The sequence below is a fragment of the Saccopteryx leptura genome, chromosome 3, assembly GCF_036850995.1.
Source record: "Saccopteryx leptura isolate mSacLep1 chromosome 3, mSacLep1_pri_phased_curated, whole genome shotgun sequence".
In the NCBI taxonomy this organism is placed as follows: Eukaryota; Metazoa; Chordata; class Mammalia; order Chiroptera; family Emballonuridae; genus Saccopteryx; species Saccopteryx leptura.
In genome coordinates this window covers 220,012,244-220,273,217 of record NC_089505.1, presented here as the reverse complement: position 1 = coordinate 220,273,217, position 260,974 = coordinate 220,012,244, and the positions used below count along the sequence as shown (strand labels likewise).

The 260,974-nt window shown below is 39.8% G+C and overlaps 5 protein-coding genes, 1 long non-coding RNA gene, 1 other non-coding gene and 1 pseudogene across 16 annotated transcripts; 4 read left to right on the top strand and 4 right to left on the bottom strand.

The window, feature by feature from the left end:
* The first annotated feature begins 4,575 nt into the window (after positions 1 to 4,575).
* LOC136398416 (CWF19-like protein 2) lies at positions 4,576 to 18,223 on the top strand (annotated as a pseudogene).
* A 61,586-nt stretch (positions 18,224 to 79,809) lies between these two features.
* On the bottom strand, positions 79,810 to 184,568 carry TSGA10 (testis specific 10). The gene is made up of 17 exons (XM_066377596.1): positions 184,458 to 184,568; positions 149,299 to 149,364; positions 146,834 to 147,001; positions 146,286 to 146,441; positions 141,707 to 141,877; positions 141,541 to 141,618; positions 140,521 to 140,672; positions 131,096 to 131,211; positions 127,992 to 128,146; positions 123,547 to 123,602; positions 122,272 to 122,440; positions 119,167 to 119,277; positions 115,479 to 115,664; positions 93,598 to 93,807; positions 81,923 to 82,125; positions 80,657 to 80,761; positions 79,810 to 79,963 (listed from the first exon to the last, which is right to left on the bottom strand). Exons 1-17 carry the CDS (start codon positions 184,533 to 184,535, stop codon positions 79,810 to 79,812), a joined length of 2,334 nt encoding a protein of 777 aa, XP_066233693.1. The 5' UTR covers positions 184,536 to 184,568.
* On the bottom strand, positions 170,689 to 170,824 carry LOC136401506 (small nucleolar RNA SNORA70). Its single transcript, XR_010750539.1, has one exon. It is a non-coding gene; the product is annotated as a small nucleolar RNA SNORA70 (small nucleolar RNA).
* Positions 184,569 to 184,620: 52 nt separating the features above from the next.
* LOC136400602 (uncharacterized) lies at positions 184,621 to 185,382 on the top strand. Its single transcript, XR_010750341.1, has 2 exons — positions 184,621 to 185,041; positions 185,190 to 185,382. It is a non-coding gene; the product is annotated as an uncharacterized lncRNA (long non-coding RNA).
* Positions 185,383 to 190,174: 4,792 nt separating this feature from the next.
* On the top strand, positions 190,175 to 193,832 carry LIPT1 (lipoyltransferase 1). Its single transcript, XM_066377597.1, has 2 exons — positions 190,175 to 190,286; positions 192,593 to 193,832. The coding sequence occupies exon 2, from the start codon at positions 192,594 to 192,596 to the stop codon at positions 193,713 to 193,715; it is 1,122 nt and encodes a 373-aa protein (XP_066233694.1). The 5' UTR covers positions 190,175 to 190,286; position 192,593; the 3' UTR covers positions 193,716 to 193,832.
* MRPL30 (mitochondrial ribosomal protein L30) lies at positions 190,203 to 230,602 on the top strand. 9 transcript variants are annotated; one of them, XM_066377603.1, is made up of 7 exons: positions 211,655 to 211,777; positions 216,128 to 216,216; positions 216,990 to 217,066; positions 218,742 to 218,822; positions 229,816 to 229,962; positions 230,184 to 230,257; positions 230,332 to 230,602. In XM_066377603.1, exons 3-7 carry the CDS (start codon positions 217,016 to 217,018, stop codon positions 230,462 to 230,464), a joined length of 486 nt encoding a protein of 161 aa, XP_066233700.1. In that variant the 5' UTR covers positions 211,655 to 211,777; positions 216,128 to 216,216; positions 216,990 to 217,015; the 3' UTR covers positions 230,465 to 230,602. The 9 variants fall into 9 exon arrangements, with proteins under 9 accessions (XP_066233707.1, XP_066233700.1, XP_066233705.1 ...); XM_066377606.1 differs by lacking the exon at positions 211,655 to 211,777 and adding an exon at positions 211,816 to 211,856; XM_066377605.1 differs by lacking the exon at positions 211,655 to 211,777 and adding an exon at positions 211,867 to 212,090.
* On the bottom strand, positions 197,760 to 211,654 carry MITD1 (microtubule interacting and trafficking domain containing 1). Of its 2 annotated transcripts, XM_066377598.1 has the most exons (7): positions 211,404 to 211,654; positions 203,610 to 203,711; positions 201,787 to 201,923; positions 200,523 to 200,609; positions 199,703 to 199,818; positions 198,070 to 198,130; positions 197,760 to 197,966 (listed from the first exon to the last, which is right to left on the bottom strand). In XM_066377598.1, the coding sequence occupies exons 1-7, from the start codon at positions 211,552 to 211,554 to the stop codon at positions 197,871 to 197,873; spliced, it is 750 nt and encodes a 249-aa protein (XP_066233695.1). In that variant the 5' UTR covers positions 211,555 to 211,654; the 3' UTR covers positions 197,760 to 197,870. The 2 variants fall into 2 exon arrangements, with proteins under 2 accessions (XP_066233695.1, XP_066233696.1); XM_066377599.1 differs by lacking the exon at positions 200,523 to 200,609.
* A 6,120-nt stretch (positions 230,603 to 236,722) lies between the features above and the next one.
* PDCL3 (phosducin like 3) lies at positions 236,723 to 246,185 on the bottom strand. The gene is made up of 6 exons (XM_066377600.1): positions 246,047 to 246,185; positions 243,802 to 243,931; positions 241,755 to 241,845; positions 241,327 to 241,470; positions 239,779 to 239,987; positions 236,723 to 237,097 (listed from the first exon to the last, which is right to left on the bottom strand). The coding sequence occupies exons 1-6, from the start codon at positions 246,050 to 246,052 to the stop codon at positions 236,955 to 236,957; spliced, it is 723 nt and encodes a 240-aa protein (XP_066233697.1). The 5' UTR covers positions 246,053 to 246,185; the 3' UTR covers positions 236,723 to 236,954.
* Between the last annotated feature and the right edge of the window lie 14,789 nt (positions 246,186 to 260,974).

Below are 260,974 nucleotides of genomic sequence, written 5' to 3'. Positions count from 1 at the left end.
CAAAATGAAAGAGGAGAAATCACCACAGACATCATAGATATACAAAGAATTATTGTAGAATACTACGAAAAACTATATGCCACCAAATTCAACAATCTACAAGAAATGGATAAATTCCTAGAACAATACAACCTTCCTAGACTGAGTTATGAAGAAGCAGAAAGCCTAAACAGACCGATTAGCAGGGAGGAAATAGAAAAAACTATTAAAAACTTCCCAAAAAATAGCCCTGGCCGGTTGGCTCAGCAGTAGAGCGTCGGCCTGGCGTGCGGGGGACCGGGGTTCGATTCCCGGCCAGGGCACACCCCCTCCTTCCTCTCTGTCTCTCTCTTCCCCTCCCGCAGCCAAGGCTCCATTGGAGCAAAGATGGCCCGGGCGCTGGGGATGGCTCCTTGGCCTCTGCCCCAGGTGCTAGAGTGGCTCTGGTCACTGCAGAGCGACGCCCCGGAGGGGCAGAGCATCGCCCCCTGGTGGGCAGAGCGTCGCCCCTGGTGGGCGTGCCGGGTGGATCCCGGTCGGGCGCATGCGGGAGTCTGTCTGACTGTCTCTCCCTGTTTCCAGCTTCAGAAAAATACAAAAAAAAAAACTTCCCAAAAAATAAAAGTCCAGGCCCAGACGATTATACTAGCAAATTCTATCAAACATTCAAAGAAGACTTGGTTCCTATTCTACTCACAGTCTTCCAAAAAACTGAAGAAGAAGCAATACTTCCAAATACATTTTATGAGGCCAACATAACCCTCAGACCGAAACCTGGCAAGGACGGCACAAAAAAAGAAAACTACAGACCAATATCTCTAATGAATACAGATGCTAAAATACTAAACAAAATACTAGCAAATCGAATACAACAACATATTAAAAAAATAATACATCATGATCAAATGGGATTCATCCCAGAATGTCAAGGATGGTTCAACATACGTAAAACGGTTACCGTAATACACCATATCAACAAAACAAAGAACAAAAACCACATGATCTTATCAATAGATGCAGAAAAGGCATTCGATAAAATACAACACAACTTTATGTTTAAGACACTCAACAAAATGGGTATAGAAGGAAAATATCTCAACATGATAAAGGCCATATATGATAAACCATCAGCCAACATCATATTAAATGGCATAAAACTGAGGACTTTCCACCTTAAATCAGGAACGAGACAGGGTTGTACACTCTCTCCACTCTTATTTAACATGGTGCTAGAAGTTCTGGCCAGAGCAATCAGACAAGAGAAAGAAATAAAAGGCATCCATATCGGAAAAGAAGAAGTAAAGGTATCACTTTTTGCAGATGATATGATCCTATACGTCGAAAACCCCAAAGACTCCACAAAAAGATTACTAGAAACAATAAACCAATACAGTAAGGTCGCAGGATACAAAATTAACATACAAAAGTCCATAGCCTTTCTTCTTCTTTTTTTTTTTTTTTTGTATTTTTCTGAAGCTGGAAACAGGGAGAGACAGTCAGACAGACTCCCGTATGCGCCCGGCCGGGATCCACCCGGCACGCCCACCAGGGGGCGACGCTCTGCCCACCAGGGGGAGATGCTCTGCCCCTCTAGGGCGTCGCTCTGTTGCGACCAGAGCCACTCTAGCGCCTGGGGCAGAGGCCAAGGAGCCATCTCCAGCACCCGGGCCATCTTTGCTCCAATGGAGCCTCGGCTGTGGGAGGGGAAGAGAGAGACAGAGAGGAAGGAGAGGAGGAGGGGTGGAGAAGCAAATGGGCACTTCTCCTGTGTGCCCTGGCCGGGAATCAAACCCGGGACTTCCGCACGCCAGGCCGACGCTCTACCACTGAGCCAACCGGCCAGGGCCCCATAGCCTTTCTATCAATATATGCCAACAATGAAATATTAGAAAACGAACTCAAAAAAATAATCCCCTTCACGATTGCAACAAAAAAATAAAATACCTAGGAATAAACACAACAAAGAATGTAAAGGACCTATATAACGAAAACTATGAAGCATTGTTAAGGGAAATCGAAAAAGATACAATGAGATGGAAAAATATTCCTTGTTCGTGGATGGGAAGAATAAATACAATCAAAATGGCCATATTACCCAAAGCAATCTATAAATTTAATGCAATTCCCATCAAAATTCCTATGACATTCTTTAAAGAAATGGAACAAAAAATCATCAGATTTATATGAAACTATAAAAACCCCCGATTAGCCAAAGCAATCCTAAGGAAAAAGAATGAAGTTGAGGGCATTACAATACCTGACTTCAAACTATATTATAGGGCCACGACAATCAAAACAGCATGGTATCGGCAGAAAAACAGACACTCAGACCAATGGAACAGAATAGAAAACCCAGAAATAAAACCACATATAAAGGGTCAAGTAATTTTTGATAAAGGGGCCAACAACACACAATGGAGAAAAGAAAGCCTCTTCAACAAATGGTGCTGGGAAAACTGGAAAGCCACATGCAAAAGAATGAAACTCGACTACAGCTTGTCCCCTTGTACTAAAATTAATTCAAAATGGATCAAAGACCTAAATATAAGACCTGAAACAATAAAGTACATAGAAGAGAACATAGGTACTAAACTCATGGACCTGGGTTTTAAAGAGCATTTTATGAATTTGACTCCAAAGGCAAGAGAAGTGAAGGCAAAGATAAATGAATGGGACTACATCAGACGTTTTTGCTCAGCAAGAGAAACTGACAACAAAATAAACGGACAGCCAACTAAATGGGAAATGATATTTTCAAACAACAGCTCAGATAAGGGCCTAATATCCAAAATTTACAAAGAACTCATAAAACTCAACAACAAACAAACAATCCAATAAAAAAATGAGAAGAAGACATGAACAGACACTTCTCCCAGGAAGAAATACAAATGGCCAACAGATATATGAAAAGATGCTCATCTTCATTAGTTATTAGAGAAATGCAAATCAAAACTACAATGAGATACCACCTCACACCTGTTAGATTAGCTATTATCAACAAGACAGGTAATAGCAAATGCTGGAGAGGCTGTGGAGAAAAAGGAACCCTCATTCACTGTTGGTGGGACTGTAAAGTAGTACAACCATTATGGAGGAAAGTATGGTGGTTCCTCAAAAAACTAAAAAGAGAACTACCTTATGACCCAGCAATCCCTCTACTGGGTATATACCCTCAAAACTCAGAAACATTGATACGTAAAGACACATGTAGCCCCATGTTCATTGCAGCATTGTTCACAGTGGCCAAGACATGGAAACCACCAAAAAACCCTTCAATAGAAGACTGAATAAAGAAGATGTGGCACATATACACTGTGGAATACTACTCAGCCATAAGAAATGATGACATCGGATTATTTACAACAAAATGGTGGGATCTTGATAACGTTATACGGAGTGAAATAAGTAAATCAGAGAAAACCAAGAACTACATGATTCCATACATTGGTGGGACATAAAAGCGAGACTAAGAGACATGGACAAGAGTGTGGTGGTTACCAGGGGTGGGGGGGAGGGGGGGCGCGGGAGGAAAGGAGGGAGAGGGAAAGGGGGAGGGGCACAAAGAAAACTAGATAGAGGGTGACGGAGGACAATCTGACTTTGGGTGATGGGTAAGCAACATAATTGATTGACAAGATAACCTGGACATGTTTTCTTTGAATATATGTACCCTGATTTATTGATGTCACCCCATTAACATTAATAAAAATTTATTTATAAAAAAAAAGGTAAAATATCTAAAAGGATGGGTGGTGTTCAACAGGTAGTGAATAGAGTGATCAGCTCTGACATCATCAACTCTCTGGGCTGGAAAGAGACTCCCAACTGCACACAGACTCACATTTTATTAATTATTTTCAAGCACAAGATTGGGGGGGATGCAATAGGCAGTCTGGGTTATCCAGTTCGTATATGCCATGTGCAGACAAAATTCAGACTCTCATTTTACATGCTTAGAAGAACTGAAAGAAAAACAGCTATTGCTGTTAAAATAATTATTACAGCTTACTTCATAATGTATAATCAATGTACACCCTCCAAAAGTAAGAAAAGAGAAACAGCTGCGACATAAAAATCAAGTTCTATTTTTAATTCACAGAAAGAAACAAGGTGATGTAGAAACTGAAGGTGAAGCATTCAGGATCCCAAATCACTGCTACAGTTGACCCTTGAACCACATGGGGGTTGGAGACACCAATCTCCTTCACATCACACAGTCTGCACATAACTTTGGACTCTCCAAACACTTAGCTACTAATTGCTCACTGTTAAGTGGAATGACAACATAAAGAGTTGATAAATGCATATTTTGTATGTTGTACGTATTATAGACTGCATTCTTACAATAAAATAAGCTAAAGAAAAGAAAATGGTACTAAGAAAATCACAGGAAGAGAAAATACATTTACAGCGTTTATTTTAAAAACTTAAGAATAGGACAAAAAATATGGCAGCTGCCAGTAGTCAACATGGAAGTGCAAAGAGCATCAGAGAGTGTTCAGAGCACCCCAGGGCCGCAGCGCAGAACCAGGCTCAAGCCCATTCTGAAAAGGAAGGAAGGCGTAAAGAACTTAAACGACTTCGGAGTGAGGACACATGGATGCTACCTGGAGGAAGCCAACATATTCAGATAACGTACAAAGTAGCCAAGAAAGTAGAAAATTAGACCTGATAAAATATAATAAAATTGTAAAAAACATAGTTCAAAAGATGTTACAAACAACAAAGATGAGTTTAGTGGTGATAAAAAGATAATAGATCTGGGTCTTTAGACACATGTGGAAGATTCCAATTCAAGGTAAAATCAAGAGTTTTTTTCTCTTGGAAATTTGAGACCTAAATTTTTTAAGACCCTCTGATGATGATGAACTGTCATTTCATCAAAAGGGTAGAAATTCTGAATCATTTAGTTCATCTTCAGCACTCGCCACTCAAAGTTCTGTGCATTGTGGTTTTTGAAAATGCACATAGAACAGTGAAAAAAGTTTATCATCATGGAGTCAGTCTGATGAGAGGAGGAGGAGAGAGGAAACAATTCAAATCAAGTGCTGTAAGAAACCAGTTGCAGTGTTGCCTATCAACACATTTCAGAAGACACAAGAGGAAAATCCCAGGGTGAAAGCTTGAGGGATGACTCTTGGAAAAAGAATGTCTATAGGACACAGTATTCATTGGCTGGAAGTGGTCCCGAGGATGAATCCATGCACATCTTGAGTTTTGATGAGAGGAACAAGTTGGGAGCCAAGATTGTCAAGGCAGAGATGATGGGAAATATGGAATTAGATGAACAACTTAAAGCCCAACTTGAAAAGGCAAATAAATTTAAAGAAACTATAACACAGATATCATCCAAAAAATGTAGGGTAGAGAGTGAAGACTAGTAAGAAGTGATTCTTATCAGGACAGATAGGTCTGGAAGGCTTTGGCCTGTGAACATTCCAGGGAAACCCCTGGAATCTAAAAGATGAAAAAGGAAGAGACAGATGGCATCAACCCTTGAGAAAAAAGTAAGGATCAGATACTTTCCTGATGATGACAATCTATGCCTCAATGATTTGGTCAATAATGAAAAGTTGGGAACAGCAAAATAGCAAAACAAACTTTTTATGAAAATGGCATCTAAGTTTACGGGGAAAACAGATAGAGACTATTATGTTCTGGCTGACATGTTTGTCTCCAAAGCAGCGGAGAGAACATTTTGGTGAAGAGGAAGAGAACCAAAGAGAAAAGCTATGCTGAACACTGGAGTCTTATTGCGGTGGAAACATGTCTATATTGGAAATATGTCTGTATTGTTTTGACAGCTCTCACTTTCCCAAGCACCCTATTGTTGCAACGAGTATTAAGTTTATTTATATTTACCCAACTTTTGATCTCTTTCTGAGGGTCACTGCCTGATAGTCCCTTTGTAGCACAATAGAGTAGCTACTATATTTGGATGAAGACATCTGAGAGAAAATTCATATGTTTAGAAAATCATTGGTAAAGATGTTTGAAGATAAAGGATTGGACTGCATATTTTTAGAAACTAATGTAAGCATGATGGAACAGTGTTGTATGGTTTATGAATTCATTCCTCTCTCAAAAGAACTGGGTGATATGGCTCCTGTCTATTTTAAGAAAGCCATAATGGAATCTCATGAAGAATGGTCTATGACCACAAAATTGATTGATCTCTCTTCAAAAGATAAGAGAAAGCCTATGCCCAAAGGCTTGACTTACTTCTCTGATTCTGGTCTCCAAGGAGGGTTTGCCCATGTCACTGAAGGTCAACACAAATTCCCTCATTACTTTGGAAAGGAAATCATCGGTGGGCTTCTGGATACAGAACCAAGACATTAGAGGAAAGAGGTCTGAGAAAGCTTTGAGGACGAGAGGAAGAAAGCACTGGAGTGGTAGAAACCATCTGACTTCACCAAAAGTAAAAAATGTTGAGTCATACCTTTCATTTTTATTTCCTCTTCAGATTCCTTTGTTTTATTTCCCTTGCACCAACTAAACTACTGTCTCTTGGGCCATAGGGAAAGTCCTGCACTTGGGACAACTGTGAATCGTTGGATTGTGTCATTTCCTTCCCTGCCTACTTCTGTGGACTTCATTGTAGAAATCCAGGAATCAGACCAGAAAGACTGGGTGACCTGCTTGTGTTCCAGCTCTGAACCTGTGTCTCTGTGTTCTGCACTACTCAGTGAATGTACAGAAAGGCTTTTCCAAAGGATTAGTTGGGAAGTATAGTACATCACTGGTTCATAAGGAAATGAGTCAGCTTCAAAGTTGAGTCTACTGATTGACTTCTTTTGCATTTTTAAAATTAAGAGTTGGCATATTTAGCAATTGAAATTTCTTTTCATAGCTTTTTACAGAAGAAGCCTTAATTTTCTACCAGTAGCATATATATCATTGCTAGTTCTTTTATTAAAGGAAAAAGAATGTTTCAAAGATAATAAAGAATTAAATGAAGTATTTAAAAAAAAACCCTGAGCATAAGTGGACCAATGCAATTCAAACCATATTGTTCAAGGGTCAACTTTTCTTTCCCTTTCTCAAAAGATATGGGGCTCTTTGGTGGGCTTGCCAAAAGTAGGATCTGCTGAACCCTTTGACGACTAGTCCCAAGGGCTGTCCTACCTTGAGTTAGAGAAGGCTGGGTTCCTCTTTTCTTCCTCACCCCCTCCACTGCCCTTTGCAGCTTCAAATGGGGAGGATCAGGTTGTTTCAAATAAGCCATCTCTGTACTGGTAACATTTACTGTGAGAGGCAGAAGACCTTTAAGAGTCGGAAGAGTGTGTACCATTAGGATAGCAGCTGCCCCCCACAGTCACCCAACACCCTGAGCCCCCATTGCTATGGGATCTGGTTGCTAAAGTCACCATCTTTCCTGGACTCCTTCCTTAGCTGTGTGTTCCTTAACAAATTGAAAATGCAGCAATCCACTCAGAGGGGTGCTTGCAATGATAGAAACACCTAAATTCACAGTAATTGTGCACAAAAGCCTGTTTGAAAAGGCAAGGGGAAATACTGTTCACAAAAAGACTGCTGAACAATTGTAACTCTTGGAAAAACTGGCCATTAACTTAGCAGTATGTAAACTCTTGCTGCCTACCCAGGCCCGGTACCAGGGAGCTAGTCAATGTCCATACAACACTGCCAAGAAAGGGCAAAGGGCAAGGGCCAATGTGGAGAGAAAACAGCCAGACGGTCATGGCCATACCTTCCCTGTTAAGGCAGGCCTCAGCATACACAGGCTGTGTACAAGACAAGTCTGTAGAAAGTACTTGCCTGGGGCTTCACCACGTGCTTCAGTTTATGTGGGGCTCAGGCTGGTGAGGCTTCCAATCTGGTTCCTAAGAGAAAGGACTGGAGCTCTGTCACAGAGCTCTGGACCAACGACTGACTCAGTAAGACAGGGATCAGGCCTACTGTACCTGTAGCTAAGTTCTGTGATCTCACCTCCACTTACATCAAATGTGACATAGAATGTATAAAATTTAAAGAGAGAAGGGTTGAGATTCTCCTTACCCTACCTGGTTTGTTCACTGCCTGCTGGAGTCTGAGACACCAAGGACCCCACTTCCTGGCTTCCCTACCACTGGGCTCCCCCACACAGGGGACTTTCCTGTGCACCTCTGTAACAGGCCCCACCACGGAGGCTCAAATTCTCCGGTGAGTGGTGGTGGGGGTTCTCAGAGCCGCATCCACAGCTCCATGCGCGGACACTGACCAGCAGGTAGGACCCTCCACACCCCCAGAGCAGCTGCTGGCCAGCTCAGGTGGTCATTGCTGCCCATCTGGCCAAGGGCTGAGCTTCTAACAATTCTACCAGCCCTGAATCACATGCATTAAATCCTCTTCTGCCTAAATGAACTCGAGTGGCTCCTGAATAGTACACGTGCTGAGGATGCTGTCGACCAAGATGCAGAAATCTCAGGTGAAAAAAACTTAAACATTACTTCAGGAAGGACATTTCCAAGGAAAGGCTTGTATATACATAGGAAATCTACTGAGCAGACAGAACTTTGAAGGAACCAGCCAGACAAATGTGCAAAAGAGCACGGATAAGGATGTTCATCATTGTGCTGTTACTCAGTGGTGAAGGGTTGAAAATGACCCACCTAAACGTCCATCCACAGAGAGCTTGGGCAAGTAAGCTGAGAGCCACCCATATGATGTAGCTCCTCACAGCCATAAGAATTGTGCTCCAGAAGGTGTCTAATAATGTAGAAATAAGACTCAACAAATACTACTAATTTTGAAAGGCAGCCCACAAAACCATCTAGACATGACCTCTTTTTAACTAAATAAATACTTTTGTGCATATATGACTATTCGGTATAGCACAAACATTTGGAATGATATGCCCCCAAATGTTACCAAGACACCTGCTCATGTTCTGCCCCTGCATGTGCTAGATGTAGAGCCTGTGGTACAATGGCCTGGCCTTGAGCCACACAAGGGACCAGCCAAAGAGCAGGCTGGCTGGACTGAGCCAAATCACAAGTTTGGTCCAAGCCCCAGACAGTAGGCAGGCCTGCTCTGTGCCAAGTTCACTATCGTCCTGGCCTCCCTTGAGTGCTGGCCTGGCCAAGTCCTGTCCACAGTAGTTCCTCCACCACCTAGAGATTCCCCTGGGCTGCCTCAGGGTCCAGGCAATGCACCTAGTAATTTCAGTTCTAAATGTGGTAACAGGTAAGTCCTGCTTACTCAAATCTAAGACCCATATTTGCTCGTGTAAGCCATGGAGAAAAGATGACACTGGCTAAGCCTTGGAAAATGAATGACTCACCTTCAGAGTGCTTGTGTGTGTGTGTCAAGAGCCCATTTTCACATAGAGAGTATACTGGAAGAGCGAACCTATGGTGATTTTAATATCTCACTTCCGATGGAGCATGCAGCTGACACCCAACAACCATCCAAAAAGACGTAATCAATTCTATTTCTGTGGAAATGATCCCAGTTCACAGAGAATGAATCACCAGGTGGGGTGGTATGGCCTGTGGTTCAGATGTCGAGTGGGTGGGTCTTACCCACCTACTGAGCCCATCCCCGTCCTCCTCCTTCCCCTCCCCCTCCCCCCTCTTTCTCCTCTTCCTCCTCCTCCCCCTTCCTCTCCCCTTCCCCCTTTTTCTCCTCCTTCTCCTCCTCCTCCCCCTTCCTCTCCCCCTCCCCCCTTTCTCCTCCTTCTCCTCCTTCTCCTGCTCCTCCCCCTTCCTCTCCCCCTCCCCCTCTTTCTCCTCCTTCTCCTCCTCCTCCCCCTTCCTCTCCCCCTCCCCCCCTCTTTCTCCTCCTCCTCCTCCTCCTCCTCTCTACCATGAGCAGGGTCAGCACTGCCACTTCTAAGTCCCAAAGCCTCCTTGCAAAAAGGACCCACAAAAGGTTCTTGGTACCACTCTTTGGGAAGAGGGGGTGAGAGAACTCATGAATCATTAAGGCATTAAAGCAAGATGGCCCATGGGACTAGGAGCTGGTATTACAACCAGGTTAGAGTAGTAGGTGCAGAGGGGAGATGGTCAGAACAGCTCACAGCATATCCCAGAGGAGTGACCTCAAGAGACCCAGGTCTGTGTAGATTATTATGCTAAGTGAAATAAGCCAGTCAGAGAAAGACAAGTACCATATGATCTCACTTATATGTGGAATCTAATGAACACAATAACTGAACAAACAAAATGGAAACTGAAACATAAATATATAAAACAGACAACTGTCAGAGGGAAGGAGGCTAGGTGAAAAAAAAGGTGAAGGGATTAAGCAAAATGTGTATGTGTGCATGCAGGTGTGCATGTGTATAGGTGTGTGTGTATGAAACACGCAGACATAGACAACATCATGGTGACAGCGAAGGAAAGATGGGGGGACTAGGAGGAGGGGCAAAGTGGGGATGAATGGGAAGGGAGAGACTTTATTTAGGCAATGGGTGCACAATGTGGTGCGCAGATGATATTTTGTTGAGCTGCACACTTCAAACCTGCATGGTTTTGAACCAATGTTACCTCAATAAACTAAAAAAAAATGAGAAAGAGAGGGAGACCCAGGCCTGAGCCTCTGCCCTACGACAAAGGGCAGCCTCTACACTGACTGCAACTGTCCCTGCACCTGTCAGGTGCAGACAGTGCACCTGGCCATGAGCTGCAACCAGACCAAAAAGAGCTGAGAGTTGAGACTGCCTTGCACAAGCTCAAAGCAGTATATAGATCATGACCAAGGGCCATTCTCCCACGGTCAGTTCTTTCCTGAGGAGCTGAGAGCAGAAACCAGCCCTGAACATGCACAGTGCCCATCTGTGAACCTAGAGTGCTACATGAGCCCATGAAGACCTATCGTGGTCCCACGGGTCCCCAAGCTCTGCAAGCTCACCCATCTCAGTGGGACGGTGGCTTTGCAAAAATTATCCAATCTGGAAACTGATTTTACAAGACTAATTTAGTGTTCTTCTATAATGTACCTTTGTTGTATTGTTTGAAAATATTCCATTATGAAGAAAAGACAGCAAAGGGAATGATGACCCTTCTAAGATACACTAAGTATAGATAAATACACCGGAAGGAGAGCACGTGTGTATTAGACATAGACAGAAAGCTCTGGAAAAACCAAGAGACTCCTATTGTCCACAAGGCTATGCAGACCCAGGCAGCTGCGCAGTAAACGTTCATGACATGCTAAGTGGTGTCTGAAATGGCACTGAATATCCACGATACAGTCATGCACATCAGACCAAGTATACAAGGGGAACCTAACTTAGGTCATTTTTCTGCTACCCCCTGGAGACAACCGTTCTGTTCTTTTAATCCACAGCTTTTCACAAGCCTGCAAGCCACAGATGTGGCAGGGTCAGAGTCGGATTAAGGTCGGTTGAGGACCTGGTAGCAGAAGAAAATATCGGGCCCCTTAAAAAAAAAGATGGGGAAAATAAAAATATACATTAACCACATTTTTAAATAAATAAAAAAATATTATGTACTATTAATGTTAAAATTGCACATATGAAACCAAACTTGATGTCATTAGAAAAAAAGTGTAAAGTTGGGGTTTTGTGGGGCCCTTCAGAAGTCGGGGCCCAGGGCGCGCGTCTGGTGTGCCCACCGTTAAATCTGCCTCTGGACAGGGCAGAACTGCTCCTAAGCTTGCACAACACGTGTGTGTCACTGGCCTAGAACCTCCCATCCATGGCCCCACTGCTAGTTTTGTAACTCTGGTCCCTGTGAGCATATATATAGCAGGGAAACAGGCACTGCAGAGCAGGACGGAACACACATACGCTGTGGACTTCAGGGCTGAGGGCACTCTGCCAAGTGCACCCTCTCCTACCTCTGTTACTTTCTTCATCTGCTTCCCCTTGCTTCTCACTGTGTGTTTTAAACTGCACCAAGGTCAGCCCTGACCAGTTATTTCAGTCGGTTACAGCATCGTCCCAAAACACCAAGGTTGCAGGTTCTATCCCCGGTCAGGGCTTACACAGGAAGCAACCAATGGATGCACGACTAAGTGGAACAACAAATGAATGCTTCTCTCTTTCTCTTTCTGTCTCTTTCTCTCCCTGCTTCTTCCCCTCTCTCTAAAAACAATTTTAAAATTTAAAAGGAAATTAAAAATAAATAAAGAAATTGCACCAAGGTCATTGCCCTTCTGCCGTCTCCCAATAGCTCTGCTAGGGAGCACTCTGTATAGCAGATTTGCTCATTTTCTTTAAATGCCACCGGATCCCCTGTGCAGAAGGACTCTTGACTGCTTTAGGTACTTTAGAGGATCCTCATCGGGAATTATAATAAATGCTCTTCCACCTTCTAAGAAAACAATGGAAGAAAAACAGCTACAAATAATTTATGAAGCATTTTCTCTGCTGATATAGTATCTCAAGTGGTGAGAGAGAAAGAAAGAGAGAGACAGAGAATGAATCACCAGCCACTCTACGGGGTGTCCATAACTGACACTGGAGCCCTGACCATCTGCCTGTCCCTCTCGGGTGGACCACTTGCTTTAAGAAAGCAAAACACCGCTGACACGTTCATACCCCACACTGGCAGCAGCCATTCTGAGAGTGGTTTCTTAGGAAGCGTGTGCACCACAGCTAATGCCTCCCACAGACATGGGAACTCAGGGGCAGAAACCAAGGAGAGCTTGGTCTATAGACCTCAGAGGGAAAGCAAGCCTTCTGGAAGTTCTCAAGCTTCAGACATTTGAAAACCAGACCCACACACCAAGGCCAGGAGGTTTGAGCAAACAAATAACTTTCCATTCCTCCCTTTCAAAGGGATCTTTTGTGATTTCTTTTCACCAATACCTTAATCATAAGAAAAATATTTGAGAGCCCTTCCTACCAGGAACAGTGCAAGTGTCTGCACAGAGTTAGTGGCTGACTCTGGTGAGGGGTGTCCCTGGCTGCCTGACCAAACCTGTTCTGTCAATTTGCTAAGCACTCACGTGGCAACTTCTGGTTCATGACCCACAGAGCTCGGGATTAAGGGGTAAAGCCCATTAAAGCAATACAAAGAATTCTAAGGTAAGAAGGACCAATTGCCTAACCTAAAAGTTCGAAATGATTTTCCAGATACAGATACCTTAAGAATAACAGAAGTAAAAGAAAATGTAGCTAATTTCCATTCAGTGTGGAGAAAACACAGGAATTTAAAGTTGTCCTACCTACAAGTGATACTAACTATACCAGGGTTTACAGGTACCTAGACAATGAGAAGGATCAGAAAGGCACCAGGAAGAGTCAAGCCACAGCTGGGTCCCAAAAGGCCATCCTGCCAGGTCCTTTTGTCTCCAGGGAATCAAGAGCTCCATCTCATGGGAAGTTCTCTTTCATCTCATGTCCATGTGACCAAGACTTACGGTTACTTAAAGTCCCACCTCCTCCAAGAAGCCTTCCCTAACCATTTCATCTTCTACCCACTGAATGTGAACAAAACCCAGGGCTTGAGTATTCAGCTTTGGGCCTCAAAACAGGCTAATCTTATTCTCCAAGTAATTCTTAAGCATCCTGAAGAAGCAATTATGTCTGGGACTTTTCTACATTCACTCAATTGCTTTTAGCAAATGCCAAGCACATAGTAGGCCATTCTGACTATGCAGAAGCAGCAGCATAAATAGGAATGATGGTTTGAAAGACATTAATCCACATGAAATTCCACTTACCAGGCTGGGCTTGGTACTGTGAGAGCAGAAAGCATTTCTTTTCTCCCCCTCCACCAACCCTTCAAACTGTATTTTTCCTGCTTCCTCCCATTCCCTGGCTGGTTTCTCCAGCAGTTCTTTCTCCCCACCCTAGCTTTTCCAGTCTTTTCCAGGGAGTAAGAACCAGTGCACATAAACCAGGTTGAAGCCCAGAAAACTAGAGAAGGGGAGAGGAAGGGAGCTTCCTGTCTCTCTCCCCAGATCACTCCTCCCTGCATCAGGGTGTATCTGGTTTGTCTAGGAATGAGGAGTTAAAAGAAAAATGATATTTAAATTCCCTTTACCTATCACAAGCAAAGTTTTGAAGTTTCAACCCAGAGCTTTACTGTAAGCCACAATATACAGAGGACAGAAGATACAACATAAGAATGATTCCTGCTCCCCAGGTAGAAAGAAGCTCCTGCAGTACAGGTTAGGGGGGATCTGGAAGGACCAAGCCCCTCCCCCCCTGCACCTGGCCAGGAGGGGAGAGGTGGTAAAGGAAGAGCCACCTCTGCAAAGCAGAGGGGACATGGAAAGCATGGTGAATTTTTGTCCTGCTTCCTGCTGGGACCACTGGAGACCACGCAGAAACGGCATCCCAGCATGGCTCTGGCTACTTGGGCAGGTACTCAGGTGCCCAGCAGGGACCTGGAAGAGACCCACAGTGTGGGAACTTCAGGGCCAGGGTGCAGTAGGCAGGTTCCCAGCTGAGGCTCACCCCAGTGACACCCAGCTAGACAATGTTCAGTGGAAACAGGAGGAGGCTCAATGGTGGTGAGAAACTCAGCAAAGGATCAAATGACCAACAAGAGGACACTCTCCCCACAGCCCCTGATGTGACCACAACCTGCTCCTAGTACCCAGAGACCTCCTGTGGAAGAAGGGGCTGCAAGGTGACCTGGAGAGGCTGAGAGGCTGACTCTCAAGGTACCAAGCTGCTTTAAACTAGACAGTGACTGAGATAATATTGACTGAATTCGGTTCAGGAAAATCACAATCACAAGCTAGGACCAAATGTAAGAAATGGAACCAAATCATTGATTCGGGGTAGCAAAAGTAAGTTCTCTTATAACAAAAGCTGCACACTTGTAGCTGGTAAGCTCTGCCCTTTCCATGATAAACTGGGCAGGAAACATCCCTACTCTGATTCAAATGCTTCCATGCGTCCCCATGCAGAATTTATGAGTGTCTGTGCATGACAAGGCACAAGGCTAACGTCCAGAGAAAAAGCAGGTGGTTGCAAGCTTGCCAAGGCAAATCCAGGCCCACCACGGCAACACAGAAAACTTACCTGCCCAGGTGGTCAGATGCTTTCACAAGCAGCCTCTCATCTATCCCTGGCTGTGTGAGCTGGCTATCATTACTCCCATTCTGCCGAACAGCCAGCTGAGACTCAGCAAGATTCCATGACAAGTTCAAGATGATCAAGCTCAACGGCATTACCACTAGGAGAGCCATCCTTTAGTATGCCCTTGTGGCTGGTCCTGTGCAGTAGCCAGATGCTCTGCAGTAGCTGTGCAACATCAGTGGAGAGCCCACTGTTTTTATTTGAAATGAGGAAACGTGCTTAGAGAGGTTAAGAAAACTGACTCGCAGGCAAGTCTAAAACTAAGGTGAGGTAAGTGAGGCACTCACCTCAGGCACAAAGTTTAAGGAGCACCAAAAACCTTCTTGAAATCCATGTTTTAATGTAGTGTTTTTCAAACACCTAAACTAATACAAAATCCACGTTGTAGAAAAATATCACAATTTTAAATAAAGACAGAATCAACATTCCTTACTGATCTCAAGCTCCAACATGGCTTAACACAGCACTGAGGCAGAGCCAGGAAGCCAGCCCAGCTCAAGCCTTCTCCACCAGCCCCGAAGGCAGGGACCCCAGATGTCCCTGAACTGCACTATCTCTAGATACATGTTTCTCCTTACAATTTAATGACCTTGAAGGGCCCTTAAGAGTGACCACAGTGCCCCATCATCCCAGGTGTGAACACTGTGGCTGAGCTCCAAGGAGAATATGGGGTCTAAACAGTCTGTTCCATGGTCATGTGTGAATTATGTAAATGAAGGAAGCCTGTGGGCTTGGGTAAGGGAAGATATTTTAAGACATCAGCTTGAGAAGGTGTGGGGGTGGGCTCTAAAAGGATCACACTGCTGCTTGTCTTCCACTTAAAGGATTTCCTGGCTCAAAATGAAGTGTTTATCAGTGACACGATGCCAGCTGTGGGCCTGTACCTACACAAGTCCCAAATCCAACTCTGCTGGCATCTCCTTCTCCTTGCATTTCAAAAGCCCAACGTTAGCTCATCTGAGCAACTACCTACCTAGCTACACTTGTTAGCCTCTTATTAAAGCCTTGCCTGATAGAAAACGTCTGTTCAACAAATATCTGTTGATTAAAAATTTAAACATTTCTTAAATCAAACCCAGAATCCCTTACTACTGGCTTGTAGTCAAAGCGTCAAACTTGTTTAATAAATATACCATTAGCTGAACAAAAAAAGAAAGACAGTGAATGAATTTGTCCCCATTTTCTCCTGCAATGGCCCTTAGGGACAGGAGCACAAATCTTTCCCATACCAATAATCTCCACCTGGCAAGCCCCGCTCCCTTCACCTTTTATTTTATTCACGCATTACCTGCCAGGCTTTTGCCTCCCAAATCCAAGTTAAGTCCAGCAAAGTGAGCAAAGGGAAACTTTGGGAGCACAGCCAGCTCCTCTCGCCCCAGCCCTGCGCTTCCCCGGCCCGCGCCCGCACCGCCGAGGCAGGGCCACCGGGCGGCGTGGCGCAGCCCTCCGCGCCCCCGCACCCAGCCCGACGTTGGGACACGACTGCCGCCCGCGCCGCCCCCACCCGAAGCCCCGCGCCGCCGGTCTGGCCCCCGCGCGCCGCGGCCACCCCACGTCCCGGCGCCCAGTACCTGCACCGGCGGCAGGGCTGTTCCAGCCGGGGCGCTCCTGGCGGCCCCGCGGGATCCTGCGGCAGGGTTGCGAAGCAGCAGGTAGCCGCTGGCCTCACGAAGCCCGGCGTTCGGGACCCGCGCGGGCACGATCCTCTCGCGACAGCGCTCGCGCTCCTGGACGCGCTCCCAGCCAGCGTCGCTTCCCGGTCACGCTCGGCTCCGCGGGGGCGGACGCCGTGCCGCTCGCTTGGCCGCCGCGCGCCGCCCTCGCCTGCTGCTCCCGAGAGCGTCTGGAATCGGCCCAGGGCTCGCGGGGGGCGCGGCGGAACCGAGGCGGCAGGGCACCTTCCTACCCGCCCGCGCGGCGGCGCTGTCGGGGCTTCGGGCCCGGCCGCCCTGACCTCAGCGGGCCGTGGTCCACCCGAGACTCGGACGGGTCTGGAGAGCGAGGCCAAGCGGCGGCCCCGCGCACCGGCACTCCAGCATCCCCCTTACAGATCACCTTCGCTTTCGCGGGTCACCCGGGCCTGTGTTCCGGACCCGCCTGGCGAAGCCGGCGGGCAACGAGGCGGGCCAGAGGGAGTGGGCGCCGAGGTGGGACGTGCGCATTTGAATAAAAGTAAAAGTTGGTTTTTTATAACCTTGTGGGTCCCGAGCGCCTCCAGGCTAATTAGGAAGCAGCTGCCCTATCTTGAGGTGACTCACTGTTGTGACACCACAAGTGTGGGAAGGCTGGCTGCTAAGGACTTGGCAGCTGCGCTCGCTCCCCTTTTTTCTTTTACAGGCAGCTGGCCCATGTGGGGAGACCCTGTTTGGAAACGTACTGGGGGGTCGGATGCTCAGCCAGTCAGGACACTCGCGCTGAGATCTGGATCGCCCCCACCCCAATCACGGTCCCCAAAAGCAGGGAGGGAAGACGAATGCCAGCTGTGTTCCCGCAGGAACCAAGGCCACAGCAGTTTACACGTGGAAACCTGTATGTCAGCTGGGAGAGAGGGTGCTGAGGTCAGACTGTTACCTGAAGTCTGAACTGCCAGCGCTGTTCTTTGGGAGACAATCACCTGGCCCCTGCGCCACTACCTGGGTGGTGGGTCTGATGAGTTTTACGTGCGTTTGCACAACTCTCGGCAACAGAGAAAAGGGACAACACTGGGAGGGGCTCTTTCCACCTCTGGCGGCAGACAGGAACAAAATAAAAATGGGGACCAAAATCCCAAATAGAAGAATCAGTGGCACATCAAAGAGACAGATCTCATTTAATAAGCGTATATAGAAAAATTTCCCTTTGCATTTTTTTATATACAGTGGGTCCTCACTTAGGACATCTCGACATAGGACGTTTTGAGTCTAGGACAATCACTCCCATAAAAATTTTTAAAAATTGAGACAAGTCTTTCGGCATAACCCTTAGCGTTGTACTTACCGATTATGTGGTTGAACTAGTTGGGTTACTTGTGGTGGAAGAATATTCAGTATTCTTTTTCTGTGGCTTTGTTGTTTTTATGTTCTAGATTATAATTTTACAACTGTGTTAGAATTAGGTAAGTGACTTAGAATAGGGTGTGTTTCAACTTACACCAAAATATGGATTACATCACTGTTGTAGGAATGGAACTGTGTCATAACCTGAAGACCCCCCTGGAAACCCTTTGGCACAAGCTATTCATTTAAGAACACCTTTGGACAGGTAAGTGCTTTAAATTCTCAGTGTAGATTAAGAAACAAAAGTATATTGTGAATGGGTCCATGGCCCCCAAGTTAATGACCTGCACCCACAATGGCCAGGTTACTCAGGACAGAATCAGTGACTTTGTCAGTGTGTTTGCTTTGCACAAGAAGAACCCTCAAAACCCAACAACATCAGCAAATCTACAAACCCTTCTCTCTTTTCCCTTCAGCCTCTGCTCCTTGCTTTTCAAAATCACATTGTGTTTTAACTATTAAATATTTATTGACTCTATAAATCACCTTTCTACCTAAGGATTCATTTGTTTCCTGACTATCTTAAGCCTCTGGCTTTATTTATGTGAGCTGTGGGTGGCTTTTGAAGTTCCTAAAGGCTTTGAAGCTGAGAAAGAACACAGTGTCAACATCCAAAATAGCAAGTGGTAGGGAACTTTGTGAATAGGTTAGGGGAATGGAAAATTTCTGGGGTCTAGGAGAGCAAAAACTTTCATGCTTTAAAAGGTTGAAAGAAAGAATATCGCTCCCCCATCCTCCTCTCTTCCACCTTCCTGCTGAGGACTGGGTCCTCAGGGCCCTGACATGTGGCTTTCAAGGGAGCCCTTTCCCTTCTCAAATGCTCTTGGACCATGCCTTCAAAGTCAGGCTGAGAAGTTAACGTGATCAAGTAGGACTTGCCGAAGTTTCAAGGAAACAAACCTTCAGACCCCAGCAGGTCCCTGAGCTAAGACCTGCCATTACTCCACTTTACAAATGAGAGACTGCTATTATTATCTCCATGTTGTGGGCGAGGGGACTCAGGCATGGAAAAGGCAAATAATGTACCCAAAGTCATGCCAGAAGTAAGTAGCAGAGCCAGGATTTGAACCCACAAACTGCACTCCCAGCACTGAACATGCTGCCTTTCTAAAAAATGGAACCTAATTCTGCAAACTGAAAACTGCCTTTAGTTTAGGAAATAAATGAGAATCAGCCCTTCCCACACTCAAAATGGGATATCCTCTGGGATATCAGAAAGCAAGCATATTGAAATTTAGTCTCCACTTACTTGACTCTTCATTTCGAAAAATCAGAGGACTGCCATTAATGGGCAAAGAGAATTTTGCCAAAGGCACCAGGCTATAACCAGGCTGGGACCTAGGAGACTGTGTTCTTTATTCAAGACAGTGCTTCACCGCAGGATTCTGCTCTGGAGTTTTCCCTTATAAAACACTCACTCCGTCTTACCTTGGGCTCAGAAAATATAGACCCCATAGGTGCAGATTGGAGGACTGGAGCTAAGGACCAGCAAGGAAACAACTAAAAATAAAAGAATGTCATCCTTCTCATGACAACAGGCCCATTGCCCAGATGAGCCTTGGTGATAGAAGTGGACTTGAGCTGCCTCATTGTCACAGACCACACAAGCCCTACTTTTGAGGCTGGCTGTCCCACAGGCTGGTTGTTCTGCAGAATCCAGATCCAAGCCAGTGTCCTTTGCATCCTAGTGCACTAATATGAATGACCATGTCACGTCCCTCTTTCTTTTTATTTTCCTTTTTTTTTAATTGAAAGGAGCAGAGATAGTGAGACAGATTCCCACTTTCACCCAGACCAGGATCCACCCAGCAACCCCATCTTGAGCCAATGTTTGAGTGCCAATCTATTTTTAGCCCCTGAGGCTGATGCACCTCAGTGTCGGGGGCCACATTCAAACCAAGCCACTGGCTGCGGGAGGGGAAGAGGGAGAGAAGGGGTAGTGGCAGGGGGGAGAAGCAGATGGTTGCTTCTCCTGTGTGCCCTGATTGGGAATTGAACCCAGGGTGTCCATACTCTGAGCTGATGCTCTATCCACTGAGTGACCAGCTAGAGCCACGTCCCTCTTTCAAAACCCTCAGTTTCAAAACAACAAAACAGGGTTGTTCAGGCCCTTGGGATTAAACCCAAGCCATTTAAGAGGGCCTACTCTGTCTGCGGCCGCCTCTTGGGCCTCTTCTCAATGACACCATCTGCTCACGCCACTCCAGCCAAACTGGCCTTGTTCCAAACCCCACTTCTTCCCTACCTGAGGCCTCTCCCAACAGCTACTCCCTGGAGGGCTTTACTCATTGCCCTTTGCCTTCCCCACTCTTCACCAGGTTGACTCCTGTTCATCCTTTAGGGTTTAGCTCAAATGTCACTTGCTTTGATCTTTTTTATTCTGGACTGTATTTCCCACTTGCCCTTGTTCTTTTCTTTAGAGTACATCTCACCCTGTCTAATGGTTTATTTTTGGTTTCTGAATTCCCCAAGCAGAGGACAGCTCCATGAGGGCAGAATGTGAATCAATTTTGAGCATTAGTGTTGTATAGCCAGCCCCTAGCACCTAGCACAGAGCTGCTACACAGTAGCTGCTTGAAAAATATCTGTTAATTAGTGCATTCCCACCATGACCTGTCTGACTCTAAATTGCTCCACCTCCCTCAGAAGTATGATTTTGTAGTACTCTCTCTTCTCTGCTCTTTTCCACCCTGGTCTTACTCCCTCTTTCCCAAAGTTCTGCTCTTTCCCCTTCCAAGGGTTTTTGGCTTTTTGACTGCTCTAGTGTCTCAAATCATCCCTTCCCAGCCTCCCTTTGCAGCCCTGATTTTCATGGTCCCAGTCATCGCCCCAACTACTGTCTTATGGGCAACTCCTGTCCCATTTCCTGGTCTTCTGGTTGAAGTCCCAAGCCTACACCAGGCTTTTCTGTGCCTACAGTGAGGCCTTTCTGTCCTACTAAGGAAAATCACAGACCCATACAGACTAAAACCACAAAAATTTATGGTTTCTGAACCCAGTTGGACTCTAATTCCTTTAGGCATTCTCTGAAAAACAAATAGAACAATACATAAAATAAGAAAGAAGGAAAGATTACCAGTAATTCCAATCTGAAATGAATCACTGGTGCATTTTATTGTTTTCTCTTCTACTTTTTATTTTCTAAGGAAGGCATGGAGTTAGCCTACAAACTCAACTGTATTCCACATAGTTGAGATGAAGCCAAATACACAATTTTCTGTCCCAGTTTTTTCTTCAACTACACTATAAGTATCTTCCCATGTGATAACTAAGTCTACATAAATGTAAATTTTGGGAGTTGCCTAATAGTCCATCATGTGGATAGAGCATGATTTATTTTACCATTTCTCTCCTGCACTGTTTCCAATTTGAAGGCATTATACAAATTTCTTTAACAAATGTCTGTGTGCATAATTTGTTTGCATTTATAATTATATCCTTGGGAGAAATCTGGAAGAGGAATTCCTGAGTCTTTGGCTGTGAATAGGTCTAAGGCTCTAGATGAGTCAGAGGCTATGAGAGCTCCTAGAATTCTCTGGCCCGAATGGCACACTGGGCGTACTTCCACTTGTCCCCGGGGCAGCTTCTCCTCCTGTTCCCTCCAGCAACTAGCCCTTATGCACTGTATGTTCTGGTCCCCATCATATTCTTTTGAACAGATGGTTTTGTTTGTCAGAGAAAATTTACATTATTAGGCATAGAATTAAGTTTTCTAAGCAGCTGACCTTAAAAATAGGAAGGTTTTCTGGATTATCCTAGTGGGCCCAATGTAATCACAAGGGTGCTTTAAATGGGAAGAAGGAGGCAGATAAGGCCAGAGAAAGTGGGCAGCCTCTAGTCTAGAAACTCCAAAAGGTAAGAAAATGGATTCTCCCCTTGGGTCTCCAGAAGGAACACAATCCTGCCAACACCTTGATTTTAGCTCAGTGAGGCACATATCAAATTTCTGACATCCAGAACTGAGAGAACTGAAAGTTTGTGGTTATTTTAATACAGAAACTAAGTTTAGCCTGACTAGGTGGTGGCGCACCAGATAGAGCATCAACCTGGGTCACGGAGGACCCAGGTTCAAATCCTTAAGGTTGTAGACTTGAGTGCAGACTCATCCAGCTTGAGCACAAGATTGCCAGCTTGAGCATGAAAGCATAGACATGACCCTATGGTTGCTGGCTTGAGCCCAAAGGTCACTCACTGGCTTGAACAAGGGGTCACTGGCTCAGCTTGAGCCCCCCCCCCTCAGTCAAGGAACATTTGAGAAGCAATCATTGAACAACTAAAATGATGCAACCACAAGTTGATGCTTCTCATCTCTCTCCTTTCTTCTTTGTCTCTGTCTCTCTCTTTTGCTAAAAAGGAAGGAAGCCAGGAAGGAAGGAAGGCAAGAAGGGAGGGAGGGAGGGAGGGAGGGAGGAGAGGAGGAAGGAAGGAAGGAAGGAAGGAAGGAAGGAAGGAAGGAAGGAAGGAAGGAAGGAAGAGGAACGAACGAAGGAAGGGAAAGAAAGAAAGAAAAAAAAAGAAAGAAAGAAAGAGAGAAAGAAAGAGAGGGAAGTTAAATTTAATGGGGTGACATTGATCAATCAGAATACATAGGTTTCAGGTAAACATCTTTATAGCATCTTGAACTGTTGATTATATTGTGTACCCATCACCCAAAGTTCACATCATTTTCTGTCACTATATATTTGTTCTTCTTTACTCCCCTCCCCTTGGTAACCACTTCACTTTTGTCTATGTCCATGAGTCTCAGTTTTATATCCCACTTATGTGTGAAATCATATAGTTCTCAGCTTTTTCTGATTTACTTATTTTACTTAGTATAATGTTATCAAGTTCCATCTATGTTGTCATAAATGTCACTATGTCATCATTTCTTATGGTTAAGTAGTATTCCATATATATATATATACACACACACATGTACCACATCTTCTTATCCAATCCCCTATTGAGGGACACTCTGGTTGTTTCCATGTTTTGGCCTCCGTGAATAATTCTGCGATGAACATGGGGGTGCATGTGTCTTTGTGTACCAGTGTTTTCAAGTTTTTCAGGTAGATACCCAGCAGAGGGATTGCTGGGTCATATGGTAATTCTAGTCCTTAGTTTTTGAGGAACCACCATATTGTCTTTTAATTTGTGTTGTTTTAAGCCACTGAGTTTGTGGTAATTTGTTACTGCAACAATAGGAAACTAATGCAGAGTTTATTTTACAATTCTAGTCTTATTGCTGGGAACTCCATTTCTCCATCCCACTCACTGGCTATGTATTGCAGAGGCTTATTAGACATGCCTCGTCTCAATCCAAGCTCAATAAGCTTAACATTATACATAGAGGTTATTACCCAATAGGATTCAGACTCTTAGCTAAGACACTTTTGGGCACCATTTTTCTTTTTCTCATTTTGACAAATGCTAAACATTGACAGTCTGAAATTTTGGAAACTTGGGCAGCCATGTAAATATCTGTCAGAAACGAATAGATCGTTTTCAGGAATGTCCAGAGCATTACCTTGTGACAACTCAAAAAATGCTCTCAGTTTTAAGCTGCCCACATTTTATAATATTCTTAAATTATTCCCTTTTAAGTGTGTTGTCTTGTTACACCATCTAAAAATCATAGATTTGTTGGTTTTTAGCAAATAATGTTATTTTCTACGAAACTGCACTTTCGTGTCCAATGCTCACTCTAACCTCATAAGTACTTGCTGTCCAGAGATATCAGCTTCCTGGACTGGAAGAGAATCTGCAAGATTATTTTGGAATAGTGCCCACAGCAATGCCCATTTGTGTTTATATAGAGTAATATTTTAAATAAGAGATTGAGAGTTTTATTCTGCTTGTAAAGGAGAAGTCTAAACCACTACTTCTCTTTGGAACAGAGAGGTAAAACAAGCATGTGTCTGATTCCTATGCTGGCCCACAGAGCTTCTTTGGCAAATATGGCTTTAAGTCAGCTAATCCTTGAAAAGTCTTTATACTGACTAATTTAGAAGCAGGGAGAACAAATGTGGGAGTATAAATGTACTGTACGGCATTGAGTGAGAGCAATCATGTCTGCCAATGAGCACTCGGTTGTGTTTCTGAGCACCCAATGATGCACTGACTCTCTTTTAGAGCAAGCTTCCTGGAGCTTGTCTTGCCACTCCAGCACAATGTGCTACGTGGCTGGAATTCAAATTTGGAAGGTCGGAGTCTTGCAGGATCTTAGAGATCATGCTCTTCAGCCTCATTTTATGGGGGACCAGAAAGTGACTAGCCCAACGTTACACAGTGAGGGCTCAGCTACGCCTCACCTGACACAGAAGAAGGGTAGGTAACAGCACCAGCCCACCTCACCCCAATTCTGGGCTTCCTGAGACTCTGGTGATCACCAGCAGAAATATGAGGAGCGACTTACCTTTTTAGGTGAACAGATGAACAACATTCTTATTCTTTTGATAGGAGTTCAGCATCGTAGTCATTTGCTATTATAAATAAATGAAAAAGATAAATATGAAAAGGAAACAAGGGTTTTAATCACAGAAAGATATATCATTGTCATTTGGGGGGCAGTTCCTTACTTTTGACTGAATTATGAACAAAACTTTGGTACGCAAGACACATAACTCTCTTTTTGAAAACTGCTGGAGCTGCTCTTCCTCGTCTGTCAGGAAAATAACATGACATTGAGGGGAAAGAACTAAGCGAACATTTCTATAGCAAATGCTAACACTAAAAATAGTGTTTGGAGTGAAAGTAGGAGAAGAAGAAATAATTCCCTTCATTGCTTTCAATGAAGTGGGAATGATAAATCCACTGACCATGCCTGTAAGGCAGATTTGGAGATTTCCTTAAAAGACATGGGATGGGCCTGACCTGTGGTGGCACAGTGGATAAAGCATCGACTTGGAAATGCTGAGGTTGCCGGTTCGAAACCCTGGGCTTGCCTAGTCAAGGCACATATGGGAGTTGATGCTTCTAGCTCCTTCCCCCTTCTCTCTCTCTGTCTCTCCTCTCTCTCTCTCTCTCTCTCTCTCTCTCTCTGTCTCTCCCTCTCCTCTCTAAAATGAATAAATTAAAAAAAAAAATTAAAAAAAAAAAAAGACATGGGATGGTGTCTGCTGACTTGGTAACTCCCTAAACAACTGTTAGTCATTTTACTACCATTCCTATGTTTCTTACCATTCTAAATATTTGTTGAGTCTGATTGAATTCATCTCTCCATATGACCATTTTTTTATAATAATTTTATTTTTTTAATGGGGGTTGACATCAATAAATCAGGATATCATATATTCAAAGATAACAAGTCCAGGTTATCTTGTCGTTCAATTATGTTGCATACCCATCACCCAAATTCAGATTGTCCTCTGTCACCTTCTATCTTGTTTTCTTTGTGCCCCCCCCCCCCCCCCCTTCCCCCCCCCCTTCCCCCCCCCCCCCCCCCCCCCCCCCCGGTAACCACCACACTCTTATCAATGTCTCTTAGTTTCACTTTTATGTCCCACCTACGTATGGAATAATGCAGTTCCTGTTTTTTTCTGATTTACTTATTTCGCTTCGTATCATGTTACCAAGATCCCAACATTTTGCTCTAAATGATCCGATGTCATCATTTCTTATGGCTGAGTAGTATTCCATAGTGTATATGTGCCACATCTTCTTTATCCAGTCATCTATTGATGGGCTTTTTGGCTGTTCTATGTCGTGGCCACTGTGAACAATGCTGCAATAAACATGGGGCTGCATGTGTCTTTACGTATCAGTGTTTCTGAGTTTTTGGGATACGTACCCAGTAGAGGGATTGCTGGGTCATAAGGTAGTTCTATTTTCAGTTTTTGAGGAACCACCATACTTTCTTCCATAATGGTTGTACTACTTTACATTCCCACCAACAGTGTATGAGGGTTCCTTTTTCTCCAAGCCTCTCCAACATTTGCTATTACCTGTCTTGCTAATAATAGCGAATCGAACAGGTGTGAGGTGGTATCTCATTGCCGTTTTGATTTGCATTTCTCTAATAGCTAAAGAAGATGAGCATCTTTTCATATATCTGTTGGCCATTTGTATTTCTTCCTGGGAGAAGTGTCTGTTCATATCCTCTTCCCATTTTTTTATTGGATTGTTTGTTTGTTTGTTGTTGAGTTTTATGAGTTCTTTGTATATTTTGGATATTAGGCCCTTATCTGAGCTGTTGTTTGAAAATATCATTTCCCATTTAGTTGGCTTTCTGTTTATTTTGTTATCAGTTTCTCTTGCTGAGCAAAAACTTCTTAGTCTGATGTAGTCCCATTCATTAATTTTTGCTTTCACTTCTCTTGCCTGTGGAGTCAAATTCATAAAATGCTCTTTAAAACCCAGGTCCATGAGTTGAGTACCTACCTATGTCTTCTTCTATGTACTGAACTTGTTTCAGGTCTTATGTTTAGATCTTTGATCCATTTTGAGTTAATTTTTGTACAGGGGGACAAACTGTAGTCCAGTTTCATTCTTTTGCATGTGGCTTTCCAGTTTTCCCAGCACCATTTATTGAAGAGGCTTTCTTTTTCTCCATTGTGTGTTGTTGGCCCCCTTTATCAAAAATTATTTGACTATATATATGTGGTTTTTATTTCTGGACTTTCTATTCTGTTCCATTGGTCTGAGTGTCTATTTTTCTGCCAATACCATGCTGTTTTGATTGTCGTGGCCCTATAATAGAGTTTGAAGTCAGGTATTGAAATGCCCCAGAGCTTCATTCTTTTTCTTTTAGGATTGCTTTGGCTATTCGGGGTTTTTTATAGTTCCATATAAATCTGATGATTTTTTTTTGCTCTATTTCTTTAAAAAATGTCATTGGAAGTTTGATGGGAATTGCATTAAATTTGTATATTGCTTTGGGTAATATAGCCATCTTGATTATATTTATTCTTCCTAGCCAAGAACAAGGTAATATTCTTCCATCTCATTATATCTTTTTCGATTTCCCTTAACAATGATTTATAGTTTTCATTATATAAGTCCTTTACATTCTTTGTTATGTTTATTCCTAAGTATTTTATTTTTTTTGTTGCAAATCGTGAAGGGGATTATTCTTTTTGAGTTTCGTTCTCAATTGTTCATTGTTGGCATATAGAAAGGCTATTGACTTCTGTATGTTAATTTTGTATCCTTGTGACCTTACTTTATTGGCTTATTGTTTCTAGTAGTCTTTTTGTGGATTCTTTGGGGTTTTCAGATGTTAGTTAGGATCATATCATCTGCAAAAAGTGATACCTTTACTTCTTCTTTTCCGATAATGGAGCCTTTTATTTCTTTGTCTTGTCTGATTGCTCTGGCTAGAACCTCTAGTACCACATATCAATAAGAGTGGAGAGAGTGGACAACCGCCTGTCCTTGTTCCTGATTTAAGGGCGTGAAAAGCCTCTCACGTTTAGGTGCCATTTAATATGATGTTAGCTGATGGTTTAATCATATACAGCCTTTATCAATGTTTGAGATATTTTCTTTCTATACCCATTTTGTTGATGAGTCTTAAACATATAAAGATGTTGTTGTTTTAATCGAAGCCGTTTTCCTGCGTCTAATTCGATAAGATCAAGTGGTTTTAGTTCTTTGATTCAGTTGATATGGTGTATCTACGTTAACCGCTTTTTACGTATGGTGAAACCATCCTTGAGATTCTGGGATGAATCTCCACTTGATCATGAATGCTATTATAGATTTCTTAATATGATGTTGTCATATCGATATTTGCTAGTATTTTGTTTAGTATTTTAGCATCTGTATTCATTAGAGATATTGGTCTGTAGTTTTTTTTCTTTGTGTCATCCTTGCCTGGTTTTGGTATGAGGGTTATGTTGGCCTCATAAAATGTGTTTGGAAGTATTGCTTCTTCTTCAATTTTTTGGAAGACTTTGAGTAGAATAGGAACCAAGTCTTTGAATGTTTGATAGAATTCACTAGTATAACCGTCAGGGCCTGGACTTTTATTTTTGGGGAGGTTTTTAATAGTTTTTTCTATTTCCTCCCTGCTGATTGGTCTGTTTAGGCTTTCTGCTTCTTCATGACTCAGTTTAGGAAGTTTGTATTGTTCTAGGAATTTATCCATTTCTTCTAGATTGTTGTATTTGGTGGCATATAGTTTTTCATAGTATTCTACAATAATTCTTTGTATATCTATGATGTCTATGGTGATTTCTCCTCTTTCATTTTGGATTTTATTTATTTGAGTCCTGTGTCTTTTTTCCTTGGTGACGCTTGCCAAGGGTTTGTCGATTTTGTTGATCTTTTCAAAGAACCAGCTACCTTGTTTTATTGATTTTCTTCTATAGTTTTTCTGTTCTCTATTTCATTCTATTTCTGTTCTGATTTTTATTATCTCCTTTCTTCGGCAGGTTTTGGGTTTCTGTCTTTGTTCTTCTTTTTTCTAGTTCCTTAAGGTGGGAAGTTAAGTGGTTCACTTGGGCTCTCTCTTGTTTGTTCATAAGGCTGAAGTGATATGAACTTTCCTCTTATTACTGCTTTTGCTGCATCCAGAGATTACTGATATGTCGTATTTCTCATTTTCATTTGTCTGTATATATCTTTTGTCTCTGTGTTATCTCTCTTTGACCCTTCATTTTTTAGAAGTATGTTGTTTAGTTTCCACAATTTTGTGGGTTTTTCCCCTCTTTTTACAGTTGATTCTAGTTTCGCAGGCTTTATGATCAGAAATCTTAGCTGGTACAATTTTCAATTTTTCTAAATTTGCTGATATTGTCTTTGTGGCCCAACATATGGTCAATTCTTGAGATTGTTCCATGTACACTAGATAGAAATGGTATACTCTGTCGCATTGGATGAAGTGTCCTGTAGATGTCTATCATATCCAGGTGTTCTAGTATTTCGTTTAAGGCCACTATATCTTTATTGATTCTTTGTTTGGATGACCGATCTAGAGCCGTCAGCGGTGTATTGAGGTCTCCAAAGTAATGATTGTATTTTTGTCAGTTTTTGTTTAAGATCAATAAGTAGCTGTCTTATATATTTTGGTGGCTCCTTGGTTTGGGTGCATATATATTAAGAAGTTATGTCTTCTTGATTCAGTGTCCCTTAATCATTATGAAATGACTCATTTTTGTCCTCATGAGTACTTTTTTTGTCTTGTAGTCAGCAATATCAGTATGAGTATTGCTACACCTGCTTTTTTTATTGGGTGTTGTTTTGCTTGGAGTATTGTTTTCCAGCCTTTCACTTGATTTGTTTTTATCTCTTGTTGCTTAGATGTGTTTCTTGTAGGCAGCATACAGTTGGATTTTCTTTTTTAATCCATTCTGCTACTCTGTGTCTTTTTATTGGTAAGTTTAATCCATTTATATTTAGTGTAATTATTGACACTTGTGGGTTTCCTATTGCCATTTTATAAATTGCTTTCTGTTAGTTTTGTATCTAGTTTGATTCTTCTCTTTTGTTTTTCTATTGTTTGTTTTTTGATTTTTTGTATTCCATACTTCTTTCTTCTGTTGCTACCTTTTTTAAGTCAAGTGTTTTTGTGGTGGTTTTTTCAAGGGTGGTTACCATTAAGTAATGAAAAGGGTACCTACCATATTCATTGTAGTACCCTTTCTTATGAGTATTTCTGCGCTTCATCATCCTTTGCTACTGTTAAACTTCATCTTTTCTCCCCTTTTTTTTTCTTTTGTTGTCACAGTTTAAGTTTGGTTTTATTGTTTTCTTGGTGGAGCTGTTACTTGTGGTTTTGTTTTCTTTAGCTCTTTGAATCTGGTTGGAAAACCCCCTTTAGTATTTCCTGGAGTGGGGGTTGGGGTTTCTGATGATAAATTCTCTCATCTTTTCTGTATTTGTGAATGTTTTTATATCTCCTTCTTACTTGAAGGATAGCTTTGATGGGTATAGTATTCTTGGCTGAAAGTTTCTCTCTTTCAGGGCTTTGAATATTGGGGTCCACTCTCTTCTAGCTGGTAGAGTTTCTGCTGAGAAATCTGATGATAATCTAATAGGTCTTCCTTTATATGTTGTATTCTTCTTTTCCCTGGCTGCCTTGAGAATTTTTTCTTTGTCATTGGTTTGTGTCATCTTCATTATGATGTGCCTTGGAGTGCGATTGTTGGGGTTAAGAAAACTCGGTGTTCTGTTTGCTTCTTGAATTTGAGGCTTTAGTTCTTTCCACAGGCTTGGGAAGTTCTCATCTATTATTTGTTTGAGTATATTCTCCATTCCATTTTCTTTCTCTTCTCCCTCTGATATACCTATTATTCTTATGTTATTCTTTCTGATGGAGTCAGACAATTCCTGTAGGGCTTTCTCATTTTTTATTATTTTTGAGTCTCTTTCTTCTTCTCTCTGTTGTGCCTCAAGTTGCTTGTCTTCTATTTAACTAATCCTATCTTCTATCTGGGCTGTTCTATTAGCTAAGCTTGTTCTTGTTTTTCAGTTAGTGAATTGAGTTTTTCATTTCTGTTTGATTTGTTTTTATAGTTTCAATTTCCTTGGTAATATATTCTTTGTGATCGTGGAGTTGTTTTCTGATTTCCCTAAATTGCCTTTCTGTGTTTTCTTGTATATCTCTGAGTATTTTTAAGATTTCTATTTTAAATTCTCTGTCATTTGGCTCCAAGGCTTCCAATATGTTAAATCTTTTCTCCATAGATTTTTCCACATCTATTTGTGTTACCTCTCTATCTTTTGTATCCATAATATTCGATTTCCTTTTTCTTATTGGCATCTGAAGGTGGTTTGTTGATAGTGTTAATTAGAATTAATAAAGAATAAAAAGGAGAAAAAAATAATAATAATAAAAGAGAAAAAAAAAGAAAAAAAAAAAAGGAAAACACTCCACACACAAAAAAAGTAATAATTTTTATATTTCCCCCTTTTTTCCTTCCTTCTCCTCCCCTCCTCTCACCTCTTTAGGTAAATATCGTGATGACCTGTGAATTATATTATGCTAAATAGGAACAAAAACTGCCCTATCACGAAGGGCCTGATTTGGGTGAAAGAGTTCAAGGGGCAAAAAAGGGAGTAGGGACCTACTAAATGCAAAAAAAAAAAAAAAAAAAGAGGATATCTTAGACAAGCTATCAAAATGATTTATCTTGTAAGTGAGATGGTTGACTAAGAGAATATAATGAGAGGGATAAGAGGGAAACAGAAGAAAGGAGAGAAAATTAATAATATTTAAAGAAGAAAAAAACTAAAAATAATAAGTAAAAATCTGTTGTTTTAAGTGGATCGCGAAGACTAAATACACTGGGAGACTTTGGGTTGCGGAGGAATGCTAGTGAGTTAAAAAGCAATGTAAAAAGTACCCAAAATGCCACAAAAACAAACAAATAAAGGAAAACCAAGAACAAAAGCAGAAAAGAAAAAAAAAGAAAAAAAAAACAAACAACAAAAAAAACACAAAAAAACTTGAGTCCCAAATTAAATAATTTGTTTGTGATTGAGGATTAAATGAGAGGAAAAGTAAAAGAAAAGAAGAAATGAATAAAGGAAAAAATAAGAAAAAAGAGAGAAACGAAGGAAGAAAAAAAGGAAAGGGAAAAAAACAGAAAGAAAACAAAAGGGGAGAGAGTGAGAGTTAAGGGTTTTGGAGTGTAACCCTAAGGGAGAGTAAGGATGAAGAAAAGAAATAAAATGTAACACTCATGGGTAGTGTAGTTCAAGAAAAGGGTAGCATAAGATGGGCAGAGAATAAAAGGACCGAGGTGGAGGAAATACAAATAATAATAAAGGCAATAAGAAAGAAGAAAGAAACAACAACAACAAAGAATTAGTGGAACAAGTTATAAAGTCTGTGTATTTTTCTTGATTTTGAGAGGTTAACTTCTTCCTTTTTCTTTTCTCTCCCTCTTCCTGGTTGGTGACTCTGTACCCCAGGTTCTGCCCCTGTGTCATGCTTAGGTAGGGATTTGCAGTTGATGGGATTCTATGGCAATGTCATAAAATTGGCTTTAGTCTCGCTGGTAGTCAAGGCTTGTTGGCATTTGCAGAGTCCAACAATGAGAGAGTTTGCTTTCCTGGAGTCTCTCCCCTAGTCTCCCCTTCCTGAATTAGCAGCCTGGTGATCCAGCTATGAGGCTGCCACTGCTTCTGTCTGGGGAGTAAGAGGCTCAAAGAGCTGGGAAATCCCCACTCTATCCTCACTCAGCGCAAGGCTCTGGGTAAGGCTCTGGCAGTCAGAGCCTCCAGCGTAATCAGGTGGGGCTGGGAGTCAATTGTTGTCAAGGTGACTGTTCAGCGCCTACCATTTAGTTGGACCACTCAACCCAGGCTTTCCACACTTTGTAGCCTGTTTTGGCTGGAAAGAAGATGCACTATTCGCTGCTTGCTGTATAGATATTAATATCTGCCAAGTCCCTCTTGTTAGGTATATCCCTGAATATGGAGGCTCTGTCAATCAGAAGTTGCCCCCGCCCCTTTAGCGAAAGGCACTGAAAAATATTATGCCTCTTGTCTTGGATTGCTGAACTGGGAGAGATCTTATCAATTAGAGCCCCGTGGGTGCGCAGATTTTGTGGGTTAAGCTAATTTCAGTGATTGGATCCGCAGCTGTGCTCCAGAGAGTATTTCAGGCTGCCTGTGCGCCCCTCCCCCAACGCTTGATTGTTAGCTTGAATGGCTGGGTGAGGTGCCCCACCCACGGAGAGAATCTCCTGACTAGGAAAGACAGGTTTGGCGCCCCTCCCGGCACACGCGGCTTCTCAGTGCATGCCGGTGGTGGCCGGGACTCCCCGGACTGCAGCACGGGGCGTGCACGCGGCTTCTCAGTGCACACGGTGGTGGCTGGGACTCCCGGGACCGTGGCACGGAGCACGCGCGCGGCTTCTCAGTGCACGCCGGTGGTGGCCGGGACTCCCCGGACCGCGGCACGGGCAGCTGCACGTGTGAGTTGACTCACCCCAGGCGTATTCCCTCCTCGGCTACAGTCCATTCGCTTTCAGTGTGTGTGTGGAACTCCGGGATGCTCCGAGGATAAATTTTTCTGTTTCTAGTTGATAAATTTGTTGAGATTTTGGGGAGATCTGTCGGACGCAATGCTCATGGCGCCGTTTCCCTGACGTCACCCTAGTTCTTCTTTGATCCATTCATTTTTTTAAAGTATGTTGTTTAGTTTCCACATTTTTGTGGGATTTTTTTCTTCTTTTTTGCAGTTGAATTCTAGTTTCAAGGCTTTATAATCAGAAAATATGCTTGGTACAACTTCGATTTTTCTGAATTTGCTGATGTTGTTTTTGTGGCCCAACATATGGTCAATTCCTGAGAATGATCCATGTACACTGGAGAAAAATGTATACTCAGTCACTTTGGGATGAAATGTCCTGTAGATGTCTATCATATCCAGGTGCTCTAGTGTTTTATTTAAGGCCACTATGTCTTTGTCGATTCTCTGTTTGGATGACCGATCTAGAGCCGTCAGCGGTGTATTGAGGTCTCCAAGTATGATTGTATTTTTGTCAGTTTTTGTTTTAAGATCAATAAGTAGCTGTCTTATATATTTTGGTGCTCCTTGGTTTGGTGCATATATATTAAGAATTGTTATGTCTTCTTGATTCAGTGTCCCCTTAGCCATTATGAAATGGCCATTTTTGTCTCTGAGTACTTTTCCTGTCTTGTAGTCAGCATTATCTGACATGAGTATTGCTACACCTGCTTTTTTTTGGATGTTATTTGCTTGGAGTATTGTTTTCCAGCCTTTCACTTTGAATTTGTTTTTATCCTTGTTACTTAGATGAGTTTCCTGTAGGCAGCATACAGTTGGATTTTCTTTTTTAATCCATTCTGCTACTCATGTGCCTTTTTATTGGTGAGTTTAATTCCGTTTACATTTAGTGTAATTATTGACACTTGTGAGTTCCCTACTTGCCCATTTTATATCTTGACTATTCTGTTAGTTTTGTGTCTTGTTTGATCCTTCTTCTTTCGTCTCTTTCTATCTTCTTGTTCTTTATTTGGTTGTATTCCATACATCTTTCCACTGTTGCTAATCTTTTTTATCTCATGTGCTTCTATGGTGGTTTTTTCAATGGTGGTTACCTTTGAGTAATGAAAAGGGTCCCTACCCTGTTCATTGATCGAGGAACTATTTTGCTGAGTACTTTTGCCACTCCATCGTCCCTTTGCTACTGTGTTAATCTCCATCTTACTCCCCCCCCCTTTCTTTTTGTTGTTGTCACAGTTTAAATTTGTTTTTATTGTGTTCTTCTTGGAGCTTTTTACTTGTGGATTGTTTTTTTTTTTTTGTTCTTTGTATCTGATTGCTCGAGAACCCCTTTAGTAATTCCTGGAGTGGGGGTTTTCTGAAGATAAATTCCCTCATCTATTCTGCGTAACTGTGAAATGTTTTAATCTTCCTCCTCATATTTTGAGGATAGCTTTGTATGGCTATAGTATTCGTGGCTGAAATGTTCCTCTCCTTTCAGGACTATAAATATTGGGGTCCAGATTCACTTCTAGCCTTGTAGAGTTTCATGCTGAGAAATCGATGATAATCTATTGGGCTTAATCCTTCTTTGATTGTATTCTGTCTTTTCCCGGCTGCCATTGAAGATTTTTTTTCTTTGCCCGTTGAGGTTTGTGTCGTATTTACACAATATGATATTCCTTGGAGTAGGTTGTTGTTGGGTGCTCTAAGACAAAACTTGAGGATGTCTCTGTTTTGCTTCTTGAACTTGAGGCTTAGTTCTTTCCACAGGCTTGGGAAGTTCTCATCTATTATTGTTTGAGTATGTTCTCCATTCCATTTTCTCTCGTCTTCTACCCTCTGACTAATACCTATTCCTATTCTTATAGTTATTCTTTTGATGGAGTCAGATAAATTCTTGTAGGGCCTATCTCAATTTCTTTTTAATTTTTGAGTCTCTTTCTTCTTCTCTCTGTTGTGCCTCAAGTTGCTTGTCTTCTATTTCACTAATCCTCTCTTCTATCTGACCTGTTCTATTAGCTAAGCTTGTTACTTCGTTTTTCAGCTCGTGAATTGAGTTTTTCATCTCTATTTGATTTGTTTTTATAGTTTCAATTTCCTTGGACATATATTCTTTGTGTTCATTGAGTTGTTTTCTGAGCTCCTTAAATTCCTTTCTGTGTTTTCTTGTATATCTTGCAGGATTTTTAGGATTTCTATCTTGAATTCTCTGTCATTTAGCTCCAAGGTTTCCAATATATTAAATTTTTTCTCCATAGAATTTTCCTCATCTAGCTGTGTTACCTCTCTTTCTTTTGTATCCATGATATTCGATTTTCTCTTCCTTAATGGCATCTGAGAGTGGTTTTGTTGATAGTATTAATGAGATTTAATAAAGAATAAAAAGTTAAAAAATAAAAAATAAAAAAGTTGTTTTTTTTAAAAAAAATTAATAATGAAATAAAGAAAAATAAAATAAAATAAAAATTTTAAAAAGAGGAAATTATTCCCCCCCCTACTTTTTTCCTCTCCTCTCCTCTCCCCTCTTTCTTGAGAAAATCTTGTGGTGAACTGTGAATTATAACAAACAATGCCTGTAATGGAGGGCCTGAATTGGGGAAAAGTAATAAAGGGGCAAAAAAAAAAAAAAAAAAGAAAAAGAAAAAGAAAAAAGAAGGGAGTATGGACCCACAAAAAGCAAATAAGGAAAAAATTTGGGTCAAGAATAAAATGATTTGCTTTTAGGTGTTGGTTGACTAAGAGTTATGATGAGAGGAATAAGAGGAAAACAGAAAAATGGGGGGACAAATTTAAAAATTACTATTGTATTTAGTGGAAAAAGAACTAGATAAAATGGAGAGCCAGGGATGGGGGCACTGCTAGCGAGTTAAAAAGGTGAAGTAAAACCCCCCCCAAAATGCCACAAACATAAGTTTGAGTCCCAGATAAGATAATTTGTTATTGAGGTTTGAATGAGAGGAGATGTAAAGGAGAAAGAAAGAAACTAATATAGAGGGAGAAAAGAAAGAGATAGAGAGGAAAAAGAGGGAACCACTAGAAGAAGAAAAAAGAAAAAAGAGGAGAGAGAGAGAGAGAGAGTTAAGGGTTTTGGAGTGCAACCCTCAGAGAGAGAAAGGAAGAGGAGAGAAAAGATAATGGGAGATGTAACACTTATGGGTAGTGTAGTTCAAGGAGAGGAGAGAGTAAGACCGGCAGAGAGTTAATCGGCCAAATTGGAGGAGGAAAAAAAAATATCAAGAAGAAGATAAGAGAAACAAACGAACAAATATAATAAAATGGGATAGGTTATAAAGTCTGCAGATTATTCTTGATTTTGAGAGGTTATCTTCTTGCTTTTTCTTTTCTCTCCCTCTTCCTGGTCAGTGACTCTGTACCCCAGCTTCTGCCCCTTTGGCACGCTCAGATAGAGGTTTGCAGTTGATAAGTCTCTATGGCGATGTCATGTATTGTGCTTTAGTCTCGTTGGCAGTCGAGGCTCATTAGCATTTATAGGCTCCGACAGTGAGAGAGTCCGTGTTCCTGGAGCCTTTCTCCTAGTCTTTCCTTCCTCAATTAGTAGCCTGATAATCCAGCTATGGGGTTGCTGCTGCCTCTGCCTGGATAGTAAGAGGCTCAAAGAGCTGGCAACTCCCCACTCTATTTCCAGTCAGCACAGGGCTCTGGGTAAGCCTCAGTCAGTCAGAGCTGCTAGCATAATCAGGCGGGGTTTCCGCCCACTCAAAGACCTCTGGCTCTACCACCCTGTCCGGTAACACAGGCAGGCGCCCACTTCCGGGGCGCTTGGAGGAAACTCTCGCTCACTATCTGCGCGCGCAGACCAGGATATCCGGCCAGCAGTCTCACGCTCTGAGTGAAACACCCAACCGCATGGAAAAGTTGCAGCATTGGAATTGGCTCTCGCTCCATCCCCGTGCGTGGCTTTTGCAAGGCGCTGGGGCGGCCCGAGATTCCGCTTTGGCCCACACAAATGCCCCAACACTGCCCCTCTGTGCGATAACATGGGCGCGCACTGCCGAGGCACTCGGAGGAATCTCTCGCTCACTATCTGTGCGCGCAGACCAGGATATGAGGCCGGCCGCATTTCCCTCTGAGTGAATCCCCTACCAGCATGAAAAAGTTCCACTGTTGGAATTAGTTCTCGCTCCCTCCCGTGCGCAGCTTTCCCAGGGCGCTGGGGCTGCCCAGAGATTCTCGCTTCGCCCACAGAAAGGCACTCTGACTCTGCCTCTCTGTGGGTAACACGGGCACCCACTCCGGGGGCTTAGGAAGAAATCTCTCGCCCACTATATCGCGCGCGAGACCAGGAGATCGGGTAAAAATGGCTGCCCAGCTTGTCTTTCTTTGTTTGGGTTTGGCTGTCGAGTGTTTAGCTTGTACTGCCCGGAGTTGCCACAAGGATCAGTTTTTTCCTCGGCTTGGATCTCTGTGCCACAGCCTGGTTCGGCATTTGTGCCGCGGCCTGGATCTATTCACCCCCTTTGCCCGCCTCAGTTTCTATATTCACGGATCCCAGAGAAAGCCGCCCTGTTTAGGTTAGTGAGGAAGGCGGAGCATTTCTTACTCCCTATTTCCTTCGGGGTTTGGTTATATATTTAGCCAATTTTTCGCTCGACCATACCTTCAGGTGTATTGCGAAACATCTGGAGGCTCCAAGGATAGGTTTTTCTGTTTCTGGTTGAAGATCTTGTTGAGTTTTGGGGGAGATTTATCGGTATCGCTTCCTACCCCGCCATTACTCTGACGTCATCTCCTCCATGACCATTTTTATTGACTGTACTCGATTCTATGCAAAATTGCATAGGGGTTACTGTCCCCGTGTGAGGTTGGAACGTAGGTGAAGCTTGCTTTTGGTGACTCAGTGTCCTCGTGCCACTGAAACCTGTTTTGCAGATGCCCTAGACTTGCCTTGTCTGCGCATGGCCCCCTTTTATGCTCCCACCACCACCCTTACTCAAATGTACCTATTATAGAAACCTCAGCTAATAAAGGAACATGGTAGGAAACCAATCTCTTAAAAGATGTAAATGACAAGCATTGACTTGCTATTTTCCTGCTTCTATCCTCATTTAATAGGGATATGCTTAATTATTTTAAACCATGAAGCAAAAGTCTTAGAAAATGCATGCCCGTGGGTAAAAAGCACCGACCAGGGCTATGGGAGCTGAAGCTGGAGTGCAGGTTTCTGGTAGCCTCCCATGTCAGCACCAAACCCACTCTACTTGTCCATGAGCCAGTTGCATGTCAAGTTTTGGTTGTAGACATATGTTTCTACTTACTACTTACAATACACTTACGAGAAAAATATCTCCATTTTAGGAATTGGAAAACTCAGAAGCACTTGCCAGAATTCACATAGCTAGTGAGTGGAGAAGCCAGAACTCAGACCCAACTTGGTCTGGCCCCCCCTAAAGCGCACAGTATGGGGGTTAACACATATGCACACAAATAGAAGTTGACTCTCTTCCTCTATATTGTAAAGAATTTGAAGAAATTTTGATCATTGGGTTGAGATAATCTGGTGCTTCTGAACTCAGATGTTTAGTAGAAATGTAAATGTATTTCTTTTTAGCCTATGGGGCATAATACTAACACCAGGCAACTGAGTGAGCTCCACACGACCAAGCTGACTCGCAAGCTCCTCTGGGATTGCCTGCAGGAGACAGGTGCAGCCCTCGTCTCCCATCTGTGGCCTAAGAACAGATCTGGCTAAACACACTCCTGCTCAAGTGTACGTATGGCTGGGCGAAGACCTGCGATGAATGTCACAGTGAGCACAGAGGCTAAGCCCTATTCAGTGCTGCAAAGGCATTTAAAAGTTGTGAACTTTACAACAACACAAATGATTTTGTAGCTCACTTTTAAAAAGTTCATTCTGAACTTCCACCCCTTAGTCCCTTAGTACAGTGGTATAATAAGGCCCAGACCTAACAACTAGAAAACTGGAACAAAGATATGAAACAATTACGTTCAGATGTTCAACCACAGGCAGCACAAGACTCTGATCCTTGATCACCTTGACTTCCTGCCTGACATGATTTCTAGACTGTGTGGGCAGCAGAAACAATCCAGACAGGTGCAGCCTTGCTGAGCTAAAGACATGGCAGTCAGAATGCAGGGAAGCTGAAAGAGCTGGAATTTGCAGGGCAGAATTCTCAATAGGAGACAGCCATGGGGACAAGAGCTCAAGCATCCAGCCTCTTCTGAGACCAGGCTGCGCATGCACAGAGTGAAACTCCGCAAGGCTGGCTAAATGGCAATTTAAGTGTAGAAAGCTGATCAATTCCCATCCTGACCAGATAGCTTGGTTGGTTAGAGTATTGTCCCCATATGCGAAGGTTGTGGGTTCGATCCCCAGAAGGGGCATATACAGAAACTCTCTCCCCCTTCCTCTCTCTCTAAAATCCATAAATAATTTTTTTTAAAAAGCTGAGCAATTTCCTCATATAGATTGACGGAACATGCAGGCTCTGACCAGCCAGAGGGGAGAATCCCTTGTGGATCACACAGCTCAGTCAGTGGACACTCCAGACAGGTCACGCCTTAGTAATGAAACTACACTTTACTTGGATTAATTTTCCTCTAAACCTACCCTAACAAAGAGTTATAACAAAGAGTTATAAGTTATGAAGCCCTATTGTCCCCATCCCCCATATCTCAGAATGTGAACTTTTTTTTTTTTTTTGTATTTTTCTGAAGTTGGAAACGAGGAAGCAGACAGACTCCCACATGCGCCCAAGTGGGATCCACCCAGCATACCCTCCAGGGGGCGATGCTCTGCCCATCTGGGGCATCGCTCTGTTGCAACCAGAGCCATTCTAGCGCCTGAGGCAGAGGCCACAGAGCCATCCTCAGTGCCAGGGCTAACTTTGCTCCAATGGAGCCTTGGCTGTGGGAGGGGAAGAGAGAGACAGAGAGGAAGGAGAGGGGGAGGGGTGGAGAAGCAGATGGGCACTTCTCCTGTGTGCCCTGGCCAGGAATCGAACCCGGGACTCCTGCGTGCCTGGCCGATGCTCTACCACTGAGCCAATCAGAATGTGAACTTACTTGTAAAAGAGTCTTGCAGATCTAGTTAAGATGAGGTCATACTGGAGTAGGGTGGGTCCCAGATCCAATATAACTGATATCCTTATAAAAAGAGGACATTTGGACATAAGCTTGCACACACAGGGAGAACACCACGTGAACATAAAGGCAGAGATCAGGGTGATGCCTCTGCAAACTCAGGGGTGTCAAAGATTGCCAGCCAACCCCTAGTAGCCAAGCAAGAAACGTAGAACAATTTCTCCCTCACAGGCCCTGATGGAACCAACTCTGCTGACACCTTAATCTTAGACTTCTGGCCTCCAAAACCATGAGGCAATAGGTTTCTGTTGTTTAAGCCCTCAGTTTGCATAGTTTGTTCCAGCAGTCCTAGTAAACTAGTAATATACCAAACCTGAAAGCAGGTGGAGTCAGGGCATAGTCAGTGAGGATGCCACAGCCTGCAAGCCACTCTGGGCCTTGCCTCAGCTAACTCATTTTTTAACTGCATTGCTTCAACCTGATTCTAAATATCAAAAAGCCAAATGCCCACTTGACAAGTCTGAGGGAAACAGAAACTTTAAAAGGTCAAGTATCTCTAGATGAGACCTCTAGGAAGGAAGGACTGGCAGAAGAGATGTTAGACATTTTTTAATGTTTATTTTTATTGATTTTAGAAAGGAAGAGAGAGAGAGAGGAAGAGAGAGAGAGAGGAAGAGAGAGAGAGAGAGAGAGGTACATCAATCTGTTTCTGTATGTGCCCTAACCAGGGATCAAAACAGCAACTTCTGTGCTTTGGGACAATGCTCTAACCAACCGAGCTATCCAGCCAGGACAAGACATTAAACTTTTTAAAAGAGTTCTTTAGGCCGTGGTCAGTTGGCTTAGTGGTAGAGTGGTGTCCTGGCATGGATGTCTTGGGTTAGATTCCTGGTCAGGGCACACAGGAGAGGTAAGCCTCTGCTTCTCCACCTCTCCCTCTCCCCCTTCTTTCTCTCTCTCCCTCCCATGGCCATGGCTCTATTGGTTTGATTGGTTAGAGTGCATCAGCCCTGGGAGCTTAGGATGACTTTGTGGAGCCTCTGCCTCAGGAGCTAAAAACAGCTTGGTTGCGAGCATGGCCTCAGATGGGCAGAGTATTGGCCCCAGTCTGGGAATGCAAGGTGGATCCCAGTCAGGGTACTTTTAAAAAAAGATAATAAATAAACAAACAAACAAATAACAAAAAATAAAAGAGTTCTTTAAAGCCCTTGCAGGCTAACTCTATATGTTTGAAGAACGTGTCCTATTCTAGGGTGGTTGTGAATCAGATATTCATTTAGAAACCTCTGTGATTAACAGGCAGACCCCAAACAAGCAAATCTGGTTGTCTTCTCCATCCAGTGGGCTGGAATGTTATTACTTGCATGGAAAAAAACAATGTTCTCCCACAATAGGGTGTCTCTCCATGAACTGCTGGCCAGAGAGCAGTTTAATGAATTAAAAACCAAATTAGCCTTTTTCTTCATGGCCTATTCAAGAAAAGAGTTTGATGACCAGCCCATTTTTAAATACTTTAAAAACTACATATCCAAACTTTGTTCTGCATTTGAATTGGTATCTTGTCTTTTGCATTCTCACTGCTGCCTTGTAACAGCTGCGTGAAGAGAACCTAGCCTTTCCCATCCTATCCCTGAGCTTTAATTTTTAATATGAGTTGTTTCAGGATGTTTTAATTTCCTTCCTCACATTCTCTTATTTATTACACTACAAATATACACTTTAAGATAACAAACTTACAAAATAGAAAAATAAGAAGGAAAACATGTTGGGAGCAGAATGAATTGCTTTTATTCCTTATACTCTGAAGGGCTCACTGCAAAACCTTACATGCAGAAGAGCCACCCAACCTTGCCATTTCTTCTCAAAATAAGACTCTTTAAATAGTAAACCACCAACCATCCCAGGCCCTGGGAGAGAATAAAACTTCTCTGTGGCCTTCAGCATTGAAGTGACAAAGGAGAATGGGACTTCCCAAACAGACGACCATTCTTTGTGATTATCAATGTTTAGCCAACGGCAGGAAAAGACAGGAAGACATGCTTTGATTTCTTTTCCTATAATTTTTTAAAACTTAAGGTTGAGATAGAATCAGCAGTGGAAACACTGGGGTTCTGAGAAACAGGTATTCAAAAACTTCCCAAGATTTTCCCCTAAAGAAAAGAAGAGGGAAATGCTATCTTCATACTACAAGTTGCTGTATAGTAAGCAAGGGGAAGGGCATGAGCAGGTCCTACCTAACCTATGAAGGGCAAAATAAATGGAAGTAGTGTTAAGACTAGTGAAAAGAGCCATTGTCCTAGATTTGGCTGAGCCCTGAAGTAGTTGCCTATGGGAAATTTTAAAAAACTTCCTGAACTTTAATTTTTTAACCAGTAAAATGAGAAAATTAAATCATTTAGAATCTATTTGATTTAAACTTGAGACATTCAATAGTTCTGACAGAAGATTAATAGGCTAGTTTTCATTCCTTCCTGGTAGATAAGAACTGACTTAACATCTTGCTATTTGTTTTCTGTTCATTTCATCTATCACTTCATTGTGGGTGTGGGTATAGAACTTCTAGAAGTGAAAAATACAATATCTGAAATAAAAAATTCAGTAGATGGACTTAACAGCAGATTTAATATTGTAGAATAAAAAAATGAGTAAATTTTAATACATACCTTTAGACTTTATCTTTATCCAAAATAAAACTTAGGGAAATTAGACTGAAAATAAAATTAAACAGTGCCTCAGAGATCTGCAGGACCAAATCAAACATTCTAACATACATGTTATTAAAGTCCCAGATAGAAAGTAGAGAGAAGAAATAAAAAAATATTTTTTGAAGAAATTATGGCTATAAAGCTTCCAAATTTGATGAAAACTCTAAACCAAAGTTGATTCTTTGAAAAGATCAACATAATTGACAAATCTTTAGATACACTGACCAGGAAAAGAGTAAAGAAGACTCAAATAATTAAAATCAGGAAGGAAAAGGAGGTTTCACAATCAAACTTACAGATAAGTGAACAAACTAAATATCTAATGAAATGAGAAATTCCTGGAGAGATACTTCCCAGCTCTATCTGTGAGGTTAATAATATCTTGATACCAATAATAGAAAGATAGCAAAAGAAAGAAACACTAAAGACCAATATCCTTTATGAATAAAAATACAAAAATTCTTAAGAAAACACTAGAAAAATCATCTAGCAACATATAAAAAGTATTATACACCATGAGTAAGAGGGATTTCTCCAGAAATGTAAGGTTGATTTAACATATAAAAATCAATCAAGGAAATACTCCATATTAATAAAATAAAGAACAAATACACAAACATCTAAAAAAATGGGGTAAAAAGCATTTGAAAAAATCCAACACTCTTCATGATAAAAACACTCAACAAACTAAGAATGGAAGGAAACTTCCTCAATCTGATAAAATGCATCTACCACAAACCTACAGCTAACATTATACTAAATGATGAAAGATAAAATGCTTTCCCCTTAAGATCAGGAACAGAACAAAAATATCTACTTCTACCACTTTATTTAACATTATACTGGAAGTACTAGCCAGAGTAATTGGCAAGTAAAAGAAAAAAAAGACATCAGATCTGAAAGGAAGAGTAGAGCAATCTCTATTTGCAGATGACATGATCAGGTAGATAAACAATCCTCAAGAATTCACTTAAAAACTGTTAGAACTAATAAACAAGTTTAGGAAAGATTGAGCTATGAAAAATCTATATACAAAATTCAACTGTATTTTTTTTTCATACCATAACAATAAACAATCTGAAGTAGTAATAAGAACAGCATCAAAAATAATAAAACACATGAAATAAATTTAATAAAAGCATAAGATTTTATGCTGAAAACCACAAAATATTGTTGAAAGAAATTAAAGGAAACCTAAATAAATGGAAAGATACCTCATGATCATGGATCAGAAGACTTAATATTGTCAATACGTCAATACTTCTCAAATTGATTTATAGATTTAATGCAATGTTGATTAGAAACCCAGATCACTTTGTTTTGCAGCAATTAACAAGCTAAACTTAAAATCCATACAGAAATATAAGAAATCCACAGTAGCCAAAACAATCTTGAAAAATCAGTACAAAGATGAAAAAACTCACACTTCTCAGTTTCAGTTTCAGAAGTTAGTGTAAAGCTACAGAAATCAAGACAGTGCAGTACTGGCACAAGACAGACATATTAAAGGAATAGAATTAATGTTACAAAAATAAGTGCTTATATATACAATTAGTTAATTTTTTGAGAGAGACACTAAGATGATTCAGTGGGGAAAGAATAGAATTTTTAACAAATGTTGCTAAAACAACTGGATGTCCACATGCCAAAGAATAAATTTAGATTTTTATTCATATCAGAAACAAAAATTAACAAACAAGGGATCACAGACATAAATGTATAAATGTCTTAGAAGAAAATCTTTGTGGCCCTGGCCAGTTGGCTCAGTGGTAGAGTGTCAGATCAGCATGTGGAAGTCCCGGGTTCAATTACTAGCCAGGGCACACAGGAGAAGCGCCATCTACTTCTCCATCCTTCCTCCTCTCCTTCCTCTCTATCTCTCTCTTCCCCTCCTGCAGCCAAGGCTCCATTGGAGCAAAGTTGGCCCTGGCACTCAGGAAGGGTCCATGGCCTCCGTCTCAGGAGCTAGAATGGCTCCAGCAGCAACAGAGCAATGCCCCCGATGGGCAGAGCATCGCCCCCTGGTGGGTATGCTGGGTGGATCCTGGTCAGGCACATGTGGGAGTGTGATTGTCTTCCCGCTTCTAACTTCAGAAAAATACAAAAATAAATAAATAAATAAATCTTTGTGGCCTTGAGTTAGGCATTGATTTCTTATATATGACAACTGAAGGCACAAGTGATAAAAAAAGAAGATAAGTTGGAATTCATCAAAATCATAAACTGTCGTGTTTTAAAGTACACCATCAAGAAAGTAAAGGGTGATAAATGTTACAACTTTGGCTTCTTTTAAAATATATTTTATTCTTTGTGCCATATTTTACTGAAAGCAATGTAGCAGATATCTTTTAATAGATGTATATGGATGCATATAAAGTATGACATAATTAGCAATGCAAGAATATATGTCTAAAAATTTAAGCTTAAATTAGAAGCACAAATTCCTAAAAATTATATTCAAATCCTAAAATTGACTTAAGAAATACTATTCTACAAAAAGATAGTTTCTAATTCACTTTTTGAGGCTGGCTTAATCTTAAAACCAAAATATGAAAAGGCCACTATGAGAATGAAAATTCACACAACAATTTCATTCATGAGCAAAAATATCAAATAAAATATTAGCAAATTAAATATAGAAGAATATTAAAAAGCTAACATGTTAAAACCAAATTGTTTTTATTTCAGGAATATAAGTTTAATTAACATTTGAAAATCAATCAATGTAAATTAACTATAGCAACATAATAACAGAGAAAACAATATGATTATCAAAATAGATGCAGAAAAACAGTTGATAAGTTTCCACATCCATTCAGGATTAAATCTTTTAAATGAAGAATTGAAGTTAATTTGTTAATCTGATAAATACTAATTAAAAAAAAACACTAACTTATAGTAAGTATCATACTTAATGGTGCAACATTGAAAACTTTCCCGCTGTAATAATAATGACAAGAATATCATTATCTTCATGTGGATAGTCCAAATCAGTGCACTAAATCAAGAAACAATGCAAAGTATAAGAACTGTGGCAGAATAAAAATGTTATTTTCCACAGGTGATATAATTGAATATGCAAAAAGTCCAAATTTACCACTAAATTATTAGAATGAATAAATTACTTTTAGCAATGTTGCCAAATATAGTACAAGGTCAAAACACAAAACTCAAATGAATTTTATATGTCAGCAAGAATCCAAAAATAAAAAATTTTAAATGATACATAATCTTTTATAAAAATCATCAAAAAAGCAATACTTAGTATAAACTATTTTAAGATTTGTGGATCAATATTTTCACACAGAAAACTATGAAACATTATTAAGAAAAATCAAATAAATAAAAGAATATATAAGATTCAGTATATTAAAGATGTCCAGTTCTCCCAAAATGTATCCATAAATTTAATGTAGTATATTAAAATTATAACAAGTTTTATATGGAATTTCACTAAATTATTTAAGTTATATGAGAATGCAAAAGCAAAAATAGCTATAATACTTTTGAGGAACAATAATAACATGAAAGAAACTGCTCTAGTGAATAATAGCAGGACTACATTGTAAAACTACAGTAATTAAAACAATTAGCCCTGGCTGGATAGCTCAGTTGGTTAAGCATCATCCAAATAGCCCAAAGGATGCCAGTTCAATCCCTGGTCAAGGCACATACAGAAACAGATAGAAGTTCCTCTCTTTCTCTTTCCCTTCCTCTCTCTCCAAAATCAATAAATACAAAACTTTTTTAAATAACATAAATTTTTAAAATGAAGTATTTCTCAGATATAAAAGTAGTACAATGGACTAGCCCAAAATAAAGCCACACATATTTGGACACTTGATAGGACAAAGTAGTAATGCCTACTAATGGGAAAACACGGTCTTTTTAATAAATGTGCTGAGTTAATTGGAAATCTATATGGAATTTTTAAATATCTCATTGCCTACTTCAACTACATACAAAAAAAAAGTCAAATCCCAGTGGACTCTAGTTCTAAAGTTAACAAGAAAACCAAAAAAGTTTATAGGAGATAATAGGAGACATTATTGTGACTTTAAGGTAAGAAAAAATCTTTCTTAGTCAGGACAGAAAAAAATACATATTTTTGTGTTGGGGACTGAAATATAAACAGGGTGTTTTTATATCCACGGGACAGGTGCTGGGCCTAACCACCCATCTCACCTGCCCAGTTAACAAAGAGCTATATCTGACTATTGCTTATCCCACCCATGTTCTCCGGAAGAGGCTGGAAGCTAGTTTCTTATTGGTGTAAAGTTAGATCTAAATGATATGGTGAGGGTTGTCTTTGAGTTGTCTTGGAAACAATTGAATTGCTAATGGACCACGTTTTGTTTCCCCCTGAATAAAGACGGATGAGCTTCTGGGGGCCGCCATTGCATCAGCTTAGGAGCAGTAGAGACTGTTTGCCGTGCCGTCCTCCTGAACCCATCTTTATGTATATATCTTTAATTCTCTGTCTATCATTTATTTAATTCCATGCCTTTTTCCATTCGAGGACCCTGTAACAGACTTGTCGTGGCTGAACCGCGACATTTTTGTATTTATTGATAAATTAGACATTATTAAAATTAGGAACTCATTTACTAAAGGACATCATTAAATGAGTGAAAAAACAAGCCTCAGTGCAAGGATATCAGGCTTGTATCCAACATAAAAAACTATAAACTTACAACAGGAAAACCAACAGAAAATTAAGTAAAATACTTGACTGGAAATTTCACAACTATATAAACCAGTTGAAAAATAAGCATCTGAAAAGGTGTGCAACCACATTAAGTCATTAGGGAAATGCAAATGACAGCCACAGTGAGATTCCTTTGTACCCCCAAGGCAAAAAGTAAGAGGGGCAGTATCGAGTCTGTGGAACATCATGAACTCCTCTACACTGCTGGTGGGTGTGCAAGTCAGTGCAATTACTTTGGAAAACAGTTTGATATTATTTACTAAGGTAAACACATGCATACTCTTTAATGCAGTAATTCCACTTTTAGATAGGCTGTCATGGGCACCAAGAGACATGCACATAAATGTTCATAGGAGCATCATCTTAAGAGCCCAACTCAGGAAACAGCCCTAATGTCCACTACCAGAATAAATAAATAAATTGTGTCATATTTTTACAATAAAATAATACACAACAATGAAAAATGAACTAAATGAAATTATAGGTACATTTAGCAACATAGATACATTTCAAAAACAAAAGATTGAGTGGGAAAAAAAGGAAATAAGAATACATCTACTATGATTCCTTTTATAAAAGTCTCCAAATAATGCTAAACCACGTTGTATCTAAGGAATCAGGACACTGGGTATTTGGATGGCAGTGGCGGGGGGTGTGGGGTGGGAATAGTGACTGAGATGGGGCATCAAGGAAACTGCTGAGATACTTCATGTGCTCTGTACCTTGATTCAGGTAGTGGGTTTATAGGTATTTATGATAATTAACTGAGTTCACTAAACATTTCTATTGTGTTCTTTTTTGTATGGTTATAATTCTTTACAACAAAAAATTCATTCTATGAAGTATTGCTAAGATTTTATTATTTATTATTAAATTTTTTCTAGAAATAAAATACATAACATTGCAATCAAATACTTCTTCCTTTATTCCTAAAGGGGATTTTTTTTCTAGCCTTCCTAATGTATGTGGCATATCAGATATCAGGTCTACCATCCTATGAGCTCATGGGCCCAAAGACATTGTTTGCCAGAAAAAAGAAAAGCTCCTACTTCCCATTGTAGAATCCAGAGATGTCTGCTTTATTTTACTCTAGGGAGCCCCAAAACAATGAACAACAGCACCCAAATAGAATAGCACCAAGAGGCATACAGAGGGACATAGTCTGCCTTGTCTGGCTTTGCTGATCTGTGGAAACTCCTCAAATATTGATAGATTATTCCTATTCACTCACCCCATCAAGAATTTACCTGTATAAATCTGCCATTCATTACTATAAAGGTAGATACTATTCTATTGCTTCATGTGTGAATTACCAGATAGGGGCTTGGGGAAAACCTGAAATCATTTACCTTTTGATCTACTTACCAAACAATTCAAACCTGACAAATAACAGAGGTTTGTAGATAAGCAGAGGGATTTGAAAGATGTTCCAATGGGAGCTGCAGTAGTCAAATGTCCATTAGGTATAGCTGTAGCCATAATTAAATAAAGGTACATAATAGAAAAAAAAAGTTTTTTCTTTTTTTCTGGTGCAAATGTAAAGTTGTGGTCACAAATACAGTTCAGAGTATTTTTAACACATGGGCATTTATTTTGCAATAGTAAATTGAAAATGTAGGCTTATGTGAATATAGAAAATATACATTTATGTGAGTTTATATATAAAGCCAGAACTATTAATTACCTATTAAAAAAGTTTTCACCAGTCTATGTAGCTGTTGTTAAGAGGTGTTTTTTATTAATAGGCATTTAATAAGGGTTTCCTCTAATAAAAGCAATCAGCCCTTGTCTTAATGCCTACAAAACCCAGGATTAACTGTCCTTGTCCAGATAGAAGCTCTAAAAATGGTCGAAGGGACTTGGATAAACTTGATTATTAAATTTTACAACTCTGGGTTGCTAAGTTAGAGTTCTTGAGTTCTTTCCTGTCTGTGACCATCTTCTTCAGATCTGCCTCTACTCTTTCAAAGATCCTCTATCTTGCTTTTCTTCTGAAGAAATAATTATATAAATTATTACATAGAGTTAGTGAAGTTAAGTTTTATTAAAAATTTTTAGAAGCTAGAGAGAAGTGGGCATATTTTGAAAATGTAAATATAACTAAAGAGAATCCCTCAGTGGAGCAGTCCTATGGCCAATAGGTGGGCACGTGTTTTACCAGCCAATTTGTAAATCGGAAACCATGTTAAGACTGGCTGCCCTGGGATGCAAGTTCGGCGAGCTCGGCAAGTTCTCGCAGTTGCAGAAAAGTACTGAGGCAGAACTTTCGCCCTGATGAATGTAAAAAAAATAGGTTTCATACCTGTTTATTCAACAAATACCTACTGAACATCTATTATGTTAGTCACCTGTACTTGAGACTGAATTGACAAAAATGTTGCAACAGTCCACAGAAAGGAGAATAGGAAGAATATTATGGAAATAATACCAACTTAAGCCCTACTTAAATACAGGTAAACTTTTTCTGCAATATATACAAGTATCAAATCATTACATTGTACATCTGAAACTGATATAATGTTATGTCAATTATACCAGTAAAAAAATTTTTTTAGAAAATAAAGTAAAATCAAGACAACATGAGACATGTTCCTTATTCTCTACATTACTCTCATCAGAAGGAAACCAAACCATAGGCCTGTTTGTCTAGAGACCGTTGTCCTGAAGCATACACATGCATAGATGGAATTAATTAGCTACCCCTGAGCTAGGCTTACTTCCAAATACTTTGACTTTGGTGGGAAATATCATAAAAGAAACTGGCTCTTCATAGCAATCTGGGATATCACAGCTTGTTAGGAAAATTGAGGATGCCTGACTTATGGTGGCACAGTGAATAAAGCATCGACTTGGAACGCTGAGGTCACGGGTTCAAAACCCTGGGCTTGCCTGGTCAAGGTACATATGGGAATTGATGCTTTCTGCTCCTTCCCTCCCTTTCTCTCTCTCTCTCTCTCCCCCCGCCCCTCTAAAGTGAATAAATAAATTTAAAATTTTTTTAAAAGATGGTGGCTTTCCATGGTGGAAAAAAGAAAATAAAAGAAAAACAAAATTGAGGAAACAAAAGAGATTTCTGTCTTATCCAGGAGTCTGAAGTCTTCCGTTTCAGGATATTACAAAATGACATCTCTATTATATCAGATACTATAGCCTTAAGAGATGATGACAATGCATTGATAATTACTATAATGCCTATTTTCTACTGAGATAAAACTGGCATAACCTCAGGTCAACAAAAAACAAAGAAGTTGATAGCAAGCCAAAGATGGATTTTTCCCGTAAGTCCGTAACACAGGACACTGTATTTATCTCACCTAAATAGATATCAGCTCAATGTTACCAACATAACTAACATTACTTTCAAAATCGAAATAAACATAAAATGATTTCTCATTTCCTGAAGGACAAAAGTGGGAATTCATATATATTTTACCTTGTTTGTTAAAGCTGTATGAGATTTGGTTTTCATTTTCTTCTTTTTTTTTTTTTTTTTTTTTTTTTTTTCTGAAGCTGGAAACGGGGAGAGACAGTCAGACAGACTCCTGCATGCGCCCGACTGGGATCCACCCGGCACGCCCACCAGGGGGCGATGCTCTGCCCCTCCAGGGCATCGCTCTGCCGCGACCAGAGCCACTCTAGCACCTGGGGCAGAGGCCAAGGAGCCATCCCCAGTGCCCAGGCCATCTTTGCTCCAATGGAGCCTTGGCTGTGGGAGGGGAAGAGAGAGACAGAGAGGAAGGAAGGGTGGGGGTGGAGAAGCAAATGGGCGCTTCTCCTATGTGCCCTGGCCGGGAATCGAACCCGGGTCCCCCGCACGCCAGGCCGACGCTCTACCGCTGAGCCAACTGGCCAGGGCCTGGTTTTCATTTTCTAAATATGCAAATTTTACTGTAAGTACAGCAACAAGATGTTTAAAGCACAAAATGTTTCTGTACAACAAAGGAAGTTATTTAACAAAATGTAAAGGCAATCTACCCAACTGAGGAAAAGATTTGCAAATTATATATCTGATGAGGGGTTAGTATCCAAATATATAAAGAACTCATACAACTAAATAGCAAAAAAAAAAAATCTTTTTTAATTTAAAAAATGGTCAGTGGATGTTATTTGTTTATTTATTTATTTATTTTTAATTTATTTATTGAAGTGACACTGGTTAACAAAATTATACATGTTTCAGGTGCACATTTCTACAACACATTGTCTATATGAGCAAAGGATCTGAATAGACATTTTTTCAAAGAAGACATACAGATGGCCAACAGGTACTTGAAAAGGTACTTAATATCAGGGAAATGCAATGATGATGAAAACCAAAACCACAATGAGATATCACCTCACACCTGTTGAAAAAGTTATTATCAAAAAGATGAAGTAATAAGTGTTGGAAAGGATGTGAAGAAAAGGTAGTGCTTGTGTACTGTTGGCAACGGGAGGGGAGTAAATGGTGCAGGCATTATAAAAAACAGTATAGAGATTTCTCAAAAAAATCAAAAATAGAACTATTATATAATCCAGCAACTGCTTTTCTGGGTATTCATCTAAAGACAATAAAAACACTAACTCAAAGAGATACACGCATCCATATTCATTACAGCATTATTTACAATAGTCAAGAAAAGGGAACAAACTAAGGATCCATCAGTGGATAAATAAAGAAAATGTGATACACAGGCACACATGCACAAACACACACACAATGGGACATTACTCCGCCATAAAAAAAGAATAAAATATTTCCATTGGCAACAACATGGATGAAACTTGAGGGCATTATGTTAAGTGAAATAAGTCAAAGAAAGACAAACACCGTATGATCTCCCTTATATGTGGAATCTAAAAAACAAAGCCAAAACCACGCATATAACTACAAAAAACACATTGGTGGTTGTCAGAGGTGGGGTTTGGGGATGAGAAAAACAGTAAAGGAAGTTAAAGAGTACAAACTTCCAGTTAGAAAATAAATACATCGTGATGTATCATTCATTACAACATGGTGACTACAGTTAACAATACTGTATTGTATATTTGAAAGTTGCTCGGAGTACATCTTGAAAGTTTTCATCATAAGAAAAAGAATTTATAACTATGTATGGTGGCAGATGTTAACTGGACTTATTGTGATTATTTGGCAATGTATACAAATATTGAATCAGTATCTTATACATCTGAAACTAATATAATGTGTATGTCAATTATACCTCAATATAAAAAATAGGGTCCCCCTCATATTAGATCATGGAGTCATAGAAAAATAGGAAGCTCAGAAAAGACACCAGGATCATATTTCCCAGCTGAAAAGCTAGCCTTCCTCATAAGGAGAGCTTTCTTTTGCATGAGGAACCTCTATAATTGCTGTACCCAACCTCACTGGCTACTTGTTGGATTCACCATGCCACGTCTCTCCTCCTACCTCAACAAAGTAATAAAGATGAGCTTTTCAACCACAGTCCAAAGAAATTAACTCCTTTTATCCATGAATTTGGGTTCTTTTGTTTTGTGACCATCAGGTGCATATACTTTTCTAATCTCTGATTCTCTTCATTTTTAACCAACAACCTACACTCTCTGTCTTCTCATTCCTCTATTGACATCAGTAGATATAACAAAAAATCCTTTTATTGAAAGTGGAAAAAAAAACAACCAGAAAAATCACCTGACCAGGCAATGGTGCAGTAGATAGAGCATCCGACTGGGTCACGGAGGACCCAGGTTCAAACCTGCAAGGTCGATGGCTTGAGAGTGGGCTCATCTGGTTTGAGCAAGGCTCAGCAGCTTGAGCCCAAGGTCACTGACTTGAGGAAGGGGTCACTCGGTCTGCTGTAGCCCACTGGTCAAGGCATATATGAGAAAGTAATCAATGAACAACTAAGGAGCCACAACAAAGAATTGATGCTTCTCATCTCTCTCCCTTCCTGTCTGTCCCTATCTGTCCCTCTTTCTGTCTCTCTCTGTCTCTGTCACAAAGAAATAAAAATTTAAAAAGTGAAAAATCTACTTTGAAATAATCTGAACATTTATAGAAATTAAGTCCTAAAAAGTAGTAACTTTTAAGACCCAATTAAAAATAACTAGGGCAAGACTTACAGAATGGAGATGTGAAAGGTTGACCCAAATGTAAGGGGGAAAAAAGCAAACAATAGAACTCTTTTTAAGGGTTCCCAAGTGTTGAACTTAGCAAAGACATCAAAGCAGTTACTATGCATACATTCAAAGAACTAAAGAAAACCATGTTTAAAGAATTTTTTAAAAGGTATGATGACAAAGTCTCATTAAATAAAGACTACCATAGCCCCAGACATTATTTAAAAATAACTGAAAATTTTAGTGTTGAAAGTATAATAGCCAAATGAAAAATCACTACCAGAGTTCAACAATAGACTTGAGCTGGTAGAAGAAAGGATATGCAAACATAAAGACAGATAAAGAGTATGCAATCTGAAGAACAGAGAGAAAAAAGATAAAGAAAAATGAGTAGAGCCTCAGAGAAATATAGAACACTGTTTAACTTAGCAGGAGACATATACTGGGAGTACCAGAGAACAGGAGAGAAAGAAGCAGAAAATATATTTTGAAGAAATAATGGCTGAAAAGTCACTTCGATGTAAAACACTAACCTATAATCCAATAAGAATAACAAACTACAAGTAAGATAAATACAAAGATATCAGTACCCAGACACATCATATTTAAGGTGTTGAAGTCAAAGACAGAGGAAATTTTTGCAAGCAGCAAGAGAACAACCACTTTCTATATACTCCAATAAGATTAACAGATAATTTCTTATCCAAAACAATGGATACCAGAAGATAGGGGGATGGCATATTAAAAGTGCTGGGAAAAATGACTTGTCAACCAAGATTTCCATATGTAGCAAAACTATCTCTATAAAATTAAAGTGAAATAAATATATTCTAGTTAATTAAAAATTAAGAGAATTTGTTAATGGTATACCAGCTTTATAAGAAATACAAAAGAAAATTTTTTAGACTGAAAAGAAGTAATACCAGTTAGTAATTCAAATTAAAATAAAAAACAAGGAGTCACAGTAAGAAGTATCTTGTTTGTGTTATAAAAGACAATATCATTGTATAATCCTTATTCTTCTTTTAACTGATTAAAAAGCAATTATAGATGCATCAATAAATACAATAGAAGTGAAAGGCTACCTATGAAATGGGGGGAAATATTTGCAAATTATATATCTGACAAAGAGTTAATATCCAGAATATATAAAGATATCCTACAACTCAGCAACAAAAAGTTGAAAAAACTGATTAAAAAATGGCCATGGGACTTGAATAGCTATTCCCCAAAGAAGCTATATAAATGGACAATAAGTAAATGAAAAGAGGTTCAAACTCACTAATCATAGGGAAACGCAAATCAAAACCAAAATGAATTACCACCTCCCACCCACTAGGATGGCTACTATGAAAAAACAAGCAAATCTCAGAAAATAAGAAGTGTTGGTAAGGATGTAGAGAAATTGGAACTCTTTGCACTATTGGTGGAAATGTAAAATAGTTCAACTGCTAGAATAAAAAACAAAATGGTAGTTCATCAACAAATTAAAAATATAATATTATATGATCTAGCAATACCACTTTTATAAATATACCCAAAAAACTGACAGGGTCTCGGAGAGATGTTTGTACATTTATGTTCATAGCAGCATTATTCCCAAAAGCCAAAAGTTAGAAGCAGTGGAAACATCCATCAACAAATAAATGCATAAACAAAAAATTGCATTGTATATGTGTATATATACATGTATGCATGTGTACACATATATATGTACATATATATACACACACAATGAAAAATTATTTAGTTTTAATAAGGAAGAAAATTCTGACACATGCTACAACATGAATAAAATGAGGACACTATGCTAAGTGAAATAAATTAGGCACAAAAACACAAATACAGTATGATTCTACTTATATGAGGTGCTTAAAGTAATCGAATTCATAGAGATGGAAAGTTGGATGCTGGTTGTCAGGGGCTGAGGAAGAGGGGTGGAGTTTTTGTTTAATGGGTTCATAGTTTCAGTTTTGCAAGATGAAAAGAGTTCTGGCCTGACCAGGCAGTGGCGCAGTGGATAGAGCGTCGGACTGGGATGTGGAAGACCCAGGTTCGAGACCCCAGGGTTGCCAGCTTGAGCAGGGCTCATCTGGCTTGAGCAAAAAGCTCACTAGCATGGACCCAAGGTCACTGGCTCGAGCAGGGGGTTACTCAGTCTGCTGAAGGCCCGCGGTCATGGCACAAATGAGAAAGCAATCAATGAAAAACTACGGTGTCACAATGAAAAACTGATGATTGATGCTTCTCATCTCTCTCCGTTCCTGTCTGTCTATCCCTATCTATCCCTCTATCTAACCCTCTCTCTGTCCCTGTAAAAAAAAAATAATAATAATAAAAAAAAAGAAAAGAGTTCTGAAAATGGAAATTGGTAATAGTTGCACAATAATATAAATATATTTAATATCACTGATCTGTACACTTAAAATATTTAAGATGGTAAATTTTATGTAATAAAATTGTATTTTATTATGATTAAAAATAAAAATGTAAAAGCAATTATATAAAACAATATAGAGGAAAATTACAGCTGTGAGCACTTACATTAAAAAAGATTTTATATCAATAACATAGCATTCCACTTTAAGAAACTAAAAGAGAAAGAAAAAAACAAACTCAAAGCAAGAGAAGAACTGCTCACAAACATTAGAGGATATTTCAAAATGAATATCAAGTGATAAAAGAAGCATTTAATTTTTTTATTAAATAAGAAATCAGAAAAACAAATGACAAGTCAAAGGAAGTGTTTGATTATGCAAATGAGATGCAAAACCAACTTTTATTTCATTGGTGAAAATGCACTTTACAAAAGGCTGAAAGTACTGGAGTATCTCTGCATGTTTCCTGATCTTGAAAGTGCATTTTGAAATATCCTATAATTTTTGCGAGCAGTATAATAAAGATTATAATAGTAATGAATGAAACAGAGAGTATAACAACAGAGAAAATCAACAAAAGCAGAAGTTGGTTTCTATAAATTATGAGCATAATTGTCATAACTTTAGCTAGACTTACAAATATAAAAAGAGAGATAAGAGTCAAATTTCTAAAATAAAGAATATAAGAATGGGCATTTACCAAAAAATAAAACAAAATAAAAGGATTGCCTAACCTGTGGTAGCACAGTGGGTAAAACCTCAACCTGGAACTCTGAGGTCACCGGTTTGAAACCCTGGGTTTGCCTGGTCAAGGCACATATGGGAGTTGATGCTTCCTGCTCCTCCTACCTTCTCTCTCTGTCTCTTCTTGCTAAAATAAATAAAAAGTTTAAAAAAAAAAGGATATTAATGGCCCATTCCATATGATGGTATAATATGAAAAGAAAATTATTCTGTAGACAAGTTAAATTATAAAAAATAAAAATGAAAAAATAAAAGGATTACAGGGGATTCTTATGAACAATTTTATGTCAACAAATTAGGTAATTTAGATATAATGAAAAAATTTCTAGATAAAAACAAACTTCCAAAACTAACTCAAGAAGAAATAGAAAATGTAATGATACTTATAACAAGTGAAGAAATTGGATGAGTTTAAAAATTGAATTTAAAAGCTTCCCACAAAGAAAACCCAGGCTAAGATGACCTCATTGATTAATTCTTTCATTTAAAGAATTAACATCAATCTTTAACAAACTCATTCAGAAAATAAAGAAGTAAAAAGCACTGACCAACTAATTTTGTGAGATTGACATTACCTTGATACCAAACCAGAAAAATTTATCACAGTAAAATAAAATAATAGACTAATTTTTTATGTAAATGCAAAAATCTTCAACAAAAAATTAGCAAACCAAATTGAGCAGCATATGAAAAAGACTATATAAAAATGATGATACACCATGAGCAAGTGGCCATGCATTTATTCAGGAAATAGAAGGTTGATCTAACATCTAAAAATAAATTCTTGTAATATACCATCTTAATAAAATAAAGGATGAAAAACACATAAGTATCTTTGTTTCTAGATTCTGATAGTTTTTAATTTTTTATAATTTTTTTAATTTTTCAAATACTATTGATATATATTATATTAGAAGTAGAAAAACATTGGACAAAATCCAACACCCTTTTGTTTTTTAATTCATTAAAAAATAAAAGTCAGCAAAAAAGGAATAAAAAGGAACTTCCTAAATTTGACAAAGTGCATTTATGACAAATCCACTGCTAACCTTATACTTAATAGTGAAATACTGCATGCTTTTCCCTTTAGTTCAGGAACAAGACAAGGATATCAGCTCTCACCACTTCTAGTCAACATTTTCTTTTAAGTGACAGGAAGGGAGATAGACTCCTTCATGTACCCTGACCTGGATCCACCCCGCAACTTCCTTCTGGGGCCAATGCTCTAATCAACCTAGCTATCCCCAATGCCCAGGGCCAACGCTCAAACCAGTCAAGCCACTGGCTGCAAGAGGGGAAGAGAGAGAGAAGGGGGAGATGTTCGCTTCTCCTGTGTGCCCTGCCTGGGAATCAAACTGGGAAGTCTGCATGCTAGGCTGACGCTCTATTTACTAAGCCACCCGGTCAAAGTTCTATTTAACATTTTGCTGGAAATTCTAACCATGGAAATAGGAAAGAAAAAGAAATATGTTATCCAAAGACAGAAGTAAAACTATATTTGCAGATGACATGATTTAGTGTCCATAAAATCCTAAGTCCACCGAAAATCTAGTAGGACAAAATTTCAGTGATATTGCAGAATTTAAGATTATTATTAAAATATCAATTGCATTTCCTTATAATAGCAATAAATTATCTGAAAATAAAGTTAAGAACTAATTGTACAATAGCATCAAAAAGAATAATTGTAATAAATTTATCAAGAGGTACACTAAAGATTATAAAATATTGTCAAAAGAAATAAAAGAAGACCTAAATAAATAGAAAGGTATTCCGTAACACATACTAATGGGTCAGAAGACAATATAGTCAAGATGGCCATAGTCCCCAAACTGATCTATAGATTCAATGCACTTTCTATCAAAACAGCTGCCCTTTTTGTGTGTGAATGTTGACAAACTGATCCTAAAATTCATATAGTAATGCAGAGTAGCTAAAACAATCCTGAAAAAGAACGATGTTAGAAAATTCAAATTTCTTGGTTTCAAAATTTACTACAAAGTTATAGTAATCAAGAGGTTAACAGAACAGAATTGAGAGTGAAAAGTAAACCCTCACATTTACAGTCAATTAATGTTCAACAAGGATGCCAAGGCAATTTGATGTGCGGGAAATGGTCTTTACAACAAATGGTGCTCAGATAACAGGACATCACAGGCAAAGGAATAAATCCAAATTCCCTCACACTATACATAAAAATAATTCATACTAGATCATAGACCTAAACTTAAGAACAAAAGCTATAAAATACTTAGAAGAAAACACAGAAATCAGCTCTGGCTGGTTTGCTCTGAGGACAGAGCATTGGCTCTGTGTGTGGCTGTCCCAGGTTCAATCCCTGGTCAGGGCACACGTGAGAAGCAACCATCTATTTCTCTCCCCCTCCTTTTTCCCTTTCTCTCTTTCTTCCCCTCTGGCAGCCAGAGGCTCGATTGGTTTGGCATCGGCCTCAAGTGCTGAGGATAGCTTGCTTAATTGGAGCATCTGCCTCAGATAGGGTCTTGCCAGGTGGATCCCAGACGGCGTGCATGAGGGAATCTATCTGCCCTCCTCTCACAGGAAGGAAGGAAGGAAGGAAGGAAGGAAGGAAGGAAGGAAGGAAGGAAGGAAGGAAGGAAGGAAGGAAGGGAGGGAGGGAGGGAGGGAGGGAGGGAGGGAGGGAGGGAAAGAAAAAGAAAGAAAGAAAGAAAGAAAGAGAGAGAGAGAGAGAGAGAGAGAGAAAGGAAGGAAGGAAGGAAGGAAGGAAGGAAGGAAGGAAGGAAGGAAGGAAGGAAGGAAGAAAGAAAGAAAGAAAGAAAGAAAGAAAGAAAGAAAGAAAGAAAGAAAGAAAGAAAGAGAAAACACAGGAATCAATATTTATGATCCTGAGTTAGGCAATGATTTCTTAGATACAACACCAAAAGTACAAGTAACAAAAGGAAACAGTACAGAAACTGGGTTTTATCAATGAAAAACTATGTAGTGTAAGTGATACCATCAAGAAAGTGAAGAGACAACATACAGAAGGGGATAAAATTTTGCAAAGCATATATCTTATATGGGTCTAGTATCCAGAATGTAGACAGAAAACTTACAACTCAACAATTAAAAAGTAATCCAATTAATAAAAAATGGGTAGTGATCTGAATCGACTTTTCTTCAAAGAGGAAATACAAATGGCAAATAAGCACATGAAAAGATATTCAATATCAATAGCCATTAGAAAAAATGCAAATCAAACCAATACCACTTCACACTCACCAGATAGGTATAACAAAAAGATAATGTGTTGGCAAATATCTGGATAAATGGGAACCCCCATACATTGCTGATATAAAATAGTACAGCTGCTGGAAAACTGATTATAGGTTCTTAAAATTTTTACAATATCCCCAGGAAGCTCATTCCTAGGTAAATACCAATGAGGATAGAAAACATGTCCACACAAAGACTAGTACATGAACTTTCGGCATATTATTCATAATAGTCAAAAGGTAGAAACAAACCAAATACTTATTAACTCATGGATAGGTAAACAAGACACAATTATGTCCACACAATGACATCGTGGCAATAAAAGTGAAGTACCGATATTTGATACAGTTTAGAAAGCCCTCAAAACATTACGCTACTTGAAAGAAGCCACTCACAAAAGACCACATGCTGTATGGCTTCTTTAATGGGAAATGTTCAGAATAGGCAAATCACAGAAACAGAAAGTAGATTAGCGGTTGCCAAGGCAGGGAGGGTGTTAAGCAAGTGGAGAATAGGAGTGAATGATTGTTACTGGGTATGGTGTTTCTTTGTGGGTGATAAAACATTCTAAAATTAGGTTGTGGTGATGGTTGCATAACTCTATGAGTATACTAAAATCCGTTGAATTACATACTTTATATAGGATAATTAGATGGTATGTGAATTACATCTTAATAAAGCCATTAAAAGGAAAGGAGGGAGGGAGGGAGGGAGGGAGAAACTATAATTTTGACTCAAAGGAAATATTTTTCCCTTTTTTTAATTTTTATTTTTAATTTCTTGTGTTTACATGGTTTCAAGTGTCCCCAATGTTTTGAGGGACAGGAACACAGTGTGTATATTCTCAGCACCAGAGGACGACAACACAGAGACCCTGATGTGTACAAATAAGAACATGTATTGAGTCAGTGATGATAATTAAATAGGGTGCTGTGAAGGCATAAGAGGTGTGATTGTGTCCTGCTTTATAGCTCTAGAACATTAAAATGCTGTGGGTTGTTTTGGAAAATTAGTTTGGCATATGGATAAATCTGGTTATCTTTTTCAAAATTTAGAGACCCAATACTGCACTTCTGAATCATCCTAGCATTTACTAAGCACCTACTTACATTTTCAGCATGGAAAGAGATGGAAAAACTTAAAAACTGGATCTCTGTATTATATCTGGTGAAACAAAGCAAAAACACATCAAATGGGGATCTAGCTAAATATACTCTCACCATTAAAATATCTTCTTTGGAGAATGTCTTTCCAAGCCCTTTGCCCATTTAAATTGAGTTGTTTTTTATGGTTGGGTTGTAAAAATTCCTTATGTATTCTGGATACTACACCATTACCAGATATGTGATTTGCAAATATTTTCTTCTGTTATTTAGATTGTCCTTCATTTTCTTTTTTTGTGAGTGCTAAAGGTTTTATTTGATATACATTCAATAATTGGGGGAAAAGGTTTAAGAATAATCAATAGGAGGTGCTGTCTCCTTAACATTGTACCATATCAGAAGGTACATTGGTTACATCAGTTCTAATGGTGCTGAGATTAATCAGTGGGTTAAGGGACTGACCAGCTTTATTCCCTTCATTGTAAAGTTTTCCATCAACATTTCACCTAATAGTTCTAGTATGTATTTTTCCCTTTTTATTGAATTGATTAGGGTGTCACTGTTTAACAAAATTATACTAGTTACAAGTACACAATTCTACAACACATCATCTGCATACTATATTGTGTGTTTACCATCCCAGTCAAGTCTCCACCCACTACCATTTACACCCCCTCTACCCTTCTCCACCTCCCCCATCTCCTATCCACCCCAGCATTCACGACATTGTTGTCATGTCCATGAGTAGTTTTTTCTTTTCTTTCTTTCTTTTTTTTTTTACAGAGACAGAGAGAGAGTCAGAGAGAGGGATAGACAGGGACAGACAGGCAGGAATGGAGAGATGAGAAGCATCAATCATTAGTTTTTCATTGAGCATTGCAACACCTTAGTTAGTTGTTCATTGATTGCCTTCTCATATGTGCCTTGACCGTGGGCCTTCAGCAGACCGAGTAACCCCTTGCTCGAGCCAGCGACCTTGGATCCAAGCTGGTGAGCTTTTGCTCAAACCAGATGAGCCCACGCTCAAGCTGGCGACCTCGGGGTCTCAAACCTGGGTCCTCTGCATCCCAGTCCGATGGTCTATCCACTGCACCACCGCCTGGTCAGGCAGTTTGTTTTTTTCTTTTTTTTTTTTTTTTTTTTTTTTTTTTGATCAATCTCTCCACTGCCTCCATTCCCAACAGCTGTCAATCTGCTCTCTATGAGTCTGTCTCTGTTTTGCTTGTTAGTTCATTTTGCTCATTAGATTCCATATATGAATGAAATCATATGGTACTTGTCTTTCTCTGGCTGGCTCCTTGATAGTGTCCTTTGATACACAAGTTTTTAATTCTGATGAAGGCCAATTTATCTATTTTTGTTGTTTGTCATTTAAATCATGTTTAAGAAACAATTGTGAAATCCAAGGTCATGAAGATTTGCCTCTATGTTTTCTTTGAAAAGTTTTATAGTTTAGCACTTACCGGTAAATTCAGATTATACACTCTGTCTTGAGTTGATTTTTGTATGTGGTGTGTGGTAAGGGTCCAACTTTATTCTTTTGCATGTGATTCTCCAGTTGTCCCAGAACCACTTGGTAAAGAGACTGTTCTTCTTCCCATTGAATGGTCTGGGCACCCTTGTTGAAATCAATTGGCAATAGAAATATGGGTTTATTGACTCTCAATTCTATTCCATTGATCCCTGTCTATCCTTATGCCAACAATGCACTATTTTGGTTACTGAAGCTTAGTAGTAAGTTTTTGAAATTGGGAAATGTGGATCCTCCCACTTTGTTCTTCTATTTCAAGATTGTTTGAGATAGTCTGTGTCCCTAGCAATTCCATATGAGTGTTAGGATTGGCTTTCCTATTTCTGGAGGAAAAAAAAAGACTCCATTGGGATTTCACTAAGGATTGTGTATAATCTGAAGATGGTTCGGGGGAATATTGCCACCTTAACAATATTAGCCTTCCAATCCATGAACACAGGATGTCTTTCTACTTATTTAGGTCTTCCTTAATTTCTTCAATATGTAAGAAGTGATATTTAGGTTGATTACATTGTATAATGAGAAGGGTAAGGAATGTGAGGGCATCAGGGTTAAGGGTAGTGGCTGGTGAGAATGTGATGGGAAACAAGGGCAGAGAATGCAAGGAGGAGATATTGTTTAATTTGGTTTGGATGTATTGAGACTTAGTGCCTATGAGATATTTAACTCAGAGGATTAACAATTCTCTTTCAAAACATCCTTACTTTAGCAAGACTAGATGTTTTATATTAAACATGACATTTCAAAATTGAGAGCTCTTTTTCAGATTTCTTTGTCATTAAAGAAAGAATATGTTTTGGGGTTTTTTTTTAATTTTTTAAAATTTATTTATTCATTTTAGGGAGGAGAGAGAGAGAGAGAGAGAGAAAGGGGGGAGGAGCAGGAAGCATCAACTTCCATATGTGCCTTGACCAGACAAGTGCAGGTTTTGAACCATCGACCTCAGCATTCCAGGTCGACGCTTTATCCACTGCGCCACCACAGGTCAGGCAAAGAAAGAATATGTTTGGTGTAGTTTTTGTATTGTACATTTTATTGCATTAGATTATGTCTACCACATCAATAGACTAATATATATTTACATTAAGTAATTAGAGTCTGACTTTTTTTCTTTTTTTTATGTGAGAGGAGGGGAGATAGGCAGACTCCCACATGAGCCCCAATCAGGATCCACCTGGCAATCCCATCTGGGGCCAATGCTCAAGTACTGAGCAATTTTTAGTGCCTAAGGCTGATACTCTCGGACCAACTGAACCATCCTCATGCACCCAGGGCCATGCTCAAACCAATCAAGCCACAGGCTTTGAGAATGGAAGAGAAAGAGAAGGGGGAGGGGGGCAGAGAAGCAGATGATCGCTTCTCCTGTGTGCCCTGACCAGGAATCGAACCAGGGATGTCCATATGCCAGGCCAACACTGAGCCACCAGCCAGGGCCTAGAGTCTGATTTAAAACAATGAATGTTATTAAATATTATCATAAGAAAAAATCTTTTCTTTGAGTTTTAAGATAGACTATAGCTGAAGTTTCCCTATCTTTGGATAATGTTGGCCCCTTTATAATTACCAAATAATTTTCCTTTTAAATATTTTGTAATTAATGGCACTAGTCAATTACAGTATACTTTTAATCAAGTATGGAAATATTTCATTCCTATTTCTCTCATGCTCCTCTTTCAACATACTGCCTTCCACATACAACATATATTAAGTGCATATGACAAGTGACGCTCAGCTCCTTAGCTCATCTAGGTGGTCGATAGATTAAAATTAATGTTGTGATGACCTACTGCTTAGGTCATTGCATCACCTAGCAAAGTAAATTTTGCATATTTATGAATGTATTATTTAATATTAGCATGAATAACTTTTTTGTATATTATTCTCCAAAATGTTTATAAAAGGACACCATATTTTTTTTAATTTTATTTATTCATTTTTTATTATTAGAGAGAGAGGAGAGAGAGAGAGAGAGGAAAGAGATAAAGAGAACAGAGGAGGAGCAGGAAGCATTAACTCCCATATGTGCCTTGACCAGGTAAGCCCAGGGTTTCGAACCGGCAACCTCAGGGTTCCAGGTCGACGCTTTACCCACTGCGCCACCACAGGTCAGGCAAAAGGACACCATATTTTAAAGTATTCAAATTTTAAACCAATCTGTAATGAGTGTCTTGAAATAGATGAATAAACCTCAAGGTTTTAAAAAACAAACTAGAATGTATATGTAGCATGAACTTACGATAAAATATCAGCGTGCTAATGACTACACAAGACCTCAATCAGGGCACTAGCCTACATTACTGTCATCATCTGACAGTGACTGCATAAAACGAGAGATTGTCTACATCACAGAAATATTATTAATGACACAACTTGTTTTTTTTAATTAAAATGGTAAGACTATGAATAGATAATATCAATAAAATACAGAAGTGTTCAGGGTATTAATTCAAAGCCAATAGACAGAAAAGGTAAGAGATTTAGGAGATTTTAGGGGAATAAAGGAAATGTCACTGGACTTGTTACTCTACATAACAAACAGCTGCCACAGGCAAAAAATAAATAAAATGGCAATTAGTTTGATTGCAGTATTTTAATATTTTAAAGAAAACGTACTTAAAAATACAGATTTTTTAAAATCTTACATTCTTGACAGATATAGCATCACCTACTTTCTAAAAATAGTAGGGGTAAACACAGTTTAGAAAATGTATGCTAATTAGTGTTACAATACTATGAATTTAAAAATCTTGACACACTCCTGTTATCCACTGCTTTTAAGTCAGATTGTGGCTGGATTTTATGTTAGGTTGGCTCCACAATGGAATATGACGTCCCAGGCCAGTGTCAGTAAACTGTGCCTATTTTGGCACTTTTCCAGCCAAGAAAGCATAAATCACAAAGAAAAAATTTAACCAACCAATTATTTGATATACCAAGAAAGGAAAGGAAATCAGTTTTGTAAAAAACACTTTTCCCTCTTTTTATAAGCTTTTTTATTTACTCCGGATAGTTAACATAACAGTGTTCAATAGTGAAGTAAGCAGATTTTACACTCACTATTACTGTATGGGTAGAAAGAGCCATATGCATTTTTGTTTCTATAAGTCATCTCTGATCACTGCAATATGGCACATGAGAACAGAGATTCAGAGGTGCAAAGTTCATAAATATATTTAACATTGTCAAGCGTTCAAAAGATAAATGCAATCATATAGCAAAAAAAAAAAATCAGTTCGTAATTTTGACCTTTCCCAAGGATATGAAGAATCTTTTCGCAAGTCAGAAATCTCTATAGCAAAGATTCCTAGGAGAGAGAAAAAAAAATTGTGCAGATTAACATTTTTAATTCAATGATTTCACCATGTATAATAATATACTGTAACATTACTTTGGCAATACTTAGTATTTTTTCCCAGCTTCTCTGAAGAAAAACAGATACGATATTTTTTTTGCTCAGTGTTTACAAGCTGGGATATATCCATATCAGGGAATAATATTCAGCAATAAAAAAGGAATTGATGCCTGACCAGGTGGTGGCACAGTAGATAGAGCATCAGACTGGGATGCAGAGGACCCAGGTTCGAAACTGCGAGGTCACTGGCTTGAGCATGGGATCATAGGCGTGATCCCATGGTCGTTAGCTTAAGCCCAAAGGTCTCTGGCTTGAAGCCCGAGGTCACTGGCTTGAGCCCAAGATCGCTGGCTTGAGCAAGGGGTCACTAGCTCTGCTGTAGCCCCCTGATCAAGGCACAGATGAAAAAGCAATCAGTGAACAATTAAGGTGCCACAATGAAGAACTGATGCTTCTCATCTCTCTCCCTTCCTGTCTGTCCCTATCTGTTCCTCTCTCTGACTCTGTCTCTGTAAAAAGAAAAAAAAAGGAATTTATTATTATTATATACAAACTGAATGGATTTCATGAACATTGTGCAAAATAAAAAATAGTTAATCTCAAAAAGTTACATAGTGTTTGTGATTCCATTTATATAACATTTTCAAAATGATATTGTAGAGATGGGGAAATTAGTGTTTGCCGGGGGTGGGGCTGTGACTATGATAGCATACCATGAGGGAATGAGTTGCTGATGGAACAATTCAGTGTCTTTATTGTAGTGGTGAATTATGTATTGTGTGTAAAAAACAAAACAAAATTAAAAAATTACACATACACAAATGAGTGCATGCAAAATCTAGTGAAAAGTGAATAAGGTCTATAGATTCATTACATCGTTCCAATTTAAATTTTCTGGTTTGTAAGATACTGCCATTGGTAAGCTGGGGAAAACCTATGTGGAACTTTCTATAACTATTTTTATAACTACTTGTAAGACTGTTATCCTTTCTAAATAAACAGTAAAATTTAAAAGAAAACCTGGTACACCCAGAAAATGGAACACTATTCAGTGGTTAAAAGGAACATGCATATATAATGGAATACTACTCAGCCATAAGAAATGATGGTATATTGCCATTTACATCAACATGGATGGACCTTGAGAACATCATAGTACTAAGTGAAATAAGTAAATCAGAAAAACTAAGAGCTATATAATATCACACACAGGTGGGATATGAAACAGACTCATGGACACAGACAAAAGCGAAGTGGTTACCAGAGGGAGGAAAATAAAGACAGACAAATATACAGTGATGGAAAATGATTTTACTTTGAGTGAACAGCACATAACATAATCAACAAGTCAAATGCTATAGAAATGCTTACCTGAAACCTATGTAATCTTATTGATCAATGTCATCCCATTAAATTTAATTTCTAAATAAATAAAATTTTAAAGGGGCATACAACATCTGATGCATACAACAACCTGGAAAATCTCAAAAATACTATGCTGAGTGAAAGTCAACTACATATAATATAATTCCATTGGTATGGCAAACTGTAAGGACAGGAAACAGATCAGTGGTTGGAGGAAAGCAAATTAAATAGATTTATTGTTGTTTAGATAATAAGTGGCCATCAAAAGATACCATTTAAAACTAACAGCAAAAATTAAATAAGAAAAATCAAAATGGCAGTCAGTGGACTAGGTAGAAGCTACACTCATCTCCTCTCAGGACCAAATTGGAATTATAACTAAAATATAGATCAATCATCTTGAATAACCAACTGAAGACTAACGAACAGAAGTCTTATCACCAGTGATTTACAGAAGAAGCCACATTGAGGCAGGTAGAGACACAAAAAGGGCCGATTCCATTCCCAAAGGCAGTGGCTGGGGTTCTGAAGAGGATATCTCAGCTGCAAAGGTTTCCTCCGAGGAGCAGGAGGTTTCAACCTCAAGCTGGGATCTGCAGCCCAGAGCTCCAAAGCCAGGAAAAGGAGCCCATTTAACATTTGACTGTGAAAATTAGTGGGGGTTTTGTCCTCCAGGGAGATATGGGAGTTTGTTAGAGGTCCAGGTGCCTTCTAAAAGGACCAATGCACAAAATCTTGTTTGCAGCCAATCATCCTGTACTCTGGCAGAGGGAAAGCAGAACAGACTAGAGCCCTATAAGAAGAGACTAAGGTTTGTGGCTCTTGGGAGAAAGCTAAAGGGACAGTCACCAGGATCCCTTTGCTGAGTCCATTTCCCGTGTCACAGATGCCATCTTTCTTGGATGGAGCACTCCCTTCCATATGGCATCAGCCTAGCGGAATGCAATAGTCCAACCTTTATATTACCTGTTGTCCCATTCTGCAGAGCTCATTCCTGCTGAAAATAAAGCTGCCTTGGCCAGGGTGTAGAGGTTCAAGCAGATTCAGGGGGTGTCAGTGACTGAGTTGTATGGTTTTGAGGCAGGGTCATTCTCCTCACTTTCCTGTAAATCTTACCAGCACCTCTCCCTCATAGTGGATATGCTAGTCCCACTCTAGGGCTGTCACTGGACCAATCCTCCCTACGTTTGGAGGCCCTGCCCCACAAAGGAGTTCTGGGTGGAACCAGGGAAAGACTGAGTTGTGTTACACTAGATTGGAGGTCATTTTTTCCTCACACTCCCACCAGTACAGTGCCCTCCCTTCACATGCCTTCCACAAAGATCTGCAAGCACCCAGTGAGGGGAAGCTAGACTTGGTAAACCTTGGGAATTTTTCTCATATTCAATACTGGCATGAGTTTGAACCAGTACCAATCTACTGAACACCACTTGACCCTACCTGGTGACTCACTGAGAATATACCTTATGCAACTTGAGTAGCATCAGACACTCTTTCATTGACTGAGTCTAATGGACAGACATCAGGGAGAGGCAGGCAGGGGCAGATATTGGGTGCCTTGTCCCCTTTGCTGACCTGCTCATGGGTTTGTTGCTAGTGAAAGCTGGCCTTGGTGTACAGCTTGGTCCTTCCCATGAACACCAAGTTCTAGTAGAAGTAGTCACAAACTGAGGATCATGTTATAGCTTCAAAGGTTACCCAGGGCCAGTCACTGGCAGCATCTGACATTGACCTGCAAAAAGAGTCCCTCAAAAAAAAAAAGCCCCAGAACAGATATACCCAATGGCTAACATCAGACAACATCAGATAGGATGCAATTAGATTCATAAGCAGCATATCCAAAGGGAAATCTCTGTAGGCACCAGACTCTACTCATATGTTGTGGTTGGGGTACTCACAATTACCCAACCTGAGCTCAAACCCACACATGAACGAGCCATTAGCAGACTAGACTCAATTACAATAGGAGGGCAATATAATGCACATAAGGGACACTCCTAGAGCACCCAGTTCAGATGATCATCAAGGAGAGTACACCATTGGACCCTACAGAACACCTACTACATAGGCCATGCTACCAACTGGGAGTCAGAGCAGATCTATTTAATACATAGAAATAAACACAAAGAGGCAGTCAAAATGGGGAGACAATGAAATATGTCCCAAATTAAAGAACAGGGTAAGTTTTCAGAAAAAGTTAAATGAAATGTGGCAAGCAATTTACCTGATCAGAGTTCAAAGTAAATACAATGTTCAAGGAACTTAGTGAGGACTTCAACAAAGAGATAGCAAGCATAAAAAAATGACATAAAAACCATAAAAAAAGAACCAGTCAGAAATAAAGAATACAATATTTGAAATGAAAAATATTCTAGAAGAAATAAACAGTAGGTTGGATGAAGCAGAGAATCTAATCAGCAATTTGGAAGACAAAGTAGTAAAAAGAGCCAATCAGAGCAGCAAAAAAAATTTTTTTTAATTTATAAAATTTTATGAGAATAGTTTAAGAAACTTTTCGGACCACCTAAAGCATAAAACCATCTGCATCATAGGCATAGCAGAAGAAGAGAGAGAGCAAGGGATAAAAAAACTATTTAAAAAAAATAATGGCTGAAACTTTCCAAACCTGGTAAAGGAAAAAGACATACAAGTCCAAGAAGCACAGAAAATCCCAAATAAGATGAAATAGAAGAGGTCCACACCCAAGAAACATCATAATTAAAAGGGCAATGGTTAAAAACATATAGAGAATCTTGGCCCTGGGTGGTTGGCTCAGCGGTAGAGCGTCGGCCTGGCGTGCGGGGGACCCAGGTTCAATTCCCAGCCAGGGCACATAGGAGAAGCGCCCATTTGCTTCTCCACCTCCCCCCCTCCTTCCTCTCTGTCTCTCTCTTCCCCTCCCACAGCCAAGGCTCCATTGGAGCAAAGATGGCCTGGGCGCTGAGGATGGCTCCTTGGCCTCTGCCCCAGGCGCTAGAGTGGCTCTGGTCATGGCAGAGTGACGCCCCAGAGGGGCAGAGCGTCGCCCCTGGTGGGTGTGCCGGGTGGATCCCGGTCGGGTGCATGTGGGAGTCTGTCTGACTGTCTCTCCCCATTTCCAGCTTCAGAAAAATACAAAAAAAAACAAAACAAAAACATATATAGAATCTTAAAAGCAGCAAGAGAAGATAGTTAACTACAAGGGAGCTCCCATAAGACTGTCAGCTGATTTCTCAACAAAAATATTGTAGGCCAGAAAGTATTCATTTGAAACAGTCAGAGTGATAAAAAGCAAGGACCTACACCCAAGACTATTTTACTTAGCAAGGCTATCATTTAAAACTAAAAAGAAAAAATGAGCTTCCCAGATAAGAAGAAGCTAAAGGACTTCATTACCAAAACAACAACAACAACAGTATTACAAGAAACATTACAGGACAAAGGAGAAGGAGAAGGGGAGGGGAGGGGGAGAAGGAGGAGGAGGAGGAGGAGAAGGAGAAGGAGAAGAAGAAGAGGAACAAGGAGAAGAAGAAGGAGGAGGAGGAGGAGGAGAAGAAGATGAGGAACAAGAAGAAGAAGAAGAGGAGTAACAGTTATAAAAGTTAAAATGGCAATACATACCAATAATCACTTTAAATGTAAATGGCTTAAATGCTCCAATCAAAAGAGATAGGGAAGTTGAATGGATAAGAAAACAAGATCCATATATATGCTGCCTACAAGATACCACCTCAGAAGTAAAGATACATCAAATAAAAGTATACAGATGGGGAAAAAACATTCCATGCAAATAGAAAGGGGGGAAAATGCTGGGGTAGCAATAGTTATATATGATAAAATAGATTTTAACAAAAGCTATAGTAAGAGATGAAAAAGGACACTAGATAGTGATAAAGGGAACAATTCAACAACAGGTTATAACACTTATAAACATGTATGCACCCAAAACAGGGGCATCTAATTCTTTAAAGCAAATCTTAATGAACATAAATGGAGAAATTGACAGTAATATGTACAGTCATAGGAGGGGATTTTAACACCCCTTTAACATTAAAGGATAGATCTTTCAGACAAAAAATCAAAAAGGAACCAGTGGTCTTAAATTATACATTAGATCAGCTGTATTTAATTGAACCTTCAGAGCATTTTACCTCAAAGCAGCAGAATATACCTTCTTTTCAAGTGTACATGAAACATTTTCTAGAATAGACCACATTAGGACACAAAACAAGTCTCAAAAACTGTAATAAGATTGAAATCATATCAAGCATCTTCTCTGACCATAATGGTATAAAAGTAGAAATCAATCACAAGAAAAAAAACCCCAACAAATACACAAAGACATGGAGGTTAAATAACATGTTATTAAACAATAAATGGGTTAACAATAAAATCAAGGAACAAATAAAAAGATACCTTGAAACAAATGAGAATACAACAACCCAAATTTTATAAGACACAGCAAAAGCAGTCTTAAGAGGAAAATTCATAGCATTACAGGCCTATATCAAGAAACAGGAATATCAAATAACCTAACTGTATACTTAAAGATTCTTCAAAAAGAAAAATATACCCTGGCTGGGTGGTTCAGTGAATAAAGCATCAACCCTCTAAAGGTCATCGGTTCAACCCCTTGTCAGGGCATATATGAGAAGTAATCAAGGAATACACAGCTAAATGAATCAATGAGTTGATGCTTCTCTATTTCTCCTTTACCTTCTCTCTCTCTCTTCCCTTCCTCTCTTTTTCTCAAATCAATAGAAAAATTAAAAAAGAAAAAGAACAAACAAAGCCTAAAATAAGAGAAAAAAATGAATAAGTATCAAAGCAGAAATAAACAAAATACAGTCTAAGAAAAAACCCCAAATATTAATTAAACCAAGAGCTGGTCTTTAAAAATATAAACAAGATTGACAAACATTTAACCAGACTCATCAAGAAAAAAACAAAGAGGACCCAAATAAATAAAATCAGAAATGAAAAAAGAAGTAACAGTTGACACCAAAGAAACACAAAGCATTGTAATATTACAAACAACTGTATGCCAACAAATTTGGACAAGCTAAAATGGATAAGTTGCTAGAAATATACCATCTTTCAAAACTTTAGGAAGAATAAGAAAATCTAAACAAATTAATTACAAATAATAAAATTGAAATAGTAATCAAAAGACTCACAACAAAGAAAAGTCCTGGCCCTGGCCGGTTGGCTCAGCAGTAGAGCGTCGGCCTGGCATGCGAGGGACCCGGGTTCGATTCCCGGCCAGGGCACATAGGAGAAGCGCCCATTTGCTTCTCCACCACCCCCCTCCTTCCTCTCTGTCTCTCTCTTCCCCTCCTGCAGCCAAGGCTCCATTGGAGCAAAGGATGTCGCTGGGCCTGCTGGGGATGGCTCCTTGGCCTCTGCCCCAGGCGCTAGAGTGGCTCTGGTCGCAGCAGAGCGATGCCCCGGAGGGGCAGAGCATCGCCCCCTGGTGGGCGTGCCGGGTGGATCCTGGTCAGGCGCATGCGGGAGTCTGTCTGACTGTCTCTCCCCGTTTCCAGCTTCAGAAAAAAAAAAAAAAAAAAGTCCTGGATGGCTTTACATTTTACCAAACATTCAAACAAGAAATAATGCTTATCCTTCTAAAAGTATTTCACAAAATCAAGAGAAGGGAAGACTCCCAAGCTCATTTTACAAGACCATCATTATCCTAATTCCAAACCCAAATAAAGAGACTACAAAGAAAGAAAATTATAGGCCATTAACCCTGATGGACATAGATGCTAAAGTCTTCGACAAAATATTAGCAAACTGGATCCAACAATACATCAAAAAATGATACACCATGATCAAGTGAGATTTATTCTGGGGATGCAAGGTTGTTACAATATTCACAAATCAATAAACATGGTATATCACATAAACTAAATGAAGGATAAAAATCACATGATCATATCAATAGATGTAGAAAAGGCACTTGATAAATAGATGTAGAAAAGGTACTTGATAAAACCCACCACTCACTTATGATAAAAACTCTCAGCAAAGTGGGAATAGAGGAAACATACCTCAACATAATAAAAGCCATATATGACAAACTCACAGCTAACATCCTACTTAATGGGCAAAAACTATAAGCATTTCCCATAAGATCAGGAACAAGACAGGTATGTTCACTTTCACCAGTTTTATTCAACACAGTACTGGAAGTTCTAGCCATAGCAATCAGACAAGAAGTAATAAAAAGCCATTCAAATTGAAAAAGAAGAAGTAAAACTGACATTATAGCAGATGGCATGATACTGTATATAAGAACCCTAAAGATTCCACTAAAAAACTACTAGAACTGATAAATAAATTCAGTAAAGTAGCAGGATACAAAATAAATATGTAGAAATCAGTTGCATTTAAAACACCAATAGTGAACTATCAAAAAAGGAAACTAAGAAAATAATTGCATTTATAATTGCACCTAGAAAACAAAAAAATATTTAACCAAGTATATAAAAAAAATCTGTCTTCCAAAAATTATAAGACACTGAAAAAAGTAATTCGAGAAGATGCAAATAAGTGGAAGCATATACTGTGTTCATGAATAGGAAGAATTAACATCATTAAGATGTCCTTTACTATAGATTCAATGTAATTCTTATCAAGATACCAATGGTATATATCATAGAACTAAAACAAATATTCAAAAAATTTATATGTAAAAAAAAAAAAAAAAAAAAAAATTTATATGTGTCGGGAGCCGATCAACAACTGCTGGCTGACAAGGTCACAGCAGGAGAAGACCCACAACTGCTAGCTGACAAGGTCACAGCAGAAGAAGACCCACAACTGCTGGCTGACAAGGTCACAGCAGAAGAAGATCAAAAACTGCTGATTGACAAAGTCACAGCAGAGAAGACCAATGGCTGCGGGGTGACAAAGTCACTGCAGTGAAGACCAATGGCTGCGGGGTGACAAAGTCACCGCAAAGGAAAGGCACGATACTTCCCCCTTTGACTTTTTGAATTAATCTGGCCTTATATCCCCCCTTTTCTGGGTGTGTGCTATTAATTATGGCACAGGGATAATAGTACCGTGCTTTCCCTGTAGATTCGTAGTGATTTCTTTGGAAATGAGACAGAGGGTGTGAGTTCCACAGAAAAGCCTGTAAGCCCCTTGAACTGGGCTCATAAGACATAAGAGGCTGGCTATGATATCCCTCGTAAAGGGTTAAGTCTGTAAGAGAATTCCTTCTTAATCATGTTAAAAAGAATAGATTGTGACTTGTGAATGGGTAGGAAGCAGTGGCTGTGCACAGAGCACCCTTGGCCTTCACTTAACATTTTTCCTCCCTGGCCTTTTCATGTGATAAGTAGAGAAACATTCCTTTCTTCTTGCTTATTTGATCTGCAAATAGTGGTATATTCTGAGAAGAATAGAGTCAGAACTTAACTAGTGTTTAAATATAATAAATAAGTAATATTTGACTAGACAATAGTATCTTAGGTAAGGTATAGTAGAATGACCCATTGTGTGGCCTAGGATGAGAGCGTAGTCAGCAAGAAAAGAATGTTTTACTAAGAGAATTGTCTTTTGACTAAAGGCAATTGCTAGGCTTTCTCAATGAGATGTTCTCATGAGATTTAAAAATGTAGGGAAATCCATGGAATGTCTTGTGTTGCTGCTGGGCTATCTTGCAAGTGCACTCTGCATATCTTTGGATGAAAGCTATTCTTGATGTTATGTTAATTTCTTTAGAGGCAAGCCTTTTAGAACTAATACTCTAAAAGCTTTTACTGATGTTGCTATCGCTATTCAAGTTATTTTGTATTTTGAATGATTTGCTACCTGATTTGTGACTCATAGATGTAAATTAACTGTTATCCGGAAACATGAAAACATAGTGAAACAAAAATAATAATTAACACCATGTGATTGTAACTTGGTGTGTGTGTATAAAAAGGGAGCTATACTAGCATTTGGTAGAGATGCCTGGCAGTAAATGCTAACCAGAGAATAAAGAGAAAGAAAAGAATTCGGCTCTCTCACTCCATTTTCGCCGACGCCGTCTCCTCCTGTGGGACCCCTGGATCCCCCCTGGGGCTGGACCCCGGCATATATGGAACCACAAAAGACCCTGAATAGCCACAGCAATCTTGAGAAAGAAAAATAAATTTGAAAGTATCATGCTACCTGATATCAAACTATACTACAAGGCCATCGCAATCAAAACAGCATGGTACTGGCATCAAAATATACACATAGGTCAATGGAACAGAATAGAGAGCCCAGAAATAAAACCATATCTTTATGGCCAATTGATATTTGACTACATAAAACTAAAAACTATTTGCACAGCAAAGAAAACCATCAACAAAATGAAAAGAGAACCCAGTGAATGGGAGAAAATCTTCATTAATGATAAGGGGTTAATATCCAAAATTTATAAAGAACTCAGACAACTCAACGCACACAAAAAAAATCCAATTAAAAAGCAAGCAAAAGGCCCTGGCTGGTTGGCTCACTGGTAGAGCATCAGCCCAGAGTGTGGATGTCCCAGGTTCAATTCCCAGTCAGGGCACACAGAAGAAGCAACCATCTGTTTCTCCACCCCTCTCACTCCTCTTTCTCTCTCTCTTCCCCTCCTGCAGCCATGGCTCAATTGGTTCCTCAGATGCTGAGGATGGCTCCATAGAGTCTCCGCCTCAGGCCCTAGAGTTAGCTTGGTTGTGAGCATGGCCCCAAATGGGCAGAGCATTGGCCCCAAATGGGGGTTGCTGGGTGGATCATGGAAGGGACGCATGCAGGAGTCTGTCTCTCTATCTCCCTTCCTCTCACTGGGAAAAGAAGAAAAAAGAAATAGTGAGCAAAGGAACTGAATAGACACTTCTCCAAAGAGGGCATATAGATCACCAATAGAAGTATGAACAGATCTCAACATCACTAATCATCATAGATGCAAATTAAAACCACAATGAGATATCACCTCACACCTGTATAAATGACTATCATCAATAAATCAACAAACAAGTGTTGGCAAGGGTGTGGAGAAATACAAATCCTCGTGCACTGCTGGTGGGAATGCAGACTAGTGCAACCACTGTGGAAAACATTTTGGAGTTTCCTCAAAAAATAAAAAATGAAACTGCTTTATGACCCAGCAATTCTGCTTCTGGGAATATATCCAAAGAAACCTGAAAAGTAACTGGAAAGAATATATGCACCCCTATGTTCACTGTCGATTTATTTACAAGGACAAGATTTGCAAGCAGCCCAAGTGCCCATCAGTAGATGAGTGTATAAAAAAACTGTGGTACATTTACACAATGGAATACTAATCAGCCATAAAAAAAATAAAACTAAATTTTTAAAAAAAGGAAATCTTACCCTTTGCAACAGCCTAAACAGACCTGGAGAGTATTATGCTAAGTGAAATAAGTCAGTCAGAAAAAGACAAGTACCGTATGATTTCACTTATATGTGTGGTACCTAATAAACTAACAAACAAAATAGAAAGACTGATAGATACAGAGAACAGACTGACAGCTATCAGAGAGGTGGGGGGTTAGAGGGTTGAGTGAAAGAGGTGAATGGATTAAACAAGAACAAAAATAAAATCCTCATAGACACAGACAACAGTGTGGTGATTGCCAGAGGGTAAGAGGTTGGGAGAAGGTAGAAGAGGGTAAAGGGGTGATACATGCTGATGGGAAAAGACTTGACTTTGAATGGTGAACATACAACACAATATACAAATGATGTATTATAGAATTATAGACTTGAAACCTATATAATTTATTAACCAATGTCACCTCTATAAATTCAATAAAAATTTTTTAAAAAGAAAACAAGAAAAAGTTAAATAAGAAAGAAAAGAGGATTAAAGGCATTATTGGAAGTATTAACAGAAAGGTAACCACTATAACAAAAGACATAACTTCTTGAATATCAAAAGAAATCTTCAAAAGCAAAGAAGAAGAAACAAATTGAGAAAGAAATATAGTAAATAGTATATAATAAGCACAATTATCATAAGTTGATATGACAGTTGAGACCAAATTTAACAGTCATCTCAATAATGTTTAGGAGCTTAAGTCACCTATTTATTTTTCTTTTTTTCTTCTTTTCCAAGTGAGAGGAGGGGAGATAGACTCCTGCATGCACCTGGACCAGGATCCACCTGGCAACCTCCGTCTTGGGCCTTGCTCACAATTGAGCTTTTTTTAGCGCCTGAGGTGGAGGTTCCAAGGAGCCATCCTCAGTGCCCTAGGCCAATGTGCTGGAAACAATCGAGCCATGGTTGTGGGAGGGGAAGGGGGGGGAGAGAAGAGGGAGGGATGGAGAAGCAGATGGTCGCTGCTTCTGTGTGCCCTGATGAAGGATCGAAGCCAGGACATCCACACACCAAGCTGATGCTCTACCACTGAGCCAACCAGTCAGGCCCAAGTCACCTATTTTTTAAAGGGAGAATTTCAAAATGGCCCAAAAGCAAAACTCAAACACCTACTATATTTAAAAGAGACACTTAAAATACACTCATTCTAAAAAGCTAAAAATAAAGAGGTGGACAAAGATTTACCAAGCAAATGAAAACAATAGGGAAACAGTAGTTGTAATTCTAATAACAGACAAAAGATGCCAAGCCCCTACCCCCTCCAAAAAAATTAAATGTGTCAAAAAAGAACACTTCATTAAAGGACCACATACCACAATGAAAATATGATAGTTCAGCACATCTATGCAACAAATAAAACCATCAACCACCTATATAAAACAAAATTTATAGGAGATACAAGAAACAAAAACATACTAATAATAGATTTTAAGTCACCATTCTTAGTAAAACAGGTCAAGTGAGAAAATATTAAGCAACAATATGAAGGATCTAAATAAAAATTTAAAAACAGCCCTGGCCAGTTGGCTCAGTGGTAGAGTATCAGCAAGGCATGTAGATGTCCTGGGTTCAATTTCTGGTCAGGGCACACAGGAGAAGTGCCCATCTGCTTCTCTACCCTTCCCCCTCCCGCTTCTCTCTTTCTCTTTCCTCCTCCCCTCCTGCAGCCAAGGCTCAATTAGAGCGAGTTGGCAACCAGGCGCTGAGGATGGCTCCATGGTCTCCGCCTCAGGTGCTACACCACGGCTCTGGTTGCAACAGAGCAAGGGCCCCAGATGGGCCGAGCATCACCCCCGGGTTTTGCTGGGTGGATACCCGGTCCGGGTGCATGCAGGAGTCTGTCTCTGCTTTCCTTCCTCTCACTAAATAAAGAAAAGAATAATAAATTTAAAAAGAAATAATTTAGATATATATATGTACATTATACCCTGAGAAAAAAGAATATCTTTTCCTAAGTGTACGTGAACTTTTCTCAAAAATTGATTATATAGTAAAGTATAAAGAACACCTCAGTATTTTCCATAATATAGAAATATTATAAACAACATTCTCTAATCATAATGCAATAACACTAGAAATTGAAAATGAAACCAAATACATGAAAAAAGCCCCCTCAATGGAGGGATGGAAAGCAGACAGGAGGGAGTGACACTTCAAGTATTACTTTTACAGAGTTTTGACTTTGAAAGTATATTAATCTACATACTCAAAAATTAAATCAAGAAAACAAACTAGAAAAGGGAAAAATAAAAAGTGAAAGCAAACTGAAATAAAATAACAAAGCAAACTGAAATAAAATGTTATTACAAATGCATACATATGATAACCACAGAAAGAGAAAAACAATCCATCCAAACAAGTTATGAACACAATGTATAACTATATGCCCACAAGACTTGGGCCTTAGGGCAGTATATGGGGATAAGAAGGAATAGTTGCAAACAGTTCCTGAACCTTTAAAAAAGAGTTGGTCTGCTTCTTTTAGTGCCATAGTTGAGAAATTTTGAAACATTTTTAATGCACTCTGGAACTAAGCAAATGAGTAACTATACCGAGTCAATGTGTTGATGCTGAGCCATGGATCCCGCGGTAGAAGAAAGGACACGCAAATAGAGAGTGGAAAAACGCAGGAAAAACTCCGTGAGAATGGTTTGGAACTGGAATTATTGATTATTTTGTAAAAATGTGCGTGTAGAGAGAGAAAGGAAGGAAGCGTGTACAAGGGTGTGAGTGTGAGAAAATAAGTTGTCTCATAAACACATGAAAAAAGCAAATGGAGTGAAATTTTAATAATAGTGAGTATGGATAACAGGTATACAGATGTTTTTTGTATTATTTTATTTTTATTTCTGTTACTTCTTGTAAGTTGGAAAATATTTCCAAATAGAAATGTTTTTATAAATTTTGTGACATGTGGAAATACATCTAAATATTGCCTCTGAAAAACTAGCTTATTATTTTCTTGGAGCATATGTAGTTTTCGGTGCTATATAAATTAACCAATATTTTACTAATTAAATTTAATAAATTTAATTATTTTATTAATTAAATATTAATAAAAATTTATGTGAAATTTTTTTAAATCAGATTTTAAAAGTATAATTTATGAATACAGAAAATAGAGATTTTTCACTTTAGCATATTTATATAAAATTATCAAAATATTTTATGTGAATATATCTAATCATGTTTAAATAACACTGTTAATGGCAAATTGTTACCGAGTTTCCATGTACCCTGAAATATACACTGCATAATTGCTGTATGGTTCCCACAGGACGGATCCTTAAACCACTTACTCTTCTAGTGATCGATCTAGGCCTCGGTCAGGAGATCGATGTTGTGCACGTTCTGGTGAATGACATTTTGTATTTGGCTTTATTGTAGAACTCAAATGATAAGCATTACTTGAATAATTCTGACGGCGAAGTTCTTGCACAGCTCTCTCCCTAAAGCAAAAAAGTTTAAAATAGAAGTTTTTGATAATGTCATTTTATATCCAGTGATATTATTAATTCCATGGTAAAATTGAAGTTCAATTCATACTTTTAAGGGAGGAAGGGCTGACTGAGTTAGTTTGAAAAGTAATAAACCATAGCTGTAGCCCCTTTATCAGCTCCCTGATATGAACTTGCAGCACCAGCAAGGAAAATGAGATATGTGAACAGTCAAGGACAGACAGTCCAAACCTCCCCTCATACCCCCTCTGCTCCCCGAGACTTGAAAGTCACGTAGGTCTACACATAAAGAGGTCAAAGAAATCAGGCACCTGTCACGTGAAAGCTAAAGCTGCAAAGGTATATAAGACTCAGAAAAGCTAACTTCGGGGAGCTCATGTTTTGTTGCCTTTTTTGGCGAAGCAATGTGTTGATGCTGAGCCATGGATCCCGCTGTAGAAGAAAGGACACGCAAATAGAGAGTGGAAAAATGCAGGAAGAACTCCGTGAGAATGATTTGGAACATCAACACATTGCTTCACCAGCTAAAATAAACCTTCCTTCTTCCAGCACTTGCCTGAGTGGCTTTGTCCTCCTTTAATTCCTGCAACACTTTAAAACTTAACCATCACGAAATAACCAATATTTGTTGTTATCTTAGAAGCAATGCTTCCCAGGCTAAATACTGCATAGAGACCAACTTACCTTTCAAAGCGCTCTGTCCCTAGCTGTCTTTTGGTGATGTCTAAATCAGCTTCTAGTTGTGTTACAATATTCCTGAACTGGGCCACATCTCTACTCTGGATGGCCCTGTGTAAAAAAATATGAGTGGCAATATATTAAACTAAAATACATCTAGAACTCTTAGGGTACAGTGAATCATGTTGGTGATGTTTTCTTAGCTGGATCCAAGTCAAATTGTGATTTTAATGGATGTATATGCCAATTTTTAGATGTAGTAGATGTACAAAGAAGCCTACTTGAAAATCTTGAGCTGTGCCAGTCACATTCAATCAGTTAAAACTTCTCTATGTCAGCTTTCCTGTGTTTACACAGAGTGATATTATCTATTATCTATTTATATTACCTATTTACTGCAAATAATTTTTATAAAAGTACCTTGAAGTATTATATACAAAGTAATAGTAAAATCAAACGATTAACCTGAAAACAGTTTCTGAAGGAAATTGGGTTTGGCTTTGCAAACTTTGTTTAGTCAGGGGCTCCTGTTAGTGGCTTATTCCTGAAATCATGATTCCTATCCTTCCCCAGGTCCCACGCTCAGACAGAAGGGCAGAATTGAGTCTGGATGAAAAGCTGTTATAGATGAGACAGATAAGAAGAGAGGCTAAAGGTCCTCATCAGTTTTTGTGAGAGGTGACCAAGTTTAATAATAGAACATTCACTATCCAGGCAGGCATTTCTACCCAACTTTCCAGCCAAGGTCATGTAATAAACTGCTAATAGTGCTTGGGATTCCAAAAAAAAAAGAGGAAGCCAAAATCAATGCTCTAAGGGAAGTCTTCTGTATTCTGTGAATACAGGAGTTCTTCCAGTTGCCTAGTATGTACAATTATAGGAACATAAGGAAACACTGTATGACAAGTGGAAAAATTAAGTAGCAATACCAGGTGGGTCTATAAATAGAAAAATTCTGGTTCAGAAGTATATTTTTCTAATCTGGTTATAATATTTCCTAAAGGCAATATTTTAGATAAAACATTCAATTATACCCAAAGCTCTGTTGGAAACAATTGACAGAAATGGTTAAACTTAAATTTAAATCGATTTAGATAAACATAATAAAAATAAGTACTAAATCTTAAGCAAATCACAATATTTCTGGTCCTCCGTTTAACTAATGACATATTAGGGATGCTTAAATTGTATAAATTCCAGCTTTAAAATTCTACTAAATTATAAAGTATCAAAAATTTAATAAATATGTCATTTTATGTCTAGCCAACTCACATTTTATTTTCTGCCAAACAAAGTTGTTCTTTAAGAAACTGATTTTCAGATTCTTTTTCTTGAAGTGCTATCTGAGACTGATATTCTTTGTCTCGATTGGCCACCAGCAGAGCTTCTAGATTCTGCATGGAGATTCTCTCATTTGTCATCTGACTCCTAAGGAGTTCTATTTCAGAACGAGCAGCATCTAACTCATTCTCTACCTGTACAATAATAGGAAGAGACTTATACTTATTCCCACTTGTTCACTTAAGAGATAATCAGAGACTCATAAAATTTCTTTATTGTTATAAACAATCCCTCTTAATTTCTTGAATAGAAATACAGATATTGTCTTCCTTCTTACCAAATACACACACATACAGTATCATTTTCCCCAATTCTTTGATCATATCAAAAATTCATTAATAAGTAATGTTATTAATCCCAACTGCAAACAATTTCCATTTCCAGCTTTGATATTTATTTATATATGTATGCAAGACTAATATGACAATATATATCTGTGATTACTCCTTTGTATTGAGTTAGGTGACTTACAAACATGTAACTATCTTATAGAATGTCATTGTACTCCATTGTTAGGGAGGATAAGGAGTCATTACACATTCATTCTGTGCATAAACCCTTGGAAAGTTTCATTTTTTTTAAGGTTATCTTGAACCTGAAACATACTATACAGTGGTACCTTGAGATACAAATTTAATTTGTTCTGTAACTGAGCTCATAAGTCAGTCAACTCGTATATCAAACTGCCAATACTGGACCCGTGCACTAGCGCGCCAACTAGCGGCAGCTTCCCGAATCACGGCTCATATCTTGGAATTTCACTCAGATCTCGAACAAAAATACAAACCAAGTCACAGCTTGTATCTTAAAAAAAAAAAAAAATTGTATGGTGGTCTTTCGTATCTCAAGGTACCACTGTATAAATCAAATGTTTCTTCAAAAAAAAGAAAACCAGACATTACTATATAGAAAAAAAATATTCCTAAAACTGTCTCATAATACACCTTGTAATACATTATATATACATTTTTAAAAGTTAAATATGGGAAGGTAAAACTCTACCAAAACAAATTAATAAAAATGAATTTATTGGAGGAGGAGTAGACAGATAGGAGAAGAATTTCCTTGAATAGATACAATTAAAAAGTGATGTCTGGACATGAGGTCCAGGATGGCAGGGGAGTAGGTGTATGTTACACTCACCTATGCCCTGGACCAAACTGAAGTTGCAACTAAATTTAAGAACAAGCATCCTGAATAACCAAATGAAGACTAAAGGACTAGGAGTGTTATAACCAAGTATTCACAGTAAAAGCCACATCAAGACTGGAAGGAAGGGCAGAGACATGAAAAGAGCAGGCCCCACATCCACAAGCAGCAGCTGAGGTTCTGGAGAATTATCTCAGCTGTGGGAGGGGATTTCCCCCTGACAATGTGGGGCCTAAATCCTAAGCTGAGCTCCCCAGTCCCAAGCACCAGAATCAGGAGAGGTACCCCCAGAGCATTCAGCTCTGAAAAGCAGCAAGGTTTCTCAAGGACTCTGCAGAGATGTGGACACTCTCTTAAAGGTCCAACACACAAAATCTCATTCACAGCGACTTACCCTGTGCTCTGGGAGAGAAAGGGCTGAGTGAACTAGAGTTGTGTGAGAAGACTCAGGGACATGTGGCTCTGGGAAGAGACCTGGGTGAGACAACTACCAGGGGATATCCACTAGCTCTGTTCTCCCAACTCCACCAGAGGCTCTTTCAATGACTGGGACAAACAGGCAGAGAGCAGGTGGAAGCAGCTGGAGGTGGAAAGCAGGGTGCTTTGGGACTTTGTTGACCTGCCCCTAGGCCTGGTGTTGATATAAACCAGCATAGGTGTACAGCTTGGTCATTCCTGCACAAAAGCCCAGTAGAGGCTGTTACATTAGCAAAATATATGCACCCCTAGGTTCATTACAGCATTATTCACAGTGGCCAAGACACGGAGACAACTTAAGTGTCCTTAGATAGATGATTGGGTAATATACATATATATGATAGAATACTACTGAAGTGACGTCAGAGAAATGGCAGTGTGAGAGATCTCTCCCCTTGAAATTTCAACAAATTCTACAACTATATTCAGAGAAAAAACCCAGATGAACCTGAAATATACACACAACAGATAGACAAAGGTATGATTGTACAAGAAGGCAGGCCAAAGCACAGGAGAAAAAATACCAGAGGACTGAGTCTTTCTCCTTCCTCACAGACCTGAGGTAGGGAGGCACTGTTTGTGCAGCCTTTGTCTCAGACCCCGAGGAGCCAGGTGGAGAGTCTGAGGGGAAGGAGCAGAGCAAGGGGCAATGACCAAGAACGGGGAGCAGCACTGCTTCCCGGCATCTGCTGCACCTGTGATTGCAGGGCTGAGCTATTACAGGTATGGGGCACACACTAAGCCAGTGTCAAGTTCCCAAGAACTGCAGAGAAATAGCTTGTGGAGATCAGCCCACAGGACACTGAGGAGCACTTTATCTGCCCACCCAACTGGCACAATTTAGCCCTGTGGTGCTAGACATGCTTGATCTGGAATTTTCACGCCACCAGCTCTGAAGCTTGGGCACCGGCTTGCCAGAGGGAGTTTAGCATGTGTGGACGGGAAGCCCCGGATCTACGATCTCTGCCACACTGCTCCCAAAACTCGGGACACCAGCTTGTGGTATGTACCCCTGGCCCAGGCCAGGGCTGTGCTTGGAGAGCTTAGAGTGATATTAGAGGAGGGACTGGACTCTGTCACCCCAGCCTTCCGATTCCTCATTGCTCCCCTTGCTGTGAAAACAGCAGTGGAGGCTGACCCTCCTCCACTAGATCTCTGGCTTCTCTCTCCTGTGAGAGGCAGGGGCACCCGGATACGAGATCCCCTGCTCTGTGGGGACATGGGAGAGGGCCCTGGAGGGCTCCTTACCAGTGCCCATATCAGAAAGTGGAAAAGCCCTAGCAATAAGCCCCTCCTACAAATGTGATGACTCTGCCTTCAGCATTACAAAGGCGACAGCTAAGCCTTAACAAATCACCCAAGAATCACACAGAGGTAAATCTTGTAGTGCAGCACCTCCATCCAGAAAAAGGAATAATTATCTCTTATTAGGGTTATTAACAATATTACCTGCAAATGCCATGAAGGAAAAAAAAAATCAAACATGGATATATAAGACAGAGATATAGCTCAGATAGATGATGAAAAAATCCCAGGAAAAACATTGCAATTACATGGAAACCTTGAAGTTTACTGACAGAGAATTCAAAATTGAAGCTCTAAGAATACTCAGTAAGATACAAGAAAACATTGAAAGACAATTTAGTGAGCTCATAAAACAACTTAATGAACAAAAAGAGTACATCAGCAAGGAAACTGAAACTTTAAAAAAGAACCAAACAGAGATGAAAAACTCAATACATGAACTGAAAAATGGGGTAACAAGCTTAGCAAATAGAACAAGCCAGATAGAGGAGAGAATCAGTGACATTGAAGACAGGCAACTAGGGATACTACAGAGAGAAGAAGAGAGAGACTCACAAGTTTAAAAAAAGGAAAAATCCCTACAAGAATTGTCTGACTCCATCAGGAAGAGCAATATAAGAATAATGGGTATATTAGAAGAGGAAGAGAGGGAAAGTGGAATGGAGAACATATTGAAACAAATAATTGATGAGAACTTCCCAAGCCTGTGGAAAGAGAGCCTTGAATCAAAGAAGCAAACAGAACACCGAGTTACCTCAGCCCAAACAGACCTACTCCAAGGCACATTATAATGAAATTATTACAAATCAATGACAAAGAAAGAATCCTCAGGGCAGCTCAGGAGAAGAAGGATATAACATATAACAAAAGGCCCATTAGGCTATCATCAGATTTCTCAGCAGAAACTCTAGAAGCCAGAAGAGAGTGGACCCCAACATTTAAAGTATTGAAAGAGAGGAACTACCAACCAAGAATACTATATCCATCAAAGTTATCCTTCATTTATGAAGGGGAAATGAAAACATTTACAGACATACAGAAGCTGAGGGAATTTATCACAAAAAAACACCCACTACAGGAAATATTAAAGGGGGTTATCCAACCAGATACAAAAACTTAAAAAAAGACAAAATGACAAGTAAAATGTTTTTAACAAAACCACAATAAAAACAAGGATAATCTGTGACAACAATAACATAAAGGGGAGAGGATAAAGATCAGTAGTAACATAGGAGAATGGAGTACAGAAGCACTCATGAGATAATAGACTCTAATAAATATGATAATTTTTTTAATAACCTAATGGTAACCACTCCTGAAAATGCCACTACTGAAACACATAGCTTAAAAAAAAGAAGAAACAGAAGCTAGAAGTATGGAACACCACCAAACAAAAACAAATGACAGAAAAACAAAAAAGAAGAACCAAACAAGACACAAAGCTATTAGAAAGCAGTATATAAAATGGCAATAGGAAATCCTCAGATGTCAATAATTATACTAAATGTAAATGGATCGAACTCACCAATAAAGAGGCACAGAGTAGCAGATTGGATCAAGAAGCAAAACCCAACTGTATGCTGCCTTCTTCCTTCAAGAGACACATCTAAGCTACAAGGATAAAAATAGATTCAAAGTGAAAGGTTGATTCTCCAAGCAAATGATATCCAAATTAAAGCAGGAGTAGCTATACTCATATCTGACAATGCTGACTACAAGACAACAAAGGTAACCAGAGACAAGGATTGACATTTTATAATGATAAAGTGGACAGTGTATCAAGAAGACATACACTCCTTAATATATATGCACCAAACCAAGGAGCACCAAAATGTATAAGACAACTACTAACTGATCTAAAAGTGCAAACCGAAAAATATATAATCATATTTGGAGACCTTAATATACCATTGATGACTTTAGATTGTCCATCCAAACAGAAAATCAATAAAGAAATATCAGCCTTAAATGAAACACTAGAACAAATGGAAATAATAGACATCTACAGGACATTTCATCCCAAAATGTCAAAGTATACATTTTTCTCCAGTGCACATGGAACATTGTCAAGAATAGACCATATGCTGGGCCACAAAACCAACACCAACAAATTCAGAAAGATTGAAATTATACCAAGCATATTCTCTGACCATAAGGGCTTTAAAACTAGAGTTCAACTGCAAAAAGGAAGTAAACACACTCACAAAAATGTGGAAATTAAACAACATACTTCTAAAAAATGAATGGGTCAAAGAAGAAATAAAAGCAGAGATCAAAAGATATACAGACAAATGAAAATGACAACACGACATATCAGAATTCTCTGGGATGCAGCAAAAGCAGTATAAGAAGGAAGTTCATATCATTACACGCTTATATGAAAAAGCAAGAGAGAGCCCAAGTAAACAACCTAACATCACATCTTAAGGAATTAGAAAAAGAAGAACAAAGGCAACGCAAAACCAGCAGAAGAAAGGAAATAATAAAAATTAGAGCAGAAATAAATGAAATAGAGAACAGAAAAACTATAGAAAAATTAATACAACAAAGAGCAGTTTTTTTGAAAAGATCAATAAAACTGAGAAACCCCTGGCAAGACTCACTAAGAATAAAAAAGACTCATATAAACAAAATCCAAAATGAAAGAGGAGATAATACCATAGATATCATAGATATATAAAGGACTATCACAGAATACTATGAAAAATTATGTGCCACCAAATTCAACAATCTAGAAGAAATGAATAAACTCCTGGAAAATACAATCTTTCTAGACTGAATCACGAAGAAGTAGAAAGCCTAAATAGACCAATAAGCAGGGAGGATATAGAAACAACTATCAAAAACCTCCCCAAAAATAAAAGTCCAGGGTCAGATGGATATACTAGTGAATTCTACTAAACATTTAAAGAAGAATTGGCTCCTATCTTTATCAAAGTCTTCCAAAAAATTGAAGAAGAAGCAATACTTCCAATCACATTTTAGGAGGCCAATATAACCCTCATACCAAAACCTGGCAAGGACAACACACAAAAAAGAAAACTATAGACCAATACCTCTAATGAATACAAATGCTAAAATCCTAAACAAAATACTAGTAAGTCAAATACAACAACACATCAAAAAAATAATTCAGCATGATGAAGTGGGATTCATTCCAGAAACACAAGGATGGTTCAACATACATAAGACAATTAACGTAATACACAATATCAATGAAACAAAGAACAAAAACCATATGATCCTATTAATAAATGCAGAAAAGGCATTCGATAAAATACAACATCCTTTTATGTTTAAAACACTCAACAAAATTGGTGTAGAAGGAAAATACCTAAACATAATAAAGGCCATTTATGACAAACCATCAGCTAACATCATACTAAATGTTAAAAAACTGAAAACTTTTCCTCTAAAATCAGGAACAAAACAAGGCTGCCCACTCTCTCCACTCCTCTTCAACATAGTGCTGGAAGTTCTAGCCAGAGCAATCACAACAGAAAGAAATAAAAGGCATTCATATTGGGAAAGAAGAAGTAAAGGTTTCACTTTTTGCAGATGATATGATCCTGTATAGAGAAAACGCCAAAGACTCCACAGAAAAGCTATTAGAAACAATAAACCAATACAGTAAGGTCGCAGGATACAAAATTAATATACAGAAGTCTATTGCTTTCTTATACGCCAACAATGAAACCTCAGAAAAAGAACTAAAAAAACTAATCCCTTTTACAGTAGCAACAAAAAATAAAATAAAATACCTAGGAATAAGCATAACAAAGAATGTAAAGGACCTATATACTGAAAACTACAAAGCATTATTAAAGGAAATTGGAAAAGATACAATAAAATATTCCTTGTTTGTGGGTAGGAAGAATAAATATAGTTAAAATAGCCATACTACCCAAAGCAATATACAAATTTAATGCAATTCCCATCAAAATTCCAATGTCATATTTTTAAAGAAATGAAACAAAAAAATCATCAGGTCTATATGAAACCATAAAAAACTCAACTAACCAAAGTAATTCTAAGGGGAAAAAAAGAAGCTGGAGGCATTACAATACCTGACTTCAAATTATACTACGAAGCCATGATAATCAAAACAACATGATACTGGCAGAAAAACATACACACAGACCAATGGAACAGAATAGAGAGCCCAGAAATAAAACCACATTTATATGGTCAAATCATCTTTGATAAAGGAGCCAAAAACACACAATGGAGAAAAGAAAGCCTCTTCAATAAATGGTGCTGAGAAAACTGGAGAGCCACATGCAAAAGAATAAAATTTGACTACAGTTTATCTCCTCCTTGCACAAAAATTAATTCAAAATGGATCAAAGAACTAAATATGAGATCTGAAACAATAAATTACATAGAAGAAAACAGAGGTACTAAACTCATGGGCATTGGCTGTAGAGAACATTTTATGAATTTGACCTCAAAGGTAAGGGAAGTAAAGGCAAAAGTAAATGAATGGGACTACATCAGACTAAGAAGCTTCTGCACAGCAAAGGAAACTGACAACAAAACACATAGCCACCTAAATGGGAGATAATATTTTCAAACAACAGCTCAGGTAAGGAGCTAATATCCAAAATGTATAAAGAACTCACAAAACTCAGCAACAAACAAGCAAACAATCCAAAAAAAAAAAAAAATGGGAAGAGGACATGAACAGATACTTCTCCCAAGAAAAAATACAAATGACCAATAGATATATGAAAAGATACTCATCTTCACTAGCTATTAGAGAAAGCAAATCAAAACTACAATGAGATACCACCTCACACCTGTTAGATTAGCTATTATGAACAAGACAGGTAATAAGTGTTGGAGAGGCTGTGGAGAAAAAGGAACCCTCATTCACTGTTGGTGGGAATGTAAATTAGTGCAAACATTATGGAAGGAAGTATGGTGGTTTCTCAAAAAATTAAGAATAGAACTACCATATGATCCAGCAATCCCTCTACTGGGTATACACCCACAAAACTTGAAAACATGGGTACGTAAAGACACATGCACCCCCATGTTCATCGTAGCATTGTACACGGTGGCCAAGACATGGAAACAGCCAAAATGCCCTTCAACAGAGGATTGGATAAAGAAGATGTGGTACATATATACAATGGAATACTACTCAGCCATAAGAAATGATGACATAGTATCATTTACGACAACATGGATGGACCTTGATCACATTATACTGAGTGAAATAAGTAAATCAGAGAAAGCTAAGAACTATATGATTCCATACATAGGTGGGACATAAAATTGAGACTCATGGACATAGACAGAGGTGCAGTGGTTACTAGGGGGAAGGGAAGGGTGGAGAGGGTGGGGTATGGGGGAAGGAGAGAGGCTTAAAGAGAAATAAAATATAGGGTGCCAGAGAATGATTTGACTTTGGGTGATGGGTATACAGCATAATCGATTATCCAAAGGATGTGGAGATATTTTCTCTAAGTCTATGTACTCTGATTGACCAATATCACCCTGTTAAATTTAATTGTCTAAATAAAAAATAAAAAACAAATAATGGAATACTACTAAGCCATTAGAAAAGATGAGATATTGCCATTTGTGACAACATGGATGAATATTTAGTCTATCATGCTAAGCAAAATAAGTCAGACAGAAAAAGTCAAGAACTATATGATTTCACTCATGTGTGAGATATCAAACTGAAAGCTACAAATGAATAAACAAGAAAAACAAAGAAAAATTCATACAACAGATAGATAGTACAGTGTGTCCATAAAGTCATGGTGCACTTTTGACCAGTCACAGGAAAGCAACAAAAGATAGAAATGTGAAATCTACACCAAATAAAAGGAAAATCCTTCCAGTTTCTGTGGCAGCATTTGCGCATCGCAGATGATGATGTAACACCGTGTATACAGCGGAGCAGCCCACGGCCATGCCCAGTCGAGATGTGGATGGTACGGAGGAAAGTTCAGCGTGTTCTGTGGCTTGCTAAATTCGAATTCGTGACCAAAGTGCAACGTGAATATCAGCGCGTTTATAACAAAGTGCCACCACATAGGAATAACATTACTCGGTGGGATAAGCAGTTGAAGGAAACCGGCAGTTTGGTGGAGAAATCCGTTCTGGTAGGCCATCAGTCAGTGACGAGTCTGTAGAGGCTATATGGCAGGGGTCCCCAAACTTTTTACACAGGGGGCCAGTTCACTGTCCCTCAGACCACTGGAGGGCCGGACTATAAAAAAACTATGAACAAATCCCTATGCACACTGCACATATTTTATTTTAAAGTAAAAAAACAAAACGGGAACAAATACAATATTTAAAATAAAGAACAAGTAAATTTAAATCAACAAACTGACCAGTATTTCAATGGGAACTATGCTCCTCTCACTGACCACCAATGAAAGAGGTGCCCCTTCCGGAAGTGCGGTGGGGGCCGGATAAATGGCCTCAGGGGGCCGCATGCGGCCCGCGGGCCGTAGTTTGGGGACCCCTGCTATACGGGATAGCTACCTAAGGAACCCTAAAAAATCTGTGCGTGAGCCCACATCGAACTGCACTAAAACTGGGAGAGTTTTCCTTTTATTTGGTGCAGATTTCACATTTCTATTGTCTTTTGTTGCTTTCCTGTGACTGGTTAAAAGTGCACCATGACTTTACGGACACACTGTAGTTACCAGAGGGAAGGGAAACAGGGTGGGGAGTAAAAGGTAAAGGGGTCAATATGTGACCGAAGACTTGACTTTGGGTGGTGGGCACACAGTGCAATATAAAAATGATGTATAATAGGATTTTGTACACTTGAAACCTATATCATATTATTAACTAATGTCGCTTTAAATTTCAAAAGTATTTATGCCCCCTATATGCATAGTACATCTAAAGAGATACAAAGATAAATAAGATGGTTCTTGCCCTTGAAATTATAGCGTATTATGAGAGTAAACAAATATATATAAATAACTAAATTTCAAGGCAAAAAAAATTATATCAGGAGTATTTTAAAATACAATGAGAATTAATCTGCCCACTTAACACCCATTACAATAGCTATTATAAAAACAAAAAATAAAAAGTGTTTCAGTTATTAGAGCATGAATTACTTTTTCAATTTGAAAACACCAAGTAAAAAGTGTTCTTAAAAAAAAATTGCCCTGGCCGGTTGGCTCAGCGGTAGAGCGTCGGCCTAGCGTGCGGAGGACCCGGGTTCGATTCCCGGCCAGGGCACACAGGAGAAGCGCCCATTTGCTTCTCCACCCCTCCGCCGCGCTTTCCTCTCTGTCTCTCTCTTCCCCTCCCGCAGCCAAGGCTCCATTGGAGCAAAGATGGCCCGGGCGCTGGGGATGGCTCTGTGGCCTCTGCCTCAGGCGCTGGAGTGGCTCTGGTCGCAACATGGCGACGCCCAGGATGGGCAGAGCATCGCCCCCTGGTGGGCAGAGCGTCGCCCCTGGTGGGCGTGCCGGGTGGATCCCGGTCGGGCGCATGCGGGAGTCTGTCTGACTGTCTCTCCCCGTTTCCAGCTTCAGAAAAATGAAAAAAAAAACAAAAAAAAAAACAAAAAAAAAAAAAATTAAGGACATATTATTTGAATTTTTATAGTGTATATCTATTCATGAGTTACTTTCATCATTGAAATGTTCTTGCTGAAATAAAAAATAATTTAAGGAAGAGTCTGGCAATACTGGCATATATCTCATTAATAAAATATTAACAGTAGATTCTTACAGAAACCACTAGACACAATTCTCAAATGTAACATAGACTCCTAACAAACAGTGGATTAACAAAACTAAAATTTCAATAGGATTCGCCTGACTAGTGGTGGTGTAGTGTATAGAGTGTTGGCTTAGGATGGTGAGGTCTCAGTTCAAAACCTTGAGGTTGCCAGCTTGAGCACTTGGTCACTGGGTTGAGTGTGGGATCTTGGAAATGATCTCAAGCTCACTGGCTTGAGCCTAAGGTTGCTAGCTTGAGTAAGGGATCACTGGCTCTGCTGGAGCCCCCCAGTCAAATCACGTATGAGAAGTAATCAATGAACAACTAAAGTGACCCAACTATGAATTGATGCTTCTCATCTCTGTCCTCCCTCTCTCTCTCTCTCTGTCTCTCAAATCAATTTTAAAAACTTATTTAATAAAATAAAATAAAATGTCAATAGGATTTGATAATAACAAACATAGATATGACCAAAAGTTGATACTTTCATTACACTATGCAGCTTATCTCTTTAGGATTCGGATTCCATCTCTCTCCAGATGCATCTCTAGCCATTTTCACCCAAGCATGCTACCAGTAAGCACAATGTCAAGCACATGGTAGATATAATCAACCAAAGTACAGTTTAAAAGAACTCAATTAAATTTAGCTTAAAAGAATGTCATTAAAATTATAATTTAGCTGGATAAACATTAACTTCGTGATTCTTTGCTGATTGGTATGTAAATGTGTTTTATAATTCTTCTAGCCAAAGATAAATATAAATTAAATAGTCAAAGGAAGATTTTTTTTACATACTTAAATTGTTGGAATATAGCTGTCAAATTAATCTCTTGGACTTAAAAAATAAAATCTAAAGATGAAAGACTTGATATAATATTTTATTTAAAAATTGTTTTTCTATACCTATAGTAATTTTATAGTAACAGAAATGTGAAATAAACATTTTAAAATGCATTACATACCATTTCAATTTCTTGATCTTTAGCAACCAGCTGTCGATTAAGAAGTTCTTTGCTTGAGTCAAGTTTAATACAAAGTTCCCTCGTGGAAGACAAGTCTGCAGGGGCAGACACTTTTTCAAACTGAACCTTCTGAAGCTCCTCTTCCATCTTCACAAGAGATTTATGTAAGGTAGCAATCTGGCACTTGTAAGACCTTTCTGCATTTAAGTGCTGCAAAAACAAAATTATGATTTTCTTAACTTGGAAATAAACTATGACACAGAACATACAAAATGGGGCAAATGTTTTAACAATAGCACACTTATAATTAATAAAAGACTTTAAATGATATAGATAGTAATATACATATAAAACACTTCGGGAAACAATTTCCAGTTTCAAATTTCTATATATAATAAAATTGATCGGCAAGATGGTCAACTGGTCATAACTGAAAAACAACTTTGCCCACTTAAAAGTCTCAGCCCAAAAGTTGATTGAGATATATACATTTGGTCTATAGTTCTGTCTATATTTGCCACAGTTTAAAGTATCCTATAATATAAATATTATTGTTGTCTTAAACAACAAAGTAACAAACAAAACATTATTTCACTCACAATAACTATTTTCTAATTCCTGAAAGGCACATTGATATTGACCATAATTTTGAAAAATGAAGGCTGATAGAAAGCTCTCTAGCACTTAATAATACCTGAGGGAAAAAGACTTTGTGCAAGTATAATTTAAGAATACATCCACATTATGAGAAATAAGAACATGTTTTTAAAATGGTAATATGAAATTCAAGTTATATAAATGCTTTCAAACATTCAAGATAATCCCCCTTTTTTCAGAAAATATAATAGCTTATGTAATTATATTGCCATCTACAGAGAAGTATTTGCTATTTTGTGAAGATAACAGAACTAATAGTCAAATAAGATATTTTCCTGCTTTTTACAACTCCTTTTACAAGTACAAAGCACAAAAACATATGCTCCTGGAATAAGTTATTTGTCCACAATTTATTCCTACCTTTCTCACTCCTTCCTTCCTCACTCTATTTCTTACTCATTCTTTAAATAATCTTCTATTTACCCGTTTACTCGCCCACCCACCCATCTATCCATCCATTCTATATTTATTGAGTATATTCTATGTTCCAGTCAATGTGCCTAGATGTACATCCAATGGTCTGCTCTCATAAAACTTTCAGACTATGGGTGAGTCATGCATACATCAAATAATCATACAGATGAATATATTCACACGTATTAAAGCAAAATACTTCTAGAGGAAAATGTGTATGAATAAGGAAAGTGACCTAAACTGAGAGAGTCAGGGAAGTCAGGAAAGGCTTTCCTGAGCAAAGGACAGTTGAGCTGAATGAGATGTAAAAGGTGAGGAGAGATCCACAGTGTGTGCTGCGAAGAGCATCTTTTCAGTCAGGAATGCTAAGTGCAAACCTTTGGAGGGAGTGTATGTGGATAAGGGGAAATGATATGCTCCAAATGAGAGAAAAGTCTAATATGGCTACAGCTCAGAGGCTACAGGAAAGATTGTTAGGGGTTGCAATTGAAAAGGTATAAAAAATTTACAGGACAGAGAACCCAGTCAGTGGGTTAAAAAAGTAAGACTTCATTCACTGAAAGGCCTTAAAGAGGGAAGTGACGCAGTCAGTTTTGCATTTTGAAAATACCACTCTGTATATTTCAGGTTCTAGTAAGATAGTTAATTAAGAAAGAAAACGTTCTCTTAAAGGCTAAGATAAAATAGAACATAAAATTGTTTGTAATTCATAGATGAGCTTGTAAGAAAATATGAAAAAAATCTAACATGCCAAAAACAAAGAGAAAACAAAGCCAGAGCAGGAAGCAAACGAAGTGGCCGAAGCTAAGAGTTGGGGACAGAAAAAGACACTAATAGTGAAGTGAATGGCTTATGTTTCAACATTCAAGCAAGGATAGCAGACACGAATTTAGGACTAATGCAGAGTTGGAACTGAGACTTCTTCACGATCTGAGACCCTTGAGTGGAGGCTCCAGGGAGGAAAACTCCATTCAACCTCACAGAGATAGAAAAAAAAATTTTTTTGACCTAGTCTCTGGATAGGGAAAAAATGTCTTCTATAAGAAATCAAAACTTTAGGTCTGACTTCACTCAATGTTGAAGTCTGACTTTACACTACCCATCCCAAATTCTAAACTTCAACATAAAGCATGTCCCTTTGTAGAAGTACACCTCTATGCCTGGCCATACAAAGGTCTGTAAGGGGGAAAAGTCTGTCTCAAGAGGAGCTTACAATCAAATAGAGAAGAACACAAGCCACCACGAGTGAGTCAGAGTAACATAACACATTGCAGGATCAGACTTCTAGAACTTCAAATTATTGAATAAAATATTTTAGAAGGCATGAAAAATATGCTTATAAGCTTTAAAGACATTATAGAAAAATTGAAAAGACAACAGATATGAAGAATAAAATAGAACTTCTAGAAAGAAAGACAAGTAGTCACAAAAATGAAAAATTAATGAATGCACCAAAGACAGACTAGTACAATTTAAGAGGAAAAAATAAAATAGAAAACAGATCACAGCAGAGAGAAATGAACATATGAAAACTATGATTAAAATATGAATAAATATTTAGGCTAGAAGATACAAAAAGCTATTATAAAACGTAAAGGGGCCCTGGTCGGTTTGCTCAATGGATAGAATGTCGGCCCAGTGCATGGATGTACCGGGTTCAATCCTTGGTCAGGGCACACAGGAGAAGTGAGCATCTGCTTCTCCCTGCCTCCCTGTCTTTCTTCTCTCCCTCTTCCCCTCTCGCAGCCAGTGGCTCCATTGGTCCAAGCATCAGCCTCAGATGCTAAGAATAGCTGGGTTGATTCAAGCATAGGTCCCAGACAGGGGTTGTCAGGTGGATCCATCCCCATTCAAGCGCATGTGAGAGTCTGTCTCTCTTTCTCTCCTCTCACTTAAAAAAAAAAGAAAATAAACTTAAAGAAAACAGTAGAGCAAATTTGGAGGTACTGTAGTAATATTCAAAGAAATAACACCTGAGAATTTTCCAGGCTAATACAAGGCATGGAAAACTCTGACTGAAAAAGTGCAACAAAACCAAAAACACCCCCCTCCAAAATCCATACCTAGACATAGAACAGTGAGACTACACACAAAGAGAAAAAAAAATACCTTAAAAGAAACCAATGACAGCCTGACTTGTGGTGGCACAGTAGATAAAGCATCGACCTGGAATGCTGAGGTCACCAGTTCAAAACCCTGGGTTTGCCTGGTCAAGGTACATACAACAAGCAATTGATGAATAACTAAAGTGAAGCAACAAGTTGATATTTCTTGCTCCACCCCTCTCTCCTCTCTCTATAAAATCAATAAATAAAATCTTTAAAAAGAAACCAATGACAAAAGACAGACTTATAAAGAATGACAATTAGCTTGACTGGTGGTGGCACAGTGGATAGAGTGTATAGAGTTCAACCCAAGACGCTGAGGTCTCGAAACCCTGAGGTTGCTGGTTTGAGCACAGACTTGTCCGCTTGAGTGCAGGTTCACCAGCTTGAGTGAAGGTTTGCTGGCTTGAGTGCAGAACCATAGACATGATACCAAGGTCACTGGCTTGAGTCCAAGAGTCACTGGCTTGAAGTACAAGATCATTGGCTTGAACTCAAGGTCACTGGCTTGAGTCCATGGTCACTGGCTTGAGCCCCTGGTCAAGGCATGTATGAGAAGCAATCAATGATCAACCAAACTGAGGCAACTATGAATTGATGCTTCTCATCTCTCTCCTTTCCTCTCTCTTCCTCTCAAATTAATTTTTTTTAAAAAGCCCTGGCTGGTTGGCTCAGTGGTAGAGCATCGGCTTGGCATACAGGAGTCCCGGGTTCAATTCCCAGCCAGGGCACATAGGAGAAGCGCCCATCTCCTTCTCCACCCCTCCCCCTCTCCTTCCTCTCTGTCTCTCTCTTCCCCTCCCGCAGCCAAGGCTCCATTGGAGCAAAGTTGGCCCAGGCGCTGAGGATAGCTCCAAGGCCGCTGCCTCAGGTGCTAGAATGGCCCTGGTTGCAACAGAGCAATGCCCCAGATGGGCAGAGTATCGCCCCCTGGTGGGCATGCCGGTGGATCCCGGAAGGGCACATGCGGGAGTCTGTCTGACTGCCTTTCTGTTTCCAACTTCAGAAAAATACAAAAAAAAATTTTTTTTTTAAATGAATGACAATTACATTGATACTTCTCAACAAAAAAAAGAATTATTTTGAACATTATCAAGGGGTAAAAACTCTCAATCTGGAATTCTTTATTCAGCTAAACTAATATACAAGAATGAGGGTAAAATAAAGCCATTTCAGACAACAACTGAGAAAATTAATTATAAATCAAAGAAAAATGTTTGAAGAAAGGAAACTGAACTTAGAAGGAAGAAATAAAATTTGAAAAGCAATGATGAAGAATTTTGTAAACATGTGGGTGGATACAAATAAGCACTTACTGAAAGAATAAAAAATAGAAATGATTTATAGGTAAGGATATAAAAAACAGGTGAAAGTAAAATAGTTACAACAATATCATAAGACTGGTATGTCTGAGAGAGAAAGAGAGCACATATGCACTAGTAAGCAGGATGTTGTATTCAATTTTCAAATACTCTTAGAACCATTAATTGTTTAGGAGAAGGGCTGGAGATACTAACAATAGACTTTGTTAAATATGTACATTACAATTTTAACTGCTAAAAGAAAAGGTTGAGAATATATAACTTCCAAACCAAACCAATGAGCAGTGGAGGTAAGAAGTGTGTAAAAAAAAACAAACATAAAAGACAGGTAAAAGAATCATGACAAGTAGAAAGTAAAAAATAAATTGGTAATAGTAAACCCAAATGTGCCATTAAGTGAAATCAATACAAATAGATTTATCTTATCAGCTAACAGAAAGATATTTTCAGATTGAATTTTTATAAAATTAAGCTTTATTATTTTTATTAGAGACAAACCATTGTAAAGGATTTTTAAAAAATACATACTTCTGTTTCTAGCAATAATAGATATAACTGGAACTAAATTTATCCTGTTAAAAACAAGAAAACTAGGGGAAGAGAAGGGGAGGAGGTGGGAGGAGGAGGAAGGAAGGAAGGAAGGAAGGGGGCGGGAGGAAAGGAAAAGAAAGGAAAGGAAAGGAAAGGAAAGGAAAGGAAAGGAAAGGAAAGGAAAGGAAAGATGGAAAGCAAGGAAGGATGGAAAGGAAGGAAGGATGGAAAGGAAAGGAAAGGAGGAATGGAAGAAGGGAGGAAAGAGAGAGAGAGAATTGCTTCTAGTCATTGGACAATAGGCAGCACAGGGTTGTAATCATCAAGAGAAGGAAAACAAACAAGATGAGCCCTATGATCATCCCAGCTTTCTGCCTGGAGACACTTTCCAGTCTCTAGTTCAGGAAAGAAACTTCAATGAGAGCCTAGTTATTTGCTGAATTGAGGAGACAGAAATAAGCATCTAAAATATGTCAGAGTTCCAGAAACAAGGGATCCACAAAAAAGATATCCAGAAATTTGCCTATAAGTCTCCTTGAGACTGTTGCTGAATACTGAGCCATGAGTATATAGAAGCCTGGGAAAGAACCATCGAAGAGCTCTAAAGTAAACAATCCTACAGCTGAGAGACAGTTGGGAAAATACCAATATTTGATCCTGCCAAACTGAAGAGTTGTTAATAAACACTCTGGGCTGGGCATTTAATAGGGAAGCCTACCACACAATTTAGTGGTAGGGCTAAACTAGTCTTATAGAAAAGGCTACTATATACCTGCTCTATCAAACCTTAAAAACAGTTTTGAAAGTTTCAGTTGATACTGCAAGCAATTTAACACCCTGCCAGAACATATTCAATACTCTTTAAAAAAACAAAAACAAAATCTAATGTTCAACACAGTATAATTCACAATGCCCAGCATCCAAATAAAAAAATATAAGACATGTCCAGATGCCATTCTGATAGATGTGAGGTGGTATATCATTGTGGTTTTAATCTGCATTTCTCTGATGATTAGTGATGTTGAGCATCTTTTCATATGTCTATTGGCCATCTGTATGTCCTCTTTGGAGAAGTGTCTATTCAGGCCCTTCGCCAACTTTTAATTGAATTGTTTTTTTGCTGTTGAGTTTTATAAATTTTTTATTAATTTGGGACATTAATCCTTTATCAGATGTATAAGTGAATAATTTTTCTCATTCAGCAGGTTGTCTTTTCATTGTGTTGAGGGTTTTCTTTGCCGGGCAAAAATTTTTAGTATGATATAATCCCATTTGTTTATCTTTTCTCTCATTTTCCTTGCTTGAGGAGAAATATCTGAAAAAAATGTTGCTATGAGAAATGTCTGAGACTTTACTGCCTACGCTCTCTTAAAGTTTTTATAGTTTCATTTCTAATACTTAAGTCTTTAATCTATTTTGAGTTTATTCTTGTAAGTGGTGTAAGAAAGTGGTCTAGTTTAATTTTTGCATGTATCTGTCCAATTTTCCCAGCACTATTTATTGAGTAGACCATCTTTACCCCATTGTACACTCTTGCCTCCTTTATGAAAAATCAATAAACCATACAGGCATGGGATGATTTCTGGGATCTCTAGTCTGTTCCATTGACCTTTATGTCTGTTTTTATGCCATTACTGTGAGATTTTGGTTACTAAGACCTTATAGTATAATTTGATATCAGGTAAGCGTGATTCCTCCAACTCTGTTCCTTTTTTTTTTTTTTTCAACATTGTTGTGGCTATTTGAGGTCTTTTATGGGTCCATATAAACTTTTGGAACATTTGTTCTAGTTCTGTGAAATATGCCACTGATATCTTGAAAGGAATTGTGTTGAATATATAGATTGCTTTAGATCAGGGGTCCCCAAACTTTTTACACAGGGGGCCAGTTCACTGTCCCTCAGATCGTTGGAGGGCCGGACTATAAAAAAAAAAAACTATGAGCAAATCTCTATGCACACTGCACATATCTTATTTTAAAGTAAAAAAACAAAATAGGAACAAATACAATATTTAAAATAAAGAACAAGTAAATTTAAATCAACAAACTGACCAGTATTTCAATGGGAACTATGGGCCTGCTTTTGGCTAATGAGATGGTCAATGTCCGGTTCCATATTTGTCACTGCTAGCCATAACAAGTGATATCACACGCTTCTGGAGCCGTGACGCGTGCATCCCGCATCACCGGAAGTAGTACTGTTTGTGAGCGACGCTGCACTTTGCGGAACCACCACATACAGTGCTCCTCTCACTGAACACCAATGAAAGAGGTGCCCCTTCCAGAAGTGCGGCGGGGGCCGGATAAATGGCCTCAGGGGGCCACATGCAGCCCGCAGGCTGTAGTTTGGAGACCCCGCTTTAGATAATTTGGCCATTTTAATGATGTTCATTCTTCCAATTCATGAACATGGTATATGCTTCCACTTGTTTATATCTTCTTCAATTTCTTTCTTCAGTGTCTCATAATTTTATGAGTACAGGTCTTTTATATTCTTGGTTAAATTTATTCATAGGTATTTTACTCATTTTGAAGCAACTGTGAATGGTGTTGTTTCCTCGGTTTCCCTTTCTGATAGTTCATTATTGGTGTATAAATACGCAACTGATTTCTAGATATTTATTTTTTATCCTGCTATTTTATTGAATTCACTTATCAGTTCTAGCAGTTTTTTGGTGGAATTTCTAGAGTTCCATCATAATATATACAGTATCATGTCATTTGCTAATAATGACAGTTTTACTTCTTCCTTTCCAATTTGGGTGCCTTTTATTTCTTCCTGTTTGATCACTGTGGCTAGGACTTCCAGAACTATATTGAATAAGAGTGGTGATAGCAGACATCCCTGCCTTGCTCCTGACCTTAAGGAAAATGCTTGTAGTTTTTGCCCATTGAGTATGTGCTGGCTATGTGTTTGTCACATATGACCTTTATTACACTGAGATACTTACCTTTATTTCCACTCTGCTGAGAGTTTTTAACATAAATATGTGCTGGATTTTATCAAATGCTTTTTCTACATCTGTTGATATGATCATGTGATTTTTATCTTCCATTTTGTTTATGTGATATATCACATTTACTGATTTGTGAATATTGAACCAAACTTGCATTCCTGGAATAAATCCCACTTGATCATGGTGTATAATTTTTTAAAACATATTACTGAATCCGGTTTGCTAATATATTGTTGAGGATTTTTGCATCTATATTCATCAGGGATATTGGCCAACAGTATTACTCCTTTGTAGTGTCTTTGTCTGGTTTTATAATTAGGATAATGCTAGCTTCGTAAAATGAGCTTGGGAGTCTTCCCTCCTCTTGACTTTTTTGGTCAAAGATAGTCTTTTGGCCAGAAATATGTATTATATTTTTGAGGATAGATGTTAATTCTTCTTTGAATGTTTGGTCAAATTCACCAGTGAAGCCATCAGTCCAGGACTTTACTGTTGTTGTTGGGAGTTCTTTTTCTTATAATTGACTTCTAGTTTTATACTGTTATGGTCAGAGAAGATGCTTGATATGATTTCAATCTTCTCAAATTTATTGAGACTTGTTTTGTGTTCTAACATGTGGTCTATTCTAGAAAATATTCCATGTGCACTTGAAAAGAATGTATATTCTGCTGCTTTGAGATGAAATGCTCTGAATATATCAATCAAATCCAGCTGATCTAATGTGTCATTTAAGACCACTTGTTTATATCTTCTTCAATTTTCTTGTTGATTTTCTGTCTAGATGATTATCCATCGATGTCAATGGGATGTTACAGTCCCCTACTAACTCAGATATAAATATTGCTACCACAGCTTTTTTTAAATTTCCATTTCTAGGTCTTACTTTCTTATTCACTCAGTAACCTTACATCTTTTTTTTTTTTTTTTTTTTTTTTTAGTGAGAGGAGGGGAGGCAGAGAGACAGACTCTCACATACACCCCAAATGGGATCCACCCAGCAAGACAACTAGGGGGCAATGTTCTGCCCATCTGGGGCTGCTGCTCTATTGCTCAGCAACTGAGCCTTTTTTAGTGCCTGAGGCAGAGGCCATGGAGCCATCCTCAGCACCGGAGGTCAACTCATTTGAACCAATCAAGCCATGGCTGTGGGAGGGGAAGAGAGAGAGCGAGCACGAGAGAAAAGGGGGGAGGGGTGGAAAAGCAGATGGTTGCTTTTCCTGTGTGCCCTGACCGGGAATTGAACCCAGGATATCTACATGTCAGGCTGACACGCTACCACTGAGCCAACTAGCAAGGGCCAACCTTATGTCTTTTGATTAGAGCATTTAAGCCATACACATTTCAAGTGATTATTAAGTATGTATTTATTGCCATTTTATTCTTTCAACTGTGTTCCTCTGTCTCTTTTTCTCCTCCTCCTTATTTTTTAATTATTATTTTATTGATTTTTAGAGAGAAGAAGGGAAAAAGAGACAGAAACATCTATCTGTTTCTGTGTATCCCCTGACCGGGAATTGAACCAGCAACCTTTGCATATCAGGATGATGCTCTAACCAACCGAGCTATCTGGTCAGGGCTTCTTCTTCTTCCTTCTTTCTTTCTTTTTTCTTTTTTCTTCTTCTTCTTGCAGGCCTTTTAACATTTCTTATATTAGTGGTTTGGTGGTAACAAACTCTGTTAGCTTTTTCATATCTGGAAAGCTCTTCCTTTACCCTTCAATTTTAAATGATAACCTTCCTGGGTAAAGTAGTCTGGGTTATAGGTTCTTGTTTTTCATCACTTGGAGTTTTTCATGCCAATTCCTTCTGGCCTGAAATGTTTCTGTTGAGAAATCAGCTGACAGTCTTAGGGGAGCTCCCTTGTAAGTAATTAACTTCTTTTCTCCTGCTGCTTTTAAGACTGTCTCTTTGCCTTTAATCTTTGCCATATTAATTATGATGTGTCTTGGTGTGGGCCTCTTTGGTTCTATCTTGTTTGGATTCTCTGTGTTTCATAGACTTTGTGTCTTTTTCCTTCATCTGGTTATGGAAAACTTCAGTCATTATTTCTTCAAGTAGGTTCTCTCTCTTTTCCTTCTGGTACCCTTATGATACAGCTGTTGTTACATCTCATGTTATCCCAAAGGTCTCTTAAACTATCGTCATCCTTGGGGTTTTTTTTTTCTACCTTGTCTTCCAAATCCCAGGTTCAATCCACTGCTTCCTCCAACCTACTATTTATTCATTCTAGTATATTCTTGATATCAGATATTGAATTCTTCATTTATGTTTTCTATGTCTTTTTTTCATGCTTGCTATCTCTGTTGAAATTTTCACTTAGTTTCTTGAACATCCATATAAACATTACTTTAAACTCTATCTCTGATAAATTGCTTATCTCCATTTCATTTAGCTCTTTTTCTGGAAATTTCTCCTGTTCTGTCAGTTGGGGCCTGTCTATTTTTTCCCCCACATTGGCTGTCTCTTTGTGTTTGTTTCTATGTATTAGATTGATCTGCTATGATTTCCAGTCTTTGGGAGATGACCTTATATAGTAGGTGTTCTGTTGGATCTAGTTGTGCAATCTCCTTGATAATCTGAGCTGGGTGTTTCAGGAATGCCCCTTGTGTGGGTTATGTGGGCCCTCCTGTTGTAGTTAGTCTTGATTGCTACTGGCCTGTTTTGCATGGAATTGACCCTCAGGATGGCTGACTGAGAGGCTCTACCCCAACTAAAGCATGAGAGTTGCTATAACATGTACTGACCACAGGAAGTAGAATTCACCTCAGCTGTGTTTCATGCCTGACAAGCTCTCCCTTTGGATATGCTGCTTGTGAAGCTAATTGAATCCTGCTCTGATGTTGTCTGAAGCTATCCTCTGGGTGTGATGGTTCTAGGCCTCTTGGGAAAGAGGCTGATGCAGGTCAATGTAAGACGCTGCCTGTGACTGGCCTTCCGCAACCTATTCTGAGCTACATGAGATCCACAGTTTGTGGCTGCCTCTGCTGGGTCTAGGTGCATGCAGAAAGATCAGCTGCACACTGAGGTCAGCTTTTGCCAGTGCTGGGTCAGAGATTTGCTTCCTGCTGCCTCCACCTGCTGGTTACTTGTTAGACTTTGTCACCAAAAGAGCCTCTGGTGGAGTCAGGAGGATAGGGTTAGTGGCTTTCCCCTGAGGGGGAGGTGCCTGTCAGACTTTAGGGAAGGTAGTAGTTGTGGTCTCCACTCCTGAGTCTGACCCTTTGCAACCATGAGGTTGGTTCTATTGACTCTCCTCTGAGGGAGTAATGCCAGTCAGATTCATGGAAAAGTGGGGGGGGAATATCACCCTGCCTTATTGCCTGATAACTGAGTAACTGTCAACCCCTGAGTCTGTCCAGACCTCTACTCTCAGGCCCAGGCTGCTGACTCCTTATCAAGGCCTAATTTCCACAGGGTGGGGCAAGAGGGAATCTAGAGGGTGGGAACACTGGTTTCTTTCAGGCTGATGCTGTTCTGAGGAGAGAGCTCCACCCAAGAAAGATGGCAAGTGAGGCACTGGAGAATAACTCAGCACAGGACTCCTAGTGGCTGCTCCCACCCCTGTCTTTCCCTCAGAACTGCAAACCCCAGAGTCTCCCCATGTGCCTTTTCCCGAAACAACAGAAACTCCTGACTCTGTGCCTTTCTCCTGTTTCCTTATTCAAGGTTAATCTAGATACACTGGTGGACACAGCATCCCAACAGTTCTGGATGTGGGAGGGCACCCATGGTGCACTTGAGATGGTGGAGATCAGCTCTCCTTCCAAAACCACAGAAAGTCCCAGCTATGTGCCTTTTTCCTGTCTCCATGCATGTGGCAAATCGAGGTGGAAGGTGTGTGTGGGGGGGGGGGGTGCACAGGCTGTGTGCTCAAGGTAAGGGAGACCTTTCTCCAGAGCCTTCTAACCCAGTCACCACATCTGTCCATATGAATCTCCACCACAAGCCTCCCCGCCCCCAGAGAAAGCGTGCCCAAAGTCACTGCTAGTTGCAGCCTGCAGACCCCTCTGCAGGACCAAGCATGGCAGAGTGGCCAGCCAGCAGCGGGGGTTTGTGGGGGTGGGGGTGGGAGTTGCACTCCCTATACTACTAATTGTATCAATGAAAGGGCTCACCCCTGTGTAGGTAACATCTGAGTAATCCAGGCCAACTCAGTTTCCTCTGTTTTCACCAACTTCTTTGCGAGCCTCTCTTCCTGCCTCTGCTGCTCTGGGCCCGGAATCCCTGCTTGGGGTGGAGAGCCACTGCTCTTCCATGGAGGGAGTCCTGCTGCCACACCCACCTCACCTGGGCATGCAAATCCTTTTTTATATCTCAGTTCTGCTATCCTTGAATTGGTTATTCAGATTGGCTGCATTATGGTTTAGCTATAAATCCTGTTTGGGGCCAGGAGCAGGTGATGAAACATTCACCTACTCTGCAGCCATCTTGAAATCCTTATAAGATTGGATTCCAACCATATACTGTCTAAAAGAATACCATTTTAAATATAAAAATGTAGAGATTAATATCAAAAGCCTAGAGAAGATGGCAGCAGAGTAGGCAGACGCACAGACTCCCAGCTCACACCACTGAACTGAATTATAAACTAATTTATGAACAATCAGCGTGAAAAACCAAATCTGGGCTACAAGAACAGCTTTCAAAAATCAAGGAGCAAAGAAGAAGCCACAACAAACCTGGTAGGGAGCACCTGAATCTCCCTGCTTACAGGAAGGGGGGGGGGCTGGGCTCTCTATTCCAAGGAAAAGAGCAATAAATACTGCTCACAGACACTTGCCTGGCGACCAGGGAACGAGGTGTGTTGAAAGGGCCCGCTTGTCTTCCAAAAAGAAAGGAGAAAGAGAGAGATGGATGGTGAGGGGGAGAGGAATATAGGTGATGACATAAAAGGCTGACTCATTCAGGGCTGGAGGCGGCCATAACTGGGGGAGGGGCTGATCCTTCCACAAAGCAAAATACAAAAGTACTTCCAGAGATACAGACATCTCTCCAGCTCCAATCAGTGCAACAAGACACAGCTGAAAACAAGAAGTGGGGAGGAGGGGCAGTAACTCAGGTCTCCTTGGAAATCTGAGATACACCTCCCCCTACTGAAGCTGAGAAAGCAACCCGCCCCCAGAGAGATTAACTGGCAGAAGAGGACTTCAGAGCCTCAGGTCACGCCCACCGCATTCCTGGATACAGTTTCAAATAAGCCCCCTGCTGAGATCAGCAAACAAGACAATCACCTGTTAAGAAAATCAAAAGCCTAGAAAAAGATATTCCATACACATAATCACAAGTGGTTATATTAATATCTCACAAAGTATGCTACAGGATAAGAAACATTACTATGGATAAAGAGATGAATTCATCAAGAAGTAATGAACACCTATGTGTCTAAAACACAGCTTCAAACACATAAAGCAACATAACATAAATAAAAGAAAAAATATATAAATGCACAAATATACATAGAAATTTTAACACTTTTTTATCAATGACTAAGAGAACAACTAAATGGAAATTCATTAGAAATAAGAACTGAAAAACACTGTGGACCAACTTGACCCCATAGACTTTTATAGAACATTTCACCCAACAACAAATGAATGAATGCACATTCTTTTTAAGTATATATGAAAAACCCAGCAATATGATCTTATGGGGGTCATAACACAGTCTCAAATGTAAAAGACTAAAAAAATCAATAACTAGAAAGATAGTTTTTAAATTTCCAAATATCAAAAATAAACCATACTATAAAATAGCATAAGGCTAATTTGAAAATTACTTTGAAATAAATTAAATGAAGATATCGGTAACATAACTGTGTAGGACAAAGTTTCCTTTCCATTTCTGGCATGGCAATGAAAGCAGCTCCACAAAGCCACTCCCTAGTAAAGCTGGTGAAAATTATAAAACAGCAACCTTAAATGGTCTTTAAATAGTCTCTGGAAATGATCCTACAGACATATAGTTAATGAAAAATCATTTCTATAAAACCAACTAAAACTAGGTAGGAACAGTTAAAGTCTATAGCATCTGAAGTGTGACCTTTTCCCTCTCTCCCCACTCCCAGCTCAGTACGATGAAAACTCCACTCCACTCAAGAACAGTACTCTCTCTCCCCTGAGTTCCCAGTCAAAAACTACAGCATCTTCTCACAAGTGGCAGAATATCAGTATTTCTCATTCTACCCCATGCTACCTGTATCAGAGGCAAGTATAACTGGAATATGGGGGTTTCTTTCTTCTGCTCAGACTCTACACGTGGGATAGATGCTGTATCTTATTTGTGGTACACTGAGAATCCGGTGGCCCTGACTCTCCTTGACACAAGTTGTTCATAAAGAAGAGGTCTCACATAAGCAGAGGCATTTAGAGAAAACCAGAGGCTATAACCATACTTCACCATCCCTACCAAGTGCCTAGATCCTAAAATAGGCATACCACTCAAAGAGAAGTGCATCAGCACTGTACCCACATTGGCTAGAGAGGCCTGGCTCAGAGAGCTTGCCCACGGGAAGAGGAAGGCCATACAGCAGGAAACTCCTAAGTTCTTCTAGAGAAACATTTGCAACAGACTGTGGGAAAGTTCAAGCTTAAGAGTTTCTCAATAACAATAAAGTATATGTGAAAAGACTTTCAGGTTATGGTAAAGAAAAAAAATTTAAGAAAATAATAAACTCTTTAGAGATATAGCTAAATTATTAGTCAGCTAGTTTACCAAAGAACAGCAGAAAAAGAGACTGTTAAGAAAAACGTTCTCAGCTTAAAAAACACTCAAATGTTGACCTCTAAACTATCCCTATAAAGAAACCCAAATTTAATTGAGTCAGTAAAACAATTCATACTGGAGAGCATTGTTGTTGAAACAAAGCAAACCACCAGAAATTAGTGGAGCTTAACAGCTGAGTCTGGTCAGAAAGAGTCAAAAGGCCCTATCATTCCAGGATAACTGTGAACATACCTAAGGAAACCATAAAAAAAAAAAGGAAAAGATAACATACTGAATGGGAGAAGATATTTGTTAATGATACATTGGCTAAAGGATTAATATTCAAAATGTATAAGAAACTCATGTAACTTAACACTAAAAACCAAACAATCTGATTTTTTAAATGGGCAGAGGGTCCAAACAGGCATTTCTCTGAAAGGACATACAGGTGGTCAATAGATATATGAAAAGAAGCTCAATAGCACTAATCATCAGGGAAATGCAAATTAAAATCACAATGAGATATCACTTCACACCTGTCTGAATGGCTATCATCAATAAACCAGCAAACAACAAGTGATGGCAAGGATGTAAAGAAAAGAGAACCCCAGTGCATTACTGGTGGGATTGTAATTTGGTGCAGCCACTATAGAAAACAGTGTAGAGGTACCTCAAAAATTAAAAAACAGAACTACCATATGACCCAGCAAACCCACTCCTGAGTATCTATCTGAAGAAATCCAAAACATTAATTTTAAAAGATATGTGACCCTAAGCTCACTGTAGCATTATTCACAATAGCCAAGTTATGGAAGAATCCTAAATGTGCATCAGTAGATGAATGGATAAAGAAGATGTGGTACATATATACAATACAATGAAATATTATTCAGCCATAAAAAATAATAAAGTCTTGTTATTTGTGACAACATGGATAGACCTAGAAGGTATTATGCTAAATGAAATAAGTAAGTCAGAGAAAGACAAAACCATATGATTTTACTTATATGTGAAATCTAAAAAAATAAATAAAACAGAAACAAACTCAAATACAGAGAACAAATTGATGGTTGCCAGATGGGAGAAGCACTGGGGAGATGGGTGGAAAAGGTGAGATAATTAAGCAGAAATTTCCAGTTATAAAAATAGTCACAGGGATGTAAAATACAGCATAGGAAATATAGTCAATAATATTGTAATAACTATGTATAATGTCAAATGGGTACAGACTTGTGTTCACCTCGTAAGTTATATGTGTCTAATCACTGTGTTATACACTTCAAACTAATATAATATTGTGTTAAGTGTAAGTGAAAAATAAATTTTAAAAAATGAACCTTGAGCATCTTACATCATGCACAAATATTATTTCAAAATGTATCATAGACTTAAATATTAAAAATATAATATTTCTAGAAGAAACAAAAGAAAGTCCATACACCTTGGTGTATAAAAAGATTTGTTAGATAGAACAAAGAAGTGCAAAGTATAAAAGAAAAAAACTTCATTAAGAAAATAAAAAGGCAAGCCAATGACTGGAAGAAAATATTCAAAAATATACTTATCTGATAAAGGAACATTTAAAGTGATCAATAAAATCCTTAGAACTTAATAAGAAGAACACTAATAAAGATATGGGCAGCAGATTTGGGTACTTCACAAAAGAAGATACATTAGTGAGCATGTATATGATCACAGGATGTGGAAAGCTACTCAATATCATTAGTTACGATGGAAATGCAAGCTAAATGTACAACGTGATAACCGTACACCTCTATTAATAATACCAAGTCTTGGGAAAGATGTAGAGCAACTGGAATTCTCATTCAATGAAACTGGGAGTCAAAGTGGTACAACCAGTTTGGAAAACAATTTGTCAGTTTCTTATAAAGTTGAGATCAATTAACATATGTCCAGCAATTCCACTCTTAGTTATTTATCCAAAAAAAAAGAACCGCCCTGGCCGGTTGGCTCAGCGGTAGAGCGTCGGCCTGGCGTGCGGGGGACCTGGGTTCGATTCCCGGCCAGGGCACATAGGAGAAGCGCCCATTTGCTTCTCCACCCCTCCCCCCTCCTTCCTTTCTGTCTCTCTCTTCCCCTCCCGCAGCCAAGGCTCCATTGGAGCAAAGATGGCCCGGGCGCTGGGGATGGCTCCTTGGCCTCTGCCCCAGGCACTAGAGTGGCTCTGGTCGCGGCAGAGCGACCCCCCGGAGCGGCAGAGCATTGCCCCCTGATGGGCAGAGCGTTGCCCCTGGTGGGCGTGCCGGATGGATCCCGGTCGGGCACATGCGGGAGTCTGTCTGACTGTCTCTCCCCATTTCCAGCTTCAGAAAAATTAAAAAAAAAAAAGAAAAGAACCTGTTATAAACTGAATTGTGTCCCCTCAAAATTCATATGTTGAAGCCTATCCCAAATGTGACTGTATTTTGAGATAGGGACCCTAAAAGAGGTAACCAGGGTTAAATGAGGTCATAAGGAGGGGCCCTAATCCAAGATGACTGGTGTCCTTATAAGAAAAGAGAGACAGGCCCTGGCTGATTGGCTCAGTAGTAGAACATTGGCCCGGCATGTGAAAGTCCCGGATTTGATTCCGGGCCAGGGCATATAGGAGAAGCGCCCATCTGCTTTTCTACCCTCTCTCCTTTCTCTCCTTTCTCTCTGTCTCTCTCTTCCTCTCCCACAGCCAAGGCTCCATTGGAGCAAAGTTGGGTCAGGCACTGAGGATGGCTCCATGACCTCTGCCTCAGGCACTAGAATGGCTCCAGTTGCAATAGAGCAACACCCCACATGGGAAGAGCATCGCTCCTTGGTGGGCATGCTGGGTGGATCTTAGTCGGGCACATGCAAGAGTCTGTCTCTCTGTCTCCCCTCTTCTCACTTCAGAAAAAATAAATAAATAAATAAACATTTTAAAAAAGAAAAGAAAAGAGAGACAGGGAGGATGCATATGCACAGAGGAATGTGTGAGGACACAATAGTAAGGCATCCATCTGTGAACCAGTTGAGGAGTCTCAGAAGAAATCAAACCTGTGGCACCTTGCTCTTGGACTTCCAGTATCCAGAACTGTGAGAAAATAATTCTCCATTGTTTAAACCACCCAAGCTGTGGTATTTTGTTATGTCAGCTCTATACAAACTAACTGTCCATCAACAGGTGAATAAGCAAATTGTGGCATAGCTAGATAATGGAATATGACAATATGAACTAATGAATGAACTTCAAAATCATTCTGCTGAGTAAAAGCAGCCAAGACATAATGAGTACCTACTGTGATTCTATTTATATAAAATACTAGGGAAATCAAATCTAATCCATAGTGACAGAAAGCAAATCAGTAGTTGTTTAGGGGTTGGGATTGATTGATTGAAAAAGGGCTTGGAATTAGAGAGGTAACAGAATGTCCTATAACTTGATTATATTATGATTGTGCAAGTGTGTTCATTAGTCAAAACATGAAATCACGTTCTTAAAATGAGTACTTTTATTTCATACAAGTTATACTTCAATATAATTGATTAAAAATTAGTGCTTGTCTGACCAGGCGGCGGTGCAGTGGATAGAGTGTAAGACTGGGACGAGGAGGACCCAGGTTTTAAATTTTGAGGTCGCTGGTTTGAGCGCAGGTTCATCCAGCTTGAGCGCGTGCTCACCAGCTTGAGCACGGAGTTGCTGGCTTGAATGTAGGATCATAGACATGACTCCATGGTCGCTGGCATGAGCCAAAAGGTCACTGGCTTGACACCAAAGGTCGCTGGCTTGAAGCTCAAGGTCACTGGCTTGAGCAAGGGGTCACTCACTCTGCCATAGCCCCACCTCCCCTGCCAGAGCACATATGAGAAAGCAGACAATGAGCAACTAAGGTGCCACAACGAAGAACTGATGCTTCTCATCTCTCTCCCTTCCTGTCCATCTGTCCCTATCTGTCCCTCTCTCTCTCTCTATCACACACACACACAACAAAATGGATATACCAGTAGTTTGCAAACAATAAACTATATAGCTATATTAATATGTAAAACATACTTCTAAGTAAAAAGTGTTAGTGATTCAAGTGAATCATTATACAAAGATAAAACATTTTCCTTTTTTTAATGTTCATTGTATTGATTTTAGAAAGAGGAAGTGAGAGAGCAGGAGAGAGACAGGAACATCAATCTGTTTCTGTATGTACCCTGACTGGGGATCGAACTGGCAACTTCTGTGCTGTGGAATGATGCTCTAACCAACAGAGCTATCCTGCCAGGGCTAGAACATTTTCATTAGAGATATATAACATACTGAAATGATAGTCTTAAAGATAAAGCAAAAACTGAGAAAATTATTCAGAGAAAAACATGTATCCATAATTATAAAGGAGGACCTTAACACATTACTTTTAGTAATTGAAAGATGGAAAATACAAACTTAAGAAGAATTTATAAGAATTGAATGACACTTCAGTGTCTCTGTGAAGTCATGGTGCACTTTTGACCGGTCATAGGAAAGCAACAAAAGACGACAGAAATGTGAAATCTGCACCAAATAAAAGGAAAACTCTCCCAGTTTCATACCTATTCAGTGCAGTTCGATGTGGGCTCACGCACAGATTTTTTAAGGCTCCTTAGGTAGCTATCACGTATAGCCTCTACAGACTTGTCACTGACTGACGGCCTACCAGAACGGGGTTTCTCCACCAAACTGCCGATTTCCTTCAACTGCTTATCCCACCGAGTAATGTTATTCCTATGTGGTGGCGCTTCGTTATAAACATGCCAATATTCACGTTGCACTTTGGTCACGGATTCGAATTTAGTGAGCCACAGAACACACTGAACTTTCCTCTGTACCGTCCACATCTCGACTGGCATGGCCGTGGGCTGCTCTGCTGTATACACGGTGTTACATCATCATCTGCGATGCGCACATGCTGCCACATCATCCTACAGAAACTGGGAGGGTTTTCCTTTTATTTGGTGCAGATTTCACATTTCTATCATCTTTTGTTGCTTTCCTGTGACCAGTCAAAAGTGCACCATGACTTTACGGACACACTGTATTAACAAGCATAATCACATTTTTAACCATACCATATATAGTATATGTACATACCCTACAATAAGTGAGTATATATGCTTTACAAGCTCATTTGGACTATTATCAAATGTGTACCCTGCCTGCCACCAAACAAATCTTCATAGATACCAAAGAATTAATATCACATAAACTGTTTTATCTAATCATAATATACAACAAAGTTAAAAATAAAAAATAGAATAATAATCTCAAGCCCCCAGTACTTTGAAATTTTTAAAATAACTTCAGGGATCAAAATAAATCATTATTGAATTAGGTGATATTTAAAGCTGAATGGCAACAACAGTATTACCTCAATACTTGTGGGGTACAGCCAAAGAAGTATTTAGAGAGAAATTTCCAGTCTCAAATGCATATAAAAGAAGAAATATGTTAAATCATGGAATGAAATCGACTTATTCTATCATTTATTTCAGAATCTAATTAAGGGCAAAGTATAGTCAGAATAATTTGGGGGAACATGAATCCTACCAGATATCAAGACTTAAACTATAGAAACTCCAAGAGTGTATGTATTATTGGCAAGCAGATAGATAAATTGACCAATGGAGCAGAATGAATAGGAACTGATTTTTATGACAAAGTAGGCATAATTTAGTAAAGAAAGGATGACAGAGGTCCAACCACAGAAATATAAAATTACATCTCTATTTTAAATATATACAAAATCAATCTCAAATAACCAAGGCTCTAAATGTGAAAAGCAAAATTCCATGTACTTTTAGAATTTTAAAATAAAAATATAAGAAAATATTTTTCAGGTCTTGGGATAGTAAAGGATTTCCTAAAGAAGACATTAAAGCATATAGTAAAAGGTTGACTAATTCCAAGAGCACTAGAATTTAAAACTTTTCTTTTGCAAGCTCAGTGAAAAGACAAGCCATGGGTCAGGAGAAGACAACTGTTAATATCTTTGGGGTGGTGAGCATACAATGTACAGGTGAGGTATTATAGAATTGTACACCTGAAACCTATATAATTTTAGTAATCAGTGTCTGAATTCAGTTATAAATTCAATTTATAAAAGGAAAAAAGAATACATAGATCATTCCTTTAAATCAGTATGAGGAGTATAAACAACTCAATAGAAAAATAAGAGAGATTAATTTTTTTTTCAGAAAATCAAGAGAAAATTCATAAAAGACGAATCCTGAATGGCTAAGAAACATGAAAAGATACTCAATTTCATTTGTAATCAAGGAAACAATAAGTATGGGAGAAATTTAAATGTCTGATAATATCAAGTATTGAGTAGTAGTTGAGAAAACAATGCCTCCACGGTTTCTGGTGGAAGAGTAAGACTTGAGAGAGAAATCTGACAATACTGAGAAGAGTTCAAGTTGCACATATTTTGAATCCAGTTATTCCATTTTCAGTCATAAACCTAGAAAAATATATATCCAAGGAGGAACGAGAAAGGATGTTTGTGGCAGCAAATAAAGACAATTAAATTTTTTCCAATGTAAGGATTTTAAAAAGCAAATATTTATACAATGAATATAGATGTAACTGTTTAGATGTACACTGTATCAAAATAAATAATTTCAAAATTAGAATATTGAGCAAAAATGCAAGATGCAAATGAGTATCTACAGAATATGATCATGTTTAAAAACTTAAAGCACACAGAACAACTTTATACATATTCTGTAGGTGACAGATATGTAGAAAAGTGTAAACATATACAAGAGAGTTATACAACTGACAGGAACATTATACACACCACCTATTGGGGAGGAAGAAGGGGAAAAGATGAGTTGAATCTTGTAATCGTTTTGTTTTTTTTAATAAAGAGAGATTTAAAGCAAATATGGAAAAATATTAATATCCTTAAATCTGGGAGGGTGAATACATAGGTCTTTTATATTACTTGTTCTTTGCATTTTTTTCTTGTGTTTGAAATATAGTTCCTGATTTTTAAAATGCTAAAAATTATTCTAGTTGTAGGGCAGGTGACAGATTAAAGGAGAACCAGATGGGTACAAACAGAACAGCTCTCAGGCTACAAGTCACAGTATATTTAAGTAATTTAAGTCTTTGTTTATATATTTAATTAATGAAAAGCCAAACATCTTAAATATGATGCAGGATGTGCTACAAGCACATTTTCCCAAACTCACCTGCTCGACCTCTCTAGTGAGGGCATCTACCTTTTCTTTTAATCTGTTACTCTCTGCCTCAGCAGTGATAAGTTCTAATTTGAGAGTATTGTTATCTGCCTCTGTTTGCCGGGCCTTATTTTCCCAGTTTTCAGCATCTTCATTGGCTTTCCGGAGTTGTTCCATCATTTGCCGGTTCTCAGATTCCTGAAAGGCAAATCTTAGGTATTACTGTTAAAGATGTAAATGTTCAACATATAACTAAACATTATTTGCCAGGTCATTGGGAATCTACTTGCCACAAGGATAATTTGTAACATAACCTTGAGGAATCCCACCTACACTCTCAGTTCAGACAATTGGTCACCTTGTAATTAACAAAAAGGAGTGGGAACAGGATCCGCCCTAGCTCCTGATGCACACTCACCCATCTAATAAAGTGAAGTTGCTTATTCTTATCTTCAGGACCTGGATGAATATGTTCTTATAGTTGCTTTTGTTCAATCCTTCACTGCTCCCTGTTCCCATATAACTGCTTACTGACTAGCTGCTGGCCTGGTTTCTGAGCTTCTGCCTTGGCCTGACCTTTGGTATGTATCTTACCCTTGATCCTGATCACTTTTCTGAGTGTACTGGCTACAGAGGTTCTGACTGATCACATATCTTAAACATCAATTTCTGATCGTTTTCTTGGTTTGGCACATTTCTTGTCTGATTCCTGCTTTTCATTCAGAACCCCAGCCTTCATTTTCTTCATCATGGACTGTTTTATGATCCACTTTTGCTCACTGTTCTAACAACTTGCCTGAAATGGCTCAGAAGTAAAATATCATACCTATGCCAATATGCTATTCATAAATATGCATCCATGTATATATTGGGCATATATTATAGAGGCATGATATTAAAACCTCAAAAGTTCTATAATGACAGATTGACTAAAGAAGGATCTTATTTCTAGTATGGTTTGGCCAACTCATTCTAAAAAAACAATTTATAATTTTAGTAATTAATTTAAAAAGCACTAGATCTCTTTCTAGCTAACCTGTCAATAAACAGTAAATTTCCCTATCAGAAACATTTGACTAAATAAAATGACCAAATTGCAATAAACAACAACTCACCCTCCAAGTCCTCCAAATCAGATTTAAATTCTCACAAATGTGATTAGTCATGAGTCTGATTGAAATTCAGTTAATATCGCCACCTTGTGGCCTGATGGTAGCTTGACTAATGTGAAAGATCTTTGCAGAGTTAACACGTTAAGAAGCCCAACTACTATTTTGGCTTTCAAGATTCAGATATTTCAAATATGTCAGTAGCGATTTGATGTGTGTTTCCATTATTGCACTAAAAATAACAGTTGTGTACAAAATATATACTTGGGAGGTATGTGATACAACATACATAACTAAATTTTACCCACATCAATCTTTATGCTCTAACTTTCTATAACACTTACTACTGTCTATGTCATTCTCTTAAAATTGCCTTACAGCGTTATATAATTTGGTTAGATGTAGTTTCCCCAATAACAGCTTGGATTCCTCAAAGATAGGAACCACTTTTATATCAAATTTAGTTTTCTGACTAGGATAGGAACCATTTTTTAACATTAAATTTAGTTTTGTGACTAGGAATACAGGTTCAAAGTTTAAGTGGTGAAAAAGAATTGTCATAAAATGTCTCTCCTGCCCTCTAACCATCTAGTACCCCTTCCTTGTGGAAACAAAGAAGCCACATTTTACCTTTCTGTTTCTTTTTCTTCTTCTTCTTCTTTGTTTTTTGTTTGTTTGTTTGTTTGTTTTTTGTTTATGTCCAAAGCAGCCAGAGCAGTGTGAGGCCCCATAGGCAACATAAAGAAAGTGAAACAGCTCTCTGGTATTCTCTAGTTCTCTCTTTCAAAAGATGTCTTTACATCTCCCTGGTGCTGCCCCACCTCTGTGCCCACAGCTCCCTCTGGTGGTCCTCTGGTTCATTACACCACTCCTCCATCACAAAGCTCTCTGCCTCAGTTGGAATCCTTTGCCCTTCTTGACTGAATTATGGATACAGCCTCTCCTAATTGCTCTTTATCCTTCTGAGTTTTTTACCCTTCTCATTTATTCTTCCCAACATCCCCAGAATAATCTTTCTAGAAGGCAATTACTCAAATAACTTCTTATTTGGTAATAAAAGCTTCCTGGAAATAGTGTTCAAACAAGTCCTTCTTACCTCTCCACTCTCCCCACCTATACACTGCAATCTAGCTGCAAGACCTACTATTTCACCCAAACACCTTTGCTTATACTGTCCCCACTGCCTGGGTGCCACTATGTCCTTTGCTTTTTTATCTCTGGCACCTCTGCATCTAGCATACTGCATGCTGAATGAGAGAGTGAAGAAGCACTTGACAGTTCTTACTGGACTCTCAGTGGTTTGTTCTCTCTGAGGGAAGGGTACCTGGATAGATACATCTATGTTGTGTGCTGAAATCTCATGAAAGAACTCATACTAAGATGCTAAAAGCTAAGAGAATCTTGTTGTGTGATGTCTGAAAACACAAATCCAGAACCTCAAAGCCACAATCCATAATGGCAAAAATTTCACATAATGTGATAGGCTAGAGAGAAAAAGAAAACATAATTGAAATTTTCCTATGTTAAATGTTGCCCAGATTCACTTGTTTATATTCTGCCCTATTCCAGAATAGACTTAAATGGCTCATTCTAGCTTACTTAGGTGTTCTTCCCAATTACAGAGGGGGCACTGACACTCACAGAGATTGAGTAGCTTACCTAGGTCCATGCCATCAGGGAGGAGTCAGACCTATGTGACTCCAGAGCTTCTGTCCATTCATATTACATTGCTGGCATCTTAAAATTAAAAAGTGTAGGAAAATACCTGTTTTTCCTACATAAGCCAGCTGCCCTACTGCCTGAAAGCAAGGATTGCAATGAAGGGGTCCTATAATCTCCATCTCTCAATGTCCTAAACAGTCTAATGAACACCGTAAATAAATTCTCAAGATATGTTTGTGGACTGATATTAAATAATATGTTAAATAAATATGGAAAAGAGCTTTTTGGGGGTTGGGGGCTGCTATTAATGGTTTCAGTGATATGTAGGTAGCACTACACTTAATATAATACAACTATACTTTTTAATCAACCCAACTACACTATTTTAGATGATATTTTACTAAATGGACATATCCAACATTCTTTGTCAAGTTCTCTGTTTATTCCAGAATTGCCACACATGTATCCAAATTAACTTGAATCGTCAGATGCCACTCATGCACTGGTCAAACGGTTACTAAATACAAGTGCAGAGGAGAGCCATCTGCCTCTGATCCTAAGAAATAGATGGGAGTGATCAATTCTGATCTGCTGCACAATCAAATGGAGTGTCTCTAGTCAAAGGCTTGTATTTGAAACCTCTACCATTTTTGAATATGAATGAGCCCAAGTTGAGTCTGGCTCCAGTTAGGAGGATCCTACACGTCTAGAATGGCTGAGTAGCGCACTAAAAGAGGCATATTCCTGAGTTACCTTTCTGGACAGTGGTGATGTTCTAAGTATATAGTTGACCCATCATTGCCAACACTATAATATGTTATGCATTAAAGGAAGACTTGATTCAGCTCTCGCCAGTAGTTTAACAGATAAATAACTTCAGTGAAAACTTTTAGGTATCACAAGCAAAGAGGAAGAAAGTATATACGTACTTCAGTCTTTAATATGTTCTTCAGCTTGTTAACCTCCAGATTAGTATCTTGGACCTTCTGTTTTATATCACTAAGTTCATTATGAGTATCATTTAATTGTTTAGACAGTGCCTATAAAAAAAAGATAGCTAGTTTTGACTACAAAAAAATTAAAAATTGTTCTACATCAAAACCACTATAAATAAATTTTAAAATATTTATTATAAGAAAAGTTAATATACCTAATATAAAAAGCTCATAAAAAATAGCAAGAAAATATAAGTCCAAACAGTAAATGGGCAAAGAACCCAAACAGATATGTCACAAAAAGGAAGCACAAGTCGATAATACTTAAAAAGTTAAAAATTTACTATAATCAAAGAAATGCTAATTAATAAAATGAAATACTATTTTGTCTATAAAATTAGCAAAGATTTAAAGCTATTCTGTTATGGCAAGGAATGGGCATTTCCATGTGTCATCAGAGTAAATGCAAATTTGAAAAAAGCAAATCTGTGATCTACTATCTGGTAATGTATCAAGAGACATTTTAAAATACTAATAAGACCCTAGCCAGCTGGCTCAGTGGTAAAGTGTCAGCCCAGCATGTGGAAGTCCCGGGTTCGATTCCCAGCCAGGGCACACAGGAGAAGTGCCCATCTGCTTCTCCACCCTTCCCCCTCTATTTTCTCTCTCTCTCTCTCTCTCTCTCTCTCTCTCTCTCTTCCTCTCCCACAGCCAAGGCTCCATTGGAGCAAAGTTGGCCCCGGGCACTGAGGACGGCTGCTTGGCCTCCACCTCAGGTACTAGAATGGCTCGGGTTGCAACGGAGCAATGCCCCAGATGGACAGAGCATTGCCCCCTGGTGGGCATGCTGGGTGGATCCCTGTCAGGCCCATGCAGCCGTCTGTCTCTCTGCCTTCCCACTTCTCACTTCAGAAAAATACAAAAAAAAAAGAAAAAAGAAAATACTAATAAAAACAAGAAAGTCGAATATGTTGCTTTTTGTTGAAGATGGGAGATATATACATAAGTATTCACTATATTTGAAAACGTCCCCCTAATTAAAAAATTAAATGTAATAACATTTAATGAAAAAAAATGTTCAACCCTGGCCATGTAGCTCAGTTGGTAAGAGCATCATCCCAATACACCAAGATTGTGGCTTCAATTTCAGATCAGGGCACATACAAGAATCAATCAATGAAAGGGTAAATAGGTGGAACAACAAACAAATCAATGTTTCTCTCTCTTTCTCTTTCTCTCTCTATAAAATCAATCAATAAATTAATTTTTAAAAAAATTTCATTAAGGCATTGTTTGTTACAGTAACAATAGCTATTCACATTAAATGAATGATATAATAAATAATAGCATCTACATAATGGTATAACCACATAGAACATTATGCATCTATGAGAAATGTCTGAAATAATTTTTAATAAAAGAGGAAAATATCCATCTATAGCTAGTGAAAAAAATCAGGATAAAACACTAAAAACAACTTATCCAAATTTGTTAAAAACTGTGATATTCAGGGTGAAATATTTTTAAGGTTTCTGTTTTCCAAATCTTCTATGATATGAATTCTTAATCTGTGGTCCACAGAAAGATCTATCTTCTACCCTTGGGTCTAAGATCCAAACAAAGAAAAAACTACTCTTTAACACATGAAAACTGTTATAAAACCAATTTTCTTCTGATTATAAAAAAGAATTATAAAATTTTAACAAAGCAGGAAAGTGTTTGTAATTTTACAGTAAGCCCTCAAAATATTTATCAAGTGATTATGCTGGACTCTGTGATAAGTGCTTTTTAGTCATATTTTTGTTCACTCTCCATTTTTACAGAGGATGAACTGAGATTTAGAGAAAGTAAGTGATATTATCACACAGTCAGGCAGGGGAATTCAAACTCATGTGAGCCTTAAACACTCATGTGAGCCTTCTACTGCCTTCTCATGTAGGAAATCCATGATATAAAAGGGTATGTGGTTTTGTCCCACTACATAAAAAGGTCATGTAAAAGAATAAAACTTTTTCAAAATACATTGAAAATCAGTAAAAAATGTTAACAATGGCTATCTGGGTGGTAAAAAAAAGTTTTTTACTCTAGTTTCTTATAAATATAAGTTATATTTACCTTTAATCTATTTGTTGTGGCTATAAAGTACATAAAATTATAAATTCACATCATTTGTTTTTATTGCTATTCATTAACTTTTTAAAAATAAACTGTATTTTAGAATTTTTTATTTACATAAAAGTTGTGGAAATAGTACAGAGGGTCCCTATATACCCTATATTCAGTTTCCTCTTTTATTAACATCTTACATTAGTATGGTACACTTATCACAATTAATGAACCAATATTGATACATTATTATTCATGTTTTTTTCAGATTTGTTTCATTTTTATGTACTGTCCCTTTTCTGTTGCAGGATCTTCTTACTCATTAACTTTTGAACAAAGTATTTTAACACCTTGGGCAATTTTTTATAAGTAACAAAATGTTGCATCTTTATATCTATTTATATAAATTTAAAATATTTAACAGTTAAAAATAAAGACTTTTATGATGCAAACTAAACATATTGAGAGTGATAGCAAAGAGGGAAGATCATTTGAACTGAAGACTTCAGTGGGGAAGACACCTTCCAAATAGAAACTTTTAATAAGCAAACTAAAATATAGATAATAACATTGGAATGGAACTGTAGGTAAAGCTAAAGTATACTAGCCTAGAGAGGATGTAATTATAAAAAAAATTTCCTAAGTATGTAGAATTATAATGCTAAAATGTGGCATAGTTCATATACTTATACTTAACCAGAATAATCATGCATCAAATAAATCTACCATCTTATAAGTTTCTGAAGGATTTTATCTTCATTTGTTGAGTATTTCTAAGGTTTAATACAAATCTACTATATCCCTGGTTCCCTCTTTTCCTTAATATTTAACACTTTATGTCTGAGAGTTTCGTACAGAAATTAGATGGCACATTGTGTGATAAAGGTGAAAACTGGTTCCAAAGCCTGAGCTCTTCTACAAAATCAAAGGAGAACCGAGCCTCAGAAGAAATACATATTTTATTGGAGAGATAGACACTAGGAAAAAATATACCTGGTTTTCTTGTTTAGCTTTGGAAAACTGTTCTTGGAGATTGTCATTCTCATGAGCCAAGATATCTCTTTCCCTGGCAATTTGAGCCAGTTCATCATTTGTTTCATCCAATTGCCTACGCATTCTGGAAATGTCTTGTTCACACATAATTAGTGCTTCAGTAGACTGTCTATTCCACAAATCAAATAGTACATAAGAAGAGACATTTTACTGAAACAGAATAACAAATTCTCACAAGACAGAAGATGGACAGTTAGCATGAAAACATTTGAAGAAGTATTAAACATATTTAAATTTATAGGAATAAATAATGCAAAGATAGTACTTTGGAGGTTCTTTGTGTTGCCACCATTTCCTATGGAAAAAAAGGAAGCTAAATATACATAATAGTCAATGAAAGCTAAGTATTTCAAAACTTTTGATACCCAAATATATGAAAGCTTTCATCCTACCTCCAGCTGCCATGGTTTAGTCTCCCTTACATGTTCCTCTTCCACTGCCCTTGTAAAACTTAATGGTTCTGAGGGCTTAACTCTGAGCCTCCTGATTCTAACTCTAGGCCTTCCCTCAGACAAATACTATTCATATCCATGGCTCCCAACCCCACTTATATCCAGATGACTCTGAAATCATTACCTCCAGTCTTGGCCTCTTCCTTACCCTGCAGGCTCTTATATTTAACTGCATTCGAGACATAGCTACAAGATCTCAAAGGCTTTTTTAATTCAGAGGAAAATCATCTCTTTTCATACTTTCTACATGTCCAGTATTCATCCCCAGCCCCAAACCTGGCATTTTCCTAGGTTTTCTTCCTTATAAGCACTTCATTCACCCCATCCTCCAACCCTACTCTATAACCATTCTTCAGCCTAGATAATCTTTCTAATGCACAAATCTCAAAATTATCTTATGATTTACTTATTTCCACAGGATAAAATCAAGACTCATTTGCTTTCACCACAGGCCTCTTTCCTCCCTTCATATCTCCTTTCACACTTCAGGTTCCAACACTCACCTACTTGTCATTCAGAGATCCTCGAACATTCTCTGCAGTTCTTTGTGGCTCTTTGCCTTCCTTTCTACCTTGAGAGCCCTTGCTATGCCTTGATAAACAGCATGTTCTCCTTTACTTACCTACACAGATTTAGGCCTCCTTCCAATATTAGAACATTATAACCCTATACATAACACTAAGCCCCTTGTTTCTTACTATTTTTATAGCTAACATAGTGTTTTGTCCCTAATAAATATTCAAACTCTTGTTGAATGGTTTACCTGGATGCCTGTTCCATCTCAGCAATGATATTCTTCATGCCTGAAATGGTCTTTTCCTTGAAACATAATATAAATATGAAATAAAAAATTATTTTAAACCATTATTTCTGTTAAAACTGAATGAACAAAAATAAATCCCATCCCTTTTTGGATTTCCATTTAGGTTTAAACATTTATGCTCTATTCATCTTTTCTACATTTTATAACTAAAGTCTAATATAAAATATATCAATGCAAATATTTACACTAGATAAAAACAATAGATTATGCTCTTTAAAGACTACACTTAGCTATATTGATATGAGATCGATATATCAAATACTTTGTTAAAGTTTTGTGCAGTCACCCAGTAACACAAGAACCTCATAAGCTCTCTGTATTTGGAGGAAGACCAATGGTTTGGCATTAGGGTGTTCTCTGTGGGGAAAAGGATTAATTCACTTCTTCACATCATGTTATAAAACTCAGGAAAGTGAATCTTGTAAAAATAATTTAGTCCTTAAGATTAATAACTTTGATCAAGTTTATTACTTCTATTAGTCATCAATAGCATATCCAAAGAGCTGCTAAAATGAAGTTAATTATAATTAAAAGTATATTATTAAGTTTAAGTGTGAGTTAAATAAGGAGGTAAGCATTAGGCTTAGAGAAAAAATGAAATAAAATAAACTATTGCTATTCTCCCTTTTTAAGGGTGCAGTGAGGGAGTGCATCATTGGAGTCAGTCAAGGCTGAAATGGGTGTGATTTTCTTCATGCTGTCGATACCTTTCCCACACTGCCTCCTTTGAAAATTCTCATTGATAGAACTAGTCACAGATACTATTCACAGATACTTAGGCTAACATTAGCCCTGAAAAAAGTAAGAAAACTGCTGTTTTACTAAATAACTAGATTTCACTATGCCCTTTGAATTTTGAAATCCTTTAGTAACCAAGTAAACAAGATGAAAAACCAAACCTATACAGTATTTTCCAACCGTTCTGTTCCTGGTCATTAAAGAGACCGTGTACAGTGGTCCCTCATCTATCGCTGGGGTTAGGTTCCAGAACCCCCGTGATAGGTGAAAATCTGCGAAGCAGTGACCTATATTTATTTTATTATTTATATATATATTAAGGCTTTATAAACCCTCCCCACACTCTTATAAACCTTTCCCACACTCTTTTTATATTGTTTTCAATTTTTTAGGCTAGAAAATGCTTATTTTACTGCAAAAATAATTAAAATAATAATGTATATATATAAATACCTATATATTGCAAAATATCATGATATAGTAAAAAATCCACGATACAAAATTAGATATATACAATTTAAAAATCTGCAATACAGTAATACCATTAAAAGCAAACCATGATATGGTGAGAGATGACTGTAGTTGTGTGTGTGTGTGTGTGTGTGTGTGTATGTGTGTGTTTGCATGCACATGTGTTATCTTCCTATATTCATGTGCTTTTCTCCAGGGTATCTTTCCTTGTTTTGTTTATTTTTTTTCACAAGAGAGAGAGAAACAGACAGACAGACAAGAAGGGAGAGAGATAAGAAGCATCAACTCATAGTTGTGGCTCTGTTTAGTTGTTCATTGATTGCTTCTCATGTGTGCCTTGACCAGGGGGCTCAAGCCAAGCCAGTGACTCCTTGCTCAAGCCAGCAACCTTGGACTTAAGCCAGAGACCATGGGATCATTTTGATGATTCCATGCTCAAGCCAATAACCTGTGCTCAAGCTGGAGACCTCAGGGTTTCAAATTTGGGACCTCAGCCCAGGCCAATACTCTATCCACCGCACCACTACTGGTCAAACTCCAGGATAATTTTAACTCTGGTTTCCCACTTTACTTCCTGGTAAAACGGTGCAGATTCCACATCTGGCAGTAATGGATATTGGAATATGGTTAACATATCCATTAGCAAGGCAACTGAACCCCTTTAAGAAGCACAAGCCAATGAAGGAAAAACTCAGAGAAAATACTGCTTAAATGAAATATTTACACTGGCTTTTGAAATATAACAATACATTTCTAAACAAATTTTGGAAAACTAATTGAACTTCTAGAGTTTTCAAAGATCATTACTTGGTTAAACTTAAATATAGTTTATAAGCCTAAAAAAGACTTTTCTTTTATCAATAGAAATCATCTTGAAAGTAAGATTATCTAAGAATATTGTAAAGTATCCGGGGTAACAAAATTACTGGGTAGAATCCAACAATATATCCCATTAGCCCTACTTTCTCATAATATTTCCCTAATATCACCATTTCTCAAACTGTTGAAATCTATGCCATCATTATCAATTTAATATTTCCTCACAATCTCATATGTTTGTCCAACCAGAGACATAGATTCAAGTTGTTAAAATTCAATCTGGACAAGATGGCCACAAACCCACTTAGCGAAAAGAAACATATTAAAATATTACACAAATAATTCTGGCTTTTATTACTCAAAATTCTGCGAACTTGCTAATGAGTTTTCTAATTTTAACTGGTAGTAAGTATTAGGGCATCTCTTTTAACTAAGATTGCCAATAAGGTGAAAAAACTTCACCTTATTCATTATAGTATAGGCTTTTCCATAGGATTATTTCTGTAATCTCCAGAGTTGACTGTAAAACTACTGCTTTTCACTGAGGGTATTCGTAATCTTCCTCTCTGAGCCTACTTCATGCATAGCAACTATTCACATGGTTCCTGGCTCAGAAAGCATGCCTTGTAAATCTTACTTTGTTAGTAGAGTTGTTTTTCTCATGGATACTGCCTCTATCCTAACACAGTTCCTATCATTTTACTCCTAACTAGTGGCCTTGTCACTATTCTCCTTTCCCTATAATCTGTCTTTTACATGGATTAACAAGTGCCAGAATATTTCTTTTAAAATAAAGAATTGTAGCCTGACCAGGCAGTGGCGCAGTGGTTGGAGCGTCAGACTGGGATGCAGAGGACCCAGGTTCGAGACCCTGAGGTCGCCAGCTTGGGCGAGGGCTCATCTGATTTGAGCAAAACTCACCAGCTTGGACCCAAGGTTGCTGGCTCAAGCAGGGGGTTGCTCGGTCTGCTGAAGGCCTGCGGTCAGGGCACATGTGGGAGGGCGGTCGATGAACAACTAAGGTGTTGCAATGCGCAATGAGAGACTGATGATTGATGCTTCTCATCTCTCCGTTCCTGTCTGTCTGTCCCTATCTATCCCTCTCTCTGTCTCTGTATAAAAAATAAATAAATAAAATAAAGAATTGTAGTATTTTGTTTACATTATTTCTTTGATTCACTATATTGATGGTAGTCTAAACTGAACGTTACATATATTTTTGTAATTTGTTGCTTATCTATCCCATCTAATCTTTTGCCCCTTATCCTTACCCCATACCTACTTCTTTGCAATCTGGTATCTACCAATAAACCCCATGAAATTATCTTATGAAAGCCACTGGGCTTTCATATAAGTTGCTCTACCTGTCTGGATTCCTCTTTCTATAAAAGGTATTCTGCCTGACTGACTCACCTTACCTCACTGAACCCTTTCTCTAAATCTTCTCAGCGTTAATTCCTAGTCATGTGTCAGGGCAGTCCAGGCACCATCACCTCCTCAAAAGCTTTCTAGATCTTCCTCCTCACCTAATATGACCCCAAGGTTAAATCAAGTGAGTTTCTGCCAAACTCCAACGCACATTGTGCAAACCTCTTTATGGCACTTAGCACATTCCATGATGATAACATCTTTATCATTTTCCCAACCCGCACTATAGGCTCTGGAAGACAAGCCCACTCCTCCTCAATTTCTAACAGAATACCTGGTACACGTCAATAAATGTTTGTTGGATGGGTGGATGGATAAATGAATGAATTAGTACCTTTAGAAAGGGGAAAGGCCTTATTCCAATAATGCTGCCTTTCCTTAAGACATTTGTGGAAACTAGTTTTGAAATTGCCTTCAGAATCAGTTTATGAGCTAGAAAAGGGTATCAATATTTCCCCACCTTTTTTTGGCAACACCTTTTATGTTGTTCTTTGAACCACAAAAACTGAGGGATGGAGATTATCATCCAGTTTTATTTACCAGCTCCATATGATCTAGTCTCAAAGGCTAAGGATGATATAAAAATATGCATCTAGTTTTGAACACAATTAAAAAGGCAACTTTCATGGAATAAACATATTGTCTCCCAAGGTGGCTACCTGAAAACATAAGTTCTGCTGTGCTTTTAAAAAGAAATCAGTCTCAATGCTTTATTATCATACTTCACATTTTGATATTTGGATTAGTTATTGTCAGTGAATATTAATCACAAATTTATGAGAGAAAGAACACATTTCTTAAGACTCCTGAAATATTTCAAAATCAGATTTTAAAGTTTCAGCTCTCTAGAAAAATATTTGAGAGAACCTCATTATTTTATTCAGACTCAAGTGCAAACATTCTTTTAAACCATGGTTCTCAGAACATACTTTCATTGCCAGACTCTCTCCCAGGGATGCAATATTCTCAGATTTTTTATCCAAGCATGCTTGTAGGCATTCTTTTTCTTTAGCCAGATCATTGAGGGTTGCACCAAGAATGCTGATTTCTTCTCGCTGGGCAATACTTTGCCTTGTAAAATTCTCTAAATATATAATCATAAAGGCATTTTTAATCAAGATAATTTTTTCCAGTTAAAGCAGATTGAAATACTTTTCAAAGTAAGTTTTCTTATACTATATTCAATGACTGCCCTGGCCGGTTGGCTCAGTGGTAGAGCATCAGCCTGGCGTGCAGGAGTCCTGGGTTCGATTCCCAGCCAGGGCACACAGGAGAAGTGCCCATCTGCTTCTCCACCCTTCCCCCTCTCCTTCCTCTCTGTTTCTCTCTTCTCCCACAGCCAAGGCTCCATTGGAGCAAAGTTGGCCCAGGTGCTGAAGATGGCTCTGTGGCCTCTGCCTCAAGCGCTAGAATGGCTCTGGTTGCAACAGAGCAACGCCCCAGATGGGCAGATCATCGCCCCCTGGTGGGCATGCCGGGTGGATCCCAGTCGGGTGCATGCGGGAGTCTGTCTGACTGCCTCCCCGTTTCCAACTTCAGAAAATTAAAAAAAAAAAAAAGATAAAATAAAAATATATTCAATGACTAAAAATAAAGACTGTATTCCAAATGAAAACATGTATTTTGATGTTAGTCATTAAAAATAAGGATAAATCATGAAATTCTAAATAACACAGAATAGCAAAGGAAAGCTTTATATTGCAAGTTCTCAAAGTAGATTTACAAGTGTGGTGAGGGAGGAGAGTATAGGTGGATGAAGTTGGGTAAAATATTAGAACAACCATTTCCTCTCTAATTTCCTTTCCCTCTAGATTGAATCACTGTTGTATATAAGTTGGTAACTAGATCTTAACAAAATAATCAATTAACTCATCTTCAGAATCAAATGTTTTCTAATATTCTGATTTTTCTAAATTTTTCTGAATTTTGTTTAAAAATTCCTAGGAAAAATATTTCATCCCAGGACATCTGATTTGTTTTGTGAAAACACTGGCAAGCCAATGTCAATGCTGAAGGCCTAAATGAAACAGTAGTGGTTTTCAAACTATTTCAAAATAGCTGGTTTCTCAACTAGCACCATCAGCATCATCTAGGAACCTAAGTCCAGAAATAAAAATTCTGAGTGGGCAGAGCGATTATGTTTTAAAAGCATCCCTCCTATGTGATTCTAATGCACAACAAAGCTTGAGAACCACTCAAGGAAACTTGTAAAGCTACAAAAAGCTTTGGCCATATCCTATGCCAAAGAGCCTGGTTGCAGTGGCCTTTATTAACTCTCCAGGTGATTCTGCCATACACTGAAGTCTGAGCACCACTGCTCTAGAGCTCGACCAGGGAAGCTCTGCTATCTGGTCATCCAGTGCAGCACTAAGAGAGGCAACCATATGCCAAGAGGATGATCTTTATAGTACTTATGAATATATCCATTCCCTTCTCTGATAGTACTATATTTCAGGCAAGCCACATGCTTTGGGTATTCTGATATCTAAGTTTATTCCCATTGGCATTAAATAAATAAATAAAGTTCTGAAACAGTCTAGTAGCTCCTAGCTTTAAAAAAAAAAAATCCTCAACCTCACATTCCACTTAAGCTACCACACCATTTTTCTGCTACTCTGAGTAGCCAAACTTCTTAAGAAATTTCTATTTGTCTCTACTTTCACTTCCCAGTCGTTCTTCAACCTATTTCATCTTCTATTTCCAACACTCTATCCAAACTTTGTCAGTATTACCAAAGCCTCCAACGTGCCAAATTCTATCAACATTTTCTTTGCTTTTTTGAATTTATTGGGGTAACAGTGGTTAACATAATTATACAGGTTTCAGGAGTCCAATTCTATAATTCCACAGCACATCTCTGTACACCGTATGTGTGTTCACCCCCCACACACAGTCAATTCTTCATCCATCACCATTTATCCCGCTATACCCTCTTCCACCTCACCCCCCAACCCCGGCAAGCTCCACACTGTTGTTTGTGCCAACGAGGTTTTCTTTTTTGTCTTTTTTGCTCAATCCCTCCACTCTGATGAACATTTTTTCATCTTCATCTTATTTTGCATCTTGAAAGTAGCCCACAATTGATGCTACCTACCTTCCTTCTTAAAACATTTTGCTCTCTTACCTCTCAAAATAACACTCATTTATGGATTTTCTTCCTACTTCTTTGGTTTCTTCTTACTCAGCCCTGGATCCTCTTCCTCTCATTATGTATATTTTCTCTAATTGATTTCATGGTGGTATAATATCATTTATATGCTAATATGCCCCAAATGTATATCTTTAGCTTAGATTTCTGAGATAAAAACTTATCTATTTAACTTATCTTATATTCTTACTTAGACTTAAAATATTCAAAAGTGAGTTCTTTTCAATATTCTCCTTTAATATTTTTCTTTTACTATTTCCCATCTCAATTAAAAGCACCTGTATCCACCTAATTGTTTATGCCAGTTTTGAACTACATAATTGCAAATGTTAAAAATATTCCCTCTGCTTTAAAATGGTCTATTTTATAGTCCTAATCAAAATTTTACTGTATAGTTAGTTATAAGAAGATTAAATTATGATAATGTTTTCATAGAGATCATTGGTAAGAAACAAATAAAAGATTTTATAAAAATAATTTTTTCTATAAACCCAAGTATATATCATAGATATAGCCAAATATATGCACACTTCCCACCAAAAGTAATATATATGTGTAGTATGTTTTCTTACAATTATGAACAATCTGTATAACATCATATAAAAACTTATAAATTTAAAAGTGACCATCATACATTATAAAGTGTTGCTGCTTTTTTATTTTAGCTATCTTTTCATTGAAAAATATGAAGCTATGTCTAAATATTTATGGTCCTAAAACTAAGTAAAAAAAAAGCTTACTCAATGAAAAACAGATTTTTCCATGCTTGACTATAAACTTTTAATTTAAGGGACTATCTCCAAGTTTATCTGTTATAACTGAAAAGAAGAAAACATCTTTCTACCAGACTTAAAAAAAAGTAATATTAAAAAAATAATAACTCACCAATTTTTTCATCCAAGCACATAATTTTCTCCTGAGTAAGCTGTAGCTCATATTTTTTCTTAGCAAGATGTCGTTGAGTATCAGAAAGATCTTTTTCTGTGTTTTCATATAAAAGTCTGTAAACATTTTAATAATAAAACATTCTGAAATTTTTGTTTTATCAACCTCTTAGTATATTTATATTTAAAATTTTTTAAAAACACTAATAAACATTTTTCTTTTTAGTATTTTTGTAAAATCACATTATAGGAAGTTTAGAAAATACAGGGTAAAAAGGATCCTCAATCCACCACTTGAACATAAGCTAATATTAGCATTTTGGTGTTTATTATTCAGTGTTTTTTCATATTTTTCATATTTGGTGTTATGCACATTTTAAAGTTACCGTACTATAAATTCAAGATTGAGTCCTGATTTTTTTCCACCTACACTTAATCTTTAATGATTTTCAGTCTATAATACAGTCCTCCAAATCAGTTTGCAGCTTAAAAATATTATATGAGCAACAAACATTTACTTTAAAGTAAATATAAACATTTACTACAGTATTCCTCATTATTAAACATTTTGGTTCATTTCAGTTTTTCACTATTATAACTAAATCTGTAATGAACAACATTTGATTCATTCCACATTTATTATTAAGTGTCTAGAATGTACCAGGCACTAGGTGTTGAGGAAGCGATAAAGAACTAGGTAGACATTGACCTAGGTAGGTAATAATGACTAAAAGTCTTCCTTGGGAATTCTTAATTTTAAAATAATAAATCAAAATAAAATCTGGTTCTATGATGGTCATATAATCTGGAACACTTGACAGAAATAAATACAAAATTTCTCTGGTGGGACATACCTCAATCCAGGCAAAGAACTAAACCTCAGATAAAGGCATGTTAAAAATTAGCTCACAGCCCTTGCCAGAGGCTCAGTAAATAGAGCATTGGCCTAGTGAATGGACATCCTGGGTTCATTCCCAGTCAGGGCATACAGGAGAAGAGATCATATGCTTCTCCTCCCTTCCTCTTCCTCTTTTCTCCCTCTTCCCTTCCCACAGCCAGTGGCTCAATTGGATCAAGCGTGGCCCCGGGCACTGAGAATAGCTTGGTTAATCCAAGCACATCAGCCTCAGGTGCTAAAAATAGCTCAGTACTCAAGCATGGGCCCCAGACTGGATTGCTGGGTGGATCCCAGTAGGGGTGCATGCAGGAGTATGTTTCAATATGTCCCCTCCACTCACCTAAAAAAATTATAATAGCATTAAAAATATAAAATACTTTTGGGTGATGGGAATGCAGCATAATCAAATGTCAAAATAACCTAGAGATGTTTTCTCTGAACATATGTACCCTGATTTATCAATGTCACTCCATTAAAATTAATAATAAATATATATATATAAAATACTTAGGTATAAATATAACAAAGGGTATACAATATTTGTACACTGAAAATTTATAAAACACTACTGACAGACATTATAAAAAACCTAAATAAATGGAGAGATAGTCTCTTTGTGGATCAAAAGACTCAATATATTCATCAATTCTTCAAAAATTTATCTATAGATTCAACATAAGTCTAATCAAATCCCAATAAAACAAGTTGTAGATAAATTATTCTAATAAAGATGATTCTAAAATTTATGTGGAAATGTGAAAGACCTAGGATGGCCCAAACAACTTTAAAATGAAATAAAGTTGGGGGACTTACATTACCTGATTTCAAGACTTATTATGAAGCTTCAATTATCAAGACAGAGTGATATCAGCATAAAGATGAAAAAATAGATCAATGGAACAGAATAGAGTTCAACAATAGACTCACACATATATAGTCAATTAACTTTTCACTAAGATGCCAAGGTAATTCAATGGATGAATAGATAATCTTAACAAATAACATGCAATGGATACCTATATACAAAAACAAAACTCTCTACTTTTAATCTCATACCTTATATGAAACTTACTTCAAAAAAGGATGATAAACCTAAATGTAAGAGCTGAAACTATAAAACTGTTAAAACAAAATGCAAAAATTTTTAGTGATCTTAGCTTTGGCAAAAAGTTCTTAAATAGAACATGGAAAGCATAACATAAATAAAAGTAATCTCAATAAATTATACTACATCAAAATTAAAAATCTTTGCTTAGCAAGAGACATAGGCAAGCATACACTGGGAAAAAGATACTTTCAAGACATACATCTATATAAAGAACTTTCATAAGTTAATGATAAAAAATAAGCAACCCAATAAGAATGAGCAATATTTGAACAGACACATTGCAAAAGTAGATATATAAATGGGAAATATGTAAATAAATGCATGATCAACATCACTGATCATTAGGGAAAAGCAAATTAATACCACAATATGATACTACACACCCACTTTAATTGTAATAATTCTAAAATTAAAAATACAATACCAAGTGTTGACAAGTATATAAAGCAACTGGAACTCTCAAACACTGCTGGTGGGAATGTAAAATGACAAAACCATTTTGGAAAACAGTTCTACAGTTTCTTAAAAAGTTAAACATATATCCAACATATGACTCAGATATTCTATTCCCATCCTGGAATTTACCAAAAGAAATGAAAACACACACACACACACACACACACACACACACAGACTTGTATTTGCAGCTCTATTTATTATAGCCAAAAACTGAAACCAAATGTTCATTTGGTATGTCAAGAAAATGCAATACTATACAAAAAATAAATCAATTACTGATACATACAACATGGATTAATCAATGTCAAAGCAATTAAGTTCAGTGAAAGTAGCTCACCAGAAGAGTATAATTCCATTCAGAAAAATTCTAGAAAACCCCAAATAATAAAAAATAAAATGACAGAAAGCAGATCAATGGTTGCCTGAGTATGGGTGGCAGGAAGGAGGCAGCATAAAAGAAGGATTACAAAGGAAACTTTGGAAATGAGAGATAAATCCACTATACTGATTATGGGAATAATTCAGTGGGTGCATATATGTCATTTTATAATTTTAAATTGTACCTTTTAAACATATGCAGTTAAGTCACTTATTCTATGTCAATTATACCTCAATAAAGTTGTGGGAAGGAAAAAACAAGAAAGCTATGCTAGTATCTACATAATATATTGATATATCGCCAAATGACAGATTTTAAAATGGAGAGATTAAACTATTGGAAGAATTAATTTTTGTGCAGGAGGACAAATTGTAGTCAGGTTTCATTCTTTTGCACGTGGCTTTCCAGTTTTCCCAGCACCATTTATTGAAGAGGCTTTCTTTTCTCCATTGTGTGTTTTTGGCTTTTTTTGTCAAAGATTATTTGTCCATATATACATGGCTTTATTTCTGGGTTCTTGATTCTGTTCCATTGGTCTGTATGTCTGTTTTTCTGCCAATACCATGCTGTTTTGATTATCGTAGCTCTGTAGTATAAATTTGAAGTCAGATTAATGTGATGACTTCATTCTGTCTCTCAAGATTACTTTAGCTATTTGGGGATTTTTATGGTTCCATACAAACCTGGTGATTTTTTTTGTTCTTTAAAAAATGACATTGGGATTTTGATGAGGATTGATTTGTAAATATACTAATTTAATGCAAATGATTAATATGGCCATTTTAATTATGTTGATTCTTCTGATCCATGAACATGGAATATTTTTTCATTTAATTGTGACTTTTTGGCCCTGGCCGGTTGGCTCAGTGGTAGAGCGTCGGCCTGGCGTGCAGGAGTCCCGGGTTCAATTCCCGGCCAGGGCACACAGGAGAGGTGCCCATTTACTTCTCCACCCCTTCCCCTCTCCTTCCTCTCTGTCTCTCTCTTCCCCTCCCGCAGCCGAGGCTCCATTGGAGCAAAGATGGCGCGGGTGCTGGGGATGGCTCTGTGGCCTCTGCCTCAGGTGCTAGAGTGGCTCTGGACGCAGCAGAGCGACGCCCCAGAGGGGCAAAGCATCGCCCCCTGGTGGGCATGCCAGGTGGATCCCAGTCGGGCTCATGCGGGAGTCTGTCTGACTGCCTCCCCGTTTCCAGCTTTGGAAAAATGAAAAAAAAATAATAATAATTGTGACTTTTTCCATTTATTGCAATAATTAATTTATAATGGATCAAAGACCTAAATATAACATCTGAAACAATAAATTACATAGAAGAAAACATAGATACTAAACTTATGAACCTTGGCCGTAGAGAACAGTTTATGAATTTGACCCCAAAGGCAAAGGAAGTAAAGGAAACAATAAATGAATGGGACTATGGCAAACTAAAAAGCTTATGCACAGCAAAAGAAACCAAAAACTAAACTACAGCCAACCAAATAGGAGAAGATATTTACAAACAACAGCTGCAATAAGGGGTTAATACCAAAAATATATAAAGAACTCACAAAGCTCACCAACAAACAAGCAAACAATCTAATTAAAAAATGGGGAGAGGACCTGAACATCTGTTTACACTTTACATTCCCACCAGCAGTGAATGAGGGTTTCTTTTTCTCCACAGCCTCTCCAACACTCCCAAGAAGACATACAAATGGCCAACAGATAAATGAAAAGATGTTCATCTTCACTAGCTATTAGAGAAATGCAAATCAAAATTACAATGAGATACCATCTCACACCTATTATATTGGGTATTATCAACAAGACAGGTAATAACAAGTGTTGGAGATGCTGTGGAGAAAAAGGAACCCTCATTCACTGCTTGTGGGAATGTAACTGTTACAGTCATTATGAAAGAAGGTTTAGTGGTTTCTCAAACAATTAAGAATAGAACTATCTTATGACCCAGCAGTCCTTCTACTGTTTATCTACCCCCAAAAAACTAAAAAACACTGGTCCGTAAAGACACAAGCATCCCCATGTTCATAGCAGTATTATTCACAGTGGCCAAGACATGGAAACAACCAAAGTGTCCTTTGATAAGAGGATTGGATAAAGTAGATGTGGTAGATATAGACAATGGAATACTACTCAGCCATAAGAAATAATGACATAGTGCCATTTATGCCATAGTGCCATTAATATGGCTGGACCTTGAGAACATTATATTCAATGAAGTAAGTAAATCAGAGAGTGTGGTGGTTAACGGGGGGCAGGCGGAGGGAAGGAGGGAGAGAGGGAGGGGGAGAGGGAGGGGCACAAAGAAAACTAGATAGAAGGTGACGGAGGACAATCTGACTTTGGGTGATGGGTATGCAACATAATTGAATGACAAGATAACCTGGACATGTTTTCTTTGAATATATGTACCCTGATTTATTGATGTCACCCCATTAAAATTAATAAAAAAATTTTAAAAAGTACATAAATCAGAAAAAGCTAAGAACTATATCATTTCATACATAGGTGGGATATAAAATTGAAACTCATAGACATAGATAAAAGTGAAATGGTTACCAGGAGGAGGGGGATGTGAGAGAGGGAGTAGGGAGAAGGGTGTAAAGAGGGACAAATATACAGTGATGAAAAATGATTTGACTTTGGGTGATGGGTATACAACATAATCAACAGTTCAAATGCTATAGAAATGTTCACCTGAAACCTAGGTGCTCTTATAGATTGATCAGTGTCACCCTGTTAACTTTCTAAATAAAATTTAAAAAATAAAATAAAATAAATAAAACTCCATAAAAATATAGGAAATACTTAGGAATAAATCTGAAAAAAGAAGTTTATGACCTTTACACTAAAAATTATAAAATATCCTGCAGGAAATTAAAGATCTACCATGTTCCTGAGTAGGAACACTTGACATTCTTTAGATGTCATTTTCTCCCAATTCCAATCCAATTCCCAAGCAGGCTTCCTTTGTATATTTGTGAAGTTAATTCTAAAGTTAAAATGCAAAGGAACTAGAAGAGCCAAAAGAACTTTGAGAAAGAATAGTCAGAGGACTAGCATTATCTAATTTGCAGACTTAAAGTAACCAGGCATCAAGATATATAAATAGATCATCAAACAAAATAGAAAACCAAGAAACAAACCCACACATACATGGACAACTGACTTACTACAAAGGTGGAAAACAGTTCAGTATAGAAAAATAGTTTTCAACAAATGGTGCTAGAAAAATTACATATCCATATGCAGAAAAGTAAACTTTGGTCTATATCTTGTACTATATACAAAAATTAACTTGAAATGGATTGTAGATTAAATTTTTTTTTCTTTTTCTTTTGACAGAGACAGTGAGAGAGTTAGAAAGGGACAGACAAACAAGAAGGGAGAGAGATGAGATGCATCAATTCTTCATCTGCGACTCCTTAGTTATTCATTGATTGTTTTCTCATATGGGCCTTGACCGGGGGGCTACAACAGACCGAGTGACCCCTTGCTCGAGCCAGCGACCTTTGGGCTCAATCCAGTGACCATGTGGTCATGTCTATGATCCCATGCTCAAACCAGTGATCCTACGCTCAAGCTGGTGCACCCATGCTCAAGCTGGATGAGCCTGTGCTCAAGCTGGCAACCTCAGGGTTTCAAACCTGGGTCCTCAGCATCCCAGTCCAATGCTCTATCCACTGCGCCACCACCTGTTCAGGCTATAAATTAAATTTAAGAACTAAAACTATAAAATTGCTAGAAGAAAAGAAAAAAATTGCTAGAAGAAAACATGGGAGAAAACATGGGTAATCAGTTACCTTAGGCTTGATTTTTTTTTGCAATTTTATTTTTTTTAATTTATTTTAGAGAAAAAGGAAGGGGGGGAGAGAGAAACATCAGTTTGTTGTTCCACTTATTTATGCATTCATTGGTTGATTCTTGTGCGTGCTCTGACCCGAGATCAAGCCTGCAACCTCAGTGTATTGGGATAACATTCTAACCAACTGAACTACCTGGCCAGAACTAAGCTTGATGATTTCCTTAAAAGAACACAAAAAGCTGGATATAAATTTTTAAATATCAATAAATTTCATTTAATCAAAATTAAGAACATATTCTCTTTCAAAGACACTGTTAAGAAAATAAAATAAAAAAAACAAGCCACAGAGAGGAATTACTTGCAAAACACACATCTGATAAAGGACTTATATCTAAAACACAGAAAATACTTCTATGAATTAATAATGATATAAACAACTCAATAAAAGATTTGAACAGACATGAAGGAAGATATATGTATAGTTCATAAGTACATATACAGATGCTTAAAATCATTAGTTATTAGAAAAGGTAAATTAAAACCATAATACATATCTATTAGCATAGCTAAAATTAAAATATCACACACCAAGTGTTGATGAAGATATGGAACAACTGGAACATTCATACACTGGTCGTTCTAATGTAAAATAAAATAATAGAACCACTATAGAAAAACAGTTTAATAGTTTCTTCAAAAGTTAAACATATCCATCGTATGATTCATTCACTGTACTCTTAGGTATTATCCTAGAGAAATAAAAGCATATATCCAACAAAGATAAATATAAGAACTTTCAAAACAGTTTTGTTTTAGCCCCAAACTTCAGACAACTAAAATGTCTACACTGTATATCCATACAATGAAATACTACTCAGTGGTAATCAGAAATAAACTCTTGATTATATGTGACAACATGAATAAATCTCAAAATAACCGTGCTGAGTGAAAGGAACATAATAAAAGAACACACTGTATACTGTATGATTTCATTTTATAACATTTTAAAAATAAAAACAAATTTCTATCACAGAAAGCAAATCAGTCATTGCCTAGGGATTGATTAGCAAGGTAGGGAAGAGGTTATAGAAGGGCCTAAGGAAATGGTTAGATTGTGGTGATGGTTTTACAGGTACAAACATATGTCAATACTTACTAAACATCACACATTTGTCAATTATACTTCAATAATACCTATTAAAACAAATGTATACCAAAAATCTCCATTTATGCATGTCTATTAAAATATTTTAATAAACTACTAAAATGTTTTCAAAGAACTTCTAATGACATGGAAAAATGTTTATGGTATACAATTAAGTAAAATTGCTCAAATATATAACTTAATATAGAATAATATCAATTACATAGAAAGCATATATATATACAAAAATATTTCTGGTTAGAAACATATCTACAAAATATTAGTTTTCCTTGGGTTATGAAGTTATGGGTTATTAAATTTTCTTTATAATTTTCTCTATTTTCCAAGGTTTTCTTTGATAATATTGTTTTATTTTGTTATTGCTTTTATTTTACCTGAGATTGCAATATCCTTTCAAGCAGGAAATTAAAAAATAAAGGGAAGAATTTGAGTGATTATGTATTCTGATAAGTGATTTCAAGGTATGCACTACAGACCCTTGATCATAGAGAAGACTCTGTCAACTCATATGTGAACCAAGTATCAGCTGTATACTTAGTAATTTGTTTCACACTCACATGAGCTACTATTTTTCAAATGTTCATATATGCACTAAAATCCAACCTTACTGAATCTGTAGAACCTCTATTTTTCACGTAACAAATACTAAAAGTAAAACAAAACCACTAGCATGGAGGTCTTCGAAAGCTTACTCCCCTGTACTTACTGCCTGTGTATGCCACTTGACTGCCCTACCTTCTGCCACCATACCAATATATAGGAAGTGTTAAACACTGCACTCAACATTCAGTTACTAAGTTCTGTTATATGTTCCTATTTCTCTACCATGACTTTTTATTATATTCTAAATCTACTGTAAAACCTTTTTTGTGCTTTTGTGTTTTTACACTGTTCAAATCCCAGAACAATAATTTCAGATATAAAGGTAAATTAATAATCAAATACCAAAGTCAAACATGCTCTGTACTCAGAATGGCTTTGTAAAAACTATTTTAGTTTTTACATTAATGCTTTCTCCAAATGTAAGATTGAGATTACTAGAACTGAGTCCTGGTTAAGGGTAGTGTCACCAACCTGTAATTAATTTGGGGGAAATCATTTCATGTGTACCAAGGTTTCTACAACTGCTTTGTAATAATGCTCCCCAAAATTAAAGTTGACAAATAACTTAATTACCATTATAAAATACACTGCAGCCTGACCAGGTGGTGGCGCAGTGAATAGAGCATCGGACGGGATAAAGAGGACCCAGGTTCAAGACCCGAGGTCGCCAGCTTGAGCGCAGGCTCATCTGGTTTGAGCAAAGCTCAACAGCTTGAGCCCAAGTTAACTGGCTCGAGTAAGGGGTCACTTGGTCTGCTGTAGCCCCCCGGCCAAGGCACATATGAGAAAGTAATCAATGAACAACTAAGGTGCCACAAGGAAGAATTGATGCTTCTCATCTCTCCCTTCCTGCTGCCTGTCTGTCTCTGTCCCTCTCTCTGACTCTCTCTGTCTCTGTCACAAAATAAATAAATATATAAATAAATAAATAAATAAATAAGATAAAATACATTGCAAAAAGCAGAGTTATGTATAATAAACTATTAGTTGTTCAAAGGCAATTTAGTTTACCTCAAAGAATTATTCTCTGCTTTTTGTCTGCCAAGTTCACTTTCGGTATCCATTGCCTTTCTTGCTAGTGATTTCATCTCTTTTTCCACAGTGGTTATGGTTTCCTTCATCAAAGTCATATTTGACATTTGCTCCATACGTTCATCATCAAGCTATACAAGTAGAATGACCAGGTTACTGCCATCACTAAAAACATCTTTGCGAGCTTCCTAAAGAAACATCCTCTCTTTGTACAAACTGGTATATGACAAGATTTATACAATGAAAGGACCAGATTAGATTTGAATGTTGTGGGAGGCTGTATAGACAAAGTATTCTGGAATAGGAACAAGATAGTATATCCATCTACATTCCGATCTGGTTCAATTTGACTTCAGTAGATATATTCTATTGCAAAAACTTTTCTATTTGTAGCTCAACATTAACAAACTATGAAGTGGAATCATAAAAAAATTGTTTTCCCCTACCTACTGCTTTTTAACTCATTATAACATAATACAGATGAATTTATGAATATATTCAATTAAATTTGATAACAGAAAGTCATATTCCCTTAATTTTATTTATATAGTCATAACATCTCAAATCTTTGATTAGTAAAAAAGGTGATGCTTCTCATTTAAATTCAGTATACATATATTTTTCTCATTAATTTTAATTTCATCATAATGTTCTCTACCCTACTTACTCTGGGTAGAATAATCCAGTTTCTCTGTATCTGGCAATGTTATCTTTAATGAAATAGGGAAATGTAAAATTTGCTAAAATCCTGAGAATACATCCCTAACCATTTTTATAAGTTACACACCTTGCAACTTAACATAAAAAAGATTTTACAATTTTAGAAGGAAATAATGAAAATTCAACTATTTACACCATAAATATGTACCACCTTAAATATCTTAGGATTACAAACCCTATCTTAGAAATATAAAAGAATATCTCAGAGTATAGAAAAAAAGGAAAAAAGGAAAATCATTGACAGTTTATAGCCAAAAATGCAAAAGTGATTTTCTTTACGTTATGAACTGTGCACTCCAGCTCCTCTATCCTTTGTTCCAAGTGAGCCTTCTCATTAAATGCTGTCTCTTGGGCAATCTGGTTAAAAAACAAAACAAAACAAAGTGCTTTTAAAGTCACCATATTGTGTTTCACAAATGTTCATAAAGATAAAATCCTTTCAAACCTTTAGCCTCTCTCTCAGACTATCTCGCTCTGTGGTCATTCTTCGTAAATCAGTGAAGGCTACATCTCGTTCGGTCTCCACCCGCCGGAGGATGGCATGTGCTGTTGTTGATTTAGGAGACTTACAGCTTTTCATCATTTCTCGTCGAAGTCGGGCAATTTCTTCCTGCGCCTATTATTTAAATATATAGATAGAACTCTTAATTTAACAAGTTTCAAAACAGACATATATTATATAGCTACCTAATAACCACCCAGTTAAAACCTAAACCTATATTAATATGCATGCTATAGGATAACAGTATAATTTTTACTTTATACAAGTAAATCCAAATGATGCTCCTCAAATGCAAATGGATGTGTACAAATAGAAGTCTGGTTTACAATGTCTTTGCCAAAATTTTTAAAATTAATTTGGAGGCAGTAAATGCAAGAATGATTTACTAAGAAATATACATGGCATACTCCCATCCACTTTGTGATATAAGCTTGAATTTAGTACAATTCAGGTAAATAATGGTTTAATAAATAGGATCATAGTGTTCTAGTCTTCTCTACATAAATGTATACACCATAGTCATGGCCTAACTATCCTAACCTTGACAGAAAGGCCCACCAATCCTTACTGACATCCCAACATACTCTCTACATACGTTCAACCATCCTCCTTCCAAGTCTATTCTACATCTGCAGCTGATTTCATATCCTCCTTTGTGGCATAAGTCCTTTATCTTCCTTCCTCTCCATTGTAATCATTATCTATTCTGCTAGTCTCCCATCTCAGAGGAAGACAGGTTAACTTCTCAATTTCCATAGCTATGTCTTCACCAGAATTCTGGAACTCATCTCCTAAAGTGTCTTCTAAGATATCCCTGACTCAATTATAATTATTTCCTCTCACTTTGAATAGTACCCTCCTCTGGCTCTTTCTCCAACCATGCACAGGGTTCCTATATCTTGAAAAACTGTCATTTAGTCCTTTTGTACCCCATTTGCCATCCTATGACACTCTCTTTCTATTTATCTTTTTAAGTGTCTAAACCATGGCCTGTTCCTTCCTACCCACTTTCTCACCCGACTGCTTTGCAGAATTTCACCTAATGACCTCACCAAATTTAATGGCCTTTGCTCAGTTCCTGTTCTCAATATTTTGACAACATCTGACATTGTTTCAACACCCTCCTATAAATTTCTTCCTCCCTTGGTCTTATATTGTTCTGCTTAGTTTCCTATCTACTTTCTCTCTTTCAAAAGTTGCTCTATCAACCAAACAAAACTTCCCAAGATCCTCTATTTATAGCTTTCTCAAGACCTCAGCTACTCTGACCTCTAAGCAGATGATGTCTAAATCTACATATTAAGCTCTTGCTTTTCTCCCCAATCCAGTCCCGCAATTACTGCCTGATGACAATTACTACCTGAATGTACTCCATCTGTTTCAAACCAAACACACTTTTTCTGTCAAATCACCAAATGACTTTCTTATGTCTTTTTCTATTACCACAATTCTCCAGTCACTCAAAACAGAACTTCGGACATTTCTATTCATCTCTCCTTCTTGCTCGAATCAAACCTTGTCAAGTATTCCTTTAGAGCACCCTAGCTTAGCCCCTTAATGTCTCATGTATGGATTACTGTAACAGCCTTCTACAAAGTCCACAGTTTCTCCATCCTCCAGTTCTCTTGAAGGAGAAATTTTTATATAAGAAGATAACATATAAAGATTATGTATGAGATAATATAAAATTATTACTGGGTTAAAATGATAAATATGTGACTTTCATCCTATTTCTTCTGCTTTAAAAAATAAATAGACAGTCCATTGCTTATAAAGCAAAGTATAAACCCCTTCTAAGGCCCAGTGAACAATCCACCATATAGTCCTGAAACTGGTAAATGACATATGGCTCAAATCCAGCCTGCCTCCTGTTTTGTGTAGGCATATAAGCTGATAATGATTTTTACATTTTTAAATGATTGAAAATAATCAAAAGAAGAAAAATATTTCACAACAGGTAAAATAATATAAAATTCCAATTCCAGGGTCCATAAATAAAGCTATATTGGAATATAGCAAACTTATTCAATAGCGTATTGTCTACGGATGCTTCACACCACAAAAACAAAGTTGAACAGCTGTGACAGAGATCGCATGGCCTGCAGAGCCCAAGATGTTTATTATCTGGGCCTTCACAGAAAAAGTGTGCAGACTCCTGCTCCAGTCCAGTCTGCTTCTCCAGCCTTAGCTCTACCTTCCTCCACTGACACATACCTTTGATTCTAGCCTTTCACTGGTCCACTTACCTACTGATTTTCCTGCCTTCATCATTTGCTTCACATCATTTCTTTAGTTCTGGAATGTTACTTCTTACCCCTTTCAAGATAATAGAAAACCTATTCATCTATCCCTTGGGACTCAAATTCTATATTGTCTAGCAAAGATTTCCTTGATCACCATAAATAAAAATGTGCACTTATTTTATTTTTACCATATCTTCTAGACCAGTGTCTGCTGGTCCTCAGACTGGTCTGCCAGAAATTTCATGCTGGTCCATGAAAAAATTAATCACCCTGATGTTGTATGAAGATTATAGACCAAATGATCTTAGTTGAATTTGTTTATGCTCAGGGTGATTTCTGCCTTTGTGGTCCCCAAAATAATTCTATTTCCACTAGTCCCCAAGTGTAAAAAGGTTGAAAATCACTGTTCTATACTACTTATGCTAAAGTTAAAAAAATGAATAAATACAAGACAATATATCTCCCAGAAAACAGTCTCTGCAAATGCTTTTACACTGTGCTTCATGGCTTAATGAGGCAGTGGGGTGGGTCACAGCAGCTTCTCAGAAGCGAATCTACACTTCAAATCCCAATATAAAATTGTCTGAGAAAAGGAGTATGGCAAAAATTTGAAAATCCCTAACATACTATATGCAAGTGTAGGCTCTTCAAGGCAGAGGTTGCAGTAAATTAATCCCATACCTTACACTAATGCACACTGGCCTCTCATTAAAGGACTTCCTTGCCCCATGGCAGCTGTGGCCCTACAATCGTGCATACATACACTCACTCAGGTTTCACGGCACAAACACAGATATCAGGCAATTGTAATCAAAGCAAAGTAATCACCCCACACATTTAGAAAGTGGTAGTTGCTTTTTAAACTGCTCAAACTGAAAACAAGAAAGCTAATTATAAAAGAGAGTATCATGTATCATCCATTAAATAGCTAATATAATGTTTAGAAATTTAAGTATAATAATATCTCATTAAAACACTGCTGAGGAAAAGAAATTAAAAAAATTGAGATTAGAGTCTGAAAAAAATAAAATAAAACAGTATTGTGATTTAACCAAAAGGACTCCATGATATGATATAGCATTTATCATAGCATGAACATTTATTTTATATATTAAGATAAATGCCAGACTGATCCGTTTCCATGTGGGCCAATTCATCTTTGACAAGGTCAATTAAATGGCAAAGAGCAGACCCAAACAGGAGTCAGAAAATGTGCTCTGAATCCTGCTGTTCTTGAGCAAATCAATTAACCTTGCTAGCCCTGACTTCTCATGTATAAAATGAAGCAAACAGGCCATATAATCATGGTATCCAAAGTCACTTTAGTTATTTGAAATAGATATTTAAGTTTGACTTCAAACTTAAATAAAATCAACTAAAGTAAATTTTAAACTTAAAAAAAGTATATCTTGTAATTTTTTTCCCTTAGAGTAGCAAGCCCATAACCCTGCACAAAGCTGCTGTAATTCTAAATAAAACTTGATATTTTTAAAAGAAATTATGCTGGTAACATATGGGTTTTAATACCTGTTGAATAAAGAAACTACAGTGGTACCTTGAGATACGAACAGATCAACATACAGATTTTTAAGATACGAGCTGTGACTCGGTCTGTATTTTTGTTTGAGATCTGAGCAAAATTCCGAAATACGAGTTGTGATTCGGAAGCTGCCACTAGTTGGCACATTGGCGCACAGGTCCAGTATCGGCAGTTTGGTATACGAGTTGACTGACTTACAAGCTTGGTTACAGAACGAATTAAATTCATATCTCAAGGTACCACTGTATTTGGTTAATAAGCGCTATTAATTTTAAGCTAAAAATAAACTACAAACCGATTTTACTGTCTGAAATTATTTTTTTAATTTTATTTAGAAAATTAACCTTAACAGGGTGACACTGATCAATAATTAAACAAATTATATGGCAGTTTCTGAAGTAACTGATAGTACATATATCAAAATGATGTTAGTATTTTTAACCTCCAAATGCAAATCTTTTTATCTGGAACTCACCATACTCTTTCATTTAACATTTCCCCATTTCTTATTCCAAAAATCAGACTATTTCTATGTAAGGATATCATCTATAGGTATGGGGATAACATATGTATGTGTGTACACATATACTATATTGAAAATATATTACATTTCATTAAAATATCTTAAGAACAAAGGTAAATTATTTTGATTGGCATTTAAGCATATCTTAAAGAATTATATATCTCTAGAATTAACTGTTATTACATATGTATTTTGTTTCCTTATGAACAAGTTTACCTGTTCATAAAGAAGAAAGGTCTTGTCTCTCTCTGATGTAAGAACCTTGACATTACCCTGAATTTCTGCCAAATGACGCTCATATTTTTCCAGCATGCATTTAAGTTCTTCACGGTCTCTTGTTGTCTTCAAAAGCTCTACATCACAGTTCGTAGCCTACAATTATTATATAAGAAATTTGAAATTCTTCTTTGACATATAGTACAAATAGAAAAGTACCTGCTGATGGCAATACACAGTCTCTACTTAAGCAAACATAAAATGAAAGGAAATGATGAATAAAAGTTTTAAAAAATCACCTCTCTTTCAAACAGCTTCATCTCAAATTGTGCCACGTTTGTCTGATTATATCCCAACCACAATTAATGCCAGGCATAAAGAACCAATTTCAGTGATCCACTGTCCATGAAAGAGACTTCTGTCTCCCAATCTCTTTGATATACCAATTCACTCCAATCAACCTGAATTATTTCCAGGTTAGGTAAATCAAAGAATAAAGTTGATGTCTGAGCAAAACTCCAAAATATTCATAACTTTCCAAAACCTACCCGGGAAGAAGGAGATGGGCGTCTTGGACTTTTAGATCTACTTCTGATCATCTTTCTCAAATTTTGAGCTTCACTCTTATAGTAATCTCTGTCTGCTTCTAAAGTCTTGACAAAGGAATCAAGTCTGGAAGGAGATTTATTTCGTGCTTTTTCAGTCTCTAAAATTATCTTGCCAGGAAGGAAAAAATTAGGCTATTATTTCAAGATAAACTATAACATCATTTTCTACATGAAGTTGAACACAAACAGGATCCTTAAAAATAATGTGGTATTTTAAAAATCATACTTTAAAAAAGCAGTTACATATCTTTCTTTTCCAGCATTTTTGAATATTCTAAATTTTTACTTAACTAAAAGTACCCCTAAATTTACTCAATAATTTTGAATAAAAAATGGTAAGTTTCAGAGAGGTCAGAAATGACTACAGATCTAGTTACAAATCCCAGAGATAAATTTAACTTGCTCAGAAAACTGTGTATAACATCTAAGTTTTGCTCAATAATTGGTCAAGAAATGAATAAATTAAATGAATACTGGATAGGCCATACTTGTATGAACTTTCCAATGCATTCCCATTCACTTTAATATACTTAGAAACATTTCTTTTACAACATTCATTTTACTAATGCTACATGAGTAGAAAATGACAGACATACTTACAGAGAAGATGTTTCAAATATTTCAAATAACATTAAAATGTCTAAACAGAGCAGTTTTCTTTTCACATTGTAGATAAAGAAAACATATTATTTAGAATTAAACAAGATTTGACTTACAGATATTACTAAGAATAAAAGTTAATGTTTAAACTAATGCATCTTATATTTTAAGAATTAAATTACTTTAAGTATCATTTTATTTTATTTATTTATTTTAACTTTTTTTTTTTCTGAAGTGGGAAGCAGGGAGGCAGAGAGACAGAATGCTGCATGCACCCAACAGGGATCCACCTGGCATGCCCACCAGGGAGCAATGCTTAGCCCCTCTGGGGTGTTGCTACATTCGCAGGTGTCCCCAAACCATGGCCCCCTGAGGCCATTTATCCACCCCCCCTCCCCACCACACTTCCAGAAGGGGCACCTCTTTCATTGGTGGTCAGTGAGAGGAGCATTGTATGTGGCGGCCCTCCAATGGTCTGAGGGACAGTGAACTGGCCCCCTGTGTAAAAAGTTTGGGGACCCCTGCTCCATTGCAATCAGAGCCATTCTAGTGCCTGAGGCAGAGGCCATGGAGCTGTCCTCAGCACCTGGGCCAACTTTGCTCCAATGGAGCCTTGGCTGCAGGAGGGGAAGAGAGAGATAGAAAGAAAGGAGAGGCCTGACCTGTGGTGGCGCAGTGGATAAAGCGTCGACCTGGAAATGCTGAGGTTGCCGGTTCGAAACCCTGGGCTTGCCTGGTCAAGGCACATATGGGAGTTGATGCTTCCAGCTCCTCCCCCCTTCTCTCTCTCTCTGTCTCTCCTCTCTCTCTGTCTCTCCCTCTCCTGTCTAAAATGAATAAATAAAAAACTTTTAAAAAAAAGGAAAAATTAAAAAAAAAAAAAAAAGAAAGAAAGGAGAGGGGGAGGGGTGGAGAAGCAGATGGCCACTTCTCCTGTGTGCCCTGGCTGGGAATTGAACCCGGGACTTCCACACACAGGGCCAACACTCTACCACTGAGCCAACCAGCCAGGGCTAAGTATTCATTTTAAATCAGTTAACAGCTAAGGGCATTAATAAAACTAACCACAAGTTTTCTCCCCTGTAGGCGGGAAAATAGTACACTGCAATGAGAAATGGAGCAAGAACAGCATTGCTCTTGCAGACTGGAGTACCCTAGTGCAATGGTCCCCAACCTTTTTTGGGCCATGGACCAGTTTAATGTCAGAAAATATTTTCACGGACCGGCCTTTAGGGTGGGATGGATAAATGTATCACGTGACCGCGACAAGCATCAAGAGTGAGTCTTAGACGGATGTAACAGAGGGAATCTGGTCATTTTAAAAAAATAAAACATCGTTCAGACTTAAATATAAATAAAACGGAAATAATGTAAATTATTTACTTTTTCTCTGTGGACCGGTACCAAATGGCCCACGGACCAGTACTGGTCCACGGCCCAGGGGTTGGGGACCACTGCCCTAGTGCACCCAACAGAGAGGGTTCATTTTATTTATTGATTTTATGGGGGAGGGAGCAAGAAGTAATAACTCATTGTTGCTTCATTTCAGTTGTTCCTTGCTTGCTTGTTGTATGTGCCTTGACCAGCCAAGCCCAGGGTTTTGAACTGGCAACCTCAGCATTCCAGCTTGACATTCTATCCATTGTGCTACCACAGGTCAGATGAGAGGGCTCATTTTAGAACACAAACTTTTTTACTGTTTACCAAATTCATGAGTCAAAACATATGTACAATTTGTCAAAGTTTTACTATATTAACAGAATAAAAATTATTATTTAACACATATTTAAGAAAAATGTACTTACAGATCTAAGTCTTTTTATTGTATTTTCCAATACTATTATATTATTTTTCTGGCAAATGAGTTCAATCTGAAAATCAAGCCAGAAAATAATTATTTGGATTTAAAACATTTAAAGTGATTTAAATGAAACAGAGAGCACCAAGTAAAGCAAGCCCTTAAAAATAAAAACATGTGGCCCTGGCCGGTTGGCTCAGCGGTAGAGCGTCGGCCTGGCGTGCAGGGGACCCGGGTTCAATTCCCGGCCAGGGCACATAGGAGAAGCACCCATTTGCTTCTCCACCCCCCCCCCCTTCCTCTCTGTCTCTCTCTTCCCCTCCCGCAGCCAAGGCTCCATTGGAACAAAGATGGCTCGGGCGCTGGGGATGGCTCCTTGGCCTCTGCCCCAGGCGCTAGAGTGGCTCTGGTCACGGCAGAGCGACGCCCCAGAGGGGCAGAGCGTCGCCCCTGGTGGGCGTGCCAGGTGGATCCCGGTCGGACGCATGCGGGAGTCTGTCTGACTGTCTCTCCCCGTTTCCAGCTTCAGAAAAATGCAAAAAAAAAAACAAAAAAAACATGCAAACAGTGAATATTTTACAAAAATACTCCACCTCTTTATGTTTACCCACCTTTAATGGAAAAAAGAACCTAGGATGAAATATAACAGCTGCTTTAAATCATCCAATATTTACCAAATTACCCCCCACATAATGTTAATACTAACTGTAATCCTAAAGATGATAAAAGAGAAGAAATAGAAGAATGACTAGGATTTTAAAAGTTTTCCCAAATCACCATAGTCAGAAGTAATTGTCTTTTCCTCTGAACTTTTAATAGTGTAGTTCAATCCAACCCACAAAAACTTTTTGTATCAGATTTGACATCAAACACACCCACTCTTATAGTATAATTACCCCGAGTTATATATTTGGTATAGGACTAAATTTTATATGCCTAGAACCCAGTGACTATGTTTTTATACAAAGCTATAAAGCTCTTTGCTAAAAGTTGGCATGTTAATTTAATAAATTTATTTCTCAATTCACAAACCTCTCCTTCATTATTCTAAACTAAAATGTACTATATGTTAAAATGAAAGAAAATAATTTAAAAAGTTTTTAAAAGAAATATGTATTATATTTTAAATATATTCTGGAATTATTTTGCCTCATTTGTTCTTTTGACCAGAGCACTTCCCTAAGAATTCTCTGGCAGTCATATTTTATGAAATACTAATGGGTGTTATAGTATGAGACATAATTTACGTAGAGTTTGGATAAGCTTATGCATAGTTATTTGGGTAGATAATTTTCAGTGCTTTAATTTATACTACTATGTAGACACTAGAAAAATAGATATATATTATATTATGTGTAAAGATGTTCATACTATATTAATTATAAAAACTCAACATGGCCAAAAATTTTATTTAGTATGACCCATTCTTGTAAAAAATAAATTTATACATACATATCCTAGATGCAGATGGAAGAAAACTAATAATATATAAAATGAGGAAGATGAAATGTCTAGTTATAGCAAGGTTTGATTACATATGTTATTTTATTACACTCTTCTACATAGACTGACATTTTTAATAATAGATATGTATTACTTTACATATAAAGAACATAATGCTGATGCCACTCTGAAAAACAAAATTATAACTGGCCCAAATGAAAATATGCTAATCAAGTGTGTTAATTTATTTGACAATTGTTTAATGAGGACCTACTATGTACCTGACATTGTGTTATATGCTAGGCATAGCAGTGACTAAAACAGACAGAAACCTCCACCCTCACAGAGCTGACATTCTGATTGAGAAGAAAAAAACAAAAGATAACACATGGAACAAATTTCTTTTTCGTTTTCTGTTGCATGAGGTTTTAGAACTGTTTATATATATTTCTGCATTGCTAATTCCAAATCTGAAATTTGTTTTTTTTTGGTGCATGCTCTAGTTTTTATGCAATTTTAATTTCTTTTTGTTACAGTTAATGGCATGCATTGGTTTTTAAATTGGAGTTAAAGGGCAACGACTCTTGGATTGAACATAACCACAAGGCAATTAATGTTTTACAAACATCACTTTTACATAATTGTAGTTGTTTTTAAATGTAAAAAATTTTTATCTGAGGCCTGACCTGTGGTGGCACAGTGGATAAAGCGTCGACCTGGAAATGCTGAGGTCGCCGGTTCGAAACCCTGGGCTTGCCTGGTCAAGGCACATATGGGAGTTGATGCTTCCAGCTCCTCCCCCCTTCTCTCTCTCTGTCTCTCTCCTCTCTAAAAAAAAAAAAATATGAATAAATAATCTCCCTAAAAAAAAAAAAAATTTTATCTGATAAAAAAATCCTCTTGTTTTAAGATTGAATAATGGCTTCTTCGAGTAGGCGTAAATGTAAGAATAGTCCTGACACCTTCTGTTATATATGTGGCTGTTACACACTTCAACGTCAAAGGCGCAATATTTCATCATTTGTGACACGTGTATATATTGCCTATTTTCAAGTTCCCCTTGGTGATCAAGACAAGAATTGGGCTCCTCATATTGCGTGTCATAATTGTGAGGAAATGCTTTGTGACTGGACAAAAGGAAAATGCAAAGGAATGCTTTTTGGTATTCCCATGGTTTGGCGTGAACCTAAGGACCGCAGCAGTGACTGTTATTTCTGTCTGATCCATACAAAGGGCATTGGCAAGAAAAAATGGCATATGATCTCATATCCTAATATTCCTTCAGCAATACAACCTATCCCACACTCCAAGACACTCCCAGTTCCAGTTTTCAATGGTTTTATTTCTTCTAAGGACAAAGAAAGTGAACATGGTGATCAAGTGTATTTTGATAAGATGCATGAGGAAGTGGTTGTAGAATCTGAAGGGTCTTCTTCTGATGCCAAGCAGTCATTAACCCCTCAGCAGTTTAGCCAACCCGAATTGAATGACTTAGAGATTTGGGCCTATCAAAGAAAGCAGCTGAGTTATTAGCCTCCAGGCTTCAAGAAAAGAATGTACTTCACTGGTCAGCTAAAGCAGTGATCCCCAACCCCCGAGCCACGAACCAGTACCGGTCCGTGGGCCATTTGGTACCGGTCCGCAGAGAAAGAATAAATAACTTACATTATTTCTGTTTTATTTATATTTAAGTCTGAATGATGTTTTATTTTTTTAAAATTACCAGATTCCCTCTGTTATATCCGTCTAAGACTTACTCTTGATGCTTGTCTCGGTCACGTGATACGTTGCTGCTAAAATTAAACCCATTAACTAGCAAAATGAGTGAAAAACCAAATTCCATTGAAAGTTTTTTTGGGAAGTGGAAAAGGGCCAGTGAGGAGACAGAAGAACCCACAACCTCGAAGAAAAAGAAGGCTTCATTTAACAGACAATAATACCAGGAGTCCTAGTTGAAGTACAGATTTATCGCAACTGGTGATTCTCACGCACCAAGGCCGCTCTGCATAATATGTGGTGACCGGCTAAGTAATGAGGCAATGAAGCCTTTAAAACTGCTTCACCACGCCTGACCAGGCAGTGGCGCAGTGGATAGAGCGTCGGACTGGGATGCAGAGGACCCGGGTTCGAGAGCCCGAGGTCGCCAGCTTGAGTGTGGGCTCATCTGGTTTGAGGAAAAGCCCACCAGCTTGAACCCAAGGTCGCTGGCTCCAGCAAGGGGTTACTTGGTCTGCTGAAGGCCCGCGGTCAGGGCACATATGAGAAAGCAATCAATGAACAACTAAGGTGTTGCAACACGCAATGAAAAACTAAAGATTGATGCTTCTCATCTCTCTCCGTTCCTGTCTGTCTGTCTCTGTCTATCCCTCTCTCTGACTCACTCTCTGTCTCTGTAAAAAATAAATAAATAAATGAAAATTAAAAAAAAAAAATTAAAACTGCTTCACCACTTGGAGACCAAGCACCCTACTTTAAAAGACAAGCCTTCTGAGTATTCTGAAAGAAAAAAGCATGAACAAGAAGGAAAAAAACAATTACTGGTGGCCACTACATCAATAAATGCAAGTGCACTGAGAGCATCATACTTGGTGGCTAATTGTATTGCTAAGGCTAAGAAGCCATTCACCATTGGTGAAGAATTGATCCTTCCAGCCACTAAAGACATTTGTCATGAACTTCTAGGAGAGGCTGCAGTTAAAAAGATAGCACAGATGCCTCTTTTGGCTACCACCATCACACAGCACATTGAGGAAATAGCAGAGGACATTAAATCACAATTGCTAGAAAGGATTAATAAATCACCGTGGTCCACTTTCCAGGTTGATGAATCTACAGATATTGACAACAAGGCAATGCTACTTGTTTATGTGTGTTATCTCTATCAAGAGGATGTGCAAAAGGATATATATGTGCACTATCATTGCCAACCAAAACCACAGCCGCAGAACTATTTAAATCGCTGGATGACTATATATCAGGAAAACTGAAATGGTCTTTTTGTGTCGGCATATGCACAGATGGAGCTGCTGCCATGACTGGAAGTATGTCTGGTTTAACTACTCGGATTAAGGAGGTTGCACCTGAATGCAAGTCTACGCATTGTATCATTCACAGGGAAATGCTGGCTAGCCGAAATAAACCACTGGAACTTAACAGCGTATTGAATGATGTCATTAAAGTTATTAACCACATCAAAGCATACGCCCTTCACTCACGCCTGTTTGAGCAGCTTTGTGAGGAAGTGAACACGGAGCACAGACACCTTCTCTTATACATAGAAATAAGATGGTTATCCCAAGGGAGGTCCCTGGCCAGAGTGTTTGAATTACGAGAACTGCTGTAGAGATTTCTCTCAGAAAAAAAAAGTCCCACTAGGAGCACATTTCAGTGACGAGGAATGGGTCGCAAAACTCGCTTACTTGTGCGACATATTTAACCTCCTCAATGAATTCAATCGGTCACTTCAGGGGAAAATGACAACTGTCTTCAAGTTGGCAGATAAAGTAGCTGCATTTAAAGCCAAACTGGGTTTGTGGGGATGATGCGTGAACAGGGGTATATTTGACATGTTTCAAACATTCGCAGGAATTTTAGATGACACTAAGCTCAAGCCTTCATTGTCCCAGCTGGTGCATGATCACCTGTATTTGCTTTTAAAAGAGTTTGAACCCTAGTTCCCAACCACAAAAGACCCATGAATTGCCAAGGAATGGATCCGCGATCCATTTGTCAACAAACCAGGTGAACCCAGCATGTCTATGCAAGAAGAGGATCAACTACTGGAGATCGAAAATGATGGCGGCCTTAAAAATATGTTCAAGACTACAACTCTGCCAGTGTTCTGGATTAAAGTCATGGCAGAATACCCCGAGATCGCCACAAAAGCACTAAAAACCCTGTTGCCATTTCCAATATCCTATTTGTGTGAAGCAGGATTTTCTGCAATGACAGCAACCAAAACAAAATTACAGAATAGACTGGACATAAGCAACACACTTCAGGTGTCATTGTCTCCCATTACCCCTAGATGGGACCGTCTTGTTGCAGAGAAACAAGCTCAGGGCTCCCACTGATTTAGCATTATGGTTGTTGGGAGATAGGTTACTATCTCTCATTCTATATAAACATTATAATAAATAACCCTTAACTTAGAATATTCATAACAATGGTGAGTTGTATTTTTCATGCACTTTATATTTGTTTTTGTGTTGTATCTTATTTTTAAGGTATGTTTAAATGTTACCATAGTGACTGGAAAGTGTTTGGAGGCAAAGAGGATGTTACTCATGTTATGTTGTTGGTGCGATGTTAAGAGGATGCTTCTAATAAAGTTGCATATGAGTACACAGTGGATTCATGTTTATTTTTATTGTCATAGGTTCATAATTGGTAGTGAGCCTGAACCTATCTTATTACATATTGATGTCAGACATGAAATGTTGTCAAAATAACAAATTTAAATACAGCCTGAATAATGAGGACATGCTCATTCCTCCTTTAACTTAGCCCAATAAATATCGTAAGTTCGACAATTACATTTAAAAATATCACAGTTTTTATGCCGGTTGCATAATTTTATTTTGTGCATTTATCCATCCCACCCTAAAGGCTGGTCTGTGAAAATATTTTCTGACATTAAACCAGTGCGTGGCCCCAAAAAAGTTGGGGACCACTGAGCTAAAGTATCCCATTTCAGGAAGCGTGAACAGATTTTTGTGGACTTTTTTTCCAAAGACAAACACTTTGTTTACTGTCATGATATCAGTAGTCTTCTCAGCCAGCTAGGTGTTACCACTTACAGTCCAACAGAATGGCGGCTATTTCTTGACAGCTCTAAACGGAGTCTGAAATGTGTTCTCCTACACAATGGTAATGTTTATTCAGTGGTTCCAATTGGTTATTCAGCTCATCTGTGAGAAGATTATAATGACATAAAAATTGTCCTCAACTTTCTGAAGTATGAGGAGCATAACTGGATCATTTGTGTGGATCTTAAAATGGTAAATTTCCTGCTAGGACAACAGAAAGGTTTCACAAAGTATCCTTGCTTTCTGTGTTTGTGGGACAGCCAAGAGCGGGAGAAACACTGGACACAGAAGGAATGGCTGAAATGTGAAACTCTGGAGTAGGGATGCAAAATATTGTAAATAAACCTGTAGTTAATCGAGACAGGATCATTTTTCCCCCCACTTCACATCAAACTTGGTTTAATAAAGCAGTTTGTTCAGGCTTTGAATAGAGAAAGTGAATGCTTTCAACATATTATTTCTGCTTTTCCTGCCTTATCTTTTGAGAAGATAAAAGCAGGTGTATTCGATGGACCTCAAATTCGAACTCTCATATGTGATGAAGAATTTGCCAGGAAGATGAATAAGGAGGAGGAAACAGCATGGCAGTCTTTTGTGGAAGTTACAAAGAACTTCCTTGGCAACAAAAAAGCAAAAAACTATAAACTTCTGGTTAAAAGGATGCTGTTGGCTTTCCGCAACATTGGATGTAACATGAGCATTAAGATTCACTTCCCGAAAATCTTGGAGCTGTTAGTGATGAGCAGACTACTGCTGGAGCATCAAACGAGATTGTCCTCAACAAATGCAAATTTTTTCCTGAATAGAATTTAAATAGGTTTTGTGCAAATTTTATGATTAAAATAAGTGTTTTAATATGTTCTATTTTGGAATTGTAGACAAATTCTGATGCAATCATATTTTTAATGTATTAGTGTATTTACTGCATTATATAAATTATTATATTTTCACAAAGATGATGCCCAAGAAGATATTCTACTTCATTGTGTTAAACTAAATGTTGTAAATTTTACAATAAGATGAAAACCTAAAATCTTGAATTGCAAAAAAACTGTAGTTTACAGAGAAAAAATGTCAGATTTGAGATCAGCACACTCGAATTAGGTAAGAACAAGTGTTTTTGTGGATGCAACAAAAATTTTGTTTCCCAGTGTAATAGGTAAGCTATATGTTAGATAGTGATTGTGTCAGTGAAAATCAAATAATGAGCCTGACCTGTGGTGGCGCAATGGATGGAGCTTGACGTGGAATGCTGAGATCGCTGGTTGGAAATCCCTGGCTCACCTGGTCAAGGCACATATGAGAAGCAACTACAAAATGATGCTTCCTGCTCTTCCCCCTCCCCATCCCATCCCACTCAGCTTTTCTCTCCCTTTCTAAAAATCATTTAATAAAATCTTTGGGGGGGTGGGGACATAATGAGCACTCATCTTTTCTAAACACTTGACATATAAAAAAAGAGAACAAAATAGACCAAAATCCCTGCCTTTAAGAATCTTATATTCTAGCAGGGAAGGCAATAAAAGAGAATCTAACAAATAAATATATAGTACAATAGAAAAAAGAGCAGAGCTAAGGATATTGGGGGATATTTATGGAGGAACAGGTTGGAATTTTAAATAAGGTGATGAGGAAGTCCTCACTGAAAGGAACCCTTTGAGCAAACACTTTAACAAGGGAGTGAGTAGACCATACAATAATCTGGGAGAACATTCCAGGCAGAGATGCAGTTTATAACAAAGGTCCTAAGGCAAAGGCGTCTGCTAAATTCCAAGGAATAATAAGGAGGCTGGTGTGGTTGGAGCAAAGCCAGGGAGGGGTGAAGCGGTAGGGCAGTGCTGCAGAGAACAAGGGGCAGGGCTGGGAAGAGGGAAGTAAAGTGGACAAATATATCTTCTAGCCCTGGCCGGTTGGCTCAGCGGTAGAGCGTCGGCCTAGCGTGCGGAGGACCCGGGTTCGATTCCCGGCCAGGGCACACAGGAGAAGCGCCCATTTGCTTCTCCACCCCTCCGCCGCGCCTTCCTCTCTGTCTCTCTCTTCCCCTCCCGCAGCCAAGGCTCCATTGGAGCAAAGATGGCCCGGGCGCTGGGGATGGCTCTGTGGCCGCTGCCTCAGGCGCTAGAGTGGCTCTGGTCGCAACATGGCGACGCCCAGGATGGGCAGAGCATCGCCCCCTGGTGGGCAGAGCGTCGCCCCATGGTGGGCGTGCCGGCCCGGTCGGGCGCATGCGGGAGTCTGTCTGACTGTCTCTCCCTGTTTCCAGCTTCAGAAAAATGAAAAAAAAAAAAAATATATATATATATATATATATATATATATATATATATATATATATCTTCCACATAGGTGGGAGATAAAACTGAGACTCATGGAGATAAATAAAAGTGAAGTGGTTACCAGGGGGAGGGCGAGAGGGGAGTAAAGAGGGACAAATACACAGAGACAGAAAATGATTTGACTTTGGGTGATGGACACACAATCAACAGTTCAAATGCTATAGAGATGTTCAACTGAAACCTAAGTACTCTTATTGTTCAATGTCACCCCATTAAATTTAATTTCTAAATAAATAAAAAAGAGAAAGCAGGGGAGAGAGAGAGGGAGTAGTGTGTGTGTAGGGGGGTTAAACTTAAATAAGCTTTACTTTTGCCTTCCACATGGTAGGCTTTGAAATAGTAACTGACTGAATCATATACAAAGGTAATAACAGAAGCTACCAGAGATCCTGTTGAATAATGGCCCCTATGTTAATTAAAAATAATAACTGTATGGCCTGACCAGGCGGTGGCGCAATGGATAGAGCGTCGAACTGGGATGTGGAGGACCCAGGTTCAAAACACCGAGGTTGCCAGCTTGAGCACGGGCTCATGTGGTTTGAGCAAGGCTCACCAGCTTGAGCCCAAGGTCACTGGCTCAAGCAAGGGGTCACTCAGTCTACTGTAGCCCTCCCAGTCCAGGCACATATGAGAAATCAATCAATGAACAACTAAGGGACCGTAACAAAGAATTGATGTTTCTCATCTCTCTCCCTTCTTGTCTGTCTGTCCCTATCTGTCCCTCTCTCTGACTCTCTCTGTCTCTGCCACAAAAAAATAAAAAAATAAAATAGCAATACTAAAAATAATAACTGTATGAAGAAACTAGTAATGGTGAAATCGCAATTCTGCTTCTTCATATTTCAAAAAATTGTGTTCAATTATCTGGGAAACACTGCTTTAAGGCATGAATGATAATTCTAACAAGAAAATAACAGGAGGCATATAGTTGTGTGGTTTTAAAATGTCCACAAATTCTGATATTCCTTCCTTCAATAAATGGAGCTTAACTGCCCTTCTCTTAAGTGTGGGCTATACTCAGTGACTCACATCTAATAAACAGGACATGGTGGAAGGGATGGTATACATATAACTTTTGAAACTGGATCATAACAGGCATTACAGATTCCTCCCTGCTATCTCTCCCATCACTGGCTTGGAGAGAAGCCAGCTGCTGTAAAGAATATATCAAACAACCCGAGGGAGAAGTACACCTGGCAAGGAACTGGGCTTCCTGCCAAAAGCCAACAGCCATCTGGGTAAGGCATCTTAAAAGCAAATCTTCCAGTACCAGTCAAGCAATGACTGTAGCCTAGCCATCATCTTGATTACAATTCCTGAGAAACCATGAACCAGAACTACTCAGCTAAAATGAAACTGAAACTATGAGATACAAACGTTTGTTATTTAAAGCCATTAAGGTTTAGGGGTAATTTGTTACATTGCAATAGACAACAATGGTAAATACTGACACATTTTAATGTAACAAACGATGGAAGAAGTTATCTTTAAAAAGCTGACCTTTAAAAAATGACTAAAAAAAATCTCTTCTGAGTAAATAATTTTACGACTATCTCAATTCCAGATAAATTAATAGTAGCTTTAGCCTCAGACTCGAACTCCACACATCCAGCGCATAATCTCAGAGTATAAGAACTTAAACATTCTTTCTCAGCTCTCAAATTAGAAATTCTCTTGTCTTAAACCTCATCCCACAAATCAGACAAGGAATCTCATCTAGTAATTGGATACCTAACCTGCACACCCAGTGAAATAAGGATAATGACAGCACGCATTGGTGTTCACATCTCCAACACTTTCTTTTCCTTGTCTACCTGTAACGTTCACTTACTGAGGTTGGTGACTTCATGCCAGGGTATTCTAACAATCCACAGGATCTCTTCACATTTTGCCCTCTTTTTAACTTTACAGTGTTTTCCCTGTATCAGCAATGCTATCTCCACTCTAAGACTGCTACCCACCTTTTCCCCAAATAGCTTTCCAATTCTCAAATACCAAATGTTCTGCCTTATAGTAGTATATGAATATATATTTCCTAGAAACACTCTTTCAAGCCGGAGAGAATTTCCACCTGTGAATTTAATATTTGCAGTTTTAGGTAAATCCTAGCTCTTTTATTTTAGATATTTTTCATTCCTGAAACTCTCCCTTTTGATAGCAGTTAATTCACCCTGACAAGAGTTCTCTCTCTCTCTCTCTCTCTCTCTCTCTCTAGAATGCAGACTCTAACAACTTTTTAAAACTGATGGCTTCTAAACTGCACACACTCTTCACGGGAATTTGGACAACTAGACTGCCGTGAGTAAGAGTGCAGTAAAATTTTAATTTGAAGAAAAAAAAAAACAGAGAAGACATGATAAAACATTAATCCAGTATTCTTTAATAATTTGCATAATTCAGTCTCAACTCCATTTACCACTAAAATGTGAATACATAACTACTCTTTAAAAAAGAAACAATACAAACAAAAGGGTTTATTAAGCCTTCTGCCAAGAGAGGATACAACAAGAAGTCTTCTGCCTAGAAGAGTACCCTCACCTGACCATGCTGGCTTTCTGATCTTAGACTTCCAGCCTCTAGAACTATACCTTATACAGTCTCACCTAGATACCACAGAATGAATCTTAAATACAGACTCATGAAAATACCACTTCAAGCTGAAGAAAATGCTTCAGTTTTATGCAAGATCAGAACTTGGTGTCACTATTCAACTAACAATGTTCCTGACAACGAACTCTACAGAGAGATGATATGACATTGCTCTGTTCTGCAAAGAAGCCTGGATATTACGTCCAAGAACTCAAAGTTCCACATATCTGGTCATAAAGTTCTTGGAACATCTCTACTTTGCATTAATATAATTTAGTTCTTACTGCATTAGGCTAAAAATTCTGAATATATTTGTTGATAATGCACCCATGCTCAGTGATTAGGATCAAAATCAAAGACAGGACACATGTAATACCAATTGCTATTCACTTCATAAGTGCCCTGATTCAAGCTCAAGTTCTTCATAATCACAGGTACATAAGCAGCATACAATAGAGTTCTCAAAATTTTAATGAGCAAACTCTCTTATTCTTCTATTAGAAGCAGAATAATAAATATATTAAAATATAAATTATAATATTTCACAGAATTTTTCTCTTCTCTAATTCCAATATCTTGAACATATATAATATTGACATTAAGCCTGACCAGGCAGTGGCACAGTGGATAGAGTGTCGGACTGGGATGCGGAGGACTGGAGTTCGAGATCTTGAGGTCGCCAGCTTTTGCACGGGCTCATCTGGTTTGAGCAAAGCTCACCAGCTTGGACCCAAGATCACTGGCTCAAGCAAGGGGTTACTCAGTCTGCTGTAGCCTCATGGTCAAGGCACATATGAGAAAGCAATCAATGAACAACTAAGGTGTTGCAACGAAAAACTAATGATTGATGCTTCTCATCTCTCTTCGTTCCTGTCTGTCTGTCCCTATCTATCCCTCTCTCTGACTCTCTCTGTCTCTGTAAATATATATATATTCACATTAAAAAAAATGACTGAGTTTCAACCTGACCCATGGTGAAGTAGTGGATAGAGCGTCAACTTGGGATGCTGAGATCCTAGGTTTGAGACTCCGAGGTCGCTGGCTTGAGTGCAGGCTCACCAGCTTGAGTGTGGGTCACTGGCTTGTGCGTGGGATCATAGACATGATCCCATGGTCACTGGCTAGAAGCCCAAGATCATTGGCTTGAGCCCAAAGTTGTTGGCTTGAGCAAAGGGTCACTGACTCGGCTGGAGTCCCCTAGTCAAGGCACATATGAGAAGCAATCAATATACAACTAAGGTGCTGCAGCTACGAGTTGATGCTCATCATCTCTCTACCTTTCTGTCTCTATCTCTCACAAAAAAAAAGAAAATAAAAAGTGAGTTTCAACTCCTAGAGATTTAAGTTCAATAGTACATGAGCATAACTACTAATATAAAAATATTTTCTTTCCATGATTCTATTAAGTGCAAAGAGTAAAGAACACTTTAAAAGTCCACTAAAAATAGTCCACACCATTCATCTACCTTCCAGAAATTTCCAGAATAAAGACGAACAAGTTAAACAACAATTTAAAGTGACAATAAGCAATCAAATAACCCGTAAATGTTATAATGCAAAGTGATTTTATTCTCTTTCAGATAGAATTGTCTAGTTCAGGATCATGAGGCATTCATTAAAAAAAAGGTTTATTAAAAAATGTTTAAAATATTCAAGCTGCTTTTAATTTTTATTTATTTTTTCTTCTTTTCCAAATGAGAGGAGGGGAGATAGAGAGACAGACTCACACATGCCCCCCTACCAGGATCCACCTGGCAACCCCCATCTGGGGCCATGCTCCCAACAGAGCTATTTTTAGCATCTGAGGTGGAGGCTCCACGGAGCCATTCTCAGCGCCCTGGGACAATGTGCTCGAACTAATCGAGCCATAGCTATGGAAGAAAGAGAGAGAGAGAGAGAGAGAGAGAGAGATAACACGTAACAATTAGCTTTGGTAAACTACCTTATTACAGACACAGTTTACTAATTTGATGACTAAAAAAAATCAAGTCAAATAAGCACATTCACACGTTATCTTTGTTTTTTTTTGTTTTGTTTTGTTTTTTTAATTTTTTTATTTTTCTAAAGCTGGAAACGGGGAGAGACAGGCAGACAGACTCCCGCATGCACCCGACTGGGATCCACCCGGCACGCCCACCAGGGGCGGGGCTCTGCCCACCAGGGGGCGATGCTCTGCCCCTCCGGGGCATCGCTCTGCGGGGACCAGAGCCACTCTAGCGCCTGGGGCAGAGGCCAAGGAACCATCCCCAGGGCCCGGGCCACCTTTGCTCCAATGGAGCCATGGCTGCGGGAGGGGAAGAGAGAGACAGAGAGGAAGGAGGGGGGGTGGAGAAGCAAATGGGCGCTTCTCCTATGTGCCCTGGCTGGGAATCGAACCCGGGTCCCCCGCACGCCAGGCCGACGCTCTACCGCTGAGCCAACTGGCCAAGGCCACACGTTATCTTAAAAGTAAATAGGTTGCTTTTCAGCTATCAAAATCCACTGTGCCTTGCTTATAAACCATCAGGCAGCAATGAGAGAGGAAACTGTCTTCATTTGATAATTGTATTAAAATCCTCAGTTTCTATATTTCATGACAGAGTACTAAAACGTAAACAAGAAATAAAATATCAAAATGTCAAAAAGCTACAGTAATTAAAATATTGTAGTAATGGCACCGAAAACAGCGAATGAATCAATGAAAGCAAACAGTCCTAAATTTGTATTCATATTCGTGAATTCAATAGCTGCTGAAATGGCACTTCAAAGCAGTGACTAAAGTAAGGAGTAGTAGAGCCTACCACATTTTAGAATAAAAAGAAACTCTAGAGGATTAGAACTTTTTAAAAATTATTAGAAAGTATTAAAACTTGAAAATATTCTCATAATTCTTGAGTTAAGAAGGTCTTCCTTGTGGGAAAATGACTGAGAGATTAAACTGCAGCCTTGAGACAAGTCTTTGATATGGACTTCAGAACACCAAGTCCCGCAGGGGCAGAACGCTGCTCCAGTAAGCACTGCTAAGATTGTTTATAGGAAGCAGTTGATCCCTACAGCCATTTTTCTACATGCCTGTGGGCATCGGTTGGTCATCTTTCTCTGCCCCTGAATCCACTGTTGACTAATTTGACCCAGGCTCCGCTAATTTACTTGGTGAGCAAAGAGACCAATAAATACGATGAGTTTGCAGAGGTCTGGGCTCTCAGTCCTAGAGGCTGGGAATCCCCTCAGGATGCTGCCTTAACAACCTCTGTAAAAGGCCAAGATAACTGAGCACATTCTTTTGCTTTTAGTAAAATGCTTTGCTGAGCACTCTCTCCCTAGGTTGTCCCAACGATAACTAAAAGCCTGTTTCACTTCTGTAAAACTGCTTAGCTAGGTGCCAGTATCCTGCTCTCTTCTTTCTGCCCAGAATGTGGATTTTTTTCCCTTAAAAAGCTGATACTGCCTGACCAGGCGGTGGCGCAGTGGATAGAGTCGGATTGAGATGCGGAGGACCCAGGTTCAAGACCCCGAGGTCGCCAGCTTGAGCGCGGGCTCATCTGGTTTGTGCAAAGCTCACCAGCTTGGACCCAAGGTTGCTGGCTTGAGCAAGGGGTTACTCAGTCTGCTGTAGCCCCACGGTCAAGGCACATATGAGAAGGCAATCAATGAACAACTAAAGTGCCACAACGAAAAACTGATGATTGATGCTTCTCATCTCTCTGCGTTCCTGTCTGTCTGTCCCTATCTATCCCTCTCTCTGACTCTCGCTGTCTCTGTATGTATATATATAAAAAGGTGATCCCTAAGCTCATTGGGGGTCACGAGTTCTTTAGGATGTGAATCCACTCATAGTTGCCGGCATTAAATTAAAGACTCCTTAATTTAGCTACTTAATTGTGTAGCAAAACGTTTGTTTCCTTGCTGTCCAGATATAACAAATGTAGGTTCATCAGTTATAACAAATGTACCACTCTGGGGCGGGTGGTGGTGATGGGAGAGGCTGTCATATGTCTGGGCAGGAATATGGGAAATCTCTGTACCTTCTGGTAGATGGCAATGAATTTAAAACTGCTCTAAAAAAAAATCTATTCAAATTTAAAAAAGGGGGGGGACCCTCAAAAAAATAAAACAATCAAAAGATTGACAACTATGACTACATAAAAATTTAAAACTTGATTTAAAATTTTTTTCTAAAGTGTGAAATATATTGTCGGAGTGAAATATAGACAGAAAAACAGAATGGGAATATATCTTACTGGTAGATAATCTGTGCAGAGAGAAGGGTTAGAGAAGAGATTTCTATATAAAAAACATTCTTATTGCTTGAAAGTTTTATCTATACTACATCTTACTTAGAAAATTTTCTTAGCAAAAAAAAAATTTTTTTTTCCCCATTTTTCTGAAGCTGGAAACAGGGAGAGACAGTCAGACAGACTCCCGCATGCGCCCGATCGGGATCCACCCAGCACGCCCACCATGGGGCGACGCTCTGCCCACCAGGGGGCGATGCTCTGCCCATCCTGGGCGTCGCCATGTTGCGACCAGAGCCACTCTAGCGCCTGAGGCAGAGGCCACAGAGCCATCCCCAGCGCCCGGACCATCTTGGCTCCAATGGAGCCTTGGCTGCTGGAGGGGAAGAGAGAGACAGAGAGGAAAGCGCGGCGGAGGGGTGGAGAAGCAAATGGGCGCTTCTCCTGTGTGCCCTGGCTGGGAATTGAACCCGGGTCCTCCGCACGCTAGGCCGACGCTCTACCACTGAGCCAACCGGCCAGGGCAAAAAATTTTTAAAGAAATAAAATGTAAGGTACAATAATACAATTTCATCCATAGAACAGACATTTAAATATAATATCAAATCTAAGAAACTTTCAAACGATATAATGTCACTTTTTCCATTTGTTGGTCAAATAAGCTTGTAAAATATGATTTTTATGTTTGCTCACTTATAGTTTGCATTGGTGGCTGGGCAGCAATTTGCAATTGTGAAATTGCAAATTACCTTTCTGTTTGGGAAGGGCCATTGTTTTGCTAATGATTGCTGAGGAAAGGTTTTCACATCAGAAAGTTTTGGAAAGAGAGAGAGAAGGAGAAGAGGCAGAAAGGAAGCCATGTTTGCAGAGTGAGAGAGAGAATGCAGAGTGCTGAAGAAGAAGCCATGTTGGCAGAAAAAGAGAAGGTGTGCAGATGGGGAACCAGAACTGAGGGGCTTTGTGAGCTCTGCTAAGACTAGTGAGGCCTTTGATTCTAGGAGAAACCTAAGAATGTGTCAGTGGCTTTGGGAACTCTGAATGAGTGAGAGGAAAGTGTTTTCTCTGCCTGTTTGCTTGTAGACCGGTGCGAGACTTTAATAAAGGAATGGCCTACCATTTTTTGGCTCCACTGTTTCTTTACCGTCTGTCCAAATTCAATGGAAACTTGCATGTGAATGGCCATGACAGTGGCAGCCCCTGGCCTTACACCATTGCATTTAATAATCATATGATGTTTAAGCAGAATTAAAATCCTGATCAGAAGTCAGATGTTAACTAGAATTATTGTGGTCATTTCACAATATATATAAGTATTAAATCATTATGTTATACACTTGAAATTAATGTAATGTTATATGTTAATTATACATCATTTAAAAAAAAATCCTATCAGTGGTAAATCTAATACCTTTGTTTCCTCAAGTTCCTTATCAGCAGATCCACCACAATTTTTTTTTTCTTTTTCTAGTCGCTCTGCTAGTTGGTCAATTTTAATCAATTCTTTACAAAGATGCTCATTGTGGCTGGTTAAATTGTATATTTGACTGCTTACCACCTCCTTAATATCCAAGAGTTTTTTAATATAGTCTTCCAAGCCATGATTTGTCTGTTTGAGATCTTCAATCTATTATAATTAGAAAGAAAATAATCACTTAAAAATATTTCCTTAACTTCCCTCTTAGGAGAACAACTAAGTGACTGGAATCAGAAAGGGAGACTTCCTTCCCTGGCAAGGAGATTTAACTATATATCCTTTCTTTCTGAATTTTGTCCTATGTGAATATTTTACCTATTTGAAAACATATACTAAATGAGAATCTAAAGGTTTATACCTATATTTTTCAAGACACTTTACAGCTTAGTCAAAAAGAAAAAAGAACTTTATTTTTAAAAGCTTTATTGTGATATAACTCACATACCACAGAATTCAACCTTTTTTGTTGTTGATGCAAATTTTTATTTTTTTAAACTGAATTTATTGGGGTAACATTAGTTAATAAAGTTATATAGGTCTCAAGTGTACAATTGTATAATATATCCACTGTATATTGTATTGTGTACTCCAAGACAAGTTTTCTTCCGTCACCATCTGTACCGCTATTACCCTCTTTTACCTCACCCCATTTCCCTTTCCCTCTGGTAATCACCATGCTGTTGTCTGTGTCTACGAGTTTATTTATTTATGCTTAATCTGTTCACCTTTTTCACTCAGCCCCATAACCCTCCTCCCATCTGACAGCTCTCAGTCTGTTCTCTATAAATAAAGAACTTAATAACTATTGATTTTTAACCAAACTATTAGAAAAACTGGCAAATGTTTATTTGCAAAAAGAAAACACTTGAGAATTAAATTTCTATTTATTGTTATTAAAATATGTTAACTTTTTAGAACAGTCCTTTTGAACATATCAATAACTTACTGACTAAGCTAAATACCAAATCAATCGGGTATTTGCTGACTAATGTGAAGGACCATAGCTTTCTTTCCCAGCCCACTATCACACCATCAAGGGATGAAGAAAAGGGCCTTTTTATCACGAAGGTATCCAAATGCCTTTAAAGGGAAAAGAATACATATTAAACCCATTGAACAATGATTATATGTCAGGAACTATGTTAAATTCCAAAGATACAAAGCTAGGTAACTGCCCTCAGAGAATTTATTGTTTACTTAAGAAAATACAAATATAATATGTTAGGTGCCATAAAAAAATATCTATGAGATAAAGTAGTGGCACAAAGATCCTTTTGCATAGTATTTGTCTCTCACTGTGTATTTAGCAAATTTTATTGAGCACTTACTATATTCAAGGTACTGTTTCAGTATCCTTGGAAGATGTAAAAAAAAACACTTTTGTAAAAAAGAACAAAAAATCTTGGTCTTTAAGGACCATCTAAAATTGCTAAATCCCTCATCTACTGTTATTCTCAGTTCTAACATTACTCTTGCCCTGACCTTGCCATTTTCAAATAACTACAGAGATAGTTCTTTTCAATCCATAAAAATCATCAGCTTTCTTTAAAATCATAAACTTTATAATTTGTCACATTATGAAAAATATCCTAAAGGTTATGAATTATATAGTAAACTATACTATAATGACATTTATTATACTCAATACATACCCAGACACACCATAAAAACCATTATTCTAATCCAACTCTCCCTTTGGCATTTTGTAAGGCATACTAACTTGTCAGATGCAGAGGTAAAGAGTTTGAATTATAAAATCCAGGAAACAAGAAAAAATTTAAAGAACTTAAAAAGGAAAGGGGGGGGGGACTACAAATGCACTTATATCCTTAGCTTAGTCTTTTATCACACTGGCCTAAATTTTTAGCCATACCTCCTACTCTCTTCTCTTCTGGCCTTCCATAGACAGCTAAAAATACTTTGAAAGTGAAAACCCGAGGCAACTCCTGTAACCTGTGGTGCTTCATCACACTGAAAATAAAATAAAAGACTGACATTTATGATCCCAGCCCTACTGACAGGCCTGTCTGGCCTCACTGTCCACTGTCCCAAATACAGACCCAAGCTTCAGACACACTGCAGGAAACAATCTCACTAAACACATTTTAAAACCTGTATTAGGGAAGTTACTGAACATGTTGTATAGTATGGCACTGAACCCTTTTTTACAAGAATCCTCAGGGAAAACCTTTAGTTCTTCTGAGTATTTCAAGAAAACACATAGTTCTTTTGGACACGTAGTATGTTCCTACCTATAGACCATGAATTATTTAAGTAAAATTTCCTTTGGCTCTGGCTGATTGGCTCAACAGTAGAGTTCCAGCCTGGCATGGTACAGGTTCAATTTCTGGTCAGGGCACAGAGAAATGACCATCTGTTTCTCCTCCCCCCTTCTCCCCCCCCCCATCTCTCTTTCTCTTCTTCTCCTGCAGCCATGGCTCTAATGGTTTGAGCAAGCTGACCCTGGGCACTGAGGATATAGCTCCACGGCCTTGTCTCAGGTACTAAGAAGAGCTTGGGTGCCAAGCAACAGAGAAACACCCTGGATGGGCAGAGCATCGCCCTGCAAGGGGCTTGCCAGGGATCCCAGTCAGGGTGCATGTGGGAGTCTGTCTCTCTGCTTTTCACCAAATTTCTTTATTTTCTCCTATTCTTATTATCTAAGCTATTTTCATTACTAATATTTTTTAAATTATAGGATGAGGGGTAAACAAACAGATGAACTTCAATTTATCTATTTGTATGTCTATCTTTGCTCATGACTTCTACAGTGCCACAATTCTGAGCAACTAGAGCACACTAAAAATGCTTGCTAAATTCCACTGCACCAGGAGATGAACTGCTTCTCCTCTCTGTGCTTCCATAAAGCCTATTAGCTTTATTTTAGTATTTTATAAGATGTACTATAATCATTTTTTTTTTACTTCCCTGTCCCTTCTACTAAATTATAAGCAATTTTAAAGGGGTCATATCTCTGGTTCCTTGTTTCACATAACTCATTTTTATATCATTATATATCTAGCACATAACACAAATGGTTGTTAAATGAATAAATTATACAATAAATGCATGAATACTCCCCTCATTTCTGACATCAAGCTCTCCTTTCACACATCTCTAAGATACAAATACTTTAGACGAGAGAGTTTAGAGCAGGACAAAGGATGTGGGCTTTGGACTAAGGCAGACAGGTTTAAATCCCACTTCAGCCCTTTACGAGTAACTTAACCTCAGGCAAGTTATATTTTCTTTTTTTAAATTAAATATATTGGGGTGATAGTGGCTTACAAAACCATACAGGCCTAAAGTGTGAAACTCAATAAAACATCATTTGCACACTGCATGTGCCCATCACCCCAAGCAAAGTCTTTTTTCATCTTTCTCTCCTTTGACTACCCCATCTACTCCCACCCCCATTTCCCTCTGGCTATTGGCTGGGTCTATATGTTATGTATAAGTGCTTTTTGGCCAATCCCTTCACCTTCTTTCATCCAGTCCCCTCTCCCACTCCCCACCCCTGACAGCTGTCAGTCAGTTTATGTATCCATGTCTCTGTTTCTATTTTGTCAGTTTATTTTGTTCATTAGATTCCATATGTAAGTGAGATCATATGGTTTTTGTCTTTCTTGATCCTAAGAGATATATCTTGACTTCAAAAAAAACCCCCACAAATGAAAGCCTTTTGAGTCTCATCTGTTCGATAGAGAGAATACCTACAATTTGCAGGGCTATATATATAAAGAGATATTAAGTTCAAGTAAAATTTCTGGCAGATAATAGGTACCCAAAAAGTAGCTTTCTAATTAAAAAAAAAAAAAGTTTTATTTTGAAAAAACTTGAGTCACAGGAAGTTGCAGACATAGTACAGTGAGGTTTCATGTGCCCTTAACCCAGTTTCCTCCAAAAGTTACAACTTATAGTACACTATTAAATATTGGTGTACTATATTTACATATAATGTACTCTGTACATTATACCAGAGATTTAATATTGGTATAATGTGTGTATTGTTCTATATCACTTTATCACATGTGTATATTGTTGTAACGACCACCTCATAAGATTCCATTACCACAAAAATCCCCCTCCTGTTACCTCTAGACTAGAGTCACATCCTCTCCCTCTCCATCTTCTTTAGGGGGCACAGAAAATAGGATTCATTGGTGGATGCTGCTTGAGGCTCTCTTGAGTTAAGGGTCCACTATTTGTCCATGGGGCCAGGATTATGGATGCACATACTTGATGCCACAATCATCTGGGATAAGGTGCTTTACAGCCAACATACCTTCCAATTCATCTGCATTAAACTTAATATAAGTCCCACTTCTTGGAGATGCGGATCTTCTGGCAGCCAGGGAACTTGAATTTGGCCCTGTATAGGGCCTCATTTACATGCTCTTTGCTCTGTAGCTTTGTGTGGATAGACATGATGACTTGGCCAATACGGACCCTGGCCACTGTTCCCAGGGGCTTTCCAAAAGCACCCATATAGATTGGGACAGAATGAGGTCAGTCATGAGTGTCCACTGGAAAGGGTGTCTCCAAGGTCTCTTAGGATAACCCATACAAGCAACTGGCTGCATACACTACTGAGGATGATGCTCTTTGCAGCCATTGCACACTGGGCTCTCAGTGAGGAAAGGAACATAGTTGGCTTAATTGGCTGTAGACTATCCTTAACTGTTAGCAACCACTAATCTCCATAATTTTGTCATTTTGAGAATGTTATGTAAATAATGACATGTGATGCAGATCACAGTATATGATCTTTTGATATTGGCCTAATGCTTTTGAGATCTATCCAATTTAACAACTTGGATCAACAGCTTATTTCTTTTTATTGCTAAGTAATTATTTCATAGTATGAATTATTACAGTCTGTTTAATCATTTACTGATTAAGGGAAATTTTAGTTTCTAGTTTTGGGCTATCACAAATAAAACTCCTATGAACAATTGTATACAGATTCTTGAGTGGATATAAGTTTTCATGCTCAGTTGTATGGTAAATGTATGCTTACTTTTATAAGAACTAAACTATTTTTCCAGAGTGGCTGTACCATTTCTCATTCCCACTGAAAATGTATGAGTGATTCAGTTTCTCCTCATCTTTGCTAGCATTTGGTATTGTCATGATTTTTCATTTTAGCTGTTTTTACAGGTATGCATCATTTCACCACCATGGTCTTAATTTGCATTAAACCTGTGTATTTCCCGGATATTTAAAATGGATAAACATCTTTACACGTGTTTGTCAACCATATATCCTTCAGTGAAATATCTCATGTCTTTTGTTCTTCTTAGATTATTTGCTTTTTACTGTTGAGTTTTGATGAGTTCCTCATGTGTTCTAGAGGATTCCTTTGGCAGAAATATGGTTTGTGGGCCTGTCTTTTCATTAAGTCTTTCATAGGGCAGAAGACTTAAGTTTTATGAAGTTGAAACTATTTTTTATGAATCATGCTTTTGATTTATTTTTAGATTTTACTTATTCATTTTTAGAGATAGGAAAGAGAGAGAGAAGGGGGAGGAGCAGGAAGCATCAACTCCCATATGTGCCTCGTCCAGCCAAGGCCAGGATTTCAAGCTGGCAACCTCAGCATTCCAGGTCGACGTTTTATCCACTGCGCCACCACAGGTCAGGCATGAATCATGCTTTTGGTGCCATTTCTAAGAATCTCCACCAAGCCCAAGGTTCTAAATATTTTCTCCAATGTTACCTTCTACCTAGTTTTACATTTTACATTTAACTCTGTGATCCATTTTTTAATTAATTTTTGTGTAAGGTGTGAGGTTTAGAATCAGGCGTTCTTTCATTCCCTAAAAAATATTGTTGTGCCTGACATGTGGTGGCACAGTGGATAAAGCATTGACCTGGAATGCTGAGGTCGCCAGTTCAAAACCCTGGGCTTGCCTGCTCAAGGCACATATGGGAGTTGAAGCTTCCTGCTCCTCCCTGCTTCTCTCTATCCTCTCTGAAATAAATAAAATCTTAAAAATATATACCCAGTTGCTCCAGCAGCATCTGCTAAAAAGACTATCTTTCTCATCAAACTGCATTACTACCTCTGTCAAAAGTCATTTGGCTGTCCCTAAATAGGCTACTTCTGGATTATTTGTTCTGTATTATGGGTCTATGTGTCTATCGCTCTTGCAATGACAGTCTTCATTACTATGGCTACCATTTTTGTTTTTAATTTTTGATTGTTTGATTTTAGAGAGACAGAAGGAAGGCGGGAGAGGGGATGTGGGGGGGGGGAGGAGGAGAGAAGCATTTATTTTGTTGTTCCACTTAGTTGTGCATTCACTGGTCACTTCTGTACATGCTCAGGGATCAAATCTGAAATGTTTGTGTTCTAACCAACTGAAATATATTTTATGTTTTGGAATCAAGGAGAATAACTCCACTTTCTTTTTTCTCAAATTGTTTTTGCTGGAATTTTAATGAGCACTGCATTAAACCTGCATATTGGACAAAATTGGTATATTTACTATGTTGAAGCTTCCAATCCTTGAACATGTCTTCCCATTTGTTTACATTTTTAATTTCATTAGCATTTTGACTGAGATAGAGAGAAAGTCAGAGAGAGGGAAAGACAGGGACAGACAGTCAGTAAGGGAGAGAGATGAGAAGTATCAATTCTTTGTTGTGGTTCCTTAGTTGCTCACTTTTTCATATGCACCTTGACTCAGGGCTTATAGCAGAGCAAGTGACCCCTTGCTCAAGCCAGCGACCTTGGGCTTCAAGCCAGTGACCTTTGGGCTCAAGCCAGTGACCATGAAGTCATGTCTATGATTCCATGCTCAAACTGGTACCCTGGGGGCTCAAGCCAGCAACCTCGGGTTTTGAACCTGGGTCCTCCACATCCCAGTCCAACGCTCCATCCACGGCACCACCGCCTGGTCAGGCTCATCAAATTTTGTATTTTCAGAATACAAACTCATACTCATTTTGTTAGATCTATATCTAATAATTCCACTTTTTGAGGAATTATAAATATTATTGCATTTATGTTTGCCACATGTTAACTAACTGCTAATGTACAGAAATATAATTAATATGCTTGTTTTGCATTCTAACCTTGCTGAACTCAAATTATTAGTTCTGGCTTTTATCGTGTAGATTTTATGATATTTTCTATCTAAGTAGAAGATCACGTTATTTACAAACAGGGACAGTTTTATTTTTTGATTTCAGGTTGTCTGCCTTTAACCTTTCTACTTAGCTAAATCATGATACTGAAAGAAATTTTCTTTTAGACAGCATAAAGCTTGGTCATATTTGTTTTTTGTTTTTTAATCCACTCTGCCAGTTTTCAACTTTTTTTTTTTTATACACAGAGTGAGTCAGAGAGAGGGATAGATAGGGACAGACAGACAGGAATGGAAAGAGAAGCATCAGTCATTAGTTTTTCATTGCCACACCTTAGTTATTCATTGATTGCTTTCTCATATATACCTTGACTGTGGGGCTATAGCAGACTGAGTAACCCCTTGCTTGAGCCAGCGACCTTAGGTCCATGCTGGTGAGCTTTGCACAAACCAGATGAGCCTGCGCTCAAGCTGGTGACCTTGGGGTCTCGAATCTGGGTTCTCTGCATTCCAGTCCAATACTCTATCCACTGCATCACCACCTGGTCAGGCTACAACTTTTAATTGGGTATATTTAGACTAGATATGTTTTTATTATTATGATTCAAATGTGACTTTTTCTTTGTTCATTGTTTTTGTTTTGTTTTTCTTGCTTTCCTTGAGGTTATTTGAACATTATTTTAGAATTCCATTTTGATTTATCTATAGTGTTTTTGAGTACTCTTTGTATGGCTTTTTAGTGATTGCTCTATATAGATATTAACATTACAGGGGTCGGGAACCTATGGCTCGTGAGCCAGATGTGGCTCTTTTGATGGCTACATCTAGCTCGCAGACAAATCTTTAATAAAAAATGTTAAAAATATAAAACATTCTCATGTATTACAATCCATTCATTTCCTACCGCTCATGTTTATAGTTGTGGGTGGCTGAAGCCAATCACAGCTGTCCTCCAGGACAACACCAAATTTTTATTGGATAATGCTTAACGTACATGGGTGGTTGTATGGCTCTCATGAAATTACATTTTAAAATGTGTGGCGTTCATGGCTCTCTCAGCCAAAAAGGTTCCCGGCCCATTATATTATATATTCATAACTTGTCAGAGCCTACATTTTATCAGTTCATGTGGTATAGAAACCTTACCTCCCTTTATGTCCTTTACCCTCCTGTTAACAACTGTCTTAAACATTTCTTCTACATTCATTGAGAACTACATTTGACAAACATAATTTAGAAAACTAAGAAAAAAATATTGCATTTACCCATATTTATGCTCTAAATATTGTTCTTCCTTTCCATTCTTCGAAGATTTCTTTTCTTTCTTTCTTTTTTTAAGTGAGAGGAGGGGAGATAGAGAGTCAAACTTCCACATGTGCCCCAACCAGAATCCACCTGGCAACCCTGTCTGGGGTCAATTTGCTTGAATCAACCAAGCTATCCTCAGCACCTGAAGCTGATGCTCAAACCAGCTGAGTTATCCTCAGTGTCTAGGGCCGACACTCAAACCAATCAAGCCACTGGCTGCAAGCGGGGAAGAGAGGTGGTAGAGGAAGGGAAAGAGAAGCAGATGAACACCTCTCATGTGTGCCCTGACAAGGGGATCAAACCCCGGATATCCGCATGCAGGGCTGATGCTCTATCCACTAAGCCCACAGACCAGGGCAAGATTTCTTCTCTTATCACTTTCTTCCTAGTTAGAGACATTCTTTCTGCTATTCTTTTAGGGTAGTGCTGGCAACCAAGTCTTTTAGTTTTTTCATTTTAAAATGTCTTTTTCTTTATTTACAGAAACAGAGAAAGAGTCAGAGAAAAGGACAGATAAGGATAGGAAGGGAGAGAGATGAGGAACATCAATTCCTCATTGCATTTTAGTTATGGATTGCTTTCTCAGATGTGCTTTGATCAGGAGGCTATAGCAGAGCGAGTGACCCCTTGCTCAAGCCAGCAACCTTGGGCTTCAAGCCAGTGACTTTTGGGCTCAAGCCAGTGACCTTGGGGTCATGTCTATAATCCCATGCTCAAGTCAGCAACCCTGTGCTCAAGCTGGCAATCATGTGCTCAAGCCAGATGAGCCTGCACTCAAGCTGGCAACCTTGGGGTTTTGAACCTGGGTCCTCTGTCCCAGTCCTATACTGGATTCACTGTGCCATCGCCTGGTCAGGCTTCATTTGAAAATGTCTTGATTTTCCCTTCATTTCTAAAGGATTTTTTCCTGGATACAGAATATTGGGTTGACAGTTTTCTTTCAGCACTTGGGAAATATGTCACTTCCTTCTGACTCCCATGTTTTCAGATCTGCTGTCATTTGAATTGGTGTTTCCCCTCTAGGAAATGAATTCTCTTGTTTCTTTCAGGATTTTTTTTCTCTTTAGTTTTCCAAAGTTTAAATATGAAGTGTCTTGGCATGGATTTCTTCAGGAGACTCCGGGTAGGTATTCACTCACCTTCTTCTTTAATCTGTGTTATGTCCTGGCCATCCTGGGGGAATATTTAGCCATTATTCCTTCAAATTCTTTTTCAGTCTCACTCTTTCCTACCTCTCTCACTGGGACTACAATGATCCAAATGCTGTATCTTTTGTTATGGCTCCACTTGCTCTGAGCCTCTTTTCATTTTTATCAATCTATTTTCTCTCTTGTTGTTCAGCTAATTTCTATTTTTCTGTTTTTATGTTCACTGACTCATTCCTTTCTCCCGTGTATTTTGAGAACACTGAGTTTTTAATTTTAGTTTCTGAATTTTTAAATTTTTTTGTTGTAAAATATCCCATAAAATTTAGCATTATAACCATTTTTATGTGATATTAAGTATGTTCACAATGTTGTGCAACCATTTCATGTCCATTTCCAGAACTTTCTCATCATCCCAAACAGAATCTCTCTATCCATTAAACTATGAATTGTTATACTAAGTTCCTCATGAAAGTGTAATCATACAGTATTTATCTTTCTGTCTGCCTTATCTCACTTAACATGTTTTCAAAGTTCATCCATATTATAGTATTATATCAGAAATTCATTCTTTTTTAAGGCTGAATTGTATTCTGTTGAATGTATATACCATATTTTGTTTGTCCACTCATTTGTTGATGAACATCTGGGTTGTTCCTACCTTTTGCTGTTGTAAATAATGCTACTATGAACACTGGCGTACATATATCTGTTTGAGGGCCTGCTTTTATTCTTTTGGGGACATACCTAAGAGTGGAATAACTGGGATCATATTGTAATTCTGTATTTGAGGAACTGCTAAACATTTTTCAACATGACAGCACCATTTTCACATTCCCAATAGCACTGTACAGGGTTCCAGTTTCTCCACAGCCACACCAATACTTGTTTTCTGTTTTATTTTTTTGATAATAGCCATCTAATGGGTATGAAGTAATAGCTCACTGTGGTTTTAATTTGCATTACTTTAATGGGTCCTCTGATGATGTTGAGCATCTTTTCATGTACTTATTGCCCATTGTATATTTCCTCTGGAGAAATGTCTATTCAAGTCCTTTGCCCATTTTTGAATTGGGTTTTGTCGTTGTTGCTGTTGAGTTGTAGTAGCTCTCTATACATTCTGGATATTAACCCTTTACCCATTATATGATTTGGAAACATTTTTTTCCCCTATGCATCCTTAGACTTTAGTTTTTTTAGAGCAGTTTTAGGAATGATAGGGCATTCCCATATAACTCCCCCCCCACACACACACACAGTTTCTCCCTTTTATTCATATCTTGTAATAGTGTGGTATATTCATTACAATTGATGAACCAATATTGATACATTATTATTAACTAGAGTCCATTAGGGTTCATTCTTTGGACTGTAGATTCTATGGGTTCTAACTGTATAATGACATGTATCCATCACTGGATAATCACCTGTGCTCCATTCATCACTCCCTCCCTCCAAATTACTGACAACCAGTGATCTTCCTAAGGTTTCTACGTTTGTCTTTTCCAGAAAGTCATATAGTTGGAATCATAGAATCTTTCTCACCTAGCAAGATGCTTTCAGGGTTCCTTCATATCTTTTTCTGGCGTAATAACTCATTTCTTTTTATCAATAAATAATATTCTATTGTATGGATACACTAGTTTGTTTATCCATTCTTTTATAGAAGAACAACTTGGCTGCTTCCAAAATTTCCATTTGGATCTTTATATCTTTTATTTCTGTGCTGAGATTTTCTATTTTCTTTTGTGTGTCTTAGGCATGCCCAAAATTACTTACTAAAGCATTTATAAGATGAGTGGTTTAAAATCTTTGTCAAATAACTGCAATATCTAATATTTCTGTGTTGGTATATCTTGATTGTCTCTCCTTGTTGAAATTGAGATCTTCCAGATTCTTGGGATGAAGAGTGATATTTTTTTATTAAGATCTAGTATTCTAAGACTCTGGCTCTTGTATATTAGTAGGCTTCCTGTGACATTGCACCAGCTAGAAAAGAGGGATATTGCCTTGTTCCGACTAGGCGGGATGATGAAGTCCAATTTTTCCCTGAGGCTTCCATGCACACCTGGAGAGGGGAGGCTCCTTGTTACTGCTAGGCAGGAATAGGAGTTCAGGCTCCTCACTGGGCATCTGCTGATACCACAACAGGTAGGAAGAACAGAGGTGCCTCATTACTGCTCTCACATGTCCTCTACTGCCACTGTGGGTGGACTTGTTAATGCTAGATCATGGTAAAAAGCCTTAACTCTTCATTATGCCTCCTCTGTCTCTATGTCTCTATGACCACCCCAGCAAGGAGGAAAGGGGGCACTTTAATAGGTAGGGGTAGATGTCCAGGTTCCCGATGTGGTTTCTATCAACACTGTGGTATTGGGAACTTCCCTTACTGCCTTGTAGGCACAAAAGTATTGGTTTCAAACTTGGCCTTCTTCTTTGATACCATCTCATCAGGATGGGGAACTGAAGGGGGGTCAGAGGTACACCTGGGGCTCCTCGTTACAGCCTGACAAAGGTAGAAGTCTAGGCTCTTCACTTAGCCTTTGCTGGCAGAAATAGGCTATAGTGTTTACCACTGTGTTGCTTAGAGCAGGCAGTTACTGTCTAAAAGTAACCCACCTTGCTAGGCTGTCCCTTTCTTCCTCCTCTGGCTAGAGAGAGACAGCTTTTCTGAGACCCTGTTTTGTCTGCACCCACTGTTGTTTCTGAGTGTCAGGTTTTGCAGGACTTAGTCTGGAATACACGGAGCAAAAAGAAAATCCAGGAACTGACTAATGTGTCCTTCACTGTGTGCTTAGGTTCCTAGCCAGTCTTCCTTCTTCCCACCTTTAAGTGTTCTATGTTTGTTTTATACACAGTGTTTGGGGCTTTTGGCTGTACTTAGTAGGAGGAACAGACAAAAATAAGTCTACTCTTTCTTCCTAGAAGAGGCAGCTTCTTTTAATAGCCTTTATTAATAGCTACTCCACATATCAGGTACCAGGAGAAGTGAAATAATATTGAACTTGGGGTTCAAAGAACTGGGTTCAAGTCCTAGCCAACTTGGAAGTTCAGAGAAATTCTAGCTCTGTCACTCATTAGTCCATTATCATAATCCTTTAACCTCTTGGAACTTCAGCTTCCATGTCTGTAAAATAGAAGTAGCATCACTATTTCACAAGATTGGGATAAAGACTGTGGACTTGAAAACACCTAACACAGTACCTGGCATAGTTTGTACTCACAGACTCTTAATCTATGTGTATCAAAATGGTTTAGATAAAAATTATTCTAGACCCATAAAAAAAATCATAAAAGCAGCAGTGAATTAGTATTTATTCTCCTTCTTCTTATTTTAAAACAGGTCCCAGCCCAAATTAACTCAGGGAAATACATAGATAAATTAAATGTAACCTGTAATTTCAGTGTAGAGATGAATTTATCCTTGATTCCTCACTTCTTGTTCTAGCTGGAAAGTATTCTGGTATTTTTTAGCTTCAGAAACTGGAGCCCCTAGACCAAAATCATGTTCTTTGGTGGTAACCTAATAGAAAGAATGTGAATAACACCAAGGCATTCAATTTAAAACAGTACTGTGATTTCTAACAAAAATCAATGAATTTTGAAAATTAACATTCTTAGACACATTTTCAATTATTTTTCATCTTGTCACACCAGCTAAGACGATTTCAGCAAGTTTTACTTCCTTACCATTTTATGTTACAAACTTTTTCTGTGTGTTTACCAAATATAAAACTACAATGTTGAACATGCTTTTCAAAAGACATACGCATTCACTCCCCTTGGTAATCACTATTCTAAGCAAATACTGGAACAGTAGCAAATTAAGTAGTCTACCTCTAGGCCTGTGTTTTCCAATACAGTAGCCACTAGCTATCTGTTCATTGTTGCTTTTGTATATTAACCAAAAGGTTTGCTGCCCATATCACAAAGAGTTGACTAATATAAGTAATTCCTATAAATAAAAAAGGAAAAGAAATACTCTAGTAGAAGAATTGGTAAAGAATATGGATATTACACTTAGATGACTTTTATTTTATTTTTTTGTTTGCTTTTTGTTTTTTTTACAGAGACAGAGAGAGTCAGAGAGAGAGGGATAGATAGGAACAGACAGACAGGAATGGAGAGAGATGAGAAACATCAATCATCAGTTTTTCGTTGCGACACCTTAGTTGTTCATTGATTGCTTTCCCATACGTGCCTTGACTGCGGGCCTTTAGCAGACCAAGTAACCCCTTGCTCAAGCCAGCGACCCTGGGTCCACGCTGGTGAGTTTTGCTCAAACCAGATGAGCCGCGCTCAAACTGGTGACCTTGGGGTCTCGAACCTGGGTCCTTCCACATCCCAGTCCGACGCTCTATCCACTGCGCCACCGCCTGGTCAGGCTTAGATGACTTTTTAAAAAGATTTGATAGATGTCCCCTACTAGAATGTAACCTCCAAGAGATCAAATCTCTCATCCAGTCACTGTTATCTCTCTAATACCTAGAAATGTGCTCAGCACAAAATTGGTACTCAAAAAACATTTTCAAAACAATCAATTTTGATGAATAGAACAAAGTCATGGTTTTTGGTTTGTTTGTTTGTTTTTAACAGAGGCAGGGCGAAAGAGAGAAAGGACCATACAGCTGCTGCTACGTGTGCCTTGACTGAAGAATCGAACCAGTAACTTCCATGCTCCAGGGCAATGCTCCAACCAATGAAGCTATCCAACCAAGGCTTACTTTTTATTGATTTTTAGAGAGACAGAGAAAGAAAGGGAGAGAGAGGGGAAGGGTAGAGGGGGCATTTGTTGTTTCACTCAGTTGTGCATTTTTTGGTTGCTTCCCATGCCCTGACTGGAGTTCACAACCTTGTTGTTTCAGGACAACGCTCGTAACCAACTGAGTTAACAGGCCAGGGCTGGAACAAAGTCATTTTAATGGTAAGGATGGGCAGCAAGTTTGATGAGGACTAATAAATGAATTAGTAGTAAGAAAAAGGAAACAGAAAATGTAGACTTCTTTTAGGAGGCATGATTGTGAGAAAAGAGGTAGAACAAAAGAAGATCAAGGTTGATGAAGGGTCATTACAAAAGAAAAACTTGTTTCTTAATTCTCTTTGCATCAGTCAATTATGCAATTAAACAAAAGCTCTAGGTCCTCTCCTAAAATGCAAATACAAACAAAACTTTACAAGTTCAGGGGGTTCAAAAACTCCTTAAATTCTTGTACTCCAAGTTAAGAAGCCCTACAATGTAAACACAATAATGATTTTAAGACATAGGCTAATGCTAACTAATGGAGAAAGGCTAGTGGGTTAACCAGAGGAAACCCAGGTAAAAGGTGTGCATATCCTCTGAGACAAGAAGAAGAAAAGCAAGTGCAGGTGAAAAGTTAGATAAGGGGTAGAAATCTATCTCCTCTTAGACAAGAAAGAGAAAAGCAAGGTCAAGTAAAGATTAAGGGGTAGACATTTCAAGAAGTTCTTGCCTGGTAGAATTTTATTTTTTCAGTGGAAAAGAAAGATCATGTGCTAACAAGCATCATCAGTGCTGAGTAAAATCAAGTATACAATATGTGCTCAACAAATGTCTAGTGAATACTTTGATAGAATAATTGAAAATACTGGAGTATCTGATATAGTATTCTGAATTCTAATTCCATTTGCTTTTCTTTTTATAAATTTCTTTTTATAAAATTGTCTCCAAATATTTAGACTGATAGACACTTTGAATTAGGAAGGAATAGGTTCACTCTCAGAAACCTATAAACACAGAATATTATGAATAACTTAGAGATAGGTTTTTGTATTTATAATAAATATAACTGAATAAATGTTTTGGGAATTCACCCAATGTTTAACGTTTTCTTTGGGGGAAAAAATTAGTCATTCCATTCAAACCCAAGGTTCTTGCTTCTCTTCAATTCAGATTACACTGTAAAGAAATAACTTGTCTTGCCTGACCATGTGCAGTGGATAGATCATCAGCCTGGGATGCCCAGGACCCAGGTTCAAAACCCCGAAGTCGCCAGCTTGAGTGAGGGCTCATCGGGTTTGAGCACAGGGTCACAGCTTGAGCGTAGGCTCATAGAGGTGACCCCATCATCAATGGCTTGAGCTCAAAAGTTGCTGGCTTGAACAAGGGGTCACTGGCTTGGCTAGAGCCCTCCAGTCAAGGCACATATGAAAAAGGAATCAATGAACAAGTAAGGTGCCACAACGAAAAACTTGTGCTTCTCATCCTTCTCCCTTCCTGTCTCTCTCTTGCTAAAAAAAAAAAAAAAAAGTAATAACTTGTCTTTTAAAAGAGCATAAATTACTGACCTTAGGAGAGGTACCACTTATCAAGATGTCTTAGAAACATAAGGGATTAAATAGCTGTCTTCAAAAGGCTTTTCTGAACTTAATAATTTAATAATATACAAACTGATGTTAGCAGCATAATTAAGACATGGAACTGCCTTACTACTACCTAGCGTGCTTCAAAAGATTATCATGGGGTACATGTATAAGAAGTTCACAGCAGTGTTGTGCACATTAACCAAAAACTGTAAAATCTTACCAAGAGTAGATAAATTGGTATACTCTTACAATAGAACATTAAACAACAAACAATAAGCAACAACAAGGACAAATCTTAAAAACAATGTAAAGAAGGAAAATGCAAAGAAATATTTAGTGAAATTCTTTTTCTATAGAGCTCAAAAACAAGCCAAACTAGAATGTGCATATTCACATACAGAGATGAGGAACTACAGGGAAAAGCAAGGAAGTGGCTATCATAATGGCTACATCTGGGGAGAACAAGGGTGTGTGATGGGAAAAGAAATAAATAACAACACTTGCTCTAACAGCAGCTATATCGGAAGCAAGTTTTCAAAAAAACAAACTGTATTAAGTAACTGAAAAGGAAGACTGAGAGCCCAGAAAATCTCGACAAGTGATTATAGGCTGGGCATTGATTTCTTTCAGAAGAGAAACAAAATAAGATAAATTTCAAAGTTGCCATGTAATTAATGCCAAATTTTATTACTTAAAATAAATATTTCACTAATATACCTTCCTAATTATTTCCCACTAATGAGGACTGATTTAGTTCATTAATTAAAATACAAGCTAAGGCCCTGGCCGGTTGGCTCAGCGGTAGAGCTTCGGCCTGCGTGCGAGGGACCCGGGTTCGATTCCCGGCCAGGGCACACAGGAGAAGCGCCCATTTGCTTCTCCACCCCCCCCCCTCCTTCCTCTCTGTCTCTCTCTTCCCCTCCCGCAGCCAAGGCTCCATTGGTGCAAAGATGGCCTGGGCGCTGGGGATGGCTCCTTGGCCTCTGCCCCAGGCGCTGGAGTGGCTCTGGTCTCGGCAGAGCGACGCCCGGAGGGGCAGAGCATCGCCCCCTGGTGGGCGTGCCGGGTGGATCTCGGTCGGGCGCATGCGGGAGTCTGTCTGACTGTCTCCCCGTTTCCAGCTTAATAAAAAATAAAAAATAAATTAAAAAAATACAAGCTAAAATCAGTATTAACGAGGCAGATTTGAATGATGTGATATTTTCCTTTTATAGTCATAACTAACCTATTTTCTTCTATTTTTTTTAAATGTAGTTGAAATGCCAGTAGAGGAATTTTTTTTTTTAATTTTTTATTTATTCATTTTAGAGAGGAGAGGGAGAGACAGAGAGGAGACAGAGAGAGAGAAGGGGGGGAGGAGCTGGAAGCATCAACTCCCATATGTGCCTTGACCAGGCAAGCCCAGGGTTTCGAACCGGCGACCTCAGCATTTCCAGTCCAGCAGAGGAAATTTAAAACACCGAATACCCTGAGATATAAGAGCATGTCATGTAGTGGAAGAAGGAAAATTCTGGGACACCGTCATCTCTGCAAACTTCTGAAGTCACGACCCTTGACTTTATTTATAGAGGAGGGAAAAAAAGTATTCCTAAGTGTAGGTATTAAGTCCATGATTGCCTCAGTTATTCAATTTGTCTCAAGCATTTTTTCAGACAAAAGCCAGCTTACCCTTCCTTTCCAGTGTACAATTTCTACTGAAATTGTATTAGATTTTCATGCAAATGCCTTTGTAATCTCGGCCTTTTACCTCTCAAAGTCTATAAACAGGGTTAGAAGTCAGAGGTTGGGAGTCATGATGAGCCAGGCTGAACTCCCAAATCTAGGACTTCCAAATTCCTCAGCCCCACTCCAGAGCATTTCTAAACTGAACAGTCCCCCCAATAATCAAGCGGAGAGCTGCAGCAGGAAGCGAAGCGGTCACGATAGGAACTGGGCTCAACCCTAAGCTCCTAAGAAACCGCAACAGCAGCAGAGTTTGCAGCGGGAGAACTCCATGGGCCCGGAACTCTGCCTGCTACTGCCCCTCAAGCAGCTCAAGCAGTGAACACGGACCTGGGTGTCACCCACACCGCCAACCCCCGCCAAACACTCCCTCTTGCAGCTGCCCTCTCAAAGGCCTTCCGGCACAGGAGCTGCTTTACTCCAACCTGGAGCATCACCGTTTCTTCAACCTGGAGCTCCGGGTCCCCCCCCACACTTCTCAGCTCGCCAACTTCCTCGGAGCTCCTCCTGGCGACTGCCAGGCCTCGGCCTCAGCCAAGAGATCCAGGTCCCACCCCATCACCATCCTCCGCCCCTTTCCCCTTCCTTCCCACCCCAAAATTGGCCTGGCCCCGCCCCGGTGGAGGTAGAGGAAGGCGGGACCGGCGGGAAGGGGGCTGGGGCGGTTAGTGCCGGCCGGCCCCGCCGTCGGCCCCGCCCTTACGCTCTGTACCTGAGGGGGGCTTGTCCTCCACCTCCCCTGCGCTTTCGCTCCGCTTCCGTCCCGCGCGCCCACAGTCCCTGTGCGCATGCGTACTTGGCTCGACCCTCCCTCTTGCGAGTCTACAAACTCTGAGCGCACATCCACGCACGTAGCGACGTGTACGCCCACCTGCCAGTCTTAGCAGACGCCTAGGAAAGTCCTCGTCCTCCTCCATCTGCGCAAGCGCACCTCTGTACGGCGCCTGGATGCCCCACCGGAGTTTCGCGTCTCCTAGTAACCAGCCCCTCTTCCTTGACTACATTCCTACTCTTTTGCCACCGCGGGCAACGCGTGGGTGGGACGGATATTCGCAGGCCCGTGTTCCTTTTGTCTGCTTCCCAAAGCTCTGGAATACCTGCTGCTTTGCTGTTACGGCTTTATACCACTTTCCTCAGAATCAGGCACCCTTCCGGACCCACGTTCAGTGAATTCGTTATTCCCAGAGCTGCTTTTGGGCGCCCAGAGGTTGGCGCGCTCTCCTACTGCAGCCAGTTTCGGGGAGCTTCCCAGGTCGGTTCCTGCCGCAGCACCCAGGGAGAGAGCCGGTCTGTTTGGTGAGTGCGGGTGGCCTGCAGTCTGGGGAGCTCGAGGTGCCGGGACCCCAGTCAGCCTTGTACGGCCCAGGCAGGGTTGAATCGGGAACTGGCAGAACTAGCAATGAAAGCGCAGATTCATAATTGGTATTCCTTTTCCACATGCCAGTCCGTTGTTTTTGCCTGGCCTGTGGTGGCGCAGTGGAGAGACCACCGACCGTTTTGATCGAAACAATAGGCTTGCCTGGTCAAGGCACATATGACAAGCAACCAATGAAAAGCTGGAATGAAGAAACTACTTCTTGTCTCACCTCTCACTGTAAAATCAATAAATAAAATCTTAAAGAAAGAAATAAAACGTATTTTTCCCTCCACATTGAATTCATTTTAGAGTTACAAAATAGTTACTTTGAAGTGTAATAGTTTATCTTTTGGATGCCACCATTTTATAGCATTAATATTTAATAAGTGTTTAAAATTCTTCTTATAGATATCATTTTGTCATTCTCATTGAAATATGTTGTGATTTGAAAAGCAGTGTTGTCTTAAATGTTTGAAGATATTAAAACCATTTTGTGTATGGACGTGTAGTGAGCTGTAAATATATTATGGATTTTTTGAATATTTTCTTGTATTCTAATATTCAATGATTATCTCTAATGTCCAGTTGAGTAATTTTCTTCATATTCATAAAAACAAAGAGGAAAAAGGCATCTTCCTTTAGAGGAAGCAATATTTTATAAAACAAACAGTACTAAACAAATGTAATATATTTGTAGGGAATATTGAACCAAGAGGTTTTTTTTAGAAGTTGTGTCTGACTGGTAATGGTTCCTGGGGAAAAGGGCTTTGCTCAGGAGCATGGTTTTTGGACATACCAGGTTTCCAAGGCAAGTAGACAATTGTATATATAAAACTAAAAATGTAAATTTTTTAATTGTATATAGAAATGCTATTTAAAGCCATGGGAATGAATGAGATTGCTTAGGGTGAATGTGTAGTTTGAGATCAAGTCCTAAGAAACTCCAGCATTTAAGAGCTGGACAGTGCAAGGAAAACTGGCAAAGGGGATTGAGAGTTGGTGGAAAACCAAGAGGGGGTACTGTCAAAATTGTCCACAGGAGTCTTTAGGGTGGAGGTAGTCAACTGAGAGGTAGATGAAAAGTCCATTGGATCTGACAACATGAATGTCACCAGTAACTTTAACAAAACCACTTTTTTAAAAAAATAGGAACTTGGTTTAGGTGTTTCATAGACTGCTTTTTCACATTCACAGATGTCCAGTAGGACATTTGATACTTGTCTTGGTGTTCAATTTGAGATGATCTTTCATGGAGATGCCCCAGTACTGCAGGATTTCAATTATAATAGCACACCTGTCATTGAGACAATATGCAAACATTAATTATCCTCATTGAAAACCACTGTTGCTAAGACATCAGATAATTGGGATCCCCAAATCCCATCCAAGTCATAGATGAAGCAGCATACCTGGGAAGGGAACTTCATAAAGACTTCCTGAAAAGGGTGGAATAGAACAAGTTTAATCTGAACAAGAGCCTCACTTAAATGTTTATTTTTGGGGGAAAATTTTACAAGTGGAATCATCAAATGAGCACTTTTTAGAGTTCTACTGTTTCTGACAAGAAAGTAAGTTTCCCATATAAAAACAGTATAGTACAACAGAAATAAGGATGGCTGGAGACTTTAAATTCAACATATCCACAAAATAACGATATCTAGACCTATGATTATGATGATTTTTGGGAAAAGCCTGAAAGAGGTGAGGAAAGCAAGATAAGGAAGCAGAAGTCAACTAAGGATGAGGACTCAGATAAATTCTTACCTTGATCCACAAGGTACTCTGAAGGATTCACACTGCACATTTGTCCCACTGTCCCACTATGCAGCAAAGGCACTGTTGTACCCTCATACCAGTCAGGCATTGGATGCCTACCACCAAGCCAGAGTGGGAAAGGGACAGGGAGGTATCACGAATCATTCAGGTGTCTCTGGGCAGGACAGCTCCTACACTGACAGCAGCTGGAAAATGGGCACATGGATTAGGGGAGGGGGTGCTGCATAGAGGCACTACAGTCTTTATTACAGTGCCAGCCACCTAACATTTATTTTCCTTTTATTTTGAAATAATCTCAAATTTACAGAAAAATCACAAGTATAGTACTAAGACCTTTCTATCCCCTCACCCCCAACTATTTGAGAATAACTACCTGACCTAATTCTCCGTCATCCATGAATACTTTTTAATACCTTAAAATATTTTTATTTTATTTTTAATTGATATAATTGACATGATATTATTAGTTTTAGGTGTGCAGCATAATTTTATATATGTGTATATATTACAAAAATGATTACAGTAGGTCTAGTTAATATTCATCACCACACAGTTACCTATTTTTTTTTATGATGAGAACTTTTAAGATCTACTTTCTCAGCAACTTTCAAATATGCAATCTAGTATTATTAACTATAGTCACCATGCTATACATTATATCCCCAGGACATACCTATCTTATAACTGGAAATTTGTACCTTTTGACCCCCTTCACGGATTTTGCCTCCCTCCAAAAGGGAACTTTTTTTGATGAAATAATGGTGATAGGAGCCATGTTAGAGTAGGTTGAAAAATGAATGGGCCTGACCTGTGGTGTTGCAATGGATAGAGTCTTGCCCTGGAGTGCTGAGGTCACCAGTTTAAACCCTGCTCTTGCCCTATCAAGGCACATATAGGAAGCAACTACCAGTTGATACTTTCTGTTCCTCTCTCTCTCTCCTTCCCTTTTCTCTCTCGAAAATCAATCAATAAATAAATTTTTTAAGAAAATGAATGGGAAGTGGATACTGGATGTGTAGCGACTCCTTGAATAAGCTCAGCTCTTAAGGGAAGTAGACAGGATAAAAAAGGTGGAAAGAGAGGTAAGGTCACTGGAGGATTGTCAGGATAAGATGGAACTCATGTATGAGTGTCAATAAAAGAAGGTTCCAGCAGAAAAGAATAACCAAAGGAGAGAAGCTTCAGAGCAGTGAGGAGAGAACAGAAATCTTGAAAACCACCACAGTAGGAAATTAGGGGGAAAAAAAACTATACCATCTCATATTTTAGAGAAACGGAATTTAGAACGATGTAATATAAGCAGAGGACAGCAGTATTATGTGGCTATTTTTAATAACTAGGAAAACTACGACTGGGACTAACTTCACAAAATCTATTCCCATCTGTATAACACAAGAAAGACTAATGCGGAGTGACCTCAATCAAAAGGGTAATGAATTGAGTGAGGAGCCATTGTGTCTTTATTGTAGCTTTCTATGAAGCCCTGGTCATTTACCCTATCAGCGTCACCAAACTGTGAACACTGATGCTTCTTTCTGCAGGATGCAAGTCTTGGTGGTCTGTATGGTAACTGATTGATTTACGTGGAAGACTGAGTAAGAGCACCACAAATTCTTTGGGCTCTTCTCATTAAGAGGTGGGGTTTACTACTCCATCCCTTGACTCTGGGCTTGCTTTGCTGTTGCTTTGGCTAACAGGATGTGGCTCAAGTGCTACTTCCAAGGCCCAGTCTGAACTGAGGTGTCCCCGAAGCTACTCCAACTCAGCCAACGCTTGCTGACCGAAGCCACGTACAAATGCCCAGGTGAGACCAGCAGAGGAACCGCCCAACTTGCCCATATACATGTTAGAAATAATAAATCACTGTTTTAAGCCACTAATGGTTGAGGCAGTCCGTTATGCAGTGTTGTAGTAATATAAGGTTATAGTAATTAAATATATGGAAATATAAAAATATGGAAGATATATAAAAGTAATTAAAATGATATTAAAAATAATTATTAAAATTAAAGTTATGCCATTTGGATAGGAATTAATATAGTGGCTTAGTGCCATAACTCTGTAATGTGATAAACAGACTCTGAGTTTCAAGCAGAGCCCAGTTAGTATGTGTGTGAAGTTATACCTAGATAAGAAGTGGCTTGGTGTTATTTACATTAATTTACAAAGTAAATTGTAATGTAAATAAGAACATCTTTAAAAAGTGGTTTAATGTAAACATTTCAGATTGACATAGAGGTGATTCCTTGCAAGGAACTCCCAAAAAGGTGGTTTGACATAATAACCCTGTAGGTGACACCTGTTAGAAGGCATTGGCCAAAAAGGTATTAAAGCTGAGGGGCCCTCGTGCTGCAGTAGTCACCCAGACGCCAACGTTGATGTGGACTATCTCCACGCAGCTCTGAGCTGTGACCAAAGACAGCCAAGAGGAGCACGCAGATGGGCCCCCTTAAGCTGTACCCAGGCACGCCGATAGGATTTGTGAGTAATAAATTGCCTGTGTGATTATTGCAACTAATTTGTGTGTCGGTCGTATCTTTCCTCCAGTGGCATTTAACAGCATCCTCATAGCCACCTCAAGAGTAGTCTCAAAGAGGCTGCCAGCCCTGCTGATAAGCAGGAGTGTCCCACTGCACCGGGAAGTCGAATCAGGGATGCCTGATCCACTTATAGCTTGGGCTCTACTGGGACACGCAGCAATAGCTACCTGAAGCTTTGGCTTGCTCCCATCTGGCTGAGCCATAAGGACTTTTTGCCAACTGCAGTGAGGACATCCCAAGAAAATAATAACTTTCATTTGCCTCCCTGTGTATGCTCTGACCAGTCTTCCCTATCAGTTGCCATCTCTGTATGGGTAATACGAGCGTTTATTCCTTTAAATGCCATGACTTTCAAAACTGATTTTAGTTTCCTCACCTCCCACGTGGTGTGATCTGACCTATGGGCTGTAAAACAGGAGACTCGTAAAGGACCGGGCGCAAGGCCTGAACGCTTAGTAAGAGCACGGCGTTGGCGCTCGGGCCTGGCGTGTGCCCTGCCTGCCCAGAGCTTCTGGCGGACTGCCCACACTCGCTCCACGAAGTACTCCCTCCTCCCTTCGCCACCGTCACCGTTAGCTCTACTGTCCCGCAGGCAGCGTCCATCTGAGCCGGGGCTCTAAGACTTGACATCGTACACCACAACCCCGCCTCTAATTGGACGCTAGCACGGCCTCTCCCCGGGACCCGTAAGAATTCCACGGGCTGCCCCGCCCAAGCCCGAGGCAGTACGAGGCTCCACCTCCTCGCGCTACTTCCGGGGCGGTGCCGGGGGCGGGGCGTGCGGCTGTGCGCGCGGCCAACAAGTTTTGAGACCGCACTTCTTACCCGCACGAGTCCGAGCGGTGGTGGGCGCGATCAGAAACTGCAGGTGGGTTGATAGCCGCGGGCTTCCAGGCGCAGTGGGCTGGGGCGGGCGGGGACCTTGGGGTCTCCAGGCCCGGCTCTACAAGCTGCGGCTGGAGGCGCCGCGGTGTGCACTCAGACCTTAGGAGTAGTCAGCTCCGCGGTTGGAAAAGGTTTCTCCCCAGTAGCAGTAAAAACTAAAACGTGTTGGGTGCCAGCCGTGTGCGCGCCCAAAGAGCCGGCAAGGCAAATGGAAACGTGCACACGACGGTCCTGAAACTGGGTAAGCGGCGCTCTGTCAGAGATGGCAGAATAAGGGTTTTTTTGAAGGAGCTGGGTCTGCCCAAGTTCCTAAGTGAAACTGGATTATTTTTTGCTTTGTGTTCGGTGATGAAGCGTGTTTGGCTGTGAAGAGTGTCCCCAAGAACATGGAAGTAAGGTTGTCCTCCAAGGAAAAACTATAAAAACCATCATTACAAGGTGAAAGTAGAGAAATGCAAAGTTAGTTGAAAGAAACAAAATTTTACCAGGCCTACAAGACTTGACTATATCCTGATGACGAAAGAGTACCACCATTCAGTTAGAGACCTATCTGTAACTGAATCCCAGAATAGCAGAGAGGTGCACCTGTCACAAATGAACCCAGGCTTCCTCTAAGAGAGAGAAGATGTCCTGGTTTTAAGCAGGAGAGCCCAGAAATTGAGAAGGTGGTTTCAATGGGTTCATCCCATGAACATTGAAATTATATAACTCAGTCCTTCTGTTTGGATTCTGTATTCACCAAGCAAAATTATGATAAGTTGGACAGTCTGATCTGAATATCTGGTTGACAGCCTATAGTTCTATAGTAAACTAAAAAGTTGGCATTCAAGTGATTTCAGACAGCCCTTTGTTTCCACTTTTTCTCTGAATGATTCTTCTCACCCTTCAGGGTTTAGTCAAAATGTTTCATCCTCACAGGCCTATTTGTAGCCAGGGCCTAGAGCAGTTTTTGGCACATGAATGCTCAGCAGAACTCCCTCAGCTCTCAATCCTTGGGCAAAGGTCCTTTTTAAACCTAGGCCCTGGCTGGTTGTCTCAGTGGTAGAGCATGGGCCCAGTGTGTGACGTCCTGGGTTCGATTCCTGGTCAGGGCACACAAGAGAAGCGCCCATCTGCTTCTCCACCTTTCCCTCTCCTATCTCTCCATCTCTCTTCCCCTCCAGCCAAGGCTCCATGAGAGCAATGTTTGCCCAGGTGCTGAGGATGGATCCATTACCTCTGCCTCAGGCGCTAGAATGGCTCCGTTGCAATGGAGCAATGTCCCAGATGGGCAGAGCATCACCCCCTGGGTGGGCATGCCGCGTGGGACCCGGATGGGGGCGCATGTGGGAGTCGTCTGACTGTCTCCCTGCTTCTAACTTCAGAAAAATACAAAAATACCAAAAAAAAAAAAAAAAAAAAAAAAAAAAAAGCCTAGACTGTCAAACCTATTTAAAATTACAGCCCATTTCCTCCTACATATGCATTTCCAGCCCTCCCTTTCCAAACCTTACTCTCTTTTTTCTATAGCCCTATTCACCTTTATTTTATTTGGTTCATTAATGAATCCCACATGGGAAGACCAATGTCTTTCCTGTAGTAGAGGCCAGATTTGTTGAACCAGGGGTCCCCAAACTATGGCCCCCTGAGGCCATTAATCTGCCCCTGTCGCACTTCTGGAAGGGGCACCTCTTTCATTGGTGGTCAGTGATGCATCCTGTGCTCCTGGAGTACTGTATGTGGCGGCGCTGCAAAGCACAGCGTCACTCACGTACAGTACTACTTCAGGTGACGCGGGACCCACATGTCACGGCTCCGGAAGTGCGTCATATCACTTGTTACTGCTAGCAGTGACAAATATGGAACCGGATATTGACCATTTCATTAGCCAAAAGCAGGCCCATAGTTCCCATTGAAATACTGGTCAGTTTGTTGATTTAAATTTACTTGTTCTTTATTTTAAATATTGTATTCCCGTTTTGTTTTTTTATTTTAAAATATGTGCAGTGTGCATAGAGATTTGTTCATAGTTTTTTTTATAGTCCGGCCCTCCAACGGTCTGAGGGACAGTGAACTGGCTCCCTGTTTAAAAAGTTTGGGGACCCCTGTGTTGAACTAATAACCTTCATTTATTTCCTTTGAGTACTCATTGTAGAATTGCTAAAGACCAATACTAAAGCTAAAAGGCAAGAAGAGCAATTTTCCTGAGTAGAGAATTAGATAAACTGGGATGAAATGACCAAGAATTGGTAACTAGAAAACAATTTTCCTTTTCTCAATCAATTAATTTTTGTCTTCCATTTTTAAAAGCATGCTGACCTCATTTTCAAAGAAGAACTGCCTCCAGTTACTTTGTAACGTCAAGGTTCCAGCAACAGGCTTTAAAAACACAGTAAAAAGTGGACTCGTATTACAGTCAGTTTCCAATGATGTTTACCAAAATCTGGCTGTGGAAGACTGGATCCATGACCATGTGAACTTAGAAGGCAAGCCAGTTCTGTTCTTTTGGAGAAATTCTCCCTCTGTTGTAATTGGTAGGCATCAGAATCCTTGGCAGGAATGTAACCTGACTCTGATAAGAGAAAAAGGTGTAAAACTGGCTCGGAGAAGAAGTGGAGGAGGAACAGTTTACCATGACATGGGCAATATCAATTTGACTTTTTTTACAACCAAAAAGAAGTACGATAGGATGGAAAATCTAAAATTAGTTGTGAGAGCTCTGAATGCTGTCCAACCCCAGCTAGATGTGCAGCCTACCAAAAGATTTGACCTTTTACTTGATGGACAGTTTAAAATCTCAGGAACAGCTTCTAAGATTGGCCGGACTACTGCTTATCACCATTGCACTTTGTTATGTGGTACTGATGGGACCCTCTTGTCGTCTTTGCTCAAGAGCCCTTACCGAGGGATCAGGAGCAATGCCACTGCCAGCATACCTTCCTTAGTAAAATGTCTGTTGGAAAAAGACCCCACTTTGACCTGTGAAATACTCACAAATGCTATTGCTGCAGAGTATGCTGCTTATCATCAGATTGATAATCACATCAACCTAATAAACCCAACAGACGAGACACTGTTTCCTGGAATAAATAGCAAAGCCAAAGAACTACAAACCTGGGAATGGATCTATGGCAAAACTCCAAAGTTCAGTGTAAATACTTCCTTTAATGTGTTACATGAACAGTCACACTTGGAAATTAAAGTATTCATAGATGTGAAGAATGGGAGAATTGAAGTCTGTAATATTGAAGCCCCTGGTCATTGGTTGCCACTGGAAATATGTGACAAATTAAATTCGGGTTTTATTGGCAGTAAGTTTTGCCCAATGGAAACTACCATGCTAAAAAATATATTACATAGAACATATCCAGCAGACAATGAACTACATAGTAAATGGAATATTCTCTGTGAAAAAATTAAGGGAATAATGTGATTACAGGTAAATTTATTAATATTTAATAAAGGTTCAGTGAGTGAATAAAAATTTTCAGTGTACATTGATTGTATGTCTCGTAAAATTAAAAGGGCCTAGTCTCTCTCAGTAACTTCTCATTTGTGTCTATCACCTATCCTTGTTGGTATTCTCTGCTGACCTCTAGGACACTTTGAGTCTTTCCTCACTGAGTTTAATACCTGGCCTGCATTTCTGTTTCAGCTCCTGCCTCTTACCATCTTGGGAAGGTTTACTGTATTGGACACTGGCCTTGGAGTGGGTTCTTTTTCTTACCTCTGAGTGATGCAACTCAAGCTTCTTGCCACCTCTGATACCTTAAACTCTAAAATTCTCCCTTTTAGTTATATCTTCTTATCCCTTCCATCCTCTCCCACTAAACAAGCCTACTGTACTTGTATAAGCCCTGAACTCTTCCCTGATCTCTGGCGTCATCCCCCCCTCCTTAGCTTGAATTATTTTTCAAGTCTACTCCCCTTCTTGGCAGCATTCTCATTTGCCTCTCTCTTGACTTACCATAGACACTTTTTTTAATTCCAACAATTTTTGTGTGTGTGTGTGTGTTTTGTATTTTTCTGAAGCTGGAAACGGGGAGAGACAGTTAGACTCCCGCATGCGCCCGACCGGGATCCACCCGGCACGCCCACCAGGGGCGACGCTCTGCCCACCAGGGGGCGTTGCTTTGCCGTGACCAGAGCCACTCTAGCGCCTGGGACAGAGGCCAAGGAGCCATCCCCAGCGCCAGGGCCATCTTTGCTCCAATGGAGCCTTGGGGAGGGGAAGAGAGAGACAGAGGAAGGGGGGGGGATGGAGAAGCAAATGGGCGCTTCTCCTATGTGCCCTGGCCGGGAATCGAACCCGGGTCCCCCGCACGCCAGGCCAACGCTCTACCGCTGAGCCAACCGGCCAGGGCCCCAATAATTGATTTTTTACTCCTATTCCCAGTTGGCAGGTGATGTGGGAAGAAAATTCACATTATCATTCAGAATAACCCAATTCATATTTAGTTTTAACTTTGTATTCCTTCATTCTGTTGGTGTCAGATTCAACTCATCTGTTGACTCCCTCTCATTTTTCAGAGGCTTTATTCCTAAATGCTCCCACTCATCTTCAGCTCAGAATTCCACTGCTCTCAGTCTTGTAACAAACCTTGACTCATAAATTTAGAGCAGAGGCCTTCAAAACTTACCTCATTTAGCTGTCTATTCATGCTTTCAACATTCCTCATTTCATCCAATCTCCTTTTCCTTAAAGCTGACCCCTCTAATTGTATCCTAGTTTTTGTCTTCTCCAGCATGTTTAAGCCTTGTACTACCAAATGTTTATCTTCTTTATTTTGTATCTTCTCTCGACCTTCACTGGGTCCTTAACCTGTAGTGAATGAACATGCTTATGCCTCCCCTTTACACGAAATTCTCCTGCTCAAGGTTTTATTCTTTCCACTTCTTCACTGCCACACTTTTTAAAAGAGTAACATCACTGCCAACCATTTCCTGTCTCTACAGTTCATTTACATGAACTTATTCCCACAGAACTTACTATGTGTTTATTTAGAATGCCTAATATGTGCCAGATGCATTGCTAGTTGTTGGGTGTTCGTGATGAGTGAAAGACATGGTCACTGACCTCAGGAATTGACAGTAAACCCTTTACACTTGGGGACTTGTGAGCTAGCTGGCTGGAAACAGAAACACACAACAAACATGGCACAAGATGGTGCTTGACCTCTGAATTCTACATGTCTGATGCATAAGTTTGTCTAAATGCTTTTTGTCTATTGTGCGTGACTTGTAAATGCTCTGTACGGTGTAAATGTTCAAACAAGCCTACATGTCCCAAACATATCTAAGATAATCTCAGTAGTATTTTCATCGATGATACAAACTTATTAGTGGCAATCACCCTGAGCATAAGCAAATTCTACTAAGATCACTGGGTCTATAAACTTCATACAACAGCAGGGTAATTAACTCTTTCGCATACTGGCATCAGTCAGCGGACCAGTGGTTAAAAATACTGGTTTAATGTGTTGGCTTTCGAACTTTTAAAGAACTAGAGTAAAAATATTTTTTATATTGTGCACTAACACATTATATACCTAACAAGTTCATAATACAGTGTTTATCATTCTGTTATCTGATATTTTATATCCAATTTTAGTTTGTTTAAAAATGATTTTATGAGTCATTAATAGGTCAAGATCTGAGTTTAAAAAACACAAGCCTAATGAGGAAAGTAAACAAACAAATAGTAAATAATTACAAAATGAGAATAGTACGAAAGAAAAGTCCAGGTAATTATAATAGACAGTAATAAAGGCTGTATAGCTTGAGCTATCATGGAGATGACTTTGAACCTGAGACCTGAAGAATGAGAAGAAAGCAGCTATGGCAAGTAGAGAGTATTCCAGGTCTTATTAGTTATCTCTTGCTATAAAACAAAGCACTTCAAAACTTGGTGGCTTAAAACAACAACTTGGGGTTCAAGGTACTGTACATGTTCCCTTAAAGACTGGATTGACTGGATTATTCTGTCCTGGAGGGAGGCTTGGCCCAATGAGGATCTGCTAGGAATCAATAGAGGAGGTACAACAAATCCTTAGGGAGTTAAGGATGAAATAAGCTATTTATATCCCTGCTTTGAAATGATTGAGATACACAGTCACTCCAGGAATGAAAGCCAAGATATTCTAGTCTGTCCCCAGCACCACACATGGGACACTGAGCCTAGTCACGTGGTGTTATTTTTGATGCTGGGCAGTCCATTGATGATCTAGGAGGAACCAAACAAATCCTAGGAACACATACAGACTATGAGAAATACCCAAGACAGAAAACTTGAGAAGCCAAAAGGTCAATCCAGTCTGCTGTCAAGGGTCCAGTGAAAGTAAACTAGAAGCAGATGTTGTCTGACCTCATTGCTGTTTGGACCCTAGCTGCATAGATAGACCAGCAATTCAACACTGTTGGCTTGTGGAAAACCTTAAAACCTGAACAACAGTTCATACCTGCCCCTGCCATTCCAGGCTCTACCACTCCTCATACACTGCCTGTTCCAGTGGGGGCCTGAAATACCCCCACCTATTTGGGATGGGTGCCTCCCATGCCTTGGGTATAGGATGCAGGCCCAGATCACCTCCAGGGGCCACTGGGGGCAATCAGAGGGCCCATTTGAGCTCACTGGTCCCCTAGAAATAAGATTATAACTCTGGTTAATACTGGAGCCAGATGTACTCTGATACATGGTAACCCTCAGAAGTTTTCTGACCCCCTCATCACCATTGATGGTTATTGAGGGCTAATAGTTCTGGACAGGAAGGTCCCTTTCACACGGCAAATTGGGTGTTTGCTCCCATAAGAATAGGAGGTTTTTATCTTTCCAATACCACAGAACATATTGGGCACTGATACCAGGTCAAACTCTGCAAACCTTTACTTGTGAATTCAGCCTCTGGATTAGAGTAATCAAATCAGTACTGAAGAGAAATGCCAACTGGGAACCATTAAGTCTACCACTGCCAAAAACAGTGGTAATTGTCAAATATATATTGCTGGGGTCAGAGTTAAGGAGATAGGATAACTTATCTGAGAACTGCATCACGTGGGTATGGTATGTTATAGTGCTTTCAACAGTCCAATACAGGCTCCAAGTGAGGGTTCTATATGCCATGGTTTGTGTGGACACCACATCTAGGTCTCAGGTATACAATTCTAGAATATATCATTTATATATTGTATTGCATTGGTTGATTCTTGCATGTGCCCTGACTGGGAATCAAACCTGCAGCCTTGGTGTATCAGGACAATGCTCTAACCAACTGAGCTACCTCACTAGGATCCAGTTCATCTTTCTAATAGGTGCTCAATATTTGTTGATTCACTCCAACAGCTAAGTAAGAGATAAGCTGGTAAAATGTTTAAATTAACTGTATGACTTAAAACACTAAATCTAAGTAATATATAAATATTTACAAAAATACTTAAGATTGGTCACACAATTGAACAATGGGTCCACAAATTAGTAGAAATGTATAAGTTTATTGTAAAATTCACACATTATAGGAGTGATCTAGCTAAAGTAAAAAAAAATCCAATATTCACTTAAAATAGAAATATACAATGTAAACTAAGCTACTACTTATATTTTTCTTGTGTGCTTATCATGAAAAATGTCCACTGTTGTTTCATAACATGGTCTTAAATCAAAATCACAATACCCAAGGGAAAAACGACCCTAAAAAGAGAAGAAAGAGTTTTTCTTTTTAACAAAAGGACCAAAGCCATGTTGTTAAAATAATACAAAAAGAGGACTATCCATTCATAAGGCTATATCCTACCTGTGGTCTCTTAAAATAATCCAGTCCCCGTCCAATCTTAATTATCCATCCATTGTTGAATCTGTAGAAATCAGTATATAGTGTTATATTCCATACAGTTATGTTAGACAATTCTCAAAGCTGCAGGATATGAAGTGTTGGCAGATCTCCCACTAACAAAAAATCATCCCGAGTAGCATGAGTTGAACCCAACCTGGGATAACTCATGGGCTGTGTCTACAATAAAACAATGTCTACAGAAACCATGGGTTGATCTGAGTAGCTGATAAAGAGTTTAACAATTACATTAAGGCCCTGGCCGGTTGGCTCAGCAGTAGAGCGTCAACACAGTTCAATTCCCTGTCAGGGCACACAGGAGAGGCGATCCTCTGCTTCTCCCTCCCTCCCCTCTGTCTTCCTCTTCTGCAGCCATGGCTCAACTGATTTGAGCACGTCAGCCCCAGCACTCAGGATGGCTCCAAGGAGCCTCTGCCTCAGGCGCTAAAAATAGCTCAGTTGCAAGCATGGCCCCAGATGGGTAGAGCATTGACACCAGATGGGGGTTGCCGGGTGTACCCTCTACATCAGCTGCCTCCTGAGATGAAACACCTGTAGTACAGGCAGAATCATCTCCAGCATCTCCTGCACATTCCTTAGGCAATCCTGATTCACCTGACCCAGTATCTCTAGCATCTTCTGCAGATTCTCCTGCCTCTCCAGCTTCTTCCTCCCAATAGGTTACTCTCTCCCACCTTCCAGGAATTATTTTTTACACTCATTTTTCTTTTTTTTCTGTTACTACAGTACAGTATACAATACAGTATATTTATGTCCTTTTCCTTTTTCTGTAGCTTAGTTGTGTTTTTATGTTCTAGATTATGACTTTACAACTGCGTTAGGATAGGTAAGTGACTTAGGGTAGGAACAGAACTGTGTCGTAATCTGAGGACCCCCATACATTAAAACTGACTCTTGAATTGCAACTTGCTGATAAAACTTTCTTCTTCTGCCAATACGTGGTTTCAAAGTATCCTCAGGCAGACTGTGGTAGTGTTTCACGGGTTTTCCTACCTAGCAATGGGGGATGTAAGCAGGAAGAGCTCTGGATGTTAACCTCTGCTTTAACCACAGCAGTTCCATTTTCATGTTTTTCATTTAGGTTGTACTCAAGTTTTCCCTAAAACTGAGGGTGCCATCGCTACAAACATATGAAAGCCACCATACTAAACAGAGGGAACATACCACTAAAAAACAGCATATGCTGTTTCCTTACAGACACAGCATACTGTCTTGCCTATGAGAATATTTTATAAACTGTAAGAAATAAAGCCACAGTAAATGAACATCAGTATTACTAGAAAAGGAAATAAATTCTCCTGCTACACTAACACAATAGGTACAGTTAAACAGAGAAGTACTTCCTCCTCTCACATGACACAGATCCTGTACATTTTATTCTATCAGGAGATGTGAAACTCACATACAGGACAAAATAAGCCAGACTTTTTTTCTTCAAAGTGAAAATATAATTGAGCTTTATTTTAAAACTTTAATATTTAAATTGAATATTTATATGCAATTATATAAAACATGAGAGAAATAAAAATAAGTATTTTTCAGCTGCATAAAAGTTAAAATATTACTATACACTAACCTAATTTCTCGGTCATGTATTGAAGAAGAGTATTCTAATTCCAACAGCACTCTATGATTCATGAGTGACTCTTTTATTTCTTTCAGGCCACTAGTTTGCTGCTCTTTCCCAAAGCCCTGTTAATAGGAAAAAATACAATTTTCTACCTCAGTTATTAATATTTTAAGTTATCCCCAAGCTATGCAATGTGTATCATAGGTAAATTAACTGGAAAGCCTCTATACTAGTTAGTTCCAATGTCTATTAATCTTAAAAATGCAAGCAAAGAATATGAAGTGGTTTATAAGCAGTTGTTTTTATCAAAATAATAGTTTTTTCTAATATGGACATAACTCTGTCTGATCTCCTAAAATGTATTTTAATAATGCTATTTAGTTATTCAGATGAGGCTGGCTTGTTCTCAAATTAATTCTAGAAATCTGAATTATTTAGAAGCAATCCTATGTAAATCAAAATCAAGAGAAAGACACCCACTATCATGCTATGATCCCCCCAGAATGCAATCAATCAAAAAGAGATACATATAATAACTGGTAGGAAAAAAATGAGACAAAATTGTCAATAGTGCAGACAGCATGATTGCCTTATAGAACATCCAAGATAGACAAACTTTGAATAAGAGAGTTTAGCAAAGTGACCAAATGCAAGGTACAAGATACTAAAATCAACAGCACTTTCTCAAAGTGTCTTATGCCCATTGTTAGATAATAAGTTCATCCCAAGGAAATAGCTCTAGCTGAAGCATTACATCCAGGTTTTCCCAGATTGAACTGCAACTAAATAAAATGAAGTTAAAGAATAAATGCCTTCAGATACCTACTTCATCCAGGGAGGTGAGAAGATGAATTGTTTTCACTTTACATGATCTCTTAATGAGCATCTCACAAAATCGCAGAAAGTTATACAGCTGAAAGACATTATAGGTATTGATCGACTTACTACCTTTGCAACTTACGACCATTCGACTTTACGACCACAATCGCTAGCCACAACTACTCCGCGTCTGGCAGCGCAAGCGTTGCCCAGCTGGGAGTACGACAGTGCGGACCAGCTTCGGCAGCACTACCATCTCCGTGTGCACCATTTCAACTAGACTCGGTACAGCAATTTTGTGTTTTGTGTCTTGGATATTTTTCATCAAACCCCTCCCAAGATGTCTACCAAGAGGAAATTGTCTTTGTCTACACCTCAGCCTGCCAAGAAGGAAAGAGAGGCCATCGATCTCAACACAAAAATAAAGGTAATTAAGCAGTACGAAGGAGGAAAGAAAGTGAATGTGATCGCACGTGATCCAAAGTTATCACACTCGACTGTGTCGACGATTTTGAAAGATAAAGAAAGAATTCGTGAAGCTGTAAAAGGTTCTGCACCCATGCGATCAAGTTATAACAAAGCAACAAAGCGGGCCCATCCACGAAATGGAAAAATTGCTATATATTTGGATGGAAGATCAAATTCAAAAACAGACACCTTTAAGTCTTTTTACTGTGCAGATGAAGGCGAGAAGTCTATTTCAGACTCTGAAGGAGCGTGCTGGAGAAGATTACAGTCAAGAATTTGTAGCAAGCACTGGCTGGTTCCAGAGATTCAAGAAAAGATTCCAAATGCATAGTGTTCAAGTGACTGGAGAAGCAACGAATGCAGATGAAGAAGGAACACGTAAGTTTGTTGACAGTCTGGATGAATTAATTACAGATGAGGGATATTTAGCAGAACAGATTTTCAATGTTGATGAAACTGGATTATTTTGTACTGGTAATGCAGTGTTTTACTTAAACCTGACGAATGTAAAAATAAGAAACAAAATGGTGTAGAGATGATACAAATGGCATAAAACGAACAAAGAAAATTATGATATATAACAATAATGAAAGAAAATTATGATAAAATATGACTTAAAGATTTTTATAACATCATTTCACAGTACTGTACATATAGCCTACTCAACTTACGACCAAATTGTGTTACGACCGGTCTGTCAGAACCAATCGTGGTTGTAAGTTGAGCACTAGCTGTAGGATAGGTTACTACTAACTCATACATTTTCAATAACATTTCATCACATGTTAGCATGTTTGACTCACCTGATGAGTATGTCTAATATAAGGATCTTCTATCCAAACTTCTGTAATGGTCTCATTAAGGTATTCTTGAAAAAGTGACTCATAACTGAAACCTGTTGCATTCTCCTCTATTTTAATTTGCTTGTGATATTTTCCATCTACAAAACACACGTTTTAATAAAAAAACCATGAAACATGACTTATTTTATTTTTATACATATTATACATTTTATACATATTATACATTTTATATATTTTATACATATTATGATCTGATTGATCATTTATATATACTGATCAATCAGAATCAGATACAAATTAATTTTAATTCCTTCACTCAGCAAACATTGTCGAATGCCGGCTGTATACCAGGCACATGGCAAGATGCTACACAGAGGTAAATAAGGCAAACCATTCCATGCGTGATTTCTGCCTTTACCAAGGCCAGGCAAGAGAGAAAGTCCAGAGAGATTTCTTGGAACAAGCTCTTTAAATGCCTAGAAACCAGGCATTTCATTCAAGAGAAGACTGCACGTATAAAAATATCTGACAGTCTTGTCACCATGAGTAAAACTACAAGCTATTATGCAGTGGCTCTCTGGTCCTTCTCTTCAGACTTAAGTCTTTAATGTCCTGCAATTTAATAGCTAAAGTATTAAATACATATATGCAGTCTAATAAGGAGTTTAGAAGTCTTTCTTAGAACTTGTAGGAAGTGTTTTAAGCAGAAATTGATAGTACTTTTCAATACCCAACCCAAAGACGAGGGTGCCAGAGGATCAGTAGGGAACTTCCAATGTGTTTGTTCATTCAAAATAAATTATTGAATAAGTTATCAAAAATCTTTAAGATTTTTAAAAAATATGACCCCTAATGGACAGTCAATCTATATGGTGGTTGCGTTTTGAAACTTTAAAAATCTGCATTTTGGATTCTGTTCCTAATATTTACACAGATACAATGTTAGCAACTATGCATCCATTTTGAAGCCAAGCGAATCACATAGGTTAATTTGACCCAATGCATTCAAACCACAATGCTGATATTACTGTATTTCATCAGTGTTTTGGAGGGAAATTTCATTGTAGATTTCAATTTGGGGTGAAGGAAACAATTTTATTCCCTTCAACAGAGGGCTCAATGGGGTACCCAGGGTGTGGGCTGGTACAGAACAGGAGGAAGGGGTGGAAGGAGGCTGTGGTCAGGAGAGCAAGGAAGAGTAGCTGGGTGCTGGAGGCATTGCTGTTTAGGGCAGTAGCTCCTTTGGCTGCAGAAAGCAGCAGGAATGTGCACTTTAAGCAACCGTGGCAATGGCCTCTTATATTTATGTTTATAAATTGGAAGCTTGTGAGGAGAGAACTAGTAAGAAAAAGGGAACAATACTATTGTATCTCTATCATTAGGAATATTTAACTTCTGAAATGTTTTGATTCACAACAAAATCCCAAAGAAGTTCTTTAGATAATTTAGTATTTTAGTCATTTTATAAAGAGAAATACAATTTAAATACAGGGTTCACATTCAGTATTCCTCTGTAGTGTTAACTTAAACTGGATTCACACATAAGCTTCAAGGGATCTGTGAATTCCTTAAAACATCAGGCAAAGGTCTACAGTATTTGTCGCTTTCATCAGATTCTCAAGAAGATATCTGACTACCACCTCACTTCCCACTCACCCCACAAAAAAAGTTAAGAATAACTTTTGTATAAGGGAGCAGAAATGCAAAGTAAACCAGGACAAATGGTCCGGACCACACAAAGCTCCAAGGCAGAGCCAGAAACACTGGGTGACATGGGTTTTGTCAACAGACAATGGACACATTCTCTAAAACAACCACTTTACCTTCTTTTACTTCATCCAAGTATTTCTTTATGTTTTCTGCTCTATCCATGTAGCCAGAAATTTTTTTTCTGAGATGACATTTCTTTGTATCATCTTTGGTGCCTACAAATTGAAAAATATATTCCCAAATTTCAAAAACAGTTTTTCTATTTAGTACAGGCATTATTTCCAGCTTCCCACATATTTCCTTCTCCTTAGCATGGTGTCCTCGGTCTGAAAGCACACAAATTTGGCTTGATCACTTGTGCACTAAGCTTCTCAAGCAGATTTAGGAATGGGGACTCGGACACTGTCTCTCGCTGCTGAATACACCAAATCTGGTGAGTTGACAAAGGTGGCTTAGTACATGTCAAACCTCAGTCTGAGCCTATTTTGCCTTAATCACCCACAAGTTTGAAATCATAGCATAAGCGAAAGAGAATTAACAATTTCACAAAACCAGCTTCTCTTCCAGACTTCACCATTATAGTTTATGCTCAATCACTTTTTAGCCACCCCAAAATGTCAGGTAATTTTGAATATACATTATCAATGAAATCTTACCTCAAGCCCCATCCTTCCTTTTGGTATTGCTTATGTTTTCCATAGAATTTCTTTTTTTTTTTTTTTTTGCGAGAGAGACAGAGAGAGGCACAGACAGGAAGGGAGAGATGAGAAGCATCAATTCTTCATTGTGGTACCTTAGTTATTCTTGATTGCTTTCTCATATGTGCCTTGACGGGGGGGGGGGGGGGGCGAGTGGCGGCTATAGCAGAGGGAGTGACCCCTTGCTCAAGCCAGTGACCTTTGGGCCCACAGTGACCCTGAGATCATGTCTATGATCCCATATTCAAGCCAGCGACCCCCACTCTAGCAGGTGAGCCTGTGCTCAAGCTGGCCATCTCAGGGTTTCAAACCTGGGTCCTCCATGTCCCAAGCCGACGCTCTGACCGCTGCGCCGCCATAATACTTTTATTTTTAAAATCACAGTTTTTAAAACATTTTATTTTTAATTAACTTTATATTTATGGAAAGTTCCAAAAATGGTATACTCCCTTTGCCCAGATTCCCCTAATATTAACATATATAACCATAGTACAAATATCAGTTAGGAAATTAACATGGATACAACATTATTAACTCATCTATAAACCTATTTCCCCAATTTTTCCACCAAAGGTTTATTTTATTTTATTTTTTTATATAATTTTATTTTTTTAATGGGGTGACATCAATAAATCAGGATACATATATTCAAAGATAACAAGTCCAGGTTATCTTGTCGTTCAATTATGTTGCATACCCACCACCCAAAGTCAGATTGTCCTCTGTCACCTTCTATCTTGTTTTCTTTGTGCCCCTCCCCACCCCCTATCCCTCTCCCATTCCCCCCTCCCCCCGTAACCACCACACTCTTATCAATGTCTCTTAGTTTCACTATTATGTCCCACCTACGTATGGAATAATACAGTTCCTGTTTTTTTCTGATTTACTTATTTCGCTTCGTATCATGTTATCAAGATCCCACCATTTTGCTGTAAATGTTCCGATGTCATCATTTCTTATGGCTGAGTAGTATTCCATAGTGTATATGTGCCACATCTTCTTTATCCAGTCATCTATTGATGGGCTTTTTGGTTGTTTCCATGTCCTGGCCACTGTGAACAATGCTGCAATAAACATGGGGCTGCATGTGTCTTTACGTATCAATGTTTCTGAGTTTTTGGGATATATACCCAGTAGAGGGATTGCTGGGTCATAAGGTAGTTCTATTTTCAGTTTTTTGAGGAACCACCATACCCTCTTCCATAATGGTTGTACTACTTTACATTCCCACCAACAATGTATGAGGGTTCCCTTTTCTCCACAGCCTCTCCAACATTTGCTGTTACCTGACTTGCTAATAACAGCTAATCGAACAGGTGTGAGGTGGTATCTCATTGCCGTTTTGATTTGCATTTCTCTAATAGCTAAAGAAGATGAGCATCTTTTCATATATCTGTTGGCCATTTGTATTTCTTCCTGGGAGAAGTGTCTATTCATATCCTCTTCCCATTTTTTTATTGGATTGTTTGTTTGTTTGTTGTTGAGTTTTATGAGTTCTTTGTATATTTTGGATATTAGGCCCTTATCTGAGCTGTTGTTTGAAAATATCATTTCCCATTTAGTTGGCTTTCTGTTTATTTTGTTATCAGTTTCTCTTGCTAAGCAAAAACTTCTTAGTCTGATGTAGTCCCATTCATTAATTTTTGCCTTCACTTCTCTTGCCTGTGGAGTCAAATTCATAAAATGCTCTTTAAAACCCAGGTCCCTGAGTTGAGTACCTATGTCTTTTCTATGTACTTAATTGTTTCAGGTCTTATGTTTAGATCTTTGATCCATTTTGAGTTAATTTTTGTACAGGGGGAGAGACTGTAGTCCAGTTTCATTCTTTTGCATGTGGCTTTCCAGTTTTCCCAGCACCATTTATTGAAGAGGCTTTCTTTTCTCCATTGTGTGTTGTTGGCCCCTTTATCAAAAATTATTTGACTATATATATGTGGTTTTATTTCTGGACTTTCTATTCTGTTCCATTGGTCTGAGTGTCTATTTTTCTGCCAATACCATGCTGTTTTGATTGTCGTGGCCCTATAATAGAGTTTGAAGTCAGGTATTGAAATGCCCCCAGCTTCATTCTTTTTCTTTAGGATTGCTTTGGCTATTCGGGGTTTTTTATAGTTCCATATAAATCTGATGATTTTTTGCTCTATTTCTTTAAAAAATGTCATTGGAAGTTTGATGGGAATTGCATTAAATTTGTATATTGCTTTGGGTAATATAGCCATCTTGATTATATTTATTCTTCCTAGCCAAGAACAAGGTATATTCTTCCATCTCATTATATCTTTTTCGATTTCCCTTAACAATGGTTTATAGTTTTCATTATATAAGTCCTTTACATTCTTTGTTATGTTTATTCCTAAGTATTTTATTTTTTTTGTTGCAATCGTGAAGGGGATTATTCTTTTGAGTTCCTTCTCAGTTGTTTCATTGTTGGCATATAGAAAGGCTATTGACTTCTGTATGTTAATTTTGTATCCTGCGACCTTACTGTATTGGCTTATTGTTTCTAGTAGTCTTTTTGTGGATTCTTTGGGGTTTTCGATGTATAGTATCATATCATCTGCAAAAAGTGATACCTTTACTTCTTCTTTTCCGATATGGATGCCTTTTATTTCTTTGTCTTGTCTGATTGCTCTGGCTAGAACCTCTAGTACCACATTAAATAAGAGTGGAGAGAGTGGACAACCCTGTCTTGTTCCTGATTTAAGGGGGAAAGCCTTCAGTTTAGTGCCATTTAATATGATGTTAGCTGATGGTTTATCATATATGGCCTTTATCATGTTGAGATATTTTCCTTCTATACCCATTTTGTTGAGAGTCTTAAACATAAAATTGTGTTGTATTTTATCGAAAGCCTTTTCTGCGTCTATTGATAAGATCATGTGGTTTTTGTTCTTTGTTTTGTCAAAGGTTTATTTTGATAGCATCCCACAAAGAATTTATTTTTTATGCCTCCTCCTTTGAGTCCTCCAATTTTTAATAGTTTCTTAGTCTCTCTCTGCCTTTTATGACCTTGACATTTAAAAAGAGTAGTGGTGAGATATTTTGTATATGTCTCTCATTATGGGTGGTTGATGTTTTCTCATGATTAGAGTTTATCCATTTTTCACAAGAAAATCACAGAAGTGTTGTGCTCCTTTCAATGGATACATGTGTCTTAATACTGGTGATGTTAACTCTGATCTCTTGTTTAAGGTGGAGTTCACAAGTCTCCACTGTAATATCACTACATATGCTCCTTAATAAGTATCTTGTGGAAAGAAATCCAGGACATCCTGTTTCTCATCACTCTCTCACCCATTCATTTTAGCATCCATCGATGGTCCTTCAGCAACAAGTATTACTACAATGTTTGCCAAATGATGATTTTCTGTTGCCATCATTTCCATTTATTAATTGGAATTCTACTGTAAAGAACTATTCCTTATCCCCATCTACTTATTTATTCAATTACTCATTTATATCCATATGGACTCATGGGTATTTTATTCTGTTCTATGGGTTATAATCTAATATAATTATTTTCTTGCTCAAATTTTATCAGCTTTGGCTTTGAGGATGTTGGCTCCTGTTTTTTCAACATGCCCCATCATTTTTTGAGTACTTATTTCCTGGTGCAACATGTTTTAAATTCATTCAGTATTTTTCCTGCCCCAGTCCTGGAAGCAACCATTTTTCCAAGGAGCCCTGGTTCCTTTTATTGGAGAATGGAATCAAGAAATCAACTTCTGGGTGCTAAGTATGCTCACTGCTACTAAGGATGTCCATTCCAGTTCTAGACCCTCAGTCAATACAACTAGAAAGGTACAGTGTGTCTGTAAAGTCATGGTGCACTTTTGACTGATCACAGGAAAGCAACAAAAGACGATAGAAATGTGAAATCTGCACCAAATAAAAGGAAACTCTCCCAGTTTCAGTGCAGTTCTATGTGGGCTCACGCACAGATTTTTTAGGGCTCCTTAGGTAGCTATCCCACATAGCCTCTACAGACTTGTCACTGACTGATGGCCTACCAGACGGGGTTTCTCCACCAAACTGCCAGTTTCCTTCAACTGCTTATCCCACTGAGTAATGTTATTCCTATGTGGTGGCGCTTTGTTATAAACGCGCCGATATTCATGTTGCACTTTGGTCACGGATTCGAATTTAGCAAGCCACAGAACACACTGAACTTTCCTCTGTACCATCCACATCTTGACTGACATGGCCGTGGGCTGCTCCGCTGTATACACGGTGTTATGTCATCATCTGCACAAGCGCACATGCTGCCACATCATCCTACAGAAACTGGGAGGGTTTTCCTTTTATCTGGTGCAGATTCCACATTTCTACTGTCTTTTGTTGCTTTCCTGTGACCAGTCAAAAGTGCACCATGACTTTACGGACACACTGTATATGTAGGTTTACTAATATATACACAAAGGCATATCCCAGAGATATTGCACCTTCGCTTCTAGATCACTGCAATAAAGCGGTTATTGCAGTCAGGTGAGTCACTTGAATTTTTTGGTCATGTGCCAATACCAGTAATTCAATATCCACACTATCTCTTACTTTTCCTAATATTAGTGTCACCTCCTTGATTCATTCAGGCCCCTTATCACTTCTCATCTTGATTCCTGCAGGAGCTCCTTAATGGGTCTGCTTGACTTCAGTCTCTTCAAGTTAATGACTCTCGTACACTCTTGCCATATTCACTGATTACTGGAGAAATAATTATTGATAATTTACTATATGCCAGGCATTAGTCTACCAGGCATCCCCAAACTACGGCCCGCAGACCGCATGCAGCCCCCTAAGGCCATTTATCTGCCCCCCCCCCCCCCGCACTTTCGGAAGGAGCACCTCTTTCATTGGTGGTCAGTGAGAGGAGCACTGTATGTGGCGGCCCTCCAAAGGTCTGAGGGACAGTGAACTGGCCCCCTGTGTAAAAAGTTTGGAGACCCCTGGTAAGCACTGGGGTTATAGCAGTTAGTAAAACAGACACAATTCTCCCTTATCATTTAGGTGGGAGGAAAGACAATTAAAATAAATTGGTAAAACGTGTATGCTAGATTGTGCTAAGTGCTATTAACGAAAAATGCCTGACCTGTGGTGGCACAGTGAATAAAGCGTCGACCTGGAATGCTGAGGTTGCTGATTCAAAACCCCTGGCTTACCTAGTCAAAGCACATGAGAAGCAACTACTACAAGTTGATGCTTCTCACTACTCACCCACCTCTTCACTCTCCTCTCTCTAAAATTAAAAAAAAGAAAAAGAAAAGAGAGGAGAAAGGGTGAGGGAATTCTGGAGTGGGGTTGTAATGTTACCCTGCAGGTCAGGGAAGGCCTCTCACAAAGACTGAAAGAGGAGAGGGAACAGGCTGTGCAAATATTTGAGAGAAGAGCATAATCCTAAAAGAGACAAGCCCTGTGATGCAACTTTAATTATATCACTGCTTTGTAAAAACTTTAAGTGGTTTCTCCTGTCCATGAAATGAGGTAAAATCTTTAGCAGTCAAGGCTATCCACAGTGTGCTCTAAGACCCAATGACCTTTAACCTTTACTTCTCACTTTTACTCTATAGATACATGCTGAACCAAAGTGAACTACTTGTTTGGTTAAAAAGCAGACAGAATTTGAACACAATTAGCTGAAGTTCCGGTTTCTGACATTTCTATTACTCTCCAAAGACCTTCAAAAGCCACTCCCACATTTCTACCTCCAAATGACCTTCAACTGTTTAAATCCTCACTGCACTTGTCTATAGCTCTCTCTTGGCACTTATTCCCTGTATTAGTTCTTTCCCATCTCTACTCTAACCTGTAAGATCACATCACTGTCTCTGTAACATCCAGAGGATTAGCAGAGCACACTGGAGCAGCACTCCTGTGATTCTCCCGCCTCAGGTTTCTAAAGTGCCAGGACTGGAGCAGTGCTCCACCCGACAGACACTGTACACCATCTCACTTTTTGGGCATCAGTATACCAGTCTTTAAAGCCCTGGCTTCCAATTGTGACTCTACCAATTGCAGCAGAACGGGAAAGCAAACATTACTTTTTTACGTTATGAGGATAACAACAAGATCATGCTTTTAATGCAGTGGTTCTCAAAGTGCGTGCCAGGGTGCACTGGTGCGCCCTAGATGATTTCTAGGTGTGCCCTATGGTATTCCAGAGAAATATGTGCCTGTTGGGGATCAAAAAACCATCAGGGTTTTTGGAGTTTAGATTTTTAGGGGACAGAGGTGTGGGGAATTGGCTGTAAGCTGACAGTCTGCCCAACCCCCCACCTCACTTGCCTGATTAGGTTGCAAAAGGCTGTTAGGCTGTGGTGCTGGATTGTTTACACTACCCCCATGTTCCCTGGAAAGACTGGAGGGGAACAAAGTTTCTTCTATTCTTTGTTTGGTGTAAAGTTAAGATGATATGTATGGTGGGGGTTTTCTGCACTCAACACAAGAGTAAAAAGAGAAGAAATTCTTCAATGTATTGATGAGGAAATGAGAGTTTGCCTTTCAAATATATGCCCAAACATTGAAAAAATCGCTAGGACACATCAGGCTCATGTTTCTCATAAACACAAGAACAGTGAGACTCTGTTATGTAATTATTCAGGGTTGTGAAGTACCAAATAATCCTAACACCAGCACAATCTCTGGCACATAGTAGACGTCCACAAACAGTTTTAAATTAAGATCAGCCTCTGCAGAAGCTCCCAGGGTGATTTTGTTTTTGTTTACTTTTAATGAGACTGTTAAACAGAAAAGTAAGATTAATAGTGTCATTAATACCCTTATTACCCAGGACCTAGATTTTAAAATTGTTACTGTTTGTCACATTTGCTTCAACGTTTTTCCTGACATACTTCAGTCTACATCTCTAAAAATTAAAAAGTTTTTGAAGAAATCCCTCCTACCTAACAATGCTAATAATTTTCATGCTAACAAATCCATATTCTAACTTTCCAAATTGATCTAAATTGCCTTCTACAGTCAGTTTAGAGATTATATTTGGCTTTGTCGCTTAACATCTATAGTCGTATCCCCGCCCCCTTTTTCTTGATGACATCTTAAAGACAAAAAAGAAATCAGTCCACCTGAGCTGTGAAATGTGCCACCTTCCGTGTCTGTCTCCTTGCGGTGCACAAGAATCACTTACGCGTACGCCGCCCGGACACAGCGGCACTTGCCGCTCACTCTGCAATCCTCCCTCCCGGGCTCCTCGCTCACCTTTTAGAACCTGCAGGAGCAGGTCAATGCCCTCCTGGTAACACACTAGAGCCTGCTGGAACCGGGACTCGGAGTCTAGGTCCACTGCCCGTTTCAGCATAGCGGCTGCCGCCACCGTCTGGGAATCCAGCCCCAGCGGAGATTTTGCCATAATTTTCCAAACGCCTCTCCGTTTCCACCCCAACCAGTTGGACGGGTGCGCCGCGGTTCCGGGAATTGATCACGTGACACCGAGGAGCCTGCGCTTTCTTTTGCTGGCTTTTGAACGGAAGGGAGTCTGCGGGAACTGTAGCGCGGTGTTCTGCGCGCCCGGTAGGGCGGAGTTTGAGTGTAGCACCCGGCGGTCTGTCTCCTGTGGAGCTTCCTGGTGGTGGGTAAGTTCAGGCGGAGCAATGCTGAGTGGCGGCCGGCAGTGGGGAGTACGTGGCCGCGACTGTTGCATTTTTGCCTGGAGTAAGGTCTTGGAGCCCTGTGTAGAGGGGATTGATTTTTGCCTGAGTTTGCGGGGTCACGGTATTCCAGGTGGGCCTGCGTCCAGCTTCTGTCCCTGTGGCTTCCAAAAAGCCTTCGGCTGACCTTCCCCGTTTCCCTGCTGTGGCCTGCGGGCACGGCGGGTTAGCCCGGTTCTCCACGCTCGCGGGCCGAGCGCCGGCGCTGGAAAACCGGGGAAGGGGAATTCGAGTTTGGGTTAGTATTTTCTATGCTCCTGTTTAATTCATAACAATGGCTTTCCTTGGGGACTAAGTACTTTCTTGTTAATGAAGATAAAAAAAAAATGGCCTGACTTTTAAATTGCTGCATTTTAGAAGGCGAACCTTCCGAAGTTAGTTAAAACATTTGCCATTTTACTAAAAGCCGCGATTTTGCAACCATGTTTTGGTCACCTACCCAAAGCAGCTTGTGCTTCGTATTTTTGCCAAAACGCACTTAGGAGGGCTGCCGAGTGCTTGTTAGGCATTAGTAGTTCAAAGAAGTGACTTGTCTTGCCTTCAGAGATCTCGGTTTGTTGGAGGGGGAATTTTATGCTTTGCATTTTTACTAACTTCCCCGCACCCCTTATCATTACGTAGATATCTCTTTAGGAAAGAAAATAGTTATTTTTTGTTTGTATGTTTGTTTTGTTTTTTAAAGAACAGTTACAAGCATGGCCATTGTAAAAGAACAATAAAAAACTATTGAACAATCCTGACCAGGCGGTGGCGCAGTGGATAGAGCGTCGGACTGGGATGCGGAAGGACCCAGGTTCCAGACCCAGACCCCGAGTTTGCCAGCTTGAGCGCGACCTCATCTGGTTTGAGCGAAAGCTCACCTGCTTGGACCCGAGGTCGCTGGCTCCAGCAAGGGGTTACTTGGTCTGCTGTAGCCCCACAGTCAAGACACAGGAGAAAGCAATCAGTGAATAACAAAGATGTCCCAACGAAAACCTAATGATTGATGCTTCTCATCTCTCTCCGTTCCTGTCTGTCTGTCCCTATCTATTCCTCTCTCTGACTCTCTCTCTGTCTCTGTTAAAAAAACAAAACCAAAAACTATTGAACATTACAGGAGCAAAACAGGAAAAATTATTCTGGTAGCCTGCCTCCCTCCCCTGGGGTATGTTAATGTTTTTCTGATAGCTTGCAGTTTTTCTTTGTACATATGTAAATGCACAGACATATTTTTTTCATGGAAATGGCATTATACATCTCATATGATGCATGTATTTTTCTATTTAGCATTAGTGCAAGAGAAAAGTTACTGTACAGTAGAGGGTAGTATAATTGCTTCAGGGTCCAAGAGTCATGTTCCTAATAATTAATGATAGCCTTTATTAAAACTTACAACTTTTGATTGTCACACCTTCTGAAGTCTGTAACTCAAACTTCATTCACTGAGCAAAAATTAATTTAGTGCCTACTCCATGGCCCATGCTCGTTTAGGTAGATGCTTGCGATACACCTGAATAGACAGAACAGACCAAAAACAAAACATTTAAAAATCCTTGTTCTTGGCCCTGGCCGGTTGGCTCAGTGGTAGAGCGTTGGCCTGGTGTGCAGGAGTCCCAGGTTTGATTCCCGGCCAGGGCACACAGGAGAAGCGCCCATCTGCTTCTCCACCCCTCCCCCTCTCCTTCCTCTCTGTCTCTCTCTTCCCCTCCCGCAGCCAAGGCTCCATTGGAGCAAAGTTGGCCCGGGCGCTGAGGATGGCTCTGTGGCCTCTGCCTCAGGCGCTAGAATGGCTCTGGTTGCAACAGAGCAATGCCCCCTGGTGGGCATGCCGGGTGGATCCCGGTTGGGCACATGCGGGAGTCTGTCTGACTGCCTCTGGTTTCCAGTTTCAGGGGAAAAAAAAAAAAAAAATCCTTGTTCTTGTGGAGCTAACATGCTATTGGGTGGAGATAGACAATAAACAAAACTAACAAATAATTAAATTACGTTAGAAGACAAGTAGCCTAGCCTGTGGTGGCACAGTGGATAGAGCGTCAACCTGGAACTCTGAGGTTGCCAGTTCAAAACCCTGGACTTGCGGTGTCAAGGCACATATGACAAGCAATCAATGAACAACTCAAGTATAGCAACTATGAGTTGATACTTGTTCCTCCCCTCTCTCCTCTCTCTGTAAAATCAATAAATAAAATCTTTATTTAAAAAAGATGATAAGTGCTATGGAAAGAAAGAAAATCAAGTAGGGGAAGAGAGATTGGGAGTACTGACAATTGTGTTGTTGAGTCAAAATGTTAAATAATGGAATCTAGACCTCACTGTTGGGAAGGTGAGATTTGAACCAATAATGGAAGGAAGAAAGGGAACTAACCATGTGACTATCAGGAGCATTTCAGGAGCAGGAACAGCCAGTACAAGGGAGCATGCCTACCTGACAAGTTCCAGAACCAGCAAGACCAGTATGTTTAGTGATTGAGCAAGAGAGGAATTAATTGGCCATGAAGTTCAGGAGGTAGGGGTTAAGACTTGGCTATCACTTGATTGAAATGGACAGGCATTGAAGGTTTTCCATTTTTTAATAAATAAACTTAAGTTTAGAATAGTTTTAGATTTTAGAAACTTGTGAAGATAGCTGAGAGCCTTATACCCCACACCTAGTCTCTCCTTTTATTAACATCTTATAATTGATGAACCAATCAATATTGATACATACTTCAGATTTTCTTAGCTTTTACCTCATGTCCTTTTACTGTTTCAGAATCCCATCCAAGATGCTACATTACTACATTTAGTCATGTCTCCTTAGGCTCCTCTTGACTGACAGTTTCTCAGACTTTTCTGTTTATGATGATTGTGACAATTTTGAGGCACTTAATTATTTTGTACAGTGCCCCTCAATTGGAGTTTGATGTTTTTCTGTTAAGAGTGATGGCAGGGAGTTTTGGGAAGAAGACCACAGAGGTGAAGTGCCATTCTCATTCTGTCATATCAAGTATATGCTATTGACTTGACTTTTATCACAGTTGATGTTAATCTATCACCTGGCTGAGGTAGTATTTGTCAGGTTTCTCTAGTGTAGTGTTATTTCCCCTCCTGTTTTCTAGTGTAGTGTGTATATTTGTATATTGCCCTCTGGGAGCAGGTCATTGAGCACAGACTGCACTTCAGTTGAGTGGTTTTGCTCAACTTCTTTGACGGGGAAATATCTATATAAACTATTTGAAATTTTTCTGTAAGGGAGATTTGTTTCTTATTAGTTTATTCACTTAATCTTATCAGTACGGACTCCCTGTTATCTTATGGTTTGGATTATAAACCAATACTTCTTACTTATTTATATAGTTGCTCATATTATTCCAGCTTTAGCCACCGGGAGCTCTTTTCCCTCATCATTTTGATTTTTCAAATATTCCTTTCTAGCACAAGAGGTTCCAGACTCACCTTTCTATGTCCCCTGCTACAGCCCTGTACTCAGCTGTTTCTCCAAGGAGCCGTGGTTCCTTTTATCAGAGAATTCTATTAGAAACTAAGATTTGTACACTAGGTGTGCTCATTTTTACTGGGATGCCATTGCTTTTAGGTTCTCTGTGGTAACAATGCTAACCCATGTTACATCCTTGTCTATAATTATATCTATCCACTAGTATCTATACTGAGCCGAATGTGAGTTCCAACTCTATCCCTTATCATTGGACAATATGGCTCATTCTAGCCTTCCCTTCTTACTTGTAACCTCCTCCAACAGTGACAAACCTGGCTCTTTAGAAAGTGTTGAGAGGAGGAGTTGACATGATCTGTTATAGAGTTTAATGAGATGATTGCTGCTATGAAGAAAAGACCTTGGGGAAGTTGGACCGGAAGCAGGAAGGCCAGTTAGGAGGCTTTTATTGAATGCTAGGTGATAAGAGAAAGATTTAACAGTGTGAAGCTAAATGAATTGGGTTAGTATATAATGTTTAATTTGGGAGGCAGAAGTGTGGTAGAGAAAATAATTTAGCATTATGGAGGACCAGAGGACAAAACATCTCTTCTAAGGAAGTCTTGATTACAAATACGTAAACAACCAGCCAAGCAAACAATGGGTGATTTGAACCAGAAACTGTTACACTATATTGTAATATTTAAGATTCAAAGTCATGCACCTAATCTTCTGCTTTTAGTATATGTCAGTATAGTAGTCTATAAGTGTTATGTGTGTAAATAAACCTGACTTTAGGTTATAGAAGCAGTGTGTGTTTGTTAATAATAATTTTAAAAAATACAAATAAGTAGAAAAAAAAGTTCTCCTTTACTTCTTAACAGAAAGGTGTTATGATTTCGTGAAAATGCACTAGGTATTAATGGAATGGAGTTCCAGACCATATACTCCATGGATAGCTGAGTGCTCTTGGGTGAGTGAAGGAACTTTCTAGGACTCATTTTCCTCCTACCTAAAGTGAGGGGGTTGCCAGCTCTAATGATGGGAGTTGGGATGTCTTCAGACACTTCAGCTCTTTAATTTTTTTGTGATTCTGTAACAAAGCATTCTTTATCTGCCCTCATTTTTAAAGAAGATTTTTTAAATGATAATAACCCCCACTTCCTTGTTTTTGTTGGATTGACTGAGGCTCTAACCCAGGGGTCGGGAACCGTTTTGGCTGAGAGAGCCATGAATGCCACATATTTTAAAATTAATTCCATGAGAGCCATATAACAACCCGTGTATGTTATGCATTATCCAATAAAAATTTGGTGTTGTCCCGGAGGACCGCTGTGATTGGCTCTAGCCACCCACAACCATGAACATGAGCTGTAGGAAATGAATGGATTGTAATACATGAGAATGTTTTATATTTTTTAACATTATTATTTTTTTTTATTAAAGATTTGTCTGCGAGCCAGATGCAGCCATCAAAAGAGTCACATCTGGCTCGCGAGCTATAGGTTCCCGACCCCTGCTTTAACCCATTGGGTGAAAATGGGATGTGGTTAATATGTAATAACTGCTTTTCATTCTGCTGAACTATGAATAAAACATTTAGTTCTTGCCTTTATTAAAATAACCAAGATTTTACTGTTAAACTTCAAGTTTACAATTAACTTGTTTAGTTTTTTTAAATAGACGGGGCATCTATTCATTTCCAAGACACATTTGGCACACAGTTCTGTTTTCTGTTTCTGGCAGGCTCTGCAGCAACAGTCACCACCCTCATGGCTGGGGTTTTGCGCTTACTCATTCAGAGGCCCCCAGGCAGACTACATGTAAGTGTTTCAAGAGGTTTCTTTTTTTTTTTTCATTAAAATTTTTCTTTCCTAATTAACAAAACATATGAGCAAGTTAAACTTAACTATTTCTATATATATCCTTTTTTTTTTTTGTATTTTTCTGAAGTTGGAAACGGGGAGGCAGTCAGACAGACTCTGCATGTGCCCGACCAGGATCCACCCGGCACACCCACCAGGGGGTGATGCTCTGCCCATCTGGGGCGTAACTCTGTTGCAACCAGAGCCATTCTAGCGCCTGAGGCAGAGGCCACAGAGCCATCCTCAGCGCCCTGGCCAACTTTGCTCCAATGGAGCCTTGGCTGCGGGAGGGGAAGAGAGAGACAGAGAGGAAGGAGAGGGAGAGGGGTGGAGAAGCAGATGGGCGCTTCTCCTGTATGCCCTGGCCGGGAATCGAACCTAGGACTCCTGCACGCCAGGCTGACGCTCTACCACTGAGCCAACTGGCCAGGGCTATATTCATTTTTTTAATGTTGAGGTTTAGTTTTGTTTATTTATGGTTTGTCTGCTGTTTTCTCCCTAAACATTTGGAATCACAAAGATGTTATCCTGGATAACATGCTGCTAAAAAATGGCCAGCATTGATTTCCCTTGGTCTGATTTAATCTTTTTAAACTTATAGAGGTTTTTTTCCCTTTGATTGTGAAAAGAGTACATTTTCGATCTTAGAAAATTAGAAAAGTACAGAAAAGTAGAAATAAGAAAATCTCCCAGAGACCATTACTGTTCGTATTGTCATGTGTTTCATGTCATTCTTTTAGAACTGCAGTGGGGCAGCCTGATCTATTCATGCAGACCTGAGTTTACACACAGAAGACTGGCTTACATAATAGTAATGTCAGGCGCTTTGTATACATTACCTTCACTTCAGATTAATCCCATGTAGTCAGAATTATTTCCTCTTTATGGCTGAGGAAACTGACCTTCTGAGAGGGTAAAGGTCTCACAGTTGGTGGGCAGAAGCTCAGTCTTGGTGGTATGTCAAACCTATGTTTTCTCTTTGCCTTGCCACCACAGGGAATGATTCCTGCTCATCCAGAGAGGCGCTTCCTGGTATGAAGGACTGGCAGTGAATCCTTTCTCTTTCACAAACTGAGATAAACAGGACTAGGGGATTGTAGGAAGGGAAGGAGAGCAATTAGGAGCGATGAAATTGCTAGGACTAGAAAGAACACTGGAAACTCTTGACTATTCTTTTACATTCTGTTGTTGAAGGTGAATTATTGCATGGTGTCTAGAGCAGGGGTTGGCAAACTACCCCTGCAGGAGCAGGCCAAATTCAGCCCACCACCTATTTTTGTAAATAAAATTTTATTGGAACACAGATGTGCCTATTTGTTTATATAACATGTAGGCTATTTTTGTCATACAGTGGCAGACTTGAGAGTTGGCGATGGAAACTGCAGCCTCAAGCTGGAAATATTGACTGTCTGATTCTTTACAGAAAAATATTGCCAACCCATGGTCTAGAAGTCTGTAATTATGTGCTTTTTGTTTTATAATACGTTGATGGTGAGATTCATGTAGGGAGCTGAGATAAATGTTTAAAAATTACAGACTAGGTAAAATAGACTTTGTAACCTAAAAATTAGTGGGTATGGATTTCTACACTAGACAGAGTTCTAAAAAACTAATGTTTTGTGTCATATTTTAGATGGTGACAAAAGGTGTGGAATCTCTCGTTTGTACAGATTGGATTCGTCATAAATTTACCAAGTCAAGAATTCCAGATAAAGTAAGGACAAGGGTTTTTTGTGGGTTTTTTTTAATGTTATTATTTCTTTAAACCTGTTATTTTTAAAAGGTTTTTATTTTTGTGTTAAATCCTTTGTGGCTATAGGTAGCTGTGCAGAGTTTAGAACGTAGAAGGATTCATGTAAATGATTATTAAACATAAACATGTACCACTTGCCTTCCAAGTTGTGGGTTTTAATCATCTCAAAATCTTGTTTATTACTATTCATGGTTGCATTTTCATATCACTGTTGTCCTCATTGTCCAGAGAAGACATTCTTCCTCCTGCTCCCATGCTCTGTCCTGAAGTACTCATGTAACTTTTCTATCTTGACTGTTGCCACTTTGGATCCTTGAGTTTTCTCTGCTAGGTTATTGTGTACAGGTCTTTTTAGAAAACACTGACTAAGGCCTCCGTTGATTTTTGTTTTGCTTTTTTTTTTTTAATGAATAGACTTTATTTCCTAGAGCAGTTTTAGGTTTATGGGAGAAGAGAACAGAAAGCACCAAGTTCCCATTTATAGTTGTCCCTCACCATATTGCAATTCACTTTTCATGGTCTCACTGTATCACGGATTTTTTAAATTGTATCTCTAATTTTGTATCGCAGATTTTTCGCTATATCTTGGGATTTTGTGGTATATATGTATTTTTATATATTTATTATTTTAATTGTTTTTGCAGTAAAATAAGCATTTTTTAGCCTAAAAAATTGAAAACAATATGAAAAATATAAAATATATTAATTAAAACATTAAAAGAATATTAAATTGAAGTAAAGCCTTAAAATATATATAAATAATAAAATAAATATAAGGGTGCTACTTTGCTGATTTTCGCCTACTGCGGGGGTTCAGGAACCTAACCCCTGCAATAGATGAGGGACCACTGTAGTCCCTCTCCCCACATCCACAGGTATCCTGTTAACATCTTACATAGGTGGTCATTTATTAGATCATTGAACCAATATTGGGTCATTATTACTAACAAGTTTATAACTTAACATCAGAGTTCACTCTTTGTATTATACACTCTGTGGATTTTGACAAGTAAGTAATGTTGTGTATTCACCTTTACAATATCACACAGAACAGTTTCACTGCCCTAAAAGTTTCCTGTGCTTCACCTGTTCATCCCTGCCTCTCATCCCCCAATCCCTGGCAGCCACATGATCATTGAACTGTCTATAGTTTTGCCTTTTCCAGAATGTCATATAATTGGCATAATACAGTTTGTAGCCCTTTTAGATTGGCTTCATTCACTGAGCAATAAGAGGTAAAGGTGCCTGATGTCTTTTTTTTTTTTTTATCATTCAAGACAGACTGGAAGGGAGAGAGATAAGAAGCATCAACTCCTAGTTGGAGCACTTGAGTTGTTCATTGACTGCTTCTCATACATGCCTTGACTGGGGCTCCACTTGAGCCAGTGACCCCTGGCTCAAGCCAGCAACCTTTGGGTTCAAGCCAGCAACCACAAGATCATGTTGATGATCCCATGCAAGCTGATGAGTCTGTGCTCAAACTCAATGAGCTCATGCTCAAGCCCATGACCTCAGGGTTTTGAAACTGGGATCTCAGTGTCCCGGTCGATGCTTTATCCACTGTGTCACCACCAGTTAGGCCAGGGGTAGTCAACCTTTTTATACCTACTGCCTACTTTTATATCTGTTAGTAGTAAAATTTTCTAACTGCCCACCGGTTCCACAGTAATGGCGATTTATAAAGTAGGGAATAACTTTACTTTATAAAATTTATAAAGCAGAGTTATAGCAAGTTAAAGCATATAATAATAATTACTTACCAAGTACTTCATGTCGGATTTTCGCTGTTTGGCAGAATATATCTTTATAAAACAACTTACTATAGTTAAATCTATCCTTTTATTTATACTTTGGTTGCTCTGCTATCGCCCACCATGAAAGCTGGAACACCCACTTGTGGGCAGAGGGACCAGGTTGACTACCACTGAGTTAGGCAGTGCCTGATGTCTTGCCATAACTTGGTAGTTAATTTCTTTTTCTTTTCTTTTTTCAGTTAACTGTATATTTAATCCAAAGAATGGTAAATCAAGGTTAACTAAAAATCCTCAGGCTAGAAATCAGGAAAAACATGAATTTGCAAAGATAAAGTTGTTTTCCATTAAAGTATCTGGGGACTCAGAAATCAAAAAAAGGTTCTGATGCCTGATGAGTGGTGGTGCAGTGGATAGAGCATCAACCTGGAACAATGAGGTCCCTGATCAAAACCCCGAGGTCATTGGCTTGAACATGGGTGTGCCCGCTTGAGCATGTAGTCACTGGCTTGAGTGCAGGATCATCGACATGATCCCATGGTTGCTGGCTTGAGCTGAAAAAGTTGCTGGCTTGAAGCCAAGGTCACTGGCTTGGCTTGAGCTCTCCCCCCCACCTTGCCCCCTGGTCAAGGCATTATGAGAAACAACTATGAGTTGATGCCTCTCACCTCTTTCCTCCCTTTCTCTCTGTCTGGAAGTAATGAAAACTATATTTTTATAACCTGAGTTTTGTGGCTGTGCCGCTAATTTCCTTTTATTGACGAATAACATTCTGTTGTCTTAATGAACCACAATTTGTTTATCTGTTCACCTACTGAACAACATCTTGGTTGCTTCCAATTTTTGGCAGCAGTAAATAGAGCTGCTATAAACATTTGGGTCCAGGTTTTTATATGGACATAAGTTTTCAACTTACTGAGGTAAGTCAATGCAATTACTGTAGTGTATGGTTAAGGCTATATTTAGTTTTGTAAAACCTGAGGTTTTTTGTTTTTCCCCCCCAATTTTTTGTATTGTGATAAAATACATGTAAGATAAAATGTGCTGTCTTAACCAATTTTAAGTGTACAGTTCAGTGGTATTAAATACATTCACATTGTTGTGTTATCATTACCACCATCCATCTCAGAACTCTTCATCTTGCAAAACTGAAACTCTGTGCCCATTATATAGTAACTCCTCATTCTCCCTGTCCCCCAACCCCTGGCACCCACCATTCTCCATTGCTGCTGTTAAGGGATAAAATGGTATTACCATTGAGTGTTTGGATACCTTTAATGTACCTGATGTTCTTTCATCAGAAACTTCTTTCTATTTCAAATCATAGTCTTCCTGCTGCTGTCCTTTTCACAGCTGTGTTGTGTTATATCTTTCCATGTTTTTCAGTCTGTAAACTTCTGGAAAAAACGATAAATACAGATGTTCTCATTTGTTTAAAATGTTTCAGGCACTGATTTTGACGCCAGCTTTAGTAAATAAACTGCATAGAAATGACTGCGAGATCTGTACCCCCACGCTTGCCTCTCTTCTGAACTTATTCCTGTGTCCTCAAATGGTTTCTAGACCTGGCTGCTCGGGTAACTCAGAGATATTTCAGGTTAAACATGTCCAAAATTAAACTCATTGTCTTACTCTCCCTCCAATCAATCCAACAGAAAGGGGCACTCATCCTGTATTAGTTATGTCAGTGATTGCTACCATTTTCTGCCTGATCTCCCAGACTGGAGACCTCTTGAGTTACTCTCAGCCCCTCCTTCTATGTCAACTTCCACAAACAAACCCATCTATTCCACTGCCCAGAGTCCCCAAATCAGTCCTTTTCTTGCTACACCTACTGTAGTTCAGTCTCTGAAATCATGGCCATAAATGTTTCCTACCTGGGTTTCTTTGCACCAGTCTCCTACTCCCATTTTATTTTATTCTCTTGTAAGTATTTTCTTTCTGAATCTCTTTTGGAATTACGGTCTTGTTGCTTCAAACCTTCAATAGTGTGCCCTGGCTGGGTGGCTCAGTTGATAAAATGTCCCAGTACGCCAAGGTCGTGGGCTCAATACTCAGTCAGGGCATGTATGAGAAGCAATGAGGGCACAACTAAATGGAACTAAGTGAAACAATGATTTGATGTTTCTCTCTCTCTCTCTCTCTCTCTCAAATCAGTGAAAAAATTTAAAAAACAAAAACAACCTTCTACAGTTTTGCATCTCTATGTAAACGTAGTTTAACTTCATCCTCTGCATTGTTCTTTATGATGTTTTTCTATATTAGCCACATGGAAGCACTAGGTTTTCCCAGCTATTTCATACTCTTCAAGCTGTTTCTTTCTGTCTTCTCTTCCTTTCTTTGATGCACCCGTCCCTTCCTTTCTGCCTGCCACTATTCTGCTCCCCCTTCATCTCTGCAAAATCCCAAGAAAAATACCACCAAAAAGAACCAAAAAAATACATTTAATCCCGCCCACCTAGAGACAGCTACTGTAAACACACATCTTTTTCTGTTATACATTTTAAAATCTGAATTTTTTCATATACAGGGTGGGCAACAGTTGTGAATACATGAAACAAAGAGCTTATTCTTGTATTATTTATTTAATATATTATTTATTATTATTAATGTACTTTTCCCCATCTCTGTAAAATGCTTCTCTAACTGCTTTCTTCACTTAGCAATATAATGTGAACCTCTCAGGGGATAAGTTCCTACAGTATTACTTTTCTTTCTTTTTTTTTTAAGTGAGAGGTGGGGAGATAGAGAGGCTCCCATGGGCACCCTTACTGGGATCCACCTAGCAGCCCCTGTCTAGGGCCAGTGCAGGTCAACTGAGCTGTCCTCAGCACCAGGCCAATGCTTGAACCAGTTGAGCCACTGGCTGCAGGAGGGGAAGAGGGAGAGAAGGGGGAGAAGGAAGGGAAGAGAAGCAGATGATCGCTTTTCATGTGTGCCCTGACCAGGGAACAAACGCAGGATGCCCGCACACTGGACCAACTATCTGTGCTGAGCCAACCAGCCAGAGCCTCTACAGTATTACTTTAATGATAGAATGATATTCTTTTGATTGAAATACCGTCTTTTTTGGTCCTTCTTCAGTCTGATTCCCCAGAGTTATTACTCTTGATCTAATGTCTTTCCAACCTTCGTACATAGTTGAGCATGTGTGTACACACACACACACATATACATACACAGAGGTGGCCAAAAATAGGTTTACAGTTGTGAGTACATGAGACACAAGTTTATTCTTGTATTATTTATTAAATATTATATTATTTTCTATTCGAACTGTAATATATAGATTTCTTATAATCAGTGTTTATAGACTATATATACATACTTATGTTTTCGGTACAGATAAAACAAAAAAGATCCTGGTATGGAAAGATTTTGTAGTTTGTGTTTTGTTTTGTTTTTTATAAATAAATTTTTATTAATTTTAATGGGGTGACATCAATAAATCAGGGTACATATATTCAAAGAAAACATGTCCAGGTTATCTTGTCATTCAATTATGTTGCATACCCATCACCCAAAGTCAGATTGTCCTCGGTCACCTCTATCTAGTTTTCTTTGTGCCCCTCCCTCCCTCCTTCCTCCCCTGTCCCCCTCCCCCCCCCCCAACCACCACACTCTTGTCCATGTCTCTTAGTCTTGTTTTTATGTCCCACCAATGTATGGAATCATGCAGTTCTTGTTTTTTTCTGATTTACTTATTTCACTCTGTATGATGTTATCAAGATCCCACCATTTTGTTGTAAATGATCTGATGTCATCATTTCTTAAAGCTGAGTAGTATTCCATAGTGTATATATGCCACATCTTCTTTATCCAGTCTTCTATTTTTTTTTTTTTTTTTTTTTTTGTATTTTTCTGAAGTTGGAAACGGGGAGGCAGTCAGACAGACTCCCACATGCGCCCGACCGGGATCCACCCGGCATGCCCACCAGGGTGTGATGCTCTGCCCATCTGGGGTGACGCTGTGTTGCGACCAGAGCCATTCTAGCACCTGAGGCAGAGGCCATGGAGCCATCCTCAGCGCCTGGGCCAACCTTGCTCCAATGGAGCCTCAGCTGCGGGAGGGGAAGAGAGAGACAGAGAGGAAGGAGAGGGGGAGGGGTGGAGAAGCAGATGGGCGCTTCTTCTGTGTGTCCTGGCCGGGAATGGAACCAGAACTCCTGCACGCCAGGCCAACACTCTACCACTGAGCCAACCAGTCAGGGCCTTCTATTTTTTTTTTTTTACAGTGATTAAAGCCTTTAAGCAGACTCTTGGCCAATACGTAATTGTTGTTTTTGTTTTTTGTTTTTGCTCAAGAATGTATTGTGCCCAGCCCTGGCCAGTTGGCTCAGTGGTAGAGTGTCGGCCCGGCGTGTGGAAGTCCCAGGTTCATTTCCCAGCCAGGGCACACAGGAGAAGCGCCCATCTACTTCTCCACCCTTCCCCCTTCTTCTTTCTCTCTCTCTCTTCCCCTCCTATATCCAAGGCTCCATTGGAGCAAAGTTGGCCTGGGCACTGAGGATGGCTCCATGGCATCTGCCTTAGGTGCTAGAATGGCTCCGGGTGCAACTGAGCAACGCCCTAGATGGGCAGAGCATCGCCCCCCTGGTGGGCTTGCTGGGTGGATCTTGATCGGGTGCATGTGGGAGTCTGTCTCTCTGTCTCCCTGCTTCTCACTTCAGGGGGGGGGGGAAGAATGTATTGTGGCCCTCCTAATGTTAGTACTTTCAAAAATAGTGAACCTTATTTGTTTTGATGGCAGCATTGTATCCATTAGAATACATTATCATTTCTTTAGTTATAGTAGGTGAAGAGATTGAGCGAAAAAGGACAAAAAAAGAAAAGAAATTCATGGGCACAGACAACAGTGTGGTTGTTGATGAGAGTGGGGTGCAAGTGAGACGTGGAGGAGCATAAAGGAGGGATAAATGGTGATGAATGAAGACTTGACTGGGAGGGTGAACACAGTACAGTGTACAGAGATGTGCTGATAATGTATTAAGTCTACTGAGAACCATCTATATGGCCTTTAGGTTTTTTGTGTACTTATAGAAGTTTTTCTGTAGAGCTTCCTAGAACCTTTTGATTCTTAGAGAATTAGTTCAAATGTTAGCTCTGTAGAACTGTTTCTGATCCCTCAATAGGCAGAGTCACTTGTCTATACTCTCATTATACTTTGCACATATATTTTTTATAATACTTATGTTTTTTTGTTGTTATAGAATTAGACGTTTGTTCTTCCATTTGAATCGGGATAGAGGGTGCATCCAAGTGCCCAGTTCATATGGTGCTAATTCATTCTCCTGGCATCTGAAATCTTTATTTATTTTACTTTTTTTTGTTTGTCTTTAAACCAAGTTCTGGCCAGTTTTACTAAAGAAATATTGTGCATGATTTACTTTTTACTAGTCTGTTCTGGAATGAGATGATATGAGAATCACCTGTATTAGGACAGCCAGTGTGCACATTCTGTATGGTTTTCCACATACTGTGCCTAATTCCATCTTCTTGCCGGCGTAGTGATGGACCCCAATCTTGGCCAACATTGTGTAGGACTCTGGATTTCCTCAAGGCTGGGCAATTGTTGACGAAGATGACCATTTTCACTTTGCCTTGTGTAATGCTGGTGGCCGAGGCCAGGCAGGTTCACATTGGATTTGGGCAGATGGTTGAGAAACTGCAGAATTGGGAAGTGTCGGACCATACCCATTTATTGGAGGCTCGCAAAGACAGGCGAGTAAATAAACAACAAAAGGAAAAGAGCTAATAAAGGAAAATCTGCTATTTGCAGTAAGGGCAAGGGAGCAGGGAAAACCGCACCTCACGGTAGTTGAGAGTGATCTGGGAGAATCGCCACCCAGGGGAAGCACCCACAGCCTTATACAGGCTATGCACACGTGCCTCTGCCACGTGCTCACGCACTAATGAGCAAGCCTAACACAGTTGTCCCACATTCCACCTCTTTAGGGGTGCTCATCTCGCAATCTACATGACAGGTTTCTTCTGCGATGGTGCCTGTGTGAGGAGTGAGGTACATTAAAAAACCAAAACAGTACAGCCTACAGCAACAGAATTACAAACACAACTGTGGGCGAAATGATAGAGTGGTCAGCAGCACCAAGAGAGGCGAATCTTTCACTTCTGGCAGAACACAGGCCAGAGTTCTGTCTGGTTTACGCACAGGCCACACTGGTGAATGGTAAGGGCTCTGTGCTGGCCAGATGATCCCCACCTTTTCTAGTTTGAGGACTGTCCCAGTGATTTCTTCATAGCCGCCTGGCAGGTGGTACTGCTTCGTGCTAGTCACATACTAGGGAACAGGTAATTAATTGCAAGGGGGAATGTGCTGCATGTCCCCGCAACACTGCCTTCACAACCAGGACTCACAGGTGGAACTCCCAAACTGTAGTTTCCAACCACAGCCCTTGTAAGACATCTACCCCCAAAATATATTCAGGAATAGGGGATGCATATACCTTATATGGCTTAGGAGGCAGTCTTCCTATCCCCAATGGAATAGTTATTGTCTTCACTTGAACAGTTTGGCCCCCATATTTGTCAGTACCCACTGGGGTCCCTGCAAACCATTCTGGGTTCCCATAGAGGAGGGAACATTCTGCACCTGTATCCACCAAGGCCAACACCTCTTTTACATTAGAACGGTACCAATGGATAGTCAGTTCCACATGTGGCCTCCGGTCCCTGCCCATCCCTGTTAGACGGATCTCTTGGCCTTCCCCCCTGTTTAAACTGGAACAGTGGGTCTTGGGTGTCCTCCTCTCCTTCAGCAGTCTCCATCATATAATCTTGTAACTGTACTGACTCTGCACCAACCATTTTATTGGTAGGTGCTGGGACCGATTGTTCGTCTCAGCGGCTGGAATCTCTGTCCTGGTTTAAGCTGCTGCCAAAGCTCCAAAATAACCTTATTAGACTTGCTATCCAATTTCTTACCATCTGCCAAAGCCGCAATTAAATCTACCCACATCTGTGTTTGGGTAACTTTCACAGTCCCATTCCTCTTTCTAGTTGGACGGGCAGCATGGGTAGCAGCCCTCAGTTTTGTGATTCTGTGCTGCCTCCAGCTCCCCCAAATCGGCTACCATCTATGTAACCGCGTTGATGGACTGTCCCACATAGGGCCTAGGATAGCCACTAGTGACCCAAAAGGGCTGATGTGGCACTGCAGAGGATAAGATCCCACATCCCAGCCGTAAACACTTCCTTGTCTGGTCCACAGGACCTCAGGTGGAAAGCAGCATTCTTCATACCTAGTTCCTGAAGGACCTTTACTAACTCACTATAGCACTGCCACCAACTCACTGCCCCCCGCAAGTCCCCAGCATCCTGGCAGACCATACGAATGGCAGCCATCACCCATTCTAATAGGGTATGGTCTCCTGGGTTATGGCAGTTCTGAAGACGCTGCCTCAAGGAGAATTGTGTGGTAATGGCAGCTCATTTCTCCATCTCTGTTCTGTAGAGCATGATACCATCCACCGTTATGTCCCACAACCTCAGTAGCTAGGCTGCCAGCAGCTCCATGGGTTTCTGCCTGAATTGTGCCCCCAACTGCATCAGCTCTGCCCAGGTATAGGGCCGGACCACAAAGTGATTCACTATCTGTGGAGGAGGCTGTGGTTGCCCCTGAGGAACTCTTTGCTGCAGGGATTTTACCTTCTTGGCAACCACTGGCTGGGCTCTGAGTCTGCGGATGGCAGTTGTGGCCCAAACCTCCCCATCAGGAGAGGAGGAGTCGGAAACACCTGCTCTCTCCAACTCAGTCACTCTGCCGACAGGAATGCAGCTCCATCTTCAGCACCCACTCCAGTTCCTGGGGCTGCTGGCTCTCAGCCTGAAGCTGACTCTCGAGCTCCTGAACCTGCAGTTGTTTCTCCAACAGCTATTGCTGCTAACATTCAGCTTCAGAAGGCAAACTGCAACTAGCGAACCCACAATTTCTTCTCCAGAGACCGCTCTAGTTTGAGGTGCCATTGGTGCTCAGCCTGCACCTCACAATGCAACTCTCAGACCTAGTTGGCCTCCCTCTCCAGTGCTGGCTCCAGTTCACACCATCACTGGTCCTCAGCCTGCAGTCTGACTTGCAATTCTCAGATCTACAGCTCTTTCTCCAGTGACCATTCTAGCTCGTGCCGTTGTTGCCACGTGCTCCGCAGCTCACGCTGGGGCTTTTGACCTCAGGCAGCCTCTCACACAGAGCTGTGTTTCCTCTTGCAGGGCTGTAAAAACAGCCAGCTTACGGTCCCCACCAGGAGAGCCACTGGGAACATCCACTCCTCTATTCCACCCCTCAAGGGTGTCGGCGGCTCCTTACCAATGTGCTCCAAACCCTGCTCACTACACCAGGTGTAATGCCCGTGGCTGAGGCCAGACAGGACCACATTGGATTCGGGCAGACAGTGGAGAAACTGAGGAGCTGGAAAGCGTAGGGCCATACTTGTTTATTAGAGGCTCGCAAAGACAGGCGAACAAATAAACAACAAAAGGGAAAGAGCTAATAAACAAAATCTGCTTTTTGCAGTAAGGACAAGGGAGCAAGGAAAACCGCACCTCATAGTGGCTGAGAGCGATCTGGGAGAATTGCTGCCCAGGGGAAGCACCCACAGCCTTATATAGACTACGTCCACGTGCCCCTGCCACGTGCTCACGCACTAATCAAGCAAAGTGCTTGCAGCGGTTAAACCCACGAGCAAGCCTAACATAACAGCCCCACACCTTGTCTGATCATCTTCAGAGTCTGCTGTACCCCAGCACCTCCTTTCTCCTTTGCATAACAAGCTGGAGCCTACAGTTGATTGACTCTGTCGACATTTTCATCTTCTTTGAGGCCACCATCTTTCTGCCTTCGGTGCGGGACAGCCCACAACCAAGAGCACATGCCAAGTTGGCCAGGGAGCGAGAAACAAAGGAGAGCCCACAATGCCCATCTGAACTCTTTAGTGTCCTCTGGTTGGTCCTTGCTCTTTAGAAAAAAAAATTCTTGCCTGGGTGATATTTTACTTAGAGTATGAAGTTCTTAGCTTCTATTATCTAAGTAATCAGACTGGTAGAAATGTTCAATTTGAGGTTTAGGATTATAGAAGGATAAGAATCATTATATAGTTATTTGTTTTGTTTTTTTTAAGGGGAAAAAAAGTAGGTACATATAAGCTATATAAGTTGAAAGTTTACCATTTATGATTTTTTCTTTCTAGGTGTTTCAGCCTTCACCTGAAGATCATGAAAAATATGGTGGGGATCCGCAGCACCCTCATAAACTGCATATTGTTACCAGAATAAAAAGTACAAAAAGGCGTCCATATTGGGAAAAAGATGTAATAAAGATGCTTGGATTAGAAAAAGTATGCAACTCTTTTAGTCATCTTTAGCATTGTTTAAATTTGCTTTAAATTTGACATTTTTTAAACTTTAAGATATATTTGTAAATTTTTTCGTTTAAATGTATTAGTGGAATGTATGTGAAATTTGACTTAGAGTGAGCCTTCACCTTAAGGTCTTACTGAGATATGGGGCCATCTGTGTTTGCGAAATTGATATCGCACGTGTTTCCCTTTGTTTACAGGCACATACTCCGCAAGTTCACAAGAATATCCCTTCAGTGAATGCAAAGCTGAAAGTGGTTAAACATTTGATAAGGTTTGTTGTTAGTTTAGCAGTTTTTTAAAAGTGTTTGCCTAGTATAATTCTAAAATCATTTTCTTATGTCTCAGAATCAAGCCCTTGAAATTACCACAAGGACTGCCGACAGAGGAGGACATGGCTCACACCTGCCTCAAGAGCACGGGAGAGTTAGTATTGCGCTGGCATCTGAGCCCCACGGACCAGGAGGCAGTTAAGTCCTGATGCCAGAGCTGATTCAAATTTAAAAGTTCAAATCTTTTATTTAAGGATGGTGAGAAAGTGTTCTTACTAAAATGCATTTTAAATGCTAGTCATTTTTATTAATTAAAAACATGGTATCAGTCTTCCCATGGGCTGGGAGGTTTTAGTGTTGTTATTTGGTTTAGTTCTCCCCCCTTTACCTGAGTAAGAATGGCATTTGTAATGCCGGTGGTCAAGGCCAGGCAGGTCCACACTGGATTCGGGCAGACGGTAGAGAAACTGCGGAGCCAGAAAGGGTTGGGCCATTTCATTTAATAAAGTCTCACAACAGTGGACAAGCACACAGGCAGGGGAAACCACCTCTCAGGCAAACAAACAGCAAAATGGCCCCTCACAGTGGCGGGCAAACAATCCACGCATCCACAATCCCGAGTGCAAGCACCCATAGCCTTATACAGGCCATACACTCATGGCGCTGCCATGTGCTCACGTACTCATCAGGCAAAGTGCTCACAGCTGGTAAACCAGAGAGCAAGCCTAACACAGCTGCTCCACATTCCACCCCTTTAGGGTTGGTCACTTCACAATCTACATGACAGGAAACAGACTAAGGCAACAGCTAAAGTTATACAATAATTAAAATTATAAAGGTGCCCTTCACAGTGTCTCCCTGAACGCTTTGCCCAGGTGTCACCTGGAGGCCACCTATAGCTCCCTGCCCCATGGTAGGCAGGAGGGCCTGTATAGTCCAGGGCTGTGTCCATGGAAACTGTAAAGTGTGCTTGGTGCTCCTCTGCAACTGAATGAGAACCAGTGCAGGAGGGCTTCCACAGTTGTCGTGGGCCCCTCCCCCCATCAGGGTTTCTCATAGTACTGACCACAAGCAATGTGTCCATCCATCAAGGGAGCCGGTGCCCCTCTCTGGTTGTGACCAAGAGTCAGTCCCTGATAGCCCAGCTGTCTGTGCAAACCACCAAGGTTAAAGTCCATTACAGGCAACTAGCCATACAGCTCTTTATTAATGGACCTTGGCACCTTTCCATAGTGTGCTGTCTGTTGCCACAAGCCCCATCCAAACCCCTCAAGCTCACAGGATCTGGCGGGGTCAAACACATTCAAGGCCTGTGTCGCCTTCACAGTTCTCTTAGCTGCTGCTGCTAAAAAAAAAAAAACACCTATTAACCTTCTAATGCCAACACGTGCTGCACATTAGAAGGGGACCAGTGGATTGCCAATTTCACATGGGGCCTCTGGCCTCTGCCAATCCCTGTCAGATGGGTCCCTTGCTCTTCCCCTATTCAAACTGGGACAACAGGTCTTGGGGTCCTATAACCTGAATGCCAGCCAGTGTCCTGGCAGATGCTGGGATCATCTGCTTCCCTTGTTTTTTCAGTGGCTGGAACCTCTGTTCTAATTCAAGCTGCCACCAAAGCTCCAACAAGACTTTATTAGGCTTGCCATCTAATTTCTCTTAATTTGCCCTGGCCACAATCAAATCTACCCACATCTGAGTTCAGGTAACTTTCACAGGCCTGTTTCTCTTGTTAGTCAGGAGGGCATCACGGGCAGCAGCCCGCACAGCCTTATGGTCCATCTCTGTTCTGGAGAGCACGGTGCCATCCACCCCTATATCCCACAGCTGCACTAAGCAGGAGGCTCAGTGGCTTTCTGCCTGAATTTCACCCACAACTCCATCAGTTCTGCCTGGGTGTAGGGCCAGACCACAGAGTGCTCTACTACCTAGTGGGGAGGCTGTGGCTGCCTCTGAGGGACTCTTGGCTGCTAGGTCTTGACCTTGGTGACCACTGGCCAGGCTCCAAGTCTGCAGATGGCAGTTGCAGCCTGAGCCTCCCTCAGAAGAGTCAGAAACACCTCCGCTGACTGAGAGCCATTCTGCTGGCAACAATGCAGCTCAATGTTCTGCACCTCCTTCAGCTCCTGTGGCTGCCGGTTCTCAGCCTGAAGCTGACTCTGGAGCTCCTGAACCCGCAGTTGTTTCTCCAACAGCCATTGCTGTCAACGCTCAGCTTCCAGGGCAAACTGTAACTCACGAACCCATACTCTGTTCAGAGACCACTCCAGTTCCAGGCGCTGTTGGAGCTCAGTCTGCACCTCACACTGCAACTCTCAGACCCAGTCAGCCTCCTTCTCCAGTGCTTACTCCAGTTTACACCGTCTTTGGTACTCAGTATGCAGCTCATCCTGGAGCTTTCCACCTTGCTCAGCTTCTCACACAGAGCTCTTGGTTTCTTCTCACAGGATTGTAAAAAAACAGGCAGCCCACAATCCCCAAAAGGACAGCCACGGGGAACCATACCCTGGAGAACAGAAACCTCTCCTCTACTCCACCTTCAAGGGTGTCAGCAGCTCCTCGCCAATCTGCTATGAATCCTGCCCACTACACCAGATGTAATGTCAGTGGCCAAGGCCAGGCAGGTTCACATTGGATTTGGGCAGAGGGTAGAAAAACTGGAGCTGGAAAGGGTTGGGCTATTCTGTTTAATAAAATCTCACAACAGTGGACAAGCACACAGGCAGGGGAAACCACTTCTCAGGCAAACAAACAGGAAAATGGCCCCTCACAGTGGTGGGCAGGTGATCCGTGCATCCACAACCCTCCTAAGCACAAGCACCCATAGCCTATGGAGGCCATACACCTGGGGCGTTGCCACGTGGTCACGCACTAATCAGCAAAGGGCTTGCAGTTGGTAAACCAGCCAGCAAGCCTAACACAGCTGTTTTCCCCACTCCCTTTGAGTATTATTATGTTTATGTGTTGGAGAAATCCCGAACTGCCCTTCAGGAGCTCACAGTCTAGGAGAGTGCAGTGCCCTGGCTGGTAGGAGGCAGGGCTCTGCCTCTGATCTGTGCTGTTTCCCAGTTTCCATGGTGTGAACACTCTCACCACAGCCAACTTCAAGCTAACAGTGTTCCTAAGTGCTGGCTGGGAAGGGATATGCCCACAAGCTGGCCTGAGCTGGTCCTGTCCCTACTTCCCTCCCTTTTTTCTGACCACCCAGAAGTGGCACATGCTGTTTGCAATCTGCTCAGCTCCTGGCATGTTCTTGGCGCTTGCCAATTGTTTGAGTGCCTTTGGCTGGGCCTGCCTGGGCCCCCCAGTGCCTTGGGAACCAGGAGGCACCTGGCTGTGCTCAGCTTGGACTCAGGGCTGTGTGACTGACACGGATGTGGCTGTGTGTGTGTACACAGGCCACATCCAGTTGTCAGCACACAGTGGGCCATGGCAGGGATGTGTGTCTAGGCTTCACTACTCCTGAGGCTACCAAGCCAGTTGGACAGGCCCTGTGTCTAGTCACCTGGACTTATAGCCCTGGTGGCCCCTAGCAGGCAAGTGGGAAGGTCTGAAGGGCTAGTTTTCCTGTCATTGACAAGCTATGTTGGGGTTGGACAAGATGATGTAGAGCCTTCACTGTTGGGGTGGTGTTGGGGGCCGAGGGTTTGTTGCAAGCTGAGAGCCAGGCTGCTGGTGAGGATGAGCCCTGGGCCTAGCATGGGTCCTGCGGAGGCTGGAAGTAGATCTCTGCTGGCTCTGAGAGGTGGTCCCGCAATTCTGGACCTTGCCTGCCACCTGTGGAACTCAGGGTGAGTGCAGTAGCTCTGAGCCCCTTTTTCCTCCCAATTGCTAAAGAGGGCAGGCGTTAGCTTTTAAATGATGGGGTTTGTTGGGCACAAATGACTTGATTCAGTGGGTTAAGGGCCCAGAGGATCTAACAGGAACCTCCCTTCCCTGCCCTGGGAGCACAGGGCTTGCCTCTTAGGAATAAAGCCTTCCACTCAATCTGGGTGAAGAGGATGAAGTAGGCTGGGCTTTGATCCTCACTTCAGGAGGGACCACGCCCGTTCTTCAGGTGTTTGTCTTGGGCCCTGAACCAGTCAAGCAAGCAGCCGGGAGGCATGAATGAGGGACTCCAGTCAGTACAGAGGAGTAGCAGTAGCCTTGGGACTGTCTGGCCTGGGTCTTGCTAAACTCAGGCCACTGCATAGTGGTTGTGTAATTATGGCACAAAATCCAAGCCAAATAACGGAGGAAATGACATTCCAATTCCCACCCCAGAGCTGGGATTCCTGACCCCTCTACTCCACAGTGTAACCTCTGGGGACCTCCCTCCTCATCCTCAAACTTCACCATTGAGTGGGTTCTGGTGAGCATGGACCTTTATAAGCAGGGTGGGTGGGCTGGTAGGCCCACTTGGAGAAGGGCCCTGCCTGGGTCCCATAGCAAGTTGGATTACATTTGGAGGATGCAATATGAGCAGACCAGTGGACAGGTGTGGGGAGCCCTGGAATGGCCTGGCCAGGGGGTACTAGAGGAGAGACAGAGGCATGGCTGCTGCTGAGCCATCAGCCTGAGTGAGCGTGAGGTCTCTGGTTCTTCTGTATGGGTCCTTCAGGAGTGAGCCCACTCACCCAGCCTCAGTAGTGCCTCATGGCTGGCGCCAGGCTGTTGTGGGCAAAGTGCTCAAGCAGAAATCTCGGTGGCCAGTCCCCAGCGTTAACTGTGTACATGTGGCCTTGGCCCCTGCAACCTGCCCATGTACCTTGTGGGGGTGGGGATTGAGGACCCTCCACTTGCCTGCCAGGGACCGGTGGGGTTGAAGGCTGTGTGCTGTAGCCCCTGTGCCCCTTCTCCCTGGGCTGGGCCACTGGCTGATGGGTCACAAAAGGCATTCTGTGCCCTGAGCAATGGAGCAGTGACTCCAGATGGGGAGGGCATACCCCAGTAGGGGGCTTGCCTGGTGGATACTGGTCAGGGCGCATGTGGGAGTCTGTCTCTGCCTGCCTCTCACTTAATATAAAATAAATAATAATTAAGAGTGTTGGCCCTGACCAGCTGGCTCAGTTGGTTAGAGCATCATCTGAACGTAGAGGTTGTGGGTCCAATCCTCACTCAGGGCACATACAGGTACAGATCAATGTTTCTTTTTCTCCCTTCCTCTCTCTGAAATCAATAAAAATAACTTTAAGACAGTGTTTTAATAAAAATTATTGCCCATTCTAAATAGCTCAAATACCAAGATTTTTTCCTATCATTCCTTTGAGTTATCCTGTTGCTCTTTTTTTTTTTTTTTTTTTTTTTTTTTTTTTTTTTCTGAAGCTGGAAACGGGGAGAGACAGTCAGACTCCCGCATGTGCCCAACCGGGATCCACCCGGCATGCCCACCAGGGGCTACGCTCTGCCCACCAGGGGGCGATGCTCTGCCCCTCTGGGGCATCGCTCTGCCGCGACCAGAGCCACTCTAGCGCCTGGGGCAGAGGCCAAGGAGCCATCCCCTAGCGCCCGGGCCATCTTTGCTCCAATGGAGCCTTGGCTGCGGGAGGGGAAGAGAGAGACAGGAAGGAGGGGGGGTGGAGAAGCAAATGGGCGCTTCTCCTATGTGCCCTGGCCGGGAATCGAACCCGGGTCCCCCGCATGCCAGGCCAAGGCTCTACCGCTGAGCCAACCGGCCAGGGCCTTGCTCTTTATTTTTAATTGACTTTATTCATTTTAGAGAGGAAGAGAGAGAAAAGAGAGAGACAATGGGGGGAGGAGCAGGACACCTCAACTCACTTATATGCCTTGACCAGACGAGCCCAGTGTTTTGAACCAGTTTGAACCAGTGACTCAGCATTCCAGGTCAATGCTTTAACCACTGTACCACCACAGGTCAGGATTGTTGCTACCTTATATATAAAAAAATAAATAATGTAACTGTTAAGCTTAGTTCACAATTTTTCCACTGTATAATCATTGTTAAATAATTATGTAAATATGTAAGTGTATAAATATATTAATTATATAAATATATAAACTCCATATTCCTTTTTATGTAGCTATATGTGAATAAGCAGTGGACATACATACATATTTATATGTAGAAATGTATGTGTGGATTTAAATGTATTCTTGAGTCAAGGATCAGAAATCTTAAGTTTCTTTTTTGTGGGTTTTTTTAAGAAATTGAATTTTCATAACATTTCATTGAGGTACTTAGAGCTGAAAATACTGGTGTTATTCATCTCCGTGAGCACTTTAAATTACTATGACTTTCGTAAAATGGGTTGTTAGATTTTAATGGAAGTACCTAATTAACAGAACATCACTTTTAAACCATGGTATTTGCTGTACAATCTTGCTATAGTCCCTTAGCTGTGCCTGGGGCCTCTTTGTGGTTGTAAAGTACAGCACAAGGCCTCACAGCCATACATAAAACTATACATACATGTAAGTATGTATAGTTTTACAGCTTACTTAAAGTATAAGTGAGAAAAACAGAGACATTTGCCACACTAATAGCTGGTTTTTATTTTTATTTTTTAAAATGTTATTAATTTAAAAAGAGTTCTAAGAAATTCAATAGGATTCTCAGCAATGATTATTTCTGAGATGTATGAGATTTGAAACATAATTATAAAAGGCTAAAAAACAAAGGATTCATTCCTGTTTTTTCTTATTTAAAAATAATCCAGATGATTTGCGACATCAGGACAGTTGAGCAGTTGTGGCGCAGCCTCAGTCGTCCTCAGAGTCACTGCCTTCCATCATGGGGGCTGAGCATCGCACGGAGGACAGTAACACATCTTCAACTGGTTTCTTGGGGTTCTCCTCCAGGTCTGTGTTGATTGCTCCAGACTTAGACAATTTCCACTCCAACTCTAAGCAGTAAAGAAAAAGCAGGTCACCTGAGACAGACTGCACGGGGGCCCTCATCCTGAAGTCCACCAACTCAATTTATTTCTATGGAGAAACTACAATGAATATTTGATGACAATTTAATTTTATTACCATAATTATAAGGTATCTAGAAGAAAGGGGGAAAAATCAGACCTTTAAGAAGGAAAACAAAAATACTTCAAAACACTTTTCCTAAAGATGAGATTAAATGAGATACTACATATACTTGGGCCCATATGGTAATTAAAAGAAAAAACCAGACTAAACCTGTCTTCCAGTACTACAATTTCTCAGACTACACAACTGCCCAGGAAAGAAGTCAGTGTGAAATGAATCATTTAAAAGGACATACTTTTCACAGTCCTGCCAGCTAATTATTAAATATACTTTTAGTTAACAAAAATAATTCTTCAGCCTCATGTTCAATATCTCAACCTATTAGAGTCACAGCATATATATATGTATAATGACATCATTGCACTGATACATTTGTTCTAACAAAAAAAAGAGTAGGAAATGAAGAATTAGTGACTAATGGTTTAGTTCCTTTATTTCTTCTCATAAAACCAGTGGAATCCACATGGCTGTGAGGCCTTGTGCTGTACTTTACAACCACAGAGAGGCCCCAGGCACAGCTAAGGGACTATAGCGAGATTGTACAGCAAATACCCTGGTTTAAAAGTGATGTTCTGTTAATTAGGTACTTCCATTAAAATCTAACAACCCTAAAAACATCTAAAATCTAATTACTACGAAAGTCATAATAATTTAAAGTGCTCATGGAGATGAATAACACCAGTATTTTCAGCTCTAGGTACCTCAATGAAATGTTATGAAAATTCAACCAATTTCTTTAAAAAAACCTTAAGATTTCTGATCCTTGACTCAAGAATACATTTAAATCAACATATAAGTATACATACATTCATACATATAAGTATATGTATTTAATGCTATTGTTCACTCAAATGCAGTAATCATTGGTTCAGTAAGTTCACCAATCTTCAAGTAAGACTTGTTCTAGAAATAAAGACTATAACTACTATCGTATATCTCTCTCTTTCCCTTTACATTATGGTCAAAAAGACCAAAATATGATGCAATCATATGCCTTTGTACTGGAATAACTGATGTAACACACATGTGTGTATACATGTATGTGTGTGTGTTTATACTTTTCCCAGTTTGATATCTTACCAAGTTATATAAAGTGGTATATAATCATATTTTAACATGTTTTTAAGGACTACTGAAGCACAGTAGTGCTTTATAAAGATATAAAGAATTTGACTTAGCAGGAAGCCCTCAGGCCTTTCTCTCTCACATTATGTATGTATATATATTTTTGAAACCTCCATGTGTAACAGCTAGTAAGGAATACCCATCAGGAATTAGGTGGAAGAATTAAATACAGTTTTAATTTCATCTAAAAATTACTAAGACATTCAACTGAGAAAATACTTCTATAGAGATGATATACATACACACAGACATCTGTCCTAATATGTGCATGTGAATTAAACAAAAATAAATGATGGGATCTTAAGCTACAATTTATAACATTTAAATATAGGGACAAATATAGATGGTGATGAAAGGAGACTTGACTTGGCAAAGTGAACACAGTGCAATTTACACACTATGTATAGTAGAACTGTGCACCTGCAATCTGTATAATTTTATTAATCAGTGTCATGCTAATAAATTCAATAAAAAATTTTAAAACACATATTAGACATTAATATTATATATCTTTTAAAGTCCTCTGTTTCCTCTTTTCTCTGAGAATTATTAGAGCTCATTTGTATCTGCTTCCACTGACTGGTCCAAGATGAGAAATTAAATGTGCTTCTTCTCATCTCTGCCATGCACTGGCCATCTCTCATGTCCCAAACTACTCCTCCCACTTTCTCTCTCTTATTAAAATTTAGAATTTTTACATTGGTTTGAGAAAGAGAGGAAGGGAGAGAGAAGCATCCACTTGTTGTTTCACTTAGTTGTTCCATTTAGTTGTGCACTCCTTGCTTCTCATAGGTGCCTTGACTGGGGGTTGAACCTACAACCTCTAGCGCACCAAGTCGACACTTTATCCACGGAGCCACTGGTCAGGGCTCTTTTTTTTTTTTTTTAATTTATAGATTGACTTTAGAGAGAGAGGAAGAGGAAAAGGGGGGGAGACATTGATTTGCTATTCTACTTATATATTCATTGGATGATTCTTTTTTGTTGTTGAGAGACTGAGAGATTGGGGGGGGGGTAGAGAGAAACATGAGAATCATCAACCCAGAGTTGTGTCACTTTATTCATTGATTGCTTTCTCATACATTCCTTGACCTAAGGGCTCAAGCTGAGCCCATGATCTTGGACTCAAGCCAGTGACCCTGGGATCATACTGATGACTCCATGCTCAACCTGATGACCCTGTGCTCAGGCTGGTGAGCCTGCAATCAAGCCAGTGACGTTGGGGTCTCAAAGCTGGGACCTCAGTGTTCCATGTTGATGCTCTATTCACTGCACTACGACTGGTCAGGACATTGGATGATTCTTGTATATGCCCTGACTAGGGGGATCAAACCCACAATCTTGGCATATTGGGATGATGCTCTAACCTACTGAGCTACCCAGCCTGGGCTGCCATGAACCATCTTAAAGAGGCCCTTACCATCTCTTGTCAGGTTCATGCCACCAAACACTAGAGGTCCAATAAATTGAGCCTTGATGTCACCTTCAAGGTAAACAAATACTGTGGGCAGATTCCTGTCAGGAAAATTGGGTATGCAGGTTGTTGAAATGGCTTTGATAAACTTGACATCAGGAAACTTCCTGGCAAGTCCACTCAAGTGCTGATTTATCAGAACACAGAGGGGAATCCTACAAAATAGAAACAAAAAACAATGGTGAGGGGGAAATCCTATAAAATAGAAACAGAAGCAATTGTGATTCTGTACAGAACAAAGTTCTACTACCCTTCCACCCTCATAAAACCTCACAAGTGTTCTGCTACTCTACTCAGGGTGAATTAACATTTCTTTAAAAATCTTTAATAAATTCAGGGAAAGTCAAGAACTCAAAATCAAAATCCAATTTAATTTGGCCTGCCCCTAGCCAGTTGGCTCAGTGTAGAGCAGTGATTTTCAACCTTTGTTTCTCTCGCACTCATAAACTAATTACTAAAGAAAAAGGGGCCCTGACCTCTTCTTCTTTAGTAACTAATTTATTTGTGCCATGAGATGAAAATGGTTGTATTTAGTCAGGGGCACTGATCTTAGTAATTAGTGTGTGTTTGTGCTATAAAAAAAAAAGGTTGAAAATCACTGGTGTAGAGTGTCGACCTAGTGTATGGATGTCCTGGGTTCGATTCCTAGTCAGGGCACACAGCAGAAGCGCCCATCTGCTTCTTCATCCCTCCTCCTCTCACTTCTCTCTCTCTCTCTCTCTCTCTCTCCTCCTCCTGCAGCTATGGCTCAATTGGAGTGAGTTGGCCCCAAGTGCTGAGGATGGCTCCAGGCCTCTGCCTCAGGTGCTAAGAAGAGCTCAGCTCAGTTGCTGAGCTATGGAGCAATGCCCTAAATGGGCAGACCATCGCCCCCTAATGGGCTTTCTGGCTAGATGCTGGTCTGGGCACATGTGGGAGTCTGTCTCTGCCTCCCCTCCTCTCACTGAAAAAAAAAAAAAAATTGGCCCAACAATAAGTCAGAAAAACAGCTTCAATGTAAAAGATAACGGGTATGCCCTTCTACATGACCAAATATTTAAGATTTAGAATGTGTGAAACTTGGTCAGAAAGCATTTCCTGTTCTAGGGAACTCCTACACAAGCTCTAGACTCCACAATCTGAGAACAGGATGAGTGAGGTGAGACCCACTGAAGATACACCACTCGTCATGGGCAGTCATTACAAAGGTCACCCTTGCCACTTACAAGAGTAATTTGTTACATGGAATTTTGAAAAGCCAGAATTTCTCTAGAGGGATAAATAACTTAGAAATTTATTTTCACTAAAAGCATAGTCTTCACTGCTACACCATAACAAAGGCAATTGTTTTGATCACAAATATTAATTTGAAAGTCTTAAGACAAACATTAGGCATTAAGGTTTGGGCAAATCAGCAACAAAAACACATAAATCCCCTCCAATGTGGATTAAACCCAAGATATTCAGGATATAAATTCAAATAAGCATTTAAAGACAGAGCATACCATCACTCACCCTGGTTTGTAAAGGTGTAAGATCACCCACAAGCCCCCGCCAGCTTTGGAAACTTCCTGAATATAATCCTTTCCTGAGATCTCCAAAACTTCTCCAAATTTATTCTTCAGTTTAGTTGCTTTCCACTCAGCCAGTCTCTGCTGCCTGCACAACAGGAGGACCAAGTCATCTTACACACGCTTGCGCATGCAGACACACACATGTGTGTACACACATGAACATCTTTCAGACAGCAGTCTTCCTAAAGGTCCAGGTTTATTTATTTGCCACACAGTAAAGGTCTAAGACCAGTTGGCTGAAATCTGAAATTTTATTATTTAATCATGGTTCCTTCCAAGTGTTATCTCAGTCAATAACATTCATTTTTCCAGGGACACACATTTCAGTGCCACACAAAATCCCAAACAGTCCCTCTGGGTGAAACTAACCTGTACATTTCAATAGCTCGTTCATCTTCCTCATTAAATTCGTCTTCATTATCCTCTAATTCTTCCAAAGTCATATCTTCGTATGTTTTCACTGAATGTAGTTAAGTTAGCAAAAACCAAAATATTTAAAGGACAAACATTCATACATTTTGTTTTGTTTTTTTCCTTCACTTTTCTCCCAAAGGTATGCATGCAACACCAAAAATTCCCAGCCCACCAAAGCCAGGATGCAAAGTATTGTACTTAAAAGTAAAAAGAAGCTGAGGGTGTTTTAAACAGACAAAACTAGTATGTTGATATCTGCAGGCTTGACTCTCTTACCTGCACGCCATAATAAAGATATGAATAAGAAGTTTCCCATGTTTCTAAAATATTGTATTTCCTGAATACACATGGTCTGATCAACAAGCACACACACTATTAGATGGGCATAGCACACTTCTCCTACCTCCTACAGCAAGCACAAGGAACTGCCATAAACATCTGTATTGTGTTTCTACTGCCATAAACACTCTTGCTTTTTGCCCTCAAATCAGGCTTTTGTTTCTGACAGCCACCCCATCACTACAAACAATGGCTGTTATCAAGGTCAACAATGACCTCATTTCTTGACTGATGAGCAGCATGTGATCCATTCCATCACTGCCTCCTCTATGAAAGACTGCCCTGCTCTAACTTTCAGGATGCCTCCTGCCTCCTCTCCTCCCACTGCCAAGACTGTTCTCCTTTGGATGCTTTACTGGTTTGACTCCTCTTCTTCATCTATACCCATTCCCTTGATGGCTTTAGATGTTACCAATATGCCGACAACTCCAAATTTATGCCTCCAGCATCTACTTTCTGATTTGGAGAAAAAGATAGCCAATGGCCCATTTACTATCTCTATTTGTCTAATAAAAATATCAAAGTTATTATATCCCAAATAGATTCCTGATCTCACCTCCAAACCTGCTCTCTCCAAGCCTTCCTCATCTCAGTTCAGGTAACTACATCCTTCCGGTGGCTCAAGCCCAAAGCCTTGCAGTCATCCTAGACTTATTTCAGTCACACACCTCACAGAATCGATCCATCAGCAAATCCTTTCAACCCTACCTTCAAAATATATCCAATATGATTACTCACCACTTCTGCCTGAATTACTTCTAGATTAGTCTCCCTACTTCCTGCCTTGCCCCCGCTGTCCATGGAGGACACATGTCATTCCTCTTTCCAAACCTCCACTAACTTGCAACTTGTTACATAAAATCAAGGCCCTTACTACATAGAAGTTACAAGGTTTTAAATGGTTTGATCCCTCCTAACCTCTCTGAACTTACTGGCTTCTTTGTAGATTCTTGGGCCTCACTCCCAGATATTCTGACCCAATAGAAACTGGGTTTTTACAAGCACCCCAGGAATTCCAATTCAGGTGGTACAGCCACCTTTGAAAAAACCCCTCTCTCAGACCCCATACAGTGCACACATTTTATGCTTCCCCAAATTAAAGCTATTTAAATATTTTCTTTTTAAAACATTTTAATTTTTAAATTTTTATTGATTTTAGCAAGAGAGGGAAGGAGACAGAAACACTGATCTGCTCCTGTATGCCCCAACGGGGGATTGAACTGCAACCACTGTGCTCCAGGACGATGCTCTACCCACCAAGTTATCTGGCCAGGGTGCTACATAAATATTTTCAATCAAAGCACAAAGGAAAGAAAGTAAAAGCTCAGGAGAATATGAACACTATAAACTTTGAACAAATTTCCAAGACATTATCCAAAGTGAATTGCAGACCAGGAAGTCAAGTCTTCAGGATCATCATGCTCATCTGATATACACAAGAAACAGGAAATGAAGGGGACCTCTGAAGTCCCCTAATTCTATGGCCCAGGAGGTTGAAGATGGAGACATTCTGTGACTCCCTTGTGCTCCCACTATGTTCATTCCAGCACTTTAATCCCTGGCTCCCTGACTTGCTCAGAGGATCCTCCTATGAAAGCAGTTAGAGGTTTAGAAAGTTGTCTTCTATCCAGATAGACACAGAAAAGAATAAAGGCAAGCTCACCAACTGACTGCTGAAGGACTCGCTGCTCTTCCTCTTCTGCCTCCTTTTCCAGTCTGTTCAAACTTTCCTTCAAGGGCAAGATGCCCTTTTTGCGTAAGATGTCATTCCACTCAGTGTCTGCATTAGGGTCCTAGAGCAGGGGGACCAAGGATAAATATCTTGAGTATAAAGTCCACTATGGAGGGTGCTACATTGGGCAAGGGGTCAAATGGGAAAAATGGTGGGAAGAAAAACTCAAAATTTTTCTGGGGCCTGTTTCTGAGAAAGTGTCAAAAGACCCACAGCCTTTGTTCCATACTTTTCATCCTCCACTCCACCCCTGCCCACAACACTGAGGAATTAGTCTTGGGGTAAAAATCAGGATATGATATGAGGATTGGCATCAATGCTGAATGAAACCAAGGTTCTGACCTGGCTTTTGTCCAATATTCTTGTTAATGTCTTAGAGTGGTTCATTCAACAGATATATATTAAGTATTAACTACATGTAAATTGTTGCAATAGTAGGGAAGAGAGGTGAATGCCAGAGCCATCTATTTTATAGTTCAGAGGAAGAGACAGGCATTAAACAATTCAATATATAATCAGATACATATTGCAAACTGTGGCAAGTGCAATGGCCAACAGGCTGCCGACCTAGAGAGTTGCAGGGGGCCTGCATTCCATAGGAAGGGCAGGGATATTCCCTCAGAAGAGGTGACATTCAATCCTCTCTGGACAGAGTGAGAAAAAATCAGACATGAGGAATGAGGACTTAGAAAATTTTCTAGGCAGAGAGACAAATGTTCAAAGGGCCCTAGAAGAGTGAAAATGAGCAACTCAAACTTCTGTGGCTGCAGCAGAATCAGGAGGAGAGCCTCACACTAGGCAGACAAATTCCCCTACAGAATAGCCAGACCCATGGAATAGCTCACAACTGCTTAATGAGTGCCAGGTGTTGGATACTTTTCTAAGCCCTTTACCTGTATCTACTTAGTTAATCTGATTTACCAAGCCTAGGAGGGACACAGAATTTAGAAAGCTACTGCCACACTGAAACAAGTCAAATTTACCAGATCAAATGTCATAAGGATAAATGTCAAAGTGGGCTCTTAGCTCCAGAACCCAGCTGCTCAAACACTGGTTTTGCACAACGTGGCAGGAACACTGCTAATGGACCTGGTTTAAATCTGTAATCAAGGACCACGTGGAAAGAGTGTGGGGATAACCAGGCTCCAGCCCAAGTTCTGTGTCACGGTCTTGCTGAGATGTATCAAAAGAAAAATGAACAGAATCTTTCCAACTGGATGGTCAGGGAAGGGCCTGTGAAGAGGTGACATTTTTAAGCAGGGACCTGAAGGATAAAGGATGCAAAGGAAGCGAGTGCAGCACCATTTAAGAGTGTCTGATTTGTGGCAGACACACTGTATTTGCAGAGGACCAACCTCTCCAGCTCCAATGCCTCCATCCCCAGCCAAAACCACATTAACTTCGTTTCCCATTTTCCACTGAGCCAGAAACGATTTACTGTAATCAGAATTCCCGACCACATAGAGCTCTGGAAGGCAGCAGAATGACGTTTGGAGGAGGGGTCCTTGACAACTTAATTGTAAAAAATTTTTGCTCATAAAAGCATCTATTTCCATTGTCTTCACTTATTTTCTTTCACTTTTCTTTGGGTTTTAGTCAAATTCCAGAGGCATAAAAGGATAACACTAGGGGGTCTTGTTTTAAGGCGGAGAGTAACTAAGCAGAGGGGACCTTTGGGCTGAGCTCTGGAAGCCAGGAAAGCCCACCTCAACCTGAACACCAACGTTAGGGGTAAGAGTGTAACTACCGTAACCCCACCCCAGCGCTAAGTTCCACCACTGTTTTATGTTTTGGGACCCACAAGCGGGGACCCTTCACTTCTCCAAACCTCAGCTTCCCGATCCGTACAAAGGGTCCATAACGCACCTACTCGGGTGCTCACTAAGAGAGTAAATAAGAAGTACCTTGCCACGTGGGATACGACCTCCTCAGGAGAGGTAGCCCCTAAGGATGGAGATCAGAGTGGGATACACAGAGAGGGAGACGCCCAACCGGCGGGACCACGCCCACCCTCCCGCACTGCGCCTGCGCCTGCGCCGGGCCTCAACAAGCCAGCCCTCCCGGTGCCTGTGGCGCTCTCCGCTGACCCGGACGGGACAGTCTGCCCCCGGCGCGGACCGAGCAGAGCGAACGAGCGGATGGAGTCCCGAGGGCTCGCGTCCCACAGCTTGCTCACCTGCATCTTGTCTCAAATAGCTCAAGCCAGGCCGGCCGTGGTGTCCAGGCCCGTCACCTCTCTTCCGCGCACGCGCGCAGCTGCCACCGGGCCTTTTCCTAGCCCGACTTTTTCCCTGCCCACCAGGAGTGAGCTAGGCGGAGCCAGGGCGTGAGCGAGGCTTCTGAGTCTGCGCGCGCTTCTCAAGAGACCGGTGCCTAAATTGTGCGCACGCGTGAGACAGGAGCTGCTTGATAATCAGACCACAAAGCAAGTGGCGTGGAGACAACCCCAGGCGATACCTAATTAGGGCAGGGCTCCGACCTTGGAGCGGTCGGCTGGGTCTGGAAAGCTCTATTTATGTTGCACCTTATCCAGCCCTACACCTACTTGTGCAAAAGAGGTCTATGCGCAAGAACTCAGAAATAGAAACGTTTCAGTGATGCAGTTTTACAATTAAAAATGATACAGGGTCGCCTGACCAGGCGGTGGCGCAGTGGATAGACTGTTGGACTGGGAAGCGGAGGACCCAGATTCCAAACCCCGAGGTCGCCAGCTTTGCCAACTTGAGTGTGGGCTCATCTGGTTTGAGCAAGGCTCACCATCTTGAACCCAAGGTCTCTGGCTTGAGCAAAGGGTCACTTGGTCTGCTGTAGCCCCCTGGTCAAGGCACATATGAGAAAGCAATCAATGAACAACTAAGGTGCTACAAGAAGAATTGATGCTTCTCATCTCTCTCCCTTCCTGTCTGTCTGTCCCTATCTGTCCCTCTCTCTTAGTCTCTGCCACACCACACAAATAAATAAATAAAAATTATACAGGGTCACCTGAAGTTAAAACTATCATTTTAGCGTTGGATAAGGCAATTCATTCTGAGACATATTTATTGAGATACTGCTTTATACCAGGCACTATTTTAGGCTCTGTGAATACAGCAGTGATCACAACAGACAAAACCAGAAAGTTGAAAGTCATTTCACCTGGTTGAGCCTCAGGTGATCCATGTTTGCAAAAGTGCTTAGCCCTATATGGGCCCATAGGAGACACTGAATACAAATCAGCAGCCTGAATTGTAAAATGCTTGTGCCAGGCTCCAGGATCCTGCCTACGCAGCCCTTCTGATTTGAATTAAGAAACCAATATCCCTTCTTGAACACCTGGGCTGGAGTTGCCAGTTTTTGAGATCTTTCTCTGCTTTCCTCCTGAGCCAAATCTCTAATCATGGAGGCTGTGACGTGGGAGCTGGAGGGAGGGTAGGGAACTCACTCTTAGCTGACTAGCCCACTTGGATCTTCCTTATGGACCAGGAGCTGTGTGTGTTGACGGTGGGGCAGGGTAGGAGTGGCAGTGGTGCTGGAAAGTGGTCCCATACAAGGATTGTGCCATTCCTAAATATGTCCCCAGCATGGATGTCTGTGGCCAGAGGCAGATTTAACGGAAGGCGCACTGGGTGTGCACTGTAGGCCCCAATTTCTGAAGGGCCTCACAAAACCCCAACTTTATACTTTTTTCTAATGACACCAAGTTTGGTTTCATATGTGCAATTTTAACATTAATAGTACATAATATTTTTAATTTATTTAAAAATATGGTTAACATGTATTTTTATTTTCCCTGTCTTCTTTTTTAAGGGGCCCAATATTTCCTTCTGTGCCTGGGGCCTCAACTGACCTTAATCTGCCTCTGCCTTTGGCACACAGCTAAAGAGGATGAGATCTGAAATTCACTGTTTACCATCTTCAGTCCTAGGAAGCGACGGAAGATGGGAGTTGTCATTCATCTGTTGAGCCCATGAGAGCATCTCTACTGTGACACAGAGCTGTGGTTTTAGAGTTAAAGGGAGGTTTTACTCTTCAGTGGTGCTGTGAAGTGCCAATTGGTTGCCGAGCTCACTGGAACAGTTCTTCAATAAGGCAGAGCTATGGGGAGATGGATGCAGTCCCTAGCTTCAATACTGTGGCTTTCCACTGTTCCAACTAAGTTTTCTTAGGTTTTGTTGAACTATTCTTCTCAACCTCACCAACTTAATGGGTGTCTCTCTTGCGGAATGGTTTTTCTGAACACCTCACACTACCATTCTGGAGGTCCTACCTGAGGTAATTTGTTACACAGCAATAGATAATACAATAGCCAAGCAAGGGGGTATAACTTAAATTAAGACAAACAACAAGTGACATGGACAGCAAGGAAGGCATTTCAAGCAGGAGAAATAGAAAGTGCAGAAGTGTGGAAGGTAGAGGCACTGAGGAAGAGTTGAGAAGTGGTTCTCAAAATGTGGTCCTTGCATCAACATCATCAGGTATCACCCCAGATCTTGCTATGAATGCAAATTCTGGGATGCCACTCCAGATCTATGAAATCAGAATCTCTAGGGATAGCTATAATGCTGGTGGCCGAGGCCAGGCAGGTTCACATTGGGTTTAGGCAGACGGTAGAGAAACTACGGAGCAGGAAAGGGTCGGGCCATACCCATTTATTGGAGGCTCGCAAAGACAGGCGAGCAAATAAACAACAAAAGGGAAAGAGCTAGTAAACAAAGGAAAACCTGCTATTCGCAGTAACAGCAAGGGAACAAAGAAAACCCGCACCTCATGGTGGCAGGAGAGCGGTCTGGGAGAATCACCACCCAGGGGAAACACCCACAGTCTTATACAGGCTCTGCACATGTGCCTCTGCCACGTGCTCACACACTAATCAAGCAAAGTGCTTGCAGCCAGCAAACCCGTGAGCAAGCCTAACACAGCTGCCCCACATTCCACCCCTTTAGGGTTGCTCGCCTCACAATCTACATGACAGATTTCTTCCACAATGGTGCCTGTGTGAGGAGTGAGGTACATTACAAAAACCAAAACAGCACAGCAGCAACAGAATTACAAACACAGCTATGAGCAAAATGATAGAGTGGTCAGCGGTACCAAGAAAGGCAAATCTTTTTCCTCTGGCAGAATACAGGTCAGAGTTCTATCTGCAGACAGCACAGTAGCAGGTGTCAGAGGCCACTCTGGGTGGGCATACCAAACCTTATTGGCCAGTACAGCAGGATCTGCTGGTTTGATGTGCAACAGAATGGGAGAACTCATTATGGGCCATAAAGAAATTACAAAGGCGCCCTTCATAATGCTGTCTCCCTGAGCACTCAAGGGATAATTCACTTCTACCCTGGGTGGCCAGGTGCTAGTTGCCCAGGAAGTTAACTGGAGGTCCACCTCTAGTCCCCTACCCCACGGTGCCAACAGGTCACCGATCATAGGTGGGGGGCCTGTACAGTCCAGGGCCATGTCCACTGAAGCCGTTGGCCTTTAAGGAGGGCTGTTGGGGCAGGCAAAAGCATGTTTCCCTGCCGTGCAAAGCCTGGTTTGAACTAAGTGTCCATGGTGCATAACTGCAACTGGATAGGGACAGCTGCCCGGTGCAAGAGAGCCTCCCCTGAAGCTGGGTACCCCTACTGAGGTCTCTCATTCAAAATCTGGAGTACCGTCCATAAGTGGTGTGTCCATCCAGTAAGAAAGCTGGTGCCCCCCTCCTGTCGTAGTCCCTGCTTTACGAGTCCATTATACCGCTCAATGATACCAGCAGCCTGTGGGTGGTAGGGAACATGGTACTTCCAGTCCACCCTTCAGTCTTGAACCCATTGCCTCACCATAGAACATGTGAAATAGGTACCACTGTCACTTTAAAGGAGCAGCGGCCACCCATATGCAGCACTCAGGACCCTGTATGACTGCCCTCTGGTCAGGGTTACGAGCAGGGTAAGCAGTAAGCAGATCGGTGGCAGTATCTACACAGGTGACTGCATACTGGTACCCTTCTGACTTTGGAAAGGGTCCAATGATGTCTATTTGCCACCATGTCAGTGGAACACGACCTCTCTGGATCTGTCCAGGAGACACCAGTTGTCTCCACGGGTGCTCCTTGGAACACACTGCACATTGCTCACAGGCTGCAAGTACCTCTGCATAGGACACAGGCAAGTTCCATGTCTTAACGGTAGCCCACATAGGTTTTTGTCCCACATGGAGCAGATGCCGGTGGAGCCACTGTGCCATGTCACCTGCAGCCGCAGTCTCCAACCATCACACCCTCATCAAAGTGTCTGCTTCATTATTCCCAGGATGGGCTAGAGGGGCATGTACTGTAACATAGTATACTGTCACCTGCTTCTGGTGTCCTATTTCCCATAAGTCCTGCCACATAGCCTGACCTCCTAGCAGACTGTGCATTATCATCCACTGGTTAATGTGCCAAGTAGCAATCCAAAGGGTCAGTCTATGATAGACAGCTCAGCTGATGGTGCAAATCACCAGAGGTAAAGGTTCATTATGGGCAACTAGCTATATGGCTCTTAATTCTGCCCACTGGCTGCTTTGGCCTGTACCTGTGTCCATCCAAATAGTGGCTGGTGGAAGGTTATGGCCATCTACTTAGCTGGTTGGCCCCTGATAGAGCCATCAGTATACCAGGCATCCTTGGGGATGGGCATCTATCCCTCCTGGTAGGAACTGACTTCAGTCTTTGCCTCCTGAGCCCCAGCTGCACCTGACTTTAAGGTCACATAGGTGACTGGACCCAAGACTTCCTGCAGTTCTGCCCTCAACAGGCTGGTGCTAAGAGCACAGCATTGTTGCAAGTATGCACCCCACTTGGCCAGAGTGGAGATTTGGGCCATACCACTGTGAGATTTGGTTGTTTAATCTCTCACCCATCCTATTGGGTATGTGATCTTGACTGTAACTGGATTTGTGATTGTAATATTCTCAGTGGCCAGGAGGACACCATATACAGCTGCCAACTGCTTCTCACTAATGAGTAATGGATTTCAGCACCTTCCCACCATTGGGACCAAAACCCAATAAGTTGCTGTAAGTGCTCTGTCTGTTGCCACAAGCCCCATCCAAACCCCTCAGGGGTTACATGGACATCAAGCTCACAGGGCCCTGCAGGATCAAACACATTTGAGGCCTGTGCTGCCTTGATAGCTCTCTTAGCTGCTGCAAATGCACCTTGTACCTGCTAATTTTAATCCCAGCAAACCCCCTTCCAAATAAGGTTCTATAAGGGGTGCAGTAACTGAGCCAAATGGAGTATAAATGCTTGCCAGTACCCCAACAGATCTAGAAATTCCTGGAACTGTTTTACTGTAGTGGGCACAGGGTATGCTTGAATCTTATCTATAACTGCGTCAGGGATAACCTTTGTCTTACCCGACTAGACAATTCTCAAGAACTTAGCAGATAACCCAGGTCCTTGCAATTTACCCTAGTTAACTGCCCAGCCAGACAGTTTCAGTGGGATATCAGGGTAGGGACTGCTTGCTCCAATTCTGAAAGAGAGTCACTAGTTAGCATAATGTCATCCATATAATGATACATATGAACTGCCTCTGGTTGTTTCCATTTAGCCAGGTCAGCAGCCACTAATTAGCCCATGACACAAGGTGGGGCTATGCAAATAGCCCTGTGATGACACTGTAAAGGTCCATTGCTGCCCTTCCCAAGTGAAGGCAAATTGGTCTTGACTCCCTGCAGCTATGTCAATAGAGAAAAAGGTGTTAGCCAAATCTGCCACAAAGTGGTATGTGCCCAACTCATGGCTTAACCAATCCATCAGGTTAGCTATTGAGGGTACAGCAGCATGCAAAGTGGGAACAACTTTATTAAGTTCCTTGCAATCCACTGCCATTCGCCAGGTTCCATCTGGTTTGCACACAGGCCATACTGGGGAGTTGTAAGGGTTGTGTGCTGGTTGGATGATCCCCACCTTTTCTAGTTCGAAGACTGGTCCCGGTGATTTCTTCATAGCTGTCTGGCAGGCGGTACTGCTTTGTGCTAGTCACATACTAGGGAACAGGTAATTAACTGCAAGGGGGAATGTGCTGCATGTCTCTGCAACACTGCCTTCACAAGCCAGCAGGCAGAACTCCCTGGCTGTAGATTTCAACCACAGTCCTTGTAAGACAGCTACTCCCAAAATATATTCAGGAATAGAAGATACATATACCTTATATGGTTTAGGAAGCAGTCTTTCTATCCCCAATGGAGTAGTTATTGGCTTCACTTGAACAGTTTGGCCCCTATACCCATCAATGGCTACTGGGGTCCCAGCAAACCATTCTGGGGCCCATAAAGGAGGGAACATTCTGCACCTGTATCCACCAAGGCCAAAACCCGTTGTACATTATAAGGGGACCAGTGGATAACCAGTTCCATGTGTGGCCTCCAGTCTCTGCCTGTCCCCGTTAGAGGGGTCCCTCAGACTTCCCCCTATTCAAACTGGAAAAGTGGGTCTTGGAGTTCCTCCTCTCCATCAGTGGTCTCCGTCATATAATCTTGTAACCATGCCCGTGCGCCAATCATTTTATTGGTAGCTGCTGGGGCCATTCGTCTCAGTGGCTGGAATCTCTGTCCTGGTTTAAGCTGCTGCCAAAACTCCAAAAGAGCCTTATTAGACTTGCCATCCAATTTCTTACTATCTGCCAAAGCTGCAATCAAATCTACCCACATCTGTGTTTGGGTAACTTCCACAGGCCCATTCCTCTTGCTAGTTGGAGGGGCAGCACAGGCAGCAGCCCTCAGTTTTGTGATTCTGTGCTGCCTCCAGCTCCCCCAAATTGGCTACCATCTATGTAACCATGTTGATAGGCTGTCCCACATAGGGGCTAGGATAGCCACTAGTGACCCAAAAAGGACTGATGGGGCACTGCAGAGGATAAGATTCAGCATCCTGGCTATAAACACTTTCTCATCACGAGACCTCAGGTGGAAAGCAGCATTCTTTATACCTAGTTCCTTCCCCTTCCTCAGTGGTGAGTTCTGTGTTAGTCAGCTGGTTGTCCACCAAGAACTCTTTCTCTCTTCTTTTTTATTTTTTTATTTTTCCGAAGTGAGAAGCAGGGAAGCGGAGAGACAGACTCCCACATGCTCCAGACTGGGATCCATCTGGCAAGCCCACTAGGGGACAATGCTTTTTCCATCTGGGGTGTTACTCCGTTGCCACCAGAGTCATTCTAGTGCCTGAGGCAGAGGCCATGGAGTCATCCTCAGCACCCGGGCAAACTTTGCTCCAATGGAGCTTTGGCTGCAGGAGGAGAAGAGAGAGATAGTGAGAAGAAAGGAGAGGGGGGAGGGTAGAGAAGCAGATGGGCACGTCTCCTGTGTGCCCTGGTCAGGAATCGAACCCAGGACTTCCACACGCCGGGCCAACACTCTACTGCTGAGTCAACCGTCCAGGACTCTTCCCCTCTTCTTCCTCTAAGGCAGCATGGCTGTGGTGAGACAGGGCCACCGAGGTATGAATTACATCCCAAGGGTGGTCTTTTTGCTGATTTCTCCCCAAGGGAGGGAAGCAATGTTTGCCATTTCTATGTCCAGGACTTAAACATTGTGCTGGAGCACGGACTGGTAGCAACCAGCTTTGATAATACAGGGTATAGTGACGCAATGATTTTCAGTGTCCTGTCCTTCTGAACAGCTCAGAGAATAGAAGTGCTCTACACATCTGGGTCATCCACTTTAAACTGTAAGTGATAACAAGTCCCATTACCAAAATATGTCTTTGTTTTCTAGCTGAGTGGGTAAGGGACCCTAACCCCTGATAAAAAGCTACACTTTACAATGCTGTCCATTGGTTAAGTGCCAATCAAGCATAAATTACTCTCCTGTGGCTTTCCTTCCCACAAATGCTCCTCACTTTTATTTACCTGCTTGAGGTGACAGTGAGTTTTCCCCAGGGAATGGTGATAAATGGTAGGTCTTCCCTTGGCCCCTCTTATTCCAAGTCTGCAGCCACAATGTCTACTGCCCAGCTGCCCATCATCCTGTAGCTGCCAGGCAGTGACTGCCTCTTCTTCTGGGCTCTGCTTTATTACAGCAGGTCCCTACATTCCTTTTCAAATGTCTGGAAGACTACGTGTGTAAATAAAATAAGTCCTACTGACTTTCCCTGCAAGGTTTCTATTGATTGTCACTTAATCTCTTGAGGCAAATTGATGGTTTAATATTAAGCTGAAATACCAGGAGTCAGCAAAGAGATTAGAGAATTGAACAAAAAATAAAATTGTCCAGAAGGTAATTTTTCCAGCTTTTGAAGGGATTTGTTCAGTCCAGGAATATTTGTTCTTTCAGGCATTGAAACACACAAGATAAATACCTTCATAAAGACTAAGAAAACCAGGGTGTCTAAACAGGTTGAATTGGAAAAGAACCTGGAACTCTAAGCAAAGATTGGGGAGGGCCCTTACTTAACTCCCCCCAAGTTCATCCAGATGCCTCCATGGCCCCAAATAATCAGGCACTGCCCTGCATTACTTGATCGGGATGAACTCCTGCTCCCCTCTGTTTTGTCATCTCTACTTAACAAGTCAGGGCTGAGGTGGTAGGCTTGTAGCTTTAACTTCACATACAACTCAACCATGTACTTTCATCCATTCCCCTGCTGCCCCCCACCAAAGGCTAACTGTCCCTGGGAAACAGCTTATGCTGGTGAAGAGCTACAGATATTGCGGTCAGTTGCACCTAGGTTTGAATTGTCACTGACATTTAGTGAAAGACCATGGACAAGTATTAAATTTCTTTGAGTGTCAGGTTTTTTTGTGCCCTAACGATAATATTCTACCACAGCAGAGACTGACCAGCTGCTTGCCACACAGCCAGTCTACATTTCCAGCCTCCTTTCTAGTCAGACATGGTCATATGACTCAGTTCTACTAAAAGGAATGGCTTGGGCTATGAAATCCTCCCTCCTGGCCTGACCCCTGGTGGCACACTGGATAGACAGACGGTCGACCTGGGATGCTGAGGACCCAGGTTTGAAATCCAGAGGCTTCTGGCTTGAGTGTGGGATCATCGACATGACCCCATGGTCGCTGGCTTGAGCCCAAATGTTGCTGGCTTGAACCCAAGGTCTCTGGCATGAGCAAGAGGTCACTGGCTCCACTGGAGCACGCCACCCCCCCTCCCAATTCAAGGCACATATGAAAAGCAATCAATGAACAATTAAAGCAATACAACTATAAGCTGATGCTTCTCATCTCTCTCCCTTTCTCTCTCTCTCTCTCTCTCTCTCTCTTTTCCTCTCTCTCTGTCACACTCTCTCTAAAAACAAAACAAAACAAAACAAAAAAACCCATAAAACAACTCCTGACAGCATCTTATCTTTCCCCATCCACTCAGTGTCTATAGGGGATTTGGAGGCCCTTGAGCTCATCCTGGCAAGAGCCTACATTGTAGAAAGAAACTTGGGGCCTGACCTGTGGTGGCGCAGTGGATAAAGTGTCGACCTGGAAACACTGAGGTCGCCAGTTTGAAACCCTGGGCTTGCCTGGTCAAGGCACATATGGGAGTTGATGCTTCCTGCTCCTCCTTTCTGTCTGTCTGTCTGTCTGTCTCTCTCTCTCTAAAATGAATAAATAAAAAATATTTAAAAAAAAAAAAAGAAACTTGGGGCTCTGAACTGAACAACTAGGAAAATTCAATGGACTATATGAGAGCTGGAAATAAAGTTCTACTGGGCTAAATTAAAGCCAGGATGATTGACCTATAGCAAGTGTGTCACTCTTAGGAAATGTGGCCTCTGGGAGCCCCTGGGGTGCTCAGCTGCGCTGATGCTGCTCTGTGTGCCCTTCCATTTATGCCTCCTCATCCTGTGCCTCTTTCTTGGGATCCACGTATTCTAGGTTGGTTGCACGCTGCCAGACAGTGCCCTTGGCAGGTGGTGATGAGGACCATGTAGGTGGTACTGGGGCTCCTGGCCCAGCAGAACTCAGGACTCCTGGATCACAGCATTAGGGTCCTCATTTCCAACCACATGACACCTTTTGACCACAACAGAGTCAACCTGCTCACCAGTTGTAGTACCTTCTTGGCCATTTTCAATCCAGGATGTGGACTGCCTCTTACCCTTCAAGTCCGGAGACTCCCTAGTCTCTGTGATGGTGTCATATGCCTTCTGGGTCTCAGAACTGCTGTGGTCACTACTATTCATCCCTTCCACATGTATCAAGTGGTTCTGTTCTGTTCATCACCAAGTGGGAAGGAGAATGAGAAGTTTGTCCCCCCATATGACAGTTGGTGGCCAAACAGTTAGGTCAGACAGAAACATGACTCATTCCAGAAGACAAAGCAGAGCACATGAAGGACCAAGGCACCCCAGATTGAGCCCGCAGTCAGCCAGGACCATCACCAATCGACTTGTGGGAGCCTAGATTTCATATCTGTCCCTGGCCATGCCTCTGTCCCCAAGACCCTAGCACAGTGCAGTAGGCATGTTTAATGATGATGACTTCTTGAACCCTCTGATACTACAATCACCTTGGTTCCCTAGGTCTGGCCTGGTAACCCCACAGCCCACAACCCTAGCATTTTCCAAGTTCTCCTGTGTCCCACAGGAAAGCATGCAGGAGCCAAGCAGGCACTGTATGAGTCCGTGAGAAGGAAATGGAGGCCTACTGAGTACAGGAGGACACCTAAAGCTGCAGGACGAAGGGGCAGCCCTCACCCAACTGACAACACATCGGATGGGTGGGTGGTGGAAAGGGAGAGATGGGGCTCCCCCCAATATCACATTAAATTCAGGGCCTTCACTCAGAAAAAAAAAGAAGAAAGAAATGTGGACTCTATGCTGGGAAGGGAACTTACGGCTTTTATAGTGGCATTAATTCCCTTGGTAAATATGAACATCATAAAAATGAAATTACATATATATATATAAACACTCACACTTACATAACAATAATATGAACTTTAAATGTTTAATCTAGCATGTTTCATTTAGCTTTTGGTCTCTAGGAGTTTACAACAAATAGGTATTGTCAGTTGAGTCACCAAAATTAAGTTTGAAGAATGTAAACATAACATCTGAAACTCAAATTACATTTTAAGAGCCTCTACATGACATTTGTGAAAAGGTTATGAAGCTTTCAGTCAAAATTTTGAGATATATGTAATGAAAAATTAAGGTAAAACATTATTCACTTTCTATGAAAATAGATGTATTCAATTCACAAAATTACTTTAATTAAACCAGTATTGTAGGATAGTTTATAGGGTTATAGATAAAATTTAAAGCACAGGTTAAAATAACTCTAAAACTTAAGCTCAAACTAGCTGTTATTGCATATTCAATAGCAGTCAACCATTTAAATTAATCTATAAAATAAATTTTTCAACCTTGTAGCAATCTCCTTTTCAAGAAAGACAACTGTTCAGTCTTTATGTAGGTTGAGATTCAGGGTTAACATTATTTTGATAATACAAGGCCTCAGAAAAAGTATTGTCTCAGTAGAAATGGGAGAATTGGGAGGCATACTACTCCATTAATCCTATCGAAGTTACAAGTGGTTGTTTCATAGAAATATCATTTCTTTATCGGTCCTTACCAAAATATGATAGTTCATCTGCCCCCAGCCCAGAAAGCTGTGAAATCAATATAATCTCCTGTCTTAGGTTTACAGTTGCCTCCTACTAATTTAGTGGCATATGTTATAGTTTTGTTTTCTATAAAGCTTTATTTTCCCTTAAAAAATATTTATTGATTGATTTTAAGGAGAGAGACAGAGAGAAATATTAATTTGTGTTTTCATTTATTTATGCATTCATTGGTTGCTTCTTGTATGTGCCCTGACCGGGGATCCAACCTGCAACCTTGGCATATTAGGATGATGCTCTAACCAAATGAACTAGTTGGCCAGGGTTAGAGCTTTCTTTTCCTTAGTCAATGTGACAATACATCAATTTCCATGCCTGCTCTCTTTTTGAGGAGCTTATATTTTAGATTAATGGATAAAAATCTAAATGAAAAGGTATTACCAATTTGTAGATGCCTTAATGAGAGAAATGAGGCAAAAACGAATGGTGAAGTGTTCACAGAGGGCATCAAACATACATGAGGAAGCATCTGTGCCAAGTCTTAGGGCCCTGGTTGGCAAACTGCAGCTCGCGAGCCACATGCGGCTCTTTGGCCCCTTGAGTGTGGCTCTTCCACAGAATACCACATGCGGGCGCTACCTCGATAGGGAATGTACCTACCTATATAGTTTAAGTTTAAAAAATTTGGCTCTCAAAAGAAATTTCAATCATTGTACTATTAATATTTGGCTCTGTTGACTAATGAGTTTGCCGACCAATGTCTTAGACTATAACAATTAAATGGTGAATAAAGCACTTTTCCTATAAGTATGTTATTGCTGAGCAGTATGCAGCATTAGCCATTTTATAGATCCCAACTGAATATCTATAGTTACACACAATTCAGTAAAGCTTTTAAACAAACAAGATGTGATATATTTCTATCTATTCATCAAAGCTCTTTTGGGGAAAGAAAGTTAGAAAGATACTTATTTTACTATTGTATTAGGCAAATATACTTTCTAAAATATAAGTAAAAGTAAAAATAGTTATCATTTATTTGAATGATATAAGAAAACATATATCCAGAACATTTATTAAAGTTTTCACTTTATTTTGAGAAAAAAACCCCACATGAAAACCAACAAACAAAAAACAACTTCTACTGGGTTAAGCCACCAAGATTCTGAGATTTATCTGTTGTTGTAACTAGCGTTACTCTAATGCACTACTTTGCAGGACTGTGAAGATTAACGAAAGCACCCACTTTTAATGCCTAAAAGACTGTTTCGTGCAGTTTAGGTTCATTGCATGCATCCTTAAAGTCCCTTGTTGCATTGTGTGTCCATCTTCTGCATCACTGCCTACTTATTCAGATGACTTTGAGAGGTCTGGAAGTCGAATACTATTTATAGAGGAAGAGCCTGAGCCTTCTGGTTCCTGGAGGAGTCTGGAGTTGTAATACATTAACTTAATGCTGTGACCTCAAGCCCCTGGTCAGCAATTAGAAATAGTTCCCATTAGGGCAAGTCCCTTTGGATGTGATGAAAATTATCTTTGGAGTATAATTAGAGTCAACACAATTGAGTGCTTATTATGTACCTCAATGCTAAGCCCTTCATATGGGCTATCTCTTCAGTCAACACAATACTATGTGAAGATGCTGTTATTACCAACCCCATTTTACTGTGGAGGAGCCGAAGGCACAGGAGTGGGAAGTGACCAGCCCAAGATTCCCAACTACAAAGTGGAGGAGTCAGGATTTTAAAGTAATCTGTCTGTCCCAAGCTTGTGCGCTTAATTCTCAATAATAACAAGGTAGAACCTTGGTCAGGTGGCTCAGTGGATAAAGCATTGTCAGGCACACTGAGGCTGCAGGTTCGAACCCCCCATCAGGGCACATACAAGAAGCAACCAATGAGTGCACAACTAAAATGGAACAATTCAGTGGAACAACGAGTTGATACTTCTCTCTTTTTCTCTCTCTTCCCCTTCCTCTTTCTCTTTTAAATAATGGGGGAAAAAATTTAAATAGTAACAATAACAAGGTCATTGGGGCATGCTAAAACAATACCCCAAAACAGTACTTTAAAAAATATATGTATCCCATTATTTAAAATATATACTGATCCCTCCCCCAAGGCTTTCCAATAAGAAATGAAAATTGGTCAATGCTACTTTATTCTTTATACACTGAATATTTTAGTGAATACAGAACAATCTTTAAATATTGTTCACAGAAAGAAATATGACATTTGTTCAAAATAATTACTGGGCTGCCTCATCTGATACAGCCTCCCTTTGCCACTGAACTCTGAAAAAGAAAAGAAAACGTACAACTCAGATAAAATCATTCCGAGGATTGAGATGAGGCCCATGGGCATGGTATTATGTAACATATTTAAAATTAAAAGTCAATTTGACATGTCCTTAGTGCCCGTAGTCGGTCCTTATCTGACTTGTTTTAGCTGTATCTAATTAGACCACTAGGCCTGTGCAAGTGCTTTCCTTAGGGAACACCTTCACCTTTTCACCTGGGCAGCTCGGTGTCCCCGCAGCTTTCTCAGGTACCCTGGTCTGTGCAGGCCCTGACCACTGCCAGCAGGTAAGGTCCGGCTCCAGAATGGAGGCTGCTATGCCTCTGCAGGACAATGGCCTCGTGTCCCTGGGATCACCTCGTCATGCGAGACAAAAGGAGGTGCACAGGGATGTCTGCTTTCCCCAAACTGAAACCCGGGTCTCAGAGCATCGCTGAATGGAGGGAATGGCCTTGTCTGGCTGTACTCTGAAATGTTCCCACTGTAGGGAGCTACCCCCACCTCCAAACATCCCAGGGTAGTCTTTTCCTCGTTAGAAGGGCCAGGTGAGAAGTCACAGAGAATCAGTAGGGCCAAGTGGAAGTTTCAGCCCCTCACCAGCAAAGCTGGAGACAACTCACTTGCAAAGTAACAGCACCAAGTGAAGCTGCGATGTTTGTCCAAGGCAAGCTGAGCTGCGGCTCTATAGTGCTGGGAGCAGAAGGGAATGGGGAGAGGTCCTCGGAGGTTCCACATGGCTCCCCTTGCTTTCAACCATTGCCTCTCTAGCTGCCTCTCACCCACTCCTACTCCCAGACTCATAACATTTGCTTGGAGAGAAAAAGTTGCAATGAGCTGATCTGGGACTATCCCACTGGGTGTTTTCTTCAGTGTTTCTTCCATTCCTTGGCTGAAGAAAAGAAAAAAAAGGAGCAAATTACAGACACTGAGACAAAACCACCTGGAAGCTATTTCTTGGTTTCAGTTCCTTTTTTTGTGGGCCTTAAGTCCTTGTTCTTCTAAGATCTCAGCAGTCTCTCTGGGGGCTCTCTGGGTGAGCCTTATCCCTGTCCTAGTCTGTAGGTCCTCAATGGCAGAGCTTCAGGACCCTTGCTACTCAGACACTATCCCCACTCCTCCGCTCCCGCCCTGGCGCCGACCCCAATCCTCCACTCCAGCCTGACGCTGTTGTCACTTCTCTCTGTTTATGTGGCAGGACAGTCTTCAAACTATTTGTCACAGGACGTCTCACCCTAAAGATGTCATGGAGACCCATTGTTTCATAAAGTTCTTTCCAGAGGACAACTACTAAT

Coding starts and splice junctions, on each gene's coding strand:
- LIPT1 (XM_066377597.1), top strand. CDS start 192,594: ATGCTGACCTCATTTTCAAAGAAGAACTGCCTCCAGTTACTTTGTAAC.
- TSGA10 (XM_066377596.1), bottom strand. CDS start 184,535: ATGCGCACAGGGACTGTGGGCGCGCGGGACGGAAGCGGAGCGAAAGCG. Junction 140,673..141,540: donor TGGAGTGCACAGTTCATAAC/GTAAAGAAAATC, acceptor CTACTTGTATAG/CTTGATGATGAACGTATGGA. Junction 122,441..123,546: donor GAGATGGAACAGGCATCCAG/GTAAACCATTCA, acceptor TTTGTGGAATAG/ACAGTCTACTGAAGCACTAA.
- MITD1 (XM_066377598.1), bottom strand. CDS start 211,554: ATGGCAAAATCTCCGCTGGGGCTGGATTCCCAGACGGTGGCGGCAGCC. Junction 201,924..203,609: donor CTTGGATGAAGTAAAAGAAG/GTAAAGTGGTTG, acceptor TGTGTTTTGTAG/ATGGAAAATATCACAAGCAA. Junction 197,967..198,069: donor ATTATTTTAAGAGACCACAG/GTAGGATATAGC, acceptor TTCTCTTTTTAG/GGTCGTTTTTCCCTTGGGTA.
- MRPL30 (XM_066377610.1), top strand. CDS start 217,016: ATGGCTGGGGTTTTGCGCTTACTCATTCAGAGGCCCCCAGGCAGACTA. Junction 217,067..218,741: donor GGCCCCCAGGCAGACTACAT/GTAAGTGTTTCA, acceptor GTCATATTTTAG/ATGGTGACAAAAGGTGTGGA. Junction 230,258..230,331: donor GTGGTTAAACATTTGATAAG/GTTTGTTGTTAG, acceptor CTTATGTCTCAG/AATCAAGCCCTTGAAATTAC.
- PDCL3 (XM_066377600.1), bottom strand. Junction 241,846..243,801: donor AGTCCTTCAGCAGTCAGTTG/GTGAGCTTGCCT, acceptor AACTACATTCAG/TGAAAACATACGAAGATATG. Junction 237,098..239,778: donor CATGAACCTGACAAGAGATG/GTAAGGGCCTCT, acceptor TTTACTGCTTAG/AGTTGGAGTGGAAATTGTCT.